The 262,781-nt window shown below is 42.3% G+C and overlaps 6 protein-coding genes, 1 long non-coding RNA gene and 2 other non-coding genes across 26 annotated transcripts in view; 3 read left to right on the top strand and 6 right to left on the bottom strand.

Moving 5' to 3' along the window:
• Positions 1-12,390, bottom strand: part of DERL1 (derlin 1) — an 85,652-nt gene extending 73,262 nt beyond the window's left edge. For 2 of the 5 annotated variants that reach the window (XM_024741060.1, XM_024741061.1), the window contains exons 1-2: positions 11,986-12,390; positions 2,145-2,256 (exon numbers count right to left, since the gene is read on the bottom strand). In XM_024741060.1, the coding sequence (XP_024596828.1) occupies positions 2,145-2,256; positions 11,986-12,138 (265 nt within the window). In that variant the 5' untranslated portion in view covers positions 12,139-12,390. The remainder of the gene's footprint in view (positions 1-2,144; positions 2,257-11,985) is intronic. The other 3 variants (XM_024741062.1, XM_024741065.1, XM_024741063.1) reach the window with 3 other exon arrangements.
• Positions 12,391-32,190: 19,800 nt separating this feature from the next.
• Positions 32,191-94,037, top strand: TBC1D31 (TBC1 domain family member 31). 3 transcript variants are annotated; one of them, XM_024741320.1, is made up of 22 exons: positions 32,191-32,391; positions 36,088-36,234; positions 40,124-40,239; positions 43,805-43,983; positions 51,368-51,519; positions 54,305-54,464; positions 57,067-57,267; positions 61,803-61,979; positions 66,243-66,322; positions 66,401-66,547; positions 66,888-67,021; positions 71,043-71,176; positions 71,490-71,669; positions 72,662-72,894; positions 73,155-73,307; positions 74,327-74,462; positions 79,304-79,390; positions 81,921-82,061; positions 83,173-83,367; positions 84,187-84,310; positions 91,503-91,588; positions 93,318-93,456. In XM_024741320.1, the coding sequence occupies exons 1-21, from the start codon at positions 32,315-32,317 to the stop codon at positions 91,553-91,555; spliced, it is 3,006 nt and encodes a 1,001-aa protein (XP_024597088.1). In that variant the 5' UTR covers positions 32,191-32,314; the 3' UTR covers positions 91,556-91,588; positions 93,318-93,456. The 3 variants fall into 3 exon arrangements, with proteins under 3 accessions (XP_024597088.1, XP_024597087.1, XP_024597089.1); XM_024741319.1 differs by lacking the exon at positions 91,503-91,588 and having other exon boundaries at positions 93,318-94,037; XM_024741321.1 differs by lacking the exons at positions 71,043-71,176; positions 72,662-72,894; positions 73,155-73,307; ... (5 more) ...; positions 91,503-91,588; positions 93,318-93,456 and having other exon boundaries at positions 71,490-71,642.
• A 12,348-nt stretch (positions 94,038-106,385) lies between these two features.
• TRNAM-CAU (transfer RNA methionine (anticodon CAU)) lies at positions 106,386-106,458 on the bottom strand. The gene has a single exon. It is a non-coding gene; the product is annotated as a tRNA-Met (tRNA).
• Positions 106,459-110,554: 4,096 nt separating this feature from the next.
• LOC112397156 (uncharacterized) lies at positions 110,555-130,012 on the bottom strand. Of its 9 annotated transcripts, none has more exons than XR_003002743.1 (9): positions 129,859-130,012; positions 126,359-127,555; positions 124,405-126,175; positions 123,853-123,960; positions 121,241-123,560; positions 120,214-120,303; positions 114,301-114,434; positions 111,178-111,816; positions 110,555-110,786 (listed from the first exon to the last, which is right to left on the bottom strand). It is a non-coding gene; the product is annotated as an uncharacterized LOC112397156 (long non-coding RNA). The 9 variants fall into 9 exon arrangements; XR_003002746.1 differs by having other exon boundaries at positions 124,405-124,546; positions 126,073-127,555; XR_003002742.1 differs by having other exon boundaries at positions 124,405-124,546; positions 125,049-127,555.
• On the top strand, positions 123,859-145,270 carry SACK1A (scaffolding CK1 anchoring protein A). The gene is made up of 4 exons (XM_024741281.1): positions 123,859-124,500; positions 134,564-134,731; positions 136,336-136,460; positions 144,736-145,270. The coding sequence occupies exons 1-4, from the start codon at positions 124,021-124,023 to the stop codon at positions 145,268-145,270; spliced, it is 1,308 nt and encodes a 435-aa protein (XP_024597049.1). The 5' UTR covers positions 123,859-124,020.
• A 2,951-nt stretch (positions 145,271-148,221) lies between these two features.
• Positions 148,222-148,294, top strand: TRNAE-CUC (transfer RNA glutamic acid (anticodon CUC)). The gene has a single exon. It is a non-coding gene; the product is annotated as a tRNA-Glu (tRNA).
• An 11,535-nt stretch (positions 148,295-159,829) lies between these two features.
• On the bottom strand, positions 159,830-178,468 carry CUNH8orf76 (chromosome unknown C8orf76 homolog). 2 transcript variants are annotated; one of them, XM_024741276.1, is made up of 6 exons: positions 177,911-178,468; positions 174,851-174,946; positions 173,995-174,138; positions 169,143-169,600; positions 164,268-164,400; positions 159,830-160,162 (listed from the first exon to the last, which is right to left on the bottom strand). In XM_024741276.1, exons 1-6 carry the CDS (start codon positions 178,130-178,132, stop codon positions 159,965-159,967), a joined length of 1,251 nt encoding a protein of 416 aa, XP_024597044.1. In that variant the 5' UTR covers positions 178,133-178,468; the 3' UTR covers positions 159,830-159,964. The 2 variants fall into 2 exon arrangements, with proteins under 2 accessions (XP_024597044.1, XP_024597045.1); XM_024741277.1 differs by having other exon boundaries at positions 159,988-160,194; positions 177,911-178,055.
• Positions 178,469-191,278: 12,810 nt separating this feature from the next.
• Positions 191,279-207,971, bottom strand: ZHX1 (zinc fingers and homeoboxes 1). 3 transcript variants are annotated; one of them, XR_003002733.1, is made up of 4 exons: positions 207,853-207,971; positions 195,412-198,261; positions 194,929-195,025; positions 191,279-192,879 (listed from the first exon to the last, which is right to left on the bottom strand). XR_003002733.1 is itself a non-coding variant. In XM_024741244.1 (3 exons), the coding sequence occupies exon 2, from the start codon at positions 198,034-198,036 to the stop codon at positions 195,415-195,417; it is 2,622 nt and encodes an 873-aa protein (XP_024597012.1). In that variant the 5' UTR covers positions 198,037-198,261; positions 207,853-207,971; the 3' UTR covers positions 191,279-191,837; positions 195,412-195,414. The 3 variants fall into 3 exon arrangements, 2 of the variants coding, with proteins under 2 accessions (XP_024597012.1, XP_024597011.1); XM_024741244.1 differs by lacking the exon at positions 194,929-195,025 and having other exon boundaries at positions 191,279-191,837; XM_024741243.1 differs by lacking the exon at positions 194,929-195,025.
• Positions 207,972-234,544: 26,573 nt separating this feature from the next.
• Positions 234,545-262,781, bottom strand: part of ATAD2 (ATPase family AAA domain containing 2) — a 67,070-nt gene continuing 38,833 nt past the window's right edge. The window contains exons 12-28 of the mRNA XM_024741328.1: positions 261,342-261,516; positions 260,378-260,466; positions 255,788-255,947; positions 254,828-254,918; positions 253,464-253,778; positions 252,988-253,120; positions 252,454-252,640; positions 251,204-251,389; positions 244,525-244,660; positions 243,183-243,379; positions 242,485-242,644; positions 240,387-240,509; positions 240,121-240,264; positions 238,550-238,942; positions 236,746-236,879; positions 235,780-235,908; positions 234,545-234,989 (exon numbers count right to left, since the gene is read on the bottom strand). Coding sequence (XP_024597096.1) covers positions 234,945-234,989; positions 235,780-235,908; positions 236,746-236,879; positions 238,550-238,942; positions 240,121-240,264; positions 240,387-240,509; positions 242,485-242,644; positions 243,183-243,379; positions 244,525-244,660; positions 251,204-251,389; positions 252,454-252,640; positions 252,988-253,120; positions 253,464-253,778; positions 254,828-254,918; positions 255,788-255,947; positions 260,378-260,466; positions 261,342-261,516 — 2,797 coding nt within the window. The 3' untranslated portion in view covers positions 234,545-234,944. The remainder of the gene's footprint in view (positions 234,990-235,779; positions 235,909-236,745; positions 236,880-238,549; positions 238,943-240,120; positions 240,265-240,386; positions 240,510-242,484; positions 242,645-243,182; positions 243,380-244,524; positions 244,661-251,203; positions 251,390-252,453; positions 252,641-252,987; positions 253,121-253,463; positions 253,779-254,827; positions 254,919-255,787; positions 255,948-260,377; positions 260,467-261,341; positions 261,517-262,781) is intronic.

The following is a 262,781-nucleotide window of genomic DNA, read 5'->3' on the forward strand; positions in this document are numbered from 1 at the left end:
CTGCAAAAAAAAAAAAAAAAAAAAAAAAAAAAAGAAGACTGGCTATGGGATAACTGTTAAAGATGAGTGATGATTAAAAGGGGCTCATACTGACACATGCTACAACATGATGAACCTCAAAAATATTATGCTAAGTGAAAGAAGCCAGTCACAGAAGGACACATAAAATGTCCCAAATGGGCAAATCCATACACAAAGTAGATGAGTGGTTGCCAGAGGCTGGAAGGAGGGGGAGGGAGAATGGAGACTGCTGGCTTGGGTTTTTCCGGGGGTGATGAAAGTGTCTGGCATTAGTGGTGATGGCTGCACGACTTTGTGAGGATACTGAAGACCACTGGGTTGTACACTTTAAAATGGTTAAATGAGGAACTTTATGTTAGGTGAGTTTTCTCTAAATGAAAAGGAAAAAAAATAAAGAGGTTCACTAACCTTTCTCTCTACTTTTGTATATGTTTGAAAATGCCCCATAATACAATTTTTAACAAGTGGTTATCCACTTGATCATCCACATTTAATCTAGAGTTTACTACTGATATAAAAAAAAATTCCTCCCACTTGAGGCTTAACCCTCAATTAAATCATATCAGAGGGGTAGAATGCTAAGCAAGTTGGCAAGGGAGAATGAATATCATATATTCTGGTAGATTTAAGGATCCAATCCCTGATATGGCGGTCAGAGTCCTGGTTGTCAGTCTCACCTCAGCCAAGTCACTTTACTTGCTTGAATCTCCTGTTCTTCCTTTATAAAACTAAGGGAATAGGCTAGGTCCCTTCCAGAAGTAATAGTCTATTACCCAGAACTCTGTATTAACACGGTGATTTCCCTCTTCTTAAAAAGCACCTAACAGCAAATGCCAATTTAAGGAAAAATGATATTTGACACCGAATGTCCAACCTTCTATATCCCTGCAGTTGTGAGACTGATTCACAATTCTCAAGCATATGAGCACTGACTTAGATTTAAGGGTAGCTCAGAATTTTCTATCCTGAGCTAACAGCCATCAGGTTTCTAGTCTCTGAAGTTAGACCACATTTTCAAAATCATTTAGGCTTTGCCAAATTATATTTTGACACAGCAGTCTATCAAGTTATTGCTTCTCAGTATAAGTAACTCAGAAAAGCATATAAGGTATTGTAGAAAATAAATAACAATTCAGTAAGAAAGTTTTAAGAAAAGAATTTTATAGCTTATCCATATAGGTAGTCATATCTGAAAAACTACCATGCTATTAAAATCCTGGCTATATATTTTTTAAAAGTTGAGTGCTTCATATTGAGTATAAACGCTCTAACACCGTGAATAATAATTAAAAAAAAAAAAAAAGAGGGACTCCCCTGGTGGCGCAGTGGTTAAGAATCCGCCTGCTAATGCAGGGGACATAGGTTCGATCCCTCGTCCAGGAAGATCCCACATGCCACAGAGCAACTAAGCCTGTGCACCACAACCACTGAGCCTGTGCTCTAGAGCCCACGAGACACAACTACTGAGCCTGTGTGCCACAACTACTGAGGCCCGCACACCTAGAGCCCATGCTCCGCAACAATAGAAGCCGCCACAATGAGAAGCCCGCACACCTCAACGAAGAGTAGCCCCCGCTCACCGCAACTAGAGAAAGCCCACGCGCAGCAACGAAGACCCAATGCAAACAAAACTAAATAAATAAATTTATTTATTAAAAAAATTTTTTTTTTAAGTTGCATGTTTCAATTACAGAGACTAAGTCTAGGCTTTTACTTGCATAAAGCAGTGTTTTTCAACCCCAATTTAGGAGATATATACACTTCAGCCCAATTGTGCTTTAAAAAACAGGGACTGCTGTGTGACAGAAATGAGGGAGACGTCACATGAAGTGAGAGGCACACACAGGAGATAGACAAGATGTGTAAACCTCTGCTCTTGTATTTTTTTCACCTATAAAATGGTGACACTGCTGCTTACATCTCATGATGATGCTGTGAGGATTAAAAAACGAATAATCTAAGCGCCTAGTAGACTCCTGGCACAGTCACTACTTACTGCGCATTTACACCATTATGTACTTTCTTTATATATGCCATCTGCCCTCAAAATTCCTCCAATAAGTAAATACATGGATTAGTAAATTAGACAGAAACAATACTTAAAACAACCACAGATAACATACCTGTTTCGAGTCGTGTAGAGTACTGATATAAGAAATATAAATTGACCAAATAAAGAAATCCAGTTCCTGGACCCACAGGGAAGTAAAAGGTGGCAGTAATCGGCCTCCAAATCTGTCCAGATCAAAATAAACACGGCTGTTAGTTTCTCTAAGATGGGTGTTTTTTTTTTTTTCTTTTAACTAAACAAAATTAACCCTTGAAAAACATTCTCCTCAGTGATGAGAGCTACCAAATGGACATCACCAATATAATTCAAGAAAACTGAAGAAAAGTTCACATTAGCTACAATGACTTCAAAGTGCAAGTCAATGGAATGAGATGGCATCATAAAATAAACAATAAATATTTCTAAACAAGTTGAAAAAAATCAATACTAAAGACATATATGGTTAATCTTTACTGGGATCAGGCTTATAGTTATGCCTATCAAAAAAGAATTACAGTATAACTGAATCACTTTGCTGTACACCTGAAACATCGTAGATCAACTACAGTGGGGAAAAAAAAAGAAAAAGAAAAAAGATTTATAAAGATAATTTCCAACAGTATAGTAATTATCTCTATTTAGGAAAAGAATACACTGGGATGACAAACCTTGTCAAAATAATGTCATATTCAAAAGACAGAAGTAAAACAGGAACTTCCCATTCAAATCAATGTGCTATTTAGGCAATATGGATACATAACTTAAAAATATTCCCTTCCCCCCAAAAAACCACAGAAGGTCTACAGTGAGAAGTAAGCCTCCCTCCTGACCCTCAGTCTCCCAGCTCCTTTTCAGCAAGAACGGATCCATTTATTGTACTTCTTTCGAGAAACAATCATTTCTATTACTATTATTCCTCCCTTTTCATCCTAACTTACCTTGCGCTGTTCTATACCTTGTTTCACTCCCTTGAAAAAATATTTTTATAGGCTTCATGATATTCCTTCTGCGTGGATGTCCAAACTTCACTGAAACTATTACAATGCTACAATGAATATCCTCTTTATACATGTACATATAGGATAAATTCCTGTGAGTCAACCTGCTAGATCAAACATTTGCATTTAATTTCAGCAGATATTGCCAACTGCCTACAAAAATGTTTAACCAATTTATACTTCCTCCTAAAACGGAGATTAATGTCTGTCTTCTCTCCACAGCTTCACCATTTAGTGTATTTCACAGTCACCAATCATGTTTCTAAAGCTTTAGCATTTTCTTTCTTCATTTTTCTACTCAATTTGCATTTCTTTACACATTACGGAAATTGCCCTTTCTCATTGTTGCAATTATTTTCTGGTCTGTCATTAGTCTTATGCCTTTGTGGTATTTTTGCCATATAAAATGAAATGTAAAAGTTTAATTTTTATATAGGCAAATGTATCCATCATGTATCACGTTTACAAGTACTTCTCCCCTCCAAGAACACAACAGTGCTCCCAGTTGTACTGTGGTTTATGTAAGAAGTGAGAAAGAGAGTCAACTTATTTTTCTAGGCGGTCACTAGTTTTCCCAATACTATTTACAGAGTGACCCATCTTCTCTCCATTGATTTGAAAAACTACTTTCATCATATATTGATTCCCTTTTATAGGAAAGTCTACTTTTAGACTATCCTGTTTGGAATCGAATGCCGATACCAATACCAAGCTATTTTAATTTCTAGTTTTATAATGTATTTTCTTATCTGGCAAAGTTATATAATTAAATAAACCCCCTCCTGTTTTTCTTCCACATATGTCACAATCTTCTTGGCTAGTCTCCATATTACTTTTCTAAATGAACGAGAACCAACACCTTTCTTATTTCAATGTGATAAAGACAGTTTCCAGCCAGAAAGAAGTCTTTCATACCTTTCTATTGAGCTTTCGATTTCTATCTTTTTTATACTCAACCACCAAAGCTGAATTATCTAATTGTTTGTGATATTTGAAAACTCCGCCTCTTGCACTTTCCAAGTATACAACTCTATCTGTAAATAAAATTTTGTATCTTCTTCTTGCCTAATTTACTGGCTAACACCTCCAGAATAATGTTAAGTTATAGAGGTTGAAGAAGATGGCCTTCCCAGACTTGGAAATGCCAACATAATGCCGGCTTTTGTCTTGAGAGCTGTGTGTCTTATCGCATGAGTGTGAAAGATATGGTCCCTACATCAAGGAGGTCTCGATAATGGGGAGTCTGTCCAAAGAAGCAAGAGTAGGTACAGGAAGGGGAACTTTTGGTCTTGGAAAAATGAGTACAAAGTCCCAAAGAACTGCAAGAGCACAATAATGAATGGGTACTGCTCACGATTTGGGTGTGGCTAAAATGGAGGGCATTAGCTGTGGGGCTGGCCAGGCACAGCTGACAAGTCAGGTTCTCCAAGTACAGAACTGTAACCCTCAGAGCTTAACTCCCTGTGGAGGAGAATGCACTTCACATACCCCAAAAGTCACTTCCAACAACCTTGAACTAAACCAGTAAAACAAAATAGGTTAAAATTCATTTTGGTTTATTCACAATTTTATCTCAGAAACAGTTGAGTCTGATGGAAAGAGCACCGGAAAGGATTTGAGAAGACAGAGACTTCAGTAGGGGCTTACAAGTCAGCAGTCCTGAGTCTCAATTCCCATTTATAAAAGAGGAGTGATATACTAATACTTGCTCCATTTTGGTTAATGGTTTAAAAAAAAAAATAGTGTACTATTATGCTCATTTACATGTCCTAACTCAGGGGGTAGATTGTATAGATGAGGAAGCAGAATGAGAAAAGGCCAAATAATAGCCAGTAAGTGGCTGAGCTAGAATTTTGTCCCAGACAGCCTGACTCCAGAGTTTACAATACTAGTAAGTCCCTATTTTTACAATGCCTCTCACAAGTGACATCATTACTATGAGATATAATTAAAATCAGTAAAAATTTTTAGTACTACTATACTACTTGTATAATCCTGAAATGAACTGAGCGTAAGCTCACAAATTCATTCTCCCCGCTTAAAAAAAAAGCATTGGGGGTAAAAGACCAGAAGCAAGCAAGCTGTGGCCTTGGCTCGGGGCCTTGGAAGAGTCTGGACCTGTGAGTTTGCATCTTCATCTACCCAGTAACATCTGTCCTTTGACTCCCGCCTTCCTCATCTCACAGATTTTGTAAAAGGTTGGAATTAAGAAAGCAGATTAAGAAGGTGCTTTGTAAAAAACTTTGTGTGGGCATACAATTATTACAATCTTTTAGGAGACACGTGCTGACCTGGTTTTTACAAATTCACATTTTAAACTCCCCCTGGATTCCTCTAAGTTACTCCAGGCCTGATTTTGGAAAAGAAACCTCAAGGGTTTTCTGACTACATTTTTCACTAACACTTGATGCCATGATGCTATTTTTAGCCACTGTGTGCACCTGTGCTTTGGAAATCAGTGTCTGTCAAAACACCGCACACTTCTTTTCCCAGTTCATTACACTTACCCTTGAGGTATACTTGCTCTCACCGATCTAAGGGACTTAGTATTAATTTTACATCACTTTAAAATTATAATCTGAAAACACCAGGAGATAGCTCATCTCTTCAGAGGGACACAGTGTAATATATTTCTGAAATTCCCCTTGAAGGTAACCAACTAAATCCCCTCCTCTCCTCTGACATGTAGATAGTTACAATAAGGAAATGGCTTTATTTTCAGGGCTGGGAGTGGTGAAGGCACCTTTCGAGCCTAGAAAGCCTGCACTGACCCGTAAGAAGCAGCCAGGGGCAGTGCAAAGAGCCTGGGACTTGCAGGCAAGCATCTCACTTTAACCCCACAGCAATCCCAAGGCCGGAAGCATAATCACCCACCTTTTCACGAGGAAAGCTGGGCCCTCATTAGAGTTGAGGTAACCCTCCCAGAGTTCCTCACTTAACAAGAGCAAGAAGCCCACGTACTCCCTGGCGTAGAGGCCTTCAAAGAAACATCAGACACTGCTCGTCGTCAGCTGCTAGTCCGACAACTTCTGTTGAGTGTTTAGTTCAACCATCCTTCAACAAACATCTCCCAAACAATGTGCTACTGAAATCATTACAAACGCCACCCAGAGTCTAGGGCAGGTTTTTTTAACTATCAAAAACAAAGATTTTTCTGCAACAATACAGACTGGTTGATTTGGAGTTAAAGAAAGTCTGCCTGGGTCATCAAGCAAGTAAGAATGAAGAGCACCCATGTGCCAAACGCTGATGTTAGCAAACTCTGGCTTTTCTCTCTCTTTTTTTTTTTTTTTGGGCAGGAGGTGGCGGTGTGGGGGAGAGGAGCCTGGGGGTGGGGCTGGGGGGACACTAGACAGGCAAGAAAATCAAATGAAAGGCACTCAGTCTCAACTGAGGACGTTAAACCAGCTATTAGGAGCCATCAATTCTACTCCTAGGTACGTATGCATACCTATGTTCACCAAGACATGTTCCAGAATGTTCACAGCAGCACTACGCATTCTAGCCAAAACTAGAACTACCCAAAAAGCCCGTTACCAGCAGAAAGGGTAAATAAATGGTGGTCTGTTCACACAAGGGAACAATGTAAGGATGAGCAATCTATAACCACATGCAACAATGTGGGTGACTCTCAAACTGTTGAAAAGAGGCTAGACACAAAAAAATACATATTGTACAATTTCATTTATAGAACAGTAAGAAAACTGGCAAAAACCATCTATGGTATTAAAAGTCAAGACAGTAGTTACCCTTGCAGTGGGTAGTGACCAGAAGGGAGCAGTAGGAAGGTTTTGGGGATGCTGGCTGTGTCTTGATCTGGTGGCTGGTTATATACTGATGTTCAATTTCTGAAAATTCAACAAGCTATAAATATATAATACATACACTTTCCTGCTTGTATACTGCAACTCAACAAAAAGTTTAAAAATGAAGCTATGAGCTCACCCTTAGCTACAGACCACAGCAGAACTGTCTTATGTGGACAGGATTGCAAAGGAAAGATTTTAAAGCTGTACATACCAGAACACTTGCCATAAAGTTCTAAATCCAAACCCTGAGACTACTTCTATGCTCAGCCCACAGACCAAGTTCATTCCCCTTACAGTTACGGGTCTATATGACTCTCTTTCCCAACACACTCAGATGAGTCTGCTAGGGCTGCTGTCATCAGGCTAAATGTGAGAACGTGAGCAAAAGCTTGGCAAATATAAGCACCAGGCCTGGTCACAGACTTAGTTGGTGCCATTTTTTTTTGTTCCCGGAAACAAATTAGAGAAATTGAGAGTACATATCTTCCCATTTCTAGTCAGGACGCCTTTAGTGGGACAAAAAGAAGGATAATAATCCAGCAGTTATGTTTTAATTTCAATTACAAATTAAAATTAGAATATTATTGCCCAAGGAGAGAAGGCAGCAATGGCAGGAATTATTATTGACTAATAAGTAAAAATAGGCACTATTTTTTTAATAGATTATCTACCAGATTATTTACTGGGCACCTTACATTTTTATGTTTTTATATAATAGAGGCATGAAGTGGGTAACATTTCTCCTCAATTTGAAGATACTCATTTTCATGTTCCTGAAATTCGGACATGCCTTACCGTCAATATATTCATTTAATGTAATCTGTACTCTCCTCCCCATCCAAAAAATTGTATTAAATTAAAGGAGCATCTTATAACCAATGGAGTTACAACACAGTTAACTCTTAGAACAGAGTTAATATGGTATTAAATTCTCCCCACTTTTAGGTGGGGAAATTGAGGCTCAGAAAGGATAAACAGCTTGCCTGAGGGCATACAGCTTGCAAGGGGGCTAAACCAGGCCTGGAGACCATGACTCAACTACTTGAAATCCCACAGTCTTTCTACTCTAATAGAAAAGGAACAATAATTGCTACGACTGGTTTGAAAGAAATCACCCTCAAGAATGTTTCGTTAAACACTTAAGTATGTGTTTGGGTAGATAGGATGCAAAAGAGTGAAACAAGAGCGCTTAGAACTATCTTGAACTCGCCAAAATAGAAACTGAAACTGCAGCTGTCTATCAACTGGGGTAACGCTGACCTCGGGATGTTTATGGGGGTTAAGTGAGGTATCATATGGAGAAGCCCAACACAGATGTAAGGCAGTGATGTTATTTTGTCCAAAGAAACGAAATCTCCCGTGTGGGCAGCCCTGGGAGACATAATCTCAGAAACCACAAGGGCAGCAGCAAAGTGCAGCCTCTCTTCTCATTAATCAGGGACCAATATGGAGGCATTTCATCACTGTGTACTACCCGATCAACGAGTCTTAAATGTAAGAGATGAGGAACTTTAGGCAACAGTGGAGTGAGTCTTAACATACACCTACGCCTTTCCACTTACCCAAACTAAGGAAATAACATTTTAAACTTTAGAGTTCCAAACCAACAAGCTACTCAGAGGAAACCCACAGATAAGGAGGAAAAGTAACTTTTGTCACTTCCAGCGTGAATCCACAATTCTAAACTGATCATTTCCAAGTTGTCCAAAGATGCAGCTTTTAAGGAAAAGAGGCGCCTCTAGCAGAAAGCACACCACAGGCTGTGTGTCCTCACCCATCAGCCTCTCGGATGCAGTTTTTCCTTTAACTGCTTCATTTGCAAATGAGTTCCTCCAGGTGGGTCTGAAAGCTAAACCTGTCCAGAAAGAGTAGGAGTCAGAGTAGCAGAAAGAAAGTATAGATACTGGTCTCTCCACACCAGGGCAGTGAGCACACTGTCCTGCCTTCTACCAGCAGCTTCTCCCCCGTTTCAGGATAACAAGCCCTGCCTTCTACCAGCAGCTTCTCCCCCGTTTCAGGATAACAAGCCCTGCCTTCTACCAGCAGCTTCTCCCCCGTTTCAGGATAACAAGCCCACAAGAAACAATGCAAGGAAGATGGGAACATTATGGAAGGTGTGACATGAATGATGACCTTTCTAATCAGTTCACCACTTTCAATATTATACACATGTAGGCTATTAGAAAGACTTACTTTTACTAAGCTGACTACAGGAACAAGCAAGATTTTGCAAGGAGGGCCAAAGAGCCAGTTTTGACCGGGACCTTCTCATTGACGACCACTGACGATTTACAATCATTTACGACCGCTGCTCCTCAGGCACCGCATTACCTAACATGCCACAGGGCACAAAGTGCACAACATTTACTGCAACGAGTATTTTACCAAAGCAAATAGAAAAGAGTCTGCCATTCTGGCTGCACACCCAGATCATATTCTAATACTCAACTGCCTACTTAACTTCTCCACCTGGATGCCTGAAAAGCCTCTCTAGACGTAATATGGTCAAAATGTAACTCTTTATTGATACCTTTCTCCACCCCCAAACCTAAGCCTCCCTAAACAGTCCCAATCTCAGAAAAGAGCTGCACCAGGCACGCCATTGCTCCTGTGAAAACAGTGACATCTTCAAGTCCTGCCCCTTCGCATCCATTAAGCGGCAGTGTAGCCCACTCCAACTCCCAAATCTATCCACTTCCATCTTCACAGCCACTCTGGTCCAAACCACCATCTCTCTGGCCCTCTAACTTGACTCACCTCTCTGATCCTGTTACCTAGCCCACCCTTTCCCCCATTCACATACCAAGTCCATCCCACAGAGTAGCCAAGGCAATTTTTCAGTCCTTTGCTCAAAAGGCTCTGAAGCCTTTCTAGTGCCTTCAAATTAAAGTTCAAACCACAAAGCCCTACCTTTCCTCTTCCACTTTATTGCGTTCACCCGTGGCTACCTCTCTGTCCTCAACTACCAATCCTCGTCCCTACAGCCGACTCTGTACTAACTATCCAGTCTTCTTTCTAACTCCTGCTTCTAAGCCTTTCCCTTATTACTCCTTCTTCTTGGAAGATTGTCCCCAGAGCCAGATCTTCCCAAAGCTGGCTCCTCGTCATTCAGATTTCAGTTCAAATACCTTCTCTGAGGCCTTTCTGGAACACTTCATCAAAGTCACTCTCCGTCACACACCCCTCTCTTATTTTCTTCATGTGAGCTGGGACTTTTTCTGTACTATTCACTATTGTACCCCTAGTGCCCAGCACCGGCAAGTACCCAGTTATTTCCATGCATTCAACCCATATATAAGCACCTGCTATATGCCAAACACTAATCTAGGTAACAAAGACAGTGGTAAAGAGACAAGTGGCTCTCATGGAGCTTTATACTCTGAAGGGAAGCAGCTAACAAACATCAAGGGGTGATATGTAACCAAGAAAAATTAAGGATAAGGGAGACAGAGTGAAGGAGAGGTACTATTTTACACAGGGCAATCAAATAAGGCCTTGCCAATAAGGTGGCATTTGGGCAGACTTGAAGGAGGTAATGAGATAAACCACGGTTATCGTCCTCAAGCAGAGAAATAACATGTGCAAAGGGCCTGAGCAGGGATGGAGTTAGGTGCTGAAGAAACAGAAAGGATTCCACTGTGGAGCCTAATACACAAGGTGGAAAGTAGTAGGAGATGAGGTCAGAGAGGCAGTAGGGGCCTTGCAGGCCACTGAAGGACTTGAGCTTTACTCATCCAGCTGAGAAGACATTAAAAGGTTCTGGGCAGAAGGCTGCCAGGATGTGATTTATGTTTTGAAAGGGTCACTCTAGCTGTCTAGAGAAAAGACTGAAAGGAACAAGGCTGCTATGATAATGGCTTACAGTAGAGAATGAAAAGGGATTGCATTCTGGACATCTGTCTAAAATGAACAGAATTTGCTAACAGACTGTGGGATGTGAGATAAGAAGTCAAGGATGAGTCCGTGACTTTTAGGTTGAGCTCCTGTAATAATGGAATTGCTATTTACTTCTAGGGAAAAGGGTATTGTTTTGGACACATTACGTCTGAGATGTCTATTAGTCATCTAAGTGGTAATTTCAAGTATACAAGTCTGGAAGTGAGATAGATCTGGACTGAAAATATGTATATTTGTATTTGAGAATCTTCAGTTTGTAGAAATTATATAAAGCCATGAAGCTACATGAGATCACCCACAGCTAGGGAGAATATGGAAAAGAGGTCCTGGGGTACATCACAATATTTAAGGATCAGGAAGATGGGGAACCAGCAAAGAAAACTAAGAAACAGCCAGTGAGGAGAGAGAAGACAAGAGTGTGTTACCCACAGTGCAAACAACGTGTCGAAATTAATGTCAGATCTTAGTATCCGACCTGCCACTGATTAAAGATTTAAATCACAGAATCCAGTGAATAAAGATAACCTCCAGAAAACTAATATTCTCTTGCCAGGAGTGTTACTCTGGGCTGTTTCCTTCATGCTTCAAAAAATAAGGACTTCCATTTCAGGAGCAATTTACTCTTTACTCACTCCTTCATAAATACAACTACCACCTGCAAGATACTAGATCAGGATCTGGGATGCACACAAATAAACTCACTCTTTGCACCTCGGGCTTCAAATCACTCCTACTGGGAAGAAACTCCATTAACATAAAAAGAACTCAGCTGGTAGTTGAGCAAGGCGACGTCCACATGCCATCCACTTGGGTGGCAGAGGGAGGTCAGAGGGCAGCTACTCCAGGTGGCCCCAGGTTGCTACTCACTGGCGTCCAATAGATTGACGACTATCAGACTTACCTTCCCACTGCCGCCTTCTCTGAGTACAGAGGGCGGGGAGCACAATTTTAATGGAAGAACGAAGTCAATCCCTTCCCACCGGGCCAAACCGTGTTGTCTCCCTCCACGTCTCCAGCTACCCAGGCCCACGCTCAAACCCCTTGGCCTCCACCCTAACCCCTGGCCACAGGACCCCGCCCTAAACCGCTGGAGCCACCGCACTACAAGTCCCACCAGGCACCGCGCGTCCGCAACCAGCCGGTCTACGCTCCGCCGCTGCGGGGCCACCTGGAGCCTGTAGTCTCCACTTCCCCAGTCGCCGGTCAGTACCTGGAAGCGATAGAGGAAGGCTTCGGGCCAGAGGAAGAAATAGGCCGGGCTGATGAGACCGAGTTTGCCGACTAAGGGCACCGCGACGGTGGCGGCGAACCAATAGCGCGTGATGGCCGGGATGCTCCTGAACCAGTCCCCGATGTCCGACATCTTCGCCTCTTCGGTGGCCGGGATGTGCAAAGCCGCCCGACTCCTGTCCCGGCCCCCTCACGACGCGGTCCGCTGGGCAAATGGGAGGTGTCGAGGCGGAAGCCGCCCCAGACCCGTTGCAGAACGCGGAGACCGGCAGACGTGGCGCCACCGAATTCGGACGAGCGAGGGAGAATTCGGCAGCGAAACTTCCCCTTCCGGCGGCCGCCGACGACGTTAACCAGAAGTCCCGCCGCTTAAAGGGCGAGCACCGTTTTTACCACTGGGCAGAAGCTCGGTGGTTCGAAGGCGGGAGGGCGAGGGACGGGTCCAGGAGGGGCCGACCTCACGACTGGTGGGGAACAGTGGTTGCCAGGAGCAACGACAGATACTCCAGCCAATAGCGAGGCTGAACGCCCTCTACCCAGTTCCTGCCGGCTTTATAGCCCAGGTGGTTCCACTTGGAGGGTGTTTAAAGGGGAAGGAGGAAAATAATGTACAATGTAGCCCCTCAATTGTCCATCCGTTCCACAAATGTTTATTGAGGGCTTAGTAAGTGCGAGATAGGGTTTTAGACTCTGGAGGTGCTGCAGCTATCAGAGCTGTTGTGGTACCTTCTCTCCTGGAGCTTCCATACAAAGGTAGGGAGGTAATGAACAAATAATTGAATAAGATAATTTCAAGAGAGTGGTAAGAAAAATAAGGAAGATAAGTTAGGATAGTGGGGATAGAGTGAGGGAGTGGGAGTGCAGAAGTGTGGGGAGAGATGGCCGCTTTCGATGAGAAAGGTAAGGGAGAAGCTGGAGGAGGTGATCTTTGAGCTGAGCCCACACACACACACACACACACACACACACACACACAGATCTGGAGAGTTTTCCACACAGAGAAAACACACTCTGCACACACAAAATGTTGCCTGCCATTTCAGTAAACAAAGAATGTTGACTTCTATTCCAGTAAACAGGGAATGTTGCCTGCCATCAGGCCTTTAGCCACTGCAGCCACCCAGATGGTGTGCCCTGAGGAGAATTCAGGGTGGAGAAAAACAAGATACTGGCCCTAAATAGTTAAGGTGCATATCTAAGGAATAATTTCAATGAGCCAGATTATTGCACCTTCCCACACAAAGAAAAGCACTAAAATCATTACCTTGCGATGTCTGATTTTTCCAATTAGCAGTAATCTTTTGACATTTGACTACATGGTTTTTTTTGTTTGTTTCAGCAAAAACTCCTATATATCTTGGCTTCTCCCTTACCTCTTTGGAGCAGTTCCTCAGAGCTATCTGAGAGGCTATGTCCTGGGCTATAGTCCTCAGTAAATTCCTCGAATAAAATTTAGCTCACAACTTTTAGGTTATGTGATTTTTCTTCAGTCAACAACTCCAACTGGCTTGCAATTTGGAGGAACTGAAAGCAGAAATGATCATGACTCTTAATCTAGTTTGTTGGGTAGGACCTAAACTACAAGTAGATGAAAATCCCTCTTGTTTTTAAAAGAATCTATCAAAGGATACAGAGTAGAACTTTTCCTGTTGTCTTTAGATATAGGACTGTTGGGCTGCACCCTGCAGGCCTGCAAGCCCTGCACTTGCCCAGCTTCAAGACCAAAGAAAGACCCCAGAGTCAGCCACAGAGACATCAAAGGTTTAATGGATAGGGGGAGCTTACACATCTGAAGCAAGGTCCTGGAGCGACACCTCACCATGTGTGGCAGACAGTGGGCAGGATAAGGCAGCAGTCTTTGCTACCTGGGGGAGAGAGAGGTTACCAGTTATAGGGGGAATTGACTTCAGGTTGGGTTATCGGTTACCAGGGAAACTACTGGAGGAGCATGCCCCTCACCGCTCTTTGATAAACTATCCTGGGGGAAATGGTCTGATCTAAAGATTAGAACAATCACTAGCTGGGTCATGGGGTAGGAAGGTCAGTCATGTGAGTAGGGTGTAGGTGAAGTACGTACGTACTGGTCCAGCAGGGGATGTACAAAGACAGGAGAACAGTCATCTTGATTGGCCTGATCATATAAGGACCTACAGTTTAAGACTGATGAGGCCATCCAGTAGAGACCACTAGGAACACACCTATAGTCCAGAAGGTTAGATTTCTTAACTTGCTAGGAGGGAGACTGCACTCCAGAGGAAACTGAAACATCTCACCAAACTAAAGAGAATAGGGTCATTACTGGATAAGGAAGGGTAGAGTTGTGGTATAATTTAAATGAAGCAGTGTTTTGATAGGCTCAAAACAGAGCAGAGCTGTCTGTAAAAGTGTTAACATCAGGCCTAAGCCTGAGCTGAAAAGCAGACCCGGGGTCCTCTTTCCTTAGAAATCTCAAAATCAAGATAAGTGTGGGGCTTCCCTGGTGGCGCGGTGGTTAAGAATCCACCTGCCAATGCAGGAGACACGGGTTCCGAGCCCTGGTCCCGGAAGATCCCACATGCCGCGGAACAACTAAGTCCGTGTTCCACAACTACTGATCCTGCGCTCTAGGGCCCACAAGCCACAACTACTGAAGCCCATGAGCCACAACTACTGAAGCCCGCGTGCCTAGAGCCCGTGCTCCACAACAAGAGAAGCCACCGCAATAAGAAGCCCGCACACTAAAACGAAGAGTAGCCCCTGCTCGTCGCAACCAGAGAAAAGCCGGCGTGCAGCAACAAAGACGCAAAAGCAGCCAAAAATAAATAAAAATAAAATTTAAAAAAAATACAGTACTCCTATGATTTAAAAAAAAAAAAAAAGGTAAGTGTGGAATGTTGGGTCTGAAAACTCCTTATCTAAAGCTTTGCACCTGGATTTAAAATCCTGTGTCAAAATGACCCGTATGCCTCAGGTCCTTCAGCAAGAATGGGGTGTTCCATCCACACTGATTTCAAACGGCAAAGTTTCTGCCAATCTGTTATTTTGGAGAACATTTCTTAGTACCATGTCCTTGATGTTAATTAACAAAAGCATTTTTTACAGAACAAAAAGGCACTAAATATTCCATAGTCTAATGAGACTATACAATATTCGGGGATCTAAGAAATATTAAGCATAGTAAATATATGAAGAAACGTCTCACCTGTACAAAGCTGTTGGGAATGTAAATTGGTACAACCTTATAAGATAATTTTGATATAAAAGAAAATCTAGTATGTTGTATAAATAGATATTTAGAAATCTCGCCTAAGTTTCCTTCTCTACATCTCCACCCATTTTCTTTTACCTACTACCCATTGTATCCAAGGTACAGTGAGAAAAAAATGGGTTATCTACCTTAGGTGGAGGGATAAATAAGGTTTCTCTGATGAAATCATAAGTAAGGTGCGTGAGAAAAAAAACAAGGATAAAACAACATACATCCAGTGTTTGTCAGTATTTATTTCTGGGTTGTACTCTAGAATTCACTGAGTGTGTGCTCTGGAATTCAACTTCAGGGTTTAGAAACACAAGTTTAAATTGTGACTATGCCACTTATTAGCAATATCATGTTTTTAAAATGAAACCTCAGGACTTCCCTGGCAGTCCAGTGGTTAAGACTCCGCGCCCCCCACTGCAGGGTGTATGGGTTCGATCCCTGGATGGGGAACTAAGATCCCACACACTGCATGACGCAGCCAAAAATAAAATAAAATAATCTCTCTGTGTCTCAGTCTCTTCATCTGTAAAATGGGTGGGGAGAAGGTAACTCATAGGATTGTTGTGAAGATGTACAAGAGACAAATTCATGTCTAGTGCTTGAAGCAGTATACTTATTACAATTCTCTTTGTGCTTATTTCTCCTTTTGAAATGTTTAAAATGAAAATGTATCTATCACTTTTGTAATTTAAACAAGTTAATCGGTAAGAGTGCTTGTCTGCCTTCAAATTGTCCTACCTTAATGACAGAGCAGTGTTTCCAAATGAGAGTGAGTATAAGGGTCACCAGTGAGAACTTGGCCCGTCCCCCAGAGATTTCAAGTTTCATAAGCTTGAGGTGGTCCTAGAAATCGGCATTTTCAAAAGCCCTTCCCCCACCCACCATGTGATTCTGATGCAAGTTATCTGCAGACCATTCTTTGAGAACCATCAGACTAGATGGACATTCAGGATTTTCCCATTTCTCTTTATTATAAAATCACTCTACATTGTGATAAACTATTCTGGGCATAAAACACAAAGGTGTTTAATTCTTAGTTATCTTAAATACAGGACTTCCCCAGTGCTCCAGATAGCGTGCTCTAGAATTCAATCGCTTAGCTTGTAAGAAAGTTCCTGTGTTACTGTCATCAACACAAGTCATCATTTAAAAACATGCAGGTAATGATACCAGGCTACGTTCTAGGAAAAAATGTGGAGGCTTGAGGGAAACAGGCGCTCTCGTGAATTACTGATGAGAATATATATGATACCCCTCCAGCAAGCAATTTGGCAATATTTAAATTCATTTCTAGGAATTTAAATTTTAGGTACACTCAAACTTTTTTTTTAATGTGCAGGGATAATCATTGCTGCATTTTCTGAAATAGCAAAAGACTAGAAATAGCTGATTATCTGTCAATAAGAAACTGATTAAATAAACTACACTTTACCCATATAATTGAATACTATACAAACTTTATTAGAAAAAAATAATTTTGTATGCCCCCCCATGGAATAATCTCTAATAGCATACAGCATTAACACAAGAGTAATAGTACAAGACACATGCTACGCCATTACACAGATGAATTGTACAGAAGGCACACACAAAAATACGCGCACAGTATTTGCTTGAAACAGTGGTTACCTTTGGGAAGGGAAACTCAGAGGCTGGGAGACAGGAGCGGGAAGGAGGCGTTTCATTGCATATCCTTCTGTGCCTTTTAAATTTTATCTCAATTATATGTACTTGTGTTTTGAAGTGAACTTTAAAAATATGTAGAAAGGAGGTTTCTTCAGAAAGGAACAGGTTCAATGTCAACATCTTCAGAAAGATTGAGAAATAGAAAAGATAACCTCAACAATGTCTCTCCTGCTGTAATTGAAATATATTTCCTATTGTTTCTCTAAAACAAAAGAACTTAAAAAAACTGGAGGGAGACCAACAGCGGAGAACACATTATTGCCTGGTGATAGATCTCGGCACTACGCTGCTGAGTGATGCTGACAGACGGGGACCTGATGATTTAAATACCTTTCTGTCACAACAGTTACATAGGAACACCATCCTAGTGGGATGCCTGCCATGTTAGTGCCGTCTAGCTTCAAGAAATCCAAAGCACCTTGCAAAGATGTAATTAATCTTTATGTTAACTAGTAGGCGGTTTTGTTAGCCCCATCTTGCAGATGAAGAAGCTATGGCAAGAATAATAATTTATCTCTGTTATGCCTGGCAGAAGCAGTCCATATTTGTAGTCCTAAGCCTGGGCAATTATTTTTATTTTGGCACGCCGGGCTGGGAAACAAGAGGATTAGCAAATAGCATATAAAGCATTTCCCATTTGTTATTCTGATAAGTGCACGTGTGTGTGTGTGTGTGTGTGTGTGTGTGTGTACTAAAGAGCCTTCTACACACTGTAAAGGAATCAACCTGGATTCCAGTCCTGCCTCTTTCCTCTGCTGATTGTGTGACCATGGGCAAGTAATTAACCTCTTAGCTGACTTATCCAAATGGGAAAATAGTATTACCTGCCACCTACATCAAGGTTGTTGTTTGTTTGTTTTAATTGAGAGCCTGCTGTTTACCAAGCTCTGTGCTTGTGCTTTCTGGGCATCCTCTCTCTCTCTCTCTCTTTTTTTAAAATAAATATATTTATTTATTTATTTTTCTCTGCGTTGGGTCTTCGTTGCTGCACATGGGCTTTTTCTAGTTGCAGTGAGCGGGGGCTATTCTTCGGTGCGGTGAGCAGGCTTCTCAGTGCGGTGGCTTCTCTTGTTGCAAAGCACGGGCTCTAGGCACGCGGGCTTCAGTAGTTGCAGCACGCGGGCTCAGTAGTTGTGGCTCGCGGACTCTAGAGTGCAGGCTCAGTAGTTGTGGCGCACGGGCTTAGACGCTCCGCGGTATGTGGGATCTTCCCGGACCAGGGCTCGAACCCGTGTCCCCTGCACTGGAAGGCAGATTCTTAACCTCTCCGCCACCAGGGAAGTCCCTGGGCACCATCCCTCTTAATGTTCACACTAATGTTGCCGAAACTCAGCCTCTGTTCACCGGTGCCACTAGAAACGCAGAGATAAGAGTTTTGGGTGAAGTTGAAAAGAATAGCTTTATTGCTTTCAGGCAAACGGGACCACAGCAGGCTATTGCCCTCAGAACTGTGTGTCCCACCCTGGAGAGGGTAGTGAGTTTTATAGTGTTCAAGGAGCAGGGAGTGGTCAGCTGGTGGACATTCTTCTGATTGGTTGGTGGTGAGGTAATCAGGAGTCAGCATCATCAACTTTCTGGTTCCAATCCGTCTGGGGTCTACGTGTCTGTGGGCAGCATGCAGTTAACTTCTTCCACCTGGTTGGAGGTTTCAGTATCTGCAAAACAGCTCAAAGGCCATGGCTCAGAATATTATCTATAGTCCTTGGGGAAGAAATAAAGGTCCCTAACTTTGTTTAATGGCTAAAGTATTATTATTTTATCTTGCTTGACTGTTTTCCTTTCTGCATTTTCTCACTTCTCTGATTAAATTTATTCTTTGACTAAATTATTTCTACAGACAAAATGTAGGCGGAGGACATGGGTGGAGGTCTATTCTGGGAAGGCGTCATAGAGTCCTGCTCGGTTACACTAACCCCCATAGGCAGGTACTATTATTACAGAAACAGAGACTAATTTATCCAAAGTCACATAAGTGTAAGTGGTGACTCACATCTAGGTCTATCTGACTTGAGTCAATCTTTTAACCACTCTGTTGTACCTCCGTGAAAATAATGAAGGCTTTTTATAAACTCAAAAGCATCTCATAGGTACTGGTTGTCCTATGCATTGATTAATTTTGTGTGTTGACAATTTGAAAATCTTTATGCATATACGTCTTTGTATAAAATAGCTAATTTTTTTTCACTAATAGCTAACATTTACCGAGTGTTAACAGTTTGGCACTTTATCCATTAGTCTTTGCAAGAACACGTCACCCTATGAGGTACTTTTATTTCCATTTATAAACGAAGAAACAGGAGACTTCCCTGGTGGTGCAGTGGTTGAGAATCCGCCTGCCAATGCAGGGGACACAGGTTCAATCCCTGGTCCGGGAAGATCCCACATGTCGCGGAACAACTAAGCCTGTGTGCCACAACTACTGAGCCCACGTGCCACAACTACTGAAGCTTGCACACCTAGAGCCTGTGCTCCGCAACAAGAGAAGCCACCACAATGAGAAGGCCACACACCGCAACGAAGAGTAGCCCCTGCTTGCCGCAACTAGAGAGAGCCCGCACAGCAACAAAGACCCAACGTGGCCAAAAATAATAATAAAAATAAACCTTAAAAAAATAAAGAATAAAAGGGAAAACATATTTTAAAAATAAATAAATACATGAAGAAACAGCCTCAGAAAAGTGAAGTCACTTGCCACTTGCCAGCAGATGCATAGGTAAGATTTAAACCCAGGTCTATCTGAATTCAAAGGTGGTGCTCTTTTTCTTTTTCTTTTTGTTTTGCGGTACTCGGGCCTCTCACTGTTGTAGCCTCTCCTGTTGCGGAGCACAGGCTCCGGACACGCAGGCTCAGCGGCCATGGCTCACGGGCCCAGCCGCTCCACGGCATGTGGGATCTTCGCGGACCGGGGCATGAATCCGTGTCCCCTGCATCGGCAGGCAGACTCAACCACTGCGCCACCAGGGAAGCCCGGTGGTGCTCTTTAATTCGGCCCTTCAACAAGGTTTTTGTCAAATACCTGTGTCTTACTCTGAACCAGCTGCTATAACAAAGTTCCATAGATTGGGTGGCTTATAAGCAACAGAAATTTATTTCTCACAATTCTGGAGGCTGGAAGTCCAAGACCAGGGTGCCAGCAGGGCCAGGTTCTGGAGAAGGCCCTCTTCATGTTGCAGACTTCTCCATCACATCCTCACATTGGTGGAAGGGGCAAGAGAGCTCTCCCAGGTCTCTTTCATAAGTGTGTTAACCTCATCATGAGGGCGGAGCCTACAAAAGGCCCCACCTCCTAATACCATCACATTGGGCAGTAGGATTTCAGCACTTTGGGGAGAATTTGGGAAAAACACCAACAGTCAGACCACAGGAGCTTGTTATTGTACCGGGTACTCTTGTAGGCATTGAGGATCCGGCTGTAAACCAAATTGACAAATAATTCTGTCCTCTTAGAGGTTACATCCTACAGGATGTAGAAAGACAGTTGAAAAGGGTAAAAGTAAGAAGTTCAGTAGAAAACTGTTGATAAATGCTAGGGAAAAAAAATAAAGAGAAAGAGATTTGGGTTGGTCAGGAAAGGCCTCACTGTGACCTCACCTCAGGAGATATTTGAGTAAAGGTCTTAAGGAGGTGAAAGAACAAACAATGTGGATATCTGGGGGAACAGCAGTTCAGGTAGAAGGACCAGCAAAGGCCCAGAAGTGGAATGGTGCCTGGAACAGAGGCGGTACAGCACGAAGACCAGTGTGGCCGAGTGGAGAGGGAGTTGGGCAGAAGTTCAGAGAGAGAAAGGAAGAATCAGACAAGACTTTGTAGTTTGCTGAAAGGACCTTGCATTTTATCTTGCCCTTAACTACTGTGCCACACTGCCTCTCAGTAATTCTATGGAACAGATTTCTAGGAGTGGGATTCTGAGATGAAAGGATACAAACATCCTTATGACTATTACTCCTGGAGATCACCTGATTGTAAAGCTAATCAACATTAGGCTACTGGACCCCACACACGGCTCTTCCAAGGCTTTCGCTTAGTTTTGTATTCATAATTTTACTCTTTTTTCTTCAAGAGGGCCCCTCAAATTGTATAAACTTCAGGCCCAACAAAACCTGGATCTGCCCACTTACTGCATATTGTCATACTGCTTTTCACCCATAGAAATCTTAGTTAGGCTACAGGGTCATTTCCCTTGAGCTCTGCATAGCGTTGGAGAAGAATCAGATCCCCAGCACCTCCAGCTGAGTTCCCAATCAAATTCCGGTTTCCATGTACGGACAGGCTCTGGCTCTCAGCCTATCCACAACCCAGATGGCCAGTCCTCTTCACCAGCCACTGATAAACAATGAACAGGTTTAGGACACCAGCAAAGCAGGGCCTCAGTGAATTTATCTATCAATAGAATCTCCCAATCAGATAATCTGTTGTTTCTGATTTTGAATTACAAACGGGAGTAGGTACCTTCATCTTTTTAGATTTAGGGTCTGACTCGAAAGGTGTCAATCCAGCCCTACCTGCCCTCCCTCCCTCCCACTCCAGCCAAAACTCTCCCCTCCTCTTCCTTTTCTTTCCCTCTGAAAACATTCAGGTGCCTCGAGGGAATGGCCTTCCAGAATCCTGTGACTACAGTTGAATAACACCAATGAGTCATGTTACGTATACAACAAGAACTGATTGCTTCCACCAAAAAAGAAGAGGGTCTCAGACTTGTGACCTCTAGCATGTGAGCTCCACAAGGATGGAGACTTTGTTTTGTTCACTTTTGTATCCCCAGTGCTTACATCTGTGCCTGATACATAATGTGTGCTCAAGAAATATTTGTGGAATGGATGAATTATGATTCATTCTAGAAACTTTCCCTGACTCCCCATCCTAGGTCAATGCTCCACACGCTTCCTCTATACTCCTAGAACACCTTACACAAATCACCATCATTGCACTTAGCTCTCTGTTTTATAATTACGTGTGTGTGTGTGTGTGTGTGTGTGTGTGTGTGTGTGTGTGTGTGTGTAGCTGTCTCCTCTAGAGTATAAGCTCCTTCAGGTGGAGGCTCTTCACACAAGACGGAAGAAACTTCATGAGCAAATCCTGGCCTCTCCAACTTCAAAATATATCCCCAATCCAACCACTTTGCAACATCTCCACTATGCTACCCCCATCCCAACTATTCCTTAGTGACTGAACTTTTGCAGTAGACTTCTAAGTGGTCTCCCTGCTCCCTGCTTCACCACTGCACCATCATGGAAGTCCAAAATGCACACTTTTTAAGACAAATATTTGGGGCTTCCCTGGTGGCGCAGTGGTTAAGAATCTGCCTGCCAATGCAGGGGACACGGGTTCGATCCCTGGTCTGGGAAGATCCCACATATTGCGGAGCAACTAAGCCCGTGTGCCACAGCTACAAAGCCTGTGCTCTAGAGCCCACGAGCCACAACTACTGAGCCCGCGAGCCAGCCCACGAGCCACAACTACTGAAGCCTGCGTGCCTAGAGCCCGTGCTCCACAACAAGAGAAGCCACCGCAATGTGAAGACCACACATCGCAACGAAAAGCAGCCCCTGCTTGCTGCAACTAGAGAAAGCCTGCACACCGAAATGAAGACCCAGTGCAGCCAAAATTAAATAAATTAAATAAATAAATTTATTTTTTAAAACAACAAATATTTGCTATTCCAAAATGAAAATCATAAGTTATAAATTGCAGTTCCAATAAAATCAATATAGCGCCTAATTATCATATAAATGAGAAATAAAAGAAAATTGATTTATACTATAATATGTATTTTAACATATAAATGTTCAGACACAACTACATTAGCAGGTGGAATGAAATAGTCTGCTGCTTGCAGTTACACATAAAGTCTTGATGAGTGAGGAACTACAGGTGCAGACAGATACCCACATACTATATTTGTAACTCAAACATCACCAGCCACATAGGTTACAGGATTGGCATTGGTTACAGGATTATCTAAAATGGTGGACAACTCAGGAAAGTTCTGAATGTAACAAAGGGCATCAAAGTTCATAGATAATTAATAAAAAGATAAATTGAACTTTGTAAAAATAAAATGTTTGCTTAACAAAAAAGTTACAAAGTCAAAAGGTAAAGTGGGAGAAAATAGTTTCAAGGTATATCACAGATAAAAGACTAATATCCCCATGTAAATAAAAAACTTGTAAAATCTGAGGGGAAAAAAGACCAAAAACCCAACAGAAAGTGGACAAAATACACAGATAACTCACCAAAAAATATATTAAATTACCCAAAAACATATTAAAAGATATTCAACTTTTCTCATAATAAGAGAAATGCAACTTAAAACCATACTCAGATACTATTTCTCACCTATCAGACTGGCAAGAATTAGTATCCCTAGGGAGGGAATTTATTACAATAGAAACAACGTATGCATTTACCCTTTAATCTGACAATGTCAATTTTAGTAATTCAACCTGAAGATAAACCTGTAACGGTGCAAAAAAAATTGTACAAAAACTTAGATACAAGGTTATTTATTGTGCTATTTGTAACTGCAACCTATTGGAAAGAACCTAAGTGCCCATACATAGAAGATAGATTGAATAAACTATAATACATTCACACATTAGGATAATATGCAGCTGTAAACAAAGAATAAGAAAGATCTCTACAAAACCATATGGAGTGATATCCAGGATACCTTGATAAGTGAAAAAGAGAAAGTGCAAAATAGTATAAGTACATATAATGCCATTTTTCATGTAATAAAGAAGAGGAAATAAGAATACATCCACACATACATTAGAAAGAACAAGTACATACACCTTAAATTTACACAATTTTATGTCAAATATATTTCAATTTTTAAAAAAGAAGAAAGAAAATAAGTACAATCCTGCCTCAATGAGTACGGTAGTTGCATTCTAGGAAAATTTAGTGAATGTAAAATCCCTGTAAATATCCTTTATGTTTATATATATGTAAAACAGAATTCAGTTCTAGTTTAGCTATTACAAACAGGGTTTTCATTTACAGGAATATCTTGGTAACATTCAAAAGGGTTTGGGACCAGTTTATACACTACAGAGGCCTACCTAGCATCCCTGCCCCCTGTTCTAAAGGCCAGTTGTGCCCCTAGTCATTGTGATAACCCAAAACAATCACGGTATGGGTTGAATTGTATTCCCCCAAAAGATATATTAATGTCCTAACCCCCAGTACCTGTGACCATGACCTTATTTGACAATAGAGTCTTTGCAGATGTAATTAAGTTAAAATGAGGTTAGACTAGATTAGGGTGAGCTAAACTACTGGATTAGCAATGACTTGGTTTCCTTATAAAAAGAGAATACAGACACAGACACACACAGGGGAGAAGGCCATGTGAAGACAAGAGCAGAGATTGGAGTAATGCGTTTACAAAGCGAGGGACACCAAGGATTGCCAGCCACCCCCAGGAGTTAGGAGAGAGGCAGGGAACAGATGCTCCGTAGAGCCTCCAGAGGGAATCAACTCTGCCAGTACCTTGATTGCAGACCTCTGGCCTCTGGAGACATAGAGGATACATCTGGGTTGTTTTAAGCCACCCAATTTGTGATACTTGGTGACAGCAGCCCTGGGAACCAAATACTAAGCTCCCACACTGTGCAATGAGTACACTGTGGGGAACCTGTCATTGTGTCTCCCTCCCGCTCAGCGTCCAGTTCCCTGATCAGAGAGCACCCCTCAACAGTGCCTTCCCTAAACCCCTTAATCAAAGTATCACCCCACCCCCATTGTTCTCATCCCTTTACCCTGCTTAAAATTGTCTTCACTTTTCATTACCTAACATGATATCATTTATTTATTCCCTTAGTTGTTGTCTGTCTCCCCAACTAGAACGGCAAGCTCCATGCAAAGGCAGCTGTGTCTCATTCCCTGCTGCACCCCAGCACCCAGGACAGCCCTGGCCAGCAATATGCATTCCATTGACATTTACTGAACTAATGAGTGAGGATTCTTTTGCTCAGATAAGGCAAAATGTAACCTTGGCATAATGAGGAATAGAACAGAATAGCTTCCCTGGAGAAGCGAGCAAAGAGAGGTATCAAGAGCTTCTGAGAGCCAGAAGACTTGGGGGAAAAGTCATCTGAGATATTTTCCTGGAAGTTGGAGGTGTGACCTCTTTCAGCCGCGGAATTTTGCAGACGTGATGTGCAAACATGCATATGCTTGTCTGGCAAGGCACTGGATCCAGAAAGGCTACATCTGTCACATTTGTTTGAAGCCAATCCAAGTAGGCTAAACATGCATTTGGAGAGCTGGGAAAGAATTTTATATCTTGCACGTGCTGTCAGAGGCAGTAGGGAAAACGTGTTGGGAAGAGAGAGCACATACTAAACAGCCAAATTGGTGCTGTGAGGTTACACACAGGGTTTCTTAGCCTCGGCACTGCTGACACTTTGGGTTAGACAGTTATTTGTTGGTGAGGGGCTTCCCTGTGCAAAGGGTGATTGGCAGCAAATGACAACCTCACCAGTTATGACAACCAAGAACGTCTGCAGATGTGGCCAAATGTCCTCTGGGGTTCTGGGGGCAAACTCACCGCTGGTTGAGAACCACTGAGTTATATGTGGTGCTTGTCTACTCCCCCTCCTCCATTTGCAATTCCCCATACATCCTACACACACGCACACACACACGCACGCGTGCACACCCCACACATGTACGGTAGGACAACACTCTCAACTCCCCTCAAAGGAAGCTTCATTCCTATGTGTACTCCCTCCGAATGTGCCCTGGGATTTCCTGATGTCATCCGTGGTCAACCATTATATTAGTAGCCTATGACAAAATACATCTCTCAGGATTCCTGCACATATGTAATTCCCATCTACATTGAGTCTAGACTTGACCATGTGACCTCCTTTAGCCAATGGGACATTAGCAGGCATGGTGATACAAACAGGCTTGTTAAACACTGACACATTCAGGCTTGTCCTATTGGAACATTCCTTTCTTGAGAGCCAGTACCAGGTAAAGAAGATCAGGCTAGACTCCTGAAGGCCCAGAGGCCACACGGAGAGACGCACTGGTAGATGAGAAGCCATTGTGGATGTTCCATTTCAAGATGAACTTGGGCTGAATGCAACCGTGAGTGATCTTGGCTACACCATGTGGAACAGAAGAACTGTTCAGCTGAGCCCAGTCAACTCACAGGACTGGAAAACAGGAAATCAGCTTTGTTTTAAGCCAATAAGTTTTGAGGTACTGTGTTACATAGCAAGTCAGCTGAAACATCAGCAAATGTCTAAGTTGATGAAAGTAAGAAACAGTGCAGAGCTGGGGCAGGCTCATGCTAGCTCACAAGAGCAAACTGTTAAATTTTCAGGCATTTTCTGAGTCAATTATTAAATATTAAATTGTATTAACTTAGGTAGAAATAAATGATATTTTTTAAAAGGTAATACTCAAAACATATCATTTTTTAAATTATTTTAATCCATTTTACTATTATCCATGCTCTTGGGGTTGTGTCTATTGTATCTGTATGGTGACCATACTATATAATAGTGTGCTACAGCTCATCTCTCTCCAACTCTGCATTCAATGACATCACATTCACAGCTTGAAATTGGCCATAGTAGGAGTATTTATACCACAGAAATTGCCAAATTCTACAAACCAGAGTTTTTTGTCCAGACAGCCAGTTGTTAAATGTATCTGCATATCACTGGTACTCTCCCTAGAAGGGCTTAAATAATAGCAATAATAATAACTAGGAGACGACTTCTATGTGTCAGCTGCTGTTCTAAATTCTTCACAACTCTATGGGGTTGGCACTATTATTGGCCTGATCTTACAGATGAAGAAATCAAGGCACAGAGAAGTTAAATACTTTGCCCAAGGTTATAGTACTCGTAAGCTTTAGAGCCAATGTACTTAGGCATTCTGGGTACCATGCCTTTACACATAGGCTGCCCACATTTTCCAAACCACTAGTCAGGGTACAAGATCTAATAAGTGCAATGTACTTGGGGGGGAGTACAGGGCAGAATCCTTGAAATTAGGACTCTATGTTCACAGTACTTATGACTTAGAGGTTTTAATTTTATGCAAAATTTAAATTTTATGCAAAATTCAAATAGGAGCTTCTATAGGATTAAAAAATAAAAGCAAGCAAGACCAAAGAAGAAACTGTGTAATAACGAAGTGAAAAGTGGTTACCTATGCCAACCCGCACCTGTCCACATCTGCGTCCTCGCACAGAATTCTCTGAAGGGTCAAGCAGATGGAACCAGCGTCCAGCCCACTACTTCACTAACAAAGACAACACCCTTCTAAGGTCTGTAGGTGAAAGAGCCAGCCCCACTGTGCATCTCTATCTTATCTTTCTCTTTCCTCCCGTGGATAGCTGCTTGCAGTAGTTTTCAAAGCCATCTATATAATGAAAGTAACAAAAATACTTAGAGAGAGGGGAGGGATGAATATAGGTGGAGCACATAGGATTTTTAGGGCAATGAAAATGTTACCAAATCAGGTCGGGCTGCTCGCTGCTTGAAAAAAATCAATACTTGCAGAATTTGGTAGAAAGGAAAGTTGCCTTTAATCAGAATGCTGTCAATCTGGGGAGACGGTGGACTTGTTGTCCCCCAAAGACCATCTCCAAAGATTTTGCTCTGCCATGAAAGTGTTCATCCTCACTCGGCTCTGTGGCCTCTCGCCACACACTGCCCAGAGCGGGCAGGAAGGATGCCACGCTACCCTAGAATACTTCAGTGGACAATAAATGCTTAGCCCAATCAGTTTACCTTCCTCCCTACAGCACTTAGAGGCATTTTACTCATGGTTTACTGGCATCCTGTCACATGTGATGGATCGCCTGTCCTCTGAGCCCACAAAAGTTATTAGGAGCCTGTGAATCAAGAATAGTTATCCGGTCCTATGGGAGATATTCCCAGCATTCTCTGACTCCACAGCCCTCTGCCCAGGGAGGCCTTTGGAATAGGCCACTACATGCAGAGCATAATTTGGAAGGTTTAAGCTTCCCTATAGAAGCTTCCTGAGCTGGCTTATACCAGTGCCTACAATTACACACTTAGATATTAATTTCTCTGGCATAATGTTTGCATATAATTTTTTTAAACCCAACTGCCCAAAATAGGGGAATTATTAAATTATGCTGCATCCATAAGATGGGATATTATGCAGTTGCAGCTAAGGCAGAGGTGGCTCTAGGCTGTCCTTGCTTCTTAGGACAGCTTTGGACGAGATAGAGATCAAGAATTCTAAGTCCTACTCCTCTCCTGGCCACGCGTAAGGGCTGTAAAGAGGAGAAACTTGCAACCACTGCCCACTCTGCTGTGGAAGAGGGAGCTTCACCCTCTGGTCTCCTCCTTCCTTTAGTCTGGAGGAGGCCTTTTAGAAACCCCAGTTTATGTGAGTTGTTTCTCACTGTATGTGGGACTGATCTAGCTGCCTGTCAAGATCAACATCACATTTTCCCCTCTGCTTTGATACTGAACCATTTCAACTGTAGGTGTCAAATCCTTTTGATTCCACATGAAATACTACCCTTGGTTGCTTTCATGTATGTTTTATGAGAACCCCTAGGCATGAATATTTATTTAAGCAACTTGGAACACAACCCTTTGATTTTCCTTTTCTGTTCTGATTCATGTTTAAAGGTTGGGGGACATGCACTATGTCATAGTTCACCTGTAATGGCTTTGGCCTCCTCACCCCTTTCCTTACAGGGCCAAACAGTTGTCTAGGAAACGGAAAACATTGCCTGGGTTTGTGTCAGTTAGCAGCATGACACACATTTCTGTTTTACTGATGAAACAGAACTCTTTCCTGTGCAATGTCAGCTTTCCTACACAATATGTCAATGGACCTTTGTCATCCAACTGTTGCCTGTTTGGTTTCCTTCCACGGTGACTGACTTGGTCAACCCTTCATCCATATTAATAGTTTCTGTGCATTCAAAGACATGGTCAAGAGGATGAAAAAACAAGACAAAGACTAGGAGAAAATATTTGCAGAACATAAACTTGATAAAAGGCCTATATCCAGAACATATACAGAATCCTCAAAATTCAATAATAAGAAAACAACCCAATTACAAATCAGGCAAAAGATTTGAGCAGATATATGCAGAAGGCAAAAAATCCCAAGAAAAGATACTGAACATCATTTGTCATTCCAGAAATGGAAATTAAAATCACCATGAAAGGGACTTCCCTGGTGGTCCAGCGGCTAAGACTCCGAGCTTCCACTGCAGGGGGTGTGAGTTCGATCCCTGGTCGGGGAACTAGGACCCCACACAAAATAAACTCACCATGAAGTACCACCACACTCCTAGAACAGCTATAATAACAAAGACTCATCATAGATACGGAGTATCTGAAACTATCCTACACTATCCAGTATCGGTGGGTATGTAAAATGACAACTACTTTGAAAATGACTGATACTTTCTTAAAAAGTTAAACCTGGGCTTCCCTGGTGGCGCAGTGGTTGAGAGTCTGCCTGCCTATGCAGGGGACACGGGTTCGATTACCATATGGCCCAGCCATTCCACATCTAGGAATTTACTCATCAGAAATGAAAACATATATTTATACAAAGACTCGAACAGGAATGTCCATAACAGCTTTCTTTGTAATAGCCAAACACTGGAAACAATCCCAATGTTCACCAACAGCTGAATATACCACTAATTGTGGTATATCAATACCATGGAATACTACCCAGCAATAAAAACATATGTACCACTGATATACCCAACAACATAGTCGACTCTCAAAATCATTATGCTGAATGAAAGAAACCGGATCAAAAAAAAAGGGTACCTAGTTTAACACCCATTTGTATAAATTTCTAGAAAATATTAACTAATCTAAGAGACAAAGCAGATCAGTGGTTGCCCATGGACAAGGTGGGATAGGGATAAAAAGAGGCAGAAGGAAAATTTTGGAGGTGATGGATATATTGGAAAAATTTGGAGGTGATGGATATATATATATATATATTATATAAAGCTGAAAAATATGTATAGTATGCATCAGTTATTGACTACGTAATGATTCAAGAAGGAACTAGAAAACGGTCTACCAACTTGGGTTACTAAATTGGGAGATTCGGGACTTCCCTGGTGGTCCAGTGGTTAAGACTCTGCACTTCAAATGCAAGGGATGCAGATTCGATCCCTGGTTGGGGAACTAAGATCCCACATGCCACATGGCGCGGCCGAAAAAAAAAAGAAAAGAGAAAAAATTGGGAGGTTGGCAGCCATGGGTGCACATCTCTTCAGTTGCCAGCCTGACCTTCAGATCTGGTCCAACTAAATCCAAAGATAAGTGAAAAGTGGGTGTCCAGAAGATCTGTAATATGGAAACCTCTTTACCAATGTATCTGAAATTGAATAGGATGGTCACATAGGCTGTGACAACCCATACAAGCTGAGCTGCAGGCAGGTTAAACCAGAGTAGTTAAGGAAATCATTCAGCGGATTTGTCTCTGCTACTGATAAAAAGTTGTATGGTTACCTGTGTGAGACACAAGTGTGGGAAATAACCTATTTCAAGTTAGGTGCCCTTAAGCTTAACACCTTAAATTTCCTGAATAACAATGCAAACATTCATACATACAGTTTATTACCATCTCAAGTCCAATAAATTAAAATAAAAATATAAAAAAATAAATTAAAAAATAATCTCCTCTGCAAAGGGTTACTAAGAGTTGTCTCTCAGGGCTACCCCTTGATAACAATATAAAAAGTTTAAAAATTCAGGGCTTCCCTGGTGGCGCAGTGATTGAGAGTCCGCCTGCCGATGCAGGGGACACGGGTTTGTGCCTCGGTCCGAGAAGATCCCACATGCTGCGGAGCGGCTGGGCCCGTGAGCTGTGGCCGCTGAGCCTGCGCGTCCGGAGTCTGTGCTTCGCAACGGGAGAGTCCACAACAGTGAGAGGCCCGCGTACCGCAAAAAAAAAAAAAGTTTAAAAATCCACACTGCTAAATTTTTGTGAGCGTTTTGTATTTCTGCTAGAGTTTGTGCTTTTTAAATATCATGGTCATATAATTTTGTAAAAAGTCATTTTTCTACCTGTAGTGGGTTGAATGGTGGACCCCGGAAATATATACCCAGGGAGTAATGCCCAGAACGTGTGAATGTTACCTTATTTGGAAAATGGGTCTTTGCAGGTGTAAGTAAGTTAAGGATCTTGAAATGAGGAGATTATCCTAGATTATCTAGGTGGGCCCTAAATCCAAGGACAGGTGTTCTTATAAGAGAAAAGCAAAGGGAGATTTGAGACAGAGATTAGAGGAAAAGACAAGGCTTGGTGAAGTTGCAGGCAGAGAATGGAGTGATGTGTGCTTCCTTCCATGCCAAGGAAGCCAGCAACCACCAGAAGGTGGAAAAGGCAAAGTAATCTTCCCTAGGGCCTCTGGAGGGAGTGACCTGCCAACACTTTGATTCAGACTCTGGCCTCCAGAACTGTGAGAGAATAAATTTCTGTTGTTTTAGCCACCAAGTCTGTGGCACAAAGCCTCAGCAAACCAATACACTACCTCATAAAGCACTAAAGATGAAGGTGACAGTATTACCAATGTTGTAGGTTTGTTATGAGGATTAAAAAACCTAAATGAGTTAATAGTCCTAAAGCACTTAGAAGAGTGTTTGATACCTAGTAAGCACTATACAAGTTCTAAGTAAATATTTACCGAAAAGAATTTCTCTGGCGTCAACGCAACTGGTTGTTGATGACATTGCTTTACCGGTGCATGCCTGGTGGATCCGACGCCATAATACTGGAGCCTCTTGTTAGACTACGGAATTAAAACAACATTCATGACGATGATGAAAAGGTCAAGAAGAGTGGACTCCATCAAGGTTCTTTTTTGAACCCGAATGTTTTATAAAAGGAACCCTTCAATTCTCAATGCATTTGGGTCCTTGCTTCTCTATTAGTTGTCTGTACAACTCCTCAATCCCTAAACGCAACGTGAAACGGGATCTGGGGGCCCTGGGGAAAAATCACTTTTATTGCTTCCGTTGAAAGCCTAAAAGCCAGCGAGGCCCCGAGAAAGCAGAAATCCCAAGCCGATTTCGCGCGCCAGGTTACACCTGCAGAAAACTACGATTCCCAGAAGGTTTTGGGGGGGGTGGGGCTGGGGAGAACGGCCCGCGAAAGGGGGCGGAGTCTAAGGGAGAAGGTCGTGGGCTGATTCCATTGTCCTGAACGGGAGGGGTCGCCTGGGCGGGGTTTAGCGCCGTCCGATCGGCGGCCTGCGCGCTCTTGGTACGGTCGTTGGGGATACGGGCAGCCGCGGCCGGCGCTCAAGTTTCCCGGGCAGGAAGCGCGGGGCGTGCCGGAAAGGCGCCGGGACCGTTGTCCGCTGGACTGGCGGCGGTCGCGCGTGGACTGCGACATGCAGAGCATAAACCTGGGCAACAAGGAGAGCGGCAAGATATGGCACCGCAAACCATCCCCGGCCACTCGGGACGGGTAAAGGCCGCGGCGGGAGGCGCGCGCTGTAGAGGGGGATGGCCGCCGGCGAGGGGCGGGTCCCCGGCTTTGGCGAGGCGTTGGAGGGGCTGTTGGGGAGGATCTCGGGAAGGGGTGCGGGGGGCCGGATGGAGGTTCGGGTCCTGGATCTGATCCTGCCCCGGATACCTGGGTTGGGTGACCTCGAGCAACCCAGGTGCCCTGAATTTCATGATCCTTAGAGACCCCCCTCCCAGTCCTGGGGACGGGGTCTCATTAGGATCAACGTGGAGCGGGAGGTCCTGGTTTATGCCAGGGAATTTGAGTTTCTGGTGAGTACCAGGACTGCCTGCCTTAATTAACACAGAATCCCTGTAGTATTCCTGGCACGCAGTTGATGCTCAGTAAATACTCGTTAGTTATTCCAGCTGGGAAAGAACTCAGGAGGAAGAACTGATGCGGGAGGGGAACAATGCACTTCTCCCCTTCCAAATGCCGCAGTTTATCCATCCTTGAATCATTGTTTGTATTCAGGCAAGCATTCGCTCATCGACTATTTGATGAGCACTTACTATGTGCCAAGCTTCTAAGCGCTGAGAGACAGCTGTGGACCAAAACAAACTTCTGGTTCTCTTGGAGTTTACGTATTAACGTGTATGGTGGTGATAGTGGTGGAGGAAGGGGTTACGGTTTACAAGGTAGGGCACTCTTTCTAGTAAGGCTATAGTTGCTGCTGCTTTTTTTTTTTTTTGATAAACTTTATTTCTTTAGGACAGTTTTAGGTTCACAGCAAAATTGAGAGGAAGGTACAGAGATTTCCCTTATACCCCCTGCTCCCACACATGCCTAGCCTGCCCCTTATTAATATTCTCCACTAGATATTTGTTGCAATGGATGAAACTGCATGAAGGCATCATTATTACCCAAATTCTCACAGTTAAGGTTAGGATTCAGTCTTGGTGTTCTACATTCTGTAGGTTTGGACAAATGTATAATGACTCATCCACCATTACGGTCTCATACAAAGTATTTTCACTGCCCTAAAAATTGCCGTTGCCCTGCCCATTCATCCCTCCCTCCCCAACTCTTCTTTTCATTCAGTTCCCGGGTATCTGTCCTGTTTGAGGCTCCTGGGTGACTTTAATGGAAGCCTTTGTCCCAAAGTGGTGCCATCTTGGGTCCAGTTGCTGCACACAGATTAATCTTATTGCTTCTAATTCCTTCGGATCCCGTGGACTTTGCTGCCTCACTTGCACTCATATTGCAGTGTTTCTTGTTCTCGTGATTTTTCTGTTGATCCTTTGCTTCCTCCTCAACAAATCAGTGCCAACTACACATGCCCAAAGCACACTGCTGCACATTGTACCATTAGTTTCTTTGGTTTCTGGTTGCTATCAGTCCCCTAACAATACTGCTGTCCCGTCAACTCCATTGAATAAACATTTTATCTAGAATAGGGGTACTTCAGTAGAGATTTTCATTTCCAAATCTGGAGTTTATGTAAATAGCACCCTTACTTCCTCACGTTCTCTAAATGTTGTAAAAGTTATGCCAACCCACACTAATTCTCTTTCTTGCTGTTATAAAATATCTAGATACACATGCAAGATTCAAAAAATGAAAGAAACGAGTTTGTGTGCAAATATCCTCATTTGTTTCTTCCACTAAAACATAGCTTTCTTTCTGTTCAATAAAACCCGTTGTTACGGTGTTGAGAGAAGCAAGGAGCATTGACTGTGGAGTCAGATGCACTTTAGTTGAAGTAAGTGTCCACTCGCTAGCTCTGTGACCTTGGGCAAGTTAATCTCTTAGGCTGTAAGTGAAAATAATCGTACTTAACAGCAAGATTGTCTTAGGGAATTAGTGTCTCATGCATCTTGGTGTTCAGTAAATATTTGATGTTTTTACTATGTTTAAGGACTGAGGAACTCTATCAGGCAAATTGTGAGCAACTGAAAAGCCGTTTTAAAATATTTGCATGTGTGATTTATATGAAAAATCAGAAGGACAGAATTTTGCTATTAAATGTGATTATATCATGATGATAGGGTTATAATCAAATTATTAGTGTTTTTCTGTATTTTCCATATTTTGAACAGTGATCATGTAATCCAGACACATAATAAATGTTACAGAAAAAAGACTGGAGGGAAAAGTCGTTTGCTTGGTCTGAGCTTAATTGCCAGGGAACATTTTGATGTTGTTACTTATTATTTCAATACACTTATCCCCCTCATCCCCCTTTGGGAATGCCAAACAAAAACCAGAGCTGGACAATAGTTAAAGTAAAAACAGACTGTATTCAGGACTGTTGCAACAGAGGAAACAAGACCACAGGGTAGAACTGGGCTCAGTCCTGAATACAGCCTGGGCAAGTGGGAAGCTATAGCCAAGGAGAAGGGTGGGGGTCGCTGGATGGAAAATTACTAAGAGAAAACATCTGGGGTTAAGGGAGTTCTGGCTAAATCTACCTCACAGGATTCCTGCTGAAGACAGGCCAAGGTGATCAGACATCACTTGGGAGATGGTGGAGAATGAGGAACCCATCTGATGTCAAGGAAAGTAGTATTGAGGGTAGGGGGGTTCTGGTTAAACTGACTAAGCAGCATTCTTGCTAAAAGTAGATTTTATAAGGGAGTGCACAGAAGGGCCTAGGAGAAGGTTTGGGAGCCTGACTAAAGTCTGGTCAAGCCAAGAATCTTTGTCAGGGACTAGATAAAAATAATTTTACTGTTTTACCCAATGAGTCTGAAAGCCTTATTTTTAGATACGCTGTAGAAAATGTTTGATATATTTAATTCAATGTAGTGTTTTTTAAATGAAGTGATAATGAGGCAGATGTTTCAAATATTAAAATTCAAATTCATAGAAAGTCAATTAAGATAAAAAATTTCATGATTTGAAAACTTGTTGCAGGAGAGAATGGGACTTTTCTGGTCTTCATGACCCAAATATAAACACATATATTATTTTAAAGAGTTAGTTAATTTGTGCTACAAGTTTTATAACAGTTTTCTTTTCAGCAGATACATGGTACATGATCTTCCTCTGAAAAAATAATAGCTTTAGACAAATATACCTAAAAATAAAACTCATGTACACTTGGAACATTCTGTAATCACAAAAACAAAATCTCATTAGGACATCTTAAAGTTAGGATATTGAATTGAATTTTTTCTTACATGTGGTAGCTTGTGATTTATATAAAACTCTCTACTTTTCACTAATTACTTCATTGTTTTTATCATGGGTCTGTTGCTTGATGTAACAATTCAACTACTCAATCAGAAATACATTTTCTTATCATATCCTGTTGTCTATGACTTAATCACAGTTTATAAATCTCTTCTTGTGTGTGTTTATATTTTTTAGCGTCTGTCTTTACTACTAAACTGAAAGCTTCCTGAGGGCAGGGCTCCTGTCTATCAACTACTCTTAGCTCCTGGCTTGTTCAGTGTCTGACACCCTGGGTTTTCAGCTATTTGATAAATAAATGAATGGCAGCTACTTTGACAATAACTTCCAGGACAGTTTTCAGAAATCCTTGTAGGGTTGCTTCTAGGAGAGGCAGAGGAGCCGCAGCAATAGGAGAGGGAAGATGGGGTAGGCAGAAAACTTCAACATTAGTGAGGCATACTACAAAATCCATGGTTTTCATGACAACAAGTAATGCTTGACATAGAATTTAATGGTTCTTGTTTTTGTTTTTTTTGACAGAATTATAGTGAACATCATTCACAACACTTCTGACTACCTGCCCAAAGTTTTACGATTTTTGAATGTGGCTTTTGATAGCTCAGGTGATTCTTTAATTGCTGGGGACCATCAAGGAAATATCTATGTTTTTGACTTGTATGGAAACAGGTGAGCAGATACTTTGGATATTTACCAAGTAATTAACTCCTTGACTATTTTAGTACCTGCTATTAATTATTCATTCGGAAAGATTTATTAAGTTCTTACTGTATTTCAGGCACTTTGTAAAACTCTGTCATAAGTATTGGTAGAATAACATGAGAAAGAATAGAAAGATAAAATGGTTGGATTACTTTTTCAGAGAATTAAAGTTCTGGTTTTAACAGCATCTCTAGTAGCTTTTTTTCCCTTAAATTTAAAATTTTATTATTGCTAATTTATCAGTTAATGTCTGTTAATTGTTTAGAAAGAACACAGTTTCCTTTCTACATTATTGTCAGTATACTAGATCTAAGAGTTTTAAAGAATTGATCCTTACTCTTTCTCGTCTTCTCTTCCTTTGCCGGACAATTAGTGAAAAAGCAATTAGGTGAGATTGATTAAGGCAGGCATCTGTGCAGTGAGGGTGGGTGGATGGGAGGGAAAACTGTTAGCCCAGCCAGAGAGTCAGAACGTTTCTGCCTGGGGGCAGGGCAATCATGGGAAAGAGGGGAGGTTTGGTCAAATGAGTAAATAGACTGAGGATGATGGAGGCCAGATTCCTCACTATTGGAAAGGGGAATTACAAACATGGAAAGGGAGAAAACTTGACTGAACCCTGTGGAACTGGATTGTAGTTGGGTATATCTGTGTGAACTCCTGGTTTTGAGCATATATAGACAGACATAGAAATGAACAGAGGTGTGTGTATGAGAAAGTGAATGAATTATATGTACATATATTTCCTAGTTTTGTCCACGCATAGGACCTGGGAGCAATAACACCGCAGTAGTAATGCATATACCTAGTGCCCAGTTCTTTTCTAAATATCACTCTCTATTACAAGAAATCAGGGATCCTTGCAGAGATAGCCAGTTTCAGGATGGAGACAGGGAGAGTACAAGATGAGCCTGGAACACTTTGTAGCCAGAAAGAAGGACTTGTTCAGAGAATGACGGGGATGTGTCAAAAAGACATAAACGTCAGCTTGAAGAAGCTCTCTCTGGGCAGATTGGAGACAATTTGCGTTTCAAAATAATTGATAGTGATGGCTCATAATCCACTGAATAAAACAGAAATTCGTGAATTCTTGCTGTAATCAACAAACAGATAGTTTAATGAGAATGGATATTTGCATAGTCGCAAAGTACCTCCCCACAAAATATTTATTAATTAAAGAGAAAAAAAGAGTAATTTTACAATGAAGAAACCTGGCCAGCAGCACCTTATCAAATGATTAAAATTAAATTAACCAGTAGTGGGACAAATCAAAGTTTGTGTGCCACCTTATAGGGTGCAGCGATAAGACCACAGTGTTGCTTCTCTGATAGTCCTGTCTACCAAAGACAGGTAACCTGAGTCTATTCAGTAGAATCAGCAGGCAAAGCTGAATTAAGGGCATTGTAGAACAAGACTGGCCTGTGATCTTCATAAGGGTCAAGGTCGTGAAAGTTGTGGAAAGACTGAAGACTGTTCCAGACGGAGGGAGCCTAGACACATGGCAGGTCAAGGCTTGGACCTGGACTGGTCCCTTTGCTGCAAAGGACATTATTAGGACAATGGGCAAAGCTGGGGTCTGGGGATTAGATGGTAGTAATATATAAATGTAATTTTCTAATTTTGATGGTTATATTAAGATTATATAGGAGAATTTCCTTGTCTGTGGGAAACGTGATCTCAGTAACTTATTCTCAAATAGTTCAGGGAAGGAAGAGGTCATATATGATTTATCTGTCTGTGATTTACTAGGTAGAAATCTGTTAATCATTGTTTCTACTCCTTACCAAAAAAATAATAGTCACAGTTTTCCCACCCTTTATTCTTGCTAACCTACCCAGCCAGTTCCCAATCTTTTTTTTTTTTTTTTTTTCCTGGTACACGGGCCTCTCACTGCTGTGGCCTCTCCCGCTGCGGAGCACAGGCTCCGGACGCGCAGGCCCAGTGGCCATGGCCCACAGGCTCAGCCGCTCCGCAGCATGTGGGATTTTCCCTGACTGGGGCACGAACCCATGTCCCCTGCATCGGCAGGTGGACCCTCAACCACTGCACCACCAGGGAAGCCCAGTTCCCAATCTTAAATCAATACACCTGTCTCTTCTTTGCTCCCACTAAAGAAAATAACAGACAAAACAAAATAAAAATAATTGTTGATTGACTCAATTACAGAGTAATGAACTTCAGCATCAGTGATGCTAGTACTTCATTTGCTTGTATTTATTGTCATTTACTTTTCCCATTCTTCTCTGAATATTCCAAACTTTTACCAATTTCCGTGATTCCGTATGTTCAGACTCTACTCTTATTCTGACTGCTTAGCCTCCTAATTCATGAGAAAATAGACGCCCTCAAGCTTCCTTTTCTTCTCAAGGGGACCTCAAATATATCTGTAAGTTCAACATCCATAACTCTTTGCCACTTCATCTGTAGAAATAGGTGATCCTAATTTCTTCCAGCCCTAATCTCTATCTTCTATGGCCACCCTTGGGACTTTGCACCATGAGTATTCCTCTCTTTTATTCAGTCCACTGTCCCTTTTCTCTCTGTAAATATTCACATCTGGGCAGAGGTGTAAGTGGCGTAGCTGTGACTTGAAATCAGGCCTGTCTGATTCTACAGCCCACTGCAGTGGGCTCCCTCTTCCTAATCGCCTAATCCAGTGGTCTCTTCTCATTTCTATTTGGGCATCTGTCCCTGGCCTGCCTCCTTCCATATTCTAGGTATTCTCTTTAATAATCTTATCACCATCAAGCCTCAGGCTTCAGCTGCCACATAACATTGTTAACTCAGACCTGCTTCTGCCCCCCCACTGAGGAGCTTCTAGGTTGGGCTGTCTGATGCGGTGGGTACCAACTTGCATGGAGCTCTTTAGCCCTTGAGAGGCGGCTAGTCCAAGTTGAGATGGGTTTTGAAGACTTACTATGAAAAAAAAATGTTTTTTTAAACATTTTAAAAATGGTTAAATGTTAAAAAAATTTTTTTTAATGTTAAAAAAACTAACAGTTTTTTATCAATGAAATGTTAAAACGGTAATATTTTAGATACACAATGAATTAAGTTAAATATGTTAAGATTAATTTCATATGTTTCTTTTTACTTTTTTTATGTGGCTCCTAGAAAATTTTAAATGATGCATGTGGCCTGCATTCCATTTCTTTTGGACAGCACGGCTCCAAATGCTTTTCAAGGGCCTTAAACTCTACATGTTTAAAACCAGAATGATTGTTTCCTACCCCCACGTGGGTTCCTTTTTTGCCTAAGTTTGAAACCTTCATTTTTTAGTAAATGAAACTCTGGCTAGGTGCCAAGTACTCTGCTAAGTACTTAACGTACATTATTTCATTTAATCATCAGATATTATTTCATTTAACTGTCACAACAACCTTATGAGACATCTTTTCTTATCTTCATTTCACGTGTGAGGAATTCCTGATTCCTCCCTCTTCACCCCATGTTCCATGCATCACCAGGCCTTTCTCCACTTGACTTCTGACACCTCTCCTATTCGTCATTTCCATTTTATACCCGTAACTCTGGTTGAGAGTCTCTGTAGTAGCTTTCTTAATCATCTCTTCTTGTCCCCCTGTCCATTTGCCATCTCTGCCAGAATCCTCTTCCTGAAAGACATGCCTGACCATGATTCTGCTGTGCTCAAAAGTTCTTGATGGCTTCCCATTCAGTGTAAGTAAAATCCAAACTCCTTTACATAGCAGGTAGCACTCTTCGTAATCTGTTTTTGTTCTGCCAGAATGGGAGCTCATTTTTCTCGGTTTCATTTTCTTCATCTCTAAGGACTTCTCCAATGTGAAATTTTACAATTATTGGAAGAATTTCTGATACTAACGCAGTAATCTCTTCATAGGTTTAATCTTGTTCAGCGAACATCGCAAGCTTGCACAGCTCTGGCCTTTAATCTTCATAGGAAGTCTGAATCCCTTGTGGCGTTAGCTGATTATTCTATTAAATGTTTCGATACAGGTAAGAGGTCCTATTTCTCTTTTGAAGCAGAGTGAAATGCAGACAGAAATACTGCAGGGAGTTGGCTGATCTGTATAGTCTGAGGGATCAGACCCCACCCAATGACCCTCACTTCAGACACTAGCCACAGGTTTGGGGGTCCCAGGGCCATCGTCACGTCAGATCAACAGACTACAAACTCGGGGTTCCCCACAACTTCCCCTAGGTTTGGGAGTTCACTAGAATGACTCACAGAATTCAGGGAAGCACTATGCTTACGGTTATTGTTTTGATGTAGCGAAGGGATACAAATTAAAACTAGCCAAAGGAAGAGACGCACAGGGTGGAATCTGGGAGGCTCACAAAAGAGAAGCTTCCATTGTCCCCAGGGACACATTACCCTCCCGACATCCACGTGTGGCCATCCGCACCGAGTATTGCCACACCGGGAAATTCACCCAGGCTCTGACTTCAAGAGTTTTTATTGAGGCTCCATAACAGGCATGACTGGATTATTGCCCACTTGATTTTAAACTCAGTGTCCAGCCCTCCTCTTCTCTGGAGGCTGGGCTGACATCATGTGGCCGAAAGCCCCAACCTTCCAGTCACTCGCGTGGTTGGTCTTTCTGGTGTGGCCAGTCCCCACTCTGAGGTTCTCTCCTTAGCATAAACCATCTGCTGTTGTCCAGGGACCTACCACAAAGAACAAAGACACTCCTACCACTGGAGTAATTCCAAGGGTTTAGAGGTTGCCTCCTTGGAGCCTGGACAAAGGCCATACCTCTCTTTGAAGGCCAAATTCCTTACTACACAGGTACAAGAATAAACACTTTTTAAATATAACCTATGTACTTTATACCACATTATATTTTTTAATAGAGAACTTAGAGTTCTGTAAACTGAACTTATTATTAAGAAAAAAAATCTCAACTGCATTGTTTTTTTCTTGTTATTAATGTAACCTATGTATTATAATATTTAGAAAAATTATAAACAATAATAATAAGAATGGTAGTAATAGCTAACACTTACTTAGTGTTTACTCCTTGCCAGGTACTGCTCTATGATTTTATGCATATTAGTGAATTTTACTCATCATAACAACCCACAGAGATGGATACTCTTATTATGCCCATTTTGCAGATGAGATTGAAGCACAGAAGTAACTTGACTAAGTTGCCACAGCTTGGTAAGCGGTGGAGCCAGGATTCCTAATCTGGGAGTCAAGCTGCAGGGTCCCTGCTCTTAATCAGTAGTACCCTCTCACCGCACATGCAGGAAGAAAAGGCAGGCATCCTGCAATAATGCCCAGAGACACAGTCAGTGTTTTTATAACAGGGACTGATCTTTCCAATCTGTTTTCTATGCATATACCTTTTTTATACTCTAACAAATATATAATCATCCTGTTTATATTGTTTGGTGGAATCACTTCCTTACCTCATGAAAATTTTATATATTTAAGATCAGTACTTAGTAATCATACTCTATAAATGTTTGTAATACCATAATTGTTTAGCCTTTTACCTATTGATGGACTTTAAACTGTTTCCAATTTTTGATATTACAAACACTGCTGTCACTGAAATTCTGAAAAACTAAGTCTTTAAACTCCTGTGTGATTGCTTTCCTTGGATTTTATCCATTCTCTCCTCCTCTCGTCTTAGTTTTATCTTTTTATAGTGTCTTCTGTCTTATGGAAACCCCTCTTAACCAAGCCCCTTCCTCAGATACCGTCTCTACTTCCCCAACTACCTCCCTTTCTTTGCTGCCAAATCCTGCTTCTTCACAGCATCCATCGATGGATTCTGACTCTTAGTCCCCCCATCCAGGCTTCCAAGACTTCTATCTCCAAGGTCTTTAGTAACCTCTGATTGTGTAAATCCTCTTTATCCTTTTCATTTTGTTTCTCCATAGCTTTTAACACTTTGGGTTACTTCCAGAGTCTTAGTTTTCTGCTGTTACCTCTCTTGGTTCTACTTTTCCGACTCTTTCTTTTCTGGGTTCTTTTAGTGGTTCCTAGACTTTTGGGTATTTGACCCAATTAGAAAAAGTAGAGGAACCAATATAGGTTGCAACTTTTAATTTTGCTGATTGACATTGGAAAAAAACAATATAACTTCATTTCATAAAACTAGGGATTTTTTTTTTTTTTTTTTTTTTTTTTTTTTTTTTTTGGGACCACAGTTTTTTCCTTTTTTGGCCCTCCCCAAAAAATGTTTTTTTTTTTTTTTTTTTTTTTTTTTTTTTTTTTTTGCGGTACGCAGGCTTCTCACTGTTGTGGCCTCTCCCGTTGCGGAGCATAGGCTCAGTGGCCATGGCTCACCGGCCCAGCCGCTCCGCGGCATGTGGGATCCTCCCAGACCGGGGCACGAACCCGCGTCCCCGGCATCGGCAGGCAGACTCTGAACCACTGTGCCACCAGGGAAGCCCAACAAGGGATTTTTTTTTAAAACATAAAAACTTAGAAGGATACAATAGATTAAAAGGTACTTTTTTTTTTTTAAAGGTAGTACTTTAAATTTAGCTTTATGAAAAACTCATTACGTTATCCTTTTCTCATTTCACTGAAGGCCAGTGAAAAATTGAGCATTAAGTAGTGCCAGACTTCAGACTGGTGTTTGGAAACCACTCCTCCCTTCCCAAGGGTTTATCTGTTCCTCTATCTTCAGTTTTGACCTACTTTGTGTCTTAATGTTTCCCAGATTTACAACTTGTTTTCTGACTGTTCTCCCCACTTCCATCTTTCTGGAGGAAAAAAATATGACCCTAAAAGTATACCATGCCTATTACAGAAAACTTAGAGACACAGAAAAACGTAAAGAGAAAGTAAAAATCACTGTAATTTTATTACCCATTGATAATTATTATGAAGAGTTTTTGGTGTTTTCTCTACCAGACTGTTTTCTCTGCTTTTGTGTCACACACACACATGTACACACACCAAATCAATGTAAAAGATCAAGTTTCTTACCTCTTCTCACACTGCTAAGTATGTCCCTCCTTGTGTATTTATGTCAGGTAGTAGAATCACCACCTGCTTATGTAACTAAACCAGAGCCACTGGAGTTTCAACTCCTCTTTTGTCTCAACACATCCATTTAATCACTGAGTCCTTTGATATTTCTTTTGTAGCTTTTGAGTTTGTTCCTTTCTCCATTGCCACGTTCTTAGTATAGACCCTCCTTATCTCCTGCCTGGGTTATTACAGCAACAGATAAACTAGTCATTTTGTAATCTCTTCCTCCTTTCTAGTATATCCATCATATCTTCAAAGTGCTTTCTGAAACAGACCAGATATGGTATTCTTCTGTGTAAAACTATTTCAAGAGAAAGCCCAGACTCCATCACGTCACATTCAAGGCTGTTCTTAAACCCTCTTTCGGCCTCCTCTCCTCCAACCTCGGTGTTACACATGTTACTAACATGTCCTACGGTGCACTTCATCGACCAGCCACCGGCTTCCATTCTTTTTAGATGTTAACGGAGATGGAGGGACCTCATATAATCCCTAGCCATCAACTGAATCAGTTCTCGGATGAAATATAGGGTTTGACCTGTATATCTGTTTTCCTTTTTCCCACAGTCACCAAGCAGCTAGTTAGCTGGATGAGAGGACATGAATCGTCGGTGTTCTCAATCTCTGTGCACGCATCCGGGAGATACGCCATCACTACTTCTTCTGATACAGCACAGCTATGGGACTTGGATACCTTTCAAAGAAAAAGAAAGCTGAATATTCTCCAGTCTGTGGGTATACAAAAGGTCAGTGAAGGGGGACACATCTTGGTCTGTTGTGCTTCTCAGGCTAGTTTCTTGATCAGCAGAATATAGATATTATAAGTAATGGTTCGCTTTGTCCCACTTAGCTATGCCTTCATAGCTCAGCAACAAGCAAACCTTTTTTATTATTTTTAATTATTATAGTGTGTAACTTCAACTTTAGTTGTTAGTTTTTACGTAGCTGGTTGATCTCGTTTTATTTCTTAACCCAATTATGAAAAATTTCAAATATATAGCAGATTTTATATATATAGAAGAATTTCACAGTGAACACATGTACACCCATGGTCTAGATCCTACTATACTATACTGTACTTACATGTTAGTAAACTATATGATGGATCTATCCATCTTTCTGTTCCTCTGTTTATTAACTCATCTTTTTTTTTTTTGCATTTTTTTTTTTTGCTGGACACGGGCCTCTCACTGTTGTGGCCTCTCCCGTTGCGGAGCACAGGCTCCGGACGCGCAGGCTCAGCGGCCATGGCTCACGGGCCCAGCCGCTCTGCGGCATGTGGGATCTTCCCGGACCGGGGCACGAACCCGTGTCCCCTGCATCGGCAGGCGGACTCTCAACCACTGCGCCACCAGGGAAGCCCTTTTTTTTTTGCATTTTAAAGTAAATTGCAGACATCAGTGCTTGCCCATCCATGCTTTAAGCCTGCATTTAATTAACTGCATTTAATTGGGTTCAGTATTTGTTGATGTAAAATTTGTGCATAATGCACAAATCTTTAAGTATTCATTTATTAAGTTTTGGCAAATACATACACTTTTGTAACATGTGCAGACCTATTATTACCATCATCCCAGGAAGTTACATTATATCCCTTCCCAGGTAAGCACTCCTCTGATGTTTTTCCACCATAGGTTAGTTTTATCTGTTCTAAAATTTCACATAAGTAGAGCTGGTCAGTAATGGTATGTGTAAAAGCTTTTCTCCTTCAGCATCATGTTTTCGAGATTCATCCAGACTGCTGTATGTATCAGTAGTTTGTTCCTTTTTATTGCTGATCAGTATTCCATTGTACACATATATCACTTTTCTAAAAATCCATTTCTTTTGCTTTTAAGGTTTTTTTTTTCCTTCTATTTGATTAGCTAAATGCTATTTTCAGGATTGTCTGCATCTCCCATTTAATTATTTTGCTTCAGGTTATATTATACATGCAGTATTGCTTTTAATTTCTTGGTTATTAACATGAAAAGCTAGCAGTGCATGTCAACCAAAAATTTATTTTGTAGTCTCCACGGAAATCTCAGAGATCTTAATAATTTAAAAAAGATAAAAGCTATAGCCAGATTACTCATCAGGTATTTAGGCCAAATGCCTTGGTAGGTCTTTTATTCTTTAACTGCTTTAATACTTAAATTGAATTTTAAATTCTAAGGTAGAGAACATTGAAAGTTGAACCCACAGTGGAAACAGTCATGAAACAATGACATAAAAACCATCTGTTCTTTTCACCATGAAATTAGAATTAGTATACATGGAATAGTTGCCAATTTTAGCCTTGCCTTGGTCATTCAGACATTTTAGTTTAAAGAATAGGATTCCAAATGTTTGTGATAAGAGAATAAAATTAAATGTAGTAAATGTGAATACAGTATGCAGTATACATTTAAGTATACTCTAAAATAATAGAACATCATAGTCTATAAGTTACCAGCAGACTTTTCCTCGAAACACCAGATAGTAAACATTTTTGCTTTTGCTGGCCAAGAGCAAAATTGAGGATATTATGTGTGTACTTACATAGCCATCTGAAATGAAATAATTTTAAAATGTAAAAGCCATTCTCTCTTGCACCATACAAGGACTAGAGATGAGTCAGGTGGTTGTCACTCCTGGCTTTTTCTGTTGAAAATAGGAAATAGTTATAAACTAATCTTAAAGTAAAAGTTTTATTCTTATCAAGTTTTTATTACACCTATATTTTTATTGCAGTTTCTGCTTTTATATTTTTTTTATATAAATTTATTTATTTTATTTATTTATTTTTGGCTGTGCTGGGTCTTTGTTGCTGCGAGTGAGGTCTACTCTTTCATTGTGGTGCACAGGCTTCTCATTGTGATGGCTTCTCTTGTGGAGCACGGGCTCTAGGCAAGCAGGCTTCAGTACATGTGGCACGCGGGCTTAGTTGCTCTGCAGCATGTGAGATCTTCCTGGACTAGGGATCGAACCCATGTCTCCTGCATTGGCAGGTGGATTCTTAACCCATGTCTCCTGCATTGGCAGGTGGATTCTTAACCACTGTGCCACCAATAAAATATTTTATATTTTAAATAAAAGTTTTGTGATTTTTTTTCCCTTGATGACACGTGGTGACACATGATTCTATGGGTTTCATTTTATGATGGCTCTTTTAACCTAAAACGATCTCCTACCTTTCTCTTTTTTTCCCATAACATGAATTTTTCTTTTTTTTCTTTCTTGAGAGACCAGGCCAATTAGAAAATGCCCCACATTCTGGATTTGTCTTACTGTTTCCTCATTGTGTCATTTAACTGGTTCTCTCACCTGTGTTTGTTGTAAACTTGAATTTAGGTCTAAAGTCTTGAGTAGATTCACGTTAAACATTTTTGACAAGCTGTTTACCTTGTGTGTAAGATGAAAATAGTAATAGTGCTTACCTCAGGGTTAGTTTCTGAACTGAATGTGATAATCTATGCAAAGCACTTAGCACGATGCTTGTTTATAGAAGTGCTTAGTACAAGTTAGCTGCAGCTGCTATTTCTATATTGTCATTAATGTTATTATTGTTATCTATTATCTAGCTTTATTATGAGATTATCTCAGTGCAATTACGTATCTTCTTAAAAAGCTATAAGGGAAATGTATTCTTTTTCTTTTGAACTATATTAAATAGATGTACAATCCCTTATTAGCAACTCAAAAACCCAGATGTTTTTTAATAACTCATTTTGTGGCAAAATCTGATTGGAATTCATCTAGCAGCAAAATCTGAACTAAATTGACATAAGGCTGAAATATTAATATGTTTGAGTATGGAGTGTTGCTCCAGGTCACTGGGGGTTCTACATAATATTACAGAACAGGCATTGTATTACCGTTCTCAAATTGGAAGTAATTCTGAATTTTGGAACACATCTGTCCCTAAAGGTTTCAGATAAGGAACTACAGACCTTTGATTTCAAAATGTTTTTAGAGAACTTACCACTCCATCCTCTTTCCACTGATTTTTGTACCCAGCAATAGCGGTAATTAACACTAATAGTAATAGATACCAATTGTTGAGTCCTTACTATGTACTTAACACTTTGTTTTGTTATTTTTAAGCTTAAATAATCCTAAACGGTAGATACTATTATTCTCATTTTACAATTGGGGAAACTGCACTTCAGAGAGTGTCACATAGTTTATGAAAGAGTTGCAGTTTTGAACCGAAGCTTGTTTCACTCTGAAGTCATTCCATTATGCCATACTGCCTCTCAGGTAAACCAATTACATTTCTTCAAATTAGGAAATTTTGATTCTTTTTTTGATACTTGGAGGTAAGATATTTAGCTCTTTAGTTAAAGATTTTGGAACAAATCCTGAGATTTCTAATTACCGTCGTTCAGTATGTATCAGAAAAGGTTTTGTGATGGGTATCAGAAAACATTAAATAGTGTGTTACCGAACTTAGTCTCTGTATACAATGGGCGCTCACTAAATTTTTGCTGAATGTACATTTGACCTTAACTTTCTGTTATTACTATCCTGAACTCTTTAAACTTTGGAAAGAACTCACATACCTCTCAAAAGTGAATTGGGAAGGCCAGGATTTTCATATTTTGTAAGGAAAAACTGCAGCCAACCCTTCAAAGAGTATATTTTGTTACTGCTTTTGAAGTTTCTTCTAAGCATTTTATGTTTGTCAGGAGATGACACTATATAAATAATGACATGATTCATTAGGAACAATTTTATAATCATTGAAATCTGGCAATTAAAATCACAAATCTAGTAATGAATAATCATGTTGGCAACAATCTGTCACAGCTGTGCCTCAAAATAGCAGCTGATGTTCATTAACTTTTAAGCTTTTGCTTCTCACGGTAGGAATAAACTTTATTACTTTTCTAGAAAAATATTGCTAATTATAATAAAAATTTCAAGTCACTTTTTTTTTTTTGCGGTACGCGGGCCTCTCACTGTTGTGGCCTCTCCCGCTGTGGAGCACAGGCTCCGGACGCGCAGGCTCAGTGGCCATGGCTCACGGGCCCAGCCGCTCCGGGGCACGTGGGACCCTCCCGGACCGGGGCACGAACCCGTGTCCCCTGCATCGGCAGGCGGACTCTCAACCACTGTGCCACCAGGGAAGCCCCCTCAAGTCACTTTTTTTGACATCAGATTTGAAACAGTGTTTTAGGGCATTCATTATAGATTATAATGTATTCACTGCAAATCCTTTCCGTAAGACCTTCATATTACAAATCTTCTTAACATAATGAAACTGGCAAAAGACCTACCAGATTGTCTTTGACAGAGTGAGCTCAGGACAGAAGTGAGGAGGAGTTGGGTCAGGCAAGGGCATCAGCACCTGATGTAGCTGAGTTACCACTTTTTATTGTCTTATTAGCTTTAGTCCTTAGTGGAGTGTTCTAATTAACCAGTATGTTCCATAGTATATTTTATATGTGTGTATGTATGTATTTTTAGCACTATTATCAAAAAACAGATACTAGTATATATGTGTAATATATATATAAATATATATATATTTACAATTCCCTAAAATTCTTATAGTAATGTCATTAACTATTAGAATCATTTCCTAATAGGCTGGGTGACAATAACACAAATTCGTTGCAAGGCTACGGTATTTCACGTAGATGCCTTATTGAACCGTTATTTTTGTAACACTGGGGAAAGCCATGGTAGATGCAGTGTTCGTGCTGCTTTTCCCCAGGACAGCTCTCTCTCATTACTGTGATGACGGTTATATCCAGATTCTGAATACTCAGAGACGCTCCAATCCAGTGCTGTAGACACTGAACACTTCATCCCCAAGGAATGTAGCACTCTCTCTGACGCCAGTAAAATTGTGAAGGTGTGTGACAGATCAGGGGTCGGAATAAGAGGTGACAAATCCTTAAAGGTGCCCTGCCTCCTCTGTGAGTCCCTGCCCCTCTCTCTTGCCAACACAGAAAGTCACATATTTTAAAAATAATAAAGTTGGGGCTTCCCTGGTGGCGCAGTGGTTGAGAGTCCGCCTGCCAATGCAGGGGACACGGGTTCATGCTCCGGTCCAGGAGGATCCCACATGCCGCGGAGCGGCTGGGCCCGTGAGCCGTGGCCACTGAGCCTGCGCGTCCGGAGCCTGTGCTCCGCAACGGGAGAGGCCACAACAGCGAGAGGCCCACGTACCGCAAAAAAAATAATAATAATAAAGCTTGTAAAGACACACCAGTAGAAGCAACAAGATACGTTCAAATGTAAAGTGTTACAATAAGCTATAACGCAGTTAAGGCTGGTCTGGATGGGAAAGAATAAATACCTGGAACTCAGCACTAACTGTTAAAGATGGACATACATATACTGTACAACTCAGAAAAGGATTCATTCATTTATTCAACAAATACTGTTGAGCACCTTTACTACATTCCTGTCATTGTGCTCAGCACTGACTACACAAAAATAAACAGAATAGACAAGACGTCTGCCCTCTCAGAAACCAACCAAGGGTCTTCATCTCAAGGCAGCTGTGAAGGATGACACCTCTCGCTCAATTTTGTCCACAGTGTATGGGGTCCCATGCATAGAGTCCCTGGGTCGATTTCCTGTGGGCAGACATATGTATAAAGAAATTATAATTATTCTGTAATTCAAAAGAGGAGTGATGGGCTTCTCTGGTGGCGCAGTGGTTGAGAATCTGCCTGCCAATGCAGGGGACACAGGTTCGAGCCCTGGTCTGGGAAGATCCCACATGCCGCGGAGCAACTAGGCCCGTGAGCCACAACTACTGAGCCTGCGCTCAGCAACAAGAGAGGCCACGATAGTGAGAGGCCTGCCCGCCGCGATGAAGAGTGGCCCCCGCTTGCCACAACTGGAGAAAGCCCTCGCACAGAAACGAAGACCCAACACAACCATAAATGAATGAATGAATGAATGAGGAGTGAAATACAAGACCAAAGCTATATTGAGGAAAAAATAAGGGAAAAAAAGAATAAATAGCTAGAGCTCTAACTAATGAACAAACCGTGTGAAATGTCTCAAGCTCTTTCTGGGGTGTTATTGGATTGGCCAGAAAGTTAGTTTGGTTAGTGAATATGTTGTTCAATAAAGTTCTTGGTGAAAATGAAAAATGTGTCTTTTATTTTTACTTAAAACCGAAAGAACTTTTTGGCCAACCCAGTATTTTGAGAGGATAGGTAGGAATATTTGTCCTTAGGACATTGAATTTTTTTCATTTTCTTTCCTTCTTTGCTTCCTGTCCTACCTCACTTTGTGTGTTTTACACAAATGACACATAGAATTACATTTGAGGCCATTGAAACTCTTATGAGAAAATATTGGTCAACTTTAATAAAAATTTTATATTATCAAAAGTAAGCATTGCTTACTGCTTATGCAATAGAAAAATAGAAATTAGGAGAATAAAATGGTATTTTCAACTTCACTACCAATTTCAGTCTCATCTGTCCATTAAATAAATTGAATCTAATAAAATATCATGTATTTGTTTTCAACTTTTTACTTTTACAAATAATGCTTAGCAAACATTTATACACATTTATCTTAAAGCATTTTGCTGATTTTTTCCCCCAAAGGATTAACTCTTAGAAGCAGATTGACTAGTTCAGAAGAGAGAGATTTTTAAGGTTGTTGAGCTGTTAGTATCTTTAACCAGTTTTTACTATCAGCAGCAGTGTATGACAGTGCCTTTATCTATACTTTCACCAACATTTAATATTTTTTAACACTTATCTGTATTTAGTACTCGATATAGTATTTATATTAGTATATAGCTTATAAATATAATACGTATGTTAGTATATGTATAGTTTGTGTATATGTATGCATTATTTTAAAATAAATTTGATACACATAAAATGGTATCTTATTTTCATTTGGATCTTTTATAAGGTTAAATATTTTAAATTGTTACCTAGTATTTTATGAATAGCCTAGTCATTATAGTCACCTGTTTTTTGTTTAAAGGAGTTTACCTTTTCTTTTTAGTTTATAATAGTATGTAAAAATATCAGTTTTCTCCCCTGTCATATGTTGTAAATGTATTTTTCTCCATTTTAAGAAAAAATAATTTTAAGACAGAAAAATTAACTACTTGTAAATTTTGAATTTAAAGAGGACTACATGATCCTTATATGAACAATAACTTTTTTTCTTCCTCTTTAGGTTTTCTTTCTACCATTAACTAATACCATCCTGAGTTGTTTTAAAGATAATTCCATCTTCGCCTGGGAATGTGATACTCTTGTTTGCAAATATCAATTACCAGCTCCACCCGAAAGCTCTAGTATATTATACAAAGTGTTTGCTGTGACCAGGTAATGTCCTCTTTAAGACACTAAGGATTTTTAACTTCCAGGGAAATTTAACTTCCGGGGAAATTTTATAAATTTTCATTCAGTATTTTATTGTCCTATAAGCAAACGTTTCCTTCAAACTTAGATATGATCTAAGATATGGTAATAAGTTTTTTACTTATTGTGGAAAATGTACACAAAAATATAAAAGTACATGAAATCTCAAGGCTAGCACTCTCGTTAGCTATCATAAGCGTTAACTAATAGCCACTCCTACTTTGTCTATTACTCTACCTACCATTTCTCTACTGCACTGTCATAAAGCAAAGCCCAAGTGTATCATTTCATGCGTAAGTATTTCAGCGTGTATCTCTAAAGGATAGGACCCTTTTTGAAACATAACCATGGTACTATCATCAGACTTAAAAATTCATAATATAATATCATATATCTAGTTATTCATATTTCCCTGATTTGTCTAATAATTATTTTTTATGGTTGGTTTGTTCAAGTCAGGAGCAAAATAAGGTTCACACATTGCCTCGGTTGGTATATCTCTCTTCTTATATTTTCCTTGCAGTTTATTTGTTAAAGAACTGGTCATTTGTCCCGTAGTTTTCTACATTCTGGATTTTGCTCTTTGCATCCCTGTGATGCTGTTTAATATGATCTTCTCTCATCTATATTTACTATAAACTGGTTACACCTATATCTCCTATAAATTGGAGGCTAGATCTTGATCTTGTTTGATTTGGGGGCAAGAAGACATTGTAGGCGGTTTGTGTACCTTCATCAAGAGGAACACAGAACTCTTTCTCTTGTGATATTAGTGGCCATTGATGATCATTACCTAGATATCGTGTGTTGCATTGGGGGTTAGCAAATGGTGCTATTATGATTCTGTCTTTCCTTCTCCCTTATTAACCAAAACCTTCTATAGAAAGAAACTTCCTCTCATCAACTATACTCCATAAAAATTAAAAAAAAAAAAAAAGAAACTGCCTCTCAACTCTTTGGTTACTTTACAGTTTGTAAAGGAAAGGCAGGATAAATGCTGGATTTCTTCCTATTTAAAAAAAAATTTTTTTTCACCAAAATAATGGATTGATTTTTTTGGCATCTTCAAAGGTGGCCAATGAAGTTTTTTGTCTTTAATCTTTGTAAGCTCATGGACTTAAACACAGTTGACATGATTTGACCCATTGAAGTTATTATTCTTAGTGATGCTCCAGTTCTCTCATCTTTGACCAGTGGGATCCTCTCCAGGTCAGCTTTGAATGAACCCTTTTGATACAACCCTGGTTGTCTGTGATAGTTCTCATTCTCTGTGGTCCAACAAGATGTTCCAGTCTTATCTTGTGTATTTCCTGTCCCAAAATGGAATCAGCCATTTCTCTAAAGGGTGTGGGTTTATTTTTGTGGGAAATGATACATTGACACTTAATCTGGGTGCTAGGTTCTCACTGTGGGTGGGTTGGTCATTGTTTCCAGGTATTAATGGATGTTATTTCCTCTCTTTCTCTCACCCTCTTCTTCTGAGTTATCAGTAAATCCCATCAACTCTACCAAACTGTATCTTGAATTGGTCTACTTTCCTTTGTCCATTGCTACAGCTATTACCCCAGTCCAAACTATCGTAGTCTTTTTCAGGCTACTGTAATAGCTCCCTTATTTGGTCTCCCTGTTTTCAGTCTCATTTCCTAAAGTCAGTGTCTACAAAGCAGATAGAGTGGTCTTCTCAAATCATTAAGTCAGATCATGTCATTTCCCTATTGAACTCCCGTAAAAGGCTTTCCACTGCTCTTAGAAAATCCAACTCCCTGCCATGTCCCTGAGATCTTTTGTCCTCTGGTCTAGGCCTCCCTCTCTTTTCTCATCTTATTTCCCCTTACTGTGTTCCAGCCACACTTGAGTGTGGCTTCTTTTTGTTATTTACACCTATCTCAACATTTTTCTTCTGGCCAGTCAGGAATACTGACCAGCATGGAATTCTTTCTCCAAGTCACCCTGTGACTGGCCCATTCACATCATTTATGTAGTAGATCTTCCTCCTTTCCCAGCTCTGTAACATTACCTCGTTTTAGAGTCCTTTAAAGAACTTAACAGCTGATATCAAGTTCATTTATTTGTTTCTTTACCTTCCTTAGACTGACAATCCCCCGAGAGCAGGGATCTTACCTGTCTTCTTGTTCACCACTGTGCCCCTGGCACCTGGAGTGAAACCTAGCTTATAGTAGACACTTTATAATCCTTTGTGAATGAATGAGCAACAGCCTTGCAAATCAATCCAGCTTATTCTTTCTGTACCTTTTAAATATAAAGTAGCTTTCTTTGGCAGGAAAAACGTTTGGGCTTTTTGGTTTTTCATATAGCAATGCTGTTATCAGTTCAGTACAGTCGTATGTGAAATACAGAAAGTTGGTTAGTAGTAAGTGTCTTTGAGATTATGCTATAAAATATAACTGTTACTCAGAAACTCCCAGTCAAGTCATCAAACAGATATTTGTTAAGCTGGTATCTTAGCACAATAGGTAAAAAAAAAAAAATCTACTGTAAACCTGAGTTTTCCTATATGGTAGCCACTGGGTACCCGGGACTATTTAAATTAATAAAAATTAAATAACATCAAGAATTAATTTCCTCAGAAACGCTAGCCACATTTTAGTTCTCAATAATCACGTGGCCAGTAGTGACTACATTGGACAGCATAGATACAGAACATTTCTGTCATCATATTGGATCAGATTGGACAGTGCTGCTATAAATCATTCATCTAGTCTTACTTTCTCACCTTTTTAAAATATAGAGATGGCCAAATCCTGGCTGCTGGGGGCAAATCGAACCATCTTCATTTGTGGTGCTTGGAAGCCAAACAGCTGTTTAGAATTATCCAGATGCCCACCAAAGTTCGAGCCATTCGCCACCTAGAGTTTCTTCCTGATAGTTTTGATGCTGGTTCTAATCAGGTTAGTAACATAAATGTTAGTAAAGTTGTACTTTTATGGAAAGATCGTTATCAATTTCCGTACTATGTTAGGTCTCTTTAACTTGTAGCCTGATTGTTACAAGGTTTTGAAACTGCTGATAACTTGTAAAGAGTCTAAAACTGAAAAAATGGAAAAATCTTAGGTTCCGTATATTACTGATAACTTGCCCCTTTTCTAAAATCGGTATACTTTATGTCATACTTTATGGTTTACAGGCTGATTAAGCATGCTGTTTTTTATTGGATTCTTAAAGAATTCATTGAGTGTAGGCAGGGAAGGTATTCTCACCATTATACAGATTGTGACGCTGAAGCTTAGAAACACAAAGTGACTTGTCAACACTCCTTTAATTATAAGGATTAAAGGTAGGACTAGAACTGAAATGTTCTCACTTTGTTACGCTGTGTTCTATCTACCATAGCTGGCTGCCTCAATCCTATGAGACGTCTGCTCTTTCTATCTTGCCTTCGTTTACAATGCGCTCCCCCCGCCACACACCTTTTTTCTCTTTAATAGTCGAATAGTTGAACCTTAACTTTCTTATTTTAAATTATCTTGGGTGTTGCACATTAACAAATTGTGTGTGTGTGTGTTTTGTGTATTTATGTATAATATATGTGTGTATTATATCTATTTTAAGTTTTTTGAGTAGATAATGCTTTCACATGGTTGAAAACATAAAAAAATATAAAAAGGCATAAAGTGAAGTCTTACTCTTTTCTCCCATTTGCCCAGTTATTCACTCTCCTTAACCCACTGCTGTTGTATAATCTTATGTTTTTCCCATTTTTTTTACCTTGTTTTTTCCTAACTTAGTTTACCTTGACGATTTTCCTATATCAGTACAGAACTTCATTCTTTTTTACAGGTGTATAGGTTATTATAACCAGTCCTTTATTATTGGGCACTTAACCTGTTTTCAGTCCTCTTCTGTTACAAATGATGCTGCACTGAATAACATTTTTGTTTGTTTTTTGTTTTTGTAATTTATGTTTTGGCCGAGCCACGCAGCATGTGGGTTCTTAGTTCCCCAACCAGGGATCGAACCCGTGCCCCCCCTGCAGTGGAAGCGCTGGAAGCACGGAGTCTTAACCACTAGACCGCCAGGGATGTCCCTTTTTTTTTAATACACATAACTTTTGCACATGTCATTTTATACATCCTGTCTGTAGGATAAAATCCCAGAGTTAAAATAGTTGTACCAGGGTTAGGTGCATCTGTAATTTTGATAGATCTTGCCAAATTGCCTTCCAGAGAGGTTGCGTCAACTGTGAATAAGAGGGTTTCCTACCATCTGACCCAGAGAAGAACGTGCTGTTTATTTATTTACTTTTTATTTTTCTTAATAAATTTGTTTATTTATGGCTGCGTTGGGTCTTCATTGCTGCGCGTGGGCTTTCTCTAGTTCTAGTGAGCAGGGGCTACTCTTTGTTGTGGTGCACGGGCTTCTCATTGCGGTGGCTTCTCTTGTTGTGGAGCACAGGCTGTAGGTACGCGGGCTTCAGTAGTTGTGGCACATGGGCTCAGTAGTTGTGGCTCACAGGCCTAGTTGCTCTGCAGCATGTGGGATCCCGGACCGGGGCTTGAACCCGTGTCCCCTGCATTGGCAGGCAGATAGATTCTTAACCACTGCGCCACCAGGGAAGCCCCAGAACATGCTTTCTAGGTTGTCACATTCAAACTGCCTCCAGCCACCTCTAGACTATGTCTTTCATGTAACGGGGGACATCAGCGTTTCACGAGATCACGTGGTGGCCCTGGGGAAAAGAACCTGTATGTGGACAAGGCAGCAGAGGGGTTTATTGTTTCATGTGTTGAAGCTTTTTTAGTATTTTTTTTTAAGTTCTAAGTTGTATGAGTTACAGCTAATTTTTTTTCCCCTTGAAAGACTAGCTTCCCTCCGACCCGCAGCCCGACTGCCCTTGCAGCTCGCAGACCTTCCCTCTCCACAGCCCAAATGCTAGTTACAACCGCGGGAGTCACAGGTTTGTGTGGGGCAGCAGGACAGGTGTTAGCTCTGGTCAGGCTGGGGATGGAGAAGAGAAACAAGCCCTCCACCTTCCTTGCTTCTGGCGGCCAGTGTGCAGTTAAGGTGAAGGACTGCCATCATCTGTACTCCCTCTGGAGGGATTGGTGGAGATGCGCCTGCCCGTGGGGAGGGCTGATTCTTAGGTGACCTTTCTGTAGTGTCCCAGGATGGGCTCCTTACTGGTTCTGGGTAGAGCCAGGCTTATCTGGACCTGAACAGGGCGAATCTACATGAGCCGTAATTAGGGATTTTAAAATACATGATGGCTCTCTGCGAGTATAATCTCCTCTGACTGTCCTCCCTCCCCAACCAAAGAAAAGAAAACATATGTAAATACACACGTGTGTATGTGTGTAGTTTGACTTGCAGACATCTGACTTTTTTTAATTGAGGTGTAATTGACATAGAACATTATATTAGTTTCAGGTGTACAGCATGATGATTCAGTATTTGTGTACATTGCGAGATGATCAGCATAAGTCCAGTTAACATCTGAGACTTGACTCTTAAATGTGTTTTAGGAACTCATATGTTGTTTCCCTCTACTCTTAGGTTCTTGGAGTGCTCTGTCAGGATGGCATTATGAGATTTGTTAATATACAGACTTGTAAACTTCTCTTTGAAATTGGGAGCCTTGACGAAGGAATTAGTTCATCGGCAATTAGCCCCCATGGACGGTACATTGCATCTATTATGGACAATGGAAGTCTGAACATATATTCAGTTCAGACTTTAACAAAAGAAATAAATAAGGTATGTTATCAAGTAAACAGTATCTTTTTTCTTTTAAGATTTAAATGCTGTATCATCAAAAATAAAAACTCCGTGTTACAAGCTTCTAACCTCCTTGCACCTTATCCATTTTCCTGGGTACGGTTTCTGCTCTTACCCCCAAAGCCACATCTCCAGATTTTTCTCACCCATGCTGCATCCCTAAATTGCTGTCTTCACAAAAGGCATCTGTTTGGAGTCCTTGTCCCATTCAGGGTGCCCCTCTGATCTGCTTCCCAAAAGAGGTCTTCAGTTCCAGTCTCTTCATTTCTGTCCCTTTCTTCCCATTGTTGTAGGCTAGACACCTTGGAGCACTACGTCTGTTTCTATTCCTGTATTTCGCAGATCTAGTCAACACTAAGTCCTGCAGTCCTTGAATCTGAGGTGCCTCTGTATGTGCCGCCTGTTCTGTCTCCATATTGGCCATCCCCATGCTGGTGCTCACTTGCTGCTCTCGAATAACAGTAACTTAAACAAATATACCAAAACCCAGAGCCCTCAGTGCCCGCTCCTGCCCATCAGTCATCTTTTATGGGGTTTTTTTAATTCTTTTTTTTATTCTTTTGCTTTTCTCCATCATCTTTTATATAACATTTTTCTTTTTTAAAATTATTTATTTTTGGCTGCATCGGGTCTTTGTTGCTGTGCGCAGGCTTTCTCTAGTTGTGGCTAGAGCTAGTAGTAGCTGAGGCTACTCTTCATTGCGGTGTGCGGGCTTCTCATCGCGGTGGCTTCTCTGTTGTGGAGCACGGGCTCTAGGTGCGCGGGCTTCAGTAGTTGTGGCTCACAGGCTCTAGAGCGCAGGCTCAGTAGTTGTGGCGCGTGGGTTTAGTTGCTCCGCGGCATGTGAGATCTTCCCAGACCAGGGCTTGAACCTTTGCCCCCTGCATTGGCAGACAGATTCTTAACCACTGCGCCACCAGGGAAGTCCCAATGTAACAGTTTTCTAAAATAATACTTTCATCACCGTTTCTAAAATAATGCTGTCTTAGTGGCTTCCTTCCTTTTGCCTGTTGCGTCGAGTCCACACTCCTCTGCTTGGCTCTCCAAGTCCTCTCTAATCTTGTCGTCTCTCCCTAATGTGTTTCCTCATACTTTCAGCTTCCCTCGTCCCCCGTAGACACCGTGCTCATTTCTACGTCTGTTATTACACTACTCGCCTCATCTAAAATATACTTCCCACTTCTCTTATGGTTATCTAAAACTCCCCCAGCTCGTTGTCGAGTCCAGTTGTCCTGTGGGAGCCTTTCCAGGTCTGGAATTGTATCACAGTAGCCCTGAGAGGGACTTCGGTGATCACCTAGTCTAACCATTTCGTTTTACAGGGGGAGCAGCTCATGCCCCAACCTAATGACGCAGCTAGTCCTTAGCAGGCCCAAGTGTTCTATTCTTAATATGATAATCTTGTTGCCATGTACTCGCTCCCTTTTACCTTTTTCTTTTCCAATTAGATAGATAAGAAGTTCTTATTACAGAGCAAAATCAAGATACAGATAAGCAAATAGGTCAACAAGTCTCACCATTCTTAGATGATGTTGAAATGTATGCCTACTCAGTCTTTTGCTCTGTGTGTGTAAATGTATACAGTCTACATGATTCACGGATTCTATAGTTGTGGGTTTGTCTGTTGGTGAAAATTTATCTGCAACTCTAAAATCAGTCCTCACCGCATATTTACAGACATTTGCATGTGCAGAGCAGCAAGAAACTGGAGTTGCCTTCATGCAGGTTCCCCCCGAGGTCAGACAGCAGCACTCGGCCTTATTTCAGCTCTCCGTGGGAACAAGTGTCCTTCTCGTGGTCTGTTTAGTGCCACATGTTTCACATTCTTGTGATTTTTGTTGGTGATTTTGCTGTTTAAAATGTCCCCCAACCACAGTGTTGACGTGCTGTCTGGTATCCTAAGCACAAGAGGGCTGGGAGGCGTCTCAGGGAGAACATATGTGTGTTAGATAAGCTTCTTTCAGGAATGAGCTACAGCGCTGTTGGCATGAGTTCAGTGCTAATGAATCAACACTGTGCAATGAGCGTCTTTATTTATTTTTATTTATTTACTTTTGGCAGCATTGGGTCTTTGTTGCTGCACATGGGCTTTCTCTAGTTGCAGTGAGTGGGGGCTACTCTTCATTGCGGTGTATGGGCTTCTCATTGCGGTGGCTTCTCTTGGTGCGGAGCACGGGCTCTAGGCATGTGGACTTCAGTAGTTGTGGCTCACGGGCTCTAGAGCACAGGCTCAGTAGTTGTGGCACACGGGCTTAGTTGCTCCGCGGCATGTGGGATCTTCCCCGACCAGGGCTCGAACCTGTGTCCCCTGCATTGGCAGGCAGATTCTTAACCACTGCGCCACCAGGGAAGCCCCACATTATTCATTCTTAATGAGAGTTGTTAGCCTAGCTGAATTTTTAAGAGCTAGATAAATGTTATTAATAGAAACAAAGACCTGAGAAAAACCAAGGTAAGCATGAGTCATTGGCTTCCTCTCTGTTATTTGTTAAGCAAGTTGAGGTCATATTGACCAGAAAAGCTAGCTTATAACAGAAGAAGGATAATTTTTTTTTTTTTTTGGACATATTACCAGCACCACCAGTGCTATTCCAGGCCTACAAAATGCTCAGGTTTATGCAAAACTTATTACCCGTGTCTCATTCCTTCAAGTCCTATTTTCTTGCCATTGGAGAATTTCTGCTATTGTACTAATAATAAGTAAGCTAATTCCTATTTCTCTGTTGAAGTTTTAACACTCCTAAGGTGTGGCAATTCAGGTCATATCTCAGGCTCCAACTTCCGGGAGATTCCTTCATGGAAGAACCATGAAAAATGTGGCACTAGAATAAATATTACAATAAAGATATAGAAGAATGGACTGAGGTTAGAAGATAGTTCAGGGATATTAAAGATGGGCAATATTCAGAAATCAGACCACTATTAATTACATTTCATAGGTAAAAAATTAAATCATAGAGTAAGTGGTCATTGTACTTTATTTTGGTCAGAGTTATTGTTATTATATTTTGTATTATCCTGTACTCTTTCTAGATGTGAATAAATACCAATGTATCCTAGAAAAACACTATTAAAAAACCCTTACAGATGCAGTTGAAACTTCAAATACTTTTCAAAATAATTTTAAAACAAATAAAAATGCAGTATCAATGCCATGTATATTACCTGCTCTATACATTTTACAGTGTTAGTGTCGTACGTACTGCAGTTGACAATAGGGAATATTTTCTTGGTCTCCTATAATAGGCTGCAGGTTTCAAAAGCAGCAGTCCTGAACTTTTGGAGGCAACGTGAGAAAAATCTCTGTTTGAAACCTCAAAGTAGTCTTTTTATAGTCTGTTATTTAAAAAGAGTCAAGGTGTTTGCTTTGTTCTGTTTATTTCTTTGGGGGACGGAGGGGGAGGAGGTCAGAAAAGTTTGTTTTCTGCTTCAGAGAGCTTTCCCAAAGAGTGGTGATTCACTTCCATCGTACGTCATCATGGAAGCCCACTGTTCTGGCTTTCATGACAGCTTGAATTCAGGGTGATGTGTGTAATATTTGTCTTTCTGAAATCTAATATGTTCATTTGGACATTTGGGGTATATTGTGTTCTTATTCTCATATGCAAGGAATTGGCACTTTGGCTTCAAGAAAAATTATTTAAAAATCACAAATCCACCTTGTCTTTGATCTGGATCTGGGCTAATTACTAAGGGAACATTCAGCAGTAATGGTCTCGAACCTTTAAAACACCCTGTGAAAGTCATTTTACTTGAATCACACTTAGAACTCAGAAAGCCGGAGCTATATTATCTGCTTATTTTCTTTGAACAATGAAGACCTTTTTATTTCAAAGAGAGTGTTATTCACAGAGAAAATGTCTTAGTGAATCATTTTACCTTAAGTAAATTGAAGTTCTTGGAGGCTTATTTTCCTGTTTGATGAGCCCCATAAAAATGAGGGTTTGGCATCTAAGTCGTGCTTTCTGCCCTGCCTCTGAAGCTGTTGATGCAGTCAGGGACTGACAGCCATCTCCGTGTAGATTAGAAAATGTAACCAAGGACAAGGCAGGGGTCCCCTGCTTTCAGAGGAAAGTCATGTGACAGTTTCCCTCAAAGAAATTTCACCTGAGCCCAAAGAATGTTAGGGTGCTTCTCTCAGCATTCTAGAGGGCCCTGTGTGTAACTGGGCCTTCTCTGCAGCAGATTACCACCGTACTATTCACTTTATCATACAGGTGTAAAAAATGGATTGATACTGTATGATTGAGGCCAGCTTTCAAGGAATAACTAAATTCTGTTTGTTGTTAATCGTGATCTTTATTACGTTGCTCAAAGGAATTCGGCAGAAATTTGCTTTGATTCGTTAATCAACAAGGAAACATTCTTGGACATTTTATTTACACTTTTTGCCTGAAGGATAATTATATCTATTAAGGCATATTACTAAATTGAGCAAAATACATTTTGTAAATTATGTGTTAACAGGTCTATTTTCCAAGGATAACCACTGGATTCCCCCCCCTCTCTTTTAGCCACCTCCTCCTTTAGTGAAAGTGATTGAAGATTTGCCTAAGAGGAAAGTAAATTCTGGTGATCTTAAGATGAAAGTAACATCAGGAAGAGTACAGCGGCCAGCAAAATCAAGGGAAAGCAAAATACAAGCTAGAATATTAAAACAAGACCTGACTGGTAATTTTGAAAATAAAGAGGTAAGACTATATTAAACGTTTGTTTGTCATGGCTCTGCTGTAGACAAGTCGTGTGATTTCTAGACCATCATCATTCTTCCTTCTCTTAGGAATTAAAGGAAAATTATGGAAAAGAAGCAAGTTGTAACTGAAATTATAACATGCTTTTAAAACTTTTTAATATAAAATTAATACATGTTTATGTTTTTTTTTTAAAGTCAAATAAAACAGTATAGAATTGCAATGTCCAATATGCTAGCCACTAGTCACATGTGGCTAATCTGATTTGAGATGTGGTATATGTGTGAAATACACATCAGATATTGAGATTTTATTATGAACAAAAGAATGTAAAATATCTTTTTTAAAATTGAAGTGTAGTTGATTTACAGTATTATATTAGTACAAAATAGTGATTCAGTATTTTTATAGATTATACTCCACTTAAAGTTATTATAAAATATTGGCTATATTCCTGGTGCCGTATATCCTTGTAGCTTCTTTATTTTATACATAGTAGTTTGTACCCCTTAATCTCCTACCCCTAAAGAATGTACAATATCATATTAATTAATAATTTTATGCTAATTATATGTTGAAATAATATTTTTATTACATTGGGTTAAATAAATGTATTAAATTTGATTTTTACCTGCTGCTTTTGACTTTTTTTAACATGAAACTTAAATTATATTCTTTAAGAAAACTTAAATTACATTTGTCTCTTGCTTATCTGTTAGACAATGCTAGTATAGAGGTTGTAAAGGGAAAAGAACAAAAGCATACTTTTCTTCCTCCCTGTGCCCTAGCCCACTCTTCATTGCACTCCCCAGAGGTGACCATTGTTAATAGTTGTTGATGGGACTTCCCTGGTGGCGCAGTGGTTAAGAATCCACCTGCCAATGCAGGGGACACGGGTTCGATCCCTGGTCCGGGAGTATCCCACATGCCGCAGAGCAACTAAGCCCGGGGCCACAACTACTGAGCCCATGTGCCACAACTACTGAAGCCCGTGCACCTAAAGCCTGTGCTCCATGACAAGAGAAGCCACCACAACGAGAAGCCCGCGCACAGCAACAAAGACCCAACGCAGCCAAAAATAAAACAATAAAATAAAATAAAATTTAAAGAAAAGATAATTGTTGATATCCTTTCAGAAGTTTTCTGTGTATAAACATAATGTATATCTGTGTCTGTTACCTTTTTAAAATATTTTTACATAAATGGAATCATACGATAGCACTGTTTTATAACTTGTTCTTATCACTTAACAGATTGAATATCTGTTTATATTAGTGCATGTAGTGCTACAACATTCTTAAAATATTTGCATAGTATTGCATTTATGGTTATAACTTAATTTATCTCACTAGGACTCTGCTGACTGGCATTTAGGTTGTATCGTCAGTCTTCTGTTAATACAATCTGGTGCAGTGGATATTCCTAGAACATTGGAACAAACGTATCTGTAGAAGTAGAATTTTTAAGTCAGAGCATGTACATAAAAATTTTGATAGTAGAATTACCTATTTCAGTCAGTTTTATTCTCTTCTTTGTATGTATTTTTTTGTATTTTCTTAATTTTCTGCAAAGAGCATATATTGCTTTGGAATTGAAAGAAAATATGCACATTAATAGACAACCTGCTAATACTTTCAAGGACTTTCAAAACTTTTTATTGACAGTTAATCAATCATATGCATAAAAATGCACAGCTCAGTAAATTTTTACAGACTGAATACACCTGTGTTATCAGCACCCTGATCAAAAAATGGACCATTCCCAGCACCCTAGAAGCCCCTCTGCTGCTCCCTTCCAGACACTTGCCCCCTTACCCCAAGCATCACTACTCTCCTCCCTTTTAACACCGTAGATTATTTCTGCCTTTTTTTGTACTTATGTTCATTGGCTCATTCAATTGGTACTCTTTTGTTTCTGGCTTCTTTCATTTAACGGTATTTTGGAGAGATCCATGTGGTCGTAAACCATTCACTCACAGCTGTATAGAATTCCGTTGAGTGAATAAACCATGCTTTATCCATTCTGCTATTGGTAGGCATTTGGGTAGTTTTCTAGGTTTTTTTGCTATTAGAAACAGTGCTGCTCTGAACATTCTAAGGCATCTTTGTTGAGCATAAGGACATGTTTCTGCTGGGTGTAAACCTAGGAATGGAATTACTGGCATATGGGCTATGCATATGTTCAACTTTAGTAAATACTGTCAGATAGTTTCCCAGGTGGTTGATTTAAACAATCCATATTCCCACCAAGAGGTATCTGAGGGTTCCAGTTGCTTCATATTCTTAGCAACTGTTGGTATTTTTCACATTAATTTTAACCTCTTTTCTTCTATAAGCAGTTTTAAAATGTGAAACTTCCCTCAAAAGAAGAATGTGTAAAGTGTTGTCTACCAGGGAAGTTCATTAGAAACTCAGTGCCCAGGGTTTTTACTGGAGGCTGGTTATAGGCACCCTTGCAAAATTCCAGACTCCACAAGGAAAGCAGGTGCTCAACATAAACCACAGTGTACAGTTTAGGCACGGTGAGCCGCTCCTGTTCGTTCTGGAGATAGTGGGAACTTCCTCAAAATCCAGATATCTGGACACCAGACAAGGGCCAACCTTCAAGTGGGCCTTTCTAAGGGTAGCAGTCACGGACCTGCCATGTTAACTCTTTTCTGGACATATTCATATCCACATTAAGAAATAGAGTATTCCCAGTAGCTCTGAAGTCCCCTGTGTGCTTGTCCCCTGTCCCACATTTCTCTCCCTGTCCCATAGATGTAACCGTTGTCCTCACTTTTGCATTATGTCCTTGGCTTTCCTTATAGTTTTATCGCCTCTACAATGTAACCCTAAACAAAATACTGTTTAGTTTTTAAAAAAACTAAGCAGCAGGCACAAGCCTAGCTGTGTAAAGGTTGGGCGGTATTGACCCTATTAGTTGAATGTGTTTCTGAGACATGGTCTGGCTTCAGCTTTCCTGAGAGTTCACAGGAGCCTTTTCTGAGAAAACTAGCGTGGGCATGGTGATGATTGACTTCTGGGAAATAAAAGTGACACCACGGTCAGGGCATCTGGCAGCCCTTAGTCTGGATCAAAGTTGGAAGCCCTACAGAAATACTGTCTGGGAGTGGGCGGCTTCTAAAAACCCGTAGCCAGTTCTAAGGAGTAGGTCAAAGTAGAGTACTTCTATGGGTGAAATGCCTGTCCTCAACTGATCGTGGCATCAGGACATGGAAAGGGAAGTAGGACCTTCATCAGCTCATGGTGAAGACAAACAGATGAAACTCAGGCCAATCCCCCTGGGCATTCTGACCTTTGTTTAAAGAGGCTTCAATGGCAGCGGGTGTCTTGGTGACGACAGTGAACAGAGACAGTGAACGTGTCTCTTTTATGGATCGCATGGCTCCAGTCTGGGCTAGTTGCCCTTAATGTCTGGTACATCGCTCTCCAACGGGGATCTTCATTCACCATCATCTTGGGCTGTCCCTCACCTCCCTCTTACACTTTGATTACCTGTTTCTTATGTGGTGAAAAGAGCACTGAACTAAGTCAGAAAATGTGGCTTTGAGTCTTGAGCCAAGACTCAACAGATCTGTGATCTTAAGCAAGTTGCTGAACTTCTCTGACCTTCCCATTTTCTCAAAGAAAGGAAGACAAAACGTCTCATCTGTTTCATATAGTTTTTAGGCTTAAACGAGATAATCTATGAAAATGGCTTTATGATCCTAAAATCTATAAAATGTTTTTCCATTAAGATAAAAATTGACTTAAAAGTGCAAAAAAATAAAAGAGATGGAAGGATCAAGAGAGGAAAAAATTATCCAGATGCATTGCTCTTGCTACAGGGATTGACAGAGGACCCATGGGCCCAATCTGGCTACTCAGGCTAAGGATGATTTTTATATTTTTAAATGATTGCATTTTAAATGGTTATATAAGTACCTGCATAATATGCTTGATTCTGCCTCTTGACCCACAAAGCCTAAAATATTTACTCTCTGACCTTTGACAGCAAAAGTTTGTCAAACCCTGTTACAGGGTAAAAAAATATGTCATAAACTTTATCTGCTGTGTATATGCATACTCAAGAGAGAGAAAGATTGTGTGTGTGTGTGTGTGTGTGTGTGTGTGTGTGTGTGTGTGTGTGTGGAGAGTTCCATGATATAAAATGTATTTTACTGTGTATTGTGTTCCAAAGTTGGAAAGCCACTGTGGACTAGATTACCTTTTCAGTTTTAAGATTATGTCACTTATTGATACTATTTTTTTTTCTTTACAGAATGAGTTTTCAGATGGATTAAACAAAAAGCGTTTACAAATCTTATTAAAAGGCTATGGTGAATATCCAACGAAATACAGGTAAAATTTAAATTCTTGCATGTTAAATCAATCTTATTCCCCTAATTTTTCTTGGTTAAAATTATGTTTTAATTTCAGAATGTTCATTTGGCGCTGTCTGCTACAGCTGCCTGAAAATCATACTGCATTTAGTAACCTTATAGATAAAGGTATTCATGTGGCATTTCTCAACCTTCAGAAGAAATACCCCATCAAAAGTAGGAAACTACTCAGAGTATTACAGAGGTATGTACGTTCAGTATTTTGCAGCAATGTGTATCTCCCCCAAGATATTTATTAATTACAAATGGGAAAATGGTGATTTCATAGTAGAGAAACTTAGCAGACACCTCCTTAACCAAGTAATCAGATTTAAAATCACCAGTAATAAATCCTATCCGTGTGTTGCACATCACTTTTGTGGTATTTTTGCCGAAAACTTATAACCTCAGTCTAATCGTGGGAAAACAGACACACCCGAATTTCACCACATTTACCTTCTTTATCATTTTTCATCATGTGAATGTATTATTTATTCAAATAAATTTTAACAAGCTTTTCTGGTCTTTCCTTATTTTATTCACAGAACCCTCTCCGCATTAGCTCACTGGTCCACCATCTTTAGTGATACACCGTATCTTCCACTTCTGGCATTTCCATTTGTAAAATTGTTCCAGAACAACCAGCTCATCTGTTTTGAAGTTGTTGCTACTCTTATAAGTAAGTAAATGAGTAAATAATGAAACCAAGAGTAGATACTTACACATTTTCTGATACCTTTGCAACGTTTAACAATTCTAGTGTGAGACAGTCAGACGTAGAGCATAAAATGGAGAGTTTGGACATTTATACATAAATAAACCTTTTTACTTACAATGAAGTTTGGATGGTTGCATTTTAGAAGATACTGTTACAGGCTAGATTTTGTTGGTAAGAAGGAAGCAGATGTTTCACTTATTGAAAGTCAGTTATTATTCATACGACTGCAGTGAGGATGTAAAGCATTTAACACACGATGCGTATGTGGCAGGTGTTGGCAGGCACGTTCTCATCCATAGCTAACATTGAATGAGAACTTTCTGTGTACCAGGTACCATTCTAAGTGTTTTGCCTTTACTAACTCATTTAACTGTACAGCAGTCCTGTAGGGTAGGTGTTATATATTATTATTCCCTTTTTATAGTTGAGGAAACTGAGGCACAGAGAGCTTAAGTTCCATGATTAGGTTAATGACAGAAGAAGGATTTGAACCCAGGCACTCAGAACCTATAGCTGTACTCCCTTTGTGTTACTGCCTCATCATTATCATCTACACTAAAAAGTGAGTCATTTTTTTTTCGCATTAGTAAAATCAGCTAAATGGTTAATGAACTGGATCCAAATTAAACCAACACTGGTTTAACAAAAATAACATTTTTGTATGTATTTTTCTTGTACAAAGGAGATAAGCACTTAACTATAACAATAAAATTCTGAAAAGTAGAAATAAAAAGATCCCAGCATACATATTGTGAATATTTTAGTTCTCTTTACAGATTTTCGTTCATTTTATTATGCTGTATTTGCTTTAGTAAGTTTTTACCAGTCATTGGAGGAAATATAGGAAAATATACAAAAGAAAAGAAAATTCATGACTATTCCTCTTCCTCAGAAACAATCTTGATGATATATTAATGAATTTCTTTTAAGAGCATTTCCCTAAATCATTAAATATCTTAAAAAATATAATTTATTGCCTATATAATATTTCATCTTATACCATAATGTATCCCCCAACTGTTAGACTTCTAGGGTTTTTTATTTTTATAATTATACTACTTTTATTTCATATATATACATTTCTCTTACTTGTATACACTTTGTAAACATTTTATTGTTTATTGTAATTCTATAATGTACATGGTCTATTTTTTTTTGTTTGTTTGTTTTTTTTGTTTTTTTTTTGTTTTTTTGTGGTACGTGGGCCTCTCACTGCTGTGGCCTCTCCCATTGCGGAGCACAGGCTCTGGACGCACAGGCTCAGCGGCCATGGCTCACAGGCCCAGCTGCTCCGCAGCATGTGGGATCTTCCCGGACCGGGTCATGAACCCGTGTCCCCTGCATCGGCAGGCGGACTCTCAACCACTGCGCCACCAGGGAAGCCCGACATGGTCTATTTTAATGTTTTATTGTTGGACATTTAGGTTGTTTCTAATTTTTATGTATTAAAAGTAACAATGTTGTGACTAGCCTCAGATTCATAAATTTATAATAATTTCTTTTGGTTGGAGTCCTAGAATTGGTATCATTAGGTCATAAAATATGAATATTCTAATTGATTCCACTAAAGGGTAGTTTACCCTGTCAATAACACTAAAGAGTTTTAAAAGGAAAAGAAACAAGAACAAAAGATGAACAATCCAATTTAAAAATGGGCAAGGGCTTGAATGGATGTTTCTCCAAAGAAGATGTACAAATGAGCTACTGAGCCCATGAAAAGATGCCCAGGATCATTAGTCATTAGGGAAATGCAGATCAAAACCACAGTGAGACACCACTTCATACCTACTAGGATGGCTGTAATTTAAAAGAAAATAAGTGTTGGCAAGGATGTGGAAAAATTGTAACCTTTGTACATTGCTGATAGAAATGTAAAATGGTGCAGTCACTGTGGAAAACAGTTTGGTGGTTCCTCAAAAAGTTAAACATAGAATTACCATATAACCCCACAGTTGTACTCCTAGTGATATCCCCCAAAAAATTGAAAACAGAGACTCAAATAGATACTTGTATACAAATATGTTTGTGGAGCATTATTCCCAATAGCCAAAAGATGGAAACAACCCAAATGTCCATTAACAGATGAATGGAGAAACCATATCTGTATATATACAGTGGAATATTATTCAGCCATAAAAAGCAATGACATTCTGACGCCTGCTACAACATGGATGAGCCTTGGAAACATGTTTAGTGAAAAAAGCTAGACACTGAAGGACAGGTTTATGTGAAATTTCTCACATAGGCACAGAAAGTAGATCAGAGGTTACCAGGGCTGGGGAAGTAGGAATGGGAAGTTAATGCCGAATAGGTACAGAGTTTCTGTTTGGGAAACGATTCTCTTCTGAAACTGAAATCTAAATCTAAAAGATCCATGACAGTCAGCATGAGTAGCTATGGATTTTCATCAAGGGTCTCAAACTAGTTTTATTCAATAAACTGAGCTTCAGCTAAATGTTAGCCCTGCTTTGGGATAAGCCATTGTCTTGGCTTTCAGGTTACAGTCTAGTTGGGGCCAAGAAGAAATCGTGAAGGAATATAGTTACTTCTATGTATAACTTGGAATATGTTTATAAAAATCATTTTTAAGCACTCTTTAGAGTTCCTCTTATAACCAGGAGGAAATTCTTCAGGTTTAGTGAAGGGTCTCCACACGATGTCCATTTCTCTTGATTCTCCTCTCAGTCAATTCTGTGTCTAGGTCCTCTACCCCATACTTCTGTGTGGTGGCACCTAGCAGAATACAAGAGGAGACGTTTACTGTATAAAACAGGGTTTCCCTCTTGCTTAATTGAAAAGTTGTTCTATTGATGAAGATTAAATATAAGAGGGCTTTGTGTATGTGTGTGGTGTTTTAAAATTCCCAAAACTAGCAGTGTCTGGGACATCATAGGTACTTACTTAGGAGAGGTTGGATTTTTCTGTTAAAGTTAACTTATTAAGAGCATAACTTATTATAAGCATAAGAGCATAACTTATTAAGAGCATAACTTATAAAGAAGCTGAAATGTTTCTTTTAAAGCCTAGTTTTTGCAAGATTTTATTTATGACTTAAATATTAACTCAAATCTAAATACGTAACTAATAAATGAAATAATGGAATAAACCATATGTAATCCAATATTCTGATCAGACCATTTGCTAATTTGATAAAGATCTTATCGTCAAAACATGAAACCCCAGCTCAGTATTTAAAATAAAAAATCTGAATTTAATAATTATGGAAAGTTGTGGTGGTTAGACATAGGTTCATTGAGCAATGAAACTGATCATCTTCCTAGGGTTTTGGGAAAAGAATGTTTTGGGGGTTGTGCTGGTTACTACGTGAGACTGAGTTAAAGTCAGCCTTAGAAGCCTCTTTAGTGGAATGGATTCTCCTTTCTATTGGCTGACTTTCAGAGGACACTGCTGCAGCTGTCACTGATTGGTTGGTTTTCAAAGTCAAGTTTACTGAAACAAGTTGTCATTGATCAGTTAGATTTAAAACCAGTCCTGGTGACTGCCTGTTACCATGGCTATAGAACAGTCTTTTCCTAGAAATGGGACTCTTTAATTAGGAAAGAATTTTAGTAGATTTGAGGAGATTGCCATTTAACATGGATCACATTTTATCAAAGACTTAAATAGGGACCTTTTTGAGGAGGGTCATTTTGTTAACCAGGAGAAATCTAAATACACGCGGCACACAAGCCAGCAGGAAGCAGAGCCTCATAGCTGCCACCAGGAATACTTCGGGAAGGTTGGTTTGTTTTAGTTGACACTTTCTCATTGACTGCTCTGAAGAAACGGGAATATTCTATAAGCCTAAAATACCGCGGTAACATGATGGAGTTTTAAAATCTATTGTTCTAGAGTTTAAAGAGTTATGTTTTCCTTATTAATGGGCATGTTGAGGATATAAAGAGTGGATACATTTAAGAACTGCGAAGCTCTTTGATGATATAGAAAGGTAAAGGTAAATTTTCAATTTTTTTCTTCATAGTCAATTGGTGTCAACACTGGTTTGAATATTTTCCTAATCCTCCTATCAATATTCTTAGTATGATAGAAAATGTTTTGGCATTTCATGACAAGGAACTCCTGCAACACTTCATAAATCATGATATAACTTCCCAGGTAAGAAACGTAAGGTTTTTAGAATAACAACTTATTTTGGAAGCTAACATTGGTTCTGGTATAAATAAGACGGTATTTTCTTGAAAGAATATAATAAACATTACTACTGTTATGCTTTTAATAGTATTCCATTTTTTTCTTCATTAAACTGCTTTCCTGAAAGTCTGTAAAGAAGAGCCCAAATTAGAGTAGTTCTTTCCATAGTTATATTCTTAATATAATGATTTTAGTATCTAAACCAAATGAGCATATTAGCAATGGCTGTTATGACTTTTCCCTCAAGAACTAATACATTTTTTCTTATTTATTTTAGGTGTATGCCTGGCCTCTTCTTGAAACTGTGTTCTCGGAAGTACTGACCAGAGAGGAGTGGCTAAAATTATTCGATAATGTCTTTTCCAACCATCCTTCATTCTTCCTGATGACTGTTGTGGCCTACAACATATGTTCTAGAGCTCCTTTGCTCAACTGTAATCTTAAAGATGATTTTAAGGTACATATCCTTGTTCTTAAGTAGTGGCTCTCAAATTTCATTTATTTCAGTTAAAAATCCACGTATTTATTGAGTACCTACTATATGTCAGGTACTGGTGCCAGGTGGTAAGAATATAGCGGAGAATAAGTTATACCACTGCCTCCTGGCCCTTACATAGCTGTAGTCAGTCATAGCTTGACTACTAGTCCCAAAATCATAGCTTTGGAGAAGAATCATGATAATATTGGAGTTTTGTGCTTTTTGCCTGTTTAAAGGATGTTTAACAGTTGGGTCGTTGTTTATTCTGTGCATGATTTTATCAGTGACCCAGCTAATAAGCATCGATAATCTGGATGCTTATTACACATGCAGAATGGGAACTAGGAGAATTTTGAGGCCAGTGGCTGAAAGAAAGCGTTAGAGGTAGTTTTTAAAGGGAGAGGTTCTTTTGGTAACAGGATGAATTAAGTTGGTTTTGTTTGTTTGTTACTTATTTTGTGGTTCCTATCAAATTAAACTCTATTTGTACTTCATGATCACAAGATGTGTACATCTATGTATGGATGTGTGTATATATACTAGAATTTGGCTCTACCAGCAGAACAAGATAATGTGGAAACATGTCAGATATTTTTTAAAAATCAAGGTTATTTTCAAAGGCTAGTTTAGTTTTGAATTTACTTATTTTGAATTTTGAAGAAAAAAATTCCAGTAGAAGAATTTATTTCGTTGTTGAAGCAGTCTTCTCTTATGAAGGAAGCCTTCATTTTGAGTTAACATTTTAAAAGTTTTATTTCAAAATTTCATAATGTGGTTGTATAAATTTATTCTTTTAAATATGAAACTGGATCTTCACTTTAAAACTTGGGTTACGAAACGCTTCAGTGAATTTGCAAAAAAAAAAAATCCTCTTAAAGATAAATTCACATTTACGTGTTTAAACTCGTTTTAGTTCTACCTTAATTGCTTTACTAGGTCAATCTCAATTTAAACACGAAGTTTTCTTACAGTATTTTTTTCACCATCGGAATAACCTGGATATAAGTGCTGTAATTAGAGAAGTTTATCGTCTCATGGATACCACGCCCACTGATATTCATCCAGACAGCATGCTTGATGTTTTTGTGGCACTGACAAAAGGGCAATACCCAGTATTTAATCAATATCCAAAGTTTATTGTGGACTGTCAGACACAGGAACGAGAAAGAATAAGGGATGATGAACTGGATTACTTAAAAGAGAGGTAATCATGCAACGGTTGTTCTTTGATAAAAACAAAATCTCTTATAAACAAAATTTTTATGAAAAAGACATGTAAATTATTAAGTTGTATAAAATCAGAGTTTGAAGGATGGAAATATCTTTAAAGGTATTCTTGCATATGGAAGTAAAACAGTTACATGTTAATGAGGTATACATTTTGTGTTTTGTTCGTTCTTGGACTTAAATTACTCAGTTTTCTTATTTGCGTTTTGTTATAATAATAAATATTATCTACTCTAGGCAGGCAGTTGAAGACATGCAAGCTGAAGTAGACCAGCAAAGAGTTGAAGATGAAGCTTGGTACCAAAAACAGGAACCGCTTCGTAAAGCTGAAGAAACAAGGAGAGAAACGCTCTTACAAGAGGAGGAGATGATGATACAGCAAAGACAAAAGTATGTTTAACACTTTGAAAAAAGCTGGACATCTGAGTTATTTTAATAATTTTTATTTCTTTCATTATTATGAAATTATATATAATTATATACAGTTTCACTTGGTATAGTATTACCCAGCTCTGCTATTTCCATTAAACAAATGTTTAAGCTAATAAAAAGAAATTATAATACATTTTTCAAAAAATTGGCATATAGTAAACTGTAATTCTAAAGCTATACTGGGTATAATATAACTTGCTCTGATTATTCAGAAGTAATACAAGATCTAAGGTACCTTTTACGGTGGGCAGAAATGCCTTGCAACACAATACTGGGTAAATCATCTTTAGTGGAGTATAATTTTTTAAATTGTGTTTTAAACATATCTGTGTGACCTGAAAATGAAACATAAAATGATTGTCTCATTGTACATTTCATACTTTGGAGGACAGGGAAAGAAGTATTAAATGCTTATTCAATAATACATTAATAAGGCAAAATGTTTAAATTAGTTAAGATCATGGGATAAGCATTGAGATTAAGGCTAATTGTTGGGAAAATCACTTCTGTAAGTGTTTGTTGATTCTTATTTTTGGATAGGACTATGAAACAGATTTCTGGTGTGAATTTAAAAAAATTACTGAACTGAGCCATCAGCCTTCTAAAATTCTAAAAGAATAAGCATACATAATCTTTGGTAACATTGGAGTATTTGGGGGCCGCCTTTTCTCAGATAAAGGATATTAATTGTATTGAGGTGATCTGAGTAGTGGACCTGTTAAAGAGAATTTTTGAGTATGAAGAAATAGCCAACTGCATGTGGACTTGTCATTTTCATGAATGCAGGCTTGTTTTGTAATTGAGCGTTTTCATTTATATATTATAAAAACCCATGTTATGATGGCACCAGTTGAATTGGGAAAGCGGACCAAAATAGGTGGCAGGCCTTTCATTGTTGTGAAACATAGTATTTTTCCATTTAAATATATATTGGGAAGTGATTTTATTTATTCCTCTTGATGTATTTTGTGTTTAAGACTAGCTGCTGTGAAAAGAGAGTTGAAAGTAAAGGAAGTGCACTTACAAGATGCTGCAAGAAGGCGCCTTCTGCAGCTTCAGCAAGAACAGCGTGAAATGGAGCTAAGAAGACTGGATGATGAAGTTGAGAGAAAGGTTTATTATTCTTAGTTTTCATACATTATCTCCATTAACTCTCATTTAAATGTAACGAACACCTTCAAGTTAAATAATATTCCTAGAGTTCACAAGGGATACTAAACAGCCCCTTTAGTTTTATGTAATTCTGCCATGCCCCCAGCTATTCTTATTCTCTTTTATATTTCATTAATGGTTAAATGTTTTAGAAATGCCAGGAAAATGGGTCAGGTTGACGAGTGTCCTTGATGACTGTCTCTTTTAGAGAAGTATCAATTAAGCATGAAGTTAATTGCGAAGTAAGGGAAATGCTCCTTTTTAATATAAAAATTTACACATCGCCAGTCTGGAAAGATTTCCATTATAAAATATATGGAGTTAAAATGGACCTTCTCCACTCTTCTCTCATTTCATCCCCAGAGATACATTATTTTAAAATGGCTATATATCTTTCTCTTTTTTATGGTTGCATAGTATTCCATTATATGGACATGTCATAGTTTACTTAACTAATCCTTTGCTGTTGGACATTTAGGTTGTTTGCAGTATTCTGCTGTACAAAACACTGCTAGATTGTGCATTCTCGGTACAAATCTTTGAGTAGTTGCACACATATTTTTGTTGAATAAATTCCAAGGTATGCCAGATTGTCCTCCAAAAATGAATCCACTTAGGTATTTTAAGAATATAAGAGTACGGGCTTCCCTGGTGGCGCAGTGGTTGGGGGTCCACCTGCCGACGCGGGGGACGCAGGTTTGTACCCCGGTCCAGGAGGATCCCGCGTGCCGCGGAGTGGCTGGGCCCGTGGGCCATGGCCACTGGGCCTGCGCGTTCAGAGCCTGTGCTCCGCGGCGGGAGAGGCCACGGTGGTGGGAGGCCTGCGTACCACAAAAAAAAAAAAGAATATAAGAGTACCGATACCCTAGTCAATTTGGAGTGCATCAGTCTTAATATTTGCCAGTCTGATAGGTGATAGGTGAAAAATGGTTTTGTTTTTTGGGTTTTTTGCTAGTGATGTTAACTGTCCCTTTATTTATTTATTTATATTTACTTTTTCGGGGGGTATGCGGGCCTCTCACTGTTGTGGCCTCTCCCGTTGCGGAGCACAGGCTCCGGACGCACAGGCTCAGCGGCCATGACTCACGGGCCCAGCCGCTCCGTGGCATGTGGGATCTTCCCAGACCGGGGCGCGAACCCGTGTCCCCTGCATCAGCAGGCGGACTCTAAACCACTGCGCCACCAGGGAAGCCCAGTCTCTTCATTTATTTATCTTCGTTTGTAGAACTAAAAATTGCATATCTAAATCGTTTTTCCATTTTTCTACCAAGTTACTCTCTTTCTTACCAATTTACACAGGCTCTTTTATCATTTGGGGCAGCAGTGTCCAATAGAAATATGATGTGAGCCACATGGGTAATTTTAAGTTTTCTAATGGCCACATTAAAAAGTAAGAAGAAACAGGTGAAATTAATTTTAATAATATTTAACTCAGTATATCTGAAGTTACCTTTGCAGTATGTAATTAGTATACATTGTCATTGAGATGTTTTACCTTCTGTTTGTACGAAGTCTTCGAAATCTAATAGTCAGTTTATACTTGTAGCACACCTCAATTAGGACTAATCACATTTTAAGTGACTCAGCAGTTATATGTGGCTATAGTGCTTGCCTCACAGCATAGTCAGGGCATTAATCCTTTTGTCTGTTGAGAATGTTTTGCTCAGTCTGTGTTTCTTGACTCTTAAGAATGTTTGCAGTGTCTTTTTTTCATTATGTAAAATATTTTAATTTTTGGATAACCAACTTCATTAGTTTTTTATGACTTCCAGGTTTTCTGTCATGTTTATTAACCTTCCCATTTAAGGTTATATTACCACTTATGCCTATTTTCTTCTAGTTCTGTAGTTTTCTGTTTTTTTAAAATCTTTGATTATCTTTTTAATTATTTATTTATGGCTGTGTTGGGTCTTTGTTGCTGCGCGCAGGCTTCCTCTAGTTGTGGCGAGTGGGGGCTACTCTTCATTGAGGTTCGCGGGCTTCTCATTGCGGTGGCTTCTTTTGTTGTGGGGCATGGGCTCTAGGCGCGCAGGCCTCAGTAGTTGTGGCATGCGAGCTCAGTACTTGTGGCTCGTGGGCTGTAGAGCGTGGGCTCAGTAGTTGTGGCGCACAGGCTTAGTTGCTCTGCGGCATGTGGGATCTTCCTGGACCAAGGCTCGAACCCGTGTCCCCTTCATTGGCAGGCGGATTCTTAACCACTGCGCCACAGGGAAGTCCCTAAGAGTCAGCAGATTATTGTGTGCCAGCAAATCTGACCCACCACCTGTTTTGTTAAGGCTCGTGAGTTACAATGGCTTTAGCATTTTCAGTGGTTAAAGAAAATCGGAATCAAAGAATAATAATTCATGATATGAAAATTATATTAAATTTTTAAAACATGAAATTCAAATTTCAGTGACCATAAATAAGTTTTATTGGAAAACGATCACACTTATTTGTTTACATATTTCTTTGGCTGCTTTCGCACTACAACAGCAGAGGTGAATAGCTGACACAAACAATGTCCCACAAAGCCTAAGTATTTAACTCTGAGACCCTTTACAGGAAAAGTTTGCCAGCCCCTGGTGTGTCTGAAAATTGAATGTAAGGAATGAGTTAGGAACCAAGCTTACTTCTTTCCAAAGGCAAGTCAATTTTCCCAGCAGCATTTGTTGAATATTAGCAAAGTCATTTTGCCAGCTGATGGTTTTTAAATGTTCAGTTCCCTTATAAACTTGATCTCCTCCTTTGCTGTCTATTCCTAAGCCAGTACCACACTGTGTGAATAACACCTGTGTAATGTTTTACTAATTAGTAGGCCTAATTACCATAATTAGTGTGCCTTTTAAAGAGTTTTCTTGGGGGCTTCCCTGGTGGCGCGGTGGTTGAGAGTCCGCCTGCCGATGCAGGTGGACACGGGTTCGTGCCCCAGTCCGGGAAGATCCCACATGCCGCGGAGCGGCTGGGCCCGTGAGCCATGGCCACTGGGCCTGGCATCCGGAGCCTGTGCTCCGCAGCGGGAGAGGCCACAGTACTGAGAGGCCCGCGTACCGCAAAAAAAAAAAAAAAGTTTTCTTCAGTATTCTCAAATGTTTATCATTTCAAATAGACTTTGAAAATTTTCTCTCTCCCTCTCTCTCTCTCTCTGAATCCCCCCATCCAATTGGAATTTTTATTAGGATTGCATTGAATTAGTAAACTAATTAAGGAGTTTCAAACTTGCTTTTGATAAAGTAGTAAATATTTAAATTTTTCTTAAGATTTTCACTCATCTATATTAATAATCTATTATCTCTTTTTATAGCATGAGATAATACTTTGTTTTGTTTAAAGCCAATTAACTTTAAGTTGGTTTTTAAAATCCATGATTTCTTTTAACTATCTCATCTAGTAAATGAGGTTGGTAATTCATTATTCTAGAAAATCTATGTTCTTCCCCAAAAGTAATACAGTCTTAGAACTCTGATCTCTTTATTCCAAACCCCTTTGAGATAGTGGAAGGCAGTTTTTTTGGTGAAAGAATCCTGTCAAGTCCTTTCAGTGGCACGATCTGGCCTCTGCCTCCCATTCCAGCCTCCTGCCCTTCCATCTCCCTGGTCTGATAGTGAGCTCTGACCCTGCTAAATAGCAGAAGCTCCTCTACTCACCGTTCAGGCGCCAGCAGGAAAGGCAGCTTGAGTCCAAAGTGACACGTACAAGTGACACAGACATCTGTTAGTAGCAAGCGAAGTTGATCTGTTTTGCTCTGGTACATAGCTGTTTGTATCTCTGAAAATTCATGAGCACAAGAGCTTCTGTAATTGAAATTCCTAAAAAGCATTATTTGCTATGCCAAACATCTCCACCTCTTAGCATTATAACTACTCTTGCCTCATCAACTCAAGTATCCCCACCTCTGAGCTAACTGCTTTCTCAGGAACCTCTTTAAGGTGAACTGGTTTTCCGTCCGTGGTTTTTTTACTCCTTGGATGCATGTCCTTGCACATCCCACTATACTCTAATTTTTACTGTTTGTTTCTCTGATTATATGTATTTGATAGTTTGTCTACAATATCTAACGCTTTGCCTTATGCGTGTAAGTAGTAATGCAATCATTAACCGTTTACTGGTTGGATGAAATGATTAGGTTAGATGCCTCATGGGTTATAGTTTGTTTTGTTTTGTTCTGAAACACATATCATGTTATTCTCACTCCTAAAGAATGAGCATTTTAGGCAGCCAAGTATTTAAGATAGTTCCCAGGAGTCTCTATCTAAAGAGTTCCTGATCCAAATCCTCTAGTGTATAGGACTGAAAAGCTCCCAAGTAATCAGATTTTGAGAAAGGTGAACTTTAAATTGGCTAAGTCCAAGCAGGGCACGTACAGGTTGAACAGTACACAGTAAATTTTAACTTGAAATTACTAGTTGCCAAACCGAATTTAGAAAAGTATAGAAGTTTAATCAAAAAGAACATTAAATAAATGTTATATCGAATAAGATTAAACATTTTGTATTTTTATCCACTGTGAATTGAAACTGCTCGTTTTTCTAACTCATAATATGGCTAATGTACTGTGGAAAGAAGTGCCATCTGTTCTCCCAGTCTGGGCAGATGAGCATATGGTAATTGTGTTTTCTTTTTTAGAAAATTATGCTTAACTTTAACTCAGACGTTATTTCTAGATCCCACAGTGAATGTTAATAGATTGGCAATTACTCTGGTTTCAAAAACCCAATCCCTCTTATTTTAAATGCATTTAGCGGGTTGTTCATATATCAAGATTATTTAATCTATTATTATTAAATTATTTTCGGTATTCACAGTTTGTTACTTGGCCGTAGGTATGTATGAGAGGTCGAGAAATTGCTGCCAAAGACCTAGAAATGAGACATCTGGAGCTCGAACTACAAAAAAGGCTTCACGAGAAGGTATAAATCAACAACCTCCAATATAAGAAAAGCAGAGTTTGTACGAACTCTTTTTAGACAGTTTATTCAAGGTTTTTTAATGTTCATTTTATTATTTTTTTTTCAAGAAGAGTATAGTGTTATCCAGGATTGTAAGGTAGCCAGAATGTCTGAATGCACAGTTTGTTGTAATTCTTTAATTCATGTTTCTCTTAACAACTTAGTCTAGTGTCTGAAGCACCAGATGTAAGCCCCAGATTTTGCCTCAGGATCTTTTACTAACTTACTAAGTTTTCTCATATCTGTGTAATAGTGACTGCAAAATTAACCCAGTACTTCACAAAGATCCTACAAGGTAAGTCAGGTAAGAGCTGTAAAGCACTCGAAATTTGAATCTTCTGGAATCAAATCAGCAAGGACCTACTTTAGCACGTATAATTCAGTTTCCAAGACACTGGAAACTTTCTTCCTGCTGTAGATATTTTTTGTTGGGGAAAAGCATTATGTTACTCATTTATTTAATGTTGAAACCACGTTTTCACTTCCTTCAGTCCTCTTAAAGTCAGACTGAGTTTGAAATTAGCGATAACTACAAATACGTAATAGGTAACATGCATATGATTGTTTGTTGCTCACATTAAATAAGATTTAAAACATAGCATCCATTCATAACTACAACACTTTGTTTCTACACTGAACTTTTTCTAAATCTGAGCCCCAGGAATTCACACTGAGTCTCCTATGATTTTGAATTAGAATTCATTCATTTGAACTAAGCTTGAGGTTATTTTTTACTGTCTTTTCTGCAGGGGAGGTGGAGTGGTGGCACCGGGGGCATGATTTCAGAATTAACAGAAATTTTGCAAGAAAATACTAAAAATTTCAAAGTGTTCTTCTCTCAGATTCTCAAATGTTAACATTTTGCTAAGTTTGCATTATCCTTCTCTTTCTGTCTATACACACACACATTTTTTTTCCTGAGCTGTTTGAGTTGCAGACATTATGCTCTTTTACCCCTGAATACTTCATTGTATATTTTCTACAAGGAATCCTTATTACATAATCACAGTACAGTGATCAAAATCAGCACATTAACATATTATTATGTCATATAAACCGTATTCACATTTTATCAGTTGTCCTAAACATGTCTTTTATAGCAAAAGAAAATCTAAGCTACTCCATTTGTTTCAGTTGTCATGTCTCTTTATTCTCCTCTCAGTTGGAACCATTCCTGAGTCTTGTCTTTATGTTTTATGACACTTATACTTTTGAAGTATATAGGCCAGATATATTGTAGAATGTTCCTCAGTTAGCATTTGTTGTTTACCTGTTGACTAATATCAAGCACCTTTTCATATGTTCATTGTCCGTTTTTATATCTTCTTTGGAGATCATGTGGTTAATGTCTGTTTAAAGCATGTAGGGCCATACTTTCTTGTTTTTTGTTATATCGTGTAATTTTTTGTTGAAAACTAGCTATTTTAAGTAAGAGGACATTTCTGGAAATCACATTCTTTTCTCTCCTAAGGGTTTCTTGTTGTTTCTTTGCTTAGTGACTTTTCTGAATTACTCTGTAAAGTATTCTTTGTCATGCGTAGCCACTGAAGTCTCTACTCAGGTAGCCTGGTGACTAGACAGAGATTTCCTTAGATCCCTTGAACCAGAAAGCCTCTAGTCTTTGCCGAGAGGCACCGTGTGCATCATTTTCAGGCATACTTTCAACACTCAGATAGTTTACAACTCTCTTAGATTTCACTTCCTGATTTGCAAAACCTCAGTTCACCAGAGCTGAGCGCTTAGGACCTTCTCAGGTCTGAGCATTCACACATTGTTTACACATGCACACGGCCTTCTGAAGTCCCTGGAATCTATTGGAGCATTTCAGAGCCCCCTATAGGTATCTGATTCCCCAGCTTTTCCTACAAAGCTTTTTGATTGGCCTGTTGATTGCTCTGTGATCCACTGCCTTGGACAGTCACGATGTCCAACAGTTTCCCCTGATTGTTTTCAGCAGACATCCCCAGGGAAAAGGCTACAGCTGAGTTATGAGTCAGGTCAAATAAAAACAGCCTTGAAAGTGGGGTCTTCCAAGTCAGATGATGACAGTTCTCTGGGAATGGGAGTTACAAGGACCTAAACTCCATTTTGTCCCCTCCATTGGCTGCCAGGCTAATGATTTTCAAAGCTAATGGCAGAGCTTAGGGGTGGCATGGAATAGGAATAATGCAAGTTTAAATGCCATAAAGTTCGTCTTTCTTACTAAGATTCAGCCATTTTTATGAATAAATGCTCCCCAGATTGCTGTAAGCCTTCAGTTAATTTCCAGAGTTCTGAAAAAAGTTTGTTTTGTCAGTGATCTCAGTGCTTTTATAGATGAGAGAATTTTCAGAGGTCCTTACTCTTATTTCCACTGATGTCACCACTGTTTGCTTTACTTTGAAAATTAGATGATTAGTTTTGGTATTCTGAAAAAGAGCAAAGACGTTTTTGTGTTCTAGCTTTCTTCATTTTATGGATTGGTGATTTTTTTAAATGATTTCTTTAACAGAATCTCACTAGAAATCAAGAAGCTATTGCAAAAGAAATGAGAGAAGATGCAGACGCCAATAAACGAAAAGTGGATCTTGAAGAACACATGTTTCATAGACCGATAGGAACAGATCAAACTCAGAACCAAAAAACTCAGAAGGTAAAAATATGATAAATTTAGTGTCTCTATAGAAGGAGGAATTACCATCTGCCATTCTTTTAAAAGAAGGAATTTAATATTGAACTCTATAAAGTTAATTTGTTTCTTTGCTTCAGTTATCACAGCTCCTAGAAATTCACATTATTTTATTTAGAGGCTACTTACTTCACTGACAGCCATATACATGTGTCTTTTATACTTTTAGAGAATTTCAAGACTTGGAAGAAAATACATAGGGAATAACTTTATAAATTTTAGTGCCCTACATTGTTAAGTCTCCGAAATTATCCCTGAGTGGATTAGTTGCAAAACATCAGGTCTCTGCCTGGTATATAAGCCAGCGTTTCCAAAGTGTATTCTGTAGAATATCATAACTAGTATTAAATAAAATGGGGATGACAAGTATTGAAAGTGCTGTCTTAAAGTTAGGTTTTTCCATGCCAGGCTTCAGGATATGGCACATTGTGAATCTTTAAGAAATTTTCTTAAACTTATTTTATAGAATTTCTTGCGGAGTATCCTTTCAGAAATGCTGGCTTAAATGAATGGAAATAGAATTTGAGGGCTTCAGCATAGAACTTTGTCAATTATCCCTTTAACGAAATGTTAAGTGGGTCTGTGACAGGGCCTGGCCCTGTTCCAAAAGCCAGGAATAGTGTAAGATTTCCCTACCTTCTGTTCTGTCCCTTGGCTTCCCCCCCAGAATATCCCCTCCCCCTTTTTTTTTCCTTATAGGCTTTTGTCCAGTCTGTAAAAATAGGTTCTTCTGACTCCTTTTCAAAGGACTGAAACATAGGAATTGTTTAATTCCACCCATCCCTTAGCCTAGAAGTTCTCAACCTTGGCTATACATTAGAACCACTTGAAGAGCTTTCTAGAAGTACCAATATCCAGCTGATAAAGAGATTGATTTAGTTGGTTTGTGGTGGAGCCTGGACATCAGTTTGTTTTAAACACGTGGTGGAGCCTGGACATCAGTTTGTTTTAAACACTGATTCTAATATGCAACCAGGGTTGTGAACATCTGTCCTGGACACTTGGATACGTTGAATGGACATACCGTATTTTATGTAGTCTAAACTTGTTTCTGAAATTTACGAATTGTTCTTAGTTAACTGAAGAAAATTTGGCAAAAGCTGAACAAGCATGTCTAAATACTGACTGGCGAATTCAAGCTTTACATAAACAAAGATGCGATGATCTACACCGAAATGAATGTTACCAGGAAGTAGCCAAACTGCTTCAGAAAAACAGAAAGAAAGAAATGGAAGTATTAAATGCAGTGATGGAGGGGGAAGCCAAAAAGGTAAGAATGGTGTTACAAACTTCTTGTTATTAATCATTTAAATCTTGAAATAGTACATAATCAAATGGCAATAGCATCAAACCACATAATTTGTGTTTGAAAAGATCTTAAAGATGATCTAATTTTAATACGTAGTGCTCAGAGAAGTCCAATGTTGATGCCACCTAAGAATGACTAAGTGTCTTTCTCAGTTACATTAGTGTCTCAACTTCCCAACCTCGTGGATTTGTTCTAGCTGATTGTATAATATTACTACTTTAATTTACCTAATTTTTTATACTAGCAACGTAAAAGACTTTGAACAGTTAGGAATTATATGTAGCTATTAGTAACAAAAACCAAAATAACAGTAACTATAAGCAAGATAGAAGTATTTTTCTTTTTCACATGAAAACTCTGGAGGTGGGCAGTCCGCGGTTGGTATCCTGGCTCCAAGGTCATCAGAAAAACTGCCCCCTTCAACCTTTCTGCACTATTTCCTGGAGCATGTCTTTCATTCTCATGGATACCTTTCCATCCATTAATTTTAAAAACTCAATCCCATAAGGTTTGAGATCTGAAATGTATTGAAATGAATTATTTCAGTTGGGACCTGTATGGCACTCTGAGGAATTGAATAGTAGGGACATCAGAAGTGCCTTTGCTTTCAAGGTTCTTCAACAGCCTTGAGCCAAGACAGGCACCCAAATTCCCTAATACCAAATAAATCCTACGTGCCTTGGAAATATAAAGTAGAGGAGACAAAAGGGGCTACTTCACTACAGGAACTTGTAGTAGCACAAATTTATGTGATTTTTTTTTTCATTTATTTGTATTTAGTGGGAGGAAGCTGAAGAACAAGACTTTCATTTGAAATCAGAAAAGAAAGCTGCTGCTCCTTCAGATGCCTCTAGAAGGTGGTTCCTAGAGAATGAGATACATGCTCAACATCCGTATCATAAAGGTGAGCGTCGTGAATGCTTCTCTCTCCCTTCATGGTGTTAACACCTTCATTCATTTACTGTGGTCTCTTATCATGGATAAATCCCTGAGATGTATTTTGGCACTTTTAGTCAAATTATTGCTCAGTTAAAAGGGTGGGATGAGGAGGTGGGACTGTTTAAAAAAAAAAAAAGTGGGCTTACCTGGTGGCACAGTGGTTGAGAGTCCGCCTGCAGATGCAGGGGACGCGGGTTCGTGCCCCGGTCCAGGAGGATCCCACGTGCCACGGAGCGGCTGGGCCTGCGAGCCATGGCCGCTGGGCCTGTGCGTCCAAAGCCTGTGCTCCGCGGCAGGAGAGGCCACAACAGTGAGAAGCCCACTTACTGCAAAAAAAAAAAGCTCCAATTAAGAAAAATTTCTCAGCCATCCTGTAGAATTGTTTTATTCCACGGTCCTTGGCATCCCCTTAATGTACTAGACTATGATTTGTTCCCAAAGTGCTATTTCTAGTTAATTTTAGTAAAAATGTGTGCTTTGCCAATAGCTGGTCCTCAGAACAACAGTTTATTAAAGTAACACAAGGAAACATTATAGGATCTAATCAAACATTAGGTTTTGGTGCAAGGCTTACCAGTGGCATTCAATGAAAAATCAAACTTTTAATTTAAAATTCTTGGAAATTCCCTGGCAATCCAGTGGTTAGGACTCAGTGCTTTCGCTGCTGTGGTCCGGGTTCAATCCCTGGTTGAGGAGCTAAGATCCCACAAGCCCCATGGCACAGCCAAAATAATAATAATAATTTAAAATTCTAAAATAGAGTACCTTTACAGGGAACTTCTGTTTTACTATATCTTGTATTGTTTCAGTCTTTTATAAAATGTTTATGTATTACTTTTTAAAATAACAGCCTTACTGACATGTAATTCACATGCCATACCATTCACCTATTAAAAATATACAATTCAACAGTATTATATTACCATATATTAAGAGTTGTGCAGCCATCACCACGATCGATTTTAGAACATTTTCACAGCCCCAAATAAACCCCATGGCCATTTGCAGTCACTCCTCATTTCCTGCTACTCCCCCCAGCCCTTGGCAACCACTAATCTACCCGTTTCTGTAGATTTGCCTATTCAGGAAATTTCATATACATGGAATCATATGCTACATGGTCCTTTGTGTTTGACTTCTTTCACTAGCATAGTGTTTTGAGGTTCAACCATGTTGTAGCATATATCAGTACTTCACTCCTTTTTAATGCAGAATAATATTCCATTGTATGAGTATTCCACATTTTATCATCCATTCATCAATTGATAGACGTTTGGGTTGTGTCCGCTTTGGGGCTTTTATGACTAATGCTGTTCTTTGTCATCACTTTTGTAGTGCACAAATCGAAAAGCAAAAGTAGAGGTTAGATGCTATCATCATTTAATTAGGCGGCTTTTGAAACCCCTCATTACCTCTCACGCTTTTGGGTTTAGGTCCCAAATAGCGCCCGGAGCCCTGGGGGGAAGCGGGGAGCAGAATGTCACAAATTAAAAGACACAAACCACTGGAGCTGCCACTTCTCCCTAACCCTGTCACACTTACCCCAACATTAGAGAGAACAGAAATTTGAGACTTGGAGAACCTACGAATTTAGAAATTGAAAAGGAAAGAGACTGCAAAAAGCTCCCTGCGTCCGTAGTCTTCCTACATGTGGCCCTTCTGCCTCCAGGGTGCCTTCCTCCCAGGCCGCCTACGCTTTTTCGACGTTCCTAAATTTCACCAATGAGAGATAGTTTGGTTAATAATCATTCATTTTTCAAAAGGCAAATGTGTAAGGATTTGATCATCGCCTTAATCAGGGTATATAGATTAAATCCGTGCCACTTAATCCTACAACTGGAGGATAATCAGCTATAATTAGGAAAACGGCATGTTGATTGCAAGTTGCTCAGCATTGGTTTGTCACTCAGAGCCTATAAGCGAGGCACCAGGAAGTAGGAAGCAGGTGAGTGTGCCAACGACAGATCGTTTATTTACATTTGTGCCTAGTGTCAATCTTTATTAGCAATGGGGAGGAATTCTTATTGTTTCCCAAAACATAGAACCTTCTGGACAATGTGAATGACCCTGACTGCTTCTAAAATCCTAGGCCCATAAACTTAAACTGAATAGCGAGTGATATCTTATAAAATATTAGTCCAGATTTTTAATGGGCAAAGGATTTGAACAGACAGTTCTCCAGAGAAGACATACAATGACCAATACACGTATGAAAAGATGTTCAGCTTAAATTAGTCATTAGGGAAATACAAATCAAAACCACATGAGAAAACATTCAAATTAAAAATATATATACAGTGAGATACAACTTCATGATCAGTAGCATGGATGTAATCCATTAACAAGTGGGGGCAAGGATCAGAGGAATTGGAACAGTGCTGGTGGGAATGTAACGTGGTACAGCCACTTTAGGAAACAGTCTGGCAGTTCCTCAAAAGGTTAAATGTAGAGAGGCTGTATGACCCAGCAGTTCCACTCCTAGGTGTATACCCAAGAGAACTGAAAACATATCCCTACAAAAACTTGTACATTGAATGCTCACAGCATCATTATTCATAATAGCCAAAAAGTAGAAACAACGCAAATATCCATCAAATGAGGAGTGGATAAACAACACATGGTATATCCATACAATGGAATCTTATTTAGTGATAAAAAGGAATTAACTACTGATTCATGCTACAAAATGAATGAACCTTGAAAACCTTATGCTGAGTTAAAGCAGCTAGACCAAAAGGCCACATGTTAATATGATTCTATTTATGAAATGCCCAGAATAGGCAAACCTGTAGAGGCAGAAGGGGGTTAGTGGTTTGTGGGTGGGAGGGGTAGGGGAGTGGGCCACTAGTGGGTAAGACGTTTATTTGGGGGATGATGAAAATGTTCTAGAATTAGTGGTGATGATTATACAACTCTTAAGTATACTAAAAACACTGAACTGTACCCTTGAAAGGGGTGAATTCTGTGGTATGTGAATTACCTCAGTGAAACTTATTTTTTTAATGACATTCGTAAATGCTGGTTGCCAGGTAGGGCCACTGGACCAGGTTTTAAAGCGACTGGGCCTTGAAGAAAGGGAAGAGCTTAGAGCAATTGGAGGACATTTTGGGGAGGGAGGATTTCATGGTGTGGTGCAGGAGCCCAGGCTGGATGTCGGGAACACGGGGTTCTGGTCCCAGCCTCATGGTAAACGAAGACAGAGTTTAAAGAATCTTAGCCAGAGTCAATAAGCTGTGTATCTCTGGTTAGTTTATTTACCCACTTGTGTTTCATTTGTGCCTATTAAGAAATGTTTACTGGTCTTCAGTTTCCTCATTTGTAAAATGAGAAGATTATAGACTAGGCGATTTTTAATTTTGTTACAGTCCTAACGTTATATTACACCATTTTCTAACCACTGACAGTCTGTGGGTCCCTCTGAGGATCTCTCCCAGAAACATGCACATACACATACACACACACACAGCACTTTCCCATAACCATTTTTGTGGATTCCCCAACCAAACGCCTCCATGAACTCCTTGCATGAGACAGAACTTGTTAAAAGTTATGAATCAGTGGCAGAGACTTGCCTGTCGTGGTGATTCAGGTTAGGCCAGCTGGAGCAGAGAGCTTCCGTACAAGGGTGGTTAAAGATATCACTGAAGCATGTAGGTGATGGGGACCTTCAGGCTGAGCAGTGGGCTTCATCCTGTTGACCAGCCTGGCTGCAGAGCAGAATGGCCTGCGGAAGACAGAGTACAGGGCTTGCCTCCTGGGCAAGGAACGTGGTTAGGGAAAGGAAGGAAATTTAGTTTGTACCTTTCTGTTCCTTTCGAATTTTGTGAGGTACAGGTAATACCACTTCAGTAAATAAATACTAATTTTAAATAATAAGAATCACTTTTGGGGCTTTAAAATAAATACATTAAATGAAGGAAAACAAGTTGTAGTGCAAAAAAGTATAGAACATAGAAAAAAGAACTTTTACTGTACTATTTATATGTTCAAATTTGTTACAGTTAGCCAGTGACTGGCAATTTTTTGATACATTACAAATTTTTAAAAAAATGCATAGTCAGGACCTCACATTTAATTCTGTAGATTTAAAAAAAAATGGAAAGGGCTTCCCTGGCGGCACAGTGGTTAAGAATCCGCCTGCCAATGCAGGGGACATGGGTTTGATCCCTGGTCCGGGAAGATCCCACATGCCACAGAGCAACTAAGCCCGTGCGCCACAACTACTGAAGCCCACGTGCCTAGAGCCCGTGCTCCACAACAAGAGAAGCCACTGCAATAAGAAGCCCATACACTGCAACCAAGAGTAGCCCCCGCTCGCCACAGCTAGAGAAAGCACACGTGCAGCAACAAAGACCCAATGCAGCCAAAATTAAATAATTTTTTTTTAAAAAACGGAAAGCTAGATTTTTGTTTTAAAGTTTCACAGGTGGATCTGCTCAGCAGTGTTTGAAACTTGCTATAAGCAAAGGGGGGGAGCCACTGGCTGTGTGATATTCACAAGACGGCATTTAATTCATCCTCCCCAATAGCCGTGGGCAGGAGGGATATAGGAGGACAGATGAGAGACAAGGAACGGTGAGATGTCAGATTTGGAAGGATCTGATATGTGAATCATCTCTGCAACATTGCAATAGTGGTTATCCAGCCTATGCCAGAACACTAATAGAGTTGGTGAGCTCGTTACCTCATTCCATTTTCTGCCAGTATTTTATTTAAAAGTTGTTCCTTCCTTATGTAAAGCTGAACCTGCTTTTCTTTTTGTAAACCGTCTCATTAAAAACTGTTCTCTGGTCAGAATGGCCATCAGAAAAGTCTACAAATAAATGCTGGAGGTGTAGAGAAAAGGGAACCTTCCTATACTGTTGGTGGGAATGTAGATTGGTGCAGCCACTATGGAAAACAGTATGGAGGTTCCTTAAAAAACTAAAAACAATTACCATATGGCCCAGCAATTCCATTCCTGGGCATATATCCAGAAAAGACAAAAACTCTAATTTGAAAAAATACATGCACCCTAATGTTCATTGCAGCATTATTTACAATAGCCAGGACATGGAAGCCACCTAATGTCCATCAACAGATGAATGGATAAAGAAGATGCAATACATATATACAATGGAATACTACTCAGCCTTAAAAAAGAATGAAATAATGCCATTTGCAACATGGATGGACCTAGAGATTATAATACTAAGTGAAGTAAGCCAGAGAAAGATGAATCATATGATATCACTTATATGTGGAATCTTTAAAAATGATACAAATGAACTTATTTATGAAACAAACAGACTCACAGACATAGAAAACAAACTTGTGGTTACCAAAGGGGAAAAGGGGGAGAGGGATAAATTAGGAGTATGGGATTAACAGATACACGCCACTATATATAAAATAGATAAACAACAGGGACTTACTGTATAGCACAGAGAACTATATTCAGTATCTTGTAATAAGCTAGAATACAAAAGAATCTGAAAAAGAATACACAAGTGAATCACTTTTCCATACACCTGAAACTAACACAACATTGTAAATCAACTACAATTAAAAAAAACAAAACTATTCTCTGGAGCAATGCGGATTACGCTTACTACCATGATAGCCCCTCAGATATTTTAAGATGCCTCTTATATTCCATTCCCTGACACCAGTTCAAAATTAATCATTTGGTAATTAGTCACATTATCTTAATGACTCATTGAGCTAAAACGATGAGTTAAAACCATTAGCTGAACACATATGTATGGAATCTAAAAAAAAAAAAGATGGTTCTGAAAAACCTAGGGGCAGGATAGGAATAAAGATGCAGACGTAGAGAATGGACTTGAGGACACAGGGAGAGGGAAGGGTAAGCTGGGGCGAAGTGAGAGAGTGGCATGGACACATATACACTACCAAATGTAAAATAGATAGCTAGTGGGAAGCAGCCGCATAGCACAGGGAGACGAGCTCGGTGCTTTGTGACCACCTAGAGGGGTGGGATAGGGAAGGTGGGAGGGAGGGAGATGCAAGAGGGAAGAGATATGGGAACATATGTATATGTATAACTGATTCACTTTGTTATAAAGCAGAAACTAACAGCATTGTAAAGCAATTATACTCCAGTAAAGATGTTAAAAAATTAATTTAAAAAAACACAAAACACACACGCACACGCACACACCAGTAGCTGAAGCTCTTGAGCCCAGGTGAAAGGCAGGCATTATCTTCATGAGTCAGTGTGACCCGAGCAGTCTGGGCCTGACTCATGGAGGCTTGGATCCTGGTGATGGGAGTAGAAAGGAAGGGACATCCTAAGTGACATTAGGATGAAAAAATCAAAAGGACTCTGATGTCTTATTGGATGTAAAGCTGTAGGAGTTAGGAAACAGTAAAAACACAGCTGAAGGGTGAGTATAAATTTTGAAGTGGGGAGTGATGTTAAAAAAAATAGGAGGTGGCACCGGTTAGGTGTGGAACACTGCCATGCTTCCTACTCTGATAAGTCCAGGTAAAACTTGCCTAGCGCTTGGGACGTCCCTGGTAGTCCGGTGGGTGAGAGAGACTCCATGCTCCCAATGCAGGGTTTCATCCCGGGTCAGGAACTAGATCCCGCATGCTGCAACTAAGACTCTGCATGCCGCAACTAAAGATCCCACGTGCTGCAACTAAAGATGCCACGTGCCGCAGCTAAGACCCAGCCCAGCCAAAATAAATAATAAACATAAAAATATTAAAAAAAAACAAAACAAAACTTGCCTGTCGCTGCTTCTGGTCTGCTGTATATTGTGGTCATGCCTTGCCCGGTTAAAGCTGGTAGTGATCAGCTCACAGGTGTTCTCAGGGAAGGTTTGCTAATCACATTTAATAGTCTCTCCCAACAAATGTTTGGGATCTCTATACTAACACCTGTATTTTTCAGTAGTTTGTTGGCTTTTTGTTTTCGCTAAAGGTGTTTTTAAAGTACTTTACCAAAACTTCAGCTCAGCTCTTAATTCTCACTAACTGTACTTCCCTTGCCTATTGAATGGTGACAGCATTCTTCTCAGAAGAGAAAAACTAAGGGGCTTTTTATCCTTGGCACTTTTAATTCACTAGGGACCGTCTGGAATTAATCATGGCTTTCTATCCACTCCCAAACATTCTCTGTTTTTTCACTTTTATAACATAATGCCCAGGTGCCAAGATGAATGGGTCGCCTCAAGCTGTTTGCCTAGAACCTCACAGTTAAAAGACATTTCTGAAATGGAGACCTTGACACAGAGTAAGTCAACAAACAAGAAAGATGTCTCCTGTCATGTTCGATTTAGCAATATTTAAGCAAGATTGTGGCTTAAGTTATATTTGTAGCGTGTTGAGACCATTTTCCCAGGGCATTGATCATGGAAATCCTAAAGTAGAGTCAGCAAGACTCTCAAGTTTCCAGCTGGGGAGAAAAACTGGGTCAGTTCGAACCCCAAGTAGAGAAAGCTTGCCAAATATCATTAGTGCGACTATTTCTCTAGCACCAGCACTGCTGCCCAAAACAGAGTTGGAGGCTCCAGTAGAAGTCCGCCACTAACTAAATTAATGATATTCATGACTATTTTTTACATCCTCGTGAAAAGAAAATCTCAGGATTTGTTTTCAAAGCTATTACATATTTGAATTTTCTCAGCTCTTATTCTGGGCTGAGTTCCCTCCAGCAACCATTGGAAACATGTGTCTGCTCTGGGCCCTGAGATGTACTGCAGGGCCAGCTCGCTCAGAACTGCTGAGGGCAAGTGGCTCCATGTTGATTAGTTGCCTTTTGATCCCTTGACTTGATTAACTGGAGGTTTTTGTTTATTTCTGGAAGGGCTGGGATGGAAACATCTTACAGAAATGTAGTCATAGCATTAAGCCCATAAAGGAGCTAACAGCTTCCCCAGTAAAGTACTTGATTTGTGTTTAAAAGGAGGGGAGGGGACTGGAAACTCTGTTAGACTTTATTCCAACCAACTTTTTCAGTAAAACTGTCATATAAGTGAAGCAGAATTTAACAGTGTGTTTTGAGTTCTTTTAGAAGAACAGATCTGTATATAATGTCCCCAAAAGACCAGCTTTATAAGAAAGATACCTGGTAACAAGTCATGAGTTCCAGTGTTGTGTAAAACATCCTTGCTAACTCATACTCTTATGTGCATCTCTAAATTCTGTGTCAGGATGTGAATTAAACCAAAAGTCATGTGTAAGTCAAATGAAAGGACAGGAGATTCTCAACTGTTCTCTATTCTGACACCTCAGAACTTTTTAACTAGATAGTTCTAAATTTCAAAATCCAGTTGAGGACATTTGGCAAGTTTCTCATTTGGCAGCAAAATAAGAAAAGCATAAATGTTTTATTCCTTGGGGGAAAAACAGTTTTCAGAAATTGAAGCTATTTGAATATGTAACTAAGTTTCAGAGAAGTATATTTTTAAGATGCTTCCTTTTTGAATTCCAGTATTTACTAGCCCCTCTAAATCAATGTGAAACGACTGTTACACTTGGACACATTGTAATGCTCTAATCTTGATTCTGGACTCTCCCTGCCTTGGCCACTATAAAAAGCACGTTATTTATTTAAGCATTAGGAGAAGTGGTCATGGTGTACATTTCACAATATTAATTTTGGCACCTTGGAATTTTCTCATTACAATAAGCACCATGGTGAAGAAACTTACTATTGCAAAGAACTCAAATTCTCTCTTAAACAAGCTTTCTTCCTAATTTAAAAGGTCATCTGTATTCCCAAATCAAAAAAAAGCTAACCAAAAGCAGATAAGTTCTCTAATAGCATTCATTCAATTCAACGAATAAATATTTGACTTGTAAATGGAACCACACGGGCAGGTAATATGTTAGGCTTTTTGTTTAAGAAGTTTTGTTTTTAGAATATTCATTTCATTATTGATTTTTTGCAACATATTTACCTTTAAACACTATAGCATTGCTAAAATTAACTGTTGTCAATTTTAAATTTTGTTTTCAAGTTTCATTAAACCAAAGAAAAACACGTTGGGACACCATGGAATGGGATCTTATGGAGAGAGTGAGAAATCTCCGCCAGAGACTCGCCACCCAGGCTCGAAACAGATGTCAAACGCCTCATCTTTTGGCTACTTAGGAGGCTGGTCACCTCGAGAGAGTCAAAGAGCGAGATACCTATTTTGCAATCAGTGACACTGATTTTCAGATTATTTATTTTAAATTCCTATAAAGATCAACCTTTTGTATGAAAAATATGTGTGTATAAAAATTATGTGTTCTCCTTAATTCTGGTGCTTTGGGACTTGTAAATGGCTTATTGTACTTTTCACAATAAAAAAAATTTGAAGCTTTTAAAGCTTTGTATTAGGCCCTTTCAGGTTTCAAGGACCAGCATAAACCTTAGGAACTTTAGTGGATGAGGTTTTATTTTAAAGGTGAACGGAGAAATAAAGAACACGACACCACCTCAGCAGCTGTGCAGCCAGGACTGAGCCTGAACTCAGCATCAGCGCCAGAGCGTGAGCAGTGAGCAGAGGCCCACCTGCCAGCCCCTCTGCCCCCAGCAGCTGGTCCCCACCTCGCCTGCGATCCACCGTACCAACAGCACCCAGGCCACTGTCTCCTCTTCTCCTGACGGCACCGGCTCAGCGCCACAACAGGGCTGCTCCCGGCTTCATCATCTTGGCAAATTACTTCCCTGAACCCATTTCTAAAGGGAGAGTAGAAACAGCACGTGGTCTTTGATGTAAAGATTAAATAAGATCATGTATATAAAGTTCCTGATACAGTGCTTTTCCTGGTATGGTGCTTAACACATAGCACACAGTACATACGAGTCTTTTGTTTTGGTTTTGGCACAAAGATAACCTTATGGTAAGCCAAATGCTCTCTTTTGTCCGAAGTCCTAAAAGAATACCCCGTTACAGGACTTCCCTGGTGGTGCAGTGGTTAAGAATCCGCCTGCCAATGCAGGGGACACAGGTTCGAGCCCTGGTCCAGGAAGATCCCACATGCCGCGGAGCAGCTAAGCCCGTGCGCCACAACTGCTGAGCCTGCGCTCTAGAGCCCGCGTGCCACAACTACTGAGCCCACGCTCCTAGAGCCTGTGCTCCGCAATGTAGAGTAGCCCCTGCTCGCTGCAACTAGAGAAAGCCTGCGCACAGCAACAAAGACCCAACGCAGCCAAAAAAAAAAAAAGAAAAAACACCTTAGGTTACATCAGGAAAAACAATTAAAAAAAAAAATACCCCATCATTATGCAAGGCATTGGTTTCCCAAGAGCACTTTCATCAGCCTCATTTTCTTCGTCAGTTTGTTAGAAGCATACCTTCATGGGCCAGGCTGGTGTGTGTATGTGGCAACAGAAAGTCACAGGATATAAAATATTTCTGGTGTGATTGCAACTTCAATGAGCTAGAAATTGCTCACCTAAAAGGATTTGAATTCTAGGGACCCCCCCCGCCGGTGGTCCAGTGGGTAAGACACTGCCCTCCCATTGCTCGGGGCCCAGGTTCAATCCCTGGTCAGAGAACTAGATCCCACACACATGCCGCAACTTAGAAGCCCACGTGCCAGAACTAAAGATCCCATGTGCCGCAACAAAGGATCCCGCGTGCTGCAACAAAGATCCCGCTCAGCCTAAATAAATTTTTTTTTTAAAAAAAGCATTTGAATTCTAAAATATTGTGATTCTGCCAGCCAGAATCAACTGTATATTGCCCGTTGTCGACCTCTACTTCAGGTCCTCTTTTACTAGAATTTACATCCATTCAGATTGGTTTTGCAAACTATGCACGCGCACACACTCTTTTACAGTCTTATAATATTTTAAACTTTTTAAAAAAGTTTCTATCCATCCAGTGAAAGTGGGTTATGCGTACTTTCAATGACATGAAGTTTTTTATTAAATTCTTCCCTCTAGTTTTCCCTGAGCCTGCAATTCTCCCAACAGTAATCTTGATAAAGTCACTGGCTTAGCAGAGAGGTAGTTGGCTGAGTCTCATAAGTCACGTGGGATTGCTTGGCATTTCAGAGGTTATCACATTTAATGAAATCTACAAAATACATTTCTGATTATCTCTTCCTGCTTCTTGGCAGTATATCTTCAACCTGACCCCAATTTCTTTCTTTTTTTCTTTTTTTTTTTTAATATTCGTTCATTTGGCTGCACCGGGTGTTAGTTGCGGCATGTGGGATCTAGTTTCCTAACCAGGGATCGAACCCGGGCCCCCTGCATTGGGAGCGCAGAGTCTTAGCCACTGGACCACCAAAGAAGTCCCCCAATTTCTTTATAATATAAACTCTCTGGGAATTGAATGAAGGTTGAGCTTGGCTAAAATTCTTCCCACACTGACTACAGTCACAAAGCTTTTCTCCGGTACTCCCTTGAGTTAGTTGGAGAAGAGCAGTTCCTAAATGCCTTTTCATATTTATCACATTCATAAGGTTTCTTTCTGGTTGGATAAATGTGGGGCTTCAGCTAAATCCCTCTCCACATTGACTCCACTTAAAGAGTTCAGTATGAATTCAATGGTGTTGAATAAGTTACTGACTTGGTTAAAGGCCTTCTCACACATTCACAAGGTTTTTCTCTGGTATGAATTCTCTGATGTTGAGCAAGATTTGAATATTTGCTAAAGGCCTTCCCACTGTGACTCCACCGTGACCGCTACAGCCGTAACGATGACTCTACAAGGGCTGCCGAAGGGTCACTCTATTAATGTGGGTGCACTTAACACAGATTCTTAATGTTGAATCTCAGGTCAGTCTGGAGATAAACCACGTAATTTGAACATGAGAAGTTTAGTGTAAAGAGTTAGTAAACTACAATAGGGCAGTAAGTATAAAAATGCTAAAGGGTGCCTAGGGCTGAGGGAGAGGACCCAAGGAAGGACAAACTCGGAAGGAGGTCCCTCCCTCCTCAAGGCTCAGGTTCAGAGCACGCTGGCCAGCAGAGGGGTTGCTGGACTGCCCAGGCCAGAGCTGGCCCACCTGCACAGGCAGCAGGAAGGAAGTGGCCAGGGTGCAGGCGATCCCAGGCTGCCAAGTGAAAGCTCGTAGGAAGCCAGGACCCCGAGTGTTACCATAGCCACGTGTGGCCCGGTTGGGCCATGTTGGGAAGGGAAGAGTCATGCTGAGACAGGCTGGGACCTGGGACCCTTTGCTGCAGTGCTTGCACCTAGGCAAATGTCTCCTTGATCGACAAAATACAAAGAAACTATAAGGGACGAAAAATAACTGTGTGCGTGGGCAGTTGGGGCCAATTATGGACAAGATACAAAAGGACCAAAAAACCCAACTTCCACTTCTAAAGAACCAGAAGCAAAAGCAGGGTGTCAGGAGCAAAAAGCAGCATACTGAGCACGCCCCCTGCACTCAACACGGCCAGAGAGGTGGGCAGACACCTAAGCCACCCGTGGACCCACCCCTACCTTCACCCCAGATAAGGAACCAGCTCCCCGCAAGCTTGGGGGGTGAGCAAGGGGACGTGTTACTTGCTTTCACTCCCGCCTGCTGCAGCAGGGGCCCCAATAAAGCCTTGCCCGAATTTTTTGTCTGGCCTCTCATCCATTTCTATTAAGGAAGGCCAAGAACCCTTGTTGGTAACAACGGGGAACCACCCCGCGGGGCACAGGCAAACCAAGGCCAGAAGCCAGGCGCTCAGAGCGTGTCAGGGCTGCTGCTGGCATTAGAAGTGAACATGCCATGTCCATGTTGGGAGGACCACAGTGAAGTGGTCCTCAGGCTGGGCTGTGAAGTCACTAAGAGGTTGTGTGCTCTGGGCACACGGCTGGCACAGAGCACCACTGGGTGTCCCCACACACTCCGACCACTGAGGGACCGTGAAGCAGGAGCTATCAATAAAGAAAACAGCACATCTGAGCTAGAAAGAGAAGCCCCATTCCTCCTGCAGCGTCCTCCCGCGCCCTCTGCTGACAGCCTAACACCGTGCACACCAGAAGAAGAAAGGCTTGAAGGGTCTCATCTGTTTTTGCAGAGCAGGCACTGAAGAGGGAACCTGGAGCTCAGAAGCCATAAATTGACCACAGGCACTCCTGTGCGTTGAAAGTGGCTCTAAAAGTTTACTTGGTTGGTTGGCAGAAACGTGGACTCAGTGTTGGCCTCTTTAATTACACAGAGATGCCAGGATATGCCTGATGTGACGTAGATGCAGGCTTGGGAAGGTATGAACGCAGGAGTGGATTTATCACGTATGAACTTCTCACTCTCTTTCCAGCTACGTGCTCAGCCCCAAAGACACTCCCTTCTTAAGGCACTGAGTGAAGGGGGGAGTATCTGCAAATTTGAAAAACCCTGGTGAGAGACGCCCGTCAATATGCTTCCTGATTTCAGTGGGGATGATGGGATTTCATGCAGCAGAGGCCAAGTGTCAGTGGTTTAACTACCAAAGACGACCACTGACAGCTGCCGGCAGCAGAGAAGAAGTATTAAGGGATTCTTGGCTATCAGTAATTGATTACGTTTTCCCTAAGAATGAAATAGGTAGGCAGCCTACTAAAATGTTGCTTGATATATGTAACAGGAAATCTTAAGATCTGGTGGCCCAAAACCTGACTTGAGTCGCTGTAACTGAACCAAACTTGGGTCCACTCTCCTGCCTGCAGTTAAGCCAATCTCCCAACACTGGGTCAGGGTGAAGGAAAGTGCAGTATTTAGTGCAGGGCACCAAGCAAGGAGTCCAGGCAGCTAATGCTCTGAAGGCCCAAACTTGCCAGTGGCTTTCAGGGAAAGGTTTTCTAAAGACACAGTGAGGGAGAGGGGTTGTGGGGTGTGTGGTCAGCTCGTGGACATTCTTCTGATTGGTTGGTGGTGAGGTAATCAGGAGTCAACATCATCAACCTTCTGGCTCCAACCCGTCTGGGGTCTATGTGCTTGTGGGCAGCATGCAGTTAACTCTTCCACCTGGTGGGGGTTTCAGTATCCATCTGCTAAACAGCTCAAAAGATTTGACTCAGATTTTTATCTACAGCCCTCGAGGAGGAGCTAAAAGTCCCTGACTTTGTTTAATGGCTAAACTATTGTTATTTGTCTTACTTGACTGTTTTCCTTTGTTTCTGCATTTTCTCACTTCTCCAATTAAATTTATCTTTGGAACTTGGGGAAGGCCTAGGAAGCTAAAGTTTTTCTACAAACAAGAGGCAAGTGGAGGACATGGGGAGGTCTGTCCCAGGAAGGCCCCATAGGGTCCTGCTCAATGACATCACCATAATGGAGAGCTATGTCTGTCACCCATTTTCCAGACCTAAACTCATGCCCAGATTCAAAGCCTTTTTTTTTTTAAATTGAAGTATAGTCATGTTAGTTTCAGGTGTACAGCACAGCAATTCAGTTATACATATATAGTCTTCAGATTCTCTTCCCTTATAAGTTATTATGAAATATTGTGTATAGTTCCCTGTGCTAAAACACAGTAGGTCCTTGTTGGTTGTCTATTTTATATTCAATGTCTCTTGATTGAAGGGAAGACCAGGTCCCTATGGTGAAGGATTCTGCAGCTGTGAATGACACATATATATGCTATAAATAATCCCTCAGTCCTTTCCAAAGAGATCTGTTGGCACTTACCTGAAAGACTGGGTAGCAGGATAAAGAAGACACCCAGCCCTTTCAGGGATTACTAGACATTTGCTGTAAAATGACACGAATTACTTGGGTCCACCAAAGTCAGAGCTAACAGTGGTCAGGTGAAAAAGGAGCCTTGGGCCAGTTTGAATTACAGTGGATGCAATAAGGCCGTGAAACCAACTGTGGTGATTTTGGGTACCTGAATGTATAATTGGAATAAACATATTTGACAAAGGGCAGAATCTCTACACTGGTGCTATGACCCACTGAGTAAGGGTCGTTAGAATAGGAAGAGCCAAGTGAAGGCCTCTGAAAGTCCTCCCTACCACGATGTTAACCCAAAAGTATTATCACATCCTCAATGGAGAATGGCGGAGACCAGTGTGCTATCAAAGACTTGAAAGATGAAGGGGTGGTTATAGCTATCACTGTTACTGAGTCCAAGCTCCTGCTGCTTGCTGCAGGACAGGCCAATAAATGGAGAGAGGAGTTGCTGGGGCAAGGAATAGTGACTTTATTCACAAAGCCAGCAGACTAAGAAGACGTGGACTCATGTCCCAAAGAACCATCTTGCCTGAGTTATTTCAGGCTTCTTTTATGCTAAAAGGGAAGGGATTAAAGCCAAACACTTCCTGGTTCCGGTCAGCCTCCAGAGGGTATATGTTAATTTCTTCCTTCTTGTAGTCATTCACATGTGGGCCTGGTCAGGATGTTTCCTATGAGCTAAACAAAGGTATTTCAGCTTAAGCTCATTACCTGGGAGGCAGGGTTCCCAGAGATGGACCACTATGTATAATTTAAGCTTATAGGCAACATCCCTTTAGTGATTAACTTGTATTACTAATCGAATACAAAGGTTATTCTCTATTACAATTCCCTACTGTCAATGTCCGTTCCACAATCTTGTGGCAAAAGGGATGAAGGTCGCTCTGGCTACTTACTGCTGAACAGAGGCAATGACTATTCCTTAGAATCTTTAGTCAGTCCTTGTTTATCTACAATTATTTGAACCTGATGAAACTCCTTAGCACTTTGTTGTCTAATTTGTAATTGAACTTGGGGTTTTGGTTCTGGTTCCCAGTACATATACTAAATTCCTGTGCTATTTATTTGGACAAAATTAAACAAATTGGTTGAAGCTTCTCCAGCTATAATGAAATTACCATCTACTTCAGTTGGACAGGCAGGCCTGTTGGAGGTCAAGTCATGAACAGAGGTTAGTATAATGCCCAAAGTTTTAACATAGTTGGCAGCTGCTAGGTATTTTAAAGCATTTATAGATTCTCCTGCCCAGGCAGGCACCTCGAATACAGTATTTCAAAGGGGCTTAATTTAAGACTGTTTCTGGGAGCCACTGATCCATAGCAGGGTAACTGGCAAGGCCTTATCCCAAGTTAAATTAGTCTTCTGACATTTTAATGATGTTCCTTTTTAATGTATGATTCATTTTCTTGGTTTTTCCTGATGACTGTGGTCTCTAGGATGAAAGCAATGCTGTAATCCAAATCAGGGAATAATTTCCCTAAGGAGGGCTTTAACCACTTTAGAGCCTTTCTGTCCAGGTGGTATGCTTCCACCCATCCTGAAAACGTGTCCACACACACCAGCATGTTATCTGAAACTTCCTGCAGCTCAAGGCATTTGAGTAAAGTCCATTTTCCAGTCCTCGGTGGGGCAGATTCCTCTATGTTGAGTCCCCGTCTGGGGAGGTCTGACAGCAGTATTTGGATTATTTTTAGCACAAATCATGCAATTCTGAGTGACTTGCTGGATGGTCTTTTGTTAGGCCCCATTATATATATATTTGAACCCTTTGTAAGGTGATATCTCTCCTATAATGGGCACTATTATGAATGGGCTGCAGCATAAGAGTGCCTCAGGAAACAAAAAAACTGGGCACTCCATTTCCAGCCAGGCGCGACCCAAGTGAAATCCCACTCTTTGGCCCTCTCTTTGTCCTTTTCTGAATACACTGACTGGTATTGTGACTGGTCCATCCTCTTGCCTCAGAGGATAGATTAGGTGTCCCAGCGTCCCTTTTTAATAGGATTCATATTGGTCATGTGCTTTTGGCCTTCCCTGGGGTGCCATTAGCACACACTCCTGGTCTTACCTTTTCATAGACCTGTGATGGGTTGGAGAGAGCTCTGTCTCTTTTTCCGGGGTTCTCAGGAGCCCCATCTGTAGGCTTAAGTGTGTCCTGGTGGGACTCTGAGGTCAAGCTGTTCTGGTGAGACTTCAGGGTGAAATCTGTCAGAAAGTTAATCGGCTCATTCCCCACTGTCAATTTTACCCGGAGCTCCTGTGGGGAATTAAGTGCCTCAAGTCCAAGGGAGCCCCTGGGCCTCTTCATTCATCAGTGTTCCTCCCTTTCTACCCTGTTAGAGACTCTCATCTTTTGTTTTTCTTTTGTTTTAGCCTTGGGCAGTGGTTCCTCCTTACAGTAAGTGCATTGTTTCTCCCCCATAGTGATGGCTTATCTCTTCGGTTACGCCTTCTGGGAATCCAACACTGGTGTCAAAAACGTGGCGTTTCATTTTGCATCTTCTTTTCTCTGTTGTTCCCTGTTGAACACTTTAAAAGCAGCATCTACCAATTGAGAAGGGTTCATTCCAAACGCACCACCTAGTTTTTGCAACTTTCTCCTGATATCTGAAGCACTTTGCCCCCTCCATCCCCTCCAAAAAAGGTCAAATTTATCATTCTAATATTTTCAGGGGCCTTGGGATCTGCATTAGGATGATGTCTATAGGCTTAATAAATCCTTTCCAAAAATTCAGAGAGGACTTCATTTGTTTTGCTGGATTTCTTTAATTTTATTCAAATTCTTTTGCTTTGGTTCCCCTTTTCAAAGCCCTGCCAAGATATACTAATTAGTAGTGCTCTAATAAGGGCATTCCTCCCTCATTGTGGTCCCAATTTGGTTCAGCTGTGGATCCTGTCAAGTGGGCTTCAGGTGTAGAGGATCCTCCCTATAAAGGAGGGTTGTGATCCTTCCAGTTAAAGAAAGATGAGAAACCCAGCTGGCTGGTTGTTTGCATTTAGCCCCCTATATGAGATAACAGCAATGGAAAGCTCCCTGCCCTGGGAGTGGCTTCTGGCCCAAATTGGATACACTACTGGGTCTTAGATGGTGATCATGGGACCAAGTCCTTGTACCCCAGAAGCTAACACAGGCTTTTCTAATTGATGCCTAGAAGGAGGGGCAGTCCTGAGCCCCAGTGTCAGGAATTGGGGCTAGACAGGCATGGAAGGTGGTGGAAAGGGTGGATATACTGGCAGAATGGCCAGAGTAGATGGGACAGCTAGCTGAGCCGGAGGAGTTAGGGTCTGAAGCAACATATCCTCACTCTTATTCCCTTCCCTTCTTATTTTCCATGATGTAATAACACAAATGCTTGCACATCAAGGACTTCATCATTCCTCCCTGCTTCCTCACAAAATAGCTATAGAGGTATTCAAAAGCCACTGTAAAACCATAGATAGCAACTGATCATCTCTAACCATTGAAAGGATGCCTTTTTGCTTTGGCAAAAGGCAAATAAAATTTTAAAAAGATTTTTTAAAAAGCAGTTCAATATTTTAAGAAAACTTTGTCCTCTTAGAGAACCAAATTCAGGTTTTGCACCTCCTTACCTTTAAGATTCATTTTCTTAATTAGGTTCAATCTTATGTTAGCCAGTCCGGACTATGCACAAAATTCTTTCATTCAGTGTTCCTCCTCCACAAACCTTCCACAACTTTCTGTATCCATGTTAGTCTGTTCCTCATTTTCTTTTCCATTCAGAAACAACCAGCTCTAGGACAAAACCACCCTTTTCCCTTTAACAAAATGCATTTTCATTTCTCATACCTTCTTTGCTGAAAACACACATCCCGTATCTTTGCATACTGAAGTGTTTCCTTCACAATTCTTAACCTTAAAACCTTAATCTTTAGTGAAAACCAAAAAGCAAGTAATTGTAAACTTTGTCATACCAGAATTTCCTGATTGACACACTTTGGCCTTAGTCTTCCTCTCCTAAGAGGGCGAAAGTAGGTACATTTAGACCTGCCCAGAAGTTAATGTTCTAATGTTTTATCCTATTCGAAACGACCCAATGAATTCTCTTCATTTAACTTAGTTTCAAGTTTTGAAAATCTGTAGAGACTATTTTCGATAGACATTCCCAAAACATAACTATTCCTATAGAGTCTACCTTAAAGTCTTACCTCATTTACCTCTATTTTATTTACTTAAAATCTTTGTCATATTGTTGTTTTTCTTGCTGACAAAGTTTGTAACAGGAATAATAAGGTCTTACTTCATTTCTACTAAACCTAAGTACAATAAAAGTATTATACTTAATGTTGATGACTCTAAAGACAGGTATATATTAATCAAACCAACAAGCTCAAGCTATTTAATACCAGATATTAATTCAATACTGAATATTTCCTTGATCATGTGAACCCGAAATTCATTCTGGCCAGTTTCTTTTATTTTTGAGTATTTATATAAGTGCTTAATTTCCTTTAAGCCAGTTAAATAGAGCTCTTTTAAAAATTAATTTTGGCAATGCCACACATCTATAACACATGTACAAGTACACAAACACAGGGACCTCATGGTTACCATTCTGAAATTTCACCCATGAATCAGGTCCAACAGTGTAAAACCCATCAGTTACAGAAGAGGTTAGATTCAGATTGGGTTTCTGGCAAATGGGACAAATCAAGGTCACCTGTCTAGATGGCTAAACCCTTTTTACTAATATTAATGGAAAAGACACTTCTATTTCTATTTGTAGCTTTTGGTGATGTTAGGAGCCAAGTAGAACCTTTCTCTTCTTCCTGTGAATGTCCCTCTCTTGGACAAGAACAGACAGGTTTTGGTTTTGTCTTTTTCTGTTCCTTTCCTCCATTTGACATCAGCAAAAGTTTTAAGTATCACAAAACTGATTTGGCTGTAAATGGAGAAATAGTACCAAACAAAATGAAATGGAAAACGCAAAGGACAAACAGAAAATCCTAAGTAAACCCTCAAGTTTGGTCTTGAGGTTTTACATATACCAACGACACCGGAGACCATAAGGGGATCATAAATGAAGTAATTAACACAGCAAGGGTGACAGTACATGGTGCACAGGGTCCCAAGATAACCCTGCCTAAACCCCTTGCGGAGATCCTAACAGGTACTGTGGCCACACATTGTTACAATAAAATGTCATCTTCCCCTCACCCATAGGTTCATAGCTGTAATCAGATCACTTATCCAAAATGCACCTCGGAGGACTTTCTTTAGGAATAGTTGAAATATTTCCCTTTTTTTTTTTTTTTTTTTTGCGGTACACGGGCCTCTCACTGTTGTGGCCTCTCCCGTTGCGGAGCACAGGCTCCGGATGCACAGGCTCAGCGGCCATGGCTCATGGGCCCAGCCGCTCCGCAGCATGTGGGATCTTCCCCGACTGGGGCATGAACCTGTGTCCCCTGCATCGGCAGGCAGACTCTCAACCACTGTGCCACCAGGGAAGCCACATTTCCCATTTTTAAAGACAGAATTTCAAGACGAGCAAAACACAAACCCCAAACACAAATGCTAGCATCCAAAGAAACAAATGAACCAGTTCACAAATCAGGTAAAAGTCCAACAACTCTTTCCTCTCTCCAACAGGGCATGAACCTGTGTCCCCTGCATCGGCAGGCAGACTCTCAACCACTGTGCCACCAGGGAAGCCACATTTCCCATTTTTAAAGACAGAATTTCAAGACGAGCAAAACACAAACCCCAAACACAAATGCTAGCATCCAAAGAAACAAATGAACCAATTCACAAATCAGGTAAAAGTCCAACAACTCTATCCTCTCTCCAACAGGGTACCCCACTCAAATACAAAGTGGCTTATTCCGGAGAAAACTCCCCAAACCCCAAATGGAGAGGAAATAAAGCTCCTGGCTGTACACAGCCAGAGTGACTTACCCGCCCCCGTATGGAGCCTGTCTGCTCCCAAATGTTGATTCCTTGCTCCAACTGCCAAGCGCTGGGGCAGTCAGTGCAGCTTCGGGGAGTTCTGGAGGGAAGATCCTCAGGACAAGCGGTTGCAGCAGCAGCTGGGCCTTACCCCCAAATTCCCCAACTGCCAGCTAGCCAGGAGTAGCAAGGCAGGACAGGCCAATAAATGGAGAGAGGACTTGCTGGGGCAAGGAATAACGACTCTATTCAGAAAGCCAGCAGACCAAGAAGACGGTGGACTCGTATTCCAAAGAACCATCTTATCTGAGCTAGAATTGAGGCTTCTTTTATACTAAAAGTGTGTGTTTGGGGTGGGAAGTAAAGTCAAACACTTCCTGGTTCCCATCAGCCTCCGGAGGGGATGTGTTAATTTCTTCCTCGCTGCAGCCATGCACAGGTGGGCCCGGTCAGGATGTTTCCTGTGAGTTAAACAAAGGTATTTCAGCTTAATGCTCATTACCTAGGAATCAGGGTTCCCAGAGATGGGCCATTATGTATAATTTAAGCTTATAGGCAACATCCGTTTAGTGATTAACTTGTAACAGAATACGAAGGTTCTTCCCTTTTACATCACATCTCAATTTAATTTGCTATTTGACCTGTTCAGAATGACTGAATTATCAGAAATTTCACGGGTGATCATTGCAATGAAGCAACTGTTTCAGATGCAGCGTCAGCACAGCCCCTGTCACGTTAGGCCGGGCTGCTGCCTGCATGACCTCCCTAACACCCCCATCCCCGAGACCGATCTTCCCCTGCCACTGCAAAACTCTGCAGCCCAAACTCCTCACCAAGGTGTTCAGCGCGGTGCACTGTCTGGCCTCTCATCACGGTGCCGTCCACTTCCCCACAGTTGCCTAGACCCACCCTTCCCTGGGACCAGGTGTTGATAATCAGGACCCTCCCCAGGAGACTTTGGGTTCCAGGCACTGCCCTGGGGCCTCCATTAGGTGGCTTTGCAGGCAGCGGCGCCCTCAGCGTCCTCCTGGACCTCGAGCACCCCGGCCTCCCCTCACCCAGGGCTGTGCACGTTCCCGCCACCATCAGGGCTCAAGGGCCAGGGCAGGACACCTGGTGGAGGGTGGGACGGCAGGGTGAGTGCACCTCCTGGGTACCCGGGCCGCAACGCTGGTGGTGAGAGTGGGGATCTTCCCGAGGGGCTCACCCGGGCCCCAGCCCGCCGCGCGCTAGTCTTCCTCACGTGCCCACACCCCATGCCCCACCCCCTGCCGCCCAGTCTTCAGGCGCCGGCCTCCCTTCCAGTCCTCCCACCCGGGCCCAGAACGCCGGAGCCGTCAGGGCGGCGGAGCAGAAGAGTGGTAGCTTCCATCAACGACTCTGCCCCGCCTCGGTACTTCGGGTTGGCTATGCCAATACGCTGGTGACCCCAGGGCGGAAAAGCGCGGACGCCCAGGGTCTACAGATCCCCTCACAAGCAAGTAAAACCTATCCTTCTAGGACGATAAAGGAGCTGGAGCGAACAAAAGTATCGTGCCCCGTGTGAGGATCGAACTCACGACCTTCAGATTATGAGACTGACGCGCTACCTACTGCGCTAACGAGGCACCTACCAGTAGGTTCTCGGAGTACGATAATGAGGCTCATACGGCGGCCCAGTACGCATGCTCAGAAAACCACGTTTTCATTTTTTCCGCTGAGTCCCTGATCCCGGACGCAGGAGTTGCCGACCCCAGTGCCCGCCTTGGCTGAACCGGCCACGCCACTCCGGTCTTCCTCCGCCTGCCGGTCTATTTATCAATCAACAAGCACTGCGGCTTGTCGGACCCCATGTGCCGAGTACTGGGGATCCGAGGCCGTGGGATTCTTCCTGCTGTTGTAAACTCTTATTTTTGTAGACTGTTTACAAAGCGTTTGCACATGCGTGATCTCGTGAAACACTTCTTGGGCACCTACCGTGTCCCCGGCCTTGTGCTGGGTGCTGCGTTCACAGAGACACTCTCAGCCTCAAACAACTGGAGTCGGGGCGCACATGCATAATGATTTGAAAACACACACGCGCACACACAATGCACACTACTCCGGCCCCACCGCAGATCCCCAGATCCAGTCGGGTGCCCAGCCCCTTATGACGCTCCAAGTTGCCACCTCTGCCCGGAGCTCGGCGGCTGAGACCACCCTTCATAGAAGCGTCCGCAGCTCTGGAAACGACACCTCGGGTCGCAGCCTCAGCATCTTGGAAGCCCTCTCCCCTCCCTTACCCCCAGCCCTTTATATCAGCTCCTTTAAATACATTCATCGTTAAAGGAAACTTTGTCACTATTATAAGTGGAAAACAGATGTTTATTTTTCACCTAATACACGTTAAAATAAATATTAAAATAAAAAGCACTCTTCCATGTACCATCTAAAATCGACCAGAGGAAGGCACACTTAAAATCTGTATATTTCGCTGTGTGTAAATTTTACCTTAAAAAATGTAAACTAAGACTGAACTCCAACCAACGACAGGCTAACAGAAGGGCTTTGGACGATTGCAAGCTTGAAGTGTTTCAAAGGGTAAGATGGTTTGATAGCCTGACGGACCTAAGGACAGAGAAGTGGAGAGAGATTCGGGAGACTGCGAGAGTAGCGAGACGTTAACGTAGGTCTAGGAGGTGGATGTACGAATATTCACCGTACTGTACAATTGTTTCAACGTTTCTGTTTATCTGAAAATGTTTCATTATGAAGTGTTGGGGAGTGTTTTTTAAATCACCCATTAAGAGGGAAACTCACAACATCAGCGTAAGAAGGTGAAAAATAATATTATCTTAAGAGCAGGCACCAGAATTCCTGGTTGTTGGTGTAGAGAACATTGGGCGGGGGAGCGCGGATCATTTGGAGAGAGACCCCTGGGAGTGAGGTCGGTGCAGATGGGTGGGCACCTTACGGCGTCCTCCCGTCTCGTTAGGAGGAGTCGCGGACAGCGTAGGTTGCCTGGACCCCGGGCCTAGCAGATTGGATGAAACTTACCCAACCCTGGGGGAGCTCTCCCTCCCACGCTCCGCTGCGGGAACCCGGCCGAGGGAGTGTGCTCCGCGCTAAGGTTGCTGGGGCCCCAGGACGCCCGGCAGGTGCGGGAGAACAGAGGCCCAGGCAGAGGGATCCCGCCCCCATTACACACACACGGAGGAATCCGGGGACCCCGAGAACGGCAAACAGGGAGTGTCGCGGCAGTTACACCCAGGTCTCCAGGCCCGGGGAGCGTTGACTGACTTCCTTACTGCCTCAAGGAAGCCCAAGCTGCGGCAGAATCTGGGCAGATACAGAAGCCCCACTGAGCACCTCCTGGATACGCTGGAGGGACCCGACGGCTGGCTGCGCCCTGAGTCCTAAATAAAGGGCTCAGTGGTCGGTGTTACGTGCCCATCAGGGTCGCAGGCGCAGAGGCTCCTGCAGGTGGCGACCCCCAGGCTCGTCTAGTGATGGGTGACCGTGGCCGGGTGAAGGCAGGTTGTCCCTTTCCGTCGGGGGCTGGGGGCAGGGGCTCCTGGAGGAAGCAGTTCCCACCTCCAGGCCTTCGCGAGGGCTGTTCCCTCCGCCTGACACGGTTTTTCCCGTATCAGGCCCCTTTTCTGTGCCGGGATCTCCTCCTTGCCCTTCTTCAGCCAGGTCAAAGGTCACCTGCTCTGAGCAATCTCATCCCCTTTTCCTTCCAGGATTGCTTCTCCCTTCCCCACCTCCCCTCCGAGTCACTTGGCTGAATGGGAGGCTAAACGCTTACACGGCGGCGGCTCATTTACTGCCGGGTAAACCACCCGGAGGGGGTCGGTGTTACCGCTGCACTACACAGACGGATGCGCAAACGCAAACTCACAGAGGCTGGGCGACCTGCCCAAGTTCGAGCGGCTCGTAGCTACGCGAGGCGGGGCTCCGTCCCGAGTCGGACCACGGTGCGGCGCGGGGCTCTCACCAGCTCATCCCTCACCCCCAGCAGCAGTTTCCGCAAGTGTTTCCTCACGTGCACCTCCTACAATAATCTTGAGAAGCGTCTACACACCTCCTCGATTAATGCTAAATTTGTATCTAAACGTTCTCGTTGTAAATTCAAAGGATGTAATTTCCAGTAGATTGTATATGCTGATTTTCTAAAAATAAAACTGCATGTATGATTTTTTTTTTACCAGGCATCCAATGAAATCGAAATACCTTATGGATTCCATACAAACCATAATCTATTTTAAATACTCATGAGTAAGCTTCTCTAACATTTGTTAAGTTTACATTTATTTTCACCCCGAACTCATATTTCCATTATACTCCCACCCCAGCATTTTATCTTCATATAATAGTTTATGTTTGAATGTGTTATTGAGCACCCTAACTTGCCTCTCAGCGGCAAGAATATGTACATAAATTGAAAATTTTGTTTCCTGTGACCATAAGGTTTTGTGTCATATTTTTCTTCTAAGTTGACATATCACTATTTTTGTTAGTACAAAATATATTTATGATTTTGAAGAATAATTATTAAATGGAAAATCTGAAACAAATATCCATGAGATGGATGCAACTTTTTAATTCCACTTAATTCATGTCTGCATGGCTAGCTATTCCCTTTTTCTAGAATGAGATGGGATTCAGCATTAATTCTGTTCCTATTTTCCATATTTATAGATGTAAATGTTGAGACACTCTGTTCACACGAAGAAATAAAAAAGGATGGAGAGAGCTTTGTGTCGACACTAAAACTCAATTCCTTTAACAATTTTGAGCTATATTCTAAACAATCATCTCTTACCCATCGCCTTGGTTATGTATGTCCTCTTTCAGTTTTGAATTATAAGCCACTACAATTAGTCATTAGCGTCTTTCACGTTCTCAACTTCTAAACCAATGTTTTGAACTGAACATTCCCTTTATTTGCAGCACTGGAGGTTTTCTCATCTTCCATAAAATCCTGAAGGTGGAGAAAGAACAGATATGAAGGAGAGACAGGAAGGGAGCAGAGGCCCGACCGCCTACAGCAGCTTTTTCTCCAGCTGATCAATTTTGGGACATCATCACATCGTACCCATGAGGTGCATATCCAGGTGACATTTGAGGGGCTTAGATTTGTTCTGATGGGCAGCAGAGGCTGTCGTAAGCCTTCTTTACAGATGAAAAGCGTGTGTGTGTGTGTGTGTGTGTGTGTGTGTGTGTGTGTGTGTGTGTGTTGAGAGGCAGGCTCAGGGCTGGCTGAGCAGAGTAATGTACTGGAAACAGATTGCAAATTATTCTTCCCCCATGGCCTGGATAGACCCTGGCAGGGAGACCACCTGGGAAGCCAGGAAACAATCCAGGCCAAGGGAGATGAAAACATGTTCTGGGAGATGCTGCAGAGCCGAGTGGAGACACAGTCTACAGGAACGGCCAGGATTTGGGTCTGGGTTACCGCCAAGAATAAAGAGAGAAGCAAAGTGTCACTCCAAATTCAGAGGAGCAATGTCCATAAATGCCCTGGTGCCACCACTGGGCAGGAAAACAGAAAAGAGGGGCCTGTTCGGAGGGAACCCGATAAATTCTGATTTTGCATATTTTTATTACACAAATAATATGTGCTCATTATAAAACACATGCATACATATTGTATCAGTCAGCTAGTGCTGCACAGCGCTGCTTAACAAATCACCCAAAACGTAATGGCTTAAACAATGTGGGTTTCTTTTTGAATAGCTTTATTGAAATATAATTCTCCTGCCATACAATTTACTTGTTTAAACTGTATATAGTTCAGGCACTTCCCTGGTGGTCCAGTGGTAAAGAATCTGCCTTTTAATTCAGGGGACATGGGTTCAATCCCTGGTCAGGGAACTCAGATCCCACATGCTGCGAGGCCACCGCACCACAACTAGAGGGAATCCTGCATGCCTCAGCAAAGACTCTGTGTGCCACAACTAAGACCCGACACAGCCTAAGGAAAATAAGTAAATAAACAAATATTTTTAAAAGTAAGGTGTACAATTCAATGTATTTTTGGTATATTACATTATTATTTTTTAAAATTGTGGTATGAGATATACATAACACAAAATTTACCACTTTAACCATCTTAAGTGTCCAATTCAGTGGCATTAAGTACATTTGTGATGTTGTGCAACTATCATAACATCTGTTTTCAAAACCTTTTCATCCCCCCAAGCAGAAACTCTGTGCCCATTAAGTAATAGCCCTTCTTTCCCCTCTCTCCCCTCATTCTCCTCCCCTGGTAGCTTCTAATCTAGTTTCTGTCTGTGAATTTGCCTGTTCTAGATATTTCATGTATGTGGGATCATACGATATTCGTCCTTTTGTGTCTGGCTTACTTGATTCAGCATTAATGTTCTCCAGGTAAGCATGTATTTTTCTTGCTCACAGGTGTGTTGTCGGCTGGGCTAGCGCCAGGCTGTGGTTCGGTTCAGCCCTTCTTGTCATGTCTTCATGGTCTCCATTGGCAGCAGGAAGGTCAGTCTTAAAGACTGTGGTCTTCATGGTCAGCCATTTCCTGGGGTGCCTTCTTCTCACTGAGGGTCACAGAAGCCTGAGAGACCAAACTATACCAAGCAAGCACATTTAAGGCCTCTGCTCTGGGCACCTCCATCCAAATTCTATTGGCCAAACCAAGTCACCTGGCCAAGTTCAACATCCACGGGCCAGGGAGATATACCCAGCCCACAGGGGAGAAGCTGCAAAGCCAGGGCAAGGAGGGGAGTGAAGAATTGAGAACAATAATCCAATCTCTGCACAGACTTACACATATAAATGTCTCCCTCACCCCACCCTTACCCCAATCCTGTTACCTCTCTAGAGGGAACCACTGATATCAGTATCATATTGTCCAGTGACTTACTTTTTCCACTTAACAATAAGCTGGGAACTCTTTCCCTGTCAATACATATAGATCTTCCTTGTTCTTTGTAACCGCAGTGAAACTGTTTCTGAGAACAGGAGATTAGGATGCAGACCTGCCCGGGGGAAGATCAGATGAAGACTCAGAAGGAAGGTGGCCGTCTGCCAGCCAAGGAGGGAGGCCTTAGAAGAAACCAACCCTTCCAACACCTTGATCTCGGCCTTCCTGCCTTCAGAACTGCGAAAGAACAAATTACCGTGGTTTAAGCCCCACCCCACCCCTGACCCCTCCACCCTCAGCCTGTGGTACTTGGTCCTCGCAGCCCGAGCTGCTCCAGGTCTTCTGATTCTAGAACATCGAATTCTTCCCAATTAGTAACAATGACTGTAGCGAACATTCTTGTACACCTTTAACAATGGACATGTGAGGAGCTTGTGGGCAGCTGAAAACTCTGTTCTGTCCTGCATTCAGGTGGGTTTGCTGTTTCAGCCCGCAGGGAGCACATGAGGCATTTCCCATTTATCTGAGGGTGAAGGCCAGAGGTTCTGGGCATTTGCCTGTGCTAGGGCAGTTACCGCTGTTAAGAGCTCTTCTTTTCACCCCTGACCTCTGCCTGTACTTCGATCCTCCCCCACGGGGCATGGTCTCCATCTGGTCCAGTGGGAGGGAAGTCGGGGTGAGTGGGCTTCAGAATCAGGCTCACTGTGACTCTCAGCTCCTTTCCAGTTCCCTCTGCTTACAAGTCAATAAATAAAAATTGAAAATATAGAGGGAGTCAAGAGGCTAAGTGAGGAGAAAGCTCACTGGGGGAGGAAGGAGGCTGGAGAGAAGGGACCAGTTTGGGGTGTGGATTCTCCCACGGTGCTTTGAGAGGGGGCAGAGGTTTCCCAGACCTGACCCCTTCCCAGCCAGGACTCGATAACGTGGCAGGGCTTGGCCGCGGTCCCACAGGTCCCATCTGGTTATTCTGGCTGTGACAAGCCAGAAGCCAGGGCGCAGCCAGTTGGGCAAGTTCAGGGAGGCAGCGGAGGCCGCGCGTGGGGCGGGAGGGGGTTTTCCTCAGAAACGCCCTGCAGGGAGCAGCTGGCACGTCTCTGCCATCTGTCCCGGGCAGCGCCAGGCCATGGCCCTTCCAGCTCCGTCTTTGGGCGAGCGGCTGCCACCGCATGAGTCAGCCTGTTGCTGGAAGCTTCTGAGAGTCACTGCTCTGAGCCGTGCTGACAGAGCACCCAGGAGGAAGAGGGCCTCGCCCCTGACTGCCAGGATGTTCCCTGAGGGGCTGTGTTCTTGCCACACTGAGGCCAGAGGCAGCCGTCACAGAAAACGCTTGTCTGGCCTCCTCTCTGTCCGCATGACAGCTTCTGTAGCTCCCACATCCATGAGATAAAGACCCAAGTCCTCTTGCCGTGCACCCTCCCACCAGGGTCTGACCTCTGGGCTCACCTCTTCCCACTCTTGTGCCCCCCCAGCACACACCCAACCCCTGCACCCCTGGGGCACCCATTCCCTCCCACCTCCCCCAGCTAATGCCTCCAACCTTCGGGACCTCAGAATCAATGTCCTGACTTTTCATTTGCCATTTTTCCCACTGGACTGTAGGCATGGCCACAGTGAGGGTCATGCTATAGGCTCTGCAGAGCCCATGGTGGGCCCTTGAGCATTTGATGATGACAGAAAAGGCTTCTCACATTCTACTGTATTTGCTTGTCTTTCCTTGAGGGCAGACGCTGCAGTGGGTTCATTTCTAGATCCCCAAATTTTAGCCTGATCAAAGACCTCATTCCTAGTTCCAAAGATGGGCAGGCTCTGATTTCAATAACCAAGCAGGCCTTTCCATGAACTGGCCAGAAACACATTCAGGTCCATCTCCCATGCTCCACATACAGCGAGGTCCCCTAGCCAGAGGAGAGGAAAGGGTTACAGCACTCACCTCTCAGCGCCCTCCCACCCCACCCCCTCTGACAGGTGAGACAGGTGGTGGTAGGTGTGGTCCCAGCAGCCCTGGGGCCACAAGGAACTGGGCCTGCCCCTTCCAGGTTCAGACCTGGAACAGGGCGGTGGTTTTGCCCACAGTTCCAGCAGGTGTAATGGCAATGGCAGAGGTCACGGTATATGTCCTGGCACCCCAAGCAGTGCTGGGATGCAGAGCCATGAGGCCACCTTCATCACAGAGCTCATGGGTGTCGTGGCTCCAGCCTGAAGTCGGCAGGCATCCAGGGGCTGGGCTGCTTGCACAGTAATCCTTTCAAATCATGTCACTAACATCTATTCCTACACCTGCATTTCAAACGTAGGGTTTGTGCCTGAAATTGCACAACCCCATGGGAAAGTTGCATTATCAGGCTCATAATTAAAAGCTTAGAGACTTCAACTAATTTAGGTGACAGCCTGATGGCCAAAAGGAGAAAGTCTGATTACAAAGGGGCATTTATTGGGAGGTCTGGATCCCTTCCAGCACCTTGCACATACATGCATAGGAGGCACTTGGTACGTGTTTGTGGAATGAATGAATGATATAATGTTTGCCCTCCTGAGTCTGTGGGTCTTATTCTATTCAGAAATCTGTCCCCAGCTATCACACACAGACACGTATACTCACCACAGAGCAGGGCTTTGCTCATTGAAGGGAAGCAGGGAGCTGGCCACAGTGAGCTGATTCATCCTTATAGTCTTTTTAAGTCACTAGCAACAAAGAGGGGTGCAAGTGGGAATCTTCTACAACATTGCATTTCTCTGCAAAAAGAGGCAATCAGCAAGCGTTGGTGGCAGTGGGGAGCAGTTGTACACATAGAGGGAATACAGCCCACTTGGTCCACAGAAGTGGTGAGGCTAGTGTTTCTGCTCTCTCTTGGGGTAAGGGGTGCTGGAAGGTGACCAATTATTTCACCCAACAGATTACCTACCAAGTGCTGCTGTGGGATAGCCACTGCGATCAAAGTGGTGAACAAGACAGAACTGGTTCCTCCTCATTAAAAGACACTAAGTAGGTAAACAAATATATAAACAAGGCAATTCCATATTTTGGTAAGTGCTATGAAGGAGACAATAAAAGTTAAGCTGAGACCCAAAGGTTGAGTTCTTCATTGCAGACAACAGAATCCACTCTAACTGGTTAAGTAGAAAGGGGTTTGTTGCAGAGACTTAGTTCACTACAAAATTCCCAGGAGGCCTAGGGAACCACACTTGGATGCTGCAGAAAACAACCCAGCCAGGAAGATGCCCAGCCCCACCATGGACTGTTCCAGTGGAAGCCTTCCTGCTGCCGCCGCTCTCCACCTCTGACGCCTTGGACTAGCATCAGTGTTCCTGTCTGCTTAAGCTGCTGCCACAGAAAAACCTTCCAAGTCATGTGAGGATACTGCTGCCTGTCAGAGCTTGGGTTCCACGCAGAGCTCTGCTTTTGGGAGGCCTGGGAAAAAGAGTTTTGAGCTTCCCAGATGCCATGGGAAAGCACATGAGAGGGGATTGCAGTGGGTTCTGCAGGATCTAATCTACATTGTTGCCACAACACACAAGAAAATGTTAAAAATTACAGTGCAGTGGCTAAGAATCCACCTGCCAATGCAGGGGTCACGGGTTCGAGCCCTGGTCCGGGAAGATCCCACATGCCGCGGAGCAACTAAGCCCGTGCACCACAACTACTGAGCCCACGTGCCACAACTACTGAAGCCCGTGCGCCTAGAGCCCGTGCTCCGCAACAAGAGAAGCCACCGCAATGAGGAGCCCGTGCACCACAACAAAGAGTAGCCCCCGCTCGCCGCAACAAAAGAAAGTCCACGCATGCAGCAACGAAGACCCAACGCAGCCAAAAATAAATAAATAAATAAATTTATATTTAAAAAATTACAATGTCTAATGGTGTGGCTATGGAAGATGTTTGAGTTTTTTCTTTCATTTTAATGCATTTTATTTATTTTTGCTTGTTTTCCCCAAATTTTTATAATGAACCCATAATATTCACAAAACAAAAGCAAAAGCCAATAGAGTTATTTTCAGAAGAACAAAACCAGAGGAAGAGTTTCCCAGCCCAGCTCGGAGGGAGAGCCCTGATTCACCTGGCAGCCCAATGGCCACCTTGGGCAGGTTCTGATCATTTGGCCACCTGCAGCATTTCTACTTTCTAAGAACAAAATACACATGCATGTATAAATGAAACACAGACTATGTAATTTCAGTGATTCTACATACAAGTTAAAAGCTCTCATATTTGCATCTATAATGGCTTTGCACATGGCAATTCTCTGCTGGTCCAGTGGTTATGAATCAGCACTTTCACTGCCATGGGCCTGGGTTTGATCCCTGGTCAGGGAACTAAGATCCTACAAGCTGCGGCCAGAAATAAAGAAAGAAAAAATGTCTTTTTAAAAAATGGCATTGCACAATATAAAAATAAATGGTAAATGGCAAAGTTCATGCTAATAATTTTTCATTTTAGTTTTTCTTTACTTAAAACATTAAATAGCAAATTTAAAAAAATACCATGAGAAGATGAGAGAAAGACTACAGAAGAAAGGAAAAAACTTTCTATTTTAATACCATTAATGGCACTTTTTCCTTTTGTTTGAAACAAGGGGCCTCACATTTTCATTTTGAATTGGGCCACGTAAATTATGGAGCTGGCCCTGCTGTCACCAGCACTGGATGTCATCATTTTGTAACGTCTGTGCAGTAACAAAGATATGGGGCTGCCAGAAGCCTCCTATGTGGATGGTGGGCACGTAAAATGGTACAGGATCCTAGAAAACAGTTTGTCAGTTTCTTACAAAGTTATCTATACACCTACCGTAGACCCAGCCATCTTGTTCCTAGGTATTTATCTAAGTGAAATGAAGATTTATGTTCATACGAAAACCTCTGTATGAGCATTTACAGTGGCTTTATTCATAAATGCCCCAAACTAGAAACAACCAAATGTCCTTCAACTGGGAAAGGGATAAACAAAACGTGGTACATGCATGCAATGAAACATGACTCAGCCATAAAAAGTAGCTAAGCAGGGACACACACCACAATATGAATGTATCCCAAGTGCATTATGCTAAGACAAAGAAACCAGATTCAAAAGGCTCACGCTATATGATTCCATTTATAGGACATTCTGGAATAGGCAAAACTTTTTTTTTTTTAATATTGAGGTTTTTGTTGTTGTTTGTTTTTTAAACTTCTCTATTTTATTATTATTTTTTAAAATTATTTTTGGCAACACCACATGAGATCTTTAGTTCCCCAACCAGGGATTGAACCCATGCCCCCTGCAGTGGAAGGGCAGAGTCTTAACCACTGGACCACCAGGGAAGTCCCTAGGTAAAACTTTTGGGAGAGATAACTGATCAGTAGTTGCCAGGGGCTGGGGGTGGGGGAAGCAGTTGACTATAGAAGGGAATGGGGATTTTTTTGTGTGGTGATGGAAGGATTCTAGATCTTAATCATGCTGGTGGTTATGTTACTGAAGCATACTTGGGTCCACTCACCCACACCCAGTAAAGCCAATCCAATGACACTGGGTTGTGGTGAAGGAAAGGGCAGCGTTTATTGCAGGGCGCCAAGCAAGGAGTCCAGGCAGCTAGTGCTTGCTTATAAGACCTGATCTCCCCAATGGGTTTCAGGGAAAGGTTTTTAAAGATAGGACGTGGGGGCTTCCTTGGTGGCGCAGTGGTTGGGAGTCCGCCTGCCGATGCAGGGGACCCAGGTTCGTGTCCCAGTCTGGGAAGATCCCACATGCCGCAGAGTGGCTGGGCCCGTGAGCCATGGCCTCTGGGCCTGCGCATCCGGAGCCTGTGCTCCGCAACAAGAGAGGCCACAACAGTGAGAGGCCCGCATACCGCAAAATAAATAAATAAATAAGGATAGGATGAGGGAGAGGGGTTGCAGGGTGTGTGGTCAGCTCGTGGACATTTTTCTGATTGGTTGGTGGTGAGGTAATCAGGAGTCAACATCATCAACCTTCTGGTTCCAACTGGTCTGGGGTCTATGTGCTTGTGGGCAGCATGCAGTTAACCCTTCCACCTGATGGGGGTTTCAGTATCTGCTAAATGGCTCAAAGGACACGGCTCAGAATATTCTCTATAGTCCTTGAGGAGGAGTTAGATGTCCTTGACTTCAGCCATTAAACAATGGCTAAATTATTATTTTGTCTTGCTTGACTGTTTTCCTTTGCTTTTGCCTTTTATCACTTCTCTGATTAAATTTATTCTTTGGAACTTGGGGAAGGCCTAGGAAGCTGAAGTTTTTCTACAAACAAGAGGCAGCCTGAGGACATGGGGAGGTCTGTCCCAGGAAGACCCTGTAGGGTCCTGCTCGGTTACAGTTATACAACTGTACACATTCCTCAAAACTCATAAAGCTGTACAGTAACAAGGGTAAATTTTACTGCATCTAAGTTATACTTTAATTTTTTAAAAAGCATCTGCAAATTTATTAGCCAAGAAAAGGGAGCTCTTTGTGGTTTTTATGCATGTCAGAAACCTCGAGCAATGGACCGGGAGCTCGAAAGTAGGAAACTTGAGGGAGCAAAGGGACTTTGCAGCTGTGGCTTCCTGGGAGTTAAGCTGTGGCTTTGCTGGGTGCCGAAGATGGACTTGCCAGGAGGCTGCTCCCACGAAAAGCAGTTGTAGAAGGACCTGGGGGTGGGTTGGGTTTAGGGTACCTGGCTGGACACCCTGTCCCATTTCTGCTCCCACCCTAGGCCCTGGCCTGCCAGCAGTAGCAGCAGCTGCTTGAGCTCTGGCCTGCCTGCACTGAGCTGATTATATGCAGAATGGATTGACTGGTGTTGACAGGGAGCTATTTACCCGTCTAATTAATTATGCCAACTAATTTTCAACTTAATTGCACTTCTTGGGTCGCTGGGTAATGCAAGCGTACAATTTTCTTGCTGCTGCAGGCCTTGATGGGGATGTGGTAGGGAGAGGCTGGCAGGAGCTCCGGGAGCTCAAACAGGCGCCCTGTTCCTCCAGGTTCCTGGGCCCACAGCCCAAGCTCTCAGCCCCCAGCTGCCCCACAGACAAGCTCTGGAATCCTATCTGAGCACCTTCTGCCTGTGCAAGCGGGCCTCTGCCCCAGAAGCTCTGAGCCGTTTATTCACCTAACAAACATTCATTGAATGCCTACCACGTGCAGCCCCAAAGTGGGAGAGGCGCTGGGGAAGCTAAGTCGTGCCTAACCTGTCCCGGTCCCCCGCCTCAAATCGCTCACAGTCTAAAGGAGGAGATTTTCACTTACACCAGCAATTACAGAATTTGGGTGCAGATAGGAGCCAGGTCTTTGGAGACAAACCCAATCCAGGCTCTGCAGTTGGGCTCTTGAGGAATTTACTTAACCTCCCTGTGCCTCGATTTTACAAAGACATTGCAGGGCTGTGACAGGATGCAGTGTATCATATAATATCGACAATATTCCGGAAGATATATTGGTGCTGTATTAGGCTGAAGAGCAGAGCAGAAACTGGGCAAGTTTGGACCACTCATCACGCAGGCCTTCTCCCTTAGATCTCACACCCTCTGAGGCTCAACCCGTCAAGGAGGCAGAAGGCACCGTGGTTACCAGAGGGACCGGACCACCTGTCTGCGGCTCCTGGAGCAGCCACTTCCCGGCCAGTGAACTTGGTAGTCAGGTAACCTCTGTGTTTCAGTTTCCTTCATCCATGAAACAGAACTGGTCATAATAGCACTTACTCACAGGGCTGCTGTGAGGATTGAATGAGTTTACACACGTAGAGCATGTAGAACAGCACCTGGTACTTAGGACATGTTCCAAAAGTGTTCTGTGGTTATATGGACAGAAAAGTGAAGTTCAGGCAGGTCCTCTAAGTTACCTACCCGAGGTCACATATTATCACAGGCACAATCTGAACACAGCTGTGCCTGATTCCAAGGGCATGGAAGCTTTTTGACTTTGCACCACTCAAGGAATTAAATGCAGTGGGAGATGGGGAAGTGCACCCATCACTAGTACAAGACTGACTGAGACAAGTTCTAGAAGCACCTTGTAGGCTCAGAGGAGAAGCAGTTAAGGCTGTTTAGGAATAGTCAGGAAAGGCTCCCTCCCATAGATGGGAATCGGGAGAGACCTTGAATGCAGAGAAGGATTTGAATAAATTGTGTTGGGGGAAGCAAGGACTTCCAGCTGAGGGGGCGGGCTGAGCAAAGGCAGGGGACTGGACCTCCTACATGGGCGAGGGCCAGTCATTTCACTAGTCATTCCCCGGGCCCTAGGCCAGGGTTCCTCAGTCTTAGCACTACTGACATTTGGGGCCAGATAGTTCTTTATGGTGGGGGCTGTCCTGTGCACTGCAGGGTGTAGCAGCATCCCTGGCTTATACCCACTTGATGCCAGTGGCTTCATCACCCCTCCAAGCTGTGACAACCAACAATGTCTCCAGACACTGCCACATCCCCCCCTAGATGGGCAAAATCGCCCCCTGTTGAGAACCATGGCCCTAGACAAATGGAATTCTCAGGAAGCCCCAAACACCACTCATTTGCTAACAAGAGACTGGCTTCTCATTCCTTACCTCTTTGTCAGTATCCTCATGAGTCAGAGAGACTACACTTCAGGTCACAGGATGGAAGAAGGGAAGTAAGCTGTCCATAATCCACAGTGCCTGGAATCAAAGGCTCTTTGATAAGGATTTCTCAGCGTATGACAATGTGGCTCAACAGCTGGCCAGACTTCCTGGTCCAGAAGTGCAATCCCAGGGGAGAAATTTGTTATTTCAGCCAGCAGATCCAGCAAGAATGATGACATTTCACATGGCTGGGGCTGCAGAGGAGGGGAGGGCCAACGCTGATGACAGTCACTGGCCAGCTGTGTGACTTTGAGAACAGTCACTTTCCCTTTCTGGGCAACAGTTTTCTCATCAGTACATCTTGGATGTACGGTTTTCTCATCAGTACATCCAAGATTCCTTCTAGGTGAGAACTTCTCTTTGAGCCCCGTAAAGAGCAGTGAGGGGATGGTTCCCAGCTCATAGGGAAGAAGTTCTATGATCAACTAGTAACGTCTGCCAGGAGTGCAGGAACGGGGGCAAAGATGGGACAGCACACAGAGACTGCATTTGCTGTCTATTCTAAAGGATTTGATAGAGTCCCTGGGGTCTGCGTAAGGGCAGGGAGCTGGGGACAGGAGAAGCAGGGCTCTTCTTCCTCCAGCAGCTTGAGGGGAAAGTTCCACTCAAAGAGTCTTTAAAAAAAAAAAAGATAGCTACTGTGCAAGTAGGCTAGTGAAAATGGCCCCCACAGGCCACGGAGACCTGCCTCTGTCTCAGAGGGACCTCCCATCATTTATTCATCTACCAAAGAGAATCAGGCCCAGGTGAAAGGTGAGCCCCAGAACATCTACCCACTTCTGTCCTTCTCCCATACACACTTTCTGGAACTGATAAGAGGACTTGGATTGTTCTGAGAGTGGAAAGGGACCGGGGAAAGGAAGGGAGGGTGAAGCTTGGCACAGTGGAAAGTGCACTGGCTTTGGAGGGCCTGTGTCGCGCTCTGCCACTTACTAGCTGGGCAAGTTACTCAACTTCTCTGAAACTTGCTTACCTCATCTGTGAGACGAAGCCTCATCCTCCATGTGTCCCTTAGCTCAGAGAGCCAGCGTGCAGGGAGGACTCGATGACGGCCAAGTGAAGGAGAGGTCAGGCTGCAGTGTTCACACAGATCACAGACAGGCAGGGCCCCAAAGGCTAGGCTCGAGACTTGGTGCTCAACGTGCCAGGCAACTGCGAGCCATTGACAGCTTCTGGGCCTCGGAGTGAACCAGCACAAATCCCATGGATTATTATCCCCTCACCAGACTGGGGACTGGATTTGATGACACAGATTGGAGAGTGGGCTGAGGACCCAGAGGAGATGGAGAGGAGGGAAGGTCCAAGGAGAATGTGGGCAAGAGGTGAAGTCAATCTGCACAAGCAGGGAGCTGGCAGAAGGGAGGGCGTGCGGAGCCAGGGGCACCAAAGACAGAGAGGGTATTAGCTTTGTCCCCATCAAGGTTCCAGGCCCTGTGGAAGGAGATAAAGTGGAATAAGGGGAAGGGTGCCCGAGGTCTTGAATTAGATTCCTTCTATATCCTTTAAAAGAGAAGAAGTCCCTTTTAAATCGCCTTTCTCTTTCTTGGACTGTGCGTTTAAAAACACTGCTCTACTTCCAGACAGCCTCCCTTCACAGCTTTTGTGGGGTTACAGATGCTTATATATAGCACTGTCCTCCAAAGAGTAGATAGATGTGCCGCAGAGAGGCATCTGGCTCTTACCACGTGCCAGCTGTTTGAAGACCACTCAATCCTAGTTTCCTGCCATAATTCTCATAGCGGATATTGTCAGGGCCCCGCTCTTACCTCGTTAGCTTGTCCTTTGCGCCTGCGACCTCTGCCTGCAGGCTTTCTCGGGCTCCAGGGCTGTGCTTGGTGAGCCCACAGAACTGGCCAGTAGGGCTGGGGAACTAATGCAGCCCCAGAAGCAGCCCTGGACCAACGATCAGTGGGGGTTGGTAGATAGATTCTGCAGTTTTCTCAGCCTTTGGGTAGGAAAAGTCTGAGATGTATTCTATACCATCTCCTGGAGGTCCCTGGCAGGACCAGAGCCCAGACGTTCCCACAGATGTTCATAAATCCCAGATGTCCACAATGGTGACATGCTCCTTAATGTACCCTGCCCCGAGCAGCTTCCCCCCCCTTCCTGTCTCACTCCTCTGCTCCCCTACCAGAGCATCTTGGGATCACCTCCCAGTTAGCTACTTGTACTTGAATCCTAGTCTGTTTCTGGAAGAACCCCATCAAAGGCAGTCCGTGTAAGCAGCTTTGGGCAGGAAAGAGCTCTCTGCAGGAGGCCCCTTTGTCCTGTCACTAACCTCAAACCAGGCGCCTCATGCCCTACTCACCTCCGGCCCTAGCACACCTTTCAAATCTTTTGATCATACCACACCTTGTCTAATCTGTTGGTTCTTTCCATAGATCAAATTAGAAATGAAGAATAAGTAATCAGCCGATGACCAGATCTCTTCCCTAGCTTTTCTTTCAGCAATCTCACGAACAAACTGTGTGAACAAGAGAGCACCTGCGGAAGAATCACAAGGAGCCGACAAGCCTGCACACAGGGAGGGATGGCGACAACTCTGACTCCCTATGTCAATGATTGAGATTACTTCCCCTTTTCCCTTCACAAACTCCATGGCTGAGCAGAATTTTGGGAGGTGGGTTTTGGGGACACTGGGTCCATTTCCCCAGATTGCCAGCATTCTGATTAAAGGCAGTTTTCCTTTTCACCAACTTTTGTCTCTCTCTGGAATATTGATTTTTGCGCATCAAGCAGTCAGACCTGATTCAGTAACATCAGGACTCTAGGTTTTGCATTCCATTGACATGGAATTGACCATGGCCTGACCTGGAAAGAAAAAGTGGCTTCTCCCTTAGCAGTTCATCTACTTCAATTTTAGTATATGTGCTGCCGAAGCGAGCACAGTTCATCTACTTCAAACACGCCTGCGGCCACCTGCCCCACCAGCACCTAGACAGACTGATCCCATCGGTCCGCGGGCCCGGACACAGCCCAAGATTCTTCTCCAGGTAGTATTCCAAGCAGCCGCCGCTTCCAACAGATCAGCGCCGGCCCCAGAAATGGAACCTCTCTGGGGGTTCTGTTCAAGCATGACCACTGCAAACACAATAAGGGAAGAGAGATGGGAAAGAGGGCTTTTCCAGAGAATGGGGAGGGCTGGGAACTTGGGGGTGTTACCAAGAGAAAGGAGCAGTGCCTGGTGAACAGTGCTGCCTGGGGGGCATCTAGCTTCCCTCCTCACATGGGCACAGGATGGATGGCAGATCTCAGGGGGCCATCAGGGAAACGGTCTCTGAACCAACTGGCGTCTGAAATGAGGAGCACAGGAGGGGACCTGAGGCACAGCGGTGACTGTGCTGGGAGAGGCTGCTTGCTTTGTAAATGGGGCCTGAGGGTCTTGGGAGAATTGCACAACAAGCTGGAAAGCTGGTTCACCTTGGCTGCTGGGAGGAGAAGAAGTCTCCCAGGGCTGAGTGTGCCCAGGCGTGATAGAGCCAGCCCTCCTGGCCCGCGGGCAGGGCGGGTGTCGCTCAGAGATAAACCAACCCCTGGCAGTGGGTGATGATCCCTGTGAAGCATTGCTCAGGAGGGCAGGATTACCTTGGAGCAGGTAATCCTGGATGCTGGCCGCATACCAGTGCTAGGAGTGGGTGCTTTCCAGAAGTGCTGTGAGCCCCGCTCCTCCTGGGTGGTGTGGCCCGCTTGCCCCTGCCATCAGGAAGAGCTCAGGTGCCGGCTGCCCCCCACACGACTCAGGGACAGGGCAGCATGAGCGGGGCAAGACACGTGGGCAAGATCCAGAAACGCCTGGAAGATGTCAAGAGCCAGTGGGTCTGGCCAGCCAGGGCTGACTTCAGTGACAATGAGAGTGCCCGGCTGGCCACAGATGCCCTCTTGGATGGGGGTCCCGAGGCCTACTGGCGGGTGCTCAGCCAGGAAGGCGAGGTGGACTTCTTGTCTTCGGTGGAGGCCCAGTACATCCAGGCCCAGGCCAAGGAGCCCCCCTCTGCCCCGGAGCTCCCAGGAGGGGCCGCGGCAGGTTCCAAGGGACTCGATTCCTGCTCCGTGGCCTCAAGTACCTACTTCCCTGTGGCCTCAGAGGGCAGCGAGCCGACCTTGCTGCACACCTGGGCCTCAGCTGAGAAGCCCTACCTGAAGGAAAAGTCCAGCGTCACCGTGTACTTCCAGACGGACAAGCGCAACAACATCAGGGACCTCATCCGCCGCTGCATCACCCGGACCAGCCAGGTAGCGATGGTGGAGTCTGCGTCTCCTTGGCCATGGGGTGGGGGGACTGGTGGAGAAGAGGACAGAGGGATGTGTCCTGCTCTAAGGGATGGAGTCCAGGTGACTGGAGCTTAGGATGGAGCCAGGGATGTTATGCTCTGCCCTGCCCTAGATCATTGATTTCCCGATCCCATTTGTCACAGTCTGGGTCCCGGCCACCAACACCCATCACTGGAACTCCGGCAATAGCTTCCCATCTGACCCTCCTGTTCCATCTTGAGCCCGACCACCTAGTCTCCAAGCTGCTGTAGACACTTTTTCTATACTTCAAATTTAACTTGGTCCCTTCGTCGCTTAGAGCCTTCAGTGGCTCCCAGTTGCCCCCAGTGGGACCAGCAGACTCCGTAGCATGGCTCACGGCCTCTCCAGCTCCCCTTCCACCCCTGCCACTCAGTCCTGAGTGACCTGCAGATTCTCACACACATCAGGTTCTGTCTTGAGGTCTCTGCACATGCTGTTCCCTCTGCCTGGAGCCCCCTCACCTTCCCTGCTTTTCCCTTAACACCTACTCCTTCTCAGGACCCAGCACTGAAGTCCCGTTCTCAGAAAGCCTTTCCTGAGTTCCCCAGGCTAGGCGAGGTGCTTCACTTCTGTATTTCTGAGTGAAGGGGCCACTCCACTGGGACACAAACTCGCCCCGTTTCCTCTCAGGCTCGGCTTAGACCTGTCTGCCCACAAATTCAGTGCAGCGCTTGAATCCAACCTGTGGTCAGGCAGAGGACAGAGGAGACAGCAGAGGTTTCTCCCTCCCCAGAGTGTTTATATTTTAATAAGTGACTTTAGAAGAAGAAAAATCCTTCAAGGCCAGAGCTTAGCTGGCAGAATTTCAGGCACCGGGACTGGCATTTGGCCGGGAGTTCTCCCAATGCTCCTGGAACTGCAGGCCCACAGGGGCTGCCTGCTCCCCCAGGGAATTGGGGGGGGCACCCCAGGTCATTCTACCCAGGTGCACAAAATGACCATTCAGCACAGGGGTACGGGTGCCCCTCCACCTCCTGAAGCTGCAGGGGCAGGGGTGAGAGTGGACCCCAAGGAAAGGACTTAGTGTCATCTGCAAAGGGTCTCTCTCATCACTAAAATTATTTAGTTTGTTCCATTTAAAAGAATTCAAAAATGAGCAAATTGATATTTAAGCTCATTTTCTGCTGAGATCCCACTCTCATGACAGAATCCCCTCCCGTGTCTAATAGTGTGTGTAATCTCATGGCTCCAGAAGAAGCCACCAGGAGGGGGGAAGCTGTGCTCAAACGGGACGGAGGGAGTGGAGCTCTGGAGAATAAAATAGAAGGTGACAAGGGGTGGAGTATTGGCTTTTCACGCTGCTGGGCTACTTCAGAGCAGCATTTCATGCTTCCCTGGCAAGGCAGCATCAGGAACTGACAGGTGGGCTCAGGCAGGCAACCAGGAGTGCCCACACTGCCTGGGGTGGGCTGCACAACGCAGGGCAAGTCCCTTGACCTCCCCAGGCCCCAGATCCCACACTGGACTAAGGGGTCCCTTCCAGCTCCCAGGGCTTGTTCTTAAGTGTGCTACCTCTGGTCTCTGCTGGAGTTCAGTGCTCGCCTGAGGGCGGGGAACCAATGGTGTTGGCGAAATTCTCAACCGCAGCTGCGGCTCAAAGGGTGAGCGAGACTCCCTGGAAAGAAGCCAGGTTGGGGCTTGTCATAATCCCCTGGCTGAATGCTTCCCCTTCCCCCTCCCCCACCCAGAGAGGCTTCTCTCTCTTCACCTGCGGCCTTGAGGCCTGCTGCTGTCCTTTGCTTTATCAACACCATATGTTACAAATTTAGGACAACACTTAAAAATCAGAAGATTTCACCTGAAAGTAAGAATTTCCAGTTCCTCTTAGCAAGTCGGAAGACCTGGCTCTGTTGGCGCTGAGTTGAGGTCACCTCTTTGGGTGGGTCACCTTTGCGGCAGTCCCCACCACTCCCTCTTGTCCCAGGCCATGATGAACTTCAGCCATCTTGTTACCTGTCAGACTCCTGCAGGCAGTTTGCAATACCACTCCCATACACAACACACACACACACAACAACACACACACACACACACACAGAGGGCTCAGGAGTGACCAGTGACCTGTTCCCACAGAGATGCCAGAGGGGGCTGGATCCCCAGCCACAGGCTGTAGATGGAAGTAGGCTGTGTCCACACAGAGGGAGGACAGGGGGTTTGTTTTCTCCCTCTGCTGTGGCTTCAGCCTCCTCAAGAAGAGAAGACAGGGGCACAAATGGAACCAGCCTGCTGGGTGTCTCCCGGAGCGGCTTCTGCTCCCTGAGGAGCAGGCATTCTCCCTCTTTCCCTTCATGCTCTCATCCCTTTATTCCACAAAGCCAAAGTCATTGGGCAGGCCCTGAACCCAGGATGGCAGAGCGGAACAAGGGGCCTCCCTCCCTCCAGCCACCTGCCCTTGGGGGAGAGGTGGGAAGACAGGGGACACTGGTGGATGGCAGTGCTGGGCTTGAGCAACGCTTTGTGCCGGGGAGCAGAGGGGAGGGTGACTAAGGCAGGCTTCACAGAAGCGGTGGCCTCTGAGTTGAGTCTCAACGGCTGAGTAAGAGTTTGCTGGGCAGAGAAGGGAGGTAAAGGAATTCCAGGTCTAGGGTGTGTCAGATACAGACGTCAAGAGGAGTGAGAGGTCTGGATGACCTGGAGGTAGGGAGACATGGAAAGGACTGTCAGGGAGGAAGAGGTTTTTACTCACAGTGTCCTGGAAGCAGAAGGCACCACACACTGCGCAGGGCCACACGGGGAGCACCAGGGTGGCAAGGCAGGGCCAGGTGAACAGTTTAGGATTGGCTACTTTGAATAATTCTAGCAGGCTCTGGGCCACATATGGTCCCTGGTTGTCCCATAGCTGGCACTGGGGTGGTTTAGGATGGGCAGGGAAATACCGTCTGGATGCTGGAGAGTCAGATCAAGGAGGCCTGGGACATGGCCCTGGATTGCTTGGTTAGCATATCAGAGGCTGCACCTAGTCCAAGTGCTTGTCATCTCTAGTAATCAGTTGGCGCTGGGATGTCAAAGTGTCATAAAATACAGAAAACAGAAAACATGAATCATCCATCCTCCAAGTGTGGTCCAGGATCCCTGAGAGTTCCAAAACCCTTCCAATGGGTCTGTGAGGTCCTGCCCTTTCTAACCACTTCTCTGTGTGAGGCCGGATTATCTTTATATATCTCCTTCCCAACAACACATCACAACAGATTGCTACAGAAGCCGATGTGAGAACCAGCTGTCTCCTGGTAAGCCAGACACCACAGAGAGTTGCAAAACTGTAAAATGATGCCATTCTGCTCACTCCATTTTGCTGCTGCTTTGGAAAGTACAGTTATTTTTGCTTTAAAATTGTTATTTATGTTAACATGTAATGGGCTTAATATTGTTTTAAGTAAGGAATATTAGTTATTTTAAAATAACTAATAAACATTAAGAATTTTCTCAGTTTGTTTCTAATTTGACAAGTCTCAGTAGTTATGATCCACAGAAACCAGAGCCCTTTGGAATCCTCAGTAACTTTTAAGAGTGTAAAGGGGTCCCAACACCAAAAAGTTGGAGAACTTGAGCAGGCAAGCCCCCTGTCCCTGCTCGATCCCCTCTCCCTCTCCCTTTCACTGCAGAGAGAAAAATCTACTCAGTTCTCTGGGGAGGTGGGGGGAGAGTGGGGTGAGCACTCTGCAGAGGACCAAGGGGGCAGCTGGAAGAAGGTCCCAAAGAAGCTCCCCCCACCCCTAGGTGTCAAGGACCACCTTTGCAGGCCGAGCCCCTGCCCTGGGAGCAGCTGAACAAGGGACAAGGGTGGAGGGACAGGACACAGCAAGAAGTCTGAGCAGGAACTGCACAATCCTGCCCCCACCCCTACTGCGCCCCCAGGGAGCTGACGAGCAGGTCTGCCCCATGCCTGACAACTGGGATTCCAGGGCCTCGAACACCACCAGGGTCCCCAGGGCGAGGTCTCCGGCTGTTTCCCCAACAAGGGCCGCCGAGGGACGGGCAGACCTGGGAGACAGGGGTCCAGCCTACCAGGCCCATGGGGTCTCTGGGCATCGGGGTGCCTCTACCCAGCCCAGGTCCTATCTAGGTCCCACCAGAGTGGGGTGGGACGGCTCCCAAGGGCCAGCAGGGATGCTCCCTGCGCCCCCGGCATCCTCCTGGGATCTGTGATTGGCCTGTCTCCCTTCCCACGGGAGTTCCCTAGAGGAAGTCCCTCTCCCGCTCTGGGAGGCGGGGCTCAGCGCTGGCATATTGTCACTGCTCCAGATTGGCGGTGAGGGAGGGGAGCGCCAGGCACACCCAGAGGCGACACAAACAGGTGGGAACACGTGGTTGCAGGGGGATGGTCCTCTCACTGCTGCCTTTTTAAGGGCTCCTGGCCCCCTCACACTGTGGTCAGCAGATAGGTGATGGGGGAGGGTCCACCTGGGCCCCCTTCCCTTCTTCTGTCCACATTCTCTTTTTTTTTTAGGCTCGAACCCGTGTCCCCTGCATCGGCAGGCGGACTCCCAACCACTGCGCCACCAGGGAAGCCCTGTCCACATTCTCTTTGAGTTCTGCTCTGGGGTCCCCCAACCCTCCCAGGGCTTGACTCTCCCTACTTGGCCCATCCTAACCCACAAGCAGAGGAGGGACAGGCTGTATCTGATGTAAACAGAGATCAGAGTCCTTCTCTTAGGCCTGCAGTAGACTGCAGTTGGGACCATGGCTCTGGGTTGGGGTCTGGAGCATCTCCTCGCATTCCAGCTTTTGGAAAGTTACTTAACATCTCTGCACTCCTGGCTCTTCACCCGGCAAGCCAGGGTAACTGTGTTGTGAAGTTTACAGGGGACGAACATACGGCTGACAGTAGGTGCTCAAGAAAGAGTTGCTGGGGGCTTCCCTGGTGGCGCAGTGGTTGGGAGTCCACCTGCCGATGCGGGGCGACACGGGGTCGTGCCCCGGTCCGGGAAGATCCCACATGCCGCGGAGCGGCTGGGCCCGTGAGCCATGGCCGCTGAGCCTGCGCGTCCGGAGCCTGTGCTCCGCAATGGGAGAGGCCACAACAGTGAGAGGCCCGCGTACCGCAAAAAAAAAAAAAGAAAGAGTTGCTGCTCTTATTACTCATCCGCCAAAAGCAAGCTCAAAAACGGTGCATCAGCACGTAGCAGAGAAAGAGGGAAGAGCAGCAATCGAAGCACAAACTGGGCCTTGGGGTGCTAAGTGCCCCCCAACAACTGGCCCCAACATGCTTGGTGGTCCCACCAGGACCCAAATCCTCTTTCCCCTCCTGCCCCTTGCCCTTCCCAAAGCAGCAGGCTTTCCAGCCCATGAGGAACTCACGTCTGCCGGGCAGGTAGTGAGGGATGCTCAGCCAGGATTTGAGGTCTCCGCAGGATGACCCCTGTCTGTGGGTATCACCCTACTTGACCAGCAGCCCCCTGGCTGGGCCCCGCCATCTCACTGAAACTCCAGATTCTCAGAGCCTGCCGGCCAGGCAGCGCTCCCAGACCAACTTCCTTCCTTAGCACGGGAAGTACCTCCTTCCTGTTCTCAGCCAACCCCACACCTCTCGGCTGGGCCGTCTGATTGGCCCTAACAAGAACCCTACTCTGTTTCTTTTTTATGCCCATAGTGGTGTGGGCACTAATTTTAACCGTCTCCCATAACCTGAATTAAAAGAACATTCTCTCATGGTGTTATTCTAACATTATCCACACTTGCTCAAGAATAATGCATATAAAAATCACAATCATATTTTAACGACACACTTTACTTCTGCATATGTTTCCGCTTATATTACCTGGGCTTACGGTTAGACCCAACTTACATGACAGCTAATGCTCTTCTATCGTGCAATGTTTTATAGGTAAAGGAACTGAGGCCCAGAGACGGTAAGTGAGTTGTCCGAAGGCACTCAGCTAGCCTCCACTAGCGCCACAGCTGGAGCTAAAGTTCCCTATCTTCCAGATCGTTTTTCCCCTGGATTATGTGCTACTGCTCTGTATTAGTTTCCTAGGGCTGCCGTAACAAATTATCACACATTTCGTGGCTCAAAACAACAGATAAGGGCTTCCCTCATGGCACAGTGGTTAAGAATCTGCCTGCCAATGCAGGGGACACGGGTTCGAGCCCTGGTCTGGGAAGATCCCACATGCCGCGGAGCAACTAAGTCCGCGTGCCACAACTGCTGAGCCTGCTCTCTGAAGCCCGGGAGCCACCACTGCTGAAGCCAACGTGCTGCAACTACTGAAGTCCACACACCTAGAGCCCGTGCTCCGCAACAAGAGAAGCCACCGCAATGAAGAGTAGTCCCCGCTCGCCACAACTAGAGAAAGCTCGTGCGCAGCAACGAAGACCCAACACAGCCAAAAATAAAATAAAATAAATTTATCAAAAAAAACCCTTAAAACAAAACAAAACACAGATAAGTATTCTTTCACAGTTCTGGAGGCCAGAAGTCCAAAATCAAGGTGTCAGCTGGGCCATACTCCCTCGAAAAACTCTAGGGGAGGATCCTTCCCTCCTCTCCCAGCTGCTAGTGGCTCAGGTGATCCTTGGCTTGTGGCTACAGAAGTCCAGTCTCTGCTTCCGTCCTCACATGGGCGTACCCTCTTCTCCCTGTCTCTCCTCTGAGGGTCTTTTATAAGAACACTTGTCATTAGATTTAGGGTTCAGCAGAAAGCCCAGGATGATCTCATCTTGAGAATCTTAATTACATCTGCAAAGACCTTTTTTCCAAATGAGGTCACATCCACAGTTCTGGTGGTTAGGATGCGGACATATCTTTTGGGACCTGATTGATCAACACACGACACCCTGCGAGGTAGGACGCCCACGTAGGGGATGCAAGAAGTTATTGGCCTTGAATCGATCCAGCTGGGAGGCAATCCCAAAAGGAGGCAAACAAGATAAACCTAGCTATCATGAGCCTGTCTTTCCAAGCATCGCTTAAGTCAGGACGCTGGGTTTTTTGCAAACCTCTCCCCTTCTCTGTCAATCGGTCACCTGCTTACCAGCCCTGTCTCTGCCAACAAAGACTCACTGGAACACAACTGGGAGGATTTACTGACCTCCTGGGGAGAGAGCATTGTCTCTTTTGCCAATACCTTGGATGAGGAGGCATTTATCTTTCAGGAGAGAGGACCTTACTGGTGCCATAAGCTTCAATGTGCACATATACTTAATTGTGTGTTAACAGGGCCATGGCTCTAAAGGATCAGGGGCCTCACTATTAGAGCAGCTCTAGCTCTAGTGACCTCTAGCCGAGGGTGAGCAATTTCTTCGCAGTTCCGTCCTCGGTCCAGACACCCACATCAACTGAGCAGAAAGTCAGCCCCGAGTGGGTACCAGCCATCTCCTTCACCTGCCTCCATGACACTCTTCTTGTCCTTGCTACTTCCCAGATGTGGATGGTCAAAAAAAATTATTGTAATTAGTAGAAAAGTGGTTGAACGTTATTATTACAGGTAATGTTGAAGAAAAGATCGCCATAGTCCCCCATCCAAATATGACTGTTAGTTTTTGCTTTGCACTCATCTATCCATACACCACCTTCCCTTGCTGGCAATAATAATGGACATGCTATCATTTTGTGCTTTGGTTTTTTTTTTTCACTTAATTCATTAATTGTTAATGCACATTTGTTGAGCATATATTAAACAGCAAGTCTTACTTTAACATTTCACCGTGATTTATAGTTTCTTTTTTTTAAATATTTATTTATTTATTTTTGGCTGTGTTGGGTCTTCGTTGCTGTGCGTGGGCTTTCTCTAGATGCAAGCGAGTAGGGGTTACTCTTCATTGTGGTTCGAGGGCTTCTCATTGCGGTGGCTTCTCTTGTTGCGGAGCATGGGCTCTAGGTGTGCGGGCTTCAGTAGTTGTGGTGCACGGGCTTCAGTAGTTGTGCCACGCAGGCTCAGTAGTTATGGTGCCCGGGCTTAGTTGCTCTGCGGCATGTGGGATCTTCCTGGACCAGGGCTCGAACCTGTGTCCCCTGCATTGGCAGGCAGATTCTTAACCACTGCACCACCAGGGAAGTCCTATAGTTTCTATGTAACCATTATAATGATCATTTTTACTGGCTGCCTAATAATCCACTTCTCAACACACCACAATTTAGGTACTAGGAAGGACTTTTGATTGAGTGACAAAGAGTTCTAGTTCTGTTCCATTCCACTGTGTGGGAGCCTTTCCCACAGCACCAAGCAATTCTTGGACATCAGCTGGGTGTCCTACAACTCAACTCACACCAATCGCAAGCCGAGATTGTCACCTGTGCTTCTGACCAACTAGCGACAGATTAGAGATTCCAACAACACCCTCCTTGGGTTTGATCAATTTGCTAGAGTGGCTGAGAGGAGTCAGAGAAACATTTTCCTTAATAGAGTACCGGTTTATTATAAAAGGATATAACTCAGGAACAGCCAGAGGGAAGAGATGCATAGTGCATCTCTCTGAGTGCACCAATCTCCCTAAACCCTCACGTGTCCAACAACGAGATGCTTTCTGAACCCTCTCCTTCTGGGTGTTTATGGAGCTTCATTACATAGACATGATTGATCAAATCATTGGTCACTGGTAACTGATTAACCTCCAGCTCATCCCTTCTCCACCAGAGGCTGTGGGGTTAGACTAAAAGTTCCAACCCTCTGATCACAAGGTTGGTCCTCCTGGCAAAGAGCTCCACATCCTTAAGTGCCAATGCCCTTAGGTCTGAAAGTCTCCTCATTAACATAACAAAAGACCCCTTTATTGCTCTCAGCTCTCATCAGGTTGGAAATTCCCAGGGTATTAGGAGCTCTGTGCCAGAAACTGATATGAAGACCAAATATACATTTCTTATTATAAGTCACAACATCACAGAAAGTAACCCCAAAAAGCTTAAGAAGGGGACCATGCATTGACATCCTCAGTGGACAAGTCAAGCATAGGATTGGCTTCAGGGGTAACTGAAATCAGATGTCGAAAGGATGCTGCTGGGCATCTGTCTCCACCTCTTAGCCCTGGTTTCTCCAGATCCGGCTAAGCAATCCCAGTAGAAGGAATGCCTCCTTTCCCCAGGAGTCCCAGCAATAGTCCTGGGCTGACTCCCATGAGGATAACATGTCATGTGACCACATTTGGGCCAATCCCTGTGGCCAGTGGTCTGGCTTCAGTGTGCCTCCCCCGCACCCAATCCAGGGCACGGCAGTAAGCCCACCCAAAGCACATGCATGGTGGAGCAGAGGTAATTCCTTCAAGTGAGCTTGGGGGAGTTCCCTGGCGGTCCAGTGGTTAGGAATGGGCGCTTTCGCTGCAGGGGGCCCGAGGTCTATCCCTGGCTGGGGAACTAAGATCCCACAAGTCGCACGGTGTAGGCCAAAAATAAAATAAAGTGAGCTCGGGGTGCTGTTGGCAGGAAGGAGGGGTACCTGGCAGGCAGGAACACACACGTCTCTCCCCATTGTTGGCTATCTAGGGCCCCCCACCCCCCAAGTTTCTGCTATGATGGAGGATGCAGTACCTGCTGGCTGAGCTGGACTCCCTTCTCCATCCCACTGGGGCGGCTCAGCCTAGTCTAGTTTATATCCCCTGGGGTCTCCACAGGGATTTCGTTTGAGGCGAGGATTCCACGGCTTAAAAACATTTGAAAGCCAGTGGGCCTAGAGTCTCTTAAAGCTCCAAATGTTTGAGAACCTGTGACTTTAAATCTGTCCCTCTCCTGTGACCCTGCCAGGCCACCTCTCCTTGGCCTCATCTCCCCCCCGACCCCCGCCTCATCTTTTTGCTCATCTCCCCTTTCTCCTCTGCACTCTCCATGCCAGCAGTGGGTGGAGAGGCCAGAGGATCTGTGGTGGGGCTGGAAAGATGACGTCAGGACAGAGGCAGGGCCCTCACTGCAGCTCTGCACCCCTCCTTGAGTCCTGCCCTGTCAGACCCTCCCTGCTCCAGCGCAGCAGCAAAGGGAACAGCTCTCCCAGGCCGGCTGGGACTGAGGGGGTTCGGCTGAAAGAAGTCAGCACCTGGCCCTGACTCTCTGGTGTCCGACCCCTCTGCCCTGGTCCAGGTCCTGGCCATCCTGATGGATGTGTTCACAGACGTGGAGATCTTCTGTGACATCCTAGAGGCGGCCAACAAGCGCGGGGTGTTCGTCTGTGTGCTCCTGGACCAGGGAGGCGTGAAGCTCTTCTGGGAGATGTGTGACAAAGCCCAGATCTCTGACAGTCACCTCAAGGTAGGGTCCCGTGACAGTGTAAAAGGTATTTTGTGTTAGGATAGAATAGGCTACGCTGTGGTAACGCATGCCTCCATCTCAATGGCTTAACACACATTCCTTTCTTGTTCAAAGTCCAGTTCAGACGGCCATCCCTCACCTTGTAGCTGCACCCCAAGGAATACATGGCCCCCGAGACATAGTGACAGGGAGAGAGAGGGAGGGAGGATTCCGAGGGATGTTTTTAGGACCTGGCCTGGAAGAGATTTCCATCATTCCTGCTCATAGTCCTTTGACCTCACACAGCTCCACTGGGGGCTGGGAAGGATAAAGGGGCCCAACCTCTGCCTTTTCTCCTCTCAGCTGAGGAGACCCAGTGGGTGCACTTCTGGGGCAGTGAGACATCCAGGACCTGTGTGATGCATCTTCAGGGCTCCATGGCCCCAAAAGGATGCTGATCCTCTTGGACTTAACCGAACTCCTCACTTCCTTCTTCCAGCAAGGAGAAGGGAAACCCAGAGATGAGGGTTCACTTAGTCACGGCAAATTTGGGGCAGCTAATTCAAGCTCTAACGTGAAATCGCCCACAGCTTTCACAAGCAGACCCAGCTAAACAGCTGACAGGTGGTTTCCTTGGTGACTGCCCCCCAGCTCAGGCAGGTCAGTCCTGGGAGACCCCAACCTCCCCGCCTTCCTCCTTCCCTTCCCCTCCACACTGACCGGGATGCAGCTGAGTCCAAGCACCTCCGGTCGCCACAGGCCTCAGATCCCCCAACTGCTGGGTCTGCTTGATGTAACGTGGATCACACGGCCTCAGCATGAGGCCATCGAAACAGGTCCAGAGAGTCAGTGTAGGCCTTGTCCTCGTGGCCCACACCTGCTGCACCAAGGGACAGTGGGACGTGGCCCTGTTCCCGCCACCCCCAGAGCTTGTGGAGAGGCTGGAAGGAGTGGTTGGAGGCGCTGGGCATCCCCTTCCCAGAGCCCGTCCAGCTACCAGCAGGCATTCTCGGCACCAGGAGCATCCTGCCGGCCTCTGACAGCCCCCTGCCTCACCTGCCTTTCATTTCTTCAGCTTCCAGGGGTGCTGGCTTGAGGGCTGGAGCAGCGGGTGCCACTGGGGAGGAAAGGAAATTTGGGTTGTGGCCACACCTTTTCTTACAGCAATCTAGGGTCCATTGAGGTCTCCACAAAGCCGCCCCCTCTGATTGCACTGGGCCTTCCCTCTGACCAGCCTGGAGTCAGGGACTCATGTCACTAAAGCCACTTACAGGGTGAGGCTGGGCTTGCCAGACCTCTGTGGGCCATGGGAGCCTGGACTGAGGGCTCTGTGGACACCAGGCCCGCATCTTCCTTCTACTTTCTGCTTTGTTTGAATTCTACCATCTTCCCTTTCTTTTCTTTTCTTTTTCTTTTTTTTTTTTCCCCCATTACTCAAATAATGTCAGGACATTGAAGAAAATTTAGAAAATTCAGCCAAGGAAAACATAACAATGGCCCACAATCTCACCAGCTAGCAATAACCCTTTTACTCTTGGCGAGCATACTTCCAGATGTTTTCTTAGGCAAGTGCGTATCTCTGGGTACACAATTAGCGAGGATACCTTGACTTCCCTTTGCAACAGAACGTTTCCGTCCGGAGCGTGGAAGGAGAGGTGTACTGCGCCAAATCAGGCAGGAAGTTCGCCGGCCAAATCCAGGACAAGTTCATCATCTCGGACTGGAGATACGTCCTGTGCGGATCGTACAGGTGAGCGCTGCGCTTCACCTTCTGTCGGGGCTTTGCGGAGGCCAAGGCCCACACGCCCACCGGCAACGCCCTGGGGGAGCTGGGGACTCATCATATACACGAGGCTGGAGGCAGGACCAGCCTGGGTGAAAGAGGAGAATCTGGGCCCTTCCTGGGAGGACTTCGGGGTAGGGAGACATTTCCAAGTGCCTTGGTTTCCCTTTGCGTGGCAATAGGACATAAAATCCTGTTTCCCTCCTCAGATCTCTCAGGTGTGATTCTAAAGCCATGCGATTTGTTTGGTTGTGTATGGGGGCCCCATTTTATTTTTAAAATGTTTGGTTATTTTAATATAGTGAATGTATTGAGATGTAATTCACATGTCAGATACTTCACCCATTTAAAGTGTGCAATTCTTTTTAGCATCACTTTTCTCATCCGTAAAATGGGGATAACAATACTTCCCCTTGCAGACTATTGTTAAGACTCAACGAGATAAAATTTGCAAAGCGTAGTGTAGCTCCCAGCACACAGTAGGTACTCAATAAGTGGTTGCTATCAGCCAGCCAAAGCCCCAAGGGAAGGGACATGTAATAGGCAAGACTTGAAAGGGTGTGGGCTGAGAAGACGCTGGTTGTGAAGGGCTGCTCAGCAGAGCAGGCCTGGGCGACGCCACATTGGCTGGGGGAGAGGGTGTGTGGGCCCCGAGAAGGCTGGGGAGCACCGAGACAGCCCTCCTCTCACTTCAGAATTGCCAGGGCTTGCTGAGCTGTCACCATGTCCTAGATAAGATTACAAGCATCACCCTCTGTGGCCCCTGACCACCAGCTTCCTGGCCCCTCCTCCACTTCCCTGTCAGAAGTGTCTCCAAATTTCATGGGACCTCAGGCTGGCACTAGGGACGGGAAGTGGCAGCAGCCCAGCCTAGAATATAGATAAGCTAAGTTCAGTTCCCAGCTCTGCAGCTTCCTGGCTGGGTGACCTCGGGCAAGTCACTGTACCTCTCTGTTCCTTCATTCACTCACCAGCTATGTAGAGACCTAGTAGATACAGACCAGGCCTGCTGCAGGCATGGAACAGGATGGGGCTCCCTCCTGCAGCTCTGCTCGAACTAGGCGGGTAACCGATAACAAACCCAGGGGAGGGAAGGGGGCCTGGGATGGCGCCAGGGTGCCCCTCTCTGGCTCCCCATTTCCACCTCTTCCTGAGCCTGTTCTCCTCAGCTGTGCGAAGGGCCTGTGGCCTCCACCTCACAGGCTGCAGTAAAGGAAGTTGGGAGGCACTGTCCCTCTGCGAGGGGAAGAGCTGAGGTTTTACAACTAGTGTGCAGGGAGGGGGCTCAGGGACGAGGCAGCCAGGAGGGGACACCTCCAGTGTCCTGGGGCCACTGAGCCCACGTCTGTTTCCACCCACAGCCTCTCCCCTCATCCTCTGCTCCATCCGGGGGCACCTGTGGAAAACGGAGCACCCCTGCTTCTGATTCTCAGGCCCTGTCTCCAGCCCTTGGTTGTTTGTAAGAGGCTGAGGTGGGGCTGAACTCCCCTCCCCAAGTGGCCAAAGCCACCTTATCAGCCTTTTGTTCTTTCCCTAGAGAGGGACAAAGGCCTCTGGGCAGCAAGCAAATAAAGCTCAGGGCAGGAGCTCAGCCTAAAACCCTACATCAGGCCTCTGACCTTGACCTCTGACCTTGACCAAGCACCACTAGACCGAGTTCACCACCTGGAGGGCAAGGGTGAGGTCCAGGCCTGGGCAGTTGCCCCAGACCCCAGGAGCCAAGCCTGGAGGGAGGGGGTCAGTCAAAGCAGAGGAATTCTCGCACTCTTTTTTATTAGGTGAAATTCACGATAACATAAATTAACCATTTAAAATGTACAATTCAGAGGCATGTAGTACATTCACAGTGTGTGCAACCATCACCACTATCTAGTTTCAAAACACTTTCATTGCCCCCCAAAGAAACCACGCACCCATTGTACGGGGAGGAAAAACTCTTTTCTTTTTCGGCTACACAGCTTGTGGGACCTTAGTTCCCTGACCAGGGATCGAACCCGTGCTCCTTGCAGTGGAAGCGCAGTGGTCCCGTGCCACCACTGGACCACCAGGGAAGTGCCAGGAAACACTTTTTTCTAATACCCTTCTCGGTTCTCTGGCTGGGGCCCTGTAAAATGGACTGGTGAGAGAGAGATGAACAGGAGAAAAGCAGACAAATCTATTTAATACAAGTTTTACGTGACACAGGAGCCTTCAAAAGGAAATGAAGACCCAAAGAAATGGTTAAACCTTAGTGTTTTTATATGAGGTTGGATGAAGAACGGACAGTCACGGTAAAACGTGATAGGACGAAAGGGAAGAGCTAAGGGTAGTTACTGGGGGAAACAGAGCAAGGCTGGTCCATTCGGATCCCTCTGAGTCCCCCTGCCCTTCGAGATAAGGATGCTCCTTTCCTCTGGGTACAGGGAGGGCATCTCTCACGTGAGGGCCTTGTGACTGGCTTCAGGGAGAAGGGGGAGGTCAGAGAGTCCTTCCTGCACCTGCTTCTCAAATTCCTTCAGCTCAAAATAACGTCTTTTGTCAGAGCGGCATACACAGAGGTGGGGATGACACATCCACAGCCCCTCCACCACTAAGCGGTCACTTCCCCTTCCCCATCTTTGAGCAACCAGTTGTGTGACTGGCAAGTGGCTTATTTAGCCATTACAAAGATTTCCATACATTTGAAAAGGACAGAGAAAGAAATTCTGAAAGGAGATGAAGAGGGGGGAAGCCTCTCCTCTTATTTTCAATAAGGAGAATTAACTCTCTCAGGTTTCATTTGTATTTGCCCTTTGAGCTCATCATGCAGGGGTGGCCTTGCCCTTGAAAGGGGCAGAAGGAAGCATAACCACCTTGCTGAGCTTTGTGCCAGGCCCTGGGCCAGGTGCGATCAGACCTTTAGTAAGGATTTAATCTTCGTGACTTTTTTTTTTTTTTTTTTTGGCTTGCCACATGGCATGCGGGATCTTAGCTCCCCAACCAGGGAGCAAACCCATGCCCCCTGCAGTGGAAGTGCAGAGTCCTAACCACTGGACAGCCAGGGAAGTCCCTTAATCCTCGTGACATTTTGAGGGAGGCATTATTCTTCTAAATGACAGATGGGAACTGAGGCACAGAGAGGGTAGGTGATTGGGTCAGGGTCACCAGCTTCCTTGACTAGGATCTCCAGCTCGTTAGCGCCTGCCGAGGCCAGGTCGGGCTTGATATGGGAGGTACCAGGAGGAGGGTGGCAGTGGGCTTGAAGACATGCCGGGCCATTCCTGGGAACTGTGGAGAATCCAGCTTCTGGAGGGAGGGCAGGACAACTATAATGTTTTTGCTCTCAACATTCAAAGGTGATCTGTTTGCCAGCCTTTCAGAGGATCCTTTTCCCTGGGACCCTTAGAGCCGTCTCCAATAAAAACAAAAAATCAATCAGAAAAGCCTTCACCCCATCCTCTCAGTCCACCTGTCTCTGGGCCCCTCCCTCTGGTTGCACACAGTTTTCCCAAACTGAAGGGCTCTGTCCATTTCTCTGGCTGAGTCGCGGGGGTGGGAGTGGGGAGGATGTGCATTTCAACATTACAGCTCTTGTTGAGGGTCTCACCGGCACAGGTGCTGTGCCACATGCTGGGGACACAGAACTCCTCTCTCTCCTTAGGAAATGTAGATGAGTGACCACAGGGTGTGGTATGGTGTGTGCTCTAAGAAAGTGCTCTGGGGTCAGCCAGGAGGGAGCTCCCACTTCTGCCGGCAGGTCCAGGAGGCTGGATGGAGGCTTGGAGGATGAAGAAGATTGGGGCGGGGGTGAGGTGCAAAATCAGGCAGCTGCAACAGCATGAGTGACAGCATGATATCAGCATGGCCTTCCAACCGGCTCCTGAGTCCACTCCTGCCCTGACCCCTGCTGCCACCCTGGCATTTACCAGGAACAGAAAGATTTTTAAACACAAACAAGATCAAATCACTTCCATCCTTAAAATCCTTCGATGCATGTCATTGTTCCTAGGGGGTAACAAAAAAAAATCCACCTTCTTACTGCGGCCTCTGTCTTAGCAGGATTCTTCTTCCCCTCCTCTGTACTGCAGCCACACTGGCCTCCCCCCAGGCCTTTCATGCCTCAGGGGCTTTACCCTTGCCGTTTATTCCCTTTGCTGGACAGCTCAATCCTGTTGTCCTTACCCTGCTAACTCATCTTGCCGGAGGCAGCTTCCAGATCATTCCCTAGAGACCTTTTCTGTGAACTTGTTTAGCCAAGATTTAAGAAAGATGACGTCGGGGCCTGAGCTGGGTCTGTTTTCTTTTCTATTGCTTCCTGGCAGGAAGTACAGTTAATACGGTGGCGGTATGTTTATACATGACCATAAATATTTGTTGAATGAATGGATGTTCATGTTAGGTCCTGGCCATCCAGTATGGCTAGAGGAATACAACTTTTGAAACTGTGCATCCCTGTCTATGAAATTGATTTTAGTGGATGATCCCCAGAATTCTTCAAAAATGAAATAGGACAGAACAAAAGTAATCAGAGCACACTGAGGTAAAGGATGTTCTGGAGATTGTTGTGAGGTTATGTATGTATCTGTGTATGTGAGGAGGTTACAGTGTATCAATAAGACGTATTTCTCCAAGAATAGCCAAGATGAGTCTGAAGAACAGGCAGGGCGGACTTGCCCTTGCAGATGGAGCTGTGGTAACCAAGACAATGTGGCATTGGGTGAAGGACACACACAAAGTGACAAATGGAACAGAACAGAAAGCCCAGACACAGATTCCCACATGACAGGGCATGTCAGAGCAGCGGGGAAAGGTGAAACCGGAAAAAAAAATTCTCCATGTGAGAAGTTGGATTCTACTTCACACGTACATACGCACACATGCGATGCACACACACAAAATCGCCTCCTAATAGATTAAAAGAACTTAAATGTCAAAAACAAATTTTAAGACTCTTAGTAGAAAATACAGACGAATGTCTTTTAGACCTTAGGATAAGGATTAGGTGCCTTAACATAGCCCCCCCCCCCGTGTTAAACAGAACACAAAAAAGCATTAACTATAAAAGATTGCTAAAACTGACTGTATTACAATTAAGAACTCTGGTTCCCTCAAAGACAGCTCAAAGAATGTGAAAAGTCAGATTACTAACTGGGAGCAGGTTTTCCTGATACCCTGACAAGATTAGTGTCAAGAATCACAGTGAACTCCCACAAACCACAAAAGAAACAGCACAATGGAAGTGGTGGTGGGTAGGGGGAGGTGAAAGCAGGCGTTCCACGGGGAGGAAACACACGAAAAGATGTTCAGCATCCTCAGTGACCAGCAAAATGCAAATCAAGGCTAGAATGAGTTAACCATTTTATACCTATTCAGCAAAAAAAAAAAAAAAAAAAAAAAAAAAAATTGGGTTGGCCAAAAAGTTCATTTAGGTTTTTCCATAGCATCTTACAGAAAAAGCTGAACAAACTTCTGGCCAGCCAGTAAGAAGCCTGACAGTACAAAGAGTGCATTTACAAATCTCTACACTGCTGATGGGATTGCAAATCGGTACAGTGACTTTGGAAAGTGTGGCATTTTCTCTAAAGCTGAACATTCACCTAGCTTTATCCAGCAATTCCACTCCTAGGTGTATTTCCAAGAGAAACGGGTCCACAGGACAGTAGAAGACAGGCATAAGAGTGTTCACAGAAGCACTGGTCACAACAGGAGAACCATGGAAACAACCCAAATGCCTCTCAATGAGAGAATGTATGAATAAACCATGATATAGCCCCCATACAACAGTCAAAGACAAGTGAAGTACAGTAACAAGAGATAACATGGATAAACTCCAATGTTTAGGTGGAAAAAAATCCCTAAAGAATAATCCCCAAAGATATATGTTAAAAACAACTAAAATAGAAATATTTACGGTTGTTCCTCCACATCTGGGGGGATTGGTTCTAGCATCCCCACAGATACCAAAATCTGAGGATGCTCGAGTGCCTTATATAAAATGGTGTAGTATTTGCATATAACTTACCCATATCCTCCTGAATACTTTAAATCATCTCTAGATTACTAATAATACCTAATACAATGTAAATACTATGTAAATAGCTGCCAATGGGGCAAATTCAAGTCTTGCCTTTTGAAAGTTTCTGGAAAATTTTTTTCTGAATATTTTCCATCTGTGGTTGGTTGAATTGTCGGATGCAGAACTCGAGTATATGGAGGGCTGACGGTACTTTCAAGAGTATAGAAAACTTTTTCTTATTATAGAAAAAGGAAAGTTTGGGAACCATGACACAGGATTCTGGGTGATGATTTCCTCTATTTGGGGGAAACTGGACGGGTTCCTAGGAGGGACCATGTGATTAGATGCTGGTTATTGTCAATGCTAGCTTTTTATTTTAGGTGATGGATTCATAGGTGCTTATTAGATTATTTAAAATAACTAAGTAAAGGGATTTCCCTGGCGGTCCAGTGGTTAGGACTCTGCACTTTCACTGCCAAGAGCCCGGGTTCAATCCCTGGCCGGGGAACTAAGATCCCACAAGCCGCTTGGTGTGGCCAAAAAATAAAGCTGCAGAAATGTAAATGGGCCATTAATAGATCAATGATGAGAGTGGGTCTTGAGCCAAAAATTATGATTAAATCAACTATCTGTACTTAAGGGCCAAAAAAACAATAAAAATAAAATGTAATTCTTACCATGGGTGGTGATAAAAGAAAGTGTAAAAGCTAGAGCACAGGATGAATGGACATGTGGGGTGTAGAGGAGGGAAACCCATGAGCAGTGAGCAGGGTCAGGGGATGGCACTCAGGTGGTGCAGGGATACACAAGGGGCACAGGGGCACAGAGGGTGCATGGGGGCCTGAAACACTGCCAGGGCACCTTTGGACCTGCCTTTTGTCTGGGGTGGGGGCATGTGGCGGGAGGGATCCTCTTTCCCTGACCAAGGATCGAACCCATGACCCCTGGAGTGGAAGTGCGGAGTGTCTCAACCACTGGACCGCCAGGGAAGTCCCCTAGACCTGCTTTGCTAAGAAAGCATGCAGTTGCTTGTTCTAATCTAGCCTGATTCCAAAGAACACAGGGCGATTGATTTCTTTGTGTAGCCAAGAGTCCGGCTGTCCCAAACTTTGCTGCCTTCCCCGTCACCTGGTTGGCCAGAGGCACGGTATCAGCTGCTCACCTCTCTGGGGTGCGTGGGTGGCTCCTGGGCAGGAGGTGAGGTTTAAACAAAGCCTCGCTGCTCTTCCCAGGATTGCTCCGGCCTTGCGTGGGCCCTGCCCTGCCTCACAGAGCAGGGGACTCCAGAAGCTGGGTCCGCCTTTTGGTGGCAAGACACGCGGGCTGGGGGCTGGGGGCTGGAGGCTGAGACTCTTGGTTGGGTCCTTTCTGTCCCCCACAGTGACCCTGTCCCCCTCTGACCATGCTGTCCCCATTGCTCCCCACGCCTAGGTCCACAGTGTTAGGGACCCAGGAACCTCTCAAATGATGTTCTTGGTGGGTTTCCTGCGCTGCCGCCAGGCTTTTTTGCGGGGAGTGGGGTGATGAGGGGAGTTTCCCATCAGAGATAGAAAGGAATCTGTTTAAATTAGGGAATCATAAAAAGTGACACACAAATGCCTTGAACATTTTGTTTCCATTTAAAATGTGTAAATGGAGAGAAGGCCAAGGCCTCTGCTTAAGGGCGGCCTCCCGTGGGTGTCTGGGCAAGCCCACTGATGCGGCCTCTTTCCCATCCTGTGGGCTCACCCCTGTGTTCTCCTTTCCATCCCCCAAAGAGCACAGGAGTCTTCCCCCCACTCGCACCCCTTCCGGCCCATTTGCCTGAAAACTGGGCTACACCCTTCAGCTTTTCATGGAAATACAGCCCTTCCTTCCAAGGAGCAGCCCCAGACTGCTAACCTATTTGGTTAGAAGAGGCAGGTGTCACACCTGTCACAGGTGGAGCCGCTAAGGCCCCAGCAGCTGGTGACTCACATCAGCACAGAATTGGGGACACTGGCACTCGGCCCCTTTGGGCCTCCACAGGGATCTTCTAAGGGGCCATAATCTGCGCACCAGGAGGGAACACTGACCGGAGGCCCGGATTCACTGCATCTTAGCTACTCCCCTGCAAACATTTGCTGGTCTCTGAGCTTCAGTTCTCCCATCTGTGGGAGGGGAGGGTTTGGGCCTGGGCGGAAGCAGCCGGTGCGGAGAAGCGGTGGGCACGCGTTAGTGGCCCTTCGGGCACAGGGTGCCCGAGCCCTCCCCATCCCCAGCCCTCACTCTCTCTCCTCTCGCCTCCAGCTTCACCTGGCTCTGCGGGCACGTGCACAGGAACATCCTCTCCAAGTTCACGGGCCAGGCGGTGGAGCTGTTTGACGAGGAGTTCTGCCACCTCTACGCCTCCTCCAAGCCCGTGATGGGCCTCAAGTCGCCCAGGCCGGCCGCACCCCTCCAGCCCAGAGCAGCCCCCGACCCCCGACCCGGCTGCCTCAGTGGCAGTAGCTGCTCCACCAGCGACAGCACGTCCTCCAACCCCTTCAGCAGCCTGTTGACAGGCAGCAACCCCCAGAACCGGAGTCTGTCCACGTCCTCGGGGCCCAGCAGCCCCCTGGCCCCAAACCCACCTCTGGCCCCCAGGTTCCAGCCCTATCATGGCCCTTGGAGGGCCCTGACCTCACAGGCCCACTTCTCCCCAAGGCCCCATGATGGCCTGTTTGCTCTCTACAGCAACCTCAACGGCTACAGGCCTATGCGGCTGCAGGTCGAGCAGCTTGGCCTGGTGCCCAGGGTGGCCCACACCTGGAGGCCCTTTCTACAGGCCTCCCCGAATTTCTGAAGGGTCCCTTCCTCCAGCTGACCTCCCCAGGGCCAAAGCTGGGCATTCTTGGATTTTCTGGCTCAAGGACCCTACTTTAACCAGTGGCCCTTTGAACTAAAGGCACTTGGACGAAACCGTTGCCTGTGTTTGAATGTTCCCAGGCCTCAGACCGTTCGCTTGCTGACCCCCACACTTCCCTAGGTTCCCCTCTCTAGTATGGCTTATGCAGCACATTCCAGAAGTTTCCAGGGAGGTGGCGGGCAGGGAGCTAGAGGACAAAATCATGAAAATAGAGCCCCTTTCTCCAAAGAGCAGCCAGTGCTTTCATATTAACATTTTCCAAATCTCTGTAATGTGAGAAGGGGCTGATGCAGCCCAAGTTTTACATATGGATAAACTGAGGCACTGAGAGGCAGGGGGTGGGTGTGACCAAGGTACTCCTGTGTCCCAGTGCCCAGGGGTGGTCTGCTCCCCAGAGATTCTGGAGAGACAGATTCAGAAGTAAGTATGGGGACATTCTAGATGTTTCTGGGAGGGGAGGGAAACTCCTCCTCCCTGGAAGAGCATAATACTAGAGTATCCCTGGCCCGATGAATTAGGGATGAGGCCCCAGAACCTGCCACTGTAAGTTATGTGTGGCTGGTTGAAAGGGTGGCCACCAAGGGTGGAGCAAACCAAGGCATCTAGGGGATGGAGATGGACAAGGCAGTTTGGCAGCTCAGGTTTTTGCTCTGAAGAGCCTTGGGCTGGCCTGGAGGTCCCTGGAGTCTGGGCTGGAACCCAGGGGTTTGAGTTGTCAGATCTGGGAATGGCCCTGCAGCAGTGCTTCAGGAAGCCTTGAGCAACCAATGAGGATCCCGCATTACCTTGCAGCTCCCAGGCATAGTCCGCTACCTCCAGATCCAGGCCCCTCACCAGTCTCATCATTCTTTCCTTCTCAGAGTCACAGCATGTCCTATTTGTTGCTGGGGTGGTAATAGATGCTAAGGCCACAGCGTTGCTGGGGTAGAAAGAACACGGGATGCTGAGGGAGCACAAAGGAGGGCCCGCCAGCCCAGCTTGGGAGGCCAGGGGACACTTCCCAGAGAAGCGACAGGTAACCCAAGACCTAAGGAACAAGGCTGTATGGCTGGGGCGAGGGATGCGACTCGGGCTGTTTCAGTCCAAGAGAAGCAGGGGCAAAAGCCCCACACATGTCTTTCGGTTTCCATGTCCTCCCCCGCCACCAAGTTGTCTCAGCAAATGTCTTCCTGTTGCCCTTCTCCGGCTCAGAAGCTTTGCCTTTGCTGCGGAGGCTGGAGGGACAATCCTTCCTCCTGGTGGCCTCTGAATCCTGATGCACATGGCATCCCGAGTCGTGCTCTGCAGAGGGCATCTCCCTGCAGCCCAGCCCTGTTTGTATTTGTCCAACACTCCTGGCAGAGGCAGAGGCAGAGGCATCTTTGCTTTTGTTTTAAACTGTGTTTCTGTCCTCACTTCACCTTTTTATTCCTTAGTTCCTGAAAACCCAATAATAACACCAAAAGCCCTTTGGCTGCTGAAGGTTGTTTTTTTTTTAAAAAAAATAAATCCATTTATTTATTTATTTTTGGCTGCCTTGGGTCTTTGTTGCTGCACGTGGGCTTTCTCTAGTTGCAGCGGGGAGGGGCTACTCTTCGTTGAGGTGTGCAGGCTTCTCACGCGGTGGCTTCTCTTGTTGCGGAGCAGGGGCTCTAGGCGTGTGGGCTTCAGTAGTTGCAGCACGTTGGCTTCAGCAGTGGTGCCTCCCGGGCTTCAGAGAGCAGGCTCAGCAGCTGTGGCGCGCGGGCTTAATTGCTCTGCGGCATGTGGGATCTTCCCGGACCAGGGCACGAACCCGTGTCCCCTGCATTGGCAGGCGGATTCTTAACCACTGCACCACCAGGGAAGCCCCTCCTGAAGGTTTTTTAAACCCCGGTCCTGATGACCGCCGTCATGAGGTTAGAATGACCAGGGCTGTGGAGTGTCCTAAGCTTGATTTCACAGCCTGATGAGAAAGCTTTGGGAAGGTAAAGCTTACTGGGGTGCCAAGAGCTCCACAGGTGGGCTCTGTCCCCGCGTCCGGCTCGGTCTGGGTGGAGAGGGGGTCTGCAGCCAGAACAAGCCCTCCTCCTCCAGCGGCCAGTTTCCCCTCTGCAGTCGTCTTAGGGGTTTGCGAGTATTGTTTTTCCTCCTCTGAGCACCTTGTCACTTCCTCGTGATTCCAGCCAGCCAGGAAGTTAGGTTTGGTTGGCTTTGGCCAGTGGAATGCGAGCTGAAGTGTTGAGGACTGCTTCCAGCTTTTAAGCACTTGGGTGCCGATGGCCTTACCTCAAGATGGAGCCCCTTTCACCAGCCCAGGTTTCTAAGAGACTACAAAGAACAGGACATGCCTACCGCACTGACCTGCAGTGGCTAAGTGGTATGAGCAAGAAATAAACTGCTGTTTAAGCCACTGAGAGTTGGGGCTGTTTCTTACTGCACCATGATCCAGCCTAGCCTGACTGAGAAAATCTCGGGACCCACTGATGTGAGGCTGGGCCGTTCCTTTGTGGGACTGGACTCTGCAGGGCCCCCAGCCTTGGGCTCTTGTGCAAAAACATTATTTCCACCAGGGGACTACGTGGCTTTTACACACCTGGCAAGGCAGTGCTTGAAAGCCAAAGCAAGTCCTTATCCAAGTTTCCAATCCTCCCAAACCTAGTTTTGCCCAGCTTTAATTCTGCTCCAGGCGGGACTCACACCTGCAACTGCCTTGGCAGGCCTGTTTGCTGGGGGCCATCCTGAGACGTACAGAGTCTCTCCTACAGTGTGAAATTCAACGACAGCAGTGGAGTGCCCACCGTGTGCCAAACAGATTTCAGCAACAGGCAAAGAGACCCAGCCTCACGTCTGTCCTGGAGAATGCCAGAGTCAGCTGGGGGCGGTGCCCACGAGAACCACCACCGTGAAAAACATGAGAGAATGGGAATTCCCTGGTGGTCCAGTGGTGAGGACTCTGCACTCTCACTGCCGAGGGCCCGGGTTCGATCCCTGGCTGGGGAACTAAGATCCCACAAGCTGCGCGAGGCGCTGCCCCCCAAAAAAAGAACATAAGAGAATGAAAGAAATTGTATGGTCATGTTCAAGGGGAGACACGGTGGAAACACAGTCCCCAACCAGGGATCTGGGATACTATTACCCACCTGTAGGGTTATCAGCCAGGACTGGGGTGTTGATTGGAATGATCATCCCTTCCCCTCAGGCCTCCCTCTCCTAGAAATAATCTGTGGCATTCATTTGGTCCTCACCAGATCTCCCTATCTGTATCGTAAGAGGCCAAGGGCATCTTTGCAGGCCCCCCGTGGGTGGTCCCGCACACAATGGATGCTGACTGACTGGTCAAGGAGCTTTGCTCCTGAGGGGGTCAAACATTCAGACCCCCCAGGATGACCTGTACTTGCCCTCACCTTGACCTGGGTTCCCTGCCTCTCCTCTGCTGGCCCTGCTGGCCTGGCCTAGAAGTGCTAGAGCCGCATCTTCACGTGATTCATTTTCTGGACTCAGTCCAAAAAGCTGTTGGACACAGAGAAACCGTCACTCATTTTCTCAGCTTCCTCCTGAAGAGGAAAAACTGTCATCAGAGAATGTAAATATTGCAGACACACGTACGAGTATAAACGACCTTTTTCCCTGGTTGCTCACTGCATAATTCCACTGAGATAGACATGCTGCCTCCCAGGGGCTCCATACTCCACTCCTCTGCAGGGTGTGGTGAGCGAGGGTGTCCACACAACGATGCGCCAGCCTGAGTGGACAGAGAGGCCCAGAGGAGGTGGCGTGGCGTGAGGCTGCAGTGTGTGCGCAAGGCCAAACGTGAGGGGAGGGTGGAACCCATCCCTCATAAGCGTGCTTGCCAAGGCCACCTTCCTCCACTGCCTGCTCACTGCGCCAGGCAAATTCACACAGACACCTTCTAGGCCGGTGGGCTGGGCTCTGAGAACAGAGTTTCTAAACCCACCCACTGAAATGGTTGCTAACGAGGAAGCCCCAAGCTCTCTGAACCTCATTTTCCCTGTGATCCTGAAGCGCACAAGCCAGGCCTCTCCACTGACTTTTCAGAAATGGTGAGGACCTGTCCATTGGGGCTGCTATAACAAAATACCAAAGACTGGGTGGCTTATAAACCACAGACATTTCTCACAGTTCCGGAGGCCGGGACTCCAAGATCAGGGTGCCGGCATGGTTGGGTTCTGGGGAAGGCCTTCTTCCTGGTTTGCAGGTGGTCACCTCTCACTGTGTCATCACATGGTGGAAGGGACAACCTAGCTCTCTGGGGCCTCTTTTCTAAGAGAACAAATCCTAATAATGAGGGCTCCATGCTCATGACTTAATCACCTCTCAAAGGCCCTGCCTCCTAACACCATCACCTTGGGGATTATGTTTCAACACGAGAATTTTGGGAGGACACAAACATGCAATCTATAGCAGAAGGTCATAAGCATAGAAGGTATCTGAGAGAAAAAGAAATGAGTAAGAAGTCCTCTCAGGGGATGGGAACATCCCTTGTTTGGAAGAGAGTGTATTTATTTGCCAGGGCTGCCGTAACAAAATACCACGGACTCGGTGACTTAAACAGCAGACGTTTATATTCTCACAGTTGTGGAGGCTGAAGTCCGGGATCAAGGTGTCAGCAGGACTGGTTTCTCCTGAGGCCTCTCTCCTTGGCTCGCAGATGGCCATCCTCTTGCTGTGTGCTTATGTAGTCTTTCCTCTGTCCATATGCATCCCTAGTGTCTTTTTTTTTTTTTTTTTTTTTTTTTTTTGAAAAAAAAAGCCACCAGGGAAGCCCCCTAGTGTCTTTTTGTGTGTGTCCAAATTTCTTTTCCTTATAAGGACACCAGTCAAATTGGATTACGAATTTAAGGAGATGAAGTTGACAAAGTATGGACTTTTGATGGCTTATTTTATGTGTCAACTTGACTGGACCATGGGGTGCCCATGTATTTGGCCGAACATTGTTCTGGGTGTTTCTGTGTGGGTGTTTTTGGATGAGATAAACATTTAAAATGGTAGTGTAAGTAAAGCAGATTGCCCTTGTGAACGTGGGTAGGCCTCCCCAATCAGCTGAAGACCTGACAACAAAAAGGCTGACTCTCCCCCAGGTAAGAGAGAGTTCCTCCTGCCTGACTGCCTTCAAACTGGGACATAGGTTTTTCCTGCCATCAGACTCAAACTGAAACACTGGCTCTTCCTGGGGCTTGAACCTGCTGGTCTTTGGAACTAGACCCCTGGCTCTCCTGGGTCTCCAACTTGCCGACTCAAGCTGTAGGTCTTGGAACTTGACAGCTTCCACAACTGTGTGAGCCAATTCCTCATAATAAATCTCTCTGTACATAAGTAGCTATAGATATAGACAGATAATATAGACATGGAGATGCAGATACACATACAGCTATAGATACACACATCCTATTGGTTCCGTTTCTCTGGAGAATCCTGACTAATACAGATTTTGGTGCCAGGAGCTTAAAGGTCTTATCTCCTAATACGGTCATATTCTGAGGTACTGGGTTAGGGCTTCAACGTATGCCTTTTAGGGGGACACAATCAGGCATAAGAGGCAGGCCTCCCGTGTCGGCCCATGTGGCCAGAGGAGCCCCGGCTCTGTACACCCACCTGCAGCTGCTCGCCCTCCGCCCCCACACACTCCCCGGCCGCGCTGCAGGACAGCGGGCACCTGCGTCACCTCAGCTGGGCCTCCGGAGATGGCCCTTCTCAATACAAACTGCTCCTCTCTACCAGCAGAGCCAGCGCTTGCTTCTGGTGGCCGGCTGCTCTTCGAGAACAGCGGCCCTAAAGTGGAAAGGTCCCAGGGCCAGCTCCCCGATTTTTCCCCCCAACGCCCACAGCTGTGCTGTCCTCCCAGCGCAGCTCCTGTGAGAAGCACACCAGCACTGCTGCTCTGGGAGCCCTCCCTGTGGCCACAGTATGAAGCAGCATCCAGTTCAGAGTCCCCTGGCTGAATGATTCTGTCCCCCGTCCTTGGAGGCCAGCCCTGGCTTCCATTCCCAAAGGGCCTGAATTCATGTATTTAACCACACGCTTGCCCCCAACCCTGTCCCCCAGTATGCCAGGGGCTGGGCAGCCCGCATGGATGGAAAGAGCGGTGTCCCAGCTCCCAGAGGGCTTATGTGATGGTGCCAAGAGCCTCCCTGCCTCCAGCGTTTGCAGTTCCCTGATCGGTGGTTTGCTAGGTCTACAAGGGAATGAAGGCGGAAGGAGAGATCGAGCTGAGACCTGAAAGTAAGGAGGACTCACCTGTGCACAAGGCAGGAGGGGCAGTGGGCAAAGCCATCAAGAATTTGGCCTTTTCCAGGTGGGAAAGCCCTTCAGGGTAACAAACTCCGCAACAGTGTGGATTCCCCAAAGCGTTGGGAGCTCTCAGTGACTTGAGTTCACCTCCACCCTCCACGTTAGTGCTCGTTATCTCCTAGACCCAGAAAACACATATTGCACGAAGCTGAAAGGTTGTTTAACACGTAGAAAGTGAAACCAGATTTATCGGCTTAAAGCACAACCCTAAACCAGCCATTCCCGGGCTCAGAGACCTTTCATAGCTCAGTATATCCACGCCAAGTCAAGTTCCCTACCAGGCACTCAAGATCATCCATAATTTGACACCGGTTTACCCGCCCAGCCTCATTACCCACCACATCCCTTCACACCCGCTAACCTGGATGACCAGCCTTCATGTCCTCCAGGCCTTGGCTGCTCTCATCCCTCGACTGCAAAACCTTGCAGGCCTGCCTTCCATTCTCTGACGAGGCTGCTACAAACCACCCCCTCACCAGGTCCAGCTCAGATGTTACCGCCTTCGTGAAAACCCCTTTCCTCTGCACTCCTGTGCTGTCAAGTCCTCCCTCCTGATCCTTATTTGCCACTTATGTGGATGTCCTATTACGTCTACTAGAGATGGAAGCTCCTTGGAAATAGGTCTTGTCTAATATGTATAAAATGGATAACTAATAAGAACCTGCTGTATAAAAAAATAAAAATTAAAAAAAAAATGAATTTCTCAAGCTTTTTCAGTCCATGATACCAAGCCAAGGCCCTTCCACAAACCTGGGCTCTATTAGATGACTTGCCAGAGACAGAATTATGAATTCCTGGTAATTACTAATGAAATCAGAAATGAAGTCCTTACCATTTGATTCAAGTCATTCCAATTCTGAAGATTAACACCAGTTATAAGAACAGATCAATGATATTCTGAAACTTTGTTTTTTTAAAAAAACAAAACCAAAAAACCTCAGTTACTAGGAGAAAACTGATCCCCTTTAGCCATGCAAAGCATGAGAAACAACCTTAAGTCCTTGGTTCTCTGTCAACCTTACTGTTCTCTAGCACACCCAGCAGTCTTTGTTCACAGCAAAGCTTAGACTCTTTACTTACAATCTCTCTCTCACCTGTGGATCACACCTGAGTAGGAAAACTTTTGCACCTTTTGTTTAGGATAAAGCAATTCTGTGGTCCTTCTCCCTAGGGATTCCATTCAAAGTCTCATTTCCCTCCAGCTTCTATAGAGATTGCCTTACTGTCAGTAAAATCATTCAGCTTTTGCCCGGGGTTGATTATGTATCAAGGGCTATGTTTGATGATTTGGAAAGAAAGGAGACATTGTCACTATCCTCATGTAGCTCACTGCCTAATGAAAAGGACAGAAAAGTTAAACGTGTCACAGGTGGAATGTCAGAGGTAAGCACAGGGTACTAAGGGGGCGCGTAGAAAGGGATCCAAACTGAGACTTAGAGAGACAGGAAGTATTCTGGAGAAAGGTGATGGCTAAAATAAATTCTAAAAAAAAAAAAGAAAATAGGTGTTGTGTCTTATCTTTGGTATCTCCTACAGCGATGCTCTATCAAGGTTTTACAAAAGAATGTCATTTAAAAAAGAAATAGCCTTCTGAGACACAATGTCTTATTCTTAAACCAAGGTTGAAAGGACCCAAGTGGTCCATACCAGGATTCTTTGGTTGCAAGTAGCAGAAACTGAAACTAGCTCAAGCAATCTTAAGTTATGGGTAGGTTACCTTGTATATTGGTTTCCGATGGCGGCTATAACAAATGACCACAAACATCATGGCATAAAACAACACAAATGTATCACCTTATAGTTTCTAGTTCAGAATTCCCACATTGGTTTCACTGGACTAAAATTAAGGCGTCAGCAGGGCTGTGTTCCCCCCTGGACACCCTAGGAGAGAATCTGTTTCCTTGCCTTTTCTAACTTCTACAGGCCGCCTGCACTCCTTGGCCCATGGCCTCTTCCTCCATCTTCAAAGCCAGCCGCACAGCATCTCTCTGACCCTGACCCACTCCTTCTGCCTCCGTGTGATGGCTAATTTTATGTCAACTTGACTGGCTAAGGGATGCCCAGATAACTGCTAAAACATTATTCTGGGTGTGTCTTGAGAGTGTTTCTGGAGGAGACTGGCATTTGAGCTGGTGAATTAAGATCACCCTCCCCAGTGCAAGTGGGAACCATCCATTTGTCAAAGGCTTGAATGGAACAAAAAGGCAGAGGGAGGATGAATTTGTGCTCTCTGCTTGAGCTGGGACATCTACCTTCTGCCCTTGGACATCGGCACTCCTGGTTCTCGGGCTTTTGGACTCAGATCAAGACTTACACCATCAGCCCCCTGATTTTCAGGCCTTCAGACTTCAACTGAATGGTATTATTGGTTTTCCCCGTTCTCCAGCTTGCAGAAGGCAGCTGGTGGGACTTCTTGGCCTCCATAACCACTTGAGCTAATTCCTATACTAAATCTCCTTTCACATGCATCTGTATCAGACCTATTGGGTCTGTTTCTCTGGCAAGTCCTAATACACTCCATCTTCCATTTGCTAAGATCTCAATGACTACACTGGGCTCACCTGGGTAATACTCTCTATTTTAAGGTCAGTTGATAAGCAACCTTAATTCCCCTTTGCATTGTAACCTAACATATTCACAGGTTGGGACACCCTGGGGGACCAGGACATCTTTGGGAGCCATTATTTCGCCTACCACACTCCAGGTGTTTCGTGGAGGCCTCAGCCAAGACTGTAGCTGGGCCTACAGAACAGGAAGGGCCTGGAATCAGGAGGCAGCAGAGCAGAGACTGTCCCTCTGCCCCTTTCTGGGTATCTCTTTCATCCTCTTTCTGCAGACCTGCTCTGTCTATCCCCCATTCCATTTGGCAAACACAGCCACCCCCCAGTTTTGACCCAGTTTCAGACAAGAGAAGACTCATTTCTACATCTCTAGGGGAGATCCTGACTGGCTCAGCTTAGGTCAGGTAAACCCTGCTTCCTCTCTCCCATCATTAGGGGCAGTGAAGACAAATATGGCTGCCAAGTTCCCAGAGATCCCAGAGATGGGGGGCAGGGTGGTCGTCAGCTCAAAGGCTGAGCAGACACAACATCAAACTTTTAAGTGACCAAGTCATTCTGTGCCGAGGAAGGAGGAAAGGATAAGGAACAGTAGGCCCCAAGCAAACAAATGCCTGTCCTACTTCTCTGACCTCATTAGCAAAGTCACCTGGTGGAGACACTTCGATCACGAAGACAGGATTGGAGCAGCCCTAGGCTGTGACTCATCAGGACCATTGTTTCTCGAGCTTTGGATTCTTTTGTATAATCCTCTCTGGTTTTTGTTTGCTTGTTTGTTTTCACGATTAAGACCTTGGAAAATCGTGTATAAATTACTTTTATAGATGAAATTTCAAAAGCACTAGAAAGCTGCTATTTAAAATAATCATTTTTATAAACATTGGCCTTGGATATGCTTCATAGATTTCTACCCTAGGTTTTCCTAAAATGAAGCCCATCTTTATTGAAATACAGTACCTCACAGACAGGTGGGGGCACCTGTGGCGCTGGCAGTGGAGCTCTGTACGGACTGGCTGCGGGCTCACCGGGCTTCAGGCCATCTCTTCAAGTGCCTGGGGCTCCAGCATAGCAGCACTGGGCAGAAGTCACGGCACGTCCAGGAAGCTGAGCTCCGCCACGAAGGGGCAAAGCAGACACACAGTCCTGGAGCTTATGACGTAGCCAGGAGGATTCATACAAAGAATATTCAATTACGATTCCATTAAGCACCTTGCGGGGTGAATAAAAAAGCAGGCGCTCTGACAACATTTAAAGGGGGGACCTGAGCAAGTCTGGACTCAGAATCATCTTGTCTGAGAGTGACCTTTGCGCTGGGATCTGTAGGAAGGGCAAGTTTATGGCAGGGTTGAGGGACCACAGGGAGGAGTGTTCCGAGTAAAAGTAACTGGATGGGCGTAGGGCTTGGGTGGGAGGACACTTGCCGAGTTCAAAGACATGAGAAGAAACCAGAGTGAGCTGGGGTGAAGTGGGCTAGGGCCAGACCACACGGGGCCTCCCAGGCCTCAGGGGAAATCACTGAAGGACTCTGAGAGCAATCTTTATTTGTATAAGATCTCTTTGGCTATAGTATAGATTGCAGGGGTGTCAGCATATGAGAGACAAAGGACTCTCAACGGCTCAAATTCTGGGCATGACCATGCCCCCTTGGGAGAAAACACTGAAGACAGGCCTTTTGAGTCAAGAGAGGCAAGAACTGCCCTTGGGTCCCACCCCACTCACTGGAGGGCAGACAGACATCTCTGTGCTTCACATTTGCTCACCTTCTGAGTGATTCATTCATCAACAAGAGGGTGGGGTTAGGAGGCAGGCTCAAGATGTCTTTACCATAATCATTGCTCAGTTAATTACCTTCACCATCTGTGCTGGAAATGATCAAGATGACTTGTGTGTGATGACACCCAGAGATGCCCAGGCTTCCTGGGTTGCCCTTTCCTGCCCTGTGTTACAGCTCCGGTATACAGGAGTACAGGGTACAGGAGGCTGGGTTCTCACGTGGGTGGACGCGCTGCTGCCAGGAGAGTGAGGTGCGGCGGGAGTGAGGGTGTGGGCAGATCCACGGAGACCACTCAGCGGTGCAGGACAGCGTTGATAGTGGGTCTGGGAGGAAAGCCAAGGGGCTGCAAGCTAGAGGTCTGGGCAAAGTTAGAAGGGGACTAGGATGAGACGGGAAACCTAGAGAAGTTACGAGGGAAAAGGGCATATCCAGGAGGCCGAGATGAACGGGAGGAAGGGCTTTCAGCTACAGAAAGAGAAACGGGCAACGCTTCTGAGCGGACTGTCTCAGCACTGTCAGACCTTTGGGGTATTAACCTTTTGTGCAAAGAAAGATGCTGGCCGATTAATTCAGGGATTCTTCTCCACAAACATTTGGCGAGATGCCAGGTGTTCTGCCCTCGGGATACAAATATGAACAAGACAGTCCTGATTTTACAAAGTTTAAAGCGTCTCATGGAAAACAAACAGGCTATGACAAGACAGCATAATAAGGGCCAATACAGGGGTCAAAGAGCAGCACGAAACCTACCACCACTTGGGGATCAAGACTTCTGGAAGCTGAAATCAGGCAGACGCCTGTGAGACGAATACGAATTAGCCACATGAGGGCAGTGGGTGGGGAGAGGTTCCAGGCTGAGTTGCCGGCCTGGAAGCGTAAAGGTGACAAATAGGGCACATTCAAAGGTTGGGAGCGAGGAAAGACGAGAAGCCCCTGGGAGCCAAAGGCTGTGTCGGTGAAGGGCTTGGCAACCACGGTCCCTTTGGGCTCTATCCTGCAGGCCACCCACAACCAAACCATAAACTCCACAGTAACCAGTGTCTCCATGGCAACCACACAATGCCTGTCCCCTAACAGGACCCAGTAAGTGATTATTAATGACTCAATGAAGGGATGGGGGGCAGTGGGGAGCGGTAAAGGGGTTTCCATACTTTTTAATGGTTCCTAAAAATTGAAATGCCTGTTAAATATAGTCTTGTTTCACATTAGAGATAAATGACTAAACCTGCAATCGCTAAGTCACGTTCTCACTCATACTAAAAGAGTCTCAAACTATAAACAAAACCAGACCTTCGTCTGTTTTGGGAAGGGGCCTGGGAAAGGGAGAAACGAGCTGGTGAAGTGGATAGGAAATCCTGATGACTTCACCTTTTTGCCCAGGGCTGGAATTTTCTTCCCTCTAATGAGAAAAAAAAAAATTAAAAGCTGTGTGGGACTACTGGGCATATACCCTGAGAAAACCATAATTCAAAGAGAGTCATGTACCACAATGTTCACTGCAGCTCTATTTACAATAGCCAGGACATGGAGACAACCTAAGTGTCCATTGACGGATGAGTGGATAAAGAAGATGTGGCACATATACACAATATATGTTGCACATATACACAGCCATAAAAAGAAACGAAATTGAGTTATTTGTAGTGAGGTGGATGGAGCTAGAGACTGTCATAAAGAGTGAAGTAAGTCAGAAAGAGAAAAATAAATACCATGTGCTAACACATATATATAGTATCTTAAAAAAAAGTTTCTGAAGAATGTAGGGGCAGGACAGGAATAAAAACACAGACGTAGAGAATGGATGTGAGGACACAGAGAGGGGGAAGGGTAAGCTGGGGCAAAGTGAGAGAGTGGCATGGACATACATACACTACCAAATGTAAAATAGATAGCTAGTGGGAAGCAGTCGCATAGCACAGGGAGATCAGCTCGGTGCTTTGTGACCACCTAGAGGGGTGGGATAGGGAGGGTGGGAGGGAGACACAAGAGGGAGGAGATATGGGGATATATGTATATGTATAGCTGATTCAGTTTGTTATAAAGCAGAAACCCTAACACGCCACTGTAAAGCAATTATACTCCAATAAAAATGTTAACAAAAAGAATATAACATTGAAATGTAATCATAATAATTTACAAAGGCATAAACGTTTTTATTTATTTTTATTTATTTATTTTTGGCTGCTTTTTGGTTCTTCGTTGTTGTGTGTGGCTTTCTCTAGTTGCGGCGAGCGGGGGCTACTCTTCGTTGCAGTGTGTGGGCTTCTCATTGCGGTGGCTTCTGTTGTTGCGGAGCACGGGCTGTAGGCGCACGGGCCCCAGCAGCTGTGGCACGTGGGCTCAGTAGTTGTGGCTCACAGGCTCTAGAGCGCAGGCTCAGTAATTGTGGCACACAGGCTTAGTTGCCCAGCGTCATGTGGGATCTTCCCAGGCCAGGGCTTGAACCCATGTGCCCTGCACTGGCAGGCGGATTCTTATCCACTGTGCCACCAGGGAAGCCCATAAACATTTTTAAAGAAAATAAAATATTAGCCATGGGGGAAAAAAGAAGTTATGTGGGACAACACTTGATGAAGTTTTTGGTCTATTACTAAATTTCACTTCTCATAAGGGAGCTCTTCCACCCTGGATAATTCAAGTAAGCCTTTTGCATTTGAAGATGATGTGGCTGAAAGGAGAGGATAATCACCTGAGACAGAGCTCCATGGGTCTCGTGTTTCTGTACATCTTGTGAGCAAGGCACTTACAGCCCTTCATTCCAGACTATCTACGTTGCAGTGTGTGGGCTTCTCATTGCGGTGGCTTCTGTTGTTGCGGAGCACGGGCTGTAGGCGCACGGGCCCCAGCAGCTGTGGCACGTGGGCTCAGTAGTTGTGGCTCACAGGCTCTAGAGCGCAGGCTCAGTAATTGTGGCACACAGGCTTAGTTGCCCAGCGTCATGTGGGATCTTCCCAGGCCAGGGCTTGAACCCATGTGCCCTGCACTGGCAGGCGGATTCTTATCCACTGTGCCACCAGGGAAGCCCATAAACATTTTTAAAGAAAATAAAATATTAGCCATGGGGGAAAAAAGAAGTTATGTGGGACAACACTTGATGAAGTTTTTGGTCTATTACTAAATTTCACTTCTCATAAGGGAGCTCTTCCACCCTGGATAATTCAAGTAAGCCTTTTGCATTTGAAGATGATGTGGCTGAAAGGAGAGGATAATCACCTGAGACAGAGCTCCATGGGTCTCGTGTTTCTGTACATCTTGTGAGCAAGGCACTTACAGCCCTTCATTCCAGACTATCTTCTCAACAATGCTTGCAAAGCAAACACCCTTAAAAAAGAGAGTGTTCTCCCCTGGAGCACAGGGCAGGCCTGCTTACTGTTCGTTATAAAGGATCTGTGTCTCCTAAGCTCAGGGTTCCTCTCCTATAACGCACCCCACTGCACGTACACTCTTTCGTTTGGGCTCATATGTGTCACGTGCCTTGGGACTTGGAGGCAAAGGAACTGATACAAATATGCTGAAGCTTATCCTGTTCCCTGGGCCACGAGTAATCAAGTCTCCTGCAGCATCTATGACACTGGCAGGTTAATGCACGGGCTGACAGGTGTGGTAAAGTCTCAGAGCCTTCGCAGACCTTGACGCACCCTTCCTGGAAATGGTTTACTATCACACTGTAGCATTCTTGGTCATTCTTGATGAATTTACCTAAACAACGTAATACTTACATCACTGATTATAATATAATAACTGTTTTTAAAAGACAATAAAATCTGTTAAGTCTCTTTTATACACTTTCCCAACAGATTATCTTCTAAAGGGGCAGTAGGCCTCATGTAAGTGAATGACAAAAATCTAAAAAGAAAACAAAAAACCAAAAAACTGAACACAGTAGAAATAAGCTGGGAGAGAAGTTATTTTTATAAGACATAAATAATTGTTTTTAATTCAGTATATTCCATGATTAGCAGTGGATACTGTCTGAAGTAAACCAGCACAATTAATACAAGATGTTTTGTTCTGTTTTTAAAGGGACCACTAAACCAACATCTGTATCTCTGTATGGAACTGATTTTCAAAGGGACAGAAGTGGTCTTTGATCTTTCTGAACCACTTGTCTTCAAATTCTTTCGAAGACGCGATCACCAAGGCAGTCAGGGCTGCAGGGCCAACACACTTCACCTCTGTGTGAACCTCATCTCTTATTTTTTCTGGGACGATATCTTCACCCATAACCTGCAGTAGGAGGGGAAAAAAAAAAACCAACCCTGTCCCAGTAACAGGGGAAGCAGACACGGAATGACGGGATGAAGACCACGCTATTTATCAAGTGTAAATGATTTCGTACAGGATTTCTTTAGCAGCCAGGTGACAACTCTAGCAATTCAACATATCGAAAGGATGTTTATTCAGAAGCAGTGATCCAAGACCACATTTGTAAAACATCCCCTACTTCCAGTCTCATCTTCCCCTGAGCAAACAAATCACCAAAGCACTAGCATGGCAGCAGTACCATTCAGGCTACAGGGAGCGAGAGTTAACCTTCTTATGTCATATGGAGCATCTGCAGTTCACAAGAAATGCACCACCAGTGATCCTCCCTCCTTGTAAACGACAGAAAAGCAGCGCTTGCACAGAATGTAACTGCTGCTGTGTAGAGAGCACAGATCCCTTCTCTTAGAAGTTCTCCAAAGAAGTCAAAGGCAGCAAACAGTCGAGCAGCAAGTAGCTAAGTCCACACTTCCCTGATCCAGAGAGACTCCATCCCTCCAGAAAGGTTACCACAGCAACCTCAGGGACTTAAGAGCATGCCCCACACTCTAAAGGCACAATACTGCTCCCTACTGGTCAGATCCAGGTCCAGGTTCTGCGTTAGCTTCTCTTTGATAAGACACCCACAAAGTTAAGTTTGTAAGAAGCTTGCATCTGAACTCGCTAAGTGATCAGCCCATCTTTGGTAAGGACAGTGAACTAAAATTAGGTCCCAAAACATTTCCCATGATTCGGCATGAAAAGTTAGGGAGCCATTTGGCAGGGATGTTGTAGAGGGAATCTGTCACTTGGATTTGGACTAGATGGTCCCTAGGTTTCCTACAAACCCTGAGGTCCTATGTGTCCATGAATACTCAAATTATAATGGATTAGAAACCCACTCAAAGAACAGGTTCCACTGGCTTTAAATCTTCAAAGACTACTTATTGTTTGAGGCTAGAGCTGACAGGATGAACAGCAAGCAACTGTCAGGATTTATTAAGGCATGTTATTTTCATCAATTCAAAGACAATTTTTGGTTTTGTATTTTAACATTTCTGAAATCAAGAAGTATCTTATACCCACTGGTATATCACAGTGTAAAGAGCATCTTGTTTTTCTTTTAGTGGTACATCAAATAATTATGTCTCTTAATGACTGATGACTACTTGGACTCAATGAAATACAGTATTTTAAAATCTGGGGTATAACACCAAAAGTGTTTTTTTTTTAATTAAAAAAAAAAAGAGGGGCTTCCCTGGTGGTGCAGTAGTCGAGAGTCTGCCTGCCAATGCAAGGGACATGGGTTCGTGTCCCGGTCCGGGAGGATCCCGCATGCCGCGGAGCGGCTAGGCCCGTGAGCCATGGCCACTGAGCCTGTGCGTCCGGAGCCTGTGCTCTGCAACAGGAGAGGCCACAACAGTGAGAGGCCCACGTACCACAAAAAAAAAAAAGAGAATTGAATAACAGTAATACTCAAACAATGCAATATTCCAAAAAGCAGGCTTGGCAGGTATATCATTCACAGGTGTCAAAAAATCTGCAGAAGTCTTTGGCCAAATAAAAATTTAAACTTCTATATATCAAAAGTATCATAAACTTCAGAAAATACTGAAATACTGTATTTATAAGTACAGTATTTATATAAACAACATATAAAAGGTTAGTAAGCCTAGTGTAGAGAGAGCTCTTAAAATTAATAAGAAAAGCAGAAACATAAATAACGAAGAAAAAGCATGACTAGGTATTTCACAAAATATAAATGGCCAATGAATGTGTGAAAAAATTGTTCATTTTATTAGTAATCAAGTAAACAGTAATATTAAAAAGCGCTATTTTTACCAATGAAAGTACAGATTTTAAAAAGTAATAATATTAAGTTGTTCAATATAAAATTCTGGTTTTATGGTCAAAATGATTGAATATTGACAATTTCACATGGTTCAACCTAATACCTAGGTTTGGAGAAGGAAAATCAGTATTCTCCTATGCTGCTGGAGAATATATAAACAGAACCAACCTTTCTTCTCTCTCTTTTTTCTTTTTTTGGCCACACCGCGTGACTTACAAGATCTTAGTTCCCCAACCAGGGACAAACCCTCAGCAGTGAAAGCCAGAGTCCTAACCACTGGACTGCCAGGGAATTCCCGGAACCAATCTTTCTCAATGACAATTTGGAAACATGCTTTGAGGCTTTAAAATGTTTATATACTTTAACCCAGTGATTCTATTTCCAGTAATCTATTCTAAAACAAACACAAAAACTGATTTTTTTTTTTGCAAAGACTTATTAAAGTCGGTACTGAATATTTGTTAAATGTCCAATATAGGAGTTAAGCAAATAAATGATAGCTCATCGAAAGCTGTAACTGGACTACTATCCAGTCATTAAGAATTATGCACTCAAATAATATTTAAGGATACAGAGTCATGATCATACCACAATGTAGGTAAAAATATCAGCCTATAAAACAAAATGCTGTTTGGCAGTTCCTCAAAAAGTTAAACACAGAATTACCAGATGACCCAGCAACTCCATTCTTAGGTAGATGCCCAAAAGAACTGAAATCAGGAACTCAAACAGATACTTGTATGCCAATGTCCATAGCAGTATTCTTCACAAAAGCCAAAAGGTAGAAAACAATGCAAGTGCCCATCAACAGATGATGAATGGACAAATAGGATGTGTGTGTGTGTGTGTGTGTGTGTGTGTGCACATACACAATGGAATATTATTCAGCCATAAAAAGGAATGAAGTTCTGATACATATGGAAGAACCTTGAAAACATTATGCTACGTGAAGTAAGCCAGACATAAAAGGACAAATATTGTATGATTCCACTATTTGAAATATCTAGCACAGGCAAACTCATAGACACAAAAAGCAGATTAGAGGTTACCAGAGGTTGGGGTAGGGTTAAAGTGTTTCTATTTGGAGTGACGAAAACGTTTTGGAAATAGTGCTGGTGGTTGCACAACATCGTGAATGTAACTAACGCCACTGAACTGTACACTCAACAGCAATTAAGATGGCAAATTTTATGTTAGATGTATTTTTTATCACCAAAAAAAAAAAGAGGGGGAAGGGGGACTGTTATAACATTAAAGAGATGTAAGAGACAAAAGAATCAAACACAGTATGTGGACCTTATATGGACCCTAATTCAAATAAAACAACTATAAAAAGAAAAAAGTATGTAATTAAGAAATATTTAAGGATACAGGGTCATGCTCATGTCACAATGTTAAGTAAAAGTAACAGCACAAAATGAAATGCACATTATCATCCAAAGAGGGCCCAGACATTTCTTTTTTAAAAAGCTATTTTAAATGCAGGTATTCCCCATGCATTGTCCAGGCAGAGGACTACTATTCCAGTCACACATGGGGAAGAATATGAAGATGTTTAAGACACCTTGTAAGGATGTCTCACTTATAAGGAACTTAAAATCTAGCTGAAAAGACATTTTTAAATTTTTGGGGGGCCCCACAGAGCTATCTATTCCAGCAATCACTCTCTGAGTTCAGAGAGAAACTGCCACAGACCAAGTTAAAAAAAAAAACCTGACATCTGAATTTCTCTGCAACCATCAAAGTAGTAACAGGGTGGAGCAGAAAGAAAATGGACTTGGAGCTGGATGGGTTCCAAACTAGCTCTGCCACTTAAAATCTGACCTTAGGGCAAGTCACAGCCTCTATGAGCCTCACTCCAGCTCCCCCCATCCCACAGGCTGTTCTGAGGATGAACAGGAGAAAAAACAGACAAACGAGCTGCCCAAATGTCAAGTCACTCATTCATTCATTTATTCAGCATTCACAAATCACTGGGCATTTCTGATGTTCAAGCAGGCAGGTACTAACAAGCACTGACAAGTAAACGAAACACAGCCCCTGCCTCACAGCACGCTACTGCTCAGAGGGGATGAAGAGGCCGCTTTCGGGGGTTAAGTGATCAAAAGGCACGTAAAGGAGGGAGACAGAAGTCCTTCAGAAGACACAATTTGGCCCTGTTTTTTAAAAAATGGTCTCGGAGCCAGGAAAAATATCTATGATACTTTGTTTCACATAAACCCTAGAGGACACACTCACCTCTGCTATCAACAGCAAAGTGTCTTCTTTGAAGCTGAACCCTTTCATTTTAGCTTCAATTTCCTGCTGAGTCTTTAAGTTCCTCTCCAAAGCAAACGATGTTTGCTGAGATTGGGCGAGCTGAAGCAAAAGCCTGAAAAACAGAAAGTCCCAATGTGTAGGCTCACATAAAGGACAGCAGTGAGGACATGTTCATACATAGCACTGGAACTGGGCTGGATGTGAGTCCAACTCGGCTAAAGAGAAGGTCCTCACCTTCATTTGAATCCTGAAAGCTCCTTACTCTCAACAAATTGCCCAACTTTACACTGGAGAGTTATCTTTTCTAAAATTCATAGACCAAAACTTCTCAAAGGAATCTTTAGAGAGCAAGCCTCAAAAGAGCTTCCTGTAGAAGTCAAGTGATTGAAAAGCACAAACAATGCAGAGTGAAAAGAACAAACCTCCCCATCAAAGGCTCCTCCCAGAAGTGTCAGGATGTAGCTCTCTGAAGTCGGTGCTCTACGACCCTTCCATCTCCCTGGGCCTCAAGGACTAACAGGATCTCTAGCACGCTTCCGTTACCCACAGCAGGGCCATCCCCTCCACGGCCCTCGCAAGGCCACTCTGCACCTGGCTCACCCCGGTCTCCCCGTCATGGTCCTGGCCTGGTCTCCTCTTCTCTCCTCCCACACCTCCTGCTCTTCTCTATTTTCTAAAATGCTGACTGCAGATTTTTCCAATTCCCCTCAGGCCTCACTGCTACGCGTCCAGAAGCACTCAGCTCTCCTGTTCACTCACTTCCTGCCTTGAGAAACGCCCCCCACGCTACTCTAGGCATTGAGGGACGTTGGTGAGCAAAACAGACAGGTTTCTGCCTCAAGGAACAGAAGGAGAGCAAAGCACAAGCAAATAAGATCACCTCAGGCAGTGACGAAGACTATGAAACAAAAATTCAAGACAGGGTGGACGAAGCGTCCACCTCAGACGGGGCAGTGACGGACAGCTTTTCTGAGCTACCACTCAAGCTAAGGCTCAGATGGTGAGCAGCCAGCCGCAGGCACACGGCGCGAAGAGGGCTTGGCCAGGGGAAGGGGGCCCTGCCAGAAGAACCAGCTTGCCGAGTCTGGAAATCAGGAAGATCTCTGTGGCCGGAACACAGCCAAGAAGAAAACAAACTGTAGTGAAAGAGGAGAAAAAGACAGGCAGGGCCAACTCACATAAGCCCCTGCAGGCCACGGAAAGAAACGTGCAGTTTACATAAGTTCAATGGGAAGCCGCTGGAGTTTTATAAAAGAACATGACCTCACTGGCCTTCACTCTGACTCTTCACCTCACCTACCTGGCCTCTGGAGGCACTTACACGCGTGGCCTCTTTATGTCCTTGCTTTCTCTCTCGCGCTCCTGAAGTTACCTGAAAATACAGCTTACCCTTGCTGCCTCCATTTCATGTTCATTCACCCTCAGTCCTCTGCAGTCTGCCTTGTCACCGCATGGCTGCTGAAAGTGCCTTCTCAAAGGTCTCACAAGACCTCTCGCCTTCAAAGCTTCTTCTCACTCCATCTGATCGCTGATCTTTCCTGGAGCTCAACCTCTACACTTCCCTTCTTCTGAGCTCAGCTCCCACTTCTAATGGAAAACTCCAGCGGGATTCCCACCCTCGATCCGCTCTGCTCTCCAGCCCTGTCCTGTCTCAGTGGAGGCACCACCATCCACCCTCACCCACAAGGCAGACTCTTCAGGGTTGTCTGACTCTTCTGTCCTCCCCTCCCCACCCTGGCCTACGCACACATTCAGCTCGTCACCGAGTCCTGTCTGTTCCATCCTCAGTGCCATCCATTTCCCCTTTTGATTCTCAGCGCACTGTGCTAGGTCAGGGCCTCGGCACCATCCACTGACTGGTCCACAGCCCCTTCCCTTGTGTCCCTGGATCCAAACTCCTTCCTCTAATACGTCCTCCTAGCCACCAGATCTCCCTCGAAATCAGAACTCTTGTCACACCACTTAAACATTTAAATATTCTTCAGACCTTCGGCATAAGGACCAAACTCTTTAAGATGACATTTAACACCTTGTGCTAATAAAAACAAAACAGCAGATGTACAACATTTACCAAATGTTTACGCACAATGCATACTACAATAAGCGCTTCAGATACTTTAAACCTCACAACTCTACAAAGTAGGCATTTCCCCCATTTCTCCGTCTGTCAAGATGAGGAAACTGGAGATCGGAGAGCTGAAGGTCAGACGGTGAGCAAGCAAGCACAAAAGTCCAGGCTAATTCCCTCAATAACAACGACTTATTAGGTCCCTTAAAATGGGATCTGACTCCAAGGTCCTGCCTCCTGCTCATGACACTGTTCTGGTCTCGGGGTCCACAGCCCACCTCTCGGTCTCCTGCCACCAAAGCTGCTCTCACTGCACCGGACCATGTGACACCACCATGCTACACCAGCCCTTCCACTCCTTGGGCCGTGCTTTCTCTCTCGCAAGATACCCTGGCAAGAACACAGGCTCTGGAGTCAAAGATCTGGGTCCAGATCCTGGCAGCACTTCACAGCTGCGCCACCTTGGGCATGATTCCAAATCAGCTCCCCAGTCTGTACACTGGGATCCCAACATGTACCCCAGAGAGTGGTGAGGGTTAAAATGAAATAATGTATACACAGCATCGAGTACATTCATCTACACAACTGACAAATGTTCCCAAGAGCCCCATTCCATCTGTGGAGGTCCTTCTTCCTGCCACTCTGCACAGCTCCCAGGTACTGGTCCCTGAAGGGTTCTCTGCCACTGACACACTGTTTAGCACCTGTGCTGCCGGTCACCGACTGCTCATATGTTTTCCTCAATACACTGAGTAGTGTAAGGAAAGGGACTCTTTTTTGATGATCTTTATGATCCCAGGCCCCAGCAGGTGCCTGGAACCCAGATGTCGTTCAATGCACTTCTGAATTAAAGTGATATAGGCAATGCTAAATAAACATCCGCTGAAGGAAGTTTAAAATCTGCCAAATAGATACCGCTTTTCAGTAAGACTCACTGTTAACATCAATACTTCCTGAATTCTTCAGAGTTAAAAAAAAATAAAAATAAACAAAACAAAACCCAATGCTATGTTTTTTGGTATTATCTGAGACCTAAGAGAGTCTGTTTCTCTCATAAATTACAGAACTGGTCCAGTGTACTCTCCCCTCTCCCTAAACTCTTATACACTATGGATCCAAAACCATGGGAGTCCCTGAACCATGGGAATTCCCTGTAGAATGAATTAAACGTTGTTTATTTGTGTTATTAATAATGATTTGAACACACGAGCAGATTTCCTTCTTCGGTAGCTTTCTGTGGAATGTGAGTGAAAAATTCCTTCTTTAAAATATCGCTTCCCCTGTGTGCAAGCACAGGTCACTATCCACACCTCCCCTCCTGGGAGCCTGTGCAGCCCGCCACTGCAAGGGTCCCGGGATCCAGGGGCAACTTCCCCGGGAGAACACACAGCGCACCTCACTCTGATGCAACGGCAAGCCGGCCTCTGCTGCCCGCTCGCCCTGCAGCCGTACCCCTCCCTCCCCCACGGCCTGAGTGAGCCAGAGCCATGGAATCAGCTGCTCCTTTAACCCCGTCCTGTCTGAGCAAAGAATAGAAGCCTGAAGGCGACCTACACACAGAGGCGGGGCCAAACCCAAAGCTGAACCCAGGGAGTTGTGAGAACAAAGAAGAGAAAGGTAAGTCTCTCCCAGCAGCCTCGGGAGCAGGGGATTAAATCTCCACAATCAACTTGATGTACCCTGCATCTCTGGAATACCTGAATGGACAATGAATCATCCCAAATTGAGGAGGTGGACTTTGGGAGCAACGATACATATATATTTTTTTTTCCCTTTTTCTCTCTTTGTGAGGGTGTATGTGTATGCTTCTGTGTGTGATTTTGTCTGTATAGCTTTGTTTTTACCATCTGTCCTAGGGTTCTGTCCATTTTTTAATTACTTAAGAAAATTTTCTTTAATAATTATTTTTTTTATTTTAATAACTTTATTTTATTTTATCCTCTTCCTTCTTCCTTTCTTTTTTTTCTCCTTTTTTATTCTGAGCCATGTGGATGACAGGCTCTTGGTGCTGCAGCCAGGTGTCAGGGCTGTGCCTCTGAGGTGGGAGAGCCAAGTTCAGGACACTGGTCCACAAGAGACCTACCAGCTCCACGTAATATCAAACGGCGGAAATCTCCCAGAGATCTCCATCTCAAAACGGGAATAAAGACACAGACCTACCAGAGAATGGACTTGAGGACATGGGGAGGGGGAAGGGTAAGCTGGGACAAAGTGAGAAAGTGGCACGCACATATATACACTACCAAATGTAAGATAGATAGCTAGTGGGAAGCAGCCGCATAGCACAGGGAGATCAGCTCGGTGCTTTGTGACCACCTAGGGGGTGGGATAGGGAGGGTGGGAGAGAGGGAGATGCAAGAGGGAAGAGATATGGGGACATATGTATATGTATAGCTGATTCACTTTGTTATAAAGCAGAAATTAACACACCATTGTAAAGCAACTATACTCCAATAAAGATGTTAAAAAATATATATATATATGTATTGCTTCCCCCTTTGTCAATGTTTTACACATTTAATTTTCTTTCCTAATTTTAATGGCTGCCAATTTTAACCTTTTATCTTGAGTGATGATACAAGTTGTATTTTTGAGCAAACATAGTTTTGTTTTTAAATCTTACATGCTAAAAGGATGCATTCAAAGGATTCTATCTAGACCATGGGAAAAATCTTAAAAACGTATACTAAGTGTGTGGCCTAGAATTTTTAGAAGCTTAAAATTAGAAAAATAAAACCTTTACTCTGAGCTTAGCACCATGTGTGTTTAATTCACTCTTAGCTTACCTGGTTCGTATAAAAGAGGCACAGGCTTTCATCTGAGTTTCTAGCAACACTGCTGCTCTCTCTTCTGCCATACAGTTTTGAATATTTTTTAAAGCTTTCTCATTCTTCTGGTTATTACCACTGCTCGTTTCCACAGATAACGCAGAGCTCTCGGGCAACATTTCAGGGAAACACAAAAGACAGTCTTTTCCTGAGTGGGGACAAGAGGATTTGATAGCCTTGTCACTCGAGGTGAAACTGTTCTGTTTCTGAGATGACGCAAGCAATGCTGCAAGCACTGGCTCCAGATTCAGGTAAGCCTCTCCCAATCTGCCCCAGTTCCAAGGATTAAAGGGATGCAAAGAAATCAGTTTCTGTAGGCAGAAAATTGTTTTCTCCAAGTTCTGCAAACTTGAACAAATAGCAAACTGGAGGTAGAGCACAGTGGTTAAATGGTCTGTGTTAGTTGCCTTATTTTCCTAAGGAGAAAAAAAAAAGATTAGGAAGTTTAAACTATGGAATGTTTCCCATATAAAAATGAAGATGCCTAAAAATCCAAGTTGTACATGTTATAAATGACAAGTAGCCACACAAGTAGGGTGAACTAAATATTGTTCAATAGATCTCAGTTCAAAACCATAAACCTAGAGAAATATAAACTAACCTAACAAAATAATCACCAGTCATTCCCAAACACCCTAATGTCACAACAGTCACATAATCCAGGTGATAGTGGCCTGGCAAAGTTCAGCACCAAAAACCTCTGTGTCAGTTTATTTTCCATTTGTATTATAATCTTTATTGTCTTCAGCCATATATCTGAAAGACTCAAGCCAACTTTTTTATACCCTGTGCTAATGGTTCCATTTTAATATTCCAGGCTTTCTAAAAATCCAAATCGTAATTTCCTTGCGGATTCAAATGGACTCTATTTCCAAATTTTACTTGGCGTAGATATCCTAAACAGGATGGCCCTGCAGCTCTCAGTGTTTCGTGATGCATAACTGAATCCAAATGCCCTCTCTGGTAACTATTAGCAGGGCCAATTATTTCTGGCTGGAGGGGATTGCTTGGTTTCCTTCTGATCAGAAAATCCTTTTCAAGTCTCCTTAATCAGAGCCATCACCTCTTGCCTAACTTGCCAAATGGCAAAAGCCCCGTGGGTTAGGGAAACAAGCCTCCTTTTTCTAAGTTAAAGTCTGTAGAGATTCAGTTCATTTTAAGTCTAAGGAAAACCTGGCCTACTAGTATTCAGATCAAGCCCCTGCATAGAACTGAGCAAGAAATATGAGTAAAACTACCCAGCATGGGGCTTCCCTGGTGGCACAGTGGTTGAGAGTCTGCCTGCCGATGCAGGGGACACGGGTTCATGCCCCGGTCCGGGAAGATCCCACATGCCGCGCAGTGGCTAGGCCCGTGAGCCATGGCTGCTGAGCCTGCGCTCCGCAACTGGAGAGGCCACAACAGTGAGAGGCCCGCGTAGAAACTGGCTGATAGGTGAGTGAAAGCTTGAGGAGGATTCTAAATATTCATATATTGAGTGAAAAGACAGGAAATAAAGCCTCATGTAACCTATTCAGTCATACTATACCTTCCCGATGACAGATCTGATCTGGTTTTATTATTACTATTGTTCAGTATTCTGTCCTTCCCCAGAGACCATTAAGTTCCAGAAGTTTTTGTTCAATGCTGAATTCCTAGTAGAGAGCACAGCACCTCAGACATAGCAGATGTCTAATAACTGTTGAGCAATACATCTTTATGTTTTTTATTTATAATAGTGAAAGCAACACGTATAAACTACCTACAGCAAACGCTACCTTTCCTCTACAGTCTATAGCGCTCTATACTGTTTACAAACATTTTCAGATTGCGGAAGCAAGTATGTGGTGGGGTAGGGTGGAGCACGCAGACCATGGTTTTGATGGCCTAGCTAGTAAAGAACTCTCTGGAAACTAAGTTCCATTTAAACGAGTCTGTGTGCGCAGTACGGCAGCTCCTTCTATAACGCAATGACGACGACGAGAGTTAACATTTACAGAGTGCTCACCATACGCCAGACACCACTCTAAGTGCTTTACTCATTTAATCCTCATGACAATCCTTTCAAATAGACTCTATCACTATCCCCATTTTATAGTTGAGGCAACTGAGTCCTAAGAGAGAAGTCAGATAAGCTGCCTGACGTCACACAGCTAGTAAGTAGCAGAGCTACAATCGGTCCCACTAGAAGTCACAGAAAAAAGGTACTTCAGAAGAGCTGACGCGTGTTAGCTGGCTTAGGATTCTCCCACTAGACACTAGGTCAGCAATGTATGGGCAGGTTATGGACGTGCTTTTCTGTCTCCTTAGCACCGAACCCAGAACTGCACACATGGTAAGACTGAAATAAATGTTTGTGAAGTGATAAATGGAAAAAAAAGTCAGTAACTGTCAAAAAGCAGTTTCCTTACCACAGTTTATCACATGAGCCTATCAGCCGCTATAAGATGTTTAAACTATTTGTTTAAGAAATAAGTTCCAGAGCTTCCCTGGTGGCGCAGTGGTTAAGAACCCACCTGCCAATGCAGGGGACATGGGTTCGAGCCCTGGCAGGGAAGATCCCACATGTGGAGCAACTAAGCCCGTGTGCCACAACTACTGAAGCCCGCGAGCCTACAGCCCGTGCTCTGCAACAAGAGAGGCCACTGCAATAAGAAGCCCGTGCACTGCAACAAAGAGTAGCCCCTGCTCGCCGCAGCTAGAGAAAGCCTGCACGCAGCAACGAAGAACAAAATTTTGGCTGCATTGGCAGCCAAAATAAAATAAAAGAAAAAGAAAGAAATAAGTTCCATTACAAATTTTATCCAAAAATGATTAACAAGAGAGGTGAATAAACTTCAGTAGAAGTTGTGAGCATAAAGTGTTCATATCCTGCTGGGCACTCCAAGACTCACTGTGTTTTGTTCAATGCTGGGTCATGACCTGCCCACTCCAGAGCACGAGGGGGCAATAACCACTGGGACAAAACCCAGAAACGGGCCAGAGCGAGTAACAAGAAGAGGACCTACAAGTGGGGAAAAAGAAAACAAAACACAGGGCATCAGGAAATGAGAAAACCATGCAAATGGGCAGGCTGCACTGAGATCATGTGAAGAGACCCAAAGAAAGGGGTGAGACCTATTAGCCTATGCTGCCGTTTCTTCCCCAACACTCCTGCCCACCAGGGTGCCCGCAGCCCAAGGACCAGTTCTCAAAGTCCTGACAGAGGAGCTGAAGGTCTTCTGACTGGTCCTTCCTCCTGCCTGGTAAGCATCCCAAGCTCTGGATGGCATCTGCTGGCAACAAATCCTTCTCTGAGCCACAACAGCAGAGACTCACTAAGCTAGAAGGAACCAGAGAGCCAGTCCAGCCCCCGACACTAACCTACCTGTCACTGCTTTCGGTGGTCTGGGGGGGGAGACAAAGCACAACAGTGATATGCAGGTGATGTGAGGAAGAGAGAGGCGATGGGAGAGCAGAACAGTGACGAAGGACGGGTGACTGATGTCTAGAAAAAGCAACTGAAAGAACCGAAGTTGCTGTTAATTTTCAGACCAGGGAGACTGAACACTATTAAACCCCGCCAAGTTCACTGTGTTCATGCCATGTGCTTCCTTAACAGGGTAATCTTATCTTCCAGCTTAAGAATTAACCCACAATTAGTAGAGGGGAGAAAAAGAGTGAACAAAACACAGCTGTTTTCCATGTTCCGAAGACAATTACCACCAAGGGTTCCTCTCACTGCAAGAGGCTGAGGTCCTATGCAATGAACCCCGGCAAGCAAATTGTGCGATTTCTCTTAGTTAATGAAACTGAGGAGGACAACTCAATTGGCTGCGTACTTCAGGCTGACCTCTGGTCAACGAGATCCACAGGATTCAAGATCAGAGCCTCAGGGCCTCATTAAGTCCCTCTGAGGAAGAAAACTGGTCATCTATAACCTAGGACTGGTCGACTTAGACTTGTCCCATATAAAATTTACACTAAAAACTGTAGGTGCTTTAATCTGAAAACAAAAACAAGCAGGATATAGAATTGCAAAAAAACCTGTTTTTATTTAAATTCCTTAAAAAAAATTCTGCAGACTCCATTTAAGAATAATAAGGATTAAGCTTGGCCTAGTATGATATTTAGTCATTTTTTGGTAAACTTTTTTCCTGTTTATAAAAGTAATATATGTTCATTGTAGAAATTTTGGAAAATAAAAATCTAAACAACAGCAAAACACCTAAAGAAGAAAACACATCACATAATCCTTCCACTCTGAGTATTTACTCCTAACAAGAGTAAAAACCTTTGCAAGTGAGACTTCCACGGTGGTCCAGTGCTAAAAAGTCTGCCTTCTAGTGCAGGGAATGTGGGTTCAAGATCCCTGGTTGGGGAACCAGGATCCCACATGCCGCAGGGCAACTAAGCCCACACACCGCAACTACTGAGCCCGCGCTCCTCAACTAGAGCCCATATGCTCTGAAGCCTGTGTGATACAACTAGAAAGAAAAAACCTGCACACCACAACTAAAGAGAAGTCCGCACACCTCAATGAAAGATCCTGCATGCTGCAACTAAGACCCGACACAGCCAAAAAAAAAAAAACCTTTGCAAGTGAGATTTTCAGGCAATGAAAAATTTTGAGCATAACACAGGAAAAAATATTACAAGCAAATGATTATGTCTAGACCTCCAAACTGTTCATCATAATAAAGTTCTTCCACCACTGACAATTTTCTTCTGCTTAACCAAACACACAGATTTAGCTGCAACAAGTTGTCTTTTGTTTTGTTTTGTTTTTTACAAAATAAACCATTCAGCCATCCTAGGGAAGCAAATGGAAACACGCACAGAAACCACTCACCAAGTTTGTAGCAATCTCCAGGGCTTCCTCGTGCCTTCCCAGGTGAACGAGACACCGAGCCTGGCCTTCCTGGACATCCCTTTTCATGGCAAAATTCGTAGATGGCAGTTTTTCTGAGATACTGGAATACTCTTGCAGTGCTTTCTGGCAAATATTTGTTAAATAAAGGAAAATGAAGGGAAGGGATGAAAAGAAAGGCAGAAAACACAGTAGAAAAAAGAATTCAGTCATGGGGGTGACGTGTTTCCTAGGCAGAAGGTAATGTTATAACTGACCCCACAATGAACTAAAGGAAGACTTGAGCACTTAGTCAGTACTCTTTTTCTGAAAGGTAGAGAAAAAATGGCTGGAGACTATAAATAAAGCATCCTGGAGCCCAAAAGACCAGAATTTGAATCCTGGGTTTGCCACTAACTTGCTGTATAACCTTTTCACCTCAGCAAAATAACAACAGGACTCTTGTGAAGATGACATGAAGTCTCTAAATAAAGCAAGCTGACATCTAATCTAGTTGTTAGTTCTTTCCTTTTCTTACACATTTTCGGGTGCTTTGTTCCTGTGGCCCCATGAGGTATCTGTGCTAGAGGTTCCCACATAATTAGGAGATACAGAACCTGGGGAAACAGACCTACAAGGATCCCAACAAGCTCTCTATACTGGAGTTACAGGAAACAAAACAAATTATACAGAGCTAGAAACTTGGGATTCTAAGATTACAAACACATATCACAAAAGATTAAATTCATCTTCACAAACAACACACTCATAACTTAGTATACTGTTATTTAAATATACTGTAATGGACAGAACAAAAGCCCATTTCGAGTAGTGCAATCTTCTATATGTTAAATTCTACCTGATACTCCTGCCGTCTGTAGGCCAGGTCCCCTTTGAATTTCTGGATAGTCAGAGCTTCAACATCATCACTGCTCCCCGTTTCTTCATAAAACCACTAGAAATTGTGAAAACAGCATGTTACAGAGAATGAAACTACACTTTTCCACTCCCTACTCAGAAGCAATTTCCCATATATAATTGATTAAACCTCAAAAAAGACATAATTCTTCAGGATAAGACTCAGGAAAACATCTGACAAAGAAGAATGACAATTTTAATGGTGGCCCAGTTTTTATGAAAATTATCACAAGTAATAAATATACCAATAATACAACACCTCTTAACTAAAACACAAAAGTATATGCTTTTATCTATAGCATTTCCAATTTGGGGTGGTGATGCTTGGGAACCTACATTTAACTAGCACAGTTCACGATGGTTCTTTAGACTGAGATGTTTTCCTGCAGAGAAATTTTTAGGGTGGGTGGACTAGGGATTGACAACTCTTTATGGAGAGGACATAGAAAAGAAGAACTGTCATTATAGTGCTATTATGAAAGTGTAAAAGCCAAAAGTAGAATCGACGCAAAGAGGAAACAGAGATGAAGGCTGAAAGGTGGCTTCCGTGCAATCAAATGCCAAAGTGCTATAGGAGAAAAGTCTCAGGAAATGCCCATCTGGAATATTTTATTCACTTTTCTACTGATTTAAACCCTATGGATAGAAAGATCTTTTTTGTTATTGCATAAAGAACATTAAGATGAGAAAACACGAATTACGAGAAGCACTGTGTGCCAGTTTTCCAGCTCCAAAGAAGTATCTCATCCTCCTCCCCTCCCACCTTTTTAAAAAAATTTTTTTATTTCTGGCTGCATTAGGTCTTTGTTGCTGTGCATGGGCTTTCTCTAGTTGCAGCGAGCAGGGGCTACTCTTCGTTGCAGAGCACAGGCTCTAGGCGCGCGGGCTTCAGTAGTTGTGGCTCACGGGCTCTAGAGCGCAGGTTCAGTAGCTGTGGCACACGGGCTTAGTTGCTCTGCAGCATGTGGGATCTTCCCAGATGAGGGATTGAACCCGTGTCCCCTGCATTGGCAGGCAGATTCTCAACCACTGTGACCTCAGGAAAGTCCCCCATCCTCCCTTTTACTCAGAGTAAAACACACTGAGGCTGAATGAAGTCAGTTACACACTATTACTAATTCAAACGTAACTGCATTTGTGATGGCTCCACCATCACATCAAAATTTCTTGGTTCTATTTCTAAAAGAGTTGCTTGGGTATCACTGCCCCCCTGTTAATTAGTAATATCGTTAATTAGCAATCGTTTCCCTCCTTAGCCTGATTCATCATTGTGGAGAAAGCTAGCAACCACTGTTTTTCTGTTCTCCCTGAAGTACTGTGTAACCCAACAACAGCCTATATACTGAACCCATAATTTTCCTTTGCACTTTATTGCTCTCCAGTCACATACTCTATTAGATTATCGGCCAATCCCAACTTCTTGAACAATAACTGAATAACTGCAAACCTCCATCCAATGTTCATCATCCTACTGGGAAATGATCAAGCAAAATTGGCTTTCAAACTCAAGAGCGCAGATGGGGATGGCTTTAAATACCCCATTCTGGTAAGAGTAGGAGGGAAAAGCTGTGAACAAGGGTGAGACTAAGGGAAGTGCTGGTAAGGCAAAACACCTGGTCCCACACCAAATAGGCAGGGAACAGAGATCTTCTAACCCAAACTCCTGGTTTTACACTTGGGGAAACCAAGAGGACTTGAATGGGGCCTGAATTTATGAGCAGTTACCATTTACTAAATAAATTCTAATGACAAGTGATTTGGGAATTTTAGTTTATAAGTATACAGCATACCACACCTGGCGAAGTATTATCTCATTCTACTCTCACAATAAACCTGTGAGCCAGCAAACATTATTTTTTCTCAAATGACAAATAAGGAACTGACTTTGAAAGGCAACTGGTAAAGCCAACGCTGGAACGCAAGGGTCCTATCTCACACCCGTGGCTTTTTAATGCGGTACCCCATGACTTTGAAAGCCCATTCCCCGCTTTTAGTCTACACGATCAAGTACTAAAGGTCACTCTGAAAGACTGCATGTGGCAAGGAGAAAATGTAAGTGAAATAAAGCAAACATACAATTCAGTAATTTCTGAGTGCCTGACATCTGTAAGTACAAGGGTTTTAAGGAAAAATCAGACAATACGTGTCAAGGAACCCTGCCCAGTGCCTGGAATACTACCTGATAGAAAAGAATTATTATTGGTGAGATGAGATTTACACACATGAAAGAATACCAGGTTAATACTCTACTTATTCAAAATATTCACAGAGTTCCCACTATGAACAAAAACTGCCAGGCACTGTGGAGGACATAAAGTTAAGCACGCACGCTCCTGTGATCATTAAGCATTCTGGGTCTAAGAGTTTTATGAGATACTGACAATTGCTTTAGTAGGTAAAAGAGGGAAAAGGAGTCAAAACAAAAATATGTGGTTGGAAGAGGGAATCAGAAAAGACTTCTTGGAGGAGGTGGCATTTAAGGTGCGCCTTGAGAAATGTCTGTAATTGAACGATTGTGACCATCTGAACGGGGTTAACATGGGCAGGGGGAACTCAGTGAACAAGGGCAGGCCCGTGGGTGGGACGTCACGGTTCAGGGAGCAGACAACACTGAGGTCTGAAAAGTGGGCGGGGGCTGGATTTCTGGGGGCCCTGACTGCCGGGCAGCAGAAGCAGTGAAGCTCCACGGGAGCTACTACAGATTTTAGAGCAGGGGCGTGAGGCCAGCGAGCCTCCGGGAGGCAGGCCGAACGCCAGGTACGAGTTGATGGGCGACGGCGCGGGGATTCCCTCGGGGGCAGAGGGGGCCGGGCCCAGCCGGCTGCGGCTCGAGTAGGGGAAGGGACACCAGGGAGTCCGCGTGGACGCAGGACTCGTGCCGGGAGAGTTTGGGTTCGGGGGTAGGCCACGCGGCCTTGGGGCGCTGAAGCGCTGTCGGGCCGGGACCCGGGAGCGCGAGGCCCGGGGGCTGGGATGAGGCCGAGAGGCCCCGCTTTCTCACCTGCGGCTCGCAGAGCTTGGCGCGGTAGGACGCAAGCGGTCCAGGCCGCCTCTCCCGCCTCTCCTCGAACACCGAGTCCTCGAACTCGCCGCCAAGCAACCAGTAGCCGGTTTCCATTGCGCGCCCAGGACAGGAGCATCGAGAGGAGGCGGTGCCTAGAGCGGCGCCCACGTGCGGGCCAACGCGGAAGGGGCGGGGCCGTCGAGGCCCAGCGAGCGGCATGCTGGGACTTGTAGTCTTTGGGCGGAAGCCAGACCGGGACTTGGCGGCCCACGGCAAGTTGGGAGTCGTTGAGCTGAGATTTTATCTGGTTCACGACGCAAGGACAGAACTTGACTTCTCTGTTACTGGAGATGGACAGAGCGATCCTTACGTGCACGCATCAAAAAGCACTAGCCTCAGGGTAGCTGTTCAAAACTGGTAGGTACCAGTTTTTCACTATTGACCATACTCCTAGCACTGTGTTAAGCACTTTTTTTTTTTACTTCCATTTTACTGTATCCTTTCCTAACAACCTCTGAACGGCACGATGATTCTCATGAAAATCCGGGGCTTAGAGAGGTTACGTATCTTGCTCAGGATCAATTATTACGTGGCAAAGAGCTGGGAAAAAAAGAATTGAGTCAGTAATACCCCCGTGTCTCCATAGAAGAGACACACCAATGATAAAGACCAGGGTACAGTAATTCACGCACTTGTAAAACAGAGGACATGGAGATTTACTCTGGGGACTCCATCAGGGAGCATTAATTCTGCCTAGAAAAACACTAAATCCCAGAATTCTAACACCAACATTTACTAGAATTCTTATACCTTCAAGATGTTCCTTGAGACAAGAAGGTAGAGATTGTTGACAGAACACCGGCCAGTATTCCACAGCACAGTATTACTGTGCCATATTACACAGAAGGTAATAGACATGGAGGTTTTCTCTGGCTTTCCTCCTGTTTCTCCTCACTCTCACCAGCTCCTCTTCCACCAACTGTCTTCCAGGATTCTTTCCTCAACCCAAATTTCTACTCCACACATTCACCCTAGGGGAACCTAATTCACTCCCCGATTTTTCAGAACCCGTCTCTCTGCTGATGACTCCCCAAATCTAGAAGCAGCTCATATATCCTTGGTGGAAAGCTCCACCAGAACAGCCTCCAGACATTAACTACTGATGAATCCATCCATAGAAAAGCCATTAAGAAAAAGTTCTTAGAAAAAATTTAGAACTTATAGAAAAGTGAAGGAAAAAAGGTATCCATAATATTGTCACCGAGAAGCAATGACGTCTAAAGAAGGTAAACCTATTTGCCCTAATTCTAATATGCCCTTGTCCTACCAAAAGGCAATACAGCATAGTGTCAAAGGGCCTCAAGCACCAGATTTGTCTGGATTCGTGGTCCTGGTTCAGTTATTCGCCCACTGTGTGACCTGATCCGTGAAGTGGGCATGGATTAAAATAATGCATGTAAGGTGCCTGTCAGCGAGTGAGTAATACATGTTCATTCAAAATTCCTGTTCCAAGTGCAAAGAGAAAAGCAAAGGCAGGCATGGAGATTTTTTTCAGCTTTCTCTTTTTGAAGGCTCCTTGGTTTTGGAACTTCCACCCTCTCTTGTTCTGAGGTGCCCCCAGGTCTGACCTCCTGGCCCAACAACTAACTGAGGTAGATATTTTCCGGAAATGGTCAGGAAGTCACGGAAGGGCAGTTTACGGGTAAAAGAGAGTTCTTTGCCCTTTGAACTCAGGCTTCCTGAGCTAAGGGGTTTCCAGCTTTTTTACCACTAAGAACCCTTTTAGTTATTTTCCCCCAGAGTAGTGGAGGGTTTGTGTATGCAGTAAAACTGCATTTATTAACCAATGCTTGCTTCATTTTCCTTTACAAAAATAATTGAATCCAAATCCTGTATAACAGCCAATCCAAGCCTCTGCCCAGCCTGAGCCTATCAGCATTGCCTCGCTGTGTGTTAGGATTCTATGAAAGTGAAGAAGTAACTGCCAAAGGACCCTGGGAAGCCTGAGGAAAGGTTAAACGTGATTGATGTTGACTCTTTGGCAATAATGAAAACAGCTCAAAGACCCCTATCACTGTTGAGGACCCGGGGTCTGGGACCCCAGCTTGTAAACCACCACCTCAATTGATAGGCCCTGGAATACTTTTTTAAAAGAGGAGAGCACTCTGTAACTGTTAAATACATCTTACATACCTAGGAAATGCCAGGTGTTAGGGAGTAGATGGAAATTCTGTAAGCATCTAAAATGGTATGGATGGTGATAAAAGTTGATTTCTACATATTTGTATCCATAAAAATCTGAATTTAGATAGAGGGGTGTGATTGAGTTTCCCCAGGCAAGATAGCTATCACCTCCTCGAGGCAGCCCGCCTTCCTCTTTCCTGTAATTTCCCCATGCTTCTATCCACTGTGGCATTAATCACACCGTGGACTGTTGGAGATTGGAGACTGTGTCTTTTTCACTCTTGTAAACTCAGCCCCCAGACAGGGCTTGGCCCAGAGCAGCTCAATCAATGCCTGTTGCATGGATAGAAATGGCAGAAGGAGCAGACAGGAGCATTTCTCAGTTGTAAGTCACATGTTCATGTCCTCTCTATGAGTAGGGGAGGGGAGAACATTTATTGAGCATCTGTGACGAACTAGGTTGTGCTATAGCTTTATTTTAATTAATCCTCACAATCTCTCTCTCTCTCTCTCTGAATTAGACGTTATTATTTCCATTCAAAGAGCTGAAGGCTCTGGTGCTTTGCTGGTTGCTCAGAAGAGGCTGTGGGGCTGGGAGGTGACAGGGAAGCCAAATAGACATACATGCGTAGTCTACAGGATTTACAACCACTGGGATCTTTGCCTTGGCCTTGGCTGGGAGGCCCTGAGCACATCACTCTTAGGGGTGCTTCCAGGGACAGGACTGTTCTCACTTAGCAATTGTACTTAGCAATTGCAGTCCTTCACGCCCCTCCCAGCATCGGGCCCCTCTCAATTTCCACCTCTGCCTCTCAAAGGCACTCCCCTGCAGAACACCAAAATATCATCTTTAATCAAAGGTGGGAAGACTGGTTGTCTTCAGAGCACTTCTGGAATTGTCCAGAAATACAGACCTTTGTGAGGCAAGAGGGAGCCTGAGGAAGTTCTTATCCAGCCCTCAAGGATGGGTGTCTGAGGTTAGCACTTTCCTCCCTGGCCCAAAGGAGATGTTGGAGGTGCTTTGAAAAAGCCTGACACCTTTCTAACTACGCACCCCTTAGCTAGGCAATCAAAGCCATCTACAACCTGTTGCCAACCTAACCAATACTGTTTCATTGTTATTATTTTAGTGTTTTAGTTTTTACAACTTTATTGAGGTATAATTGAGGAACAGTAAACTTCACACATTGAAAGTGAGGAGTTTATATAAGTATACACCTGTGAAACCTTCCCCAAAGTCAAGGTGATGAACACGTGCATCACCCCCGAAAATTCATCCCCGCCCCCCTCTTCCCCATCCCCTTAACTGAATCATTGCTCTACACCCAGGCTGGTCCTACCCAGATTCCGCCTCCCAGATTCTTCTCCCTGAGTCTTTCCCTCATCCTGCAACCTTCCCTGCTTACCAGGTTTCGGCTCACCATTTCCTTTGTCAGGAAAGTCCCTCCCAGTGCCCTCCATCTGGCTGACTCCCTGGAAGCCTTTCCTGATCCCCTAGTCTGGGCTACATGGCCCCTATCTGGGTTCACATAGTGCCACGTGCTTTCCTCTAACAGGGCGCTTCTCATCCTGGATAGCTCTTGTCCAAGCTCACCTTTTGGCCCTTGCTCACTTGTCCATCACCTGCAGGAGACTGTGAGCTCGTTCTACGCAGGGACTGCGTCATTCTCTCTGTGTGTAGCACCGAGCAGTGTCTGGCACCCAGTAGGCCCTCACTCCATGTTTGTTGAATGGATTAATCATTAGCTATTTGCACAGAATTCTCTCCCCTGTCCACTGTCCCCTCGTCCTCTAGGGAAACACTTGGTCCACAGTACTCACTTCTGCAGTCTGTGCGCCACCCAATATATTGTTGAGGACCTGCTCTGTGCCAGGGGCTGAGGATACCACCCATGGTCCCTGCTCTTAAAGAGCCTAAATTAAAGTGGGGAAGACAGGTGATAAACATGTAAGCAAGCAAATTATTTAATTACAGGTTGTGGCGAAGTGCTAGGATAGAGAATAACAGGGCTTAGCAGGTGTAAAATATCTTCCATGATGAAATCACATCTCTTCCTCTCCTTTTCTTACCCAAGCAGTTTACCTCTGACCTTCCTTTCTCAGTTTCCATGGATATTTGTAAATATTGCTTTTCCTCCTTTTCCATCTCTTTTGGTTTCTTTTGAGCAAAGCATACCCTTCCATTACTGTTATGAGTTCCAGCCCACTAATTCTCAAGTATTTATTAATTTATATTACCATGTTAAGCTTGCTCATTTATTTCCCATATTCTGTAAATTTTTATCGTAGGTACATTCATTGATTCAACTAAAACTTATTGAGTACCTGCTATAAGCAAGGGCTGTTTTCAGAGTGGAGGATACAGTGATAAATAAGACAGGTGAGATCCTTGCTCTCATGGAACTTCAGTTTTAGTGGGCAGACAAATAATAAACAAGGAAGTAAACGAACAAGGTAGTTTTAGACCATGTTAAGTGCTACAAAGAAAATTTGAGGGATGATGTATAAGGGACTCCTTCATGTAGGGTGGCCAGGGAAGGTGCCTCTGAAGAGCTGGGCCTGGAGTGAAGAGAAGGAGCTGGCCAAGAGGACATCTGGAGCAAGAGTATCTGAAAAACTGCAAGGCAAGAATGAGTGGGATGCGAGCCACGGCGCCGAGGCCGCGTGAGCGTGCAGCAGAGCTTGCTGTGTGGCCTGAGACGGGAGGGTGGGTAGCCAGGCAGGGAGCAAATCGTGTGCACAACACATGTTTATTGAAAGAACGAATGATCTAATGATCCCAGACTTCAAGTATTGCATCTTACTAGCTTCTTGGCTGTATTTTTTTTTTTCAGTTTTTAAATTTTTTAATTTGTTTCAAAGTTAAACCCAAGACACATTGACTTCATAGGAAATCCACTGAGAAATGTTTTTCTAGGCCGAACACCTCTTTCCCTTTAGTCTCCCCCAACAGAGCATGTACATGTTACTTTCATTTTATAATCACTGCTGTCCTACCACTATACCAAGATCATCTAAACTCTGTGTGTAGTATTCTGAATGTTCTTAGTTATACCGTAAGTTCACTGATTGCAAAAGATTTTCTGGGGTAACCTGTCACTTGAATTCTTTGGCTACTTTTGAAGATGAAGTCCAAAGAACTGTTCAATGGTTCTCCTTTTCGGGGGTGGGTGGTATTTTATAGGCATTAGCACCTAGCACCTGGGGCTGTGCTGATCCCATCTGGCATCACTGGGAGACAACCTATAAAACCAAAGAATCATTTGATGCAGCAGCCAACTAAGTGACTCAAAACTGAAGGTTAAATTTAAAGAGAAAACTAACTTAGAGAAAAAAAGGTAATCCTAGAGGAACCCATTCTAAGCAATCAATCATTATGCCTGTGTGTGTGTGTGTAAGGCACAACCAGATCGATTCAGTGCAGCCTGGTAGGTCCCAGATGACACTCCTTTTTGGGAGACAGTGGTCTGGGGGAGCAGAATCTGGCAAGTGGCCAGTACCCATAAGCTTCTTGGCTGTATTTTATTGTATTTACTGTGTCTGGTGCCCCTGATGTCGCATTACTTTGCCATCACTCCCTCGGTTGTCATATGATCTGACTCTGTTGCTGAACTTTGGCCTCTTTCCTCTTTCCCTCTGCAAAACTCAATTTCATGCCCTTTTATTCAGGTCAGCAACTCCTGAGCCAAATGAAATTTTCTCAGGACTTGTGGAGTGTACTGTCTCTTGCTGAGATCATTTCATTCCAGTATCACAGGCTGTTGCCCCAAACACAAACACTGCCTGCCAACACCGGCTACGTGCACAACCAGCCGGCATTGCTTTTTTCTCTCCTGGCTCCCAAACTTGCAATCTTCAGTGCAATTTGATGAACATTTACTGAGCAACAATTTTGTGAAGACAAGGCTAGGCACTAGAGGCAGTGGTTAAGGGTGAGAGCTCTGGAGACAGTTCATGTTTTATGCCTCCAACACTTACTAGGTATGTGAATTTGAGCCTTCGCGAGGCTTGCTTTCCTTATCTATACCGTGGGGGTAATAATAATATCTACCTCATGGATCATCCATGGATTGAAATAAATCATGTAACTCTCTCAATCCAGTGCTTGACACATAGTGTTCAATAAATGTTAGCTTAAAAAAATTTTTTTAAATGTGGTTTCTGCCTTTGAAGTGCTATAAGCTAGTGAAATAGATGTACATACAGAGTCAACTAGGACCTGCTGGGTAGATGTAGGGGGAGCAGTCAGTACTGACTAGAGCAGGAAGGGAATGAGGGAGGCCTCAAGGGGGCAGCAACTGTGGTGGTGACGTCAGAAGAACAAACCAGACAGAAGGAATACCATAAATGTATTATTTCAGTCAAAGCAGCTGTGTACCTGTGTAAAAAACAGTTAATGAACAAGGGCCTGAATATAATACAAGATCGAAAGTAATGAACCCCTTAAGAGAAATATAAAGTGCAAAGGGAGTCAAGGAGAAAGAGAGCTTAATTCCACTAAGGTACTTTGTATTTCAAGATAGTCTTCAAAAAATGGTGCTGGAATAACTGGACATCCACAGGCAAAAAAAAAAAAAAAAAGAATCTAGACACACACCTTACACCCTTCACAAAAAGTAACACAAAATGGATCATAGATCTAAATGTAAAATGCAAAACTATTAAACTCCTAGAAAATAACATGGGGAAAACCAAGATGACCTTCAGTATGGCAATGGCTTTTTAGATACAACACCAAAGGCATAATCCATGAAAGAAATAATTGATGAAATGGACTTCATTAAAATTAAAAACTTCTGCTCTATGAAAGACAGTTTCAAAAGGATGTGAAGACAAGCCATAACCTGGGTGAAAATATTTGCAAAAGGCAAATCTGATAAAGGACTGTTATCCAGGGACTTCCCTGGTGGCACAGTGGTTGAGAATCCACCTGCCAATGCAGGGGGGGCACGGGTTCGATTCCTGGTCCGGGAAAATCCTGTATGCTGCGGAGCAACTAAGCCCATGTGCCACAACTACTGAGCCTGCGCTCTAGAGCGTGCAAGCCACAACTACCGAGCCCACAAAACTAGAGCCCGTGCTCTGCAACAAGAGAAGCCACTGCAACAAGAAGCCTGCGCACCACACCGAACAGTAGCGCCCCGCTCACCGCAACTAGAGAAAGCCTGCATGCAGCAAGGAAGACCCCATGCAGCCAAAAATTAAATAGAATTTTTTTTAAAAAAAGGACTGTTATCCAACATATAGAAAGAACTCCTAAAACTTAGTAAGAAAACAAACAACTGATTTAAAAGCAGGCCAAAGGGCTTCCCTGGTGGTGCAGTTGTTGAGAGTCCACCTGCCAATGCAGGGCACACGGGTTCGTGCCCCGGTCCGGGAAGATCCCACATGCCGCGGAGCGGCTGGGCCCGTGAGCCATGGCCACTGAGCCTGCGCATCCAGAGCCTGTGCTCCGCAACGGGAGAGGCCACAACAGTGAGAGGCCCGCATACCACAAAAAAAATAAAAATAAAAGCAGGCCAAATACCTTAACAGAAATCTCACCAAGGAAGATATACAGATGGCAAATAAGCACATGAAAAGATGCTCAACACCATATGTCATCAAGGAAATGTAAATTAAAACAACAGTGAGATACCGCTACATACCTATTAGAATGGCCCAAATCCAGGATGTTGACAACACCAAATGCTGGTGAGAATGCGGAGCTACAGGAACTCTCATTCATTCCTGGTGGGAATGCAAAATGGTATAACCACTTTGGAGGATAGTTTGGCAGTCTCTTACAAAACTAAACATACTTTTACCATATGTCATAAAGACATCACAAGAAGAGATACGTATAGACCAATATCCCTTATGAATATAAGTGTGAAAATCCTCAACAAAATACTAGCAAACGTAATACAACAGCATATCAAAAATATGGCACACCATAACCAAGTGGGATTTATCCTAGGAATATGAGTGACTCAGCAAAAGAAAATGAATCAATGTACTACATCATGTTAACAGAACGAAGGGGAAAAATAAGTAAGCTCAGGGCTTCCCTGGTGGTGCAACAGTTAAGAATCCACCTGCCCATGCAGGGGACACGGGTTCGATCCCTGGTCCAGGAAGATCCCACATGCTGCAGAGCAACTAAGCCTGTGTGCCACAACTACTGAGCCTGTGCTCTAGAGCCCGCGAGCCACAACTACTGAGCCCACATGCCACACCTACTTAAGCCTGCGTGCCCAGAGCCTGTGCTCCACAACAAGAGAAGCCACCGCAGTGAGAAGCCCGCGCTCTGCAACAAAGAGTAGCCCCCACTCATCACAGCTAAAGAAAGCCCACGTGGGGCTTCCCTGGTGGCGCAGTGGTTGAGAGTCCGCCTGCCGATGCAGGGGACACGGGTTCGTGCCCCGGTCCAGGAAGATCCCACATGCCGCGGAGCAGCTGGGCCTGCGAGCCATGGCTGCTGAGCCTGCACGTCCGAAGCCTGTGCTCCGCAACGGGAGAGGCCACAACAGTGAGAGGCCCGCGTACCACAAAAAAAACCCCCAAAAAAAACAAAAAGAGAAAGCCCGCGTGCAGCAACTAAGACCCAATGCAGCCAAAAATAAATGAATAAATAAATTTAATTTAAAAAAAAAAAAGTAAGCTCATTTCAATCGATGCAGAAAAGGCATTTGACAAAAGCCAAAACTCTTTCATGATAAAACCTCTTAGAGGGCTTCCCTGGTGGTGCAGTGGTTAAGAATCTGCCTGCTGGGCTTGCCTGGTGGCACCGCCTGCCAATGCAGGGGACGTGGGTTCGAGCCCTGGTCCGGGAAGATGCCACATGCCACGGAGCTACTAAGCCTGTGTGCCACAACTACTGAGCCTGTGCTCTAGAGCCCGAGACACAGCTACTGAAGCCCGTGCGTCTAGAGCCTGTGCTCTGCAGCAAGAGAAGCCACCACAATGAGAAGCCCACGCACTGCAATGAAGAGTAGCCCCTGCTCACCGCAACTAGAGAAAGCCCGTGTGCAGCAACGAAGACCCAACACAGCCAAAAAATAAATAAATAAATAAAATTTTAAAAATACCTCTTAGAAAACTAGGAGTAGAATTTCCTCAACATGATAAACAGCATTTAATAAAAACCCACAGAGAACATATTTGATGGTGAGACTGAAAGCTTTCTTTTATGATCAAGAACAAGACAAGGATGCCCTCTTTCACTACTGCTATTCAACACAGTACTAGAAGTTCTAGCCAGAACCATTAGAGAAGAAAAAGAATAATAGGCATCCAAATTGGAAAGCAGTAGAACAACATCTATTTATGGATGACATGATCCTATATATAGAAAATTCTAAAGAATCCACAAGAAATCTACTAGGGCTAATAAACAAGTTCAGAGAAGTTGCAGGTTACAAGATCAACAAAAAAAATTTGTTGTGTTTCTATACACCAGCAATGAACAATCTGAAAGGAAATTAAGAAAGCAATTCTAATTAACAATAACATCCTAAAAGAATAAAATACCTATCAATAAATGTAACCAAGGAGGTGAAAGAAAGACTTGTACACTGAAAACTACAAAACATTGCTGAAAGAAATTAAATAAGACCTAAATAAGTGGAAAAACATCTTGTGTTCATATATAGGAATACTTAATATTGTGAAGATGTTAGTACTACCCAAAGCAATCTAAAGATTCAACATAATTCCTTCCATAATTCATAATTCAAACTTTCAACAACTTTTTTTGCATAAATGTAAAAACCAACCCTTAAATTCATATGGAATTGCTAGGGACCCCAAATAAAACAGTCTTGAAAAACAAGGAAGCTGAAGGACTCATACTCCTGATTTGAAAATGCACTACAAACCTAAAATAGTCAAAACAGTGTGGTACTGGCATAAGGCTAGACATATAGACCAATGGAGTGGAACTGAGAGCCCAGAAATAAACCTTTACATATATGGCCAATTGGTTTTTGACAAGGGCACCAGGTCCATTCAAAGGGGAAAAGATAGGTGCCTCAACAGATGGTGCTGGGATAACTGGATTGCCACACACTAAAGAATGAAGTTGGACCCCTACCTCACAGCATATACAAACATTTACTCAAACTGGATTAACCTAAATATTAGAGCTACAACCATAAAATCTTAGAATATAGGGGTCAATCTTCATGACCTTGGATTTGGCAATGGATTCTTAGATATGACACCAAAAGCATAAGCAACAACAAAGAAAAATAAACTGGACTTCACCAAAATTAAAACTGTGCGTGCATCAATTTTTCTGTGTGCACTATCAATAAAGTGAAAAAGACAACCCACAGAAGGGGATAAAGTACAGTCAATTCTCATTACTTACAGTAGTTATGTTCTATGAAGTCACCACGAATACTGAACAGATGCTCCTAGGGTTAAGATCCTGGGATCTGGACTTCCCTGGTAGTGCAGTGGTTAAGAATCCACCTGCCAATGCAGGGGATATGGGTTTGAGCCCTGGTCGGTGAAGATCCCACATGCCGTGGGGCAACTTAAGCCTGTGCGCCACAACTACTGAGCCTGCGCTCTAGAACCCATGAGCCACAACTACTGAACCCGCATGCCACAGCTTCTGAAGCCCGTGTGCCTAGAACCTGTGCTCCGCAACAAGAGAAGCCGCCACAATGAGAAACCTGCGCACCACTACCAAGAGTAGCCCCCGCTCGCCGCAACTAGAGAAAGTCCACATGCAGCAACGAAGACCCAACGCAGCCATAAATTAATTAACTAACTAATTAATTTTAAAAGATCCTGGGATCTTCTGGTCATAAGTTTCATCAATCAGTCAATACATAACCTTGCTTCATGTGTTTTTGCTTAAAGACATCTTTTTAAATAGATATTGATATATACTGTTTACTCATTAACGTTGAATTCACGGCCAAGAGCACTATTCCTCATGTCTGAATGAAGCTTATCTAACACACATTTTCTCCACAAGGCACCCCACAGCCTTCTTGCGTTTAGGAATGCTAGACAACACTTTGGTACTACACTTGGGGGATCATTTTAAACAGTGAAATCACCAACAAAAAACACAAAAATATTTTAAAAGTGGCACTAAACATTACAAAAAGGAGGCTTCTTTACAGTCTGAGAGCTGAAACGAGAGGCAAAACGTCACCTTTTTTGACCTCAGCTGGGAATGTACACACTGGGCAACTCAAATATCTTTGCCACTATGCACAAGCACATGAATGAGCACTAAAGTGCCATGAATATTGATTCGGGGGTTACAGTTAAGTTTTAACGAGTAAAATTTGCGTATATAGAATCTGTAAATGAGGATTGACTGTATTTACGAATCGTGTATCTGATAAGAGTGTAACATCCAGAATATATGAAAAACTCCTAAAACTCAACAACAAAAAGGCAACCCAATTAAAAACTTAGCAGGGCTTCCCCGGTGGCGCAGTGGTTGAGAGTCTGCCTGCCGATGCAGGGGACACGGGTTCGTGCCCCGGTCCGGGAGGATCCCACATGCCGTGGAGCGGCTGGGCCCGTGAGCCATGGCCACTGAGCCTGCGCGTCAGGAGCCTGTGCTTCGCGGCGGGAGAGGCCACCGCAGTGAGAGGCCCGCTTACCCCCAAAAAAAAAAAAAAAAAAAAAAAAAACTTAGCAAAGGACTCAGACAGACATTTTTCCAAAGACGATATACAAATGGTCGTTAACCACATAAAAGATGCTCAACATCATTAGCCACTAGAGAAATGCAAATCAAAGCCACAGTGAGATATCACTTCACACCTGCTAGGATGGTGATAACAATAATTTTAAAAACTGAAAATAAAAGGTGTTGGTGAGGATACTGAGAAATTAGAACCCTTGTATATTGCTGGTGGAATGTAAAATGGCTACAGACAACTGTGGAAAACAGTTTGATGGTTCCTCAAAAAGTTAAACACAGAACTGCCAGATTCAGCAATTCCACTCCTAGATACATACCCCAAAGAACTGAAAATAGGGACTCACACTGTGAGTTGTATGCTGATGTTCACTGTAGCATTTTTCTAGCCAAAAGGTGACAACAACCCAAGTGTCCATCCATAAACAGATGAATACACACACACGTGGGCATACACACTGGAATATTATTCAGCCATAGAAAAGAATGAGGGCTTCCCTGGTGTCTCAGTGGTTAAGAATCCGCCTGCCAATGCAGCGGATATGGGTTCGAGCCCTGGTCCGGGAAGATCTCCCATGCCGTGGAGCAACTAAGCCCGAGCACCACAACTACTGAGCCTGCGCTCTAGAGCCCGCAAGCCACGACTACTCAGCCCACATGCCTCAACTACTGAAGCCCGAACACCTACAGCCCATACTCTGCAACAAGAGAACCCACCACAATGAGAAGCCCACGCACCGCAACGAAGAGTAGCCCCCACTCGCCGCAACTAGAGAAAGCCCGCACGCAGCAATGAAGACCCAACACAGCCCCCCCAAATAAAAATAAATAAATTTATTAAAAAAAGAATGAAATTCTGATATATGCTACCGTATGAATGAACTTTGAAAACACTATGCTAAATGAAATAATTCAGACATAAAAGGACAAGGATTGTATGATTCCACTTATTTGAAATATCAAGAATAGGCAAATTCATAGAAACAGAAAGTAGATGAAAAGTTACCAGGGGTTGTAGGGAGGGGGCAATGGAGAGTTATTGCTTAACAGTTACAGAGTTCTGTTTGGGATGATGAAAAGTTTTGGAAATAGTGGATGCTGTTGCCCAACACTGTATATATAATTAATGCCATTGAACTTAAAAATGGATATAATGGCAACTTTTGTTATATTTTACCATGATTTTTTGAAAATTCAGTTAATAAAATGAAAAAAAAATCACTGAAAGCTACTAATCACTGCTAACTTTTATTTTGTATTCAAGGACACAGTTAACCAGGAGAAGAGGGTTCTTTGCTCTGTCAAATAAATATATTTAAAAGCTAGCAAACATCAGAGCAGATTTAAGTGTCAAGTCTTAAGAGACTGGGGAAAAATTACTAATAGTTATTTACAGCTATACAAAGTTAACATATTGCAAGGGAAACATAATATAAATATATTCAAAGGTTTCATTTCCAATACTTGACATTTCAAATTTTGAAAACATTAAAATTATTGTCAAACAAAACTCAGACCACATTAGCAATGATTTAAAAAAGGGAGCAATTTAATCATTATAATACAGAGTGCTTTAAGAAGTTTTTAAACGTGTAAAAGAAAGAACAGTTTAGTGCATTAAATCGTTACTGTCTTTACATTGCTTCTCTTAAAAAAAGTTAACAGTAGTAAGAAAAAGCCACCCACAAAGCCAGCTGTTTGAATGAAGAAATAAGCTAAATTGCAGCATTTTGGAATTACTAATAAAGCTATAGTTAAAAAATGAAAAGTTTATAAAAATGAAAGCAGCATGCATAGTCAAGGCTTTTTCATAACATTTTCATTAGATGACAAACATTTAGGTAAAAACAAGAGCTTAATATTTATTATTCATTAAATTAGATAAAATAAACTGGCCAAGCCCACTACATCTGGTCATTCAGAAAAACATTTTAAAATCCAAAGCTAATGAAACTGAACATTTCTTCTATGAAGAAAGCACATTTTGAAAAATGGTCCTGTAGTCACAAAGGAAAGGGTCCTTCTCAACACGAATGAACAGCACCGGTCTTTACAAAGTTTGAGTTAGGAGGAACTTTCAGTCTCCTGAAATGGCAAGAGTTAACAGTGAACACTGCCATGTTCATAAGTGAAAAGCTAAGTTTTACCTCATTCTGATCAGTTCAGAATTTTTTTCTTTATTCATTGAAGTTGTTACACAAAGTAGAATTTCACCAAAAGATAATTCTTGAAAATTCTGATCTGACACCTGTACAAAATTTCTGATTTCTATACGATTGTAAGAAAACACTAAGTTAATATTTACTACATGGTTCTTTTTCACATTTTTGGTACAATATTTATTTCAGAGTTTCACCCTATCCAAATTCTTATGCCAGTTTCTTTCCCTTCTTCAGTACTGACTATGTTCGGTTTAAGAAAAAGCTAATTCAATTTCTAATGAAAAAAAGTAACAGAGTATTACAAGTAGTAATAGTGGTATCCATGAATGTGTTCAATGAAAGATCCAATCATTAAGCGCCAATGATACCACAAAATCTTCTTGCTCCAATATGTCCACAGCCTGTTTTTCACTTACGCTGAAATTACATAAACCCATGCACAACTCCTTAATCTTAGTGCAGGGCCTGAGAAATGAGATATAGAAATAAATCAGATTTTTCTTTTTCCTGCTTCAAACAAGTTTTACTCTGTAAAATGTTTGGTCACTCAAAGCTATAATCTTAATCATATATCAAAGAATACAGGCAATAAGGCCCATCTTACGAGACATACAGTATTAAGCTGAACAGAATATGAGGACAAGCTCTAGTGGTCATTAAACCCCCTCAGAAAGTCTAAGAATCAGAATGTCTCCATCATATCAGAATAAAAATGCACTTCATTGAAATGTGACTGCTTACAAGTTGTTTTAATTAGTGTCCTGTGTGCACTGCAGGACTTCTGCCGTCTGCAGCAGTTTAACTTTGACACAACATTGAGTCCCACTGTTTTTGGGTATTGGATCCTATTTTTTGAGATTGTGTATGCCCCCAAACGTTTTCAGTGTCATCAAAGATTGAGCCCATTCACAGTAAATCAGACATCTGGAGTTGAAGAATTGATTCTCCTCCAACGTTTTAGGCAGCTATAAAAGAAAAACATAATAAAAAACTAAAATTTTAAAGATAACCATATTTTAACATTTACCACTTTTAGAAACAAAAACGATTAAAATACATCCTCTGTATTCGCTTATTAATCCTGAGATCACTTGCCATATGTATCTTGTGTAATGCAGATTTTGTGTGCAACTCCAGTGTATATGTTCTGCATATACCAGATTTGCTTATAGACATTTTTTACCTACATGTAATAATTTATAAAAAAATATTAGTTGGAAGTATATATTTCATTGTATTCATAATAGACTACGAAATCTAAAGACTTGTATTTTTTTCTATTTATATATGGGGCTAGCTTGTGCAAAAGACATATGTGTTTATCACTTTTTTGCAGTAACTATTTTGGAAAGGTTTTGGTTACTTTTTTTTTGGTAAATTAAACCGTATCTAAATGAAGAAGTAACTGTTTAGAGGAAATTTATGGTGAATCCTTTTATAAGATGAAAAATTATTTTGTTAAGCCAGTGATAACTTGGTAATTCATGGGTTTTATAATTTTAGACTTTTGCATATTTTAAAATTAGAGCATGCCAATATAGGTACCACAAAAGTACATGTATAACATATACGATACAATTTTTTAAAAACCATGCATGGCTTTGTGTGAATTTTCTGACCCTAGTGTCCATTAGCGTATTGATATATTACTTAAGAATTACCCACACAAACTTAAAGTAAGGTCAAACTAAGCTGTACAACAAAGTTCACATTATTTTTAGAATGAGATTACAACTTCCTCCAAAATCACTGCAGAGCTTACTACTACAACAACGACAACAATTCACTGCAGCAACTAATTTGTTGATTCAGTCTTGGCAGAGTGCACATTCTTGTGTTTAGCAACAACAACAAAAAAGCCTGTAAAAAATATTTTCTGCCTCTGGGTCAGAAGAAAGCCTGTCCTGAAGATTTCTGACATAAGGAAATGGAGGGCTGTGTTTCAGGATAAAGCCGTACAAGACTGTTTAACTTCTTGTGACTCACAAGGATACATTATGCTCTATAACCTGGAGTGAGATTCATTCTAAAATAGGTGCATTTTTAGTCTCATCTGTTTTTCTGCCTGAAAAAAAAAAACCTGTTAATGAAAAGAATATCTGGAAAAAAAGAATATCTTGCTTACTGCCAAGCAATAAGAATAGTGCCTGGTACATATTAAGCACTCTATAAATAATTGTTAAAACAAAATAAATAAAACCAGGGAGGAAGGCATGGGGGAATTAAAGAAATTCTGTGTAGAATAAGAGAGCATAAAAGTAGCAGATGGGGTAGGGATGCCAAAAGCTATGGAAGTAAGTATAATAAATATGCTCACATGATGAGGGTCTAAGCCTCTTTTCCTCCCCTGCTGTTTCAGAACACTGCAGTGATTTCTGACAACAAGGTGCTTTTGGACTACTGATGGACAGATACAAACACTTCATGACAACTGCACTGTTTTTAAAAAAAGTACAGTCTTATCCTAGAACACTCCAAAACAGAGAGTAGAAAAGAAGCAAACTATGCTACTGAATTCCAAAAGTATTAAGAATTCAAGTTCTAACTCCAAATCAGGTATCTGGATTTGCAACTACAGTGAAATTTTAATTAATCCAATCTATAAAAGAATTAAGAGTTAAGGAACAGGCCAAACCTTTCAAATTTAAAGCATATATACTTGCACTTTTATGCCTACAGAGAGGTATTTTTAACTTAATAATGTGTTTCTGCTGGTAGCAGGTTTGTTTTATATCAAATAAGGAAAAGACATTTCAGGCAATTGAGTTAATTTAATATAAAATCTGTTATTTACCACTGATCCCTAAAACAGAAATAATTTATATCACAGTTTTCAAAGACAGATGCCACCTAAGCAAACATGAATTTATATATCGCTTAAAACAGACCTTTGGCTTTTAATAGAAAAAAAAATTGAATAATTTTAATACTTAAAGCATTTTAAACTCTAGTTAAAAATCTAATAGTTTTGGGGGCAATACAATGAATAAAGAAAGAGAGATAGCCATTTTCACCTAGTTTCCTAAAACTGAGCAATCTTCACCCCTGTGGTAAGTCTTTCCTTCGGTATACTTTTCCCCTTCTTTTTAGTTTTCGTTTTTGAATTCTTTCCTTAAACAGGCAAAAAATGAAGCTTTAGTGAAGGAGGGTTGCAAGAAATACATTTTAGTTATCTTTAGTATGTGTGAATCCCCAACCCGCCCACCAGTCTTCCTTCTTAGAGAATGGGTAACTTTCCCTTAAAACAAAGTAAAGAACATTTCACATAAAAAATAATTAAGGCAACATTAAACTCTACATAATAAACATAACCATCACAAGAATCAGACTACACGTGATAATCGTATCTCTTGGCTATACTCATGGCACCTAGTCCTCTTATGAGGCATAAGAGAAACTATTTTAGAAAAAATCCGTCAAAAGTGACGATGACAAATACGAGGTGACTGTGCTAAATGTATGTGGTTGGTGAATGCACACGCAGCTTAACAACTTACATTTCAGTCATCTGATTTAGAAAGCTTCCGCTTCACATGTCGTGGGGGTTCCCAAGTGTCACTGTCATCTGTTTCTTCTTCATCCTCTTCCTGATCATCAATAACTTCATCTTCCTCCTCATTTTCCTCAAATAATTCTATACCTAACTCTGATCTTCTCTGTCTTTCAGCAAACCATTCTCTGACCTGCTCGTAGCCCATATGTGATTTGTTAACAAGTTCATCGAGGTCTTGCTCATTAAGAAATTTGTGCTTCAGGTAATAATCCTTAAGTATTGCAGTTCCAGTTTTAAATTTGATGAGGGACGGCCCCCTGTCCCAGTTGTTCATTCTCTTGCTTCCTCTGGGCCGCCCGCGAGGTCTTCCTCTTCCCCTTCCTTTGGGTCTCCCTCTCCCCCTTTTTCTAAGAGAAGACAGACCGTTCATACTGCTTGAATTGGCGCTTTGATAGTAGTAGTACCATTTTAAGTTTCCATTTTTCCAAGCATAACGGGTGTCCCCAAACCAACTAACTATGTCTGTTCTAGCAAGCCCACTTTCTTCAGCCAACTTGTCATACTCTTCTGGCGACGGCCACTGTGTTCGGACAAATGCGCTTTTAAGCATGTGCAACTGCTCGGGTGTTTTTTTACATATTTTGCCCGTACTCCCTGACTTAGGTGCGCTAGACTCATCTCCAGGAGAAGTTTCTCCAGTTTCTTCTTTGGAACTACCTGCATTGCTTTCCTCTATTTCTCCTTTCTCTTCCTTTAAAGCTTTTGATTTCTTCTTCTCTGTAAACCAAGCATCAATTTCCCTTCTGGTAAGTTTGGTTTGCGCTCTTAACCTATTTAATTCTTCTTCTGAAAGTACGGAGCTGTTGAGAAAACTTGCCTGTAGGGCACGAAGCTGCTCTGCCGTCTTCTCTTTAAACTTTTGGGGAGTAAAGTCTGGAAAAGGATTCCAGGATTGTTTCTGCGGTGAAGTAACAACAGTTGGGGATTCCGTGGTTTCATCACTGGAGTCTATGATAATAGTGGCGGAGGAATCATTGTTGAGATGTAAGCACTGATTACTCTTTGAATTTCTCTGGTTGTACCTTGTGTCACTAAACCATTTTTTAATCTCTCCTTTTGTCAGCCCTGTGATTTTCATAAGTCTGATAATTTCGGAATCATGGGGAAACTGATTCTTTAGGTAGCTAACTTTTAATTCTGCCAGTTGCTCTTTAGTCTTTTTTGCCCGAACGCCGAATGCATCAGGGTTCGCCACTGCAGTCTCATTTTTCACAAGCTGAGAGGATGGGGCTCCTGCTGCTGCTGGCTTGGTCTCTGCAGTAGGCTGAGTGGCCGGGGGCTGACTTTTCTGTGCGTTTGTTTGATTTGGAACCCCTGCCACTGTCAAGGCTATAGGTGCTGCTACTGGCAAGGTATTCGTGCCGGCCACTTGGGTAAGGACCAGACCTGGCTGGCCAACTATTTGGCATGTCTGTAAGATGGATGGTAAACCATTACTCCCTGTGGAAATGTGGGTGGGGATGACCGTTATGGTCTGAGGTACAGTGTGGACTGTTCCGTTGAATTGTTTTCTTCTCGCCTCCTCTACTTCCTCGGGAGTCCAGCTAACACCATGTTTTAGACGTTGGGCTGAAAACCATATCTTGATCTGTTCCTCTGTATATTTTGCTTGGGCAGAAAGAACAGTAATTTCTGACATTGTTGGATAAGGGAATTTGTTGTAGGTGTTAAGCAAAAGGGGGTTGTTATCCAATGCAGCATTGTAGGTAGGAATGCTATTAACAGGGATGAGGACTTTGGGAATCAAATTGGAATTCTGCTGAGCTGATACAGCAGTGATAACCTGTGCTAACCCAGGAAGAACTGCTGCCGGGGTCACAACTGTGCTGGCAGTATTTGGATGTATTCTGTTTACAATGGAAGTACTTGTATTCGATTCAGAAGCTGAAGAACTTGGATTTTCCACAGTTCCTTCACGGTCTGGTTTGATTTCATTCTCTTTCTCTTCTGGAACGTCCTCAACTGAATTATGATGAACTGTAATCCGTTTGTTCTCCACTTTATTTTTCATCATTTTCATGATAGGAGTTTTACTGATAGATATTCCCGAAGAAGAAACTTCTGTCGATTCAGCTTGCTCTGAATTCTCCTCTTTAACAAAACTACCATCAAAAGTCAGATCATTTATTGTTTGTTCAAAGATTGTCTGGTTATTTCGTTTCACCATAGTCAACTTGAAATTTTCTTCTCCCGGGTGATATTTCAGATTATGCTCGGAAAGTGCATCATACCTTTTGGTAAGAAAATTGCATTCGACACAAACATAGGATGAATTTAGCACTACATTGGGATGTTCTGAATCCACATGAAAAGTAAACATATTTAGATCTGGAGTTTGAAAAGTACAATATTTACATTCATAGCCACCTTCAACTTTTTTATTTTGCTGATTGTCAGAGTCTACGGATTCATGAACTTCTTCATCACTTGAGATACTCTCTGCTCTGGTGTTTTCTACAGGTGTAAGTACAGGAGGACCTTCATCCAGATCTGATATCAGCTCGAGGTCTGGATCCTGTTCACTGGCAAGGACCATGCAGGGTGTTGTGGATTTTCGCCTGCTTGCCATTCTGATGTTATGGGGAAAATCTCAGTGGTGATTAAAAAGCATTGGGGCTTAAAACTGTTCAGTATTCTTCATTTGAAAACAATGGCTTTTGGTTCTTCAAGTCTGTCTTTGTGCTCAACAAGTCTCATTAGCAGCTTTTTCATGGTGCTATCAAGTAAAGAGCTTATGGTTGGCAAATAAAATACTGCTGAACTGCTGAAATTTTTGAAGCACAACTCCAATCACCTACATTAAGATAAATTAAAAAATGTTTTTAAATGAGTGATTATGATCTATTAAGCAAATTACAGTTATATTTCACTTACATGAAGTTGTTGGAGAGCTCAGTTATAAAGATGTAGAATAAGACCAGACCAGGAAAAAAGTCCTCTAAGGGTCAAAATAGATGTCTCCAAGCCAACTCACTTTAGGTCATGTACTGTACCTCATGGGGCAGCCCACGGGCTTGTTTATTTGGATTTTTTCATCTAGCCAGCTATACACTGGAAGGGAAGGGGGGAAAAGAGTCTGCTTCGGCAGGCATACTAATATCAGTGTGAAATGATAATCTGTTAACAGGGGAGGAACTTTAAAACTATAAAAGCAGCCACAGATACTCAAGACTATGACCACTAAGTATATAAGAAATTCAATCCATCAGTTATGCCCGCTTCTTCCTCCTGGTCTGTCTTATCCCCAAAGCATGCCCAAGTATGGCAAAAGCAACAAAGGCAGAATATAAATGATCAAAGTTTCAGAAACATTATCTTAATCATTCTCCACAATGCTATCAAAATTGGTAAAACATATCTAATCATGTCAGTCTCCTGACTTCAAGCTTATGATGGGTCCCCAGTGCTGAAAGAATGAAGTTCAAACTCCTTAAGCGACATGTAGTTCTCTTCACATCCTGGCTGCAACCTCAATTTCCTACCATCTCCCTCCTGACTCCTATTTCTTTATGTTTTAGGCACAGAGCAAAAACGACTGCTATTCTAAGGACTCTCAGTGCAGGCCATTCCTTGTGCCAGGACACTTGTTTGTGCACTGGGTGTGATGACCTCTCTATAAATCTGCCTGATAAATCACCTGCTCCCCTTAGCTCGGCCCAACCTCCTCCCCGGCTTATTTTCTAGTCTAGAACTTACCATATTGTACCAGAGGAACGTTACACTTTTGTCCCGAAACCTCCAGTCTCCTTATTCATTTTTTTCCTTCTTTTTTAAAGTAATAGCTTTTTTGAGACATAGCAAAGCTCCTGAAACTCTGGATGGAGGCAATTTCCTTTATGTCTTCAATCTAAGCTCTCCCGGCTGAGCTATCTTGGCTGACTTCTCGTATATTTCTCTATCTCCTTTTGCATACAGAAGCCTGGAAGTAGAGACTCACTAAATGCTTATTAACCTGAACTAGGGAGTTCCCTGGTGGTCTAGTGGTTAGGTTGCAGTGCTTTCACTGTTGTGCCCCGGGGTTCAATCCCTGGTTGGGGAACTAAGATCCATGCCCCCAACACACACACAAAAAAACTACTTCCAACCTGAACTAGAATGAATAGGAAAAGAGTCCTGTAAAATTCAAAATGCCCTAAGGGCATCACCATGGAAAATGTAGCTGAAATTCACAAGAATGACCTTGAATCATCAAGAAAAAGTGAGTTATGTTCATACAAATACATTTTAATACTTTTGCACCCAAAATAGTTAAAATACAATTTTGATGCTAAATCAAAGTTGGTGTGCTTCTAAATTCTAAACCAAATGAAAATGAATACAATAAGTGGTATCACTTATTTTGTACCACGAATTGGAACTATTTTCATTTACTAGCATAATCCTTGTCCTAGCTGAACTGAGGAGAAAAAGTTTATTTCAAAGATTATAGCAAAACTAGGTCTCCATGACTCAGTAAAGGGAGAAACATTTTTAGGAAACAGAGCTGTCCAAAGAGAGAATGTCCTGCCTTTGAAGGTGGTAAGATCCTCCTCACTGGGATTATTCAAATATATACTACATATCCATTTGATGGATCCAAGCAACAGGTGGAAAGTTGGACCAAAAGTCAGACTAAATGTCCTGATTTCCCATATTACAAAATAAAGAGCATCAGCTTAGTAATAATAATGGTATCAACAATCCAAACCTCACTATCAAAAGTGTTAGTGTTCTTTTTTTTCTATAAAAAATCTTTGGGGATTCCCTGGTGGCGCAGTGCTTGAGAGTCTGCCTGTTGATGCAGGAGACACAGGTTCAATCCCCGGTCCAGGAAGATCCCACATGCCGCAGAGCGGCTGGGCCCGTGAGCCATGGCCGCTGGGCCTGCACGTCCGGAGCCTGTGCTCCGCGGCGGGAGAGGCCACAACGGTGAGAGGCCCGCGTACCGCAAAAAAAAAAAAAACCAAAAAACTTTGATTTCTAAGGGAACATAAAGAAATCACTGAAATTTAAAATGATTTCTTAACTAAATGTTATAAACTAAGATAATACCATCTCTCCTACTCAGTTCAATAAGGAACACCACTGTTTTTATCATTTTTTCCTCATAAGAAATAGGGAATTCCTCAAATAAGACTTTAAGCAGAACAGTAACCAATGAGCAGCACCCACATTTTTGACAGTGAAGGAGAATTGCTGAAAGGCAGGGGAGTAAGCTATTTTATGACTGTTATTCTCATAGAATCTTAGATTATGTTTAGTTAGGGTATATTAACAGCCAGAAGCCAAAGATAGAGGGGTTTTTCTTGAAACTACATTTCCTGAAAATGGTGGTTTTCAAACTTTTTGTTGTAAGCAGGACAGCCCTTTCTTCAAACAAAATTCTATGAGATGCCTAAGTGCAAAACTGACTAAAGAATATAGCCACTGGTCGGAGAAGTATAGAAGCTAAACTACTTCCTGACCCCATCCCACGGACCCCACAATCCCTACTTCCACCTCTGATGGGTTCTGAGATGTGTCTGAAGCCTTTGCCTTAAAAACGTAAATACTGGGGCTTCCCTGGTGGCGCAGTGGTTGAGAGTTCGCCTGCTGATGCAGGGGACACGGGTTCGTGCCCTGGTCTGGGAAGATCCCACGTGCCGCGGAGCGGCTGGACCCGTGAGCCATGGCCGCTGAGCCTGCGCGTCCAGAGCCTGTGCTCCACAACAGGAGAGGCCACAGCAGTGAGGGGCCCGCGTACCGCAAAAAAAAAAACAAAAAAAAAGTAAATACTTTCATCAAAAATCCTCAGCTTGCCAGTGCTAAGTGAAATGTGAAAGCTAAAGTGAATTTAATGTGTACTTTCAGGTTGTTTCACTCTAAAAGGCAGGCCTGGAGCGCCCAGGAGTAGAACAGAGTAACCCATACTAATAAAAAGATACAGAAGAGAAACCTGAGGAGCTCAGATCCCTTTATTATTCTGGTTCTCTAGCTCTTGGGTTAAACTTCTTACTTTTTATCCTATCTAGTATAAAAATAGGAATATGCTACGAAATTATTACTTTTATTTCCTTTCCTTATAGTTCACTAGCTCAGGATGGTCAGTTTGTAAGAACTGAAACAGATATAAAATTTTAAAACCTTAATTATTTTTTGCTAAAGTCATGAAAATTACAAAATATTCATGTATTATTATCTAATGATATATACACACAATTGTGCTTTTTCCTTTGAAAACACTGGTCTTTGAAAGGAATTTGAAAATTTTAAATTATAAATTAAATTTATTTAAATTAAATATTTTAACTTAAATGTGTAACTTGAAAATTATGATTAAATTTAAATAAGCTACTTAAAAGAAAGGCTTAAGGGCTACCCTGGTGGCGCAGTGGTTGAGAGTCCGCCTGCAGATGCAGGGGACACGGGTTGGTGCCTCGGTCTGAGAAGATCCCACATGCCGCGGGGCGACTGGGCCCGTAAGCCATGGCCGCTGAGCCTGCGCGTCCGGAGCCTGTGCTCCGCAACAGGAGAGGCCACAACAGTGAGAGGCCCGCGTACCGCAAAAAAAAAAAAAAAAAGGAAAGGCTTAAAAAAAATCTTCAGTAATGCAAAAGACTAAAAATCTGATTATTTTGAGTAGCCTAGGTTGCCTCAACCTGGATTACTTCTATACTCAACTACATAGACCTGAGAAATACTCTTTCCTCTTCACTTCTAAAACTGTTTGCTCACATTTTGCTAACAAAACCAGAGTCAATATATTATTTAACATATTTCCAAAGAGAGACTAAGAGTTTCCAAAAGAGCCTCAAGATTTGGTCCAATGGCTCAATTCTATTATTATGATATAACCTAAAAATAAATCAAAGCACAAACAAGGGCATCCTCGTGGTCCTTATTATAAAGTCATGATCTGGGGGGGAAGCAAGGTCCTCAGCACAACCGTCCCTTTTTTTTTTTTTTTTTTTTTTACCCAGTACGCGGGCCTCTCACTGCTGTGGCCTCTCCCGTTGCGGAGCACAGGCTCCGGACGCGCAGGCTCAGCGGCCATGGCTCACGGGCCCAGCCGCTCCGCGGCATGTGGGATCTTCCCAAACCGGGGCACGAACCCGTGTCCCCTGCATCGGCAGGCGGACTCTCAACCACTGCGCCACCAGGGAAGCCCAATCGTCCCATTTTTTTATGGAAGAAGAAACCCAGGCCCAGGGGGATTAGTTCACAGAGGCTTTGTGGTGTAGGGTAAAACCACAGGTTTTAGAGTCTCCTCTGTCACTTAGTAGTTAGGTGACTGGAAAAGTTACCCAATATCAACCTCATATCAACCTCAGTTTTCTCACCTATAAAACCAAAATTCTTCAGTTCAACAAATCCACTGAACAACTATTTGTTGAAGGTCAACTACGTGCCAGGCACTGTGTTGGGCACTTGGATTACAGCAGTGACCAGGACAGATCATCTCTGCTCTGCCAGATTCTAGCAGTTGAGCAAGGAAAACAGGCAGTAAACAATTACTTAGACTAACTATGATCAATGCAATGAGAGAGGAAGTATCGGGAACTATATAAGCACACTACAGGAGGCTTCTAGAAAAGAAGCAGAGAAGGCTGCCCTGGAGAAAATAAGAATACTGGTATCCTACCTCAGAGGCTGATCAAATAAAAATGCTTCACACACTCTGATATACAGCAGGTGCCTAATTAATGCTTTTCCCCCCAGTCCCTGAAAAATTCTTTTCGGAATGAATAAATACCATTTATTTACTATTATTCTCTTTCTATCTCTCAAGCAACATAATCAGCTGACAAGGCACACAAGTTGAATGAAAAAGCAAAAGGGGTTAAAAATACAGAATAAGAATTTCCATGGTGTGGTTTCAATTCATCTCCTTTCATCATTACAGTGCAGTGGAGCTGAAACAGGAAAACTGCCATATAGAAATTTCTATTAGCTGACAGGCATCTCATCCTCCCTTTGAAAGTCAACTCAAAAAAGCTTAAAATCAATTTGCGGAAGCTTGCACTATTTACCTATAAAAGAGGGTTAGAGTTTAGTTGCACAACTGAGGAGCTAGGTGGCTTTGCAGTTAAAACATAATTAAAGTGAAGTCTGCCAATAAAAGAAAAAATCATGCTCTAAATGCATCCAGCACTGTAAATATAATTATATTTGAATGCTATTTTCAGTTAATCTTTCAGTAGAGAAATACGTTAAAAAAATAAATGATCAAATCCATTACACTGCCATTAAAAATGATATTCAGGGCTTCCCTGGTGGCACAGTGGTTGAGGGTCCGCCTGCCGATGCAGGGGACACGGGTTCGTGCCCTGGTCCGGGAAGATCCCACGTGCTGCAGAGTGGCTGGGCCCGTGAGCCATGGCTGCTGAGCCTGCGTGTCCAGCGCCTGTGCTCCGCAGCGGGAGAGGCCACAGCAGGGAGAGGCCCACGTACCACGCAAAAAAAAAAAGATATTCAAAAAAGTAATTAAGGAATATGGTAAAGTATCCATTTACTGTTAAATTTTTAAAAATCGGAACAAAATTTGTATATTGATTATAAAATAACTATGGGAAAATATGTATGCATGTGGACAAAGACTAGATGAGAACATAAAAAATGAAATTTTCACATTAGATTATGGGTGAAATTTTTTTATGTGTGGTATCTACAAGTTTTCTTTAATATTGTTATGACATTGCTTTACTGTAAATACAACAAACAATAGTTTCAAGGCCTTAAAACTGCAAATAGACTAAAATATTTCTATGGTCATTTGTCTCAAGCTGGAAACAAAGTTTACTTTCTATTTTTAAAGCAAAAACATGTGCTACATAAAGGTTTTTTCAGGAGGAAGAAGAATCTGAGTGTGTACAGCATTCAGGGGTATTCCAGACGTCTTTGGGGACTGCTGCCCCACGGTAGAGAAGTCAGACTGGTTCTAAGAGCCCGCAAGACCACACATAATCTCCAGGGTGTAGATCTAGGCCAAGCCAATTTCCATGGTTCTATCTGCGCACTGGTTCTTCTCCGGAGGGTAGGATGCTCCTTAATCAATTCATGATTCTTAACTCATGAAAATAATTACATGAAATTTTCTCTGCAGAAAAGCATTTAGTGAAAGCAAAATTTATTTCATCACAGAATAAAAATCTAAGCAGTTCTAGTTCTTCTTACATTGTCAGAGAGAATGTCTGTTTAGCTCTCCACTATATTCTCAGGGCCAAACAGTGCCCATTAAGGCCCCAATAATATTTGCTGGGGAAAAAACAAGCTTTAAAATATATGTGTATTGTGTATTATAACCTACATTCTACTTCATTAAGCACTCATTTATAGAGGAGCTATAAAGAACAGCTGTGCTCGCTTTACAGTACTTTCACTGGTAAAATCCTTACTAATAAAATTACCTTAGTCCCTAGAATACGAAAACATGCTCAAATATAAAACACTCTATTTATTAAAACACAGCAATGGATATTCAACAAATATTTACCAATATCTATAATTCTACCATAACAAATCAGTTTTATGTGTGAATAGTGTATATCTATATTTGTAGACTATATAAAAATGAAACAAGGATGATAAATTCATTCAAAGAATTAGTCCTGCAGTAGAATTCAGAAGAAAAGGCACAGTTCTTATAAAGATAGCAAATGCAAATTTGAACTTAGAATCATTATTTCTCTATAAGAGAAAACTATATTTTAATGATATCCTATATTTTTAAAGAGATTTAAAAACAGGTTCTCAATGTAATACACTATAAAAAGTTAGTGAATTGTTTCAAATTCTATGCTTAGTGCTAAAAAAAAAAGTTTCAAAAATTTTATAACTAAGTAGGTCCATAGCTACACTGAATTTCCAAGCCTCTATTTTTCTGACTGTCTTGTACTTTAAATTAAATGATTAACAGTTTATTGGCCTAGTTAGCCACAAAGGCATGTTATTTTGGTAAGATTTTATGCGAATAAAAACAAACTTTGTTTTTAGGCCAATTCTGGGTCAAATAAGAACATTTAGAAGATAACTATGATTTTTAAGTACTGTGTTAGTTTTGACCGAGTACCAACTAAGTAAAACTGTTCTTAGGACAACTAAAATATACAAACTAAGAATCCTTTGAAATGTGTATTTATACCTATCCTGAGAACTCTTAGGACTCTGTATTCTATTTAGTTTCACTTCTCCCTCTCTGAGTCAGAGTTCTGTTTAGCCAGCTGAAAATACTTATTTTTACATGTTTGTATTCAAACTAAAAGTTACAAATCCACCAAAATCACAGAATGCCTGAAATAATAGTAGGAACAAAGAATAATGGACTCAAATTAAAACAAATGCTATCTACCATGTTTTTTTTAAAAAAAGGTGTCCAAGAGGATACTTTTTTTAATTACAAAATTTTTCTTTGGTCTTTACACACTTGAGGCATTTTTCAAAGCTAAAATATAAAAATATTTAGAAACAAGAGTCAAGTTCTCAAAAAAAAAAAATTAAATGAGCGATTTGTCAACCCAAATTTGTACCCACAACAAACGTTTGTAAAAATTACTGTAACCTAGAATTATTACCTAAGAGATAAGTCTCAAGAAAATTGCCAAAATGGTCTCAAAATAATAAAAATTCAAGTATCAAGGTGAATACAGACGGGAGTGAATGTGATCCAAGTAACAGCATCTAAGAAACTGTGGCCAAAGATTATCTAATTTCAGAAGATCCCTTTGCTAATGCTAATTAAGGCTTAAAGAGTTAGAAACTCTATCCTCTCTACCTGTTTTTTTTTCTACCCGAGAAAGCCAACTTTAACGCTGCTAAAGATTAAAAGAAGAATCTAAGCTGGACAGATTTCTCCTGGTAAACTCTGACCCCAGATTTGAGAAGTGAAATGTCTTTTTGAATGGTCTCTAGGACACTAACATCCTGATGTTCTACCTTCTGCTGGCATGTAGGTCGGTATGTAACATAATGAGAGTGATATACAAACTAGCCCTATAATGAAATCTCCTGTCTTTATTATTCAAGTTTGTGAATAGGATCCAAAAGTAATTTTCGGCTGAAAATAATTTTCCCCTACTTTTCTCAAGGAAGTGTATTAAATCTTTCACAGACAATCTAACACAAGAATGCTATTCTTGATTCTAAGTGAGATTATCATTGAAAGGCTGAAAAGCCATTCATCTGTCCATTATCTTGCCCATTTATAAAATAAAGTAACTGTTACCTATTTCACTCTGGATATAATCATTCAATTTTTAAAAATACTTTGAAGGGGGCTTCCCTGGTGGCGCAGTGGTTAAGAATTCGCCTGCCAATGCAGGGGACACGGGTTCAAGCCCTGGTCCAGGAAGATCCCACATGCCGCAGAGCAACTAAGCCTGTGCGCAACAACTACTGAGCCTGCGCTCTAGAGCCCACAAGCCACAACTACTGAGCCTGCGTGCTACAACTACTGAAGCCTGCGTGCCTACAGCCTGTGCTCTGCAACAAGAGAAGCCACCGCAATGAGAAGCCCGCGCAGAGCAACGAAGAGTAGCCCCCGCTTGCCGCAACTAGAGAAAGCCCACGCGGAGCAACCGAGACCCAACGTAGCCAAAAATAAATAAATAAAATTAATTAATTAATTTAAAAAATACTTTGAAGGATAACAGTAATTAGTATTGGTAATGTCAACTTGTAAGAACACAAAAAATGCAAGTGAACCACCACATTAATGGTTATGGAATCTTTCCTAGTACTTTCTGGAATCATATACAATAACAATTGGACTAAATAAATATTTCCAACAGTATAGTATATAATCTAATGCTTCTTATAAAAGCCAACTTATATCAGGTAAATAAAATATAAAAGTAATTAAGTAAAAATATATTCAAATATTTAAATGGTGGTATGCCTAACCTAAATCAAAGTATTTAATTATTAATATCTTAAATTTTATAATTGTAATTAACTATTCTTAGAGGACTGTATACTGAAAACATATTTTCAGAAGTTGTTCTTGTAAGTCTTGAAGCATTTTTCTGGATATAGGCAAAAGAATAGTAAAATTTCTAGATCAATTTCCCCACAGAAAAGGTCTCTACCCTCATGACCTTCATTTGTCTGTTTCACCACTATTACCACAGCACCTGGTACAGTGCCTGATACACAGTGGATGTCAGCAAATGTATTGAATAGATTGAAAAATCAATTCTAAATATACCACAGATTTATTATGAAGTGTGATGCTGTTTCCCTTGAAATTAAAGCAGACAATACTTCTATATTTTTCAAGTTTGAAAGTACATTTCTTGAAAAAGAGTTAAGAATATATCTGCTGCTTTTTAAAGAAAAGCTTTTAAAACTTTAGCCAAATATAGTATCACTATATTAAGTGAGCACATTCAGTATCTGAGTTTTTACCATACCAAAACGATGAAACACATACTTGCCATAGCTTCCTTCGCATTCCGTTCTTTGACACAGAAGGGTGTCCCCTCAAATTAGGAGATGTTTAGCTCAGGCCATCATTACCAACAGGTCCAAAGTACCTATCTGCCATCTCCTACAAAAAAAGTAATATCGCTTTATTATTCTAGATACAATTCAGTCTTATTCGGAAACTTTAAGCTTATGCTTTGGCTTTTTAAAAATAAATGTAATTTTTAAAAAACTTCATTTCCTCACAGAACTTTTAAAAGAATCATCGAAATGCCAAACTCAATCTTAGTAAGAAATTCAAAACTGAAAACTACACTTCAAAATATCTTTATATTTTATAAAACAACCAAGTCACTATTGTACTATTTTCAATAAAAGTTTTCAAAAGGTGAATATATGCAGTCTATAATATGAAAGCTGAGATGAAGAAATTGGGGATTGCAAAAAATTAGTACACAAAAGTTACGATAGACAACTTAGTTAAACTAAGAGTTGGGAGGAGGTGTGTGTTTGTATGTTTACACGTAAGCCTAGTGATATTTGTACCCTAATTTACTACATATTAATTGGAATGAAGTGGATCATTAATGCTGGGGACATGCCAATACTACTTAAATAAACTAGTGGTATTCTACCCCTAAACATATGGTATATCTAATAGAATGACTGGTGGTTATTTCATTTTTGCAAGAAAGCTACTACTGAATGGTTTTTCAATCAGTGCATTGTGAAGCATTAGATGGTACAAAATCAAGCAAACTGAAAATTCTCTGAAAACTCAGATTTGTGTCTAAAAATGTTGTGGTATATTATTCACAGTTGTTAAACCAGTCAGGAAAATTAAGTAAAAACTATAATTGTTTGTCTTATTAAATAAAAGTAAATAATGCTTTTGAAGGGTTGAAGCATTTTTATTATTGTTCTTTAAGCAGTGAAACTCTGAAAACCATAGTGAATGAATATTAAGGAAGATGATTTCCCTCAGTACCTTATCCTTTGATTCCTGCTATTATTACATACAACTTTTATAAAGAAGTTTGTTAAAACTTGGCTGGGAACTTCCCTGGTGGCGCAGTGGTTAAGAATCCACCTGCCAATGCAGGGGACACGGGCTCGATACCTGGTCCAGCAGGATCCCACATGCTGTGGAGCAACTAAGCCCGTGCGCCACAACTACTGAGCCTGCACTCTAGAGCCCGCGAGCCACAACTACTGAGCCCATGTGCTGCAACTACCAAAACCCGCGCGCCTAGAGCCTGTGCTCCACAACAAGAGAAGCCACCGCAATGAGAAGCCCGTGCACCGCAACAAAGAGTAGCCCCAGCTTGCCGCAACTAGAGAAAGGCCGCACACAGCAACGAAGACCTAACGCATCCAAAAGTTAAAAAAGAAAAAGAAAAAAAACTTGGCTGGGCTTGGACTCTACTTGGGAGTGGGGGTTGGTGAAAAAAGAACAATCTCACTGTATTACTATGATAAGATTATTTATATCAGAAGTTTATGAGTTCTATGAAACACCCCTTAAAACGTGTCATATATTAGTGATTCATCTTGAAGCTAAGGTCAGAGAAACTATGTGCACGTTGGGATGGGTGTTGGGGTGCATGTTGATTAATGTCTACCTGCTAGAGCCAGCCTATTCTAGCATTGCTTATGAAGAGCCCACTTAAATTGAGAAATCATGTAAATATACCAGTCCTTTAGTAAAATACTTGTAGGGTAAGTTAAAGCTTAGGCTGAATAATTACACTATTTTCATGAAAAGCAAAAGAGCATTTTCTTGGTAGACCCAGTGGAGCATCCTGTTCTGTCTGCAGCCTGGGATTCTACAATTTCATTTCCTGGTATCTCCTTGTTTGGACACTCCTTAGCCATCCATCTACAAGATGTGGACTAGAAGAGAGGATAGGAAACAGCTGTCAAAGCGGGGAGGTTATTTTCCAAAATGAATTATTAATATTATAGGAAATTGGTAACCTATTTGAATCCATTCTTAAATCACACAGTAATTGCAAGATGTTTTCCTGAACCAGAGTCTCTGAGAAGAGCTGCCAAGACATGCAAAGGCACAAGGCAACTAGAGGAGCAACAAATGAGTTCCTCAGCATTTCTGGATGAAAAGCATACTTGCCTGATGTTAGTTCAGTTCCTGATACTGGGAGTACTTTAGGACACCTCTCAAATTCAAAGTATCATTTTAAAATTTAGGAACAGAGTGAACTTCGAAAATTAAATAAGTCATCTCAACCATATACATTATGTAATAAAACAGATCAGTTATTTTGGCAGTAGAGGACGGACTGGAAATAAAGATGAAGAATTTGGGTTTTGGAACCAGAGTGCATGGGTTCAAGTCCCAGCTCTGTCACTTACTAGCTGTGTGGTCCCGGATAAGCCACTTAGCCTGACTGTGCCATAGCCCCGTCATCTGTAAAATGGGGCTAATGATAGTACCTATTTAATAGGGTTGCTGTAAGTATTGAAAGAAATAACACATGTAAAGTGCTTGGACTATTTCCTGGCCCATGGTAAGTCCGCAATTAGATTTTTCTGACTCTTATTTAAGGTATTAACTAAGTTATACAACAAAGAAAGTCTTTGTTTAAATTTTGCTAAATGTTGAGAACTAGCATAGTGTTCTGGGTCAGTTATACTTCAAAAAACAAACAAACTCATAGAAAAAGAGATGAGATTTGTGGTTACTGAGGCAGGATACAGGACTGGGGGGAGGCGGGATTGGATGAAGGTGGTCAAAAGGTACAAACTTGCAGTTATAAGATAAATAAGTACTAAGGATGTACTGTACAGCACGATAAATATAATTAACACTGTTCTATGTTATATACGAAAGTTGTCAAAAGACTAAACCCTAGGAGTTCTTATCACACACACATACAATTTGCTAAATGTTGAAACATTATAAAATATTTTAAAAGTCCACAAAACAATCCATTTTATTTTCCATTTCAGACCTCTGAGCATATTAAGCAATGATAGAATAGGCTGGCTTTAGCAGGTAGACATTAATCAATCATAATTTATACTTCCCACCCCAACATGCACATAGTTTCTCTGACCTTAGCTTCAAGATGAATCACTAATATATGACACGTTTTAAGGGGTGTTTCATAGAACTCACAAACTTCTGATATAAATCTTATCATAGTAATACAGTGAGTGTTCTTTTTTTCCAACCCCCACTCCCAAGTAGAGTCCAAGCCCAGCCAAGTTTTTTTATTATTATTATTTATTTATTTATTTATTTATTTTGGCTGCATTGGGTCTTCGTTGCTGTGAGTGAGCTCTTCTCCAGTTGCGGAGAGCGGGGGCTACTCTTCGTTGCAGTGTGAGGGCTTCTCATTGCGGTGGCTTCTCTTGTTGTGAAGCACAGGCTCTAGGTCCGCGGGCTTCAGTAGTTGTGGCTCGCGGGCTTAGCTGCTCCACGGCATGTCGGATCTTCCCGGACCAGGGCTCGAACCAGTGTCCCCTGCATTGGCAGGCGGATTCTTAACCACTGCGCCACCAGAGAAGCCCCCAGACAAATTTTAACAAACTTCTTTTTCACAATATCGGAAGGTAAAAGGGAATAAACTTAGTAAAGAAGAAAAACATAATTATGAGTGAAGTGCTTAGAAATATCAGAATATTCCTATGTCCTCTCATTCCTCACAACAATCAAAAAAAGAGAAAGACCTTTAGGAAGGGGAAAAAGGGAGTCAGAAGTCCTAAGGGAAATATTAAATCACTAAAATTTAATGACAAAGTTATTTTATTTTAAATGATAAATATGTATATGATATGTCTACCGCTTTAATGGTTTAAATTTTTACATAAGCTTTGATAATATGATTTTTAAAAAATCTAAATTTAAAACTGAAAACAAAAATCCTGTATAAAAAGTGGTTTACTCAGTTTTTACTCCCTTGAAAAAACGTCACTCTTAAACTGCTCATATATACTTGTTTTCCAAAGTATATCATCATATTTGTTTAGACCAAAGGTACATAAGACCATCTTTATACCTTTCAAATACATTATGGGATACTGATTATATAAACTGAAAAGATTAAGTACCCTTTAAGACCAAAACCTGGCAACCTACATAAAAATTTACATAAATATTTACTTTAAAAATTTACTGTATAGGGCTTCACTGGTGGCGCAGTGGTTGAGAGTCCGCCTGCCAATGCAGGGGACACGGATTAGTGCCCCGGTCCGGGAATATGCCACATGCCGTGGAGCGGCTGGGCCCATGAGCCATGGCCGCTGAGCCTGCGCGTCCGGAGCCTGTGCTCTGCAACGGGAGAGGCCACAACAGTGAGAGGCCCGCGTACCAAAAAAAAAAATTAACTGTATTGGGCTTCACTGGTGGCACAGTGGATACTGAAGCCTGCGCGCCTGGAGCCTGTGCTCCACAACAAGAGAAGCCACCGCAATGAGAAGCCCTCAGCAACTAGAGAAAGCCCGCACACAGCCATGGAAGACCCAACGCAGCCAATAAATAAATAAATAAATAAAATCTATATTTAAAAAAATTAACTGTATAAAACACAGATCTCCAAAATGTAAATGCAAATGTATATCCTGATTAGTAATTTAATCAGCAGCTGAGTCATGCAAATCTGGTTACTCACGGACTACAACTATTAATATATCAGAGCAACAGTATACAATCATATTAGGGAAACACTGGCTATTATTCAAAGGCTAGTGCCATAGTTTTTTTTCCCTTCAAATAAATGTAATTTAAATTACTTTTGAAATTACATAGGATGACTTAAGAGGATTTTAAGTTAGAAAAAACTTAGACATAAAAGTGAATGTGCTATACTGGCTATTACCACAAACAGTGCAATAGATATTTCTGGACACCTCCCTGAATTGACTGAATATGATACTAGATTAAAAACTAGCTTAGGCACTGAAATTTCAAAACTGTTAATATTCAGATAAATAGAGCCTTTTTTTTTTTTATGCGGTACGCGGGCCTCTCACTGTTGTGGCCTCTCCCGTTGCGGAGCACAGGCTCCGGACGCGCAGGCTCAGTGGCCATGGCTCACGGGCCCAGCTGCTCCACGGCATGTGGGATCTTCCCGGACCGCGGCACAAACCCGTGTCCCCTGCATCAGCAGGCGGACTCTCAACCACTGCGCCACCAGGGAAGCCCTAAATAGAGTCTTTTGAGCCCAAATCCACAATGCTGCAACGTACATAAAAAGGCTATTTCCTCAGCTACACTTGTAATCATTTTAGTAATTTTAAGAGTACTTCCATTTAAGTGCCAAATATCACATTTTTGTGCCTATTTACCATTACAAGAAGGAAAATGTATAGTATATCATAACATCACCTTGCAGTCTCAATGTGAAATATAATAACAAAAGGGAGAAAATCTCCAAAATGAGCCACCTCACCTATGCTATCAAGTTCATTAATAAAGTAATTGTAAAAGTTTTTTTCACATTTATTGAAAAAAAGAACTTATAACACAAGTATCATTAAAGGTGAAATAATTGCTGCATCATTCATGAACTGTCCTCCAATCCAGTGAAATAATCAGCTCACTATAAGGGAGAGACATCTACTAATGAGCGCTCACCAGCACAGGCACATTTATGTTTTCAGCCTTAGCATATTTTCAAACCATCTGGCAGCAATGCCTTTCTGGTTCACCCAGCCTAATCTGGTCAGAATTGAATATAAAACTAGACCTACGCACTTTGGGGAAACCAAAGAACAGCACACATGAATAACAATGTTCCAAACATGCAGCTCTAAACTAGTTTATACTTGAAATGTGTTTTTAAAAACATTTCTATTGAAGACATTAAATCTCTTTTAAAAAATACTAGAATGGTTCAAGAAATCTATATGAATCAGAGCTGTCATCAGTTACCCAAGTCTTACTTTAATTCTTTTTTTTTCATTTTAATCCTGATCACTAAATAAAGCATTTGAAGAGATTCTTCTACAAAAAGAGTCCTTGATAAATGAAATGCTATCAATTCTATATTGAAAGGACCCAAGGTTTGACAACTTATTTTGCACAAAATTAGTCTGCTTAGCCCTAAAATGCTTAGAGTAAGAAGGGAAAAACTAAGAGGAAAAAATATTCATGAAAGCCCTTTTTCTTTTATATCCTGTTACAGCATTATTGTTTTTGGCAGCACTCATATTTCTTTTGCTTAAAATCAAGAGTCAGAATTGCTACTTAAGAAATTTTTTTAAAAAATCTATGAGATGCGCTAGGGTCAGTATCTTTGTTAACACCAAATCCTGTTCATCCTCACCACTGGCATAAAAACAAACGACTTTTTCAGGATGATTTTTCAGAAGCAAGGATAATTCACGTAGCACCATATAACACAAGTTAAAGCTTTCAGACAAAGACTGAGAAACAGTGACCAATACCGACAAATCTTAAGGTGCACTCATGTACGTTATACACAAACATATACTCCAACCCAACAAATAGTCACTATTCCTGGGATATAGCTGCTTCTTCCTCCCTAACTGGGAACTACTCTATTTCCCAATCCTGTGATTTTCCCTTTTTTGCTATCCTCTCACTCTCCAAGAGAATTGCTTCTTCGTTTCAAGTTACATGCAATCCCAACCTAAACACATTACAAATTCTCTATCAGTTAGTTTTCCTGACATTTTTTTCTCCCCACAAAGATTAGCCTCTTCTCATGTTTTTCTTTAGAGCTGGGGTGAGATGACAGAAAAGCCCTGCAGAATTCCCGTTCTGCCCAATCTCTTCCCCATATGCCTCCTCTATCCATCCCCTCTCCCACTTCCTAATTCTCCTACCCGAGTCTCTCACTGAAACCTGCCAGAGAGCTGGATCCTGCACTAACATAAGCTAAGGATATCCAACGGAACCTTTTTCTCCTCTTTATTTTCTTTCTTTCTTTCTTGTATTTTTTTAATCTTTTTTGTTTTCCTTCTTCTTCTCCAGGGTTTTGCTTTTCCCTTACTGTTACCCACAGAGAGGTGGGGAGGGATGTATTGAAACAAAGAATTTCAAGTCCTGTTTCCTAGAACTTTGGTGTAAATACGCAGGGAAAGAGCATCCGCCAGGGCTCTTCTTTGCTGCCATTAGACCCCCTTCCTCTCACAGCTCCTTCCTAGCCCTTCATTCCCTGCAAAGACCGGGAGGTTGTTCCCTTCAGGCCCTAAGGCTTGGAGCGGTCCATGGTCAGCCTCCCTCTCTCCCTCCTGAAAGGGACGGATAACATTTCCATTCTCTCTAATCAACTTCTCCCTAAGTCCCAGGGCTCCCTCAAAAGCTAATATGGTTCTTAAGGACTCAGCTCTGAGTCTTGCCCCGAAATGGGTGCCCAGCCTTACCCGAAGTGAGGTACAGCCCTTCCCCGAAGGATCTCTCCGGGCTCCAACCCCAATACCAGTGCGCTCAGCTCCAGCAAGAGAATCTCTCCCCACTCTCAGGGAGACTAAGTCCCCACGAGGCCACACGCCCCTGCAGGGCAGGGCTCCCGACCTCCCCCAGGACCCTCAACATTGCTAGGGTGTTCCATCACTGCGGCGCCTGCCCCCCTTCTAGGGAGACCCAGTCCTCACTTCCTTCAACAATCCCAAGTTGCTCAGCCCTCTCGTAGGCAGGAGGGCTGAAATTTCCCCTTACAGAGCCCAGCCCAGCTCCTTCCGCGGCCGCAGAGACCCCGAGAGCGCAAAGGAGGCTCAGGGTCTGTCCCCTGGCGGCGATCCCGGCCCAGGCAGGCCAGGTCCCGGAAGCGCGCGCGCGCGCCCTCCGCGCGCCCCCACCCCGCTCAGCGCCTGGCTCTCCACTCCCGGACCCTCCTGCTTCCCTGGGGTTCGACCCGGCCCTCTGCGGGCCTCTGCCTCACGGCGGGAGGTAGGGAACCGAACGGAAGCCCCGCCTTATGTCAACAGAAGCCCCGCCTTCTCCAGGTCTCGAAGTGGCCCCGCCCCTTGCCGGTGATAGCTCCGCCCGCTACTGGCAGAAGCCTGGTCTTCACTCAGGTCAATCCAGAAGGCACCCGGCCCTCTGTTAGTTGTGGCCCTGCCCTTTGAGCGCTCCGCTTTTCTAATGTCACCGCCAGATCGTGAGAAACACCCCTTGTCATCATAAGCCCCATTTGGCGGCAGTACGATCCAAGCCCCGCCCCTCTAGGCGGGAGACCGCCCCCACTGTCAACAGAAGCCCCGCCTTCCTGAGACCCTTCTCGATTCTACCCCGAAGCCCCACCTCCTGTCAACTGCCGTCCCGCCTCCTCTCGCCTCCTACTCTACCAAAAGCAGCCGCTCCACTCGCCGACAGCAAAAGTTCGGTTCAACTTCACTTAGAACCGCGGTGCTAGACGGAGCCGCCCTCTGCTCCCCGAAAACCCTCCTTTTCCCCCTTACGAGTCACTCTTCTGGAGGGTTTTCTCTTCAAGCTGTGGTCTTCAAATCCAGATGGCGTCAATGTGAACTAGCCGCGCAGAGGCCAGAGAAGGACCCAGGCTTTAGGAAAAATGGCCCCTTCCCACCTCTCTCCTTCCCTCTGCAGCCCCCACCCCCATCATTTTTAAAATGGAGAAAAGTACAGACCAAAGCAAAGAGAAACGTCTCATCCTTCAAGCTACTCTGCGTAGATTCACGGGCCAGGACGTGTGAGAACTCTCTGGTGCCCTGATGTTCATTCCCAGCCCCCATCCCAGTCATGGACCCTCTGTGCTTTGACAACAGCGCTCCACTGAGCCACTTGAATCCTAAAACATGCAGTTGCTTAAAGTGAAAGCCTGATGGTTGAAATCAATGTACACCAGCTTCCTTTTACTTGCATGTTTCGTCCTAGAATCCTAGAACGTGTGGAAGCAGAAGCAAGCAAAGCTTAATCTTGTAAACGTAAGTATTCAATCCTGCCATACTCAACACCCTGTATATTACTCAACACAACAAAAATTTAACACCACTTTACTCTCCGGAATTAAATTTATTGATAATGTAAACTATCTGCAAGAAAACACTGTAATATTCTAATAATACAAAGGTGAAATAAGCGAAAGTAATGTCTTTAAAAATACTGTATTAATATTGGGCTTCCCTGGTGACATAGTGGTTAAGAATCTGCCTACCAATGCAGGGGGACACGGGTTGGAGCCCTGGTCCGGGAAGATCCCACATGCCGCGGAGCAACTAAGTCCGTGCACCACAACTACTGAGCCTGCGCTCTAGAGCCCACGAGCCACAACTACTGAGCCCACGCACCACATCTACTGAAGCCCGCGCGCTCTAGAGCCTGTGTTTGGCAACAAGAGAAGCCCTCGCACCGCAACGAAGAGTAGCGCCCGCTCGCCGCAACTAGCGAAAGCCTGCAAGCAGCAACGAAGACCCAACACAGCCAAAAATAATAAATAAATAAATTTATTAAAAAATACTATACTAATATCAATAAAAATAATAATGTGTTTTTCACTATGGAAAAACTGGCACCAATACGAGAACTACAGTACAAAAACTGCCCCAACAAAATTTCAATATGCCCCCTAGGGGCACTGCTGTGCCCACTGAGAACTGCTTAGGCTTTATCTCTAAGGAAAGGAAAGGCTTTAGATATGGAAATTTATTCTTTTGTTCATGCATTTAACAACTAGTTTTTTGAGCACCAGTGTATGCCAGACACTGTGGAAGATGCAAAGCTGAGTCAGGCAATATTTCTGTCTTCAAGGAGATTACAGTCTAACAACCAAGCAAAATACAGGAGCATAAAAACCTCAAGCAATGTGGGCAGTCAGAAAGATCAAGGAGAAATACATAGAGACCCCTTAAGGGTATGGACTAATGAATGTAAATCTCACCTCTCCCTTCCTCTCTCTCCTTCTCCCACCCTTTTTTCCTTTCTTCCTTTCCTCCGACCCATCCTCCCATTCCCCCTCCCCCTCCCCCTCCTCTTATTTAGCATCAGTTTATAGTCATCTTCTTCTGTCTATAAGCTGTCTGCCTGGTTCACTGCCCAGTGCCAGCAGCCCAGAGTCCTCCCAATTTAGGGCCATGCCCAGAGGGCAGTTCTGTCCAGGAAAACAATTTCAACAGCTCAGTGCTGAGAACAGTGTCCTTAGCTGAATTGCTGCCAATTATTTGTATCCTTGTACAAAGCAAGACTGTTATCACCACCACTCAAAAAAACAAAAAAAATAAAAAAACCCAAAAACCCCCAAAGCAAAAAACTGGTTGCAGACCTAAGCAATATGAATATATGTTTAGCATAGCAGATTGTGCCAGCCCACATAAATCTGTTTAGAGATCATGTTCACAGAGTAACTTGTTTTTATTAAAATAAACTCATTTGTAAAAATTGTAAATATGACTGATTTCAACAGCTGTGTGGCTCCAGAAGTAAGTTTTTTACCCACGGATCGGCACAATTAGAAGAGTCTAGATTTCTTTATGCATATGTTTTGTGATTTGTCATACACAGTCTGGTGTGGCAAAACTTCAGTACTCTTAGAGATGAGAAGTTGTCCAGCAGGTTTTTAAAAGCACAGAATTTTTGCTATTCAGAGCCACTTCTACCTTTGGAACAGTGAAAAAAAATATTTGTAGGAAATGAAAAGCTCTGAATCAAAAGTTCTAAGGACTGGTGTCATCTGAAGAGGAATAGACTTCTACCACTACTTTTTGAAGTTGTTTCCTTCTGTTATTATTTTTCCTTTTTCTACTTTTGATGAAAAGGTTTCTAAAAAACATGATACCATGAAACAGATCAGCCAAAAAGACATCAAACTGAGACACTTTTAACTAGAGCTAGGTGAACCTGAAAATTTAGCCCTAGTCAAATACTCCCACTACTCTCTCTAATGGCTACTTTTAAATGATTTTTTTTTTTTTTTTTTTTTTTTTTTTTTTTTTTTTTTTGCTGCTTTGGGTCTTTGTTGCTGCGTGCGGGCTTTCTCTAGTTGCGCCGATCGGGGGGGGCTACTCTTCATTGTGGTGCGCAGGCTTCTCATTGTGGTGGCTTCTCTTGCGGAGCACGGGCTCTAGAGCACGCGGGCTTCAGTAGACGCGGTGCGTGGGCTCAGTAGTTGTGGGCTTAGTTGCTCCGCGGCATGTGGGATCTTCCCGGTTCAGGGATCGAACCTGTGTCCCCTGCATTGGCAGGTGGATTCTTACCTGCTGCGCCTCCAGGGAAGTCCCTCTAATGGCTACATTCAGAAGGTGAACAAAAACATTCCTGCTTAAAGCTAGTTCAGACTGCACAAACTTTCAAAGTCAATTTAAGGTCAAGTCATTTCCTATTCCTCTTAGTGCTTGTTTTGTGAAAATAATAATGTAATTGATAAGAACAGTAAAAATAAGTTAATTTTGTTAACAAATTAGTATTTTGGTAAATGCCCTCCCCACTCTTCTCCTCCCCTATTTCTGTAACTACCATAAGTCCATATATAAAGATTACAGATGCAAAACAAGAAAAACAGGAAAAACTGATTTCCCAGTATTTATTCAGAGAGTAATATGTTGATACACTTAAAAAAATCATGGTGTCGGGGCTTCCCTGGTGGCGCAGTGGTTGAGAGTCCGCCTGCCGATGCAGGAGACACAAGGGTTGGGTCATTCATTGGTGTGTCCTCTATTTCCACCAAAAAGTTAGTGGCTATGTCAACACTACTTCTGCAAAAAAGGTATTAGTTTTTGACCTAAAATCTTAGGACACAAACAACCCTAGGGGAATACCCAACTAGAAAGCAATACTAGAGTGAGAACATGCAATGCGTCTGTTTTTGTTTTTTGTTTTTTTTCCAATGTAACTTTTTTTAAAAAATAGATCTTTATTGGATTATAATTGCTTCATAATACTGTGTTAGTTACTGTTGTACAACAAAATGAATCAGCCATATGCATACATATGTCCCCTCCCTCTTGAGCCTCCCTCCCACCCTCCCTATCCCACCCCTCTAGGTCATGGCAAAGCACCGAGCTGATCTCCCTGTGCTATGCGGCTGCTTCTCACTAGCTATCTATTTTAATTCGGTAGTGTATATATGTCGACATCACTCTCACTTCACCCCAGCTTCCCCACCCCGCCCCTCCGTGTCCTCAAGTCCATTCTCTATGTCTACATCTTTATTCCTGCCCTGCCACTAGGTTCATCAGTACCGTTTTTTTTTTTTTTAGATTCCATATATATGTGTTTGCATTGCGTCCCCGTTTTTAAAGTCTTAGTAGAGGGGGCTTCCCTGGTGGCGCAGTGGTTGGGGGTCCGCCTGCCGATGCGGGGGATGCGGGGTCGTGCCCCCACCGGGGAAGATCCCACATGCCTCAGAGCAGCTGGGCCCGTGAGCCGTGGCCGCTGGGCCTGCGCGTCCGGAGCCTGTAGAGGAACTTTAATGTGCATGGAAATTATCAGGGCACTTTGTTTAAAATGTAGATTCTCAGACCCTGCTCCCAGGAGTGTCTCATTCAGTAGGTCTGGGATGAGGATGTAAATCTGCCTTTGACAGGCAGCTGGTGACTCTTACGTGAGTGACCTGTAGATTTTACTTTGAGAAATGCTGAGCTAGAAAAAAGCTTATAATTGGGGGAAAAACTTACTGCATTCTTTTAGAATTAAGGGTTACAAGCTATATCAAAGTCAGTATCTGTCGGTTGTTTTTTGTGTTTTTTGGACTCACCACACGGCACGTGCAATCTTAGTTCCCCAACCGGGGATCAAACCAGTGGAAGCATGGATTCTTAACCACTGGACTGCCAGGGAAGTTCCCGCCCCAAGAGTCAGTATCTCTAAGAAGAGATTTCCATTCTTAAAACTGCCAGTTGGTTGAACATCAACACTGAAAGTGAAATTCTGCTTCAGCTACTAAGAAATTTTTGATGCTCCCACCCCCATTGCAAGCTTCCATCTTCCAGGAAACCTCATGGCCTGCTAAACTCTGGACACTTTAGATGTACTATCTCATTTTACCTTCCTGGTGTCTCTGTGAGGTAGTTGGTATTGTTTGCAGTTAACAAAATGAGGAAGCCAAGGTTTGGACAAGTTAATCTGCCCAGACAGTTGCCCAGTAACCTGCAAAGTAAAGTGGGTTTTGAACTCACTCAGACCAATCCTGCAATCTAATGAAGATGCTACATATAGGGTTTCTCCGAAGGAAGGGAATGCATTGGCCAGGCTACAGCGTGCACAGGATTTGAGAGCATACACCGGTGTGGAAGTCAGATGCCCTTCTGTTCAGGTCCCAGACCCTCAGCACCAGCAGTTGTTGCTGCGTAACAAACCCACCAAAGCTTAGTGGCTTAAAAGTCTAAGGTAATTATTTAGCTCATAACTCTGTGAAGTTGGCTGGGTGGCTCGGCTGATCTTCGCTGGACTCACTCATGCATCCACAGTCAGCAGGTGGGTTGTCCCAGAGCTGCCTGGCCTCATTCATACGTCTGTTAGTCGGCCGAGTGTCAGGGGATCATCTAGGGGCTGACTCATCTAGGATGGCCTCAGTCACACCTCCACTGGTTGGCTGGCTATTGATCACAGGGGTTACTGGACCACATGTGTCTCATCTTTCATTAGAGTAGCCTGGACTCCTTCACATGTACAGGGTTCTAAGAAATCAAGAAGCAGCATTAAGCCCTCTTAAGCCTAGCCTCAGAACTGACAGTGTCATTTATGCCACATTCTACTGGCCCAGAGCAAGTCACAGGGGCAGCCCAGATTCTCCCTCTTGATGACAGCAGCTATAAAGTCACATTGCAAAGGGGGAGGATACAGGAAGGGCAAATAATTGTGACCATATTTGTAATCAATTTACCACAATAACTATACAACTAAGGGCAGGTGTCTTAACCTCTCTGTTTTTACTCATCTGTTGTCATGCCCTATCTCAAAAGCTGACAGTTCATGCAAAGGGCCTGGCTTATCTTAATTTCTCAGAAAACAGTAGCCATGATGCTGCTGATGCTGTCCTCTAGGGTTTTTCCAGCCTGAAAATCTTCTGTATCTGCACAGAAGAGAGATTAGGCTGATTTTTTAGTGGCCCCTCAGGGCAGGGCTTTGGCCTCAAGGTTCTCACTCTTGATTTCATGATGTTCCAGTTAACACTCTTCTGTTTGTGGTACAGAAACCCATTCAAGCTAGCTCCACTAAAGAAGTCAAATCTATTGTTTGTCCCTGCATGTCTACTTTATCCTCTCCTCCCTCGACTCACCTTTTAAGACTCTTCTAGAATATGGCCCAGCCAAGTGGCCTTGGCCAGGGAGTCCAATATGACTGTTCAACTCTGTTCATTAGAGCTAAATGGTCTGGTTCTCAGTGTTGCAATTCCAAAATCTAAAGAGAGAATCTGATTGGTCCAGCACATCTTTTCTTGAAAGGTCAGCTTAGTCCAATCTGCCATGGCAGGAGGGGTAGGCACTCTTGTGGGGGAAAAGGGCAGCTTTATGTGGGCAACAGAGGCTGTGAGCCAGAAGACACAATGATTCACATTTCCTGGCCTTCTCTAATTAAAACTACCTTCCTATCAAATATTCGAAGTACTCAACTTCAGGAACCTTACAAAAACCCCATCTTCTCTCTGAACATCTCTTAATAAAACAGAGGCAGGGTGGCTATTTCTCCCACCCACTCACCAAAAACCTACCACACACTTTAGCTATAACACAGGTATATTAGTTTGCTATGGCTGCTGTAATAAAGTACTACAGGCTGGGTGGCTTAAACAACAGAAATTTATTTTTCTCATAGTTCCAGAGGCTATAAGTCCGAGATCAAGGCGTTGTTAGGGGTGGTTCCTTCAGAGGGCTGTAAGGGAAGGATTTGTCCCAGGTCTCTCTCCTTGATGTGCAGATGGCTATCTTTACCCAGTGTCTTCATATCATCTTCCATCTATACGTGTCTGTGTTCAACTTCCTCTTATAAGGACACCAATCATATAGGATTAGGGCCTACCCTAATGACCTCATTTTAATTTAATTCCCTCTGCAAAGCCTCTACGTCCAGATACAAATTAGGAGGTGCCGGGGTTAGGACTTCAACATATGAATTCAGAGAGAGACACAATTCAGCCCATAACAACAGAAAAACAGTCATCACTATAAACAACATAAATAGTATCTCGAGCCTGTTCTTTCCATTGCAACATCGCTGGGCTTATCAGAAGGTCCTTCAGTCCCGACAGCATCTAGTAACTACTTATTGACTCCGTGTCTGTCATTTATAAATAAGCCTTTTTTAAAGCTCCAAGTCTGTGAAAAAGTGGCCATTCTCTGTATTGTCTGAAGTTTTTTTTCTATTATTAAGATGATGATGAAGCCCGATGATGAAGGCTTTATTTTAAAATATGTGTAATCAAATATTTTGCCTACACATTGCCTAAGGCAATAGTTCTCAACCCTGGTTGGACAACAGAATCACGTGGTGCTTTTAAAAAACATCTGCCCCAGCCTTACCTCCACAGATTCTGATTATTTGTTTTAGGGTGGGATACAGGTATTATTTAAAAAAAAAAAAAAAGCTTCCCAGGGCTTCCCTGGTGGCACAGGGGTTAAGAATCTGCCAATGCAGGGGACACGGTTTCGAGCCCTGGTCCGGGAAGATCCCACATGCCGCGGAGCAACTAAGCCCATGTGCCACAACTACTGAGCCTGCTCTCTAGAGCCTGCAAGCCACAACTACTAAGCCTGCGCTCCACAACTACTGGAGCCTGCGTGCCTAGAGTCCGTGTTCTGCAACAAGAGAAGCCACTGCAATAAGAAGCCTGTGCACCGCAATGAAGAGTAGCCCCTGCTTGATGCAATTAGAGGAAGCCTGTGCACAGCAATGAAAACCCAACGCAGCCGAAAATAAATAAATAAAATAAATTTGTTTTAAAAAAAAAAGACACGCATGTGTCCAGTGTTTTTATAAAAAAAGAGCTTCACGGGGACTTCCCTGGTGGTCCAGTGGCTAAGGCTCCGTGCTCCCAATGCAGGGGGACCAGGTTCCATCCCTGGTCAGGGAACTAGATCCCACATGTCACAACTAAAGATTCCACATGCTGGAAGGAAGATCCCGCATGCTACAACTAAGGCCCAGTACAGCCAAATAAATAACTTAAACAAAACAAAACAAAACTTCTCTAATGATTTTATCCATCCACCTATCCATCTACTTGTCTACCTATCATTTATGGCTGCATTGGGTCTTTGTTTGCTTTGATAAAATCCCAAAAGTTGTGGAGGCCAAAAGTTTATTTGGGTTTAAATATTGGGTAGCAGGGGCCTGTCTAGGTCTGGAGGTTGGTCAGGCCTTTTTCACTGTTGTGAAGTGAATCAGCACAGAAAGACACAGCAGTTTTGGCTACTTTTAATTTTTTAAACAAATTTATATATTTACTTTTGGCTGTGTTGGGTCTTTGTTGTTGCGCGCGGGCTTTCTCTAGTTGCAGTGAGTGGGGGCTACTGTTCGTTGTGGCGCGCAGGCTTCTTATTGCAGTGGTTTCTTTTTTTGCGGAGCACAGGCTCTAGGCATGCGGGCTAAGGTAGTTGTGGCTCGCGGGCTCTAGAGCGCAGGCTCAGTAGTTGCGGAGCATGGGCTTCGTTGCTCCGCAGCATATGGGATCTTCCCGGACCAGAGCTCAAACCCTTGTCCTCTGCATTGGCAGGCGGATTCTTAACTACTGCGTCACCAGGGAATCCCTTGGCTACTTTTAAAAAGCAGATCTCATAGTCTTGCCTTCATGCTGATTCTTCCATCACTGGCTCACCAATCATCGAGTGAATGTATTATCTCTATTTATCAGAACAGACTAGGCAATGCTGCTGTAACAAACCCAAATACCCTCTGTTTAACATATATGGATTTATTCATTATTCATCAAGGTTTCTTATAGCTCTTAGTGACTCTCCGGGGCAACGTCTACCAAAAAGTGACTCAGGGATCCAGGCTGTTTCCTCTCTTTGGCTGTATCATTTGGAATACCCTTCTTCTAGGTTGCCGAGGCAGAGGGAAGAGAGATTTCTGCCAGCTATTAAATGCTTTGGTTTAGAAGTGACACATGGCACTTCTGCTTAGAGCTCTTTGATCAGCCCTAGTTACAGGAAATGTGAGGGAGCACAAGGACATTTTGGTGAGTGGTAAATGTCTGCCATGTTACTGTAAGAAAAGGCTTCTTTTTGGAGAACGTCTTCAAGAAGATTGAAGCCCATGTTTGACTCCACAGGCTCTGCTTCTCCACTGCACAGTGACGCCTACATTCTGTCCTTCTGTGCCATGGATGATAAAGTAAAGGCAAACCCATATTCTTTAGTGAGGTATGAGGCAATTTGGGTGTGTTAACATGTAATTTCACCATATTACACATTCCTTAGGGGGCAGGGACCATATCGCATTCTTTTTTTTTTTTTTTTTTTTTTTGTGGCGGTACGGGGGGCCTCTCACTGTTGCGGCCTCTCCCGTTGCAGATCACAGACTCTGGGCGCGCGACCATGGCTCACGGGCCCAGCCGCTCCGCGGCATGTGGGATCTTCCCGGACCGGGGCACGAACCTGCGTCCCCTGCATCGGCAGGAGGCAGACTCTTTACCACTGTGCCACCAGGGAAGCCCTCTCATTCTTTTTAAAAAAAATCTCCCTAATGCCTTATAGGTATTAGGATACATACATAAATATATAAATTCAGTAAATATTAATTGGACAAGACACATAGTCCCTGCCCTCATGACTACAATTAAAATATCCTAATAACATCTTCATTTTGTGTCTTGTCATTTGTAATGTAGTTTAACTATCATTATCTCATTTTAATTATGAATGTTATAAATTGAAAATGTAGGCCAATTAGCTTGGATTTCTCATTGTTAACTTTTCAGTTACTTTGTAGCTCAGGTATTTTGTAATTTACTTCTTCCTTTCACATTTCCCGCCTGTTTCATAGCTGGGTGAGAGGTATACAGTTTGCAGCCAGCAAGGTGATATAATGCTATGCCTATATTATGCATGTACCCAAAGGTTGAATACCTCCTTTCTGATCACACAGATAAGATCTGCAGACTTTTAACAACTTTTCTGAGAACTATTTGCCCAAAGACAGTAGCGGGGCAATATAAAATAATCACTTCACAGAAACTTAAGAAAGATAAGAATTCATTCATGCTTCTCCCTTCCTAACCACTATTAGCATTTTGTTGTATTTCCAGATCAGCTATTTTTAGATGGAAAAAAATGTGTTTAATAATCTGTTTCTTCTCCTGAAAAGTTACTTGGTATAAGAATATTAGAAAACTGTCATTTTGGATAGACAATTTCATTTAGCTAGTACTTTAGTGATTATACTTCATGCAACAGCTGTGAGGTGAAGGTTCAGAAGAAACCAGGGAATTTATTTGAGTGATGGTGGTCATTTACATTTTCTCCTTGATGGGTTGGGGAAGGAGTCTTAAGGAAAATTTAAGGAAGAAACAGAAAAGGGACATATGCTGTGGTCCTAAATATAAAACACGTAAACTGAATGTAAAAAATAATTACAGAACGTAAGATTGGGGGGTAACTTATTTTTCTTCCTAAATAATTAAAGCAGATGCTAGTGTCTTTTTTTAAGACCCTGATTTTCTTAAATATTCACCACAGTAAATAGCTATAATTAGGATTCATCACACGTAATCAGTTTCCAAATTATTTCATGAATACATTATCTATTGCAATGAGCAACACCCGCCTTCTCCCCAAGTCAATCTTTAAGCCAGTTGAAGTTTCACAATGGTACTTGTAGCTCACAATGTCTGCACGTCCAGGGTACTCACGTTTGGCACTTTTTGATCCATTAAATGTTTTAGTCCCATATCTTTTGGACGTTTAAATCATTTTGATTTGGCATGTGCTCTGAAGGTAGTAGTATTCCAAGAGTCCTCTCACTGCATGTTAAGTGCTATTCTCTGACTCTCAGCCAGAGCTCGGATGTTGGCAGGGTTGATTGCTCAAATATAGTGATTTCAATTCCAACCTTTGCATACTAAAATTACATAGCCTAAACATGAAGCTTCCAGATTTTTCCTGTTAAAAACAGAGTAAAAACATAATTTAACATTGTTATAAGATAACTAAGACAATCTTTAAAATGGGAAGGAATTTGAAAATAAAATTGTTTAGGCTATCACAATAAATACTGAGGAAATTAATGTTGGTTTGTGAGGTTCAATAATAGTTGAGAAAACTAAAAAAATTTTATAGCTATTGTTGGGGCATTTCACATTTTCTCCTTTACCTTATAAATGGAGCGAGTGTCTTATGTTGGATTCTTCCTGAAGCAGGCTTGGAGTAAAGCATGTGAGTAAGTGGTTATTTGGGAGGTGACGCCAAGAAGTACAGGCAGGGGAGTGAAGTGAGACAGAGAAGGGAAGAAAGCTAACAGAGTCAGTTTCAAGCAGGTTATTGCTCTGAGACCTAGGGCTCAACCTCCATGGAGAACTTAGAGACAAAGTGTAGAACACACCTCAGAGTTGTCCCACCCAAGGGGCAAGGGAGCTGGGGTATTATTCGCTGACTCCTACTTTTGTGTGGTTGGCAGCTATTCCCAGGGATGTTAACTTCCTGTCACTTCCAGCCTACATCCAGCATGGATCATGAGAACACCCTCAGGTGGGGTTATAGATATTTGCAGGTTGCCAACCATGGCATATACCAGAATGTTGAATGCCAAGAGCCTATGAGTAGGGCACCTACAGTATGTGTTCAGGGAAAGTGACTAAGAACATGGATTTCGATCAAACAGACCTAGTGGAGTCCTGCTTCTCCCACTTACGTGTGAAATTGAATAAATTGCCTAATCTAAGCCTCAGTTTCTTTATTCAGTTTCTTTATTCTGACTATGCAAAGCTAAGAATATACAATCGTTAATTAGATGGGTTTCAATCTCATGAGGGTGCCCAATATGTGGACAATTAACTACCAGCAAATTGAAGTGAAAATCTGCTCTTTTTATAGCCTTGAAATTGGATAAATCTAACAGAAGCAGCTTCTAAAAATATAAACATGATTTTATCTTTCTAAAAATTAGATGCTATTAGCTAGATCCCTCTCCTTTTCTCAAGTGTAGGCTTCCCCTTACTGTAGCCCCCATGGGCCTCTATTTCTAACAACTTCATATCTTCCTATTCTGCTCCCAAATCTTCTGCTCTGCTTATCCATTACATCATTAAGTCAACTGATTATTTATTGTCAACCATGAACCTATTATGTAAGTGCTAGATCTATAATCATAAAAACGAAACAAACTTAGCTCCTGACTTTAAAAAGCCTATGATCTGTGGTGAGATAAACATTAAATAAACATTAGGAAATATACAGCAAAAATTGTAAGTGTCATGTAAGACTATTAGAGATTAAATGATAGATTAACATAGGAAACTGCATTTAGATTGAGGGGGGTCAGGAAAACTTCTTTAAAACAGTTACTTTCATGCTGAGAAGTAAAGGATAGGAGTAGGAGTTAGACATGCACTGGGGAAGGGAAGGGCATTCTAGACAAAGGGAACAATACATGAAATAGCCCAGAGGTAGGAAAAAAGAAGTGAAAAAAGTCTGTGGCTAAAGTGTCATGAGCCAGGGGAGGAGTGGAGAGAGGAAGCTGAGAGGCAGGCAGGGGCCATAACACAGATCTGCAATGGGAAACACTGAGTATGAAAAAATGATGGTATCAGATTTGAGTTCCTTAAAAGAATATTTTGGCTACTGAGTGGAGAATGGATGGCAGGGGGCAAGATTAGAAGCCAGACCAATCAGGAGGCTCTTGCAGTAGTACAGGCGTGTGATTTCAGTGGGTTGAGAGAGCTACTAGAGGAAGCGGAAAGAATTGAGAGATATTTGGGAGGCAGAAAATCAGGACTTGGCAATGGACTGGAAGCTGAAGGGGAGGGAAGCTTGAGGTTTCCGGCTTTGGCATTGGGATGGATGCTAGCGGCATTTATTGATAAAAGGAACTCTGGAGGAGCAGCAGGTTTCAGGGAAAGATCAAGAAATATTGGTCTTTAGTTCAGAAAAGTGATACAGCCTGGAGATATAAATTTGGGAGTAGTTGGTAGTATACAGGTGATATTCAAAGCCTTAAGAGCAAGGAACACCATGTGGAGAAAGAGTGCAGAGTGAAAAAGAGAGCCTGGCACCAAGCTCTAGAGAACAACATGAAGAGTAAGGGTAGAGAAAGAAGGCCACCACAAGGAAAAAAAAAAAAGAAAAAAAGGAGCAGCTCTGGAATCTGGAAAGAAAACCACATGGGTGTAGTGTCCAACAGGCAGGAGAAAAAAATTGTTTCAAAACATATACGTGTTCTATCACATAGAATGGTGCTGAGAAGTAGAGTAAGAAAAAGACCAAGAAGTGCACATTTGATTCAGCAAAAAGGCAGTCACTCATCCCCTTAGTGAGTGCAGGTGGAAGAAGCATTTTAGCAGCCAGCTATGCCCTATTCCAATCATGCCCTTCTCCCTGAACAAACATTTTTTTAAAATGCAGAAACCTCCTTCCTTTTGCTTTGAAACTTGTAGCACTCCTATTCCAAGGTGAGAAATTCCCCTTCATATAAAAATTGATTCAGAACCTCTTTAATTTCCTTCCTCATCTTACTCTCCTATGACCACCTCATCTTCTGAGGAAGATGCATCTCAAGGGAAGATGAGTTGCTCTTTCTCACCATCATTTTTTTTTTTTAATTCTACTTTAGTTTTGGCTGCGTTGGGTCTTCGTTGCTGCGTGAGGGCTTTCTCTAGTCGCGGCGAGCGGGGGCTACTCTTCATTGAGGTGCGCGGGCTTCTCACTGAGGGCTTCTCTTGTTGCGGAGCACAGGCTTAGTTGCTCCGCAGCATGTGGGATCTTCCCGGACCAGGGCTCGAACCCGTGTCCCCTGCACTGGCAGGCGGATTCTTAACCACTGCACCACCAGGGAAGCCCCTCTCACCATCATTTACTTATAACTCCTACAATTCTGGAGGCAAGAAGTACAAAATCAATATCACTAGGCCAAAATCAAAATGTTGGCAGGGCTGCACTCCTCTAGAGGAACGAGGGGAGAATCTGTTCCTTGCTTTGTCTAGCTTCTGGTGGCTGGCTGCCAGCATTTTCTTGCTTGTGGCCACATGATGTCAATTTCTTTCTTTCTTTTTTTTTTTTTGGGCTGCGCTGGGTCTTCATTGCTGCACACGGGCTTTCTCTAGTTGCGGTGAGCAGGGGCTACTCTTTGATGCGGTGCGTGGGCTTCTCATTGCGGTGGCTTCTCTTGTTGCGGAGCACAGACTCTAGGCATGCGGGCTCCAGTAGTTGTGGCACGTGGGCTCAGTAGCTGTGGCTCACGAGCTCTAGAGCGCAGGCTCAGAGCGGCATGTGGGAACTTCCCGGAGCAGGGCTCGAACCCGTGTCCCCTGCATTGGCAGGCAGATTCTTAACCACTGTGCCACCAGGGAAGTCCCTGATGTCAAGTTTTGACTTGATGGTCACACTGCCTTCTCTTTAAAATCTCCGTCTCCCTTTCATCAGGATACATAATTGCATTTAGGGTCCACACAATCGAGAATAATCTCCCCATCTCAAGATCCTTAATTATATCTAAAGAACCCTTTCCTTTTCTGTTTTCTGATACAAGGAAACATTCACAGGTTCCAGGGATTAGGATGAAGATACCTTTCTGGTGGCCGTTTTTCAGCCTGCCACAACAATTATGTTCAAAATATGGACTTATAAAGACTGTACTCTCGGGGGCTTCCCTGGTGGCGCAGTGCTTGAGAGTCTGCCTGTCGATGCAGGGGACGCGGGTTCGTGCCCCGCTCCGGGAGGATCCCACATGCCGCGGAGCGGCTGGGCCCGTGAGCCACGGCCGCTGAGCCTGCGCGTCCGGAGCCTGTGCTCCGCAACGGGAGAGGCCACAACAGTGAGAGGCCCGCGTACCGCAAAAATAAATAAATAAATAAATAAATAGTTAAAAAAAAAAAAAAAAGACTGTACTCTCTTCTGCCTCCCCATATTACCTGAAAATCAAAATGTTTTTAATTGTATTCAACTCATCTCTGAAACTGGCAACTTTTCTGTATTACTGTGAATAGCCCCACCAATCCCCAGGGGGCTTATGTATGCAACTACGGAATTATCTTTAATATGCCCTGTACTACTAATCAAGGTCTTACTAAGCCTTTACAAATATGCCTTCTAAGTCTTTCTTTCGACTTTCCTGCCTCTAGCCTGTCACTTTTCTAGACCATCTCAGAAAAGCTTTCAAGTCCATTTGACCATGCCACTTGTGTGCTCAAGGACTCAGTGGCTCCTTACTTTTTCAGCTGTTACTTCCTATAAGAAACAAATCCTGAATTAAAAAATATTAGAGTCCCTGAATCTTTCCACCTTTAAGGTCACCTCACAGTCCAAGATAGCTTCTGGAATTCCAGCTATTTCCTTTCTCCCTCCCTCTCCCTCTCTCTCTCTCTCTCAACAAAATGGGGCGATGTGACTAAGTTCCAGCCAGTGAGATAAAAAAGGGATGTGTGCACAATTTCTAGGAAAGGTCTCTGGAAGGAAAGGGGTGAGAGCATTTTCTGCCCTTCTGTGCTTATATATACATTTAATACATATAATAATATATATTTTAAAACTATAAATATGGATTTTTTCCAGGCACCAGGTAAAAGGAAACACAGATGCACAGAAATATATGTATAACTTAATCACTGCTTTACACCAGAAACTAACTTTGTAAATCAACTCTACGTCAGTAAAAAATAAATAGAGTTTTTACCCCCACATATAGTATCTCTCAGCAAGTAGTTACCTTACACTCAAGTCCTAATAAAGTCCCTCTTATTATGGGGAAATCTCTCAATTGCATTACTTTGAGCAAAAATGTATTCTGTGTGTGTTATGTGGCAGGGAGGCTGTACTGAAGAGAAGATAAGTGAGACTGAAATAATCTCAGTTGATCCCATGGTGTACAGTTACAGGGATCCCTGATAGAAACAGTAAAAAAAAAAAAAAAAAAAAAAAAAAAAAAAAAAACAAAGACGAAGGGAAAGCATAACTTCTCGTTCCTTAAGACTGGGCTGTATACAGTGACCTTCCTCCAGAGCACAGTACCCAAAGAGTGATTTTACAATGGAGAAACCTGAGAAACACTACTTCTGCCAGGTGATCAAGGTCAATCAACAGTCATAACTCACCATGATAGTAAGTAACCTTGATATGATCACTTTACTTCTGTGATCTTCCTCCGCAAAACCCATAATCCCAGTCTAATCATGAGAAAAACAGACTAATTCCAACAGAGGGAGATCTTCCAAAATACCTGACCAGTACTCCTCAAAACTGTTAAGTCATCAGAAACATCCGTTGCTGGATTGTCTTTTTCTTGTTGAGTTTTAAGATAGTATCATATTAAATTACATAATTATATAATAATTATAGTATAGATACTATCTGCAGAAGTAGTATGAAGGTTTTGAATTTTGATGAAATACCATTTATCTAATTTTCCTTTAGTTGCTAGAGTATTTTTTGTGCCATATTTAAGAAATCATCGCCAAATTCAAGGTTGTTTTCTTCTAAGTATTTTATAGTTTTAGCTCTTAAATTTGTCTGTCCTTTATGCCAGTACCAGACTGTTTTGTGAATGTAACTTCGTGTAAGTTTTGGAATAAAGAAAGTATGAGTCTTCCAACTTTCTCTTCTTTTTCAAGATTGTTTTGGCCAGTCAGGGTCCCTTGCAGTTCCATTATGAATTTAGGACTGACTTTCCCATTTCTGAAAAAAGGGCCATTGGGACTTTGAAAGGTATTGCACTGAATCTGCGGATTGCTTTGGGGAACGTTGCCATTGTAACAACATTAAGTCTTCCAATACATGAATACAGGATCTCTTTCCATTTATTTAGGTCTCATTTAATTTCTTTCAGCAACATTTTTTACTCATGAGTGTACAAGTTTACACTGCCTTGGTTAAATTCATTCCTAGGTGTTCCACTGTCTTAGGTGTTATTGTAAATGGACCTGCTTTCTTAGTTTCCTTTTTTGGATCGTTCATTGCTAGTATACAGAAATACAACTGATTTTTATGCTGATAGTCTATCCTGAAACTTTGCGGTATTTATTGGCTCTAACCCATGTTTTGTGGATTCTTTAGGATTTTCTATATATAAGATCATCTGTGAATATGCCTTTTATTTCTTTTTCTTGCCTAATTACTATAGCCTGATTGCACTTTTAAGCAAAAAAATGAGAAAAAAAATTCCAGGTTTGCAATTTCAGCATGGTTTTGAAAGTCTACATAGGAATGTAGATATATTACTTCCCACGTCTGCAGACAGTGTGTCATGAAAAGGACAGGAAGCAGATTAGTCTTTGTAGCTAAAGAATATACACATTTCAGTGTCAACAGCATTTTAAATTATGCACAGTAATAAAACAGATTTTTGCAACTGTTTTGCACTGAATTACTTTAAAATAATTAAGAAACAGAAACAACATTGAGAAGCAATTTTCACCTTTAAAATTTATTACAGAAGCTATAAATATAAAATAAAATCCTAGTTATAAAAAATGCATCTAGAATAAGTTATAATAAACTTCACTAAAAATGAGTACGTGTGTGTGTATGCGAATCCAGGAATATACAGGTACTTAAACGTTTTCAGTGACTTGCATTGCATCACGCATTACATAAGACAGTATCTACTAATTAAGGTATCTGAGTTGAGTTTTAGAAGGCTTTAAATACAATATCCAGATAAAATGACAACAAAAGGCAGTTTAACTCAGAAACTGTATTAGAATCCAGAATCTCTCATATGAGATCATTATCCCCTATTCCCCTCAAAAGAAGTTTCTAACAGAAGCTATTTCACAAACTAATAGTAGAATGTCTCCTAAAAAGGAAAAACATGGGCAGGGGGGGAAGGGAGTGAATATGCATGGCAGTGAATGTTTTTATTTCTTTAAGAAAGAAATGTATTTTTGGTATATCATTAATACAAAATTTATAATATTTACATAATTGTATATAAAAGGTATCTATAGAATACAACCTAAACACATTTAGAAGGATATAAATAGTTTTCAAATATAAAAATTTCGTGCTATTAAAAAGATGTTTAACAAAGTAGTCATTAATACATTTGTTGTATATATAATCATAAAAGTAAACCAAAAAATATTTAAAATTTTTATTAATCCAAATGAGAATTATAAAAAATGTTTATCTAAAAAGCATTAATTTTGACCTTCAAGTACAGAATTATGGTGCAGCTAGAAGTTGTTCAAGGGACCTCCTGCAAATCACTACTCGAACACTAGCTTTTAAGTGAACAGGCGGGGACGCTAAAGGCAGATGGGAGATGGGCATTGAAGAAAACAAAGATGACAAAGGATGGCAAAGAGACAATGGTTAAATAAGTTTCTAGTCTGACACAATAAACTATTTTTAGGAAGGATAAAATTAAAAGTGCTTAAAACAAAAGAATGTCAATGTCACTAATTACTCTTTCTTTTTTTTTAAAGGAACAGACTGCCCTTAAATATAATAGTGTTTATTTATTTTTACTTGTTGACAGTTTGCTTTATTTATTTATTTATGGCTGTGTTGGGTCTTCCTTTCTGTGAGAGGGCTTTCTCTAGTTGTGGCAAATGGGGGCCACTCTTCATCACGGTGCGCGGGCCTCTCACTATCACCGGCTCTCTTATTGCGGAGCACAGGCTCCAGATGCACAGGCTCAATAATTGTGGCTCACGGGCCCAGTTGCTCCGCAGCATGTGGGATCTTCCCAGACCAGGGCTCGAACCCGTGTCCCCTGCATTGGCAGGCAGATTCTCAACCACTGCGCCACCAGGGAAGCCCACTAGTTACTCTTAAGTGCCATAAACATTAGTTATCGAAATAACTTTATTAAGAGTTGGCCACATTTTAACTACTGATAAGCACAGGAATACTATACTACAGTGACTCAATGAAAATTCCAATATTTATCAGTTATCTCTGTAAGTTATCTTACACATGTACATAAATACCAGAAAAGTTTAAATATTTTTATTTACTATTTTAATCTTTTCCTTAAAGATACAGGATTTCATCTTGCATCAGTTATGTCAGCATGACAAAGGTGAATTAAACAGGAACGGAATATAAAGAATATTTGGTACCATAACGTCATGATCTGGAACAACTGTAGTTTTCTATTTCTTGCTCCATTTTCTAGATAAAGGGTAGGAAGGAAAAATAGTAAGTTTCAATATGGAAAAAAATCAAAGAAACATGACTCCATTGCTGGGTTTTTTTTTTTTTGCAGTAAACAACCTTAAGGATATTATTATCCATGTATATATCTGATAGTGAAACAGAAACTTTGTCCAGTGTTTATGACTATCACATAGACTGGTATCACTGATGGGACTTCGTCATTTAAACCTCTTTGAAGTAAGTCTGAGATGCTTTCATCTTACATTAAATTCATACAGTTATTAATCAAGGCACTGGTGTACATATAGATATTGATACTTTATATTTTGTAGGTACTACTTTACATATATATTATTCTGTGTAGGTACCATAGTATACTTTATTAGATATACTAAATACTATATATATTACATGCTAATAGGTATATAGTAGATACCAGTTTAATATATATATATATATATATATATATATATAAAATACTATATAGGTATCAGCCAAACTCTATTTTAAACATTAGTACTTGAATGCCCACTGTAAAGCAGGATTAAGTAAAGACAAATAGGTCTATGTTAAGTCTGTCTTAAAAAGGAACTATATATCTTCATCAATATACACACAAAATAGATTTTTCATAGTTTACAGATACTAGTGTTCCATTGCTCATTAAAGAAACACAAACTAATTTAAGTGCTAGATTTAAAAAAGCACAGAACACAGTTATACCTAGAAATAATCCATAATCCACACATTAAAAAATGGTATTCAAAATTTTTTATAATGTGTTAACTTATATATATTAGTTTACCTGAATAAGTGTCGTTTTGTCATAATCCCTGCGATGTTGATAAATACACTGGCTGATTACAGCATACAAATTTTCCAACTGAAAAATATTGTATTCTTGACTTTTTCTAACAACAGTCTTCAAAAGATTCTAAAAGAAAACGTAAGTGTTACATATGTGAGAGAAATTCCCTGAGATATCTTAATTTTGAAGATGTGGGGGCATTTTTAGAATATAAGCCAGAGAGAAGGCAGGCCAAGTCATCTAATGAGACACTGCAGCCTCTGATAATGACTCTGACATTCAGCTGTAAGTTAATGTTATCTACATTCTATGACTCTGGCCTCTCATCCTAAAAACTACAGCTGAGGAGGTTGCCAATTTCAATTCTAGCCATACATCACTAGACACAAATTAAAAAATAATCTCAAATTAGACTAACAGGAAAAAAGGCAACATTTTTGCAGAATATTTTATGGCACTATGAGTACATTATAATCAATTCTGTTATGTGAAATAAAAAGAGACAGTACATAAATGACCTCACCATGTCAGGGTTCTTTTCTTACAAAAAGGAATTTCCATCCACTCAGTGTTTTTTTGTCATGACTGAAATGGACTTACTATTGATAAATTTCTGTGATTCTTCAAGTCTGGTCTTACCTTGATATTCCATTACCTCATAGTTAACCACGGTTGCATGTTTTTGTTAAGTAAAAACCAACTAAAATGGCCACATGTAATGGTCATAAAAACAATGTATGGGATCAGTGACATAGATAAGTATGTTAAAAACAATAATACCAACATACTAGCCATCTCCAACCACTGCCTTTATGAAAGTTATTCTATACCAAGTTTATCCTTTCATAAAAGATCACTATTTATTACATGCCAAATTTATGCAATGTACTATTACAACCCCTTTTTTGGTGGGTTATGTTTCTAACCTGCACAATGAAAGCATTATGATTTCAATTTACATACTTTTAATTGCTTATGGTCCACAACAAGTGAGGGTGTAGGCTGAGAAAGAATTGCCAAAGCCTTTTCAACACTGATGAGCTGCTGTTGCTCTACTTGGGAACGTCTAGCTCGAGTCATTCGCAGAACACACATTTCTAGAATGAAAAAATAAATAACTATTATTTGTTTCATAGACATTTTATAATACCTAAGATAAATATTAGGCAGATTAAATAGCAGGACATATTTACTTAGACACAAACCCCTGTTCTGGTTTATTGACTCTGCTGTAAAATTAAGATGCTGCCATTTACACACTCAAAAATTAAGGACAGGGAATTCCCTGGTGGTCCAAGTGGTTAGGAGTCTGAGCTTCCACTGCAGGGGGCACAGGTTCAATCCCTGGTCGGGGAACTAAGAACCTGCATGCCACACAGCGCGGCCAAAAAAAAAAAAAAAAAAAAAAAATTAAGGACATTTCAGAAATATTTTCTCAAATAGAGTATTTCAAGGGATCCTCAACAGATTAGACTGTCTCCTACTTAGGCATAAAACTCAGAATTTAAGAGCTGGAAGGGGCTTCAGTAATCTCGAATAGGAGTTGCAAACTACTACACATAGGCTAAATATGGATTTAATTAATCCATAATTAAAGTTTTCTTAGAACACAACCATGCCCATTTTACATATGTGTGTCAATGTGGCTTTTCCAGCAGGGTTGAATAGTTGTGACTATCTGGGCCTTTACAGATAAAGTTTGCCTATCCCTGATCTAGAACAATCTATTCACTGAGAGATGAGAAAAATGAGGCCAAAGAAAGGTGAAGACTTTTCTATGGTCAACATACCTAACTGTTCTAAGAGCCAGGACAAGAACCCAAATCTCCTGACATGGAAACAGGTACCTGTCTCACTAAATAGTGTCCTTTTAAAAAAAGATAATGATAAAAGAAAAAATAAACTTTGAACCTAAACAAAACATATTAAATTATACAGCCAGAGGATTAACATTTAAAATAGACCATTCTAAGATTACTCAAACACACGAGAACTCATTTTAAGGGAGTCCTTGGAAAAGATTTATCTACAGCATATAAGCCACTGAAGAAAACCAGTCTCATTAACTCAGTCAATACTTGTTTTTGACCAAAATAAATTTTTGACCCTGTTACCCTTTTTTTTGCTTTGTAAGACTAAATAATGTTTGGCTTTTCCAAAAACCAAACAAATCTAATGCCAAAGGTCCAAAAAGGTGCAGACAGGAAACAATTCTACATGAAAGACTTTGGGAGCAGGATCATTAGAATAAATATAAATAACCTTGGGCTAAACCTACAGTAGGAATAGAGGAATGATGGGGGTGGGTAACAGTTGTTCTACATCACTCAGCAAGAAATCACAGGATAAGAAACTGCTTATCTTGCTTAAAAATGAGAGGGTATCCTGCCAGCTTTTAAAAATTGTATAGCCAAGCACTTTGCTACATGCTTTAGATGAATTACTTTATTCAATCCTCAGAATATCTTATTACCCAGCAACTATCTACCCCAATTTTGCAAATGAGAAAACTGACGCTGATGGGTCAAGAATCTTGACCGAGGTCACAAGCTACTAAGCAGTAAACTACTGTTAGATGCTGTAGTGTGCTTTTAACAACAGTGATTTTACTAGCTCAACAGTTATTAAAGATAATGCTATTTTCCCTAATTAACTCCTGTACTCTGAAAGACAAGGAAAAAGGAGTAAACTGAGATGGTAATTAACTATTTAAGAACTTTGAATGAAACATCTTTTAAAATTACTAAGTTGCTTGACTGAGACTTACCTTTTGCTTCATTTTCATCAGAAGTATCTGCTATCTGAGAGCTAGAAGCATCTCCATTGCAAGTGATCTTATCTTTCCTCAATTCTGTACATGCTATAGTCTTTCCAGATTCTTCAAGTTGATTTTCAAAACAAGTACTTGAATAATTATCTCCCAATTCCATTTTGCTTTCAGAGGCATTTTGCTGCTTTTCAGTTTCCTCCATTAAAGACTCCCCTGTGTTTCCAGCCGCATTGTGGTCTACGCTTGTGTCTTGATTTTCCTCTGTATCATTCTCAATTTTGTCATCTACGACATTTTGGCCAACATCTTTTGCCCGTGAAATCCTCCTTCGTTTTGTTATGGTGCCTAAGTACCACTTCGACTTTCTGCGGATTTTTCTCTTCAACGGAGCTTCAAATAATTTAAAGAAAAAGGGTAAGAGAACATTCAACAATTTTTTAAAGTCCAAGTAAGTGGGAGAAAAAAATACCTCCTGCGATATTAAGGGGAGAATCTGAGATATCACCATAGTATTGTATGGTTGGAATACACAAACAAAAGTAGAGAGTTCTGTGAGAAGGCAGAAAGTGGTCAATGACCTGTCATTCTAAGGAATTTGGATTTTATCTTGAATAATTTTTAAAAAAATCGAATAACTTTAAGGAGGGCAATGACATGACTTGTCTGATGCATATATTACAAAGGTCGCTTTGGCAGTAGTACAAGGAATGAACTGAAGGAAGGGTGAGACTAAAAATAGCTTATACTTCCTGAGTGCTTACCGTATAGTAGGAACTCTTCTAAGGACTTTATATGTACTAACTCACTGACATTCCACTTTAACCTGATCAGGTTTGCTACCATTATCGACATCATTTTGCAGATGAAGAAACTACAGTATACAGAGATTCAACATTCTGCCTAGACTAGATGCAGTATAACCACACTGCAACCTTATGTTTGGGAGACTCATCCATACTGTTGTATGTACTTGAAGTTTAATAATTTTCACTTTTGTATAATAATCTGTATTTTTCCATATTCTGCTGTTGATCTGCACTGGGTTGCTCCCATTGAATACTGCCTCTATGAACATTCTGTTTAAAAGCATTGAGGAATTATGGCACCAAAATCTGGGAAAACAAATGAATAGCTGAGAGACTAAGAAGCTGAGGACAGTCTGAAATTCATGGAGCTTAAAGGGCAAAAACTGGAATTAAGAGCTTGCCAAAGAAGAGAGGCCTCAGGAACCCCACAGGATTTGGGTTGGTACTCCATGGAATTATACTCTAAGAATAAAGAGGAACAGGAAACTGACTAGGATTTATAGGAAATAAAAGTCAGTTTCAAATCAAGTCATACCACAATTAGACTGTGACCTGAGAGGTGACAGGTAAACTGGGATTGCAAGTGGTACTTTATTGCAAGCCTGGATTTATTTCAAGAATGAAAAGTTGCCTTACTGTTAATGAAATCAACATAATTCGCTGCATCGATATAGACAAAGGAAACTGATGGAAAAAGTAAACAGCATTAGAGGAGAATAAAGGCTATAGTTTCATAAGTAAAAATTACATAAGTGCACTTACCAGGAGTGCTGCAAGCCACAGGAGTACTGGGGGTCTTCAGCTTTTCATTTTTCTCTGGATCTGGTCTTCTTTCACCAGCAGGAGTGGAATTTTGCTTTGGCATTACATGGTAGTAAGATGGGGCATATTTGGAAGAGCTACAACCTTATAAACAGACACGTGGAATATCAAATCAAATTTCCAGATTTGAAAATTACATGAACAATTAATTAAAAGGACTCAGTACATCTAAAGCATCTTTTTCTGATATCAAATCATTTTCCTACCTCTCTTCTTCCTAGATTCCTGAATTTCTTCACAAAGCCGCTCAAAGTCTTCATCAAGTTCTTCTTTAATTATTGCATAGGCAGTATCTCTTAAAGCACAGGCTCTATGTCTAATAAGACGATCTATGGAATGAATAAAGAATTTTAAAATGTTTTCCTTTTGCTAATGTAACAAAAATTAACACCATATGTTGGGCTAAGATTATAGCTGTTACAATTCCTTTTTTACTTCTACCATGAATAGTAAAAGTTACTGGAATTGTGTTATTTCTGTTTTTGATGTTAATCTAATGTTCTGGACATCTGATTCAACGTGGCAGACTCAACCTAATTTCATTGCCCTGTGCTATCCAGATCCCTTTGAAATACCAGAGAAAATATAAGAATCAATCAGTAGCAAAACTAAACAACATAATGACACAAAAACAGCAAGGAAGGCTATCAGTGTCATGAGTGAACCAGGGATGTAAAACAATTTTGGAAGAGATATAGAGGATGTTATTACATTGACAGAGAAACTAAACAAAGACAATGAAACAGCAACCCTACATGGGAAACACTAGAAAAACATCCAAAACTGAACCTAAGCACTGTAAACTGGAAAATGCCTTGAGGCGACAGGCAGATAATAAGTGAACGCAAATTTGCTTGAAAGGCTGGATCAGTCCCCCTCACAGGGCAGCAGGCTGCAAAATTCACACAATATTCAGTTTATAGTTGACAGGAACAGCTATAATAACAGAAGGGATGTTGCTGGGGGCTTCTAACATGGCCTGAAGAAAGGCCAGGCGACGTTCATCGGTTCCTGGAGTGTGGCAGCATCGGCAAAACCTTGGAATCTGTCAGAATGCACATCACTCTCAGGCCCTGCATCTACAGAATCAGAAATTGCGGAGGTGAGGCCCAGCAACTGCATCTTAACATGTCCCGTAGGAGATGCTGATGGTAGCTAAAGTGTGACCACCACTGCTCTAAAGTAATTTTAGGTTGTCACAGTGGACGAAAAGGGAAGCAGCGGCAGTATGACTGCAATGAAACAGAAAAAGCCCTCTTCCTCCAGGATAAATGCTTCCTTCTTTCTACAGTTAAGGGGTATTCCCAACATGGTAGGCTGTTTCCCACTGCTTACCTCCAGAACTCTGAACTATGGGATAAAGTCTAGGGAAGGTGTGGGCAGAAGACTGGCAAGGGAAGAACAGTGAACTTTTAAATTGTTGAGGAAACGCTTAGTGGTGGAAATCAATCTAATTCATAAGGACTACAAATTTAAAAACAGAATGCCAATGTACTAGAGGAGAGAGCCAACGCAGGAAATAGAACTATTAAAAAAAATTATCCACTAAGACAGTTAAGGGCACAGCATCCATAAAGCCAGAATAGGAAGCTAGGAAAAAGCACCTGAGAGAATATTTTTTGGAAATGAACACGTTTATAACAAACATATAGATATTTGAATATATCATTATAAATATGAACAAATATATCACTTAAAAATCCTTCACTTTATACATTTTATTTAATGGACTGGGTACGTGAGGTAGAACGTGAATGCATTCTACGCATAGAAAAGATCTGGAAAGATATCCCCAAACTTAACAGTGTCCACCCTCGGAGAAAGGAAATGGGTGACTTAGTTTTTTAAGTATTACTGTTAGCAAGAATTATGCTATATTACTTTTGTAATAAAATTTATAACGGTCTTAACTAAGAAAATCCTTTCAAACATTTTATTACAGAGAGCTTTAATTTTTCTACTTTGAGAAAGAACACTGATAAACAAAGGAAACAAGCTAAGTTGTTATGCAATTTTGTGTTTCATTAGAGGCTACATCATATAATTGTTTTGGAGTGAAAGAAACCTGCATTTGAATTCTGCCTCTGCCACTTCCTGATAGTATGACCTTGAGTAAGTTTTTTAACCTCTCTAAACTTCCATTTTTCTCAACTGTAAAATGAGGATATCGTTGTTGAGGACTGAATGGCACTGTGAATATAAAATGTTTATAATATAGCACCTAGTATGAAATCACCCGCCACTAAGCATTAGCAGCCCCCATTCCACCCTCTGAGGAAGAAAAACAAAACCAGTAATGCTCACCTCCAGGATCTTTATCTGGATTGTATTCTAAAGCATTACTGCAGATTAGATCGATATCACTCAAATAGTCTTTCACAGTCAGATACTTGTGGAGATCAATTTTACTGATTACAGATGAAAGGTCCATTGGTTGCTTTATTACAGTGACATAATCAGGAACCTAAAATTCAAGCAAATGACCAAATCACTAAATTAACTCTGAACAGTAAAAAATTTGAGTCAAGTTTTTCTACCAGGCAAAATAAAGGAGAGAGAATAAATACATAAGATATAATGAAAATATATTAATACAAAACTGTGACTCTATTTAAGGCGAGTTTTGTTTTGTATTCATTCTTATTCTTGGGCACCTATATCTCCAGTAACATTCTAAACCTCTTTCCTCATCCAAATGCCACCCACCCTTCAATGTCAACTTAGGACCTCATTCTTAACTGTGTAGGTCACAGTAATATCATGTAGCATTAAGACATTCTCAAATTACTTCTACAACATTTGAGTTGGGCAAAGTTAATTGTCTATGCTCTGCAGGAAAGGAAAATGCTTTACGTAGCTCTTGAAGCCTCTGTGTGCTTAGGATACTACTTGGTATGTTTCCAAATACAGAAAACAAGATCACAGTATACAGAGGGAACCACATAAACTAGTCAAATAGTCTCTAATTCTGAAGCATTTTGATCCAAAGATTAAATTAATACCTCATCAGGGTCAACAGGTTTAGTAAATATTCTGAATCGCTTGTCAATAGCAAGCCTATGTGTAACATTTCTTAAAAAAATCCTTAGTTCTCTAAATGTATCTTCTTCTTGTTCTTCTAGTCGTTTCACTTCTTCTGCTGTCAGTGGTTTTGGTTCAGGTGGTGGTGCTACAGGGAGTACCTCCAAGGCCTGCAAAACTTTATATGAATGGAAGATTTTAGTTACCACTCTCCCACCGTATCAAGGGTAATAAACAATTCAGTACACAAAGTAGACAAGCTCCCAGGGATTATCCTCCTCGTATTTGCCAGGAATCAGAGGATTTGGAATACTAAACAGCTACCATAATCTCGACCTCTACAACACCCCCAGCAATAATCGCTAACTTGTAATTTGGAGTGCTAATTCCTAAATCATTACCATTTTAAGATCATTTAAGAGGCTATTAAAATTTTGAAAATGCATATTTCCAAGACAAGAATATTCTAATTTTTTAAAAAGTCATTTTTACTAGTTAATTTTTAAACTAACAAAAAAAATTGTGGCATGTTTCAAATATAACAAAAATTTAATTTTGTTTAAACAGATACACACTAATAAGTAATAAGGATAAAGGAGGGAATATGAGGGTGCTGCCCCAATAAGCAGGCAGTCAATAAAGGGAGTAAGAGACATAATTACAACATCCCTGCGGTATCACAGTAGTAGCATGAAGCAAGTACAGTGCATCATAAAGGTAATAAATTAATTTTGTCTGGATGTTAGGGGAGAAATAATAAGTTATACTAGAAAGAAGTATGAATGAAATTATGAAAAGACACAACATGCTGTATATGGTTTAAAGATAGAGTGCTTTGGAAGGAAAAGGGTGGGGGAGAGAAAAGTGCCGAAGGTGTGCTTGGAAAGACAGATTGGGGCTATGCTATGAATTCTAGCCCCAATTCCACATAGACTAGGGCTATACTATGAAAGGCCTTGTATGCTTCAGGAATTTTAGTCTAGGGACTTCCCTGGTGGCCCACTGGGTAAGACTCTGAGCTCCCAATGCAGGGGGCTGGGATTCAATCTCTGGGAACTAGATCCTGCATGCATACAGCAACTAAGAGTCTGCATGCTGCAACTAAGACCCGACGTAGCCTAAATAAACAAACAAACAAATAAATAAATAAGAACTTTAGTCTATTTTAATGGGACACATAGGGATTTTAAGAGGTAAGTAAGAGGTATCAACCTCAACTGAGGTTTTGAGCTTCTGATATTAGAAGATGGCAATGCCATTAACTGATATTTCATTTCCACTTTCTCAAAATTACTACATATTAACTTTGATACAAGAACTAACCTGCTTTCTTTTTTGATATAGGAGGCTTAGCAGCTTGCTTTAGAATTAAATCTTCAAAAAATTGTGTCCGTTCTTCTTTATTAGGCAACTGGACATTAAAAATTTCTCCATAATCATGGATAAATAATTCTTGTACCTTAAAAAAGAAAACAGATGCATTTTATATACATATGTATGTATACACACACATTACTATGTATCAATCATTCAATGCCACAGTAGGTTACTGTACATGTTTTTAATGACAATCTAAATTGTGTAATAAAGAAATAATTTCTTAAACCTTTTACTTATATTGAACTTATGTATTATAGAAACCATGTATGCAATAGATAAGGAACTAAAAACATGGGATCTTCTTTAGAACTCAAGGCTCCAAACGATAATTCATACAATAACTGATATGGTGATATTTTACTTAATGGTTTTGTTGAGATCAAGTAATTCACCTTCACAACCCAAAGTGAGATATGAGAATGAGTGGTTCTTCAGTAAGAATAAAGGCTGGAAAATAATAAGTATTGGTAAGGATGTGGAGAAGTTAGACCCCTTGTGCTGGTAGGAATGTAAAAGGGTGCAGCCACTGTAGAAAACAGTATGATGGTTCCTCAAAAAGTTAAACACAAAATTATCATGTAACCCAGTATATTCAAAAAAACTGCAAGAAAAAAAATAAAAGACTCAACAGATACTTGTATACCAATAATCATAGCAGAATTATTTACAGTAGGCAGGAGGTAGAGACAATCCAAATGTTCATCACCAGATGAAGAGATAAAGAAAATGTGGTATGTACTTACAATGAAACATTATTCAACCTAAAAAGGAATGAAATTTGAACACCTGCTACAACATGGATGAACAATGAAAACATTATGCTAAGTGAAATAAGCTAGTCACAAAAGGACAGATACTTTATGTTCCACTTATATGAGGATACCTAGAATAGGTAAATTCAAAGAGACCGGAAGTTACTAGTGGTGTCCAAGGGCTGGGAGAGGAAGGAATGGGGAATAATTGTTTAATGGATACAGAGTTTCTGTTTGAGTTGATGAAAAAGTTCTGGAAATGGATAGTGGTGATGGCTGCACGACATCATGAACGAACTTAAAGCGATGTACTTGATGTCACTGAACTGTACATTAAAAATGGTTAAAATGGTAAATTAGGTATATTTTACCACCAAAAAAAGAATAAAGGCAAAACAGGTCTCAAAAGGATGCTTCTAAACAAACCTCTAGATCTTTCCAAGAATTATTAGAGGATGATAATGTTTATTCCTTGTATGATGTTTGTGTACTTTGTTCAGCCTACCTATGATACAGAGAAATTTACATTCACAGCTTTTGCATTTTCTGCTTTGTAGGTTCTTCCATGCTCCAAACTTATGAAGACTACATACACAACATCATTTATGAAATAAGTCTCTCCTTTTGCTAATCCATTCACTAAACTACTATGTATACAAGAGTCTACTAATGAACTGTATTACATTAATTTGCCATTTCTGGCCCAAATGCACAGTTTTAATCACTAACATTGTGGTATACTTTACCATATTTGGAGGGCTTCTTCAAAATTTTCTTGGAAATTCAAGAACTTTTTTTTAGCCATGCCACGTGGCATGCAGGATCTTAGTTCCCCAACCAGGGATTGAACCTGTGCCCTGTACAGTAGAAGCACGGAGTCTTAACCACTGGACAAGCAGCGAAGTCCCTCAAGCAGTTTTTTCTTCTACATTAAATTTTAGAATCTATTTTGTTGATATTTCTATTGCAGTTTGTACCTTTTCCCCCTTTCTGGTGGCCTGGAAGTTGTATGCTGTATTTCTATTCTTTTATTGTTACAAGTTTTAACAGACATATCTCTAAGCTTCTTTTCCTACCAAACTGTGAAGTTAATAATATCTACATATCAGATACAAATCTGAATGTGCTTTTACTTCCTCATCCTCCTTCACTATGTCCTTCCTGCCATTTTGAGTTCAGAACCAAGATCAACTTAGATTTACAGTCCTTAAAAAAATGTTACTAGCACAGTTTTGTGACGAGTTTTACTGTTTTCTTTGCTCACTGCTTCTTATATGCAACTTCTGCAAAATAAAAAAAATCCAAGAGGAGAAATAATCCCTTAATAATTATTTCAGTCAGGGGTTTATGGGTAATAGCTTCTTAGGCACTGCATGTTCAAAAATATCTTTATTTTGTTCTTTCACTCAAATGCTAACTTTGCTGGGAAGAAAATTACAGGTGCAAAATTATTTTCCTTCTAACTTTGAAAATATTGCTCAGTTGCCTCCTTAGTAGCTGGTATTATACCAGTGAGAATATAGAAGCAATTTGATTTTCAGTCCTTTCTAGTAATGTTTTATTCTCTTGGAAGATTTTTAGATTTTTCTCTATACTTTTGGAGTTCTGAAATTTTATCTAGATGTGGGCCTTTTTATACCCATCAGTTAGAACAGGGGACCTTTTAAAACTGAACATTATGGTATTCTTTAATTCTATGAAATGTTCTATTATGTGACCATTTTTCTCTTGTACATTTTTCTCCTCCCATAAATCCCATTAAACAGATGTTAGACCTGAATCTATGTCCTCTGTTTCCTTTAACTTCTTCCTCACTTTTCAAATCTTTGTCTTGTTTTTATTATTTACTATAAGAATTTCTGATCTCATGGTCTTCCATCTTGCTAATTCACTCTTATCTGTGTTTGCTTCTTTTTAGCCCTGCGGGGTTTTTTTATTTGGGGGGAGTTATTTCATGTATAATGTCTTCAGTTGGTTCTTTTCCACAACAATCTGTTGCTGATGCATGGATATGATTTTCCATGGAGCTGTCCTTCCTCAAAAGCTTACTTATAAATTTATCTTTGCCTTTGAAATCTTCAACTGTCCACAGATGCCTTTTCTGTTTATTCTAGCTTCTACTTCCAGTGATTATGAAAGAAGCTTGCCTATGTTAGACACAGAATGTGCCTGTAATTTGTCTTCTGGGCACAGGGTCTCCCTACTTCTCCCATTCAGTACCTATACATAAGTCACTGCTCTGCCACACTAGTCCTTGGGCCCACCTTCACTGCTCTAGCTGAGGACAAACAACTCAGCTGACTGCTGTCTGGCATGGCCAGAAGTGAAGAAAGCCAAAAAATCCAAAGTTGTCCAAAGGCTCTTTCAATTCCCTCCTAGCACCGAACCAGAGCTAGAAACCACTCCCATCTTTCAAAGCAGTCCTTTCATGCACATGCTTTAAAATGTGGTTACCTGTATCAATCTAATCCCCACTGCTTTTCTTTCACGATTCATCAAAGTTTCTAATCCACTGATGACTTTCTTTCTCATTTTTCCATACTGCTGTGTTGTTAGGGTCCACTAGTACTCATACATATAGATACTCTGACTGCAGTTTTGAGATAGACAAACTTTAATGTAGCTCATGATGGTATACACAGTACTTCTCACATATTATAGCCCAATGCTATATAGACAATATCACTGGATCACTAAGGACTACATAGACTATATAAGGCTCAAAGCGGACTGGATTATTTGCATCCACATAGACTATTCATTTTATAAAATGAGCAATTCCTGGTCCAGTGCCCATTCCACCCTACAGTACAGTGTGATACTGGGATACTTTACTCAGTTTACAGTGATATGCTTAGGAAATATTACCATAAGAAAACAAAGAAGCTATCTTTAAAAAAATTTTTTTTTGAGTACAAAATTCCCACATTCTTTTTTTTTTCTTTTTTTTTTGCTGTACGCGGGCCTCTCACTGTTGTGGTCTCTCCCGTTGCGGAGCACAGGCTCCGGACACGCAGGCTCAGCGGCCGTGGCTCACGGGCCCAGCTGCTCCACGGCATGTGGGATCTTCCCGGACTGGGGTACGAACCCGTGTCCCCTGCATCGGCAGGCGGACTCTCAACCACTGCGCCACCAGGGAAGCCCCAAAATTCCCACATTCTTGATAAAGTTAAACTGATGACAGCTTTTCAACCTCCCTACGTCTTTATAAAGTTCAGCTAGTTTGCCTTACTTATTACCAAGAGTATAAACTTATCTTTGTTTTAAACTTTGAAATAATTAACAAAGTTTTAACTGACAGTGAGTACAATAAATCAATGGTTAATGGGGCTACTAAATAGCAATTCTTTACTCTGTTAATCAGAACATTGCTAGAGTACTTAATTCATTCTGAGTACAGCCTTTCAAAAGGACTATAAAGAGAAAGACATTCAAGAGAGTGACTAGAATTTTGAGGAAACTAAAAATATGTGTGACGTGTAGCAGAGCCTGCTATTATCACACTCCATGTTCTCTTCCTTTTGGGCACACTGCTATATCATATTTCCTGGTCTCCCTTGCAGTTAGGTATGGCTATGTGAGTTTTAGCCAATGGAATGTGAAAGGAAATGATATGTATCACTTTCAGACCAGGCACAAGAAGGCCAATCCTTTCAGCTGGGTGGAATGAAAGTAACCTGGAAAGTCACATGATGAAAATGAGAAAGCTCTCTCAGCCTGAGTGTCTGGTATGACTACATGGTGGAGGGTGGACCCGCCAATCTAGTCATCTGCCTGGTATTGTTAAGTGAGCAAGAAATAAACTTTTATTGTATTTAATATTCCTAAGGAATATACCTTATCATAGAAGAAGAAATTTTTAGTGTGAAGAAGACTGGGTCAGAGCGAGGAGATAGAAGTGAACACAAAACCATATTCAAACATACAAAGAGCTTGTCATGATGAAGACAGAATAGACGGGCTCTCTATTTTATGTGGGAAACAAATGGACATTAAGAAATGGAAGCCTCTCAAAATAAGTTGATTTTTCTAAGGAGTCAGAACTAACAAAATGAACTGTGAAGGTGTTCTATACAAAAGAAAGACTTAGAGTCCAGAACTAGATGACTAAAGTAGAAAACTTTAAGGACTCTTCCCACCCTAAGAATCTATAATTAATATATACTTAATGTTCATTTCCCAGTTTATTTAAGTTTTAGTTGAAGAATTAACAACTACAAAACTGCCATCAGGGACACAATCTGGTCCTTTGATAACTCCCTGACATCATTTCCTTCTACTCTGTCCTTTATTCACTCTGTTCTAGCCACTCTAGACTTTCTGCGATTTTTCCAACACACCACACTCTTCCTTCAGGGCTTTCGCACTTGCTTTTCCTCTGCCAGGAACCTCTGTCCCTCAGATACTCAAATGGGTCACTACCTTACCTTCTCCAGGTATTTGCTCAAATGTCATCTTCTTGGTGAGGCTAACCTAGTGGATTTAACACTGTGGCCCTACCACACTCTTTTGGCATTGCTTAGCTAAATTTTTCTCCATACTGGTAGGTTGGTATTATATTTTATTTTTGTTTGTCTCTCCCTCAACTAAAATGTAAGCCCTAGGAGGATACAGATTTTTCTCTATATTGTTCAATGCTATATTCCCAATGCCTATAACCATGTCTGTCACAGAATAAGTGCTCAGTAAATATATTTAAAATAAAATATTTGAATTATCATCCTACTAATGTTCTAAAAACACACACACAAGACTACAACATGCTTATTATGTATTCTGGGGACGGAGAGGTGGAAAAATGTCCCTGATTTCACGTATTTTACATTCTGCTAGTAGAGATAGAGTCAAACGAATTAATATTTAATGTCAAGTAGTGATAAAAACAAAGCAGAGTAAGGGAGAAGAGAGTGATAGGCAGAGGTGTTACTGCTGTAATTGAGAAACTGATCAGGAAGACCTCTGAGGTGATATCTAGGCAGACATCTGAGAAAAATAAAGGATCACATCTTTATTTTCTATGTATCTAGGAGAAGAGTATTACAGGCAGAAGCAGCATGAACTTTGTCACTGGTAGTTGTCTAAATTGGCACAAATTTGAAGGACAGTAATTTGGTACTATCAAAAATGTCAAATGTGCATACTCTTTGGCTAAGCTATAGTTATTCCACTTTTAGGAATGCATGTTAAAAAAAATCCACGGGCTTCCCTGGTGGCGCAGTGGTTGGGAGTCTGCCTGCCGATGCAGGTGGACGCGGTTCATGCCCCGGTCTGGGAAGATCCCACATGCCGCGGAGTGGCTGGGCCCGTGAGCCATGGCCGCTGAGCCTGCGCGTCCGGAGCCTGTGCTCTGCAACGGGAGAGGCCACAGCAGTGAGAGGCCCGCGTATCGCAAAAAAAAAAAAAAAAAAAAATCCACATAGTAATGCTCATATAATTTAAAACCCAAGAATGCTCACTGTAGCAGTTCAACAGGAAAAAAACTGGAAAATAACTAAAATCCTATTAATAAGGATTTGGATAAATAAATTATGGTATATCAAGAAAACAGAAAAGGCTATGCTGCTCTTGAAAGAAATAAGACTTATGTATTAAAAAACACATAAGATATATAAAGTAAGTTACAGAATAGTATGCATCATATTCCATTTAGAGAAAAAAAATTTACAATATGGTCTTACAATATACATACACATATACATATACCATCCTGCCCAACAAGCACATGTATCAAATAGCTAACAATGGTATCTTTAATAGGAAAACTTTTCCTTATAATTTTATTCACCTCTGTAGCACTTGGAATTTTTTCCATAAATTCTTATTACTTAAGTATATCTCTTTTTAAAATATAATAATTTCTCCCAAATTACCTCTTCTGGTAGTGTGGAATAGGGTTTGTCAGAAGTTGCAAGTAGTAAAACTGGAGCAAAAGAAGGAATATTCTGTAATAATGTGGTAAATGTGGCTTTAAGTGTTGGTCCAACTATTTCCCACCACAAGTGAATATGAGGAATATACAGTATACTTGGTGCTGTTTTCTTAGCTTCATGAATCATCTAGTAGAGAGAGAAAAAAATTACATTCAATTAGAGAGTCAGCACATTAGTTATATGCTTTATTAATCTGGAACAATGTTTAATTTCCCGGAATTGTCATATAAAACCCTCGAGTTTTAAAAATGCTTCCCCAATCCCACAATCTTGTTTTTAAATGTTTTATAAAATTCTCATTTTTAGGGCTTGGCTTCCCTGGTGGCGCAGTGGTTGAGAGTCTGCCTGCTGAGGCAGGGGACACGGGTTCGTGCCCCGGACCAGGAAAATCCGGCCACAACAGTGAGAGGCCCGCGTACCACACACACAAAAAAAGTCTCGTTTTTAGAAAAACATGATTGCTTCAAGCAATTAGAAAACAGCTCAAGAAATCTAGAAGACTTTTCTGTTATGGCAACCAAGGTTAAAATACAAATATAAAACACTTTTACATTAAAAAAATTTTAATATAGCAAAAACAGAAGCAGCAGGGTTCATATGGTTTTTGGAAAGAATCACCCCCTAGAGATTTTTAGGAATACTTCATACAGTATAGTTTCTACCATCATGACAACTGTAACAACAAAAAATTTTCTAATATTTTAACTTTAAAAAAAAATCAATTAGCTGGCATCTTTTATCTTTTCAAACATCATTTCATTTAGTTTTAGGGAATTTACACACACACAAAATATATATATATACTAATTTTCAAGGGAAATGTACCTATTCTAATGAAGAAAATTAAAATTTTATTTTGCATAGCCGTCACTGTTTTAAGTATTTTACTCATTTCTCACAACAGCCATACAAGGTAAGGACTATTATTATCTCCATTTTGCAAATGGGGAAAATGGGGCAGAGAGATCTAATAACTTTTCTAAGTCACATAGCAAGTAAGTGGTGGAAAAGGGATTTAAACTCACACTCTTCAGTAACTAAGCACTTATGCATAGTTCTATTTTGAAAACCTGAAGTTAGAAATCAGAAAGACAAAAAACACAGTACAAAAAGAACGAGGCAATTCTAGATTTTGTCTTTGGAAGACTACTTTGACTTACAACTCATGTGTCTGGGCAACAGTGAATTACCTGGGCACATGTTTCTTCAGGAGATGTAGCACTGACTCCAAAAAGAACAGGAATGTCTAATGTGTAGACTGCAAATTTTTCCAAAGCATGAATGACAGCTGGTGCTAAATGAGAACCTTGCCCAAATCCTGGTTCTCCTACTATCAATATTCTTGGTCGAAAAGACATAGGTTGATCACAAGCATTTCTGAAAGAAATGAGTAATAACCTATGATTTAGGGGAAAAAAGTTTAAATGTCCCTCCCAATTACCAACTATGAACTTTAGAAGTCAAAAGTTTTGACACTATGGCCAGTCATAACATCATGGTTCATATGGTTTTTGGAAAGAATCAACCCCTACAGATTTTTAGGAATACTTCATACAGTATAGTTTCTACCATCATGACAACTGTAACAACAAAAAATTTTCTAATATTTTAACTTTTTAAAAAAGTCAATTGGCTGGCCTCTTTTATCTTTTCAAACGTCATTTCATTTAGTTTTAGGGAATTTACACAAGAAAAAAATATATTAATTTTCAAGGGAAGTGTACCTATTCAAATGAAGAAAATTAACATTTTCTTTTCTCTTATTAAAGGATTTTTGAGGAAGTCCATTTTCATATACTGAAGGAACATCGTCATCACTGTATGCCAAGTCACTTTCTAAAAGAGGACAAGAAACATCTATAAAGTAAACAAAAAAAGTGTGCATTAGTAACTTTTCTGAATTACAAAGTAAATCTTCATGTAATGCCTCAGTTAGCAAACCAAGGAACTTCAATGACATTTTTATAAGAATCAAAAATGTTTGTGTAGATATAAATAACACGTAAATTAAAATAATGCATTCCAAACTTAGATTAAGTCTAGGGCAATCTGTGAAGTAAATTTCTTTCAAATATCTAGGCAAAGCATGGCCAAATTCCTTTCAAGAGGCTCTTTTATAAAGAAACATTACTGTACAGGGATGTACAAAACATTTAGTTTCACAGATTATGAAAACTAAATGGTCAATCAAGTTTCATACCTGAGTCTAATGCCTTTTTAGTTCCGATTTCCACATGTGGAAATACCCTCTGCAGAGCTTCTAAGATCTTGTCAACTGTGCTTTGCAGGAGGGGTTTCACAATGGCGGACAGTGCCTGCCCAGGTGATGTCACAGCTCTTTGGGAGGCTGGTATCATCTTTTGCATAGCTAACTCGAAGTCTTTAGCTGAGATATTAATTGAAGAGAGATCCAACTGTAGTTTCTCACTGGTGGTATAGATCTGCGGGTAGCGTCGACGCAGAGCACACAAAGCAGCCTCAGAACATATTGACTTAATATCTGCACCACAGTATCCTATCCAAGGCAACCAAAAAAAATTTTTTTAAGTAAACCACCGCCCTATTAGCTTGACCATGGTTAAAAGAAAATTAAAAATCAGCCTAGCAATATAGTAGCAAAATATTTAGGAGTAATAAGGCTAAAATGTCTCTCATTCCCCCAGTGAACTTACATGGTTGATAATAACCCTTAACAAATCAATCAACTTTTGAGAGTGAAATATGCAGGCATGAAGTAGAGCACAAGGGTCAAGAGCACGACTTTTGAAATCAATCAGGTTCAAATTCCAGTTTGTCATTTACTAGACGTGTGATCTTTAGAGATTTATGCTCTCTTTATTCATTTATGCTCTCTCAGCCATTTCTACATCTGTAAAATGGGGATAAAGCTACCTACTTCGCAGGACTGATGTAAGAATTACCTGAAATAATACATGTAGAATGCTTAATAGGATAATTACAAAAATGTGAACAGTTAGTAAAAGATCTAACTTCATTCTGATATTCCCTGACAGTCAAAATATCAATTACCTCTATATAATATCTAGGACTTTATACGAAGAAAACAGGACTTCCCTGGTGGTGCAGTGGTTAAGAATCCGCCTGCCAATGCAGGGGACACGGGCTCGAGCCCCAGTCCAGGAAGATCCCACATGCCGCGGAGCAACCACGCCTGTGCGCCACAACTACTGATCCTGTGCTCTAGAGCCTGTGAGCCACAACTACTGAGCCCATGCACCACTACTACTAAAAGCCTGCACACTCGCATGCCGCAACTATTGAGCCCGTACGCCTAGAGCCCGTGCTCCACAACAAGAGAAGCCACCGCAATGAGAAGTCCGTGCACCGCAACAAAGCGTAGCCCCGGCTCATTGCAGCTAGAGAAAGACCCCGCACAGCAATGAAGACCCAACGCGGCCAAAAAAAAAAAAAAACATGCCAGCAACTATAAATAAGAAACAAATATAATTTGCATTTCTTTAAACATAACCCTGGCAAAACTACAACTTATTCCATCTTTGAAATGCATGTAATATTTCTTTTAATGCTTAAAGCAACGTTTACCAACACAGCTTTCTGCTAGTTCTTCTAGAAATATGTCCAGTGGTTTAGGATTCCAATCCCTTGTGTGAATCTTTAGAATTTCTTTTCGAGCCTACAAATAAAAACAGTTAAATTTTTCTATAATAATAAAGTGCTATTCAGATTAATTTCAATTTAGAATAATTTATCTAAAATTTTAAAGATTTTAATACCTAATATAAACAGAAATATGAAACAGTAAAAATGAAAAAAAAAGATGTATTTGTAAGAGCTTGAGGATTTTATGTTAAACAGATCTACATTTATAGCTCAAGTTCTAGTCATCATAAATGTGAATGAGAGACATTAAGAAACTGCTGGACTATTGTTTATTCTGGTACATATTAAGAACTGTTTTTAAGAGTACTGATAGCTCTACCCATATTTTCTAACTTGGTTCTCAAAATATTAGGCAGCTTTAAAATAACTGCATAGGATTATATGGTTGTATCCGTGAAAAAAGCCAAGGCTAATGAATTGGCTAAGGACTGACTGTTAGGCCACGTGTTCTGAATCAAAATAAAGCTGTATAATTAACATGCAAAGGTTGTGCTCAAATTGAAAGAATTTTAAGAGTATTTCTAGGGAGGCACTATTTTATTACAAAAAAAAAAAAGGAGGGGGGTGGGGTGGGGAGTTCCCTGGCTGTCCAGTGGTTAGGACTTGGCACTCTCACTGCTGTGGCCTGGGTTCATCCCTGGTCGGGGAACTAGGATCCCACAAGCCGCGGGAACCAAAAAAAAAGAATAAAAATTTACCAAGTTATTTTCTTTAAATAAAATAATGCCTCCCTAAAAATACATACATACATGTTTGAATGTTAATCATACAACTTCGCTTCAGAACATACAAAACTCAATCTTCAATTTTTCGCTATACCAAGACTTGTTCATGATAAAGGCAATCAATTTTGTCAAAATTTGAGTGATGTTAAATTCTTACATCTTTATCAGGTAGGCTAAAAAGGAATTCTCTGTCAAAACGACCAGGCCTTCGTAAAGCAGGATCGATAGAATCCAGTCTGTTGGTAGCACCAATGATGACAATTTCTCCTCTGCTGTCCAATCCATCCATAAGAGCTAGCAGGGTGGAAACAATTGAACTAAATTTAAAAATAAGAGAGAAGAGATTAATTGTGTGGAAGCTGAACACATCATTTCTTTTTTTTTGCTAAGATTGAATACATTAAATGTGTGACTGAATTTTCTCAGAGCATTCCACTACTTTCAATAAGCTTTTTAAAAAGAATATCTGTAAAATAACATACTACATGGCACATAGACATTTAAAGTCAATGGAAAACACAGCTTTCAGAATGCTACAAATGGTTCCTGGAAGCCATTTCATAAAGCATAATTTCACATAGGAACTTTAGAGTTCTCAAACAGGGATACAACATCAAAAAAATACAAGTACTAGGCAGACAAACAGAAAGTAAAAATAATAAAATGGTTCATTGTGTACACATTATCAAAGGACCCCAAAATAAAACAGAATATACATAAAGCATAAAAACATAGGATTTGAACTTCCCTGCTGGCACAGTGGTTAAGAACCCCCCTGCCAATGCAGGGGACACAGGTTCAATCCCTGGTCCGGGAAGATCCCACATGCTGCGGAGCAACTAAGCCCGTGCGCCACAGCTACTGAGCCTGCGCTCTACAGCCCATGAGCCACAACTACTGAGCCCACATGCCACAGCTACTGAAGCCTGTGTGCCTAGAGCCCATGCTCCACAAGAGAAGCCACTGCAATGAGAAGCCCGCGCACCGCAACAAAGAGCAGCCCCCACTCGCCGCAACTAGAGAAAGCCCATGCGCAGCAATGAAGACCCAACACAGCCAAAAATAAATAAATAAAATAAATAAATTTATTTTTTTTAAAAAGAGTTTTAATTACATTTTAAACTTTTCATTATGGAGAGAGAATAGTAAAACAGTCTCCACATCTTCATCACTCAGTTTCAACAATTATCAGTATTCCTTTTTTGTCTTCACCCAATAGCTTTTAAAAAAACCAACCAAACAAAAAAATCTCAGGTCATTTAACCCATAAATATTTCATGTTAAGTGCTTCACATATGTATTTCTGAGGATAAGGACTTTTAAAAACTCCCACAATACTATGACACCAATGTAAATGACACTAATTCCAATTTCCCTGATCGTCTCAAAATATCTTTTTACATTTGGTTTGTTCAAGCCAAGATCTACACACATTGCACTTGGTCAAACAACCCTCAGATCCATAACAGTTCCCCATCACCCTTCCCTCACTTATTTTTTCTTCCTCCATGCCATTTATTTTTTGAAGAAACTGGTTCATTTGTTTTGTAGAATTTCCCTCCCACATCTGGATTGAGCTGATTGCTTCCTGATAGGCTCATTTAACTTGTCCTTTAGCTTTCATATTTCCTGTAAACTGGTAGTTACATCTACAAGCTTAATAAATATAGATTAAACTATTTGGGATAGCATATTTCACAGGAAGATACCATGTACTTCCTACTGTATACATCAGGAGGCAAGTGATACCATATTTTCATTTTTAAGATCGGTAGGTTGGGTTTAGTTGAGGTGTTATCAGGTTACTCCACTCATCATAAACTTTACTATTAACCTTTTCAACTTATCTGCTTTCATAGCAGCCACCGATAACTATTGCTTAGATCAAGGTTTCTCAATCTTGGCACCATTGACATTTTGGGCCAGATAATTCTTTGTTGTGGAGAGCTGTCCTGTCCACTGTAGGATATTTAACAGCATCCATGGTTTTCACCCACTTGAAGCCAGTAGAGCACTCCCCCTCCCAGTTTTGACAATCAAAAATATATCCAGACGTGTCCCCTGGGGGGCAAAATCACTCCCAGTTGAAAACCATAGTTCTTGATCCACTATTTCATAAGGGGTTGCAAAATGGTTATTTTTCTAATTCAATAATTTCCTTTGCATTTATTAAATGTGATTTTTCTACAGAGAACAAAGTTCTCTTTATCATTATTATTAAATTACTCTGAATCATGGTTACAGGACAGGAAAAAGAAATGCTTGCTTCATTCTCTTCATCAATTTTCAGAGTAATGAGTCACTGTCTTAGCAACCTTTGGAGTGACCAATTAAGTTCTTTTTTTAAACAGATCATTAAAAACTGATGATTTCTGTGTACTTGATACACTTCAATATACTGAGTCTCTTAAAAATGTGTATACATATTTAAGAGACTCAGTATACAGGGTCTCAAACTGTCCCGTCTTTGGCCAATGGAAACCTCTTCAAACTGGCTATGTCACTCTGATGTGACCCCAGTAGTCTTTGATTGCTTCTTCACTTCCAGGAATTACAATATGTTCCAGGCTTGTCTTGCTATTTCCCATCTCAGTTCTGCCTAACACCTCCTCCACTAAAGAATCCTAGTATTTAGAGATCACACTCTGATTACTAAGGGTATGAATTGCCGCTGGACTGTGATTGTTTCTAGGCCTTTTTAGTGTCCAGAGATAGGAATCATTTTTTTCTTTAAAAATAAAATTCATCGTAAGTTCATACTGGTATTTCTAATTCAAGTAAAGATTTGAGGTTTTTTTTTTTTTTTTTTTTGGGATGTGGGCCTCTCACTGCTGTGGCCTCTCCCGTTGCGGAGCACAGGCTCCGGACGCGCAGGCCCAGAGGCCATGGCTCATGGGCCCAGCCGCTCCGCGGCATGCGGGATCCTCCCAGACCAGGGCATGCACCCATGTCCCCTGCATCGGCAGGCGAACTCTCAACCACTGCGCCACCAGGGAAGCCCGATTTGAGGGTTTTAATTTAATTTACTTTATATTTGTATCCTCTTTTCTTAGGCTAAAAATCTTATTTTCTAATGCATTCACTTACTTACTTATTTGCATTACCCTAAAATTATTACCAACAATAAGATAAAGAGGATAGTTTAATCATGTTCAATGTGCTAACTTCTAAAAAAGCTGAATTTGGACTTCCCTAGTGGCGCAGTGGTCCACCTGCCAGTGCAGGGGACATAGGTTCGAGCCCTGGTCCAGGAAGATCCCACATGCCGCGGAGCAACTAAGCCTGTGAGCCACAACTACTGAAGCCCGCGCACCTAGAGCCCGTGCTCCTCAACAAGAGAAGCCGCCGCAATGAGAAGCCCACGCAACACAATGAAGAGCAGCCCCTGCGCGCCACAACTAGAGAAAGCCCCCGCGCAGCAACGAATAACCACACAGCCAAAAATAAAAAATATAAATAAATAAATTTGTAAAAAAAAAAGAAAAAGATTTACTCCCTTAAAGTAAATAAATAAATAAATAAGCTTAATTTAACAAAAAGCATCTTCTCTCAGATTTTTTAAGTCTTTGGAAAAAACAAAAACCTAAGTTCTCTTAAAAATATATATTTGAAATGATAAGTGCTTGCTAAAATTATTCTATATTTCCTGTTAAAATTTCTCCAATCCCTTTTAGAACTGTTCCAAAATACAGTAAGTACTCAATTACTTGATTGCAAAGTGATGGTCGTATTGTTAAATATATTTTTCCCTATCAACACAATGAATACAGTATGGCTGATAATGAAATGTGTCATATATATAAAAAGTGTGTATGATTATTGGTAGGGTATGTGCACACACAACTATTTTTACCATATAGGAGTAAATATTTTAATTTACTCAGAACAAATAAAATTTTATAGTATCAAGTCAAAGAAGAGGACCAGAATATAGTAAATGTTGTTAGGTGTTAGAAAAGCCAAAACCTACCTATCACTCATAATTTTATGTCTCGTTTCTCTTTTATATTATGTACAATGAAAAACAATACTGGCATAATGAAAGCATGCAAACATTTGCTTTTGGGTATCCCAAATTAATTAAATAATTACATTTAAAAAGAAGCTGTGAAAAACTGAAGATGAACTAGGACTAAAATGAATTTAGATTCAGGTTGAGTCAGTGGTACTAGTGAAAACTGCTCCCTTGGGTAAGCAATTATCACAGGGGAGATGCAACTTTCCCATTCTGAAAATCAGGAAGTTGGGCTAGTACTAGGGGGAAAAAAAAAAAAGCATCTGAATTAGTTGGCAACATCTAAAAGATATTTAACGCAAAAATCTGAATATAAAATTTAGGAAAGAAAATTTATTTTTCAAGTCTGAGTCAGCTTTTGCACTTCAGTAATAGGCTGGAGCTAAAAACAATTGGCCACGCTCTTCATGATTGGACACTCAGCCACATTTCCCAGACCCACCCTTATCACTGGCCTGCCTCACTCATTTTATTTGCCTTACCTCACTGGCCAATGGGCATTTAAGTCTGTATCACAAGCTAAATCTATAACCAATACTGTGCTTGAGAACACCTTACCCTTTAGAACAGGTTCACTTTTTCTTTTTCTTCTGTACTACACATTGGTTTCTACTACCAAACAACACTGGTTTATAAACTTTCTTTCACCATCTAACATTCTATCCCTCATGCAATATCAATACTGCTCAGAATATAGGAAGAAAGGCAGAAGTACCATCAAGCAAGTTTTACCTGTGAATTTGATCTTGCCTGCTTGATCGTACTGGAGCCAGACCATCGATTTCATCAAAGAAAATAATTGATGGGCGCATCTGATAGGCCTAGGAAGCAAGTCCAGTGATTGCATGTTATCATGAAAAAATTCAAATACATAGACTTAATATAAAGCATTTTAATCCATTTTCATTCCTATTTGCTTATAAGAAGTTTTTAAAAATATAAACTCAAGAACTATGTTTTAAGGATTCAGACATAATAAATTATAACAGCATACAATTTAAGTTTATTTGCATTTTCAACTGGAAACATTCAATATACTCCACTGGTTATATCCCTCAGATTTCATACAGCTACAATTATTGGGACACAAAAAATATCTACTGAAGACCAACTGTCGAAACAAGACAAAGAATAGAAGACAGTGACATAGCTTTCCTCCATGTCAGGAGGAAAAAAACATTTAATAAGATGCCATAGTTTAAAATCTATTTCAGTAAAGTTAAAACAAAAAAACCTCAGTGAATTCTACAAAGAGATGTAAAAGCATTTGCAACAATATGCCTCAGTAACTAAGAATGCTATTATCTCACAACTTACTGTCAATACAATTGGGATATGAAACTGAAAGCCACTCTAGGGCAGAGCTAATCTTCAGCTCGTATACTGAAACATAACTCACTACTGTCGTCTCTTTTAAGTGTGAGACTACCACTCTGTCTCTAGTCTTTAGATATGAGACCTAAGACTCCAGAGAACTTAGACCCAATTATTCCTTCCTCCTTTTACTATAAAACTGTTCATCATACGTCGGTGTAATCATGACATGACAAAGGAAAATAATCTAGGAAGAGTATATATGTGGTATAATTATTATGAGTTTATTTCTATGAAAAGTGATTAAATGCAAGGTTTATCCAATCCTTATACTTAATCTACACTGATTACAGATCTATATAGGTAAATTTGAATATCATACCTGATCAAATAGCAATCGCAGCTGTCTTTCAGATTCTCCTACCCACTTACTCAGACCATCAGCACCTTTCCTCATGAAAAATGCTACTCTTTTATCCCCTTGACTGCATTCATTGGCAAGTGCTCTAGCAACCAGAGTTTTTCCAGTTCCAGGTGGACCATAAAACAAACAACCCCTGTAAAAGAATAAGTATTATTTTACTACACTGAAAAACAGACCAAACAAAAACTTAGAAACCAATTTCATGAATACATTTAATGAATAAGAATGTAATTAAGACAAGTGAAATATCATTTCAATCCACAAAGCACAACTTAAAACCTAGGAATTAATATTCATACTATAAAATTAATATTGAAACTAAATAAAACCCTTTATGTGAAACATATTTTCTTTCATTCATTCATCATGCTCATCATATTATCTTACCTTGCATAAAAGTTATGATTGAAAAGACCTGACTGTTTAATTTTATAACATATCAGGGGAAAGAATAGCAGATTTCACGTATAATCTTTGGTCTGAGCACCAGTAACATAACAGCAAAAGTTTTGCAAGAAAATAGTGGGAATGGACATAAGAGAAAATAAGATAAAAGAAGAGAGAACTTGAAGTAGTGGCTGGGTGACAGGGACTAGGACAACACAAAGAATTCAAGATAATTTTTGGTGACATCACTGCACTGTCATAGGGTAATGTACAGCTTTTTCACATATTTCCAAAGTTATTCATTGTTCTCAGGACAGAATTCTGAGAAAATGGGTTATATTCATAATCTTACTAGAAATGATCATCAAATAACTGCTCTTGAAAAGAAAAGTTAAGGAAGATCCCAGAGAAACAGAAATGACAAAATAAGAATGGCAAAAAAAAAAAAAAAAAATCACAAGTGATGGATAAAATCTATTCAAAGTCAAGAAAAAAATAAAAGAAAAATAAGGGAATTCCCTGGCAGTCCAGTGTTTAGGACTTGGTGCTTGCACTGCCAGGGCACGGGTTCAATCCCTGGTCAGGGAACTAGTATCCCACAAGCCATGCATTGCAGCCAAAAGAAATAAAAAATAATAAGAAACGAACATAATCAAATGCAGATGGTAAAAAAACAAAGCAATTGTTAAAGAAAACAATCAGACAAGTGAAATAAACCAGTGATTTCAATGTACAAAAGTCAAGACAGAAACAGATTTTTAAAAATATATCTATTTTTGGGCTTCCCTGGTGGCGCAGTGGTTGAGAGTCTGCCTGCCTATGCAGGGGACGTGGGTTCGTGCCCCGGTCCGGGAGGATCCCACATGCCGCGGGGCAGCTGGGCCCGTGAGCCATGGCCGCTGAGCCTGCACGTCCGGAGCCTCTGCTCTGCAGCGGGAGAGGCCACAGTGGTGAGAGGCCCGCATACCGCAAAAAAAAAAAAAAAATATCATCAGATCCCTTCAAATAAGC

This window comes from Neophocaena asiaeorientalis, unplaced genomic scaffold (genome assembly GCF_003031525.2).
Source record: "Neophocaena asiaeorientalis asiaeorientalis breed wild unplaced genomic scaffold, Neophocaena_asiaeorientalis_V1.1 scaffold177, whole genome shotgun sequence".
Taxonomy (NCBI): domain Eukaryota; kingdom Metazoa; phylum Chordata; class Mammalia; order Artiodactyla; family Phocoenidae; genus Neophocaena; species Neophocaena asiaeorientalis.

What these genes read in the sequence shown, in the direction of transcription:
- CUNH8orf76 (XM_024741276.1), bottom strand. Translation starts at nt 178,132, where the DNA reads ATGCCGCTCGCTGGGCCTCGACGGCCCCGCCCCTTCCGCGTTGGCCCG. An exon ending in CCAAGCTCTGCGAGCCGCAG is followed by an intron (nt 174,947 to 177,910) that starts GTGAGAAAGCGG and finishes CACAATTTCTAG; the next exon opens with TGGTTTTATGAAGAAACGGG. An exon ending in GCCTCTTTTATACGAACCAG is followed by an intron (nt 164,401 to 169,142) that starts GTAAGCTAAGAG and finishes TCTGTTTTTCAG; the next exon opens with GCTTTTGCTTCAGCTCGCCC.
- ZHX1 (XM_024741244.1), bottom strand. Translation starts at nt 198,036, where the DNA reads ATGGCAAGCAGGCGAAAATCCACAACACCCTGCATGGTCCTTGCCAGT.
- SACK1A (XM_024741281.1), top strand. Translation starts at nt 124,021, where the DNA reads ATGAGCGGGGCAAGACACGTGGGCAAGATCCAGAAACGCCTGGAAGAT. An exon ending in TCTCTGACAGTCACCTCAAG is followed by an intron (nt 134,732 to 136,335) that starts GTAGGGTCCCGT and finishes CCTTTGCAACAG; the next exon opens with AACGTTTCCGTCCGGAGCGT. An exon ending in GTCCTGTGCGGATCGTACAG is followed by an intron (nt 136,461 to 144,735) that starts GTGAGCGCTGCG and finishes TCTCGCCTCCAG; the next exon opens with CTTCACCTGGCTCTGCGGGC.
- TBC1D31 (XM_024741319.1), top strand. Translation starts at nt 32,315, where the DNA reads ATGCAGAGCATAAACCTGGGCAACAAGGAGAGCGGCAAGATATGGCAC. An exon ending in CTACTCAGAGTATTACAGAG is followed by an intron (nt 66,548 to 66,887) that starts GTATGTACGTTC and finishes TTTTATTCACAG; the next exon opens with AACCCTCTCCGCATTAGCTC. An exon ending in ATCATGATATAACTTCCCAG is followed by an intron (nt 71,177 to 71,489) that starts GTAAGAAACGTA and finishes TATTTATTTTAG; the next exon opens with GTGTATGCCTGGCCTCTTCT.